A 269745-nucleotide genomic window follows, 5' to 3' on the forward strand; every position below is an offset into this window, starting at 1 on the left:
CCAGCTTCAGGCAGAGCCCAGGGGACAGCTGCTTTATTTCTGTGCTTCACCCAGACTCTCACAGCTCTCCTCAAAACAGACATTTCGTGGCAAGAAGAAACAAATCAATAGGTCTGAATTCATAGGAGAGGACAGGAGCAATAGACTGAGCCAGGGCTGGTAACTACCCTGCCAGCTCTGCCATGCTATTTCCCTTTCCTGAACTGCAAAACTTCACCCTTGGTACAAAAAGAGACCTGATCAATACTCCAGTGCTGAAAGACAATTACAGAGCACACAGCCCTGGCTCCCAAGCTGTGTGTGAAACTTGCCTGCCATGCCTTATGGTCTTCAGGACAGTCTTAAGTGAAGGGGCTTAGTAATTCCCCCTTGTAATGGTTGGGCCTTTTCCAGTACCACCCAAATCCTTGTCAGAACATTTGCCTCCTGGTGCTTGTCCTGGCTTTGTGTGTGACTGCAGCACATGATTTATTACCATTAGCATTCATTACCTGCTGCCTCATGATGTACAAGGTTTGGATCACTGCTTCCTAATCACATTAGGAGGGAGGGGGGGAATCTATGTGATTATTAAATACTGCTAATAACATTTAGAGTGTGGACAAAAGGAGACTTCTTCCCCATGATGAATAATCCTGCAGCATTCTGACACTAACAGCAGCTACTTTAACATCTGTTTCAAGAGAATCAGTTGGCAGCCATCTGAGGGAGCTGGGGTTGTTCAGCCTGGGGAAGAGAAGGCTCCAGGGAGACCAAGCAGCAGACTGGGGAAGAGAAGGCTCCAGGGAGACTTGGTCTCTTCTCCCAGGCAACCAGTAACAGAATGAAGGGACACAGTCTCAAGCTGTGCCAGGGGAGGTCTAGGCTGGATGTTAGGAAGTTGTTGGCAGAGAGAGTGATTGGCATTGGAATGGGCTGCCCAGGGAGGTGGTGGAGTCGCTGTCCCTGGAGGTGTTCAAGCACAGCCTGGCTGGGGCACTTAGTGCCATGGTCTGGTTGATTGGGCAGGGCTGGGTGCTAGGTTGGGCTGGCTGAGCTTGGAGCTCTCTTCCAACCTGGTTGATTCTATGATAATATGACTTTAAGTACCTGAAGGGGGCTACAAGAAGGCTGCAGAGGGACTGTTTGCAGTGATAGGAGAGGGGCAATGGTTTGGAATTAGGGTAGAGCAGATTTACATTGGATGTTAGGAACAAGTTCTGCACCATGAGGGTGGTGGAACACTGCAGCAGGTTTCCCAGGGAGGTGGTTGAGGCCACATCCCTGGAGATATTCAAGGTAAGGCTTGACAAGGCTCTGAGCAACCTGATCTGGAGTAGGCTGTCCCTGCTGACTGCAAGGGGGTTGGAGTGGATGGCCTTCAGGAGTCCTTTCCAAGCCAAACCATCCTATGATCAACTGCTTCCCTGAACCACACAAACCCCTTCTCCTACCTTTCCATTTTCACAGGCAGAGCTCCATTCAGGTGACCCCAGCCAACTGCTCTCCAAACTCAGTCAGTGGCAGCACTTCAGCTACTTTGCCACCATTCAGTCACCGATTCCATACAGGATTGAAACCAGCAAGCAGAGACCTTTATTCCAGACACCACTTTAAACCCTTCCTTCCATTTGTATTTGTTTCCATTAAAGATCATTAGCTTCCATTAAGTGGGAATAGCCACTGAAATAGGGCAGATCTGTAGAGAACCATCACTGTCACTGTCAAAAGAATCCTAAAGCAGTGAAAACAAAGAACATTAATCAAGTGAAATGAACAAAGGTTATGTTTCATCAGTGCTGATTTCCACACACAAGATCTGGGGCAGGACATGTGGATACAAATTAGAGCTAAATGAGAAATGACAAAGCTACCTTAGGCACAGAAGACAACTGAGAGGATTCAAATTTCAGGCTGATGAAATAAATCAAATAGCTGCATCCAGAGGATGAGATCTTGTGGCTTCCAAAGGCCTCCCAGCAACTGCCTCTACTCAAAGCATCACTACTGCAGAAGCCAAGGCTTAAGCAGCTCTTTCTGTGTTGCTGTTGGGTCTTAAGTTAAGAGAGCTTAAACTTCCACACTGCTTAGGTGCACACCACTGAAAATGTTGCATTTAGCCCTTTTGTCACTTAAATGCTTAAATAGTGGTCCCAGGGTGCAAACTTGCTCTGAGTCACTTTTCTCTTCACCTGTTTCTTAGCATCTGTTCAGAGAAGGGAAAAAAAACCAGCAAGGGAAAATAAAACCCAAAGCCTTTTGCAGAGAGAAGTCCAAATGGTGCTTTACACATTTATTGAGGCCAGCAGGGCAAGGGAGGGGATTCTGCCCCTTTGCTCTGCTCTCCTCAGACCCCACCTGCAGTCCTGGGGGCAGTTCTGGAGGCCCCAGCACAAGAAGGACAGGGAACTGCTGGAGCCAGTCCAGAGGAGGCCACCAAGATGCTCAGAGGGCTGCAGCAGCTCTGCTGTGAGGACAGGCTGAGAGAGTTGGGGCTCTGCAGCCTGGAGAAGAGAAGGCTTGGAGGAGACCTTGGAGTGGCCTTCCAGGATCTGAAGGGGCCTAGAGGAGGGACTATTGAGAAGGTCTTGTAATGAGAGGAGGAGGAGGAATGGGTTTGAAGTGGCAGAGGGGAGATTGAAAGTGGATTTGAGGAAGAAGTTGTTGGCATTGAGGGTAGTGAGAGACTGGCACAGGTTGTCCAGGGAGGTTATGGAGGCAATAAAGAGAAACAAACCCAAACTTAATATGAATCAGCAACCACCACCACCAATGTAGCCCTAATAAAAGCCAGGTTTTGGCTTTTGCACTGCTGTAATGAGGTTACAGCTAAAAGCATTTCTGCAATTTGCTTTAAATGCTGTTTATGAGAATTAGATCTTTTCACACAGGTAGCAAAGCCATTTCTGTTCACTGAGGGCCTGAATTCCTCCAGAAGACTGATGACAGACAGGCAAACAGCAGACAGCAAAGCCAATTTGCTCTTAGAATTTAAGCAAGACCTTGTCCATCTCCTTGAGTAACTTGTCTCTGGGTTTTTCCAAGCAGTGGCAAGAAATCTTCATTTCTGCAGCTGATGTCTATACTCTTGATCTCCACATGCCTCATCCTCACCAGGAGACACTTTGTGCATCCTTCCAGGATTGAAAAACCTCCTCCTGGCCCCAGTGCACACCAAAGCACTGAGGTTTTAATCACTACCAGCCCCATCAATGGTAGAAGTCATTAGACAACAGCCTGCTTGCAAAACCAGCATGCAATAGAATCATAGAATCAGCCAGGTTGGGAGACACCTCCAAGCTCAGCCAGCCCAACCTAGCACCCAGCCCTGGCCAATCAACCAGACCATGGCACTAAGTGCCCCAGCCAGGCTTGGCTTCAACACCTCCAGGGATGGTGACTCCATCATCTCCCTGGGCAGCCCATTCCAATGCCCTGTGAGGAGAGGCTGAGGGAGCTGGAGGTGTGCAGCCTGCAGAAGAGGAGGCTCAGGGCAGAGCTCATTGCTGTCTGCAACTACCTGAAGGGAGGCTGTAGCCAGGTGGGGTTGGGCTCTGCTGCCAGGCACCCAGCAACAGAACAAAGGGACACAGTCTCAAGTTGTGCCAGAGAAGGTCTGGGCTGGATGTTAGGAGGAAGTTCTTGCTAGAGAAAGTGATTGGCATTGGAATGGGCTGCCCAGGGAGGTGGTGGAGTTGCTGTCCCTGGAGATATTCAAGAAAAGATTGGATGCCATGGTCTGGTTGACTGGCCAGGACTGGGTGCTATGTTGGCCTGGCTGAGCTTGGAGGTCTCTTCCAACCTGGTTGATTCTATGATTCCCCAGTCAATACAACTCTAATTTCTTCCCTCTACCCTGGCTCCTCACTGTGCTCACTCTTTGCTTTTCACCACTGAAGCCTGCAGTCCAAGGTTATATTCCTTGATTATCTGCAACAAAACAACTCCTTATGACAACTCAGCACAGATGAGTGTCCACAGGAGGGTTACAGAAGGGGAGAAAGGTGCAGCAGCCGCACAGCTACTCACTTCCAGAGGACTCTTCAAACTCCATTTGAGGTGTGAACTGGAGATACATGTCCCATCCTGACACTACCCTCCCTGCTACAATGATGGAAAAACAGGCTGCTGGCTGCAAGAGCAGCTATTCTCCCCCCACTTCTGCCAAGGCATGGGAATGGTGAGCAGGTGTTGATGTAGGTTAAGAAGTGGTGTCCAAGCTGTATAATTAAGCTTGCACAACATGCACCGACACCACGCCTGGCTCTGAAAGAGCTGCTGCACTTCCACCAATCCCTTTCAAGCAACTCCAAAACAGATAACATCACAGCAGCAGAGATCACCTGCTGCTAGCAGCTTGGCAAAATACCTCCCCCCAAACTGAAGCAAGTTTCCAGCTATTTCCACAAATCTCTGCGCTGATAAAACGATACAGGCAGAGAATAAATCCTGCTGCTTACCCCAGCCCTTTTTATTACAAGAACTATGATGTTTGCTTTAAAGCTTAGTGACAAATCCTGTTTGCTACATCATCACCTCATGAAAAACCTGCCACACGTGCAGAGAATGCTAAGTTGCATTAAGTGTGCCATTAACCTGACAAAACACAGCCTGCTGCCTTCCACCCGACTCATGCTGCAGCCAAGAATGAACCTTTTCAAGGGGTGGGAAACAGACACCTCCTCCTTTCCTCACCACAGCTCCAGTTGAAACTCTAAACACAGCCAAAATTGATAGGGTGTCTGAGCCACAAAGGCAACACATCAGAAACTCAGGCATAATACTGTGCTCCAGATCCACACACACACATCAGTCACTGGGCTGTGACTGCCACCCGACTGCAGCAAAGTAAGAGGAATGGGAACAGTCATTGGAAGTCCTCCATTTAGCCAGCTCTGAGAGAAAGCCTCAACTGGTGCTGAACAAGAAGGCAGTTCAAAAGGAGAAACAAAAGGTGCCCTAAAGTGACAGGTATTGATCAAGGCAGAAATGACAACTTTGTGTCCAGCAACCAAAAGGAGCAGAGAGTTCTCTTGCACAGCAGGCCAGGCTCTGACAGCACTGCCAGTGCCCTGCAGGGCTTCTGCCAGTGCAGTCACAGGATCACAGGGGTTGGAGGGGACCCCAGAGATCTTCAAGTTCAACTCCCCTGCCAGAGCAGGACCATAAAATCTAGCTCAGGTCACACAGGAATGCATCCAGACATGTCTTGAAAGCCTCCAGAAGAGATTCCACAACCATCTCTGGGCAGTCAGCTGCAGGGCTCAAGCACTCTCACAGTTCCTCATGCTGAGGTGGAACTTCCTGTGCTGTGCTTTACACAGAATAGTTTAGGTTGGAAGGGACCTCAAAGCTTAGCCAGTTCCAACCCTCCACCATAGGCAAGGACACTTCCCACTAGAACAGGTCACTCAAGGCCTCATCCAACCTGGCCTTGAACACCTCCAGGGAGGTTGTGGAGCACAGAAGCACCCAATGTGATCTTTGATCACATTGGGTGCTTCTGTGCTCCACAACTTCCCTGGGCAACCTGTGTCATAGGCAGGGACACCTCCCACTAGAACAGGTCACTCAAGGCCTCATCCAACCTGGCCTTGAACACCTCCAGGGAGGGAGCAGCCATAATCTCCCTAGCCAGGAGCAACATCCATTGCCTCTCCTTCTATCCCAGGGCACAAGTGAGCAGAGGCTGTCCCTGTCCCTTCCATCTTGATCCCCAGCCCTCAGACATTTATTAGATGCCCTATCAGTTTTCTCTTCTCCAGACTAAGAAGCCTCAGGGTTCTCAGCCTTTCATCACAAGATGGTGGTGGCTTCAGCCATCAGACTGGGAATAACAAAGGAACACCAGAGTCACATCTGTAAATAGCTTAGAAGGAAGTACACTATTACCACCATTTTCACTTGTGATGCAGGAGGGCAGGTGTCATCTCCAGCAATCATAGACTCAACCAGTTTCAAAGAGACCTCCAAGATCATCCACTGCAACCTGGCACCCAGCCCTGGCCAATCAACCAGACCATGGCACTAAGTGCCTCATCCAGACTTGGCTTCAACACCTCCAGGCATGGCCACTCCACCACCTCCCTGGGCAGCCCATTCCAATGCCAATCACTCTCTCTGACAACAACTTCCTCCTAACATCCAGCCTAGACCTTCCCCAACACAACCTGACACTGTGTCCCCTTCTTCTGTTGCTGGCTGCCTGGCAGCAGAGCCCAACCCCACCTGCCTACAGCCTCCCTGCAGGCAGCTGCAGACAGCAATGAGCTCTGCCCTGAGCCTCCTCTTCTCCAGGATGCACACCCCCAGCTCCCTCAGCCTCTCCTCACAGGGCTCTGCTCCAGGCCCCTCACCAGCTTCGTCACCCTTCTCTGGACACATTTCAGTACTACATTGACAGGGAATGAAAGTTTCAGCAGTACACTACAGGCATGACAATGATGCTTTCTACTCTGCACCAGGCTCCTGTGGAAGATAACAGACCCAGTCTCCTCCATCAGCAGGATCCCAGCATGACCTGTTCCTCCAAGCATCAGTTAAAAGTGCAATCTACCTTCTGACTCTCTACCCCTACGAGTGGTTACTCTCATACATATGGTTCATGCAGTCTCACAATCAGCAAAGCCCAGCTCATTAATCCTTTGGTTTATACTCATTCACCTACTTCAGGAAGCAATTTCAAACAGATAAAACTCTTTGCTTGTTCATTGAAGGGTTTTTTAATGTGAAGAGATATGGAAGCTTCTCATTAACCACACGTGAGTGCAGAACTACATTAAAATCAGCTGAATCTTCAGCAGTTTCTAAGCTGTTCACACTTCCCTTAAAATAAAAACATAGCTCATGTCTTTAACAGAGATGATCCAATAAAGTTGATGTCAGATATCAGGTATTACAGATGCATCCCTCAGCTGCAGCTGAAAGCTGGCAAGATTGATCTCCTTTTGCCCAACGTCTCGAGCCTCACAGGAAAACAAACAGGTCACCCCAGGACTTGACAAGCAAAGCTTCATCCATTGGTCTGATTCAAAACACAACATTAGGATGACTGCAGCATATGAGTCCCATTTATGCACCAGGAAACAAGGATGGGGGGGAAAAAAAAAGGTGATGCAAAGTCTTCTTAAATAGTCATTCAAAAATATAAAGCAAGCAAACAGAAGCTTGATGATGCCGAATCCAGAAACAGTCCCGGGCAGTGCTTGGGTATCACTAAAGATTTAAGGACTACTGGGGATTCTGTGGCCAGCCACAAACTGTCTCATAAGAGGTGATGGCAGTGTTCTCTGCTGCAGAGGTGAGTGAGCAGACTGCCACTGCCCATCAGAGGTGTGTTTTATCAGTTTAAAAACCAAATAAAAAGAGACCAAGGGTGAGCAGAGTCAGGCAGCCGAGCGCCGGCGGATCACAAACACCCCGCGCTGCAGCTGGCCCAGATAGATTCTCATCTTGGTGCTGTCACTGGTTTTCCTCACCCAGATCTGCAGGAAACAAACAAACAGAAAGGGGCAGGGAGATTAGAGGGAGTTTGCCCTTTTTCTCCCCAAGCAGTACACGGACACCTCCTAGGAGGTGTTCAAGGCTCGGTTGGATGAGTGACCTGTTTTAGTGGGAGGTGTCCCTGCCTATGGTGGGGGGCTGGAACTGGCTGAGCTTTGAGGAAGAAGTTCTTCACAGAGAGAGTGATTTCCCATTGGAATGGGCTGCCCAGGGAGGTGGTGGAGGCACCGTCCCTGGGGGTCTTCAAGAAAAGACTGGATGAGGCACTTAGTGCCATGGTCTAGTTGATTGGTTAGGGCTGGGTGATAGGTTGGACTGGATGATCTTGGAGGTCTCTTCCAACCTGGTTGATTCTATGATTCTATGATTCCAACCTAAACCATTCTATGATAAATTAAGTGCAGGTATCCTTATTGCCCTCTCTCAACATTTCTGTCACACAAGGTGCACAGATTCAGCTTCATCCCTCCTCCTTCCCCACGTGAGCTGAACTGAAGGCTTTTAACTTTACCCCCTTAACTTCCTGCTCCAAACCCTCATCAAGAAAAATGACTCTTCCCAAGCATCATCAGGAAAGCAAGTTTCCTTCTGCTACAGCTTGCAGCAGAACTCTCTGGCATTAAGAGTTCCCTAATCAAGAATAAGTCTCTCTAGATCCACAGATAATAAAATTATCTGTCCTGGGATTTGCCCAGACAAGTAACTATTAGTCAAATGAAAAGCTTATTCTGATTTTGTTCAGTGAAGCATTGCTCACAATCTATTAAATAAACTGTAGCTGAAGATAAAAGGGCCTCTTTTGGAAACACCTGCCTGGCAGAGCTCACAAAACCTGCTGATACACAGCATGTTTCAAAGGACAAATTGCTGCCATGGGGGCAGCCACTCACTGCTTGTATAAAATAAAGGGAGCTGGGTAAGAATTTCAGAGCCAGATACCTGCACTGGAAAAATCAAATCTCAGCAGAACTCCTCTGCATTTTATCATCCTAATGCATTTAAGTACATTTGAATCAGTGCATGGGAAGTAAGAGTTAGGCAGCTCTTAGTACTGCAGGATTTTTAGGACTCATGTCTAGTACTTCCTGCTCCAAAGGGCTATAAAGTTAGTGTTGGGTGTGCAATGTAGCCCAAACTTTTTTATTAGGTACCACAACAGCTAATAAGCCTGGCAAGGTAGAATCATAGAATCAGCTGGGGTTGGAAGAGACCACAGGGATCATCTAGTTCCAACCCCCCTGCCATGGGCAGGGACACCCTACCCTAGAGCAGGCTGACCACAGCCTCAGCCAGCCTGGCCTTAAACACCTCCAGCCATGGGGCCTCAACCCCCTCCCTGGGCAACCCAGTCCAGCCTCTAACCACTCTCATGCTGAACAGCTTCCTCCTTATGTCCCATCTGAATATCCTTACCTCCAGCTTTGCTCCATTCCCCCCAGTCCTGTCACTCCCTGAGAGCCTAAAAAGTCCCTCCCCAGCCTTTTTGTAGCCCACTTCAGATCCTGGTGGATTAACTCTAATGTTCTAATTATTCACTGATGTTAGTAGCAGGAGCCCTCCATATAAAATACATTTTTGTCTGCATTTTTACTCTTTTACTCTTTAAGGTCCCTTCCAAGCCAAACCATTCTATGATTGAAACCTTGGTCTGCCTTCTAGCTTCTAAATCCAAGCAGGAACCAATGTGAGCTCATAGACTGGTAACCAAGTATGCTGGGATCTGAGATGTGCTTGCACTCAGAATGCTGAAATGAGAAGGTGTTCTTTGAATCATTTATCTCTTGTGGCTTTCTGCTGTTGCAGTGAACCATCGTGTGGCAAACAAGTGCCATGCCTCCTCCCTACCTCTCAGAAAAACCTCCCCAAGCCCAGAACTGAACCTACTGTCTCACTTTAAAGTGGAATTCAAGCAATGACAGTCAGTAGATTGCACTTCCTTCAAAGAAGCAGCTTCCAAAAGATTGAGTTTTCATGTAAGTTAAGAGCAGTAACGGCAAGGACGTTAGCAGCATTGTGTTTTTAATGCATCCATTAAGACACTCCCAGTGCTTGATCTAAATAACCAACTGTGGAGTGTAGCACCTGGTACTGCAAGGGGAACAGTTGTGGCAGGCAGCAGATCCCATATGCAACTCATTTTGTTGCAAAGAAAATATTTCCCCTTAGCTGCCAAAACAAAGCTACTGGATTGGCTGATGGCAAAAGAAGTCCATCCAAGTCTGGCATTTCTTTACTTCAAGTGTCTGGAAATCTTGCAAGCAGAGAGCTGCTCCCTTTGCCCAACTGATGCACTGCTCCAGCACTAAGGTTCTTTGGGCAGCAAGATTCACATTCATTTTTAGCACCACCTCTTCTCTAAGCCTTCATCATTAGCCACAAGGAAACTATGACTGAAACGACCCTCCTGCCCCATGCCTCTGGCTGGTGATGCCAGCTCACCTCACAGGTTAGCAGGAGGAATTGTCTCTCCCCTTAGAACAACTAAATTTGGTGCCAAAACACTTCCTCTTCTGAATTCCAGCTGGCATTTTTAATCCTGCATTAATAACAACTGCATGTTCTGGAAACAATAGCAATGGTACTTAAGGATGCAGTGCCAACAAGATGCAACATGTCAGTTCTCCCCCTCCTCCCTGCCTGCCAAACTGCTGCTTGCAAAATGCAGGAGATGTTCAGACACAGCAAGCCTCTTCCCAGCTCACTTCTGTCTCAAGGACAAATCTTTCAACTCAGTTTTATGCTGGCTTCAGCTTCTCTAGACACCAGACAGCTACCTCCTTTCTGACAGCAACACTGATTTCCTCCCAGTCTCTCCTAGGCACTCACCCCCCTGCCTATGCTGCCCCACAGCTTTCCCCACTCCCAAGACAGAAGAAAACAGCTCCCTACCTCGTTGGCACCCACAGAACTGATCACACAGCTGATCTTAGTGTTCTCCTTAGACTCCAGGTAAATAGCCTGGCTCTTGTGGTACCTGCAAAATCATCAACAAGGAACACATGAAGTCATTAGCTGTGCAAAGGCTGAGGAAAGAAACAGTGATGAGACTGACACAATTAGCATTCTGCAAGTATTTGGACAGAGTAAATATGAAGTCCATCTTCTTTCTTTCCACACCACTTTCCCCATCTTCTGCCAGCACAGCAGGTGGTCTGATTCTACACAAACACACTTTGCATTTAAATGATGCCTCAGAACGCAGGAAGCTCTCTCAATTCAGACACAATTCTGCAAGAAGATCACTGAAAATAGATTGCACAACTGAAAGAGCCACAGGACAGGCAAATACTAGTCCAGGTCTGGGCTGCCCAGTTCAAGGAGGACAGGGAACTGCTTGAGAGGGCACAGCAAAAGGTTGTGAAGGTGATTAGGGAAGCAGAGTATCTCTCTTCTGGAGAAAGGCTGAGGGACTTGGACTTTTTAGCCTGGAAAAGGAGCAGAGGGAGACCTTATGAATACTTAAAAGGGTGGATATCAGGAGGCTGGGTTCAGTCTTTTTTCAGTGGTGTCCAGGGACAGGACAAGAGGTGATGGACACAAACTAGAACATAGGAAGGTCCATGTAACCACGAGGAGGAACTTCTTTACTTTGAGGGTGGCTGAGCACTGGAACAGGATGCCCAGAAAGGTGGTGGAGTCTCCATCCCTGGAGTCATTCAAAAGCCATCTGGACACAATCCTGTGCAACCTGCTGTAGGTGAACCTGCTCCAGAAGGAGGGTTGGACTAGACGATCTCAGTTCTGGAGCTCCCAACAAGAGAAGGACAAACTGTTAGAGCAAGTCCATCTTTGTGGCCCTCCTCTGCTCAGAGGGCTGTAGCAGCTCTGCTATGTGGACAGGCTACAAGAATTGGGGCTCTGCAGCCTGGAGAAGAGAAGGCTTTGAGGCTTATAGTAGTCTTTCAGTATCTGAAGGGGGCCAACAGGAAGGCCAGGGTGGGACTACTGACAAGGTCTTGAAATGACAGAATGAGGAGGAATGGGTTTAAAGTGGCAGAGGGGAGATTGAAAGTGGATGTTAGGAAGAAGTTTTTGGCAGTGAGGGTGGTGAGACACTGGCACAGGTTGAGGGTGGTGAGACACTGCCACAGGTTGCCCAGGGAGGTTGTGGAGCACAGAATCACCCAATGTGATCAAAGATCACATTGGGTGATTCTGTGCTCCACAACCTCCCTGAAGGCGTTCAAGGCCAGGCTGGATGAAGCCTTGAGTGACCTGTTCTAGTGGAAGGTGTCCCTGCCTATGGCAAGGGAGATGGAACTGGATGATCTTTGAGGTCTCTTCTAACCTAAACCATCTTATGACTCCAGAGGTCCTTTCCAAGCCCTGCCACTCTGTGATTGTGCCAATAACCCTGTGTTGCAGGAGTTAAATTGCTCTTTTACATTTCAGGCACAGGATGGACTTTAGAAGGCAACTCCCTACTATGCCTGACACAAACCCACAAGTCACCCACCAAGTCATTAACTGCACCACTACCACGAGTGATTTCTACTCAATCACTGCAGTCTGGGTATTATTTAACAAGAGACCTCAAGTTTCTAACCTGTGAGAACGTCCAGAATGGCAGGCAGTGGGCAGCTGGTTGCACAGGAAGCTAAATACATCTGCCCTAAGGAGGCCATGCCAAAGCATATCCTTTATTCCCCCCTTTTTAAGATCACAGCCATGCTTTATGCTTTCCTTAGTGCCTTTTGGCTAGAACAGGGTAACAACTCCAAAATCCATGCCCCTGATTTGCTGGATTTCATGGCCTTGCCTTCTTTGCAGACCATGCTCCTGATGAGTGCTGCAAAGTGTGCCAGGCACAACTCCCCAGTTTCTGCTGCTTCTGCCTGGGAGAGGTCCAAAGGCAGAACTAATGACACTGAAGCAGGTGATTTGTGGGTAAATAATCTCTGCCAAGAGAGCACCAGGAGGCTTTATAGCTACAGAAGCATAACTTTGTCTCCACCTTTACCCTCATCATGATGTGTTTCATGTTTAACTGAGCAATCCAAGTCACAGAATGACTGCACAGAGATTCCTCCAGTACCTACTCAGTATGCAGCTCCCTGCAGTCTGATTGGCTGACAGCCACTTGTCAAAATGCATAGATTTGCATAATCTTTACAGTTATGTCTGCAGTAACCACACTGTAAACATGGAAGACTTCCAAGAGTTTATTTCACAACCTCTTCCTACTGGCTCCTGCACCCTGAATTTTCACACTGTTTGCCAGTACCAGGGATGATAGTGGCAGCTTCCAGCCTTCCACAATACTAATTACCCATGGGCTTGGCAAGGTAGGGGAAAAAAAAACCCAGAATCAAATTCTGCAACCTCTAGACACTTGTGTCTAACCATTCTCTCTTCAGCATTTTAACAGAAAGGTATCCTGAGGAGGCCACAAAGATGATCTGAGAGCTGCAGAAGCTTCCCTATAGGGACAAGCTGAGAGAGCTAGGGCTGTTCAGTCTAAAGTAGGTTCCAGGGAGACCTTACAGAAGGCTTCTGGTACATGAAAGGGATCTACAAGAAAGCTGGGGAGAGCCTTTTTACAAGGGCTTGTAGTGATAGGATGAGAGGGAATAGACTGAAGCTGCAAGAGGGCGGATTTAGACTAGAGATTAGTCATGGTGAGGGTGGTGAGACACTGGAACAGGTTTGCCCAGAGAGACTGTGGATGTCCCCTCCTTGGAGGTGTTCAAAGCCAGGCTGGACAAGGTCTTGAGCCACTTAGAGGTGTTCAAAGCCAGGTTGGACAAGGCTCTGAGCAACCTGTGCTAGTGAAAGTTGTCCTTGCCATAGCAGAGGGTTGTAACTAGACAACCCTTAAGGTCCCTTCCAAGTCAAACTATTCTATGCCTACGATGGCAGTGCAATAGTTGCAATGCTCTGAGTCAGCAATCTGTTTGCTAAGCCCATTAATGACCATTACCTGATAAAGAAACATTATAAACCACTCTAAAAAACAGATCTCAAAGACATCTCCTAGTCCAGCAGTGTCCTACCATGCAATGCTGTGACTGCTCACACAAAGAGAATGAATGACCTCGATACAACCAGCGCACAAGCTCCCAAGTGCAGGAAACACCACTGCAAATGACAGCTCTCCAGCAGGACCTGTGCCTGCACAGGGAATGAAGTAACTCTCCCAACTCAAAGCTGTTTCAGCCAGATTTTGATTATCAGTGAATTTCAAAGCTAAAGACACACACAAAGCAGGCTTCAGCCCCTGGATTCCACATCCCCCAGTAAACCTGTGATAGAGATGCAGAGAAAAGGCCAGGTAACAAGTTGGTTCAGCACTTTTCCCTCCAAGGGTTGTCTCAGCTGTCTGACACTCCACACACACAGACACAAGTGAGCTGAAGGCACAGCAGCCTGCTACATCTCAGTTACAAGCTCATGTCTCAGCCTTTTGCTGAGTTTATACACCCACAGGGAAAGAGAGGAGCAGAACTGAGCAAAACACTTCAGATGAAAAACGCAATGAATCCAGGCTGGCATTCAAGGGAAAGAAGAGTGCCAAACAAGTCTGGCTCCTGCAGTAGGTAAAACACACAAGAGGAATGAGGCAAGAAGAAATAATCCCACTTTCTGCTACCAAGTATTCTGTTGAAAGGCCAAGATTTTTCAGCTGCATCTCCAGCAGAAGACTGAAAGAAATGCCTCTGCATTGCTGTATGCAGACAAAGCCAAAAGCAGATAGTTCCTGTACAGCAAACTGTATTTTAGGGTCTTACTGGGGGGGGATGGAACTGACTGCAGAAAAAACAATCCATCTGAAACTCCCCAGACAAAAAGGATGACTGTTTGCCAAGTGTCTCTGCAAGATCTCAGGGAGTCCATTACTAGCCTGAAATATTCACTGCTTCACAGAACGTCCTGGAAGGGACCTCCAAAGCTCACCCAGTCCACCCCCCTACCAGAGCAGGAGCACCTAGACAAGATCATACAGGAATGTGTCCAGGCAGGTTATGAGTATCTCCAGAGAGGGAGACTTCCTCACCCTCTAGATCCTGTTCCAGTGCTCCGCCACCCTTTCAGGGGAAAAAAATCCTCCTCATGTTTACATGGAACTTCCTCTGCCTCAGCTTCCACCACTGCCCTTTTCCTGTTATCAGGCATCACCCAGCAGAGCCTGGCTCCAGCCTCCTGCCACTCACCTTTACATATAAACACTGATGAGGTCACCTCTCAGGCTTCTCTTCTCCCAGCAGCACAGCCCCAGCTCCATCAGCCTCTCCTCATAACAGAGCTGTTCCATTCCCTTCTTCATCTCTGTGGCTCTGTGCTGGACTCTCTCAAGCAGTTCTATGTCCCTCTTGAACTGGGGGGCCCAGAACTGGACACAGTACTCCAGATGCAGCCTCACCAGGGCAGAGCAGAGGGACAGGAGAACCTCTCTCAACCTACTAACCACACTCCCTGAGATTCTGATGAGACTCTCTATTCTGAGATCAAGTTCCTTTGTGGCTGCTGCCAGGAGACAAAAAGTCACTCTTGAGCTGCCAGACTTATTATTTCTGGTGCAAGCCAGCAGCTATGGCTTTAATACACCTTCTCTCTCACCATCAAGACTGACTTCATGATTTTAAGTTACCAACTACATTGCACAGTTTCTGATTGCTAGCAATCAAAGAAAATACATCAAAGCAGGATTATTACAGCCCCAAACAAGTAAATCAGTGACAACAACAAAAGAAACAAGACAGCAAGGACAACAGCTGAGATTCCTGACAGTGAGACCCCACTTTGCATGACAATTCAATTCAGCAAGATCAAAATACCTCTTGGGTTTTTTCATGTCCCATCTAGATGCCTCTCAAAGAGGTATTGTGCTGTTGAGAGATTCATCTGGGCTCACAGAAGCTCTCCCAGGTTTAAATGTGGTGGGAGCTTTACTGACAGCTGAGTCCAGATTCCATCTATTCTTTTTTTCCAACTCATTCAGCACTTTACTCCACATACTTAAACACTCTGAAGAGGAGTTTATTCATCCAAATATATCCTAGAGGATAGCTGCTTTACACCCAGAAAAGTATGAAAGTGGGAGGGGGAGGGAGGGGAAAGAACTTGTTTGTGCAATGACAAAGCAGCCTGTTCTGTTCATGCCTGCTTTATGCTTCACAGAAGTTTAAGCTCCAGGCAGCAGCTTTTATCAGAGCTCTATACACTGAAACCTCCCTGTCAGGAGACTTAGCAGAAGGAAAAATTGACCAGCTGAACAAGATGGCTGTTGGGTAGAAAAACAAGCCTCATGCCTGTCATTTGCTGTGATAAAATGCCAAGCTCACTTGCTGTTTTGAGCCACCAGGACACCAAAAAGCAGGCTACAAACAAGCATATGACTCTTCAACTGCTTTCTGCTGGAGGAGTACCAGATTGCCCCCTTGATTATCCAGTTTTGCATGTCTCACAGCTTCAGTTTAAGACCCACTAAGATTTCTCTGCAAAATGTAATATTTCCTTGTGTTGTGAGGCTTGCACAGCAATGTGCTCATAAAACTGAACACAGCTAAATCCAATCAGCCCTTCTGAAGTTGCTTTTTCCCCGTGTGGATTTGATCTTTAAAGGTTATTTGGATTTATTAGAAACATTTTTCATTCTGCTCAGCCAGCTCACAGCATTTCTTCTGCCACCTTGTGGAAGGTTAGAACCACTGCTGATGTTCAGAGGGCTGGAGCAGCTGCGCTGAGGATGGGATATCAGAGTTGGGGCTCTGCAGCCTGGAAAGGGCTTCAAGGAGACCTTGTAGTAGTCTTCCAGTATCTGAAGTGGGCTACAGGAGGGACTATTGACAATGTCTGGTAATGACAGGAGGAGGAATAGGTTTGAACTGGCAGAAGGGATATTTAAAATGGATGTTAGGAAGTTCTTGGCATTGAGGGTGGTGAGACACTGACACAGGTTGCCCAGGGAGGTTGTGGAGCACAGAAGCACCCAAAGATCACATTGGGTGATTCTGTGCTCCACAACCTCCCTGGAGGTGTTCAAGGCCAGGCTGGATGAGGCCTTGAGCAACCTGTTCTAGTGGGAGGTGTCCCTGCCTATGGCAGAGGGTTGGAACTGGATGAACTTTGAGGTCTTTTCCAACCTAAAGCATTCTATGACTGGTCTCCAAAACTGAACACCAGGACTGCAAGCTCTGCCCCATCACTGTGCCTGCAGTCACAGGAGTGTCTCTATCACGCAGCTGAGCAGCTTCACAGCTCTGTTACATTGCATCTCGTGGAGGCTTTCTGACTCACCACTGGGTTTGAGAAAAAATGTTTCCCAAGTGCATCACTGAGTCCAAGGAAAAGATTTAGATTTGGTTTTATTCAAAGCTTTCAACCATTCCTGGAAACCTGTGAGGCCTCAGCACTCCAGCACTCTCATTTCTGCTTTATCCAAGCTGCAACGATCAGCCCTTGCAGCAAGCAGCCAACCTCTGCCCAAAAACATCTTCTCCTCAAAGTTGTTTTTCCTCTTTTTTTATCCAAGCAAGATCTGTCTGCAGTCTTTGCCCCCTCACTACATAACACTCAGAGTGATTAAACCAGGAATTGAGCAGGGCTTACCATCTCTTATCATAGTAGAGTTTCCCATCTTCTATCCGGGCTTCAAACCGCTGTGCTGGAGACTCTGCTGGCGTGGCTGGGAGGTGTTCAGGAGAGGAGGGAGAGGCTGAGGACAGAGAAAGACTGTGTTTAAAGACCAACCACCTGTCCACCACACATCTGAGCACAACACTGCAGCTGATGAGGTCATGTTAAGCAGGAACACCAAGCAGAGACAGTTACAAACTCCCATTCCCATCAGAAAAGCGTTGGTATCTATTGGGATATATGATTCAGTCTCTGCTCTGAATATACCAATTATGATATTCACTGGCATGGAACATTTCAGGGTTGGACTAAATGGTCTCTAAAGGTCCCTTTCAACCTAAAGCATTGATTTATCTGAAAAACGTTGATAGGTAGATGAGAGACAGCATGTTCTGATTTGAATCTACAGCAGTTAAATACTCAGAATTACTTAGGGACCTGAGGAGGCTTTAGAGGTGAGCCCAAGCCAACCTCATCAAGTTCAGCAAAGCCAACTGTAAGGTCTCACACCTGGGTTGGGGCAGGCCAATGAGATGTTTGAGAGCAGTCTCGAGAAGGCCTTGGGGGTGTCAGTTGATGCCAAACTCCCCAGGAGCCAGCACTGGTCACTGGCAGCCCAGCAGGCAGCTGTGTGCTGGCTGCAGCCGAAGCAGGGAGAGCAACAGCACAGGGAGAGGATCTTGTCCCCCTGCTCTGCTAAGGCCTCACCTGCAGCACTGCCTCCAGTGCTGGTGTCCTCAGCATAAGGAGGACAAGGAATTGCTGGAGAGGGTCTAGAGGAGAGCCAGGAAGATGAGCAGAGGACTGGAGCATCTGCCCTATGGTGGCAGGCTGAGAGAGTTGGGGCTGTTCAGCCTGGAGAAGAGAAGGCTCTGGGGAGACCTTAGGATGGCTTTCCAATACCTAAAAGGGGGCTATAAGAAGGCCAGGAAAGGAGTTTTTGCAAGGACTTGTAGTGACAGGATGAGAGGGAATGGACTAAAGCTGCAAGAGAGCAGATTTAGACCAGAGAATAGGAAGAAATTCTTTCCAAGCAGGATGGTGAGACACTGGAACAGGTTGTCCAGGGAGGTCCGGGATGCCCCCTCCCTGGAGATGTTCGAGGCCAGGCTGGATGAGGCCTTGAGCAACCTGGGCTGGTGGAAGGTGTCCCTGCCCATGGCAAGGGGTTTGAAACTGGATGATCTTTATGGTGCCATCCAATCCAAACCATTCCATGAATTTGCCAAAGTTAGAATCACTCTGTCTTGAAATAAAGCATAGAGACACCCAGAAAGCTGAAGGCATTAACCTGTAGAGCTCTCAATCCCTCCACCTACCTGACAAGCAGGCAAACTGCCCAGATGTAGCTGAATAAAATGGAAAACCCCCTCCTGATACAGACTGCTCCACATCCAAATGCTTCAGCCACCAAAGATGCACATCCCTCCCTCCCTCCTCACCCCTGACAAACTTCAGCACAGATGAGGAGACTTCACACAGCACCCATTTGCCACAGCAGCTACACAAAGAGCAGCAATTACACAGTCAAAACAATTACAAAGGCAAATTACACAGGCAGCAATTAGACAGGCAGTCTACAGCATAATTCTCTGTTCAAAACAGCATGACTGTGAGCAGGTTCCAATGCAACTCTTAACTCACCTGGTCTCTTGGGTGATTTAAGCTGCATGGGAAAAAGAGCAAAGAGGTGTTAGAGATGTGACACGAGTCACAGAAGTCTGCAGTAGTTAATTCCAGGTAGTTTTACTTCCCATACTCCAAATGCTGCTTGTTTCAAACGTGCTGTTAAGTGGCATAACATGCAACCACAACAGCATGCTAGAAACAGCCAGTGGTGTGGATAATCAGTGTGATACAACAGGCCTACAATCTGAACTTCAGGGCATTCTCTGAACCCACTGAAATCAAATCCAAACCCAGCTAATACTGGCTTGGGACAGGATCCAACATCTCTGAGGTTACATGAAAATACAGGAGATAAATCACCAGAAACACCTCAACAGCTGCCACTAAATGTTCTGCTACCATCCTCAAATCCTCACAGACCACAGCCTAAACCAAAAGCAGCCTTGAGATGTCTCAGAGAAACATGTTAACATCTGCTCAGCCATGCGGAGGAAGAACTCCTCAAGATAGCTCATCACTTGCTGCAGACAAAAGGTAACATTTTTAGCTGACAGTCATTTTAATTAGGTTAATTAAAGCTGTTAAAATAAAAGGGAGGAGATACCACCTTGCCAAGGCTTTTCTTGTGTTACTTCAGAAAGCCTACCGGTGTGAAGTAGTCATACACCTCAAAAGGGAACATAAAGCAGAGCTCTGTTCTCTTCAGGGGCAGCTTGAAAGCTAAGAAATAACCCAAGCAGCAGTTCCTACCTTATTCAGCGTTCTCAGGTCCTCCATTATTTGCTCATCAGTCAACAAGTAATTTAGCTGAGGTATCCAGAATTAAGGCTCACATAAGGTCTTGACAAGCAAGGCTAAAACTTAAAGGTCAGTGACATTTCACTTGACTAAGAGTATGCCAAGAAGGCCTCTGCAAAGTTGCATAAGACTGGAGTAAGAGTCACACTCCAGCTTCTTTTGTCATGTGAATTAATACAATTCCCTCCCCACACAGCTTCATATTTAGCAGCAAATAGCGTGCAGATTCATTTTGGCTTGCTCAGACACAGCCATAAATGAAAAAGCTGTAGTGCACTGACATTTACTTCATGCAAGCATCAAGCACCAGAGTTTTTAGGGGGCTTCATCTTGCATTTCTGCAGATGAACAATCAGGGAGATGAAACACAATAGATTCGCTTCGGATTCTGTATGGTGAGGCCAAATCCCACCCAAACCTAGACAAAAAAACCTCAGTAAGGCAGGAACAAAGAGATACAAATTGGGGAATGCCCCACAAAAATCAACTCAAAAAAAAGGGGCAGCAGAAAATAAAGCCAGAGGCACAAAACATTCTTGTGTGGATGAGGATAAATAAGAGGCTGCTGTTCACCTGAGAACAACCCCCAAATGTCAGGATGCAGAAGTCTGTGCACTACAGACTTGTTTGAGCTCTGCTGTCATTGTGTGTGGTTTCACAGTCACATTTTCCTGCTTCACTGCTGTCTACAACTACCTGAAGGGAGGCTGTAGCCAGGTGGGGTTGGGCTCTGCTGCCAGGCAACCAGCAACAGAACAAGGGGACACAGCCTCAAGCTGTGGCAGGGGAGGTCTAGGCTGGATGTTAGGAGGAAGTTGTTGTCAGAGAGAGTGATTGGCATTGGAATGGGCTGCCCAGAGAGGTGGTGGAGTCATCATCCCTGTAGGTGTTGAAGCCAAGCCTGGCTGGGGCACTTAGTGCCATGGTCTGGTTGATTGGCCAGGGCTGGGTGCTAGGGTGGCCTGGATGAGCTTGGAGGTCTCTTCTAATCTAACTGATTCTATGATTCCCTTTTCTACTGCTCTTCTGTCACTTCCACACAAGAAAAAATTAAGTCCACAGAAGGAAAACAATACCCAGACAAAGCAATGGAGCCTCCCTCCAGCTTTAATCCACAGTGCTCCTTTAAAGCAGCTGTTAAACCAGAAGTGTTCCAAGTATTAAAGTTAACAATTGCTAGGCTGCATTTTAAGGATTTTGGTTGATGGACTTTAATCCTCTCCCCAGTGAGGAAAGGTAGAGAGCTTCATACTCTGGCTGCTGTCTCATGCTCAATTAGTAGGTCATGCTCACTATGGAACTCAATTATTTGGGATGAGATAGGGGCACTAATAAACAGATTTCTTTTCTTTCCTGAAAGACTGAAGAGAATCTGCAATCAGAAAGAGGTTAATTAAAACTGGAGATGCCTGTGCCCATCCTGCACGAACTCCACAAGTTCAAGGTTTGATGTTGCCCTCGAAGTGTGAGTCACTCAGAAGCACAAAAGAGAAGTTTTGTTAATCTGATTTAAGCCATGCAAGTTTGGAATCTGCCAGGAAGCCTCTGCAAAGCAAATGCTATTGCCTGCCTCTCCAGGTGAGTTTAATACACAAACAGACAAAGTGCCTCTCACCAAGGAGGAGCTGAAAGCATTAATTCCAGAGGCCAAGGAGTATTTCACGTCTAAGAAACACAGCAAGGCACAAGTGGAGGATTCCACAGACATGTTTTCTTCTCATGATCCATTAAAAAGGAGACAGATTTTAATCCTTTTTAATTATTCTTGTTATTCCAAGAAGAAATCTACCACTCCTTGCCTTTGCTGTGCATCTCTCTGGATAAGAGACCTCAAGCCATTATCAGGAATGGAAAAACCTAGTTTGAGGAGACAAATATGATCTTTCCAGCAGATGTTTTGTCACATCTTGAAATGAGAACAGCTTTGGCTCCTGTAAAAACCATTCACTATTTATGGAATCAGTTACCTCAGTATTTAGAGTTCTTTCCTTTCTGGAAAAAAAATAAATACCTGAAGAATTCAAAATACTCTGACTACAAAACCAAGTTCTCACAATGTTTCTTATGCTGCTGAGGGATCCCCAAAGTCTGCTTGTGCTCTCTTAGTCTGTCACACTAGAGGTGACAAATTGTGCTTCAGTGTTTCCTGGATCAGAATCTGATCCCAGCAACTCCTCTCATTTTCCTGCCTGCAGAAACCAGGACAGAAGCAGGTAGCACACAGACTTCAAACACAACAGCTCTGCAATGCCTCTCTGAAAGGATATCAGGGGCAGGTTTCCTCCTCTTGTCTGGGATAGGAACTGGATCGTTTGGTCGCCGCCTCAGTTTCCTTGTCATAATGGGTTTCACTTCCATGGAATCTGTAAAGGAACAGAGTTGGAGAGCTGGTAAGGCCAGAAGGAAAAGAAGGGAGAAGCAGCAGCTTTCTATACAAGGCACAAAGGAAATAACCTTTCCTCTTTCATACAGAAAATTGGATTTTTAGGGTGATAGCTCCCAGCCTCCAAGCTGCAAGTCCTCTTTCATAGCAAGCCACTGTTCAGTAACAGCACTGCGATGCCATGGTTACAGCTCTCCTTGGCTGGAAGTGGCACGGTTGGTCTGGGGGCATTTTACATCTGCTTCAGGCACAAAGAAGCAGCACAACAATGCTAGAAGGACTTGGGACAAGTTATCTCTCATGCTAATGCCTTCTGCTTTTGAACAGATCATGCAAAAGGCAAAGTTTATGGAGTTCTTTGCTAACAAAACTTGCATGTAAAAACATCAGCTGCAAATCTGCCCCTCTACTCTGCTCTGGTGAGACCCCACCTGGAGTACTGCATCTAGTTCTGGAGCCCCTATTACAAGATAGGTGTGGAGATGCTGGAGTGTGTCCAGAGCAGGGCCAGGAGGATGCTCAGGGGGCTGCAGCAGCTCTGCTGTGAGCACAGACTGAAAGAGTTGGGGCTGTGCAGCCTGCAGAAGAGGAGGCTCCCAGGTGACCTTCTTGTGGCCTTCCACGATCTGGAGGGGGCTACAAAAAAATCTGTGGAGAGACTTTTCAGGCTCTCAGGAAGTGACAGGACTAGGAGGAATGGAGCAAAGCTGGAGGTGGGGAGATTCAGACTGGCTGTGAGGAGGAAGTTCTTCAGCATGACAGTGGTCATGGGTTGCCCAGGGAGGTGGTTGAGGCCCTATGGCTGGAGGTGTTTCAGGCCAGGCTGGCTGAGGCTGTGGGCAGCCTGCTCTAGGGTAGGGTGTCCCTGCCCATGACAGGGAGGGTAGAACTAGATGATCCTTGTGGTCTCTTCCAACCCTGATTCTACAATGTCAATCAGTCTCTTTCTTGTCCTCAAGCTGGAAAAAGAGCTTTGTCAGAGGAACTGCCCCCAGGATGGACACTATTCTGCTGGAGTAATTTTAAACACAAATAGTATCCAAATTCAGATTATCTAAAAAGGTTTCAAATGATAATTAATGAAATGAACCTAACTGATAAGGCACAGAGCAGCAGCTGACAGGAAATAAATGGTAACACATGCACTGGGTTAAAAAGCAAACAAGAATCTGTTTCAAATTGAAACAAGGCTCAGGGATGAGTAATTATCTGAAATTTGTTTGTCCAAATGCCTACAGGTACCTTACTCAAACTCTCACAAATCATATCTTCATCTTAATTGATGAAGATATCTTGAAGAGGCAACTAAGACCACACCTGCAATGCTAAACACATCAACCCACCTCTCCTTCTACGAGCTGGGAATTATCTGCTCGTTTTTAGGTATCCCTGCACCACATCGCAAGCAGCACTTAAGTCTACAAAGCCTCTTTGGCTCCCTCTAGATGCGAAGACCAGGAGCAGTGACAAACGTTCAAATAGGCAGCAAATGATTCTTTCCCTTATCTCAAGGGTGAACAGGGATGATTGTGTTGCACATCAAGGGAACAAATGCTGTGATAAAAGCTTTAAAATATAAAAATATAAATGGAAGTGCCAGCCACTGAGTGTGTGCCAAAGGAAAGCTTATCTCTAGGATTCCAAGCTGAATTTGAAGAACACTGAACATAAACAGCTCTGAGGACACAGAAAACATAACTTACTGTGTGAAATAGAAGCTGCTCTCCCCATTTATCAGGAGTGAAGAAGGGTTTGAAAGAGTCACTCAAGGCAAGATGCAGCCAAGTGGAGAAGCCTTTTTCTCCCCATCTCCTTTCTTTTTAATTGTTCTGACTCACCTGTGAGTAATTCAGGTCCTGAATTTGCTTATAAACTGCTTCCTCCATTAAAAGACCACCAATTTGTGTTCTGCTTCTCTTTAAAGCCTTCACACTAGCTGTACAAACCAGCATTGCCCTCTTTACAGTTAATTTTTTTCCTAGGCAGCAGCAGAATGGATGAGAAATGACAGGTGCCTGTTGTGGGTTTACCTCCTGTTAACTCCATGGTCAGCTTTTCATTCTCAATCATCTTCTTTTTCTCTTCCAACTCCGCAATCAGATTTTCCTTCAGCTCAATTTTCTTATCCTCAAACTCTTTTGCTGCTGCCTTCTTTTCCTTGACATAGTTTTTTTCCACCTGATCTGTCTAAAGCAAACCAAAAGCAGGTAGTGGTGAAGAAAGGAGTGACTCCAGTTCATGATAGCACAACAACTTCTTTCAATTGCTGTATTGATTAACTCTTCAGTTCAAAACTGCAGCCAGTTCTAACGATTAGCAATATCCATAACCACCAGAAAATGCAGTGCTGCACTGGCAAAACAATTCATTGCTTTGAGAAAAACCACTGTCAATGTTGTACAACATACCAAGCCTCTAGCAGGGAATGCTTCAGATCTGTAAGGAGCACTGTGATTTATCAGAACCTGGTTTTAAAACCAGCCAGGGACACAGCCAACATGCAACAGCCTAAGAATGAATGTTTCATTTAATTCTACTTTCATGACAAAGTCCAGAAGTTGCTTGGAGTAATAACCCATCACAGGCTCATCTCAGCTACATTTCAAGTATAATACTGCTGGAAGAAGAATTTCTTTCAGCCTTCTGGGAAACCAAACACAAATGCCAGCTGATGAAACACAAGGTTTAGACTTCTTCCATCTAGTTAATATATAATTTGATAAATTAAGAGTACTTACTTCCAACTGGAGGAACAGCTCTGCAAGACAAGAAAGACTTCATTTATTGTCTTTAAAGGATGCACAAAATGACCTCCCCAACATTTGAACTCACTGAAGTATTGCAGCCAAGAAAAGCAGTGAACCAAACAGCACATGTACTCATTCAAACTCTAATTTCACTTCAGTTTCATGCTGAAAATAGAGTAATTATGGGAAAACTCCAGGAAAATACACTAATTAGAGCCCTCTACAGACTGTCAAGTAGATTTGCAAAGCTTACACAGCAGTGTTTCATACTATTCACTTTAGCTACTATTTCCAGCAGCATTAAGCATGTAGAATCATAGAATCAACCAGGTTGGAAGAGACCTCCAAGATCATCCAGTCCAACCTATCCCCCAGCCCTATCCAGTCAACTAGACCATGGCACTAAGTCTTTTCTTGAAGACCTCCACCACCTCCCTGGGCAGCCCATCTTTCTTTTAGTTTAACTGCAAACATAGAACTGTCAGGGTTGGAAGGGACCTCAAAGATCATCTAGTTCCAACCTCCCTGCCATGGGCAGGGACACTAATTACAATCAATTATTACCACAAACTTCCCAAAGAGGAGACTGAAAACATGTGGCTGAATGTATGGCTGGCAAAAATTCAGCTGAAGTCAACTTCATGAACTTCAGCAGCAACTGGTTCAGAGAGAATTCTGCAGCTGTTAGAAGATGCAGCTCAGCTCACCTGTGTCTGATTTCAGGCTGTTTATGCCTGAGAAAACAAGCAAGGGAATTGTTAACTGAAGGTTAAGTTCTAACACATGGCAATGATTAAGCCAAGTCAGACCTGTGGATAAGGCAAGTGGATTTCTAGATGTGAAGCAGCTCTGCCACTGATGTTTGACCAAGTCCTAACAAGCTGCAATTCAGTAAGGCAAGACCCTCCTTGTGCTTCCTGGAGGATATACTACCCAAAATAAAGTTTTACTCAAGGAGTTGGCAAGAAAAGAAGCACCTCAAGGCACCTGCTCAGTCCTCAAATCACCACATTTCACCAGCACATTAGGCTTTGGCAGTATCTAAACACTAGAACCTTGTGTCAAGGTTTTACAGCCTCCAGTTTGCTTTAGAGAAGCCTGCAGCAGCCAACACTGCACTAGTGTGCTTTCTAGTTTAGAAAGCCCAACAAAAACAGTAAAGATGATAAAACAGCCCTGAGGAGATGGATTTGGGGGTGCTGGTGGATGAGAAGCTCACCATGAGCTGTCAGGGAGCTCCTGCAGTCCAGAGAGCAACCAGAGCCTGGGCTGCAGCAAGACAAGTGTGGGCAGCAGGTCGAGGGAAGTGATCCTCCCCCTCTGCTCTGCACTAGTGAGACCCTGCTTGGAGTACAGCATCCAGTTCTGGAGCCCCTGGTACAAGAGAGCTATGGATGTGCTGGATGGTGTCCAGAGAAAGGCCACAAGGATGATCAGAGGGCTGGAGCTGCCCTGCTATAAGGAGAGACTGAGGGAGTTGGTGCTGTTCAGTCTGGACAGGTGAAGCCTCCCAGGTGACCTTATTGTGACCTGTCAGTATCTTAAGGAGGCCTACAAGAAAGCTGGGGAGGGATGGTTTAGGATATCAGGTAGTGATAGGACTGGGGGGAATGGAACAGAGCTGGAAATGGGTGGATCCAGACTGGATGTTAGGAAGAAGTTCTTCAACATGAGGGGGTGAGAGCCTGGAAGGGGTTGCCCAGGTTGGTGGTGGAAGCCTCATCCCTGGAGGTGTTTAAGGCCAGGCTGGATGAGGCTGTGGCCAGCCTGATCTAGTGTGAGGTGTCTCTCCACAGGATTGGAATTAGATGATCCTTGTGATCCCTTCCAACCCTGACTGACCCCGGTTTGGGTTGGAAGGGACTTTAAAGATCATCTAGCCCAAACCCAACCCCACTACAGGCAGAGACACCTCCCACTAGCCCAGGATGCTCAAGGTCTCCTCCTGTTTGCAAAGGGCTCTATCAATTAAGTATGAAAGCAGTATTCAAAGACAGGTAAATCTGAACTTGCTTTATGATCTCTGAACCCTCTAAAAACCAAGCCAACCAAAACTCAACACAGGAAGGAGCAGGCAGGTGGATTTTCTTTATCTCGCTTATCATAAAACTCAAAAGTTATCACAACCTGCCCTCCTGTGGAAGAAATCCACTGCTGCAGCACTGGTCTCTGCCAGCCAGAAACACAAGTCTGCAATTAATTGTACTAAAACAACTCAATATTGCCAGAATGTAGCTTGAGTGAGCATGAAATTGGTTTCAGAAGAAAAGATTTACAAGTAGTTCAACTCATTTAAATTCCTCAAGCAAAATTAAGATGAGAGGAAATGGCCTCAAGTTACATCAGGGGAGGTTTAGGTTGGAGATTCAAGGAAACTTCTTTGCTGATAGGACTCTCAAACACTAAACCAGGCTTCCCAGGGTAGTGACTGAATCTCCAACCTTGGAGGGGTTTAAAAGCCATAGAAATGTGATGCTCAGGGTCATGGTTTAGGAACAGACATGGCAGAGTTAGATAATGATTGGACTCAATCTTCAAGAGCTTTTCCAATGGAAACAATTCTGTAGTTTTGAATCCTTTACCATCCCAAGCACTCTTAGAAAGACACGATCTGTCCTACTGAAAGGTTGGAGCTCAGCAGCCACCACACAACTGCCTCTGCCCTCCTGTTCCATTCCTCAGAGTATTGGCCCAGGCATTAAAGGACTCATCAACCTTTCCTAGAGGAAAACCAGCTACACCTGCTATTCCCACAGAACAGCTTCTGCAAAAGAGCCTGCATCAGTATCTGAGGTAACTGACTGGAAAGAGAACAGAGAAGAGGGAGAGCAAGCAAAGGGAGCTGATTTCTCAGCCATTTCCCTGCAGTAACACATCAAGAGCTACCCAGGAGGGCTGAGAGCAAAGCACTTCAAAACTTGACTTGGGTCTTCACTCCTGAAACAGAGCAGAACACAGAGGACAGGGGCAGCCCTTTCAACATCAGAGAGAACAGCTTCACTGCCAACCCTTTGAATGCATCCTTCTGGGGCACAAATCAAGTCTTTAGGAAAGCACAGAGCCCTAACTTTCCATTCCTCCACACAGAAAGGAACTGTGAACCTGAGGACTTCAGAGAGGCTGCACAAACCCAGGTAGGAGAACGCAGAGGGCATTTACTTGTGCTGTTTCACACAAATGGAAGCTACAACTTTATTGCTATTTAGAATCACAGAGTTTTAGGCTGGAAAGGGATCTCAAAGCTCATCCAGTTCCAACCCCCTGCCATAGGCAGGAACACCTCTCACTAGGAACAGGTTGCTCAAGGCCTCATCCAACCTGGCCTTGAACATCACCAGGGAGGTTGTGGAGGCACAGAAGCACCCAATGTGATCAAAGATCAAAGATCACATTGGGTGCTTCTGTGCTCCACAACCTCTCTGGGCAACCCATGCCAGCATCTCACCACCCTCACTGCAAACAACTTCTTCCATCAAGCTAGATGCAATCATGCTTTGTGCACTCTCAGAACACCTACACTATACCCTCAGAGGCAGAAACTCCCCTTGGCTCCAGCAAGTTCCTTTGAGGAAAAGGACAGAATCATGATTGGTTTCCCTTCAGGTGTTGTAAAAGCCATAAACTGAAGCTGCATGCACTGCTGACACTGGCCAGGCCACACCTTGAGTGCTGTGTCCAGTTCTGGGCTCCTCCATTGCAGAGAGATGTTGAAGTGCTGGAAGGTGTCCACAGGAGGGCGACAAAGCTGCTGAGGGGCCTGGAGCAGAGCCCTGTGAGGAGAGGCTTAGGGAGCTGGGGGTGTGCAGCCTGCAGCAGAGGAGGCTCAGGGCAGAGCTCATTGCTGGCTACAGCTACCTGAAGGGAGGCTGTAGCCAGGTGGGGTTGGGCTCTGCTGCCAGGCACCCAGCAACAGAACAAGGGGATACAGCCTGAATCTGTGCCAGGGGAGGTCTAGGCTGGATGTGAGGAGGAAGTTGTTGACAGAGAGAGTGATTGGCATTGGAATGGGCTGCCCAGGGAGGTGGTGGAGTCGCCGTGCCTGGAGGTGTTGAAGCCAAGCCTGGCTGGGGCACTTAGTGCCATGGTCTGGTTGATTGGCCAGGGCTGGGTGCTAGGTTGGGCTGGCTGAGCTTGGAGCTCTCTTTCAAGCTGGATGATTCTATGATCCCAGAAAGACATTTCAGCCTACCTGCATTCCGGATCCTTTCTTTGTACTGCTGGTCCAACTTCTTCATTCTTTTCTGATATTCCTGGAGAGTACCTGAGTGAAATAAATTGTGGATTCCCACAGGAATTAGGTTGGAGGTTTTTAACCCCCCTCAAGTATTAAAACTTCTCAAGGAGCTACAAACCACTTGAAACACACATACTAATAGCTGAAATCAGAAAACTACAGCTCTAGTCTGACTGCTTTGATAAGCACATTCCCTGTTTTTTCCCCCAGAAAGCAGAATTCTTCTTTTAAGAAATGCTTTAGAGCAGAGAGGATCAACTCCAAGTGTTGAAAGGGGAAAAGGATGGGAAGTGGCTGACTTTTTTCAGGCAGCAGCATGACTGAGAGGCATTATTCAGTGAAGGATGCTTATTCAATCTTTCAAACCCCTCATCCCTTTTCAAGTGATGAAAATAGTTGAGGGAAAAAACAGAAAAGCTACCTCCTTCAGAGCTCACCTTCCTGCAGTTGTTGTAGTTGCCTCTTAAGAGATGCCAGTTTGTCCTGATACATTCTGCAAAGACAGAGAGGATGAGAAGTGACTTTAAAAACCAAGCAGGTACAGCTTACTTTGGACTGCCCAGGGAGGTGGTGCAGTCACCATCCCTGGAGGTGTTCAATAAAAGCCTGCATGAGGCACTTAGTGCCATGGTCTAGTTGACTGGACAGAGCTGGGGGATAGGATGGAGTGGATGAGCTTGGAGGTCTCTTCCAACCTGGCTGATTCTATGTTCCAACATGTCATGTTATAACAGCTGCCTAGTTATAAGCCAGCAGTGTGCTCAGGTAGCCAAGAAGGCCAAAAGCAGCCTGGCCTGGATCAGCAATAGTGTGGCCAGCAGGAGTAGAGGAGTGATTGTCTCCCTGTACTCAGCACAGGTGAGGTTGCACCTTGAGTACTGGGTTCAGTTTTGGGCCCCTCATTCCAAGAAAGACATTGAGGGGCTAGATCATGTCCAGAGAAGGGCAAGAACAGTGAAGGGTCTGGAAAACAAATCTGGTGAGGAGCAGCTGAGGGAACTGGGGTGGCTGAGTTTGGAGGAGGCTGAGAGGAGACCTTGCTCTCTACAACTCCCAGTAAGGAGGCTGGAGCACACAGAGGGTTGGTCTCAACTCCCTAGTGACAAGTGATAGGACAAGAGGAAACAGTCTCGAGTTGCAGGGGGGTTGGAACTAGATGAACCTTGAGGTCCCTTCCAGCCCTGACAATTCATGGTTTATGCTGGAAGGGACCTCAAAGCTCAGTCAGTTCCAATCTCCTGCAATAGGCAGGGACACCTCCCACTAGAACAAGTTACTCAAGGCCTCATCCAACCTGGCCTTGAACAACTCCTGGGAGGTAGCATCCACAACCTCCCTGGGCAATCTGTGCCAGTGTCTCACCACCCTCATTGTAAACTATCAGAGGAGAGAACAAATACAAACCTATGGAGTCATTAGCTACTACATTGGACCAGGCACCTAAAAACCCCAATCTTGGCCCAAAATGGTATGCAGAAAAAAACCTCCAAAGCAACAAATCAACAGAATGTCCCCTTCCTTTGGATTGGAATGGGTTACTCACTGTTCTTTCATTTCCACAAAGTCCTCTTCCTCATGTTTGGCCAGGTCAGTTTCACTGGCATCCTCAGTGTCTGAATAAAGTGAAGAGAAAAATAAAACCTATTTTAAAAAGCCCAAAGTAGGAAACTATTTAAAAGCAAAGGAACAAAAAACCCAAAATCCCCATACTTGAAGCAATTTAACCTCAAACAAATGAGCAGGTAGGCTTGTGGAGAGATGAATTTGGAAGTGAAATGAATCACCTCATCTATTTCCTGCACCTTCACTTGTGTCAATCCTCTGGTAGGGTTGCAATGAAGCTTGCATCAAGTCTAAACAACTTCAGTTTAAAATAGCCTGGCAATTTCTTCCCAGTTGAAGACCAAAGGTTCTACATTAACATATACAAAGGTGAGACAGACACAGCCCAAAGACTCTGAATTGTTTTTCCCAGGCTTCTCTTTATAGTTTCACTCATGACACAATATAGGGAAGACAGTGACTGAAACAACTCTGATTCTGCATCTTGTCTTGGATAAAAACACTCTGACTAGATTCTGCCAAGGTTAACCACAAAGGCCTTGATAAGGATAAAGCCATTTGCTGTGACTTGAACTTCACTTCTCAGCTACACAGCCCACAGAAGTGCTTCAACATTTAAACAGCACAAAGGCCAGCATGAGCATACAATTAGCCTAACAAATTAGCTGATAGTTCTCTCCTATGATTTTTTCAGGTGTTTTAAAGCCATGGATAGCTAAGAATTAGTTACCTTTCCTCCCCAAGGAGACATCAGTGGCTCCATGCTGGAGCTGTGGCAAGCAAGGTACAGCAGAAAAGACACTTTACTACGTTCCCTCATGTGGGCTGGGGGTCACTTAACCTAAACCTCCCTCAGATTTCTCTTCAGCTCTGAACAAATACTTCAAGCTTACACATTCTAACACACCATTTCAGACGTTTAGGTGACCATAAAGGACTTCCACGCTGAACTTACTGAGAGCAGCCACAGTGAGTCCTTCCCTCTCCTCCTCTGTAAGGACCTATAGGTTTGGCTCTGGCACCCCTTTCAGGAACAAACCAAAGCTGATGGAGGACTCTGGCTGGAGGACTCCAGCAGCAGGCATTTTCAAAGGGTTACTCTTTATCTCTCTTTAATGTTATGCATTCTACACCCCAGGATAGCCTGGGTTTTACTTCCACTTCCTTTTCTTCACTGCTCCCCCAGATCACCTATAAAATGCCTCTTTCCTCTAACACCCTCTTGCACTCCCTTGCTTCATTCCATGCTTCTCCTACTTCAACTGCTTCCTTCCCCCTCTACAGCACAGAAATATAACCAAGCTTCATACACCTGATTTCTCCACTACATTTATCCAGCTGCCCCACACATTCAATCCCATTCCCTCCGTGTTCTCCCCTTCTTCACCTGCGAAACCACTTCCAACACCACTTCAACTCCATCATCTTCGCTTTACCACTCTTCAGCGGGCAGCTCCAACAGGCTAACAGGCCCTTGTTTTACTCCGCGTCTTCCTGCTGCTCCAGATCACTTCTCCACCAAACCCGACCCAAATTTCTTACCCCCAAACACTCTCCTCGCCCCTCTCAGAGCTCCAGTCTGGCGCAGCTCCCTTGTTCAACTCGCTATCCTCCACGAAAGCACCTCCCCTAAGTCCCAAACACTCTCACATCTCCACCCTCCCCTAGTCCTCACTTTCCCGCAGCCTCCCAGGGTACCGAAGCTCCCTCCCAGGGTACCGAAGCTCCCTCCCAGGGTACCGAAGCTCCCTCCCAGGGTACCGAAGCTCCCTCCCAGGGTACCGAAGCTCCCTCCCAGGGTACCGAAGCTCCCTCCCAGGGTACCGAAGCTCCCTCCCAGGGTACCGAAGCTCCCTCCCAGGGTACCGAAGCTCCCTCCCAGGGTACCGAAGCTCCCTCCCAGGGTACCGAAGCTCCCCCCCAGGGTACCGAAGCTCCCCCCCAGGGTACCGAAGCTCCCTCCCAGGGTACCGAAGCTCCCCCACAGGGTACCGAAGCTCCCTCCCAGGGTACCGAAGCACCCGCCCCGGCCCAGCTCACCGCTCTACTAACCCTCATCGGAGTCGCGGGCCCGAGCGCTCCGCTCGCCGTCCTCCTCCTCGGCGCTCTCCAGTTCCTCTTCCTCATAGTAATCGGGGCCGGGGGGCATGGCAGCGGCGGGCGCCCCGGGCGGGGCGGGGGCCGGCGGCGTGGCAGACACCAGCCCGGCCGCGCTCATAGCGACGGGACGCAGCCGCCGCGGGCCCGCGCCTCCGCCCGGCGCTCGGCAACGGCGCCACGACCCGAGCGGCCGCTTCCGCTTCCGGCTGCCGCCCGGCGAACCCACGGGCACCTAAGCGGGGGCCTCAGGGCGGCTGAACCGCAGGTTCGAATCCCGGCGGCGCTCGCCGCGGGCAGCCTCCGCCAGGGCTTTATTCTTCTGGGCGTCTTTTTGGTGGGGTTTTTTATCCGGTTGTATGGGGTATTTTTTGGGGGGTGGGGCTTAGGATGGAGCTGTTTGGCCAGCAGGATTGTCTGCAGGGAAACCTCTTTATGGTGGGATGCAGACACTCAGTGGTGCCACTGCTCCACTAGTCCTGACCTTATGACGGTGAGAAGGGGCTTGTGATGATGCTTACGGCCGTTCTTTGCAATTGCACTTAGTGCCATGGTCTGGTTGATTGGATAGGGCTGGGTGCTAGGTTAGATGAGCTTGGAAGTCTCTTCCAACCTGGTTGATTCTATGATTTTTCAATACAGAAATTACTTCCCTGTTCCTCCATACTCTAATCAAAGTACCTTCACCCAGGTGAAGTGGTAGCTTTGTGCCAGTTAACTGCAGCTATCATAGAACAAGTGTTCAGACCTCACATCTGCCAGGTCCAGGTTAGCTTCCTGACACGACACAAGGACCAAGGTACAGATCCTGCAGTGAGCAGGGTTGGGCTCTTCTTCCAGGCAACCAGCAACAGTAGAAGGGGACACAGTCTCAAGTTGTGCCAGGGCAGGTTCAGGCTGGATGTTAGGAGGAAGTTCTTCCCAGACAGAGTGATTGGCACTGGAATGGGCTGCCCAGGGAGGTGCTGAAGAAAAGCCTGGATGGGCACTTAGTGCCATGGTCTGGTTGATTGGATAGGGCTGGGTGATGCACTGGATGAGCTTGGAGGTCTCTTCCAACATAGTTGATTCTATGAGTCCATGTCCCTGCCCAATGCCAGGGTGTCTGACTAGATAACCTTTAAAGGTCCCTTCTGAGCTAAACCATTCTGTGATTCTATATGAAAATGCCTCCCACTGATATTTCAGACTAAATACCTCATTTAGCCCTTTTTCTGCAGCTCTAAGTCACTTGGAAAGAAGTAATTTTCCTCATTGCCTACAGCAGTGCCAGACCAAGTGAGAACTGTGAGCTGCATTCCTCAAATGCACACCTTACTGACTCACTGAGACACTATAAACATCTTGCCAAGGGAAAAGGAATGGAATAGTTTTAGCTGAAGGAGGACTGAACTTAAAAACAGCACAGCACTTTTCCAAACTGGCTGAACTGGGCCCTCAGCAGCAGAAAGCAGCAGCAGGTCACGCTCTTTGTTCTGAGAAGAATTGCAGTAATGCACTTTGCTTTCCTGTAGCTCACCCCAAAGGTCTGTTTGCCCTGACTGACAATTTTTAACTGGCAACACCCATGCAGTGCACACCCGATTCTTTTTTACATAAGTAAATATTACCTTTTACAGAAGATGAGGCTGAGACACAGCTAAAAGTCAACACGACAGAGAGCAGCTCCCAGAGCTCAATGTCCCATCTGAGGGCATTTCAGCTGGCACATGGCACGTACAACACCAGAGCTGCTTGCCACCTCTCCGTTGCCAAGTCGTGCAAGGTCTATGGGTTATCAGCATCTTGGAAAAGCAATCCTTTACCTCTCCTCTTACTCAGGGCAGCAGTAGCTGGCAGTGTTGCCTGTGGCCACAGGGCGAACAGGAAAGGGTGTGGTGGTGGCTGCCACATCGCATGAGCCTGCAGGTTTGTCCTCTTCCAGCAGACTTGCACCTGCCTGGTACTGTTCAAATAACTTTCCTAGAACCATAGAGTCACAGAGTTAAAAAACAGAGATGGGACTGGTTAAAGCCCTCTTTCAGAACTACCCAGAGCACCCTTAAAACTCTATAAGCACAAATTTCCTCCTTTCTTCCTCATTTCCTGTCTGCATCTCTCCCACCTAGCCCCCACATCCTAGCCCATCAGCTCCCCTGCAAGCTTGGTTCAGGCTGCCGTGGAGAGGAGCCTGAACCAACACTGCCTTTCCAAGGCTAACTTCTCCCACATGACGCTGCCTCAGCACTTTCTGTTTGTCTGAAGCTGCTTTACCCTTTGAGAGCAGCCCTTCACACACCGCACACAGCAAGGCGTGTTTCCTAACACCAGGGCACCCGAGAAGCCTTTGAACAGAAGCAGCTGTGTGCAGCCAGCCGGCGAGAAGCTGCAGAGAGCTGCGGAAGCAAAACGTTTCAGCTGGTTCTGTGGTCAAACCTGGAATCTCACTTGCTGTTGCTCCCTCGGTACTAATTCCTCATGTTTAATATTAGCCTTCTGGTGACACCCTCTACTGTCATCTCTCAGGCATCCAGTGGGAAGCCAAGGGAGGAGGTTCAGCTTTAAGGAATGCCATGTTTCCCTTACACACACAGCAACTTAACTGTCTACGCCCCAAAGAGCTACCAGAGACAGTTTTGAGCTTCTCTGTCGAGCTGTTGTTCTTGGCTCCTGTTTTCATCAGAGCTGCTTTTGTTTACTGTTCTTTTCATCACGGCTCACTTCTTGTTTTATATACTTCCACTCAGCTTGAGGACAGATCCCTGCCTCCTGCTTTGCCAGCATCAGCTCTTCTCAGGAATCATAGAATCATAGAATCAGCCAGGTTGGAAGAGACCTCCAAGATCATCCAGTCCAACCTATCACCCAGCCCTATCCAATCAACCAGACCATGGCACTAAGTGCCTCATCCAGGCTTTTCTTGAAGACCCCCAGGGACGGTGCCTCCACCACCTCCCTGGGCAGCCTATTCCAATGGGAAATCACTCTCTCTGTGAAGAACTTCTTCCTAATATCCAGCCTATACCTACCCTGGCACAACTTGAGACTGTGTCCCCTTGTTCTATTGCTGGAGTCGCTGCCACAGCTGTGCTGTTGTTTTCCTTTTCAGAGGTGAGAAATACAAAGTTATGAAGCCTCAGCTTACAAACACAGATCATGGCAAGTTATTTATTGTATGAATTAGATGACTGCCATAAGAAAACGTGTAATATAGTACCTTGGCCTCTGAAGAACACAAAGCATGCCAGCACCCTTAGGCCAGGACACGTCTTTCATGTTTCTGTACCTCTGGTTTCAAAGGGCCATGTGATGATGGTCCCAGAAGAAAGCTGAGGAGGGCAAGAGTTGTTAGAAACAAGAACAACATTGCACGAGGTACTGCCAGAAGATAAAGCTCAGTTGTGGATGCCTCACCCTTGGAAGGCCAAATTGGATGGGGCTTTGAGCTACCTGGTCTAGGGGAAGGTGGTTTGAAACTAGATGAGTTTTAGGGTTTCCTCCGATTCAAACTGTCCTATGATTCTGTGAAGGAATCACAGAGCATCCCTACAGCAACAAAGGAAGCAGTGTTTGCCTTTGCATTTCGAGGCTAAGGGTACCACAAAGTCTGCCAGCAGCAGCACTGAACACCTTACCCTGCCTCTGCGCTCAGCTCTCCCTAATCCCACATCTTTCAACCACTGCTAAAGCTGCTTCTTCCTTTCTATTGTGGCCGTTGCTAAGTCAAACTTGGTTCTTTTTTCCCCCGCAAGCAATCGCGTCCTGCCATGACCCGCCACAGGACACACTGATCGCGGCTCCCTTAACCCTGACAGCAGTTACTTAAAGACTCGGAGATGCCTTTACACTGGGTCTCGTCCCCTCGCACATACTCCTGAGAGGCCTCCGGGCCCTGAGGAGCCGCCTCCCTCGCCAGAGGTTAACGGCGGCAGACGTCCGGGGGCTCCTCGCAGCCTTCCGTCCCGGCGGGACCGAGCAGGGCGGTGAATCAAGCGCCGATGCGGCCACAGGTGCGATCGATGAGACGGCGCCACTCAGCTGCCTGGCCGCAGCTTTCAGCCTGCGTAGCCGAGCACCGATAACAGCTCCCTTCCCTCCCGCCTCCTCTCCCGCCCGCGGCGGGCAGGCCGTGAAGCCGATCGCCGAGCGGCCGCGCGATTGGCCGCGCCTGGCAGGGGGAGCCGCACCTCGGGCGGCGGCGGGGCCGTGGCAGGAAGCGGCGGGGACGGGGACGGGCTGGCGGACGCTCTCCTTCCCCTCTCCTGCCTCCCTCCTGTGTGCCGCGGACGTGGTCTGCTGCCGCCGGCCGGCACCAGGTGAGACACGTAACTCGGAGTCGCGGCCGTGAGGAGAGACAGCTGCGGGCACCGGCTGGGAGACGGCTTTGCCTTCTGACAGGCGGGTCCCGCCGGAGCGAGGGGCAGCGCCGGGCTCGGCAGCGGTTTGGGAGCTAAAAAAAAAGCACTTTCTCGTTGTCTCGGCGACGCGGGGCGCTCGCTGCCGGGTCCCGGGGTGCCGCGTGTCCCGGGGCTGCCCGAGGGCGAAGCTCCCCAGGGGCGCGCCCGCGGCGGGGCCCGCCCGCTCAGCCGGAGCTGCTCGGGGAGCGGGAGAGCTGTCTCCGCGCTCCGCGGAAGGGGCTCCTGGGAGGTGTGCGAGTCCCCCGGGCAGCTGAGCTCTTCCTGCTGCGGTTGTGGGGCTGGGAGTGCCCCGCTGGTGGGGCCGGGGATGGGGGGCGTGGGGAGATACAGCTTCCCAGCAGGTCGTGCTGGTTCGTGTGGCACCGGTGACACGCAGTTGCCGTGAGCGGTGAGCTGTCCCGAGTCTGCTGGCCCTGGTCGAGGAGCTCGGCGGGAAGCTGGAGCTGCGGGACAGCAGCTCCAACGCGTTTGAGTAACCGGCGCGGAGGGGAACTGCCTCGGCGGGAGAGCGGAGGTGAAGGGAGGGGAAAGCGGCGTAGTTTCCTTCACCGGCAGGCTGGGGACACTGCCACAGCTCGGGTACGCGGCGTGTGTCGGTAACGATTACCCTTCGGAGCCGTGAGCGAGTCGTTTGAACGGCCTTAGCGTATCGCTCGAAGTGAAACGCAGGTGAAAAGAGGAGCTCGGTTGCCGTCAGCTTGCTTTGAACGGCGTTGAAAGTGATGACGTCGGTCTGGTTCCGTGCAGATCTGTCTGTCCTTTTAATGACATCAGGACGCGATTTACTGTAGGTGCTGGATGTCATCTAGCACTACTCGTATTTGCGTGGGGAGGAGAAAGAAGGAGGACACTAAGCAAGTATTTAGCCCTTAGGATTTTGTTTCATATCCTCATGTCTGTTCTCTACCCTCATGCCTCACTGTGAGGGTGACACACACTGGAACAGGCTGCCCGGGGGGCTGTGGAGTCTTCCTCTCTGGAGATGGTCAGACGCTGCCCGCATGAAATCCTGTGTGATCTGGTATAGGTGATCCTGCTCTGCAGGGCGCTTGGGCTAGTTGGGCTTCTGAGGTCCCTTCCAGCCCCTGACATTCGGTGCTTTTGTGATTAAAACAAACCAGTCTTTTGTCTAAGGCAGAGTTCAGATCCTCTGGACAGAGCCTCTGTGTGCATTTGTCAGCGTTTACAGCACCCTGAGCTGGACTGAAAGTGCAGTTTTGGTGTTAACAGAAAACCAAGAAGTAGGCTTTTATAAGTTCAGCACATGCTTAGCTTTTTTAACAGATGTGCTAATTCCAGAAACATAATCAGCATTAATTCCATAACCCTGAAGCTTGTAAAACTCAGTAAGCCACTGAGTGGCCCTGGTAGCATCCAGGTTTCCTTCCTGCTCGCTCAGCCTAGGCAGAAGTGAGCAGCTTGATGCTGGGTTTGCTGCCCCCAGCCAGGGTGTGCTCCTCAGGGCAGTGCTCCAGCAGGGCAACACTGATCTCACAGGTGTGTGAAGTACTCGGGCTCAGCACAGTCTAGTGGCAGCTGCTGTGTTTGTTTAAAAACAGCAAAACAGGTGGTGCTGGTAGGGCCTCCCTGGGTGCAGAAGCCTCCGAGCAGGAGGACTTGCTATGGCAGGGCTTTGCTCCATTCCTCTTTCTGTCCAAGAGGATTTCAAACTGTGTTCCCCATCTAATGGGCCAGTGACTTAAAGAAGATGAAAGTAGCTCAGGGTGATGTACTGATGGGGAAGACACTCCTCACCCCCCCTGTGGGAGCTGTTCCATGGTACACATCATAGAATCAGCCAGATTGGAAGAGACCTCCAAGATCATCCAGTCCAACCTAGCACCCAGCCCTATCCAGTCAACCAGACCATGGCACTAAGTGCCTCATCCAGGTCTCTTTTTGAAGACCTCCAGGAACGGTGCCTCCACCACCTCCCCGGGCAGCCCATTCCAATGCCAATCACTCTCTATGCCAACAACTTCCTCCTCACATCCAGCCTATACTTTCCCCGGCACAACTTGAGACTGTGTCCCCTTGTTCTATTGCTGGTTGCCTGGCAGAAGAGACCACCCCCCCACCTGGCTACAATGTTCCTTCAGGTAGTTGTAGACAGCAATGAGGTCACCCCTGAGCCTCCTCTTCTGCAGGCTGCACACCCCCAGCTCCCTCAGCCTCTCCTCATAGGGTTTGTGTTCCAGGCCCCTCCCCAGCCTTGCTGCCCTGCTCTCAACAGCTTCCAGCACCTCAACATCTCTCTTGAAGTGAGGAGCCCAGAACTGGACACAGCACTCAAGGTGTGGCCTGAGCAGTGCTGAGCACAGAGGCAGAATAACTGGGGAAGAGCACAGCAGGGATATGACGCTGCAGTTGATGTGGCTCGAGTTTGGGTGAGGATAAATGGGCTCCAAATCTATTCTCTGAGGTCTGCTTGCCTATTTCCAACAACTGTTTGGAGTACTATAGTGCTTGAAGTGATGATGTTGCTTATTTTGCTGGTGGTCATTAGTTCAGTGTACTTTTACATCTCATCCTGCATTTATTAGTGTGCACATTGTGGTGTTCATAGGTTGATAATGGATTGCTGGTGAAGAGGAAACAAAAGACACCACTCTTGTTCCTCTTTGTTTATGTCCTTAAAATGGTATTGCTTCTGGTAGCTGCCTAATTCTGAGCTCTCAAGGAGTAAAGTAACAATATAAAGAGTATTTAAAATGTCTATGCCTGTTCATAAGCTCTCTTTAAAACTGAAACTCATGCAAATATCTGACAAGTGAATGGTTTTGTGCTAGCAGTGAGGCTGGGAACTGTTCCTGTCTGTGTTAGTATATACTTTAATCAGGTTTTGTCCAATCAGGAGTTCTTATTTATCCTGTATTTCACTATATCATTCCCTCTAACATCTGATTTGAGGAAAGCTTGTGCTGGGTTGTTTCCATCATCCCAATATGAGGGTTTTCAGACTGCAAACTGTGCACTCCTTGTAAGGATTCTCGGTGCACACTTTTGCTTTGTTACATTCATTATAGGTTTAAATGGATCTTTGCAAGTAAAAAACTTCTAAAGATGGGATAATTCCTATTTATGTGCATTCTAATTATGGATTTTGTATCAACAGGCTTTTGCTGTTACCTTTTTTTTCCATAGCATGTTGTAGGATGGGGGATGGCCTTTCAGCAGAGCAGGGCTCTCTCCCTTCTGCCTGATCTCTTGCCTGTGAGAGAAATCCCAGCCTGGAGTTTGCTGGGCTGTGGCTTGGGAGGGGAAGGGTCACAGTGCCAGTGGAGTTTACTGCACAAAGACTGGGGGCAGCCAGCTTGGAGCAGGAACACAGACCAGTTGTTTTCTCCCTTTGCAGGCTGGTGTTCCAAGTTGTTCTGCAGCCTCTTGAAATGCTGCAACATGGGATGGCAGGGAAGGAGGTGTTCATGAGACACTTTCAGTTTTATTTGTTGATTTTACTGGGGAAAAAAAAAAACAACTACCAATCTTAGTGTCTAAGATTCATGTTTTTGAGCAGAAAGTCAGCCTTTTGTATAAGGAGGAGTTCAGAGGCTTAACAGAGCCTCTCTGTGCATTTGTCAGCATTTACAGCAACCTGAGCTTGCCTAAAAGTGCAGTTTTGGTATTAAAGAAAATGAAGCAGGAGACTTTTGTAAGTTCAGCACACACTTAGCTTTTTTAATAGATGTGCTTCCTACAGAACAGGAGGGGGGAAATGAAGAAGTAAACCCCAAAGTGTGTTTTATGCTTATTATTTTCAAGCTATTTCCTCATCTGAGGGCCATTGATTAAAGCAGACTGATTTGATTGCCTTTGGCTCTGTGCTGTGTAATAAACATTATGCAATGGCATTGCACCTGCTTGCTCATTAGGTCTTTCAAGGGTAGCTGAGTGAGTTTTCCTGACACTGTCGTCTTATCACTCTCTGACATCACTGTGGTAGATAGCTTTTTCATTTATAAACTCATACATGGTTCAGGAAGTATTGATCTGCTAAACCTAGGGTTCCTTAGATGTTTGGGGGGTAAAAAGAAGGAAATCTCCCTTCCTCTTCTGACCACACTCTTGGCTTTTCACGCTGATCTGCTGGTTGCGTTAGAGCGCGTGAAGTGCCATCCTGTAGCCTGCACCACTTCAAATCATCACTGCTATTGCATGCCAGGAACTGTAATCTGTGTGAACCTCAGCTCCTTAATTAATGAGGAGGAAAGTTGAAGTAGAAATTAAAGTAAATGAATTGGGTGTGGACATCCATCTCCTCAGCTACTGAAGGATGGGGGAAGTCTGAGTGCCCTCCTAGTTACTCATGGCAGCTCCTGTTGCAGGTTTATGAAGCCTCACTTCACACTGCTAAAGCATTGCTTCTAGCATGATTTATTTGCCTGATTCTGTAGAGATTTGTCATGGGGGTTTAGTTTGTGGGTTGCTGTTGGAAATGTGTAAATGTTTTGCTCTCAGATGGAAGAAAGCTCATACAATCAGTCAGGATTGGAAGGGACCACGAGGATCAGCCAGTTCCAACTCCCCTGCCATGGCCAGGGACACCCTACCCTAGATCACCCTGCCCACAGCCTCATCCAGCTTGGCCTTAAACACCTCCAGCCATGGGGCCTCAACCACCTCCCTGGGCAACCCAGTCCAGCCTCTCACCACTCTCATGCTCAACAACTTCCTCCTCACGTCCACTTTGAACCTACCCACCTCCAGCTTTGCTAAATTCCCCCTAGTGCTGTCACTCCCTGATATGCTGAAAAGTCTCTCTCAAGCTTTTTTGTAGCCCTCTTCAGATCCTGGAAAGCCACAAGAAGGTCACCTGGGAGTGAACAGCCCCAACTCTTTCAGTCTGTGCTCACAGCAGAGCTGCTGCAGCCCTCTGAGCATCCTCTTGGCCCTTCTCTGGACACACTCCAGCATCTCCACATCCCTCTTGTCCCAGGGGCTTCAGAACTGGATGGAACTCCAGGTGGGGTCTGAGCAGAGTGGAGTAGAGGGGAAGAATCACCTCCCTCTACCTGATGTCACTAGTTCTTCAGTATTTTTCACAGAGAGAGTGATTGGCATTGGAATGGGCTGCTAGGGAGATGGTGTCCCTGGAGGTGTTCAAGCAAAGGCTGGATGAGGCACTTAGTGTCATGGTCTGGTTGATTGGCCAGGGCTGGGTGATAGGTTGGCACTTAGTGCCATTATCTAGTTGATTGGGTAGGGCTGGGTGATAGGTTGGACTGGGTAATCTTAGAGGTCTCTTCCAACCTGGTTGATTCTATGATTCAAGTATCTTTCTTTGACTTGACTCCTTTAAGAGACTGTTGAAATTAGGTTGTCTGGGTGGCTTGGCTGAGCTTGTTCTTGCAGAAGATGGCAAAGAAGGTGTCTGTTGGAGCAGCCTGGAAGTTTTCTTGTTTATGTGCTCATCCTTCTGTTTGTGTTTTCCTGATGAACTTTCCCTTTGTGTAAGAAATTGTTAATTTAATTTGTAGGGGCAGGGAAATCTCAAATTTAATATAGGGAGCTTACAGAACTAGTTTGTCTGAGCTGTTAATGAAGCAAGCACTTATGCCCTTGAACAGGTAATAGCTTGATCTTGATGTAATTACTATTACTTAAATTTTTCTCCCACCCTAATTATTAGGTCAAAATGGACTCTGGTTTCTTCTGCATGTAATGCAACCAACAGCTATGTGGGAACACACAGCTGCATGCCTTCCTGCTTAGCTTACAAAGGACTTTCCAACAAGGACATTCTCACAGTTTGGCATATTAATGTCAGCCTGTCTCTGTAATGAGGCACAGTTGGGTCGTGAGGGATAGCTGGGCAGAGCTGGAGAACATCACTCATTCAGCTGAACCAGTTTTTATCAGGTTGCTGTTCTGAAATGGCAAATCCTCCCCATGCACACAAATGTTTGCACCCCCTTCTGCTGTCTCTCTGTTAACAGTGACATGAAAAGACCCAACTAATTCCTCAAAAGATGGACAAATTAGAAATTGTTTGCAGTGAGGGGGGTGAGACACTGCAACAGGTTGCCTGAAGAGGTTGTGGATGCTTCTTTCTTGAAGGTGTTCAAGGCCAGGTTGGTTGAGCAATCTGATCTAGCGGGATGTGTTCCCAGCCCAAGGCAGGGAGATTGAAACTAGATGGTCTTTAAGATCCCTTCCAACATGAACCATCCTATAAATCTATGCATTGGTGACCTTGGTAGAGCATATTTGCAGGCTGTGTGCTGCAGGTTGTGCTGTGTTTGGGAAGAGAGAGAAAGCTGGACCTCATCTAACCCAGACAACCAGCAACAGAACAAGGGGACAGAGTCTCAAGTTGTGCCAGGGGAGGTCTAAGCTGGATGTCAGGAGGAAGTTGTTGGCAGACAGAGTGATTGGCATTGGAATGGGCTGCCCAGGGAGGTGGTGGAGTTGCTGTCCCTGGAGGTGTTGAAGCCAAGCCTGGCTGAGGCACTTAGTGCCATGGTCTGGTTGATTGGGCAGGGCTGGGTGCTAGGTTGGGCTGGATGATCTTGGAGGTCTCTTCCAGCCTGGTTGATTTCTATGATTCTAAGAAATGGTGACTTGAGGAGTGGAGGTGTTAACCCCAAAGTCCTGGATAAATTCCTGTCTAGGAAACTAAGCAGTGCTGACTGCAGTTCCTTGTAGCTTAAAACACACACGTGGCTTGGCTTGGCTTTTATTTCTTTTCTCACCAACTCCTCTCCACAACTTAACTGTGATGCTGAAGGTGGCAGATGCCAGGTTCCAAGGTTGCTGCTTTTCAGCACTGGAAGGAATGAATCCTGCACGTAGTGATGTTAGGCAGATGAAGGTGAAAGGTGTTTGACTGCCAGATACTATCATCATTTTATGAGCAAAGTGTCTTTATTAGATGGTAATGAATGATCATGTGCCAAATTTTGTGCACAGCGAGCCTGCTGCTCCTGGAGAGACACAAATCCTGTGCTCACCTCTTACATTCAAACTTCTTTTCCCTCATTTTCAATCAGCCATCTGTGGTTCCATCGCACAGAATCTGGCGTAAAACTGAACTGTTTTGTTGGGGTTTTTTAAGGGCTGCCCTTGAAAATTGTGAGTGTTTAAGCCAAATTTACAAGGATATAGTCACTGATGATTCATGTTGAGATGATGGGGTTGTTTTTTTTTCTTCCTTGTAATGGAACATATGGGACTACGTAGCATATGGTGCTGCCGAAGATTGTTCGACGCGGAGCACTGATTTATTACACAGCAGAAAGAGTTTGGAGTCTGGGTCTACAGCTGAGCAGACAGCTTTGTAAACAGCTCTGGCTGCTGCTCTGCATCAGATGTGCTGCTGTGGTGGTGTGGTAAATTCTCAAACAATTCCTTGAAATTAAAACAACGTTCCTCCTGAATTTGCCTTTGCTGGAGTGAGTGTAAGTGAATGTGATGGGATGAGAGTTAAGGCCAAGTGCAGGGTTCTGCACTTTGGCCATAACAACCCCAAGCAGCACTGCAGGCTGGGGCCAGAGTGGCTGAGAGCAGCCAGGCAGAGAGGGAGCTGGGGGTGCTGGGAGAGAGGAGCTGAAGCTGAAGCAGCAGTGTGCCCAGGTGGGCAGCAGAGCCAATGGCATCTTGGGCTGGCTCAGGAGCAGTGTGGGCAGCAGGACAAGGGAGGTTCTTCTGCCCCTGTGCTCAGCACTGCTGAGGCCACCCCTTGAGTGCTGTGTCCAGTTCTGGGCTCCTCAGTTCCAGACAGAGGTTGATGTGCTGGAAGGTGTTTGGAGAAGGGCAGCAAGGCTGGGGAGGGGCCTGGAGCAGAGCCCTGTGAGGAGAGGCTGAGGCAGCTGGGGGTGTGCAGCCTGCAGCAGAGGAGGCTCAGGGCAGAGCTCATTGCTGTCTACAGCTCCCTGCAGGGAGGCTGTAGCCAGGTGGGGTTGGGCTCTGCTGCCAGGCACGCAGCAACAGAAGAAGGGGACACAGCCTCAAGCTGTGCCAGGGCAGGTTCAGGCTGGATGTTAGGAGGAAGTTGTTGTCAGAGAGAGTGATTGGCATTGGAATGGGCTGCCCAGGAGGTGGTGGAGTTGCCATCCCTGGAGGTGTTGAAGCCAAGCCTGGCTGGGGCACTTAGTGCCATGGTCTGGTTGATTGGATAGGGCTGGGTGCTAGGTTGGACTGGATTTTGTGGTTTGGTATTGATGTGTTTTGTTTGTTTGGTGACTTTTGGTTTTGGTCTTTTGTTTGGGGGTTGGGTTTGGTTTTTTTGTCTTTATAACTTCTGGAGTGTTTTCCCAGTGAGATGGGTGGAGGAGGGAAATGTACACCTTGATCCTTCCAGCACATGGGGGAAGGTGTACTAAAGGGCAGAGATCATAAATTGCAGCCCTGTATTTCCTTGTGCTCTCCTGATTTCTTAACTATACATCCTTTAGATGATTGGAATCTCTTCAGAGCAGGCATGGCTTCTGCTGTGGCTTTGCAGGTCTCACTGCAGTGTGATTGAAGCTCGCAGGTGCTGTGCCAGTAGAGATAACAAATAGCTGGTCAGAAGAGTACATCTATTAAGCTTTATCAAGACTGACTCATGCAAAAAGCAGGAACCTTCTTTTCAATCTTAGAATGGTGTTTGTGATTGTCTTTTCTAATTAAGACTCTGGACTGTAATTTATTTGCAGGCATTTCAAGTGCTGACTAAAACAGACTTCATGCTAAGTTTGGTGCTGCTTTTCACAGAATCATAGAATCAGCCAGGTTGGAAGAGACCTCCAAGCTCATCCAGTCCAACCTAGCACCCAGCCCTATCCAATCAACCAGACCATGGCACCAAGTGCCTCATCCAGCCTTTTCTTGAACACCTCCAGGGACAGCGACTCCACCACCTCCCTGGGCAGCCCATTCCAATGCCAGTCACTCTCTCTGCCAACAACTTCCTCCTGACATCCAGCCTAGACCTCCCCTGGCACAACCTGAGGCTGTGTCCCCTTGGTCTGTTGCTGGTTGTCTGGGAGAAAAGCCCAACCCCACCTGGCTACAGCTTCCCTTTTGTTAGGCCAAAATTAGGTAATGGCACAGAGTTGTAGTACTGAGATCAGCACTGGAGCCCTCAACTCAAGAAGGACAGGGACCTAATGGAGTGGGTCCAGAGAGGGGCCACAGAGATGATCAGGAGGTTGGAACACCTCTGCTACCTCTGAGGAAGCTTTGGTTGTTCAGCCTGGAAAAGAGGAGGCCCCAGGAAGAACTAATAGCAGCTTTCAGTGCCTGAGGTGGGCTGGAAGAAGGCTGCGGAGGGACTGTTTGCAAAGGTCTGGAGTGACAAGACAAGGGGCAGTGGTTTGGAATTAGAGGAGGTTGAGACTGGATGTGAGGAAAAGGTTCTGCACCACGAGGGTGGTGCAACACTGCAACACGTTGCCCAGGGAGGTAGTTGAGGCCACGTCCCTGGAGATAGTCAAGGTCAGGCTTGACAAGGCTCTGGGCAACCTGATCCGGTGGAGGATGCCCCTGCTGACTGCAGGTGGGTTGGGCTGGATGAACTTTGGAAGTCTCCTCCAACCCAAAGCATTCTATGCTGCTGTACCTACCATCTGTAAGAAGGACTATGTACACTCTCCCAGCTTTGTAATTGGTTTGCATTCAGCTCGGATGAGTCTGACTTCTTCCCTGCTTCATGGCAGTCTGCCTCTCAGTACAGAGTTTCTTGTGTGTGTCTGCTGAGTTTTGGCAGGTTCAGGTAAAGTTCAAGTATGCTGTATCCTTAAGGGTGGAATTGGCATCATTAGGAACTGATGTTATTTAATAAAAGGAAGTAGTATCTGTCCTTGAGGGAATTAACTAATGACCTCTTGTTACCATTGCCTTCGGGATCTTAGATCCTCCCTTTGCCTCATTCTTAGTCATAGATTGGAAAACATTGGCTTTTTTTGCTCCCTCCCAGCTCTGAGGCAGTTTTTCAACTTCACATGAACTGATCATTGACCTCTTGTGTGACCTGCCCTAGATTATGGCCCTGCTGTGGCAGGGGAGTTGGACTCTATCTCCAGAGGTCCCTTCCAACCCCTAACGTCCTGCGATCCTGAGATCAACCATGCGAATAAACTGGCCAAGAAAATACTCCTTTGCCACTTGCAGAAGGTCCTGCTGTAATTAAGACTTCCAGAGCATGTCAATTTGCTCCAGTTTCCAGGTTTAACCTCTAAAGAGAATATTAATGTGTTAATTATTAGTATTAGCCTCAAATGAATTTTCATTTATAACCTTTTTAATCTCCACACTGCTCATGGGTTTGGTTTTAACTCTTGAGCTTCTTTCAAAAGAGGAGGTGGGGGGTGGGGGGAAAAAAAATGTCTTATCTGGAAAGTCTGCAAGTGGCAGAGCAGATAAGATAATTGAGACCTAAATGTGAGCTGGGATGGAAAGAGGCTCTGTTAAGAGTCAGGTCTCATCCTCTTCGCCACAGTCCAGCGGTGCTTTAATGCATGCTAATGCCAGGAGTTTTGTCGTCCTGGGGAGAGCTCAGTGAGTTCTGACTCTGCAGCTGCTTCTGCATGGAGGATGTGAGTCTTGAGGTGACATGTTAGAAGCTGGTGCTGTCATGCTCGGGAGTTTTCATGTCGTTTGGGAAGCAGGCAGGCAAAAGTGGGTGGATTTTGTGGCTCTCCTGCCTGTAACCGTGCGAGGAATAGAAATAAAAGGCTCCAACTTGTTCCACTCAGGCAGTTGTGTCTCAAAGGTTTCTTGTGAGCGTTTCAGGGTGGTTGTCAGTTCTCTGGGGAGGATCCCCGTGGAAGATAACAAGCTTTCCATTTTCAGCTCTCCCCCTCGACTGAAAGCTGCTGTTATGGCTGTAAATTGCCTGTCCGGTCCTTGAGGGTAGGTGCTGAACCCACCCCGGGTGGGTGGGAAGTCATGGGTTGCAGGTATCTAAAAGCAGGATAAATGAGGAACTACTGGAATGACATTTTTACTACACAAAGTCTTATTTTGCCTTTGTTTACTTTTAACTCTGTTTTTGCAGTTTTCACCTTTGTGTTTTAGGGTTGCCTTACCAGAAACCAGGTCGTTTTGGATGAGGTTAGGCTCTTACTGAAGCCTGACTTCATCTGAAGTTGATGGCAGATGGCTTTTTGGGGGTTCTTGGGGTTTCTTTCCTCTTGCAAAATCAATATTTGGCTTAGTGTTTTGCTACAGGAAATGTAGTCCAGGAATTAGACCTGCTGCAGATGTTGGAAACTGTAACTCAGAAAAGGACCTGGTTCTTTGTAGCACCACATGAACGTGACATAAATCAACACATAATTCATTTATGCACTTAGGAGCTGGTGATATACAAGAGATAGGAGCAGTTCAAGTCCTTAAAGCTGACTGAATATTAACTTGGACAAATGCTCAGATGTGTTGGACACTCTTTTTGGCAGTTCAGGTTTCCAGCTTCATGCCATAGTGAGATTTCTGCCAGTCTACCCCTGCCTTAGAATGAAATAGCCAAAAGCTGGCAAGTAAGGCTTGGTGTTTGATTTCTCTTTCCTGGCTACCTGAGTGTTTCAGAACAGCATTGTTTAAGCTCAGATTAGCCAAGCCAGAGGTGACTGAATGAGATCCCACCTGCAGTGCTGGGTCCAGCCCTGGAGACCTCATCACAAGAGAGATATGGACCTGTTGGAGCAGGGTCAGAGGAGGTCACAACAGTGATGGGGGAGCTGGAACCCCCTCAGATCTGAAGCCAGGCTGAGGGAGTTGGGATTGTTCAGCCTAGGGGAGAGAAGGCTCCAGGGAGACTTTCTGGTGGCCTCTCAGTACTTAAAGAGGCTGGTAAGAAAGCTGGGGGCAGACTTTTGAGTAGGGCCTGTTGTGACAGGACAAGGGCTAATGGTTTGAAACTAAAAGAAGGAGACTTAGAGCAGGCAGAAGAAAGACATTTTTACACTCAGGGTGGTAAGACCCTGTCCCAGGTTGTCCATAGAGGTGGTGGATGCCCCATCCCTGGAACCATTCTAGGTTAGGTTGTTTAGGTGTCTGAGCAACCTGCTCTCATTGCAGATGTCCCTGCTGACTGTAGTAGAAGAGCTTTAAAGGTCCTTTCCAACCCAAAGCATTCTCTGGTTCTCTGAATTAGACTCATGGAATGATTTGGGTTGGGAGGGACCTCCAAAGGCTGGGTAAGGCACTTAGTGCCATGGGTTACTTAATTAGGAGGGGTGGGTGATAGGTTGGACTCGAAGATCTTACAGGTCTTTTCCAGTGTGGTTAACTCTGTGATTCGTCCAGTCCAACCCCCTCTGCAATCAGCAGGGACATCCTCATGCTAGTTAGGTGAGGTTGCCCAGAGCCCTGTCAAACCTCACCTTGAATATCTCCAGGGATGGGGCCTCAACCACCTCCCTGGGCAACCTGTTCCAGGGCTCCACCACCAGCTTGCGGTTTGCGCTGTGACACAGTTTGTGTTGGATCCAGGCTGTGGAGACATCCGGGGAAGCAGAGGGATGAGAGCTCCAAACTACAGGCATGCAGGCTGGTGACTGGAGCCCCAGGCTACACCTGCAACTCTGCTGGTGTTTAAGGTCAACTCCTTGCACGTATTTGGAGAAGGCTTATATTCAAATGCTATTTATAAGACCAGACTAATTTCTTTCTTCATAATGATGGCCTCTCTTGGCTAATGACAGGGCTGGAATCTGGAAGATCTGGATTCTGTATGCCACTAGTCAGCTGTGTTTCCACACAGAAGTCCTTTGCTAGCTTGCTGCCTCAGTTTTTATCTGTACTTCCATGAAGAAAAAGGAGTGTTGACTAATACCTACTTCCCAAGGCTTGGAGGGCACTGTTAGGAGCCTCATGCTGTGAGACCTTTGGAGAGCACTGAAGGAATGAATGTTCAAGGGGCTTCACAGGGAGAGAAGTGGTTAAGCTTGGGTCAGTGTTAGACCATTCATTAAGGAGTCTTAATAGCTGAAGCTGTGATAGTAGCTGTTCCTGGCTTCATCTTCCATTCCCCTGGGTAGATGCAGAGTGCTGCAGAGGGCTGGAGCTCAACTGGAGCATATGCATCGATGTCTGAGTCTGCCTTGAGCACTTCACTTCTATTTCACAGCTGGCTTTGCATGCAGGTCATGCTGTAGCCTTCAACGTGGTGCTGATTGCTTGTTCTGCCACCAGCGAGCCCTCAGCACCTTCCTGCCAAAAGACATCCTGGGCATTCAGCTGAGATTTGCCTCTCTGTCTGCCCAATTCCTCTAACCAGCCCCAGTTTCACTTTGTAAACTGAAGAAAATGTTAAAAAAAATCTATTAGACAACAGATATTTTAATACTGAGTATTAGAAAGTGTGTACCAAGTTCTTCACCAGGAGGATGGTGAGACCTTGGAAGGGGCTGCCCAGGGAGGTGGTGGAAGCCTCATCCCTGGAGGTGTTTCAGGCCAGGCTTAATGAGGCTCTAGACAGCCTGATCTAGTGTGAAGTGTCCCTGCTCATGGCAGGGAGGTTGGAACTAGATGATCCTTGTGGTCCCTTGCAGCCCTGACTGAGTGATTCTGTGATTCTATTAAAAACCTCTCCAGATCTGGTGAGCTTCAAGCTCAGGTTGTCTTGGGACAACTTGTTGTCTTTTGACAGCTTGTGTAGGTTTTGTGGCAATGTCCATCCTGTGGTTTTTCATAGGGTTTATAAAATCACCTGGGGGAATTTTATCCCTTTGCCTGCCAGACTGTGACAGAGGTTGAGAAATGGAAGCAGCCACCAAATAGCCATGAGCAGTGAAGGCAGCGGTCTGGGGTTAGGGGCAGGCAGGAATGAGGGACTGGGGATGGAGCTGGAAGAAAGTTTCCCCTGCTGAAGTGTAACTGTGAGGTAGCTTTCTTTAATATCATCAAACACCAAACCCCTAGACCGTTGGGTTTGAGTTGATGAGTAAATTAGCAAGTTTCACTTTCTCTTTCTTCTGCACTCATCTTGGGCTGCAAACTGCAGGGGAAGCCTTGCATCAGAATGAACTCCACACACCCTCCTTTCACTGTGTTCTCTGGGAAAGGGGTTTTTAGGAAGCCCAAATCCAGTGCTTTATATCATAGAATCACAAGACGGGTTGGGTTGGAGGAGAGCTTAAAGATTCCAGTTCTAACTCCCTGCCATGGACAAAGACACCTTCCACCAGCCCAGGCTGCTCAAGGCCTCAGCCAGACTGGCCTTGAACACCTCCAACAGGGGACATCCATGACCTCCCTGGGCAACCTGTGCCAGTGTCTCACCTCCCTCACTGTGAAGAATAACTTCCAGTCTCAATCTCCTCTCTTCCAGCTTTATGTTACTTACACCTTATTGTTAGAGGTTCTGTGTTCAGACCTGTGATAGAAACAAGGAAAAGCTGTCCTTGAAGGCTGCCATATTTTGCTGTGTTACTTGTTCAGTGTTTTATAGCCTGTATAGAAAAATATCCCTGGCCTAAGAAGTGGGAGAAAGCCTCAGTCAGAATGTTTGTCTCATAGGCACTGACAGTAGTGACTAGAAGATGATGACACAGGAGCAAAGAGGTATTGCCAGACACAAAGGTGTATTTCATACCTCAGCTGTTCAGTGGCTTTTTGAATGTCAGGACATGGCACCATATGGCAAGAATCCTGTGAAGGTAAAAAGTCATCCTAGTGCTGCTGCTATGTTGTGACCACAGGTTGTTAAGGGATCAGCTGCTTTGAGTTCTTGCTCTGCTTCTATAAGCACCTGCACTCTAGAAGCTTTTTAGAGCAAGAAGTGAGTAGCCTGGAATAATCTCAGCAGCATCTCTTGGTCAGCACTTGGGTAACCCCAGCAGATCTGGCTGGATGATGAACTACCAGAAGGGAGGCTGTAGCCAGCTGGAGGTTGGTCTCTTCTGCCAGGCACCCAGGGACAGAACAAGGGGACACAGCCTCAAGTTGTGCCAGGGGAGGTCTAGGCTGGATGTTAGGAGGAAACTGTTGGCAGAGAGAGTGATTGGCATTGGAATGGGCTGCCCAGGGAGGTGGTGGAGTCGCTGTGGCTGGAGGTGTTGAAGCCAAGCCTGGCTGGGGCACTTAGTGCCATGGTCTGTTTGATTGGGCAGGGCTGGGTGCTAGGTTGGGCTGGCTGAGCTTGGAGATCTCTTCCAGCCTGGTTGATTCTATGTCCTTGGACGTACGGAGGACATTTGGGTGTAAGGAAGAAGTTCTACACAATGAGAGTGATGAAATACTGGAACAGGTTGCACAGGGATGTGGTTGAGGCCCCAGCCCTGGAGACACTCCAGATCAGATTTGATGTGGTCCTGGACAGCCTGATCTAATCAGAAGTGTCCCTGCTGACTGCAGGGGGGGTTGGACAAGATGACCTTTGAGGGTCCCTTCCAGCCTGAGGTGCTGTGTGCCCACCTGGCTTCCAAAGCCATCCAGGGAATTCGTAGTTGATATATAAAGAAGAAAACATCTCAGTAAAAGAAGATTTTGGTTTCTGGTGGCAGGGCCTCCCCATTGAAAAAGCACTTGCAGCTGTTGGCAGTGAAGTTGTGGGTAAGAGTCTCAAGGGTGCCCAGAGAGGAAGTCAGGGAACTTTCGTGTGTGTGATCTCTGTCTGCTCGGTTGCCTTGACCAACGACAGCAGAAATTGTGTCATCGTTCCTCAGTGGAGAACTCCTGAGGAGTTCAGCTGGATGCCTGGCTGAAGTTCCCTCTGTATCCTGTGCTTTTGGACGTTCCTGCAGCTGGGAAGTGGTGTAGGAGATGGTAAGGAGGTGTGTGAAGAGCTGTCACTGTCATTTCGGGTGCCTGGCAGAGGGAACTTCCTAGTGCTGGCTGCTAACGTCACGCAACCACAAGTGTTAGCTACTACCAGTAGCAGAAGGGGATGTGGGGTGGAATCTGCCTCCTCCCTGCTGAGGACTGATTTGAGAAGAGTGTTGTGAAGCTCTGAGTGACTCAGTGAAGCTGATGGCTGTCCTGCCAGCCACCAGTGGACTGGCCCAGCTGGGAGCAGCAGCTTGCAGTGGTGGCGGTTGGGTTGGTTTGGGTTTTGTTCACTGTTGGGGTGCTTAAACCCAAGCTTTTTGCATTTTGGTGGTTAGCTGTTGGCCAGGGAGCTGTGCTTCTGAGCACCAGAGGAGATTTTGGTTCCTGTTTGGGTATGTGGCACACCCTGCCCAGGGAGCTGTGCCCAACAGGTTGCGTTCCCTCCAGAGGTAGGTCCTACACTAGCTGTAGGACCTGGAGCCATCCCCTGCTCTGAGTGGGTTTTTAAGTGCCTTTTTGGTGCCAGGGTACCAGGAGAGCACAACATCTTTTCAATAACTGTTGTGTGATTGACTCTGTCTTCTCAGAGGAGAATCTGTTGGCAACTTAGAGGGGGTTTCTGGTCATGAATTTGTGTGTGCTGCCTGTTAGAGAGGGCAGGGTAGACCCAAGCATGGAAGCTGCCAAAGATTTTGGAGGGTCTTTGCTGCTTCTCTATATTGTTTGTATCTGTATCTACAGCTACATGAAGGGACATTGTGGAGAGGCTGCTGCTGGGCTCTTCTCACAGGGTATTGGAGACGGAACAAGGGGGGAATGACCTCAAGATGAGGCTGGGGAGGTTTAGATTGGACATTAGGAAATAGTTTTTCACTGAGAGAGTGGTCAGGGACTGGAAGGAGCTGCCCAGGGAGGTGGTGGAGTCACCCAGCCTGGGTGCGTTTAAAGGTGGTTTGGATGCAGTGCTTGGGGCTAAGGTTGAAGGAGAATCTTGTAGAGTTCTAGGTTGGGCTTGGTGGTGCTGAGGGGCTTTGCCAGCCTGGGTGTTGCTGTGAGTCTGGGATTTCTCTGATGCTCAGCACCCCCTTTGAGTGGGACAACTGAGCAGCTGAGTTTTGCTTTTACATTACCCAAGGTTTCCTTTTTGGCTTGTCCTCTTCTGTCTTATGCAGAAAGAGGAAAGATCAAATTCACAGCCTGATAGAATAGAAAAGAACAGAATGGTTTGCTTTGGGAAGGGACCTTGAAGACCATCTAGGTCCAACCCCTCTGCTATTTGGCATACACTTTAAATGTTAAAGGTTGCACATTCAGGAGGATAACAAGTGGACATGCTGATGTTCTACAGGGAGTTTTAAACAGCTTTTATTTTAATGAGCCATCTGGGTGGAGGGAGCAAACCTCAGAAATGAAAGTTGGGGTTTTTTCTACATTATGACCAGTCCAAATGTTTTTGGAATTAAAATGGAGTACTGCATCCAGCTCTGGAGCCTCCATTACAAGAGGGATGTGGAGATGCTGGAGTGTGTCCAGAGCAGGGCCAGGAGGATGCTCAGAGGCTGCAGCAGCTCTGCTGTGAGCACAGACTGAAAGAGTTGGGGCTGTGCAGGCTGGAGAAGAGGAGGCTCCCAGGGGACCTTCTTGTGGCCTTCCAGGATCTGAAGGGGGCTCCAAAAAAGCTGGGGAGGGACTTTTGAGGCTGTGAGGGAGTGCCAGGAGTGGGGGGAATGGAGCAAAGCTGGAGGTGGGGAGAGTCATCCTGGATGTGAGGAGGAAGTTGTTGAGCAGGAGAGTGGTGAGAGGCTGGAATGGGTTGCCCAGGGAGGTGGTTGAGGCCCTATGGCTGGAGGTGTTTGAGGCCAGGCTGGCTGAGGCTGTGTGCAGCCTGCTCTAGGGTAGGGTGTCCCTGGGCATGGCAGGGGGGTTGGAACTGGCTGCTCCTTGTGGTCCCTTCCAACCCTGACTGATTCTATGAAAGTTGAAGTTGAGTAAATGGATTTATTTTATATATATATATAAAACCATTTGTACCAAGATCTCATTTTCTGTAATTGCTGGGCCCTGGCTTTAAATTCTGGACAGGACTTTGTGGCTTTGTTAGCATCAAGTTCAGCTTCTGATGTTGAAATGAAGAAGGAAATGAGTGTGTGTGTGTGTGCTTGGGGAGGGGAGGAACTTCTGCCTGGCCACAGAAGGTGGGAATTGCAGCTGGCTGTTTATTTTTAGCTTCTATCTCATTGTGACTGTGAATATATACACTTAAATTTGTGTTCATTTTAAGCAGAATGCTAATTGAAACTGTCAGGGAGAATCTTTTTCATACTCAAATGGAGTGTTATCCAAAGAAGGTCAATGAAACTGCTGAAGGGTCTGGAGAATAAATCTTATGAGGAGTGGTTGAGGGAACTGAGGTTGTTGAGCCTGGGGAGAAAGAGGCTGAAGGGAGACCTCCTTGCTCTTGAAAACTCCCTGAAAGGTGGCTGGAGCCGGGTGGGGGTTGGTCTTTTCTCTCAAGGAACAAGAGGTATTGGCCTCAAGTTGCACCAGGGGAGCTTTAGGTTGGATATTGGGAGAAAACTTCTTCCCTGAAGAAGCCACACCTTGAGTGCTGTGTCCAATTCTGGGCTCCTCAATTCAAGAGAGATGTTGAGGTGCTGGAAGGTGTTGAGAGAAGGGCAGCAAGGCTGGGGAGGGGCCTGGAGCACAGCCCTGTGAGGAGAGGCTGAGGGAGCTGGGGGTGTGCAGCCTGCAGCAGAGGAGGCTCAGGGCAGAGCTCATTGCTGTCTGCAGCTGCCTGCAGGGAGGCTGTAGCCAGGTGGGGTTGGGCTCTGCTGCCAGGCAGCCAGCAACAGAAGAAGGGGATGCAGTGTCAAGCTGTGCCGGGGAGGTCTGGTCTGGATGTTAGGAGGAAGTTGTTGTCAGAGAGAGTGATTGGCATTGGAATGGGCTGCCCAGGGAGGTGGTGGAGTGGCTGTGGCTGGAGGTGTTGAAGCCAAGCCTGGCTGGGGCACTTAGTGCCATGGTCTGGTTGATGGGGCAGGGCTGGGTGCTAGGTTGGGCTGGCTGAGCTTGGAGCTCTCTTCTAACCTGCTTGATTCTATGAAATAAAACTGATAGAACTAATTGTGTTCCCTCCTTGCAAAAACATGAGACAGTGTAGTTGTGGGGACCTTTTCCTGGGCAGGAGGGAGAGACAAAAGCTGCCATCAGTTTCCAGCAGTCTGCTTTCCAGTGGCTTGCTGTAGTAGTGATTCGTTTTCTTTCGGTTGTTCATCCTGGCCTGAAGAGAGACCTATAGAATGTTCCTATTTTAAGCTCTTCAGTATAATGGATGAATAAACTCACCCTTCCTATGCTGATTTTTGCCACAGTGGTTGGGTTTGCCTTCCTGGGATCAGCCTGCCTTGCTGCACTGGCCTGAAATATCCCCTCTCTGCAAGCTCCTGGTGTGCTATCAGGACACCCATGGAAGAAAATGTTCTAACCATTTTGCTTCAGGGTTGCTGCTCTTAAAATGCACTGTTAAAAATAACAACTTCTCTGAGCACATACAGCAATGCTTTCCTGGCTCCCTGCCTCTTCACCCCCATGCTAGAGGCCATTACAGGCTACCAAAGCTCAGCAATGCCCAAGTCAAGTGCATAGCCCATGTGCATTTGCTGCAGAAGTTAGGAGTGTTTATTCCAGCCTTTCTTTAGGAGAATTAAGGAAGTTTTTCCTGGATGGAAGCCTTGTGCCTGCTGTGGGAAGTGCCACACAAGCAGCAGCAGTGCACAGGTGCTTCTTCTGTATCAGGTAGGAATCTTCAGCCTCTGGTACTGACAGACAGCTCAGAGATCCTGAGTTGCCTCCTGGTCTCCAGCTGCACAAAGTGTGATGCTTGCCTTTGTGAGGAACAGCTGGGAAAGCATCAGGTCGTGTCAGAAAGGCTGCCAAGGGACATTTGGAGTTTTAAGGGCTGTCCCTATCACAGCAGCTCTCAAGGCAGCGATGGTGAGAAGAGATTGAAAGCTTTCTGTGTGCAGGGGGAGCCACCCTGCTTTAATTTGAGGAGTGAAAGAGCAGAGGTAGCTGTGGCTCATGGTGACCTTTGATAAGCAGCATGGCACTGCCATGGCAGTGAACTGCTGCCATACTGGGGTGCCAGGGGTTGTCATTTCTGTCCCCATTTACTGTTAGATAGTTTGGCTGCTTTAAACAGTCTCTTGCTGACTCACTTTGGCCGTACAGGTCTGAAGACCTCTAATCCAGAGCCAGATTTCCTCTTGTCAGCAGAGCAGGTGTATCCTGGGTGCCAGCTTTTCCTCTCTTACCAAACCATCTCACTTCATCTTGGTCTTGAAAGATCTGCTGCTCTCACTGTTCTTTTCTTTCCCCAAAGACCACTTCCTTCACTGAGCTCATGTTAGGCTCTTTCTACCTCTATGAATATGTTTGTGGTGGCCCTTTCACATCTCCTGCTTGAGATCTGCAGTGTCTGCTATTGAATGAGAACGATCTGCTGTGGAATGCTTTCAGTTACTGGTTGCATAAACCAGGTCTGGAAGGAAGCACAGGGCTAAGAGGCATTTCCAGGCCCACAGAGGCAGAAGTGGCTGTAACAGTAACTAAATTCCTTGTAGCTTTCCCAGAATCCATCTACAGTAAGCTGGCACAGTTGGAACTTGTGATGATGACTGGCATTGTGTGCCCAGCAGTCACCCCTCTTTGGAGATGCTGCTGAATCCTAAACCTCAGTTCTGGAAAACCAGCTCACTTAGTTCCTGTGAGTGTGGGGAGCAGCAGTGCTGTGCTTCTCTCCATCAGCCAGTTAAGCTGCTTAGAAGCCACACTTTTACTCTTTAGAGAGAGGGAAGTGGAGCAGAGTGGTGCAAGCACACCTTATATAACACAAATAACTCTGCTTGCATTAGATACACTTCTTGGACTAACAGAAACTCATACAGCTGACACTTCACTGGAAGGGTGAACCATGGCAAATGTCTGATGGCTGCTTTCCTGAGCAGGTTTTCTGGAGCAGCATCTGTGAGCTTTTCTTCAGGCTCCCAAAGATGTGTTTGACAAATTTAGAATCATAGAATCAGTCAGGGTTGGAAGGGACCACAAGGAGCAGCCAGTTCCAACCCCCCTGCCATGCCCAGGGACACTCTACCCTAGAGCAGGCTGCACACAGCCTCAGCCAGCCTGGCCTGAAACACCTCCAGCCATGGGGCCTCAACCACCTCCCTGGGCAAACCCTTCCAGGGTCTCACCACCCTCATGCTGAAGAACTTTTTCCTAACATGTAGCCTGAATCTACTCATTTCCAGCTCTGTTCCATTCCCCCCAGTCCTATCACTACCTGGCAGCCTAAAAAGTCCTTCCCCAGCTTTCTTGTGGGCCTCCTTAAAATACTGAAAGACCACAAGAAGGTCACCTGGGAGCCTTCTCCTCTCCAGACTGAACAGCCCCAACTCCTTCAGTCTCTCCTCATAGCAGAGGTGTTTCAGCCCTCGGAGCATCCTCGTAGCCCTTCTCTGGACACCTTCCAGCACATCCATAGCCCTCTTGTACCAGGGACTCCAGAACAGGAATGGTGTTGTGCTTCATCTTGCAGTGGTGTTTCCATTAGGGCAGACATTTGCTGTTGTATGCATAGGTCTCCCCACTTAGAATCATAGAATCAACCAGGTTGGAAGAGACCTCCAGGATCATCCAGTCCAACCTATACCCCAGCCCTATCCAGTCAACTAGACCAGACCAACTTCTCTGTTGCTCTAGGGATTTTGTATTTGTGTTTTCTGGAAAGCAGGAGGGATCTGGGGAGTTGATTTAATTTGCAGAGGTAGAGGTTTTGGTTCTGAGATTCAGAGTCTGGGTCTTCATCTCACCTATGTAGCAGTGATTGCAGCCAGAAACAACCTATTGGCTACATTGATCTGATTGCATTGGCATCTTTTGATTCTCTTTTGAGGTGGCACAAATGCTGCTTTGCAGTTGAGGGTATGTGATGTTTGGGAAGAGAAGAAATACTGATCAAGTTGATACTCCCCTTCTGAACTAAAACCAGCTACAGATTTGCTGCCCTGCAGGTCTGTGCCGGACTTGGTTGCTACCAGCTGGAGCTGCATCAGTGGAGACCCTTCGTGTCTTGGAAATGTTTGCAGAGAATTCCAGCCTGATTTGGAATCATAGCATGGTTTAGGTTGGAAGGGACCTCAAAGCTCATCCACTTTCCAACCCCCTGACATAGGCAGAGACACCTCCTACTAGAACAGGTCACTCAAAGCCTCATCTGACCTGGCCTTGAACAGCTCCAGGGAGGTTGTGGAGCGCAGAATCCAACCAAGGTCTCATCCAACCTGGCCTTGAACACCTCCAGGGAGGTTGTGGAGCACAGAATCACCCAATGTGGTCTTTGATCACATTGGGTGATTCTGTGCTCCACAACTTCCCTGGGCAACCTGTGCCAGTGTCTCACAACCCTCAACCTGTGCCAGTCTCTCACCACCCTCACTGCAAACAACTTCTTCCTCACATCTACTTTCAATCTCCCCTCTGCCACTTCAAACCTATTCCTCCTCCTCCTCATTCTGGCATTACAAGACCTTGTCAATAGTCCCTCCCCAGCCCTTCTCTACCCTTTCAGATCCTGGAAGGCCACTCCAAGGTCTTCTCCAAGCCTTCTCTTCTCCAGGCTGCAGAGCCCCAACTCTCTCAGCCTGTCCTCATAGCAGAGCTGCTGTAGCCCTCTGAGCATCTTGGTGGCCTCCTCTACACTGGCTCCACCAGTTTTATGTCCTGCTTGTGCTGGGGGCTCCAGAACTGCACACAGTACATCAGGTGAGAGCTGAAATGCCTCTGATCAGGAATCTCTGGCAGACAATGCAACAGCTGGAAAATTGTTGCATCAGGTGCAGGCTATGTCTGATGCTGGCAAAGCTGCTGTGTGAGTGCAGGGGGAAACTCTGCTGTTCTGGTCAGCTTTATCACCTGATACAAAGGTGAGTAAGCAACTTCTTTAGAGGAGTTGCCTCTTTGAACTTGCTGGTGCACTTCTTGCAATGCTGCTATCTTAATTATGCACTTGGCAGCAGCTAAGTACTAAGTATTAGTGGTTGCCTTTGTCCTTATTGACAGAGTGCTGCTAATTTATTCCAAGAGCATTAAAGACTATTCCAGTGTAGTCCCATGTCTGGCTGAGCTGTGTAAGAAACAGATTTCAGTCCACCCTTGAAGGAAAGAAATGTCAGCATAAATATTGCAGGCATATTGGGGTGTCCCCTGTGGGGACAGGCTGCAAGTGTTGGGGCTCTTCAGCCTGGAGAAGGTTCCAAGGAGACCTTAGAGAGGCTTTCCAGTAGCTGAAGAGGGCCCACAAGAAAGCTGAGGAGGCACTTTTTACAGGGGCTTGTAGTGATGGGATGAGAGGGAATGGATTGAAGGTTGAGGAGGAGAGATTTAGAGTGGAGATTAGTGAGAAAGTCTTTCCAGTTAGGGTAGGGAGCCACTGGAACAGCTTGGCTGGGGAGACTGGGGCTGCCCCCTCCCGGGAGGAGTTCAAGACCAAGTTGGATGAGGCTTTGAACAACCTGGGCTAGTGGAAGGTGTCCTTGCCCATGGCAGGGAGCTGGGACTAGATGATCTTCAAGGTCCCTTCCAACCCAATTTCTGAGTCCATAGTGTCCCATCTTACAGGGGGTGTTTTGTGTCAGTGACTGATCTGTGATTCTACAGGGACCCTGCATGAGTCAGGGCATGAATTCTCAGTAGGACCAAGCTCCCTCTTATGGGCTGCTGCTAGGACAGCAAACAGGTCCTGTGTCCAAGTCCTGGGCTTGTAACTGTCCTTGCAGTCACTTTGCTGCATTCTGTGTCAGTGGTCTTGTGTAGGCAGTTCTCCTTCCAAGGGATCCAGTCTGATGCAATAGGATGAGCTGGTTGCTGGTGGATTTAAGGTCACTTTGCTGCTAGGTGAGGCTGTAAGCTTCAGGTATTCAAAAGTGAGGTGGAATTTCTCTTTTGTCCTGCTGGATTTTTATCAAGAGTCCTGGTAGGTAATTCAAGAAGGCCATCCTGTGCTCTCTGAAGGTGAGACTCCTACTCCTCAGTAATTCTAGGAGCCTCAGGACTTATCTGGAAGTGTTCTTAGTTTGCTGCCTGCACACAAATGTTTGAGCTCTTGTTATCAGATTGGAAGTCAACCCCAAAAATGTATCTTAACTTGAAGCACACAGCTCTGAGACTGGGAATCCTCATAGGAATCCCTTATCCTCCCAGTTTCCTTGCAGCTGTGTTGACTGTGGAGTAAAAAGGATGAAATTGGTCAAAACAATAAAACAAAATAATAACTTGCTAAAGGTTTGCTTTGGATCTTTAGTTTGTGCCTAGCAGGAGACTTGTCTCTTCAGTACCTCCCAGAACAAAAGCTGGTTCTGTGTTGTCAGTGAAGTTGCCTTCTTTTGTTAGGTCAGTTGGTAATTTGACCTGACACTTCCCATCCTCCTTGTTCCAACTGACCAGCCTCAAACCTACAGCTGGGGGAAATTTGGATTTTACACATCACAGTCCCTCTCTTGCAGAAGGTGGTGGCAGACTGTTTGGAGAGGAAAAGAGGTGAGCGCAGCCAGGATGCTTCTGAGTTCAGGGCAGGTTGGGACAGTTTACTCCTGAGGCCAGGCTGGAGGCTGCTGCTGTGGGTACTCCTCTGAGAGGTGTTCCTGGGACTGGTGAGCATCTGAGAAGGAGGAGCAGAGTGAATCAGCTCTGCAGTGTGATGGAGCCAGCTGCCAGCAGAGTCACTGTGAAGCCTCTCTGGGATGGGGGGGAAGGAGAATTCTGCATCAGCAGTGTGGCCAGAAGGGCCAGGGAGGTGATTCTCCCCCTCCACTCTGCTCAGACCCCACCTGGAGTACTACATCCAGCTCTGGAGCCCCTGGGACAAGAGGGCTGTGGAGATGCTGGAGTGTGTCCAGAGCAGGACCAGGAGGATGCTCAGAGGGCTGCAGCAGCTCTGCTGTGAGCACAGACTGAAAGAGTTGGGGCTGTGCAGGCTGGAGCAGAGGAGGCTCCCAGGGGACCTTCTTGTGGCCTGCCAGGGTCTGAGGAGGGCTCCAAAAAAGCTGGGGAGGGACTTTTGAGGCTGTGAGGGAGTGCCAGGAGTGGGGGGAATGGAGCAAAGCTGGAGGTGGGGAGAGTCAGAGTGGAGGTGAGGAGGAAGTTGTTGAGCAGGAGAGTGGTGAGAGGCTGGACTGGGTTGCCCAGGGAGGTGGTTGAGGCCCCATGGCTGGAGGTGTTTGAGGCCAGGCTGGCTGAGGCTGTGTGCAGCCTGCTCTAGGGTAGGGTGTCCCTGGGCATGGCAGGGGGGTTGGAACTGGCTGCTCCTTGTGGTCCCTTCCAACCCTGACTGATTCTCTGCTGCCTGTGGAAAAGGAAGCATTTCTGGGGTAGTAGCTTGGAGTGGGGAGAAATCAGAAGGTGAGAAGGAGTTGGATGCTTTTGTATTTTTGGTGGGGCAGAAGCTGGGGGCAGACAGCTGAGATCATTCAAAATTTGGCAAGGGCCAGATGTGGTAAGAGATGATAATAATGCAGCACTTGAAAACACAGGCAGGTGCTGTGAAGATCTGTTATGGATTCACTTCCCTCCTTCAAAATGCCCTCAAATTCACTCAGTTTATTTAATTAGTTTTTCTTTCACCCTGTCTCTTCTGTCCCTTCTGTGCTGAATTCAGATTAAAGTGGGAAATGTTTTCCCCAAGTCGTTTTTTCCCCTCCTAGTTGCAATCTCTTCTGTGAAATCTGCAGTCATTATGTCAGATATTGATTAGGAGTTGTTTCCTCTCGTGTGTGTGGGTTGCAAACTGCTTCCATCACTGCCTGCCTAAGTGGTTCTTGGAAAATATTGGGGAGTTTCCTTCCCTGACTCATCTTAGAAGCAGCAGATGCTGCACCACTCTCCAACTGGTTCTGGTAGTGTCTGAAGTCTCAGTGAATATAATAGTGTTGGGGACTCAAAACTCCATTGGGTGGCCTCGAGGCTTGCACACTGCTGCTGTTCCTCTCTTTTTAAAGAGGATACTTCAGTGAAATGTTTAGAAAGGAGCTTTCTTCCCTTCCTCTCCTTCAGCACTGCTGTAGAAATGTGTTTCCACTTGGAAATGTTGTTTTCAGCCTGCTCTCACCAGGGGGTGGCTCTCATTGTGCTACCCAAGGAGTCTTATCTCCATCTTTTTTTTTTTTCTCTTTGTTTATTGATTGTTTATTGGGACCTGGCCAGGCTGGATGGGTGGGCAGAGGCCAAGGGGATGAGGCTGAACAAGGCCAAGGGCAGAGTGCTACACTTTGGCCTCAACAACCTCAAGCAGCACTACAGGCTTGGGACAGAGTGGCTGAGAGCAGCCAGGCAGAGAGGGAGCTGGGGGTGCTGGGAGAGAGGAGCTGCAGAGGAGGCAGCAGTGCCCAGGTGGGCAGCAGAGCCAATGGCATCCTGGGCTGGCTCAGGAGCAGTGTGGGCAGCAGGACAAGGGAGGTTCTTCTGTCCCTGTGCTCAGCACTGCTCAGGCCACCCCTTGAGTGCTGTGTCCAGTTCTGGGCTCCTCAATTGAAGAGAGATGTTGAGGTGCTGGAAGGTGTTTGGGGAAGGGCAGCAAGGCTGGGGAGGGGCCTGGAGCAGAGCCCTGTGAGGAGAGGCTGAGGGAGCTGGGGGTGTGCAGCCTGCAGCAGAGGAGGCTCAGGGCAGAGCTCATTGCTGTCTGCAGCTGCCTGCAGGGAGGCTGTAGCCAGGTGGGGTTGGGCTCTGCTGCCAGGCACCCAGTGACAGAACAAGTGGACACAGCCTGAAGCTGTGCCAGGGGAGGTCTAGGCTGGTTGTTAGGAGGAAGTTGTTGTCAGAGAGAGTGATTGGCATTGGAATGGGCTGCCCAGGGAGGTGGTGGAGTGGCTGTGCCTGGAGGTGTTGAAGCCAAGCCTGGCTGGGGCACTTAGTGCCATGGTCTGGTTGGTTGGGCAGGGCTGGGTGCTAGGTTGGGCTGGCTGAGCTTGGAGCTCTCTTCCAACCTGCCTGATTCTATGATTGTTGGACTTGATGATCCTGGGGTTCTTTTCCAACCAGACTGCTTCCAGAATGTCTCTGTGATTATGTGAGATATATATGTGTGTATATATATATATTTACATTTTTGCCCTTCTTCAACCCCAGGGCTTAAAGTGACTCTTGAGTGACTCTCTAATCCCAGGGGTTAAAGTGGCTCTTGAGCCATAGCCATGTGCTGCTCACAGGCAAGTCAAACACAAGTGCCCTGTGAGGAGCAGTTCATGCCACTGGAGTGGGGCTCTGCTGCTCTGGAGTTTCTGGGTAGCTGCAAATGTCAGCTACAGGAGCAGTTAGATTGCCAGTGCTGGCCAGTTGGCAGCAGACTCGTGGCTGAAGTGCCTCTGAAGAACGTGTTATGGTGTGGCTTCACCTTCAGTGCCACAGCACAAAGAGGGTGGTGTTCAGGGTGTCATGAAACTCTCTCTGGCTTGGATGCCCACCTTCAGCTGGCATTTCTCTGCAGGCTGGGAGCTGAAGAGACAGAGAGCTGCTTGGGCTGATGATAATAGGGATGTCTGCCTTGGAACACAGCTCCTCACATGGGGCCGTCTGAACAGATAGTGAGGGTGGAGGAGGAGAGGACAAGAGACAGTTAGCATATCTAAGGGAGTGGCTCTTCTGCAAGCTGAGTGGGTAAGATACAGACCTCTGGCTTGTGGAGCCCAAGAATCATTTCTTCTTCATCATCATCATCCACATTAAACCATCAGGCCGCTGCAGAAGCTGCTCTGCCTCTTTCTTCTGATGTGGAGATCTGGGTGCTCCAGAGAAGCCCCAAGTGTCAGTGGAGTGCTGCCATGTCCAGCCCCACTTTGAGATTCAGAGAGCTGTGAGGCTTGCCCTCTTCTGAGGATAAAACATAAAGCTTTGGGAAGCAGCTGGCAGCTGGGCTGCTAGGATGCAGGGCTCTCAGGTGATGCCCTACCCAGCTCTTATGGGTAGTAGAAGCTGTAATCCTATCATGCTGGAGGAACTGTGTCTGAATTTGCTCCCTTGGTTGTCCAGGATGTGTGAAATTTGTCTTCCTGTTTTGTCTTTCAGATACTTCACTTTGAGGCTTATGAGCTTAGGAAGGTTGTCCCAACCTGGTGTTGCCAGATAATATGGAAGTGAGCAGAAGAATACTGCCTAGGCTGTCCCAGTCCCTCTGGTACCAGGTGCAGTGTTAGGAGGGGAGCTCTTTTGTGTAAAGCCACCAAACGAGCAGCAGGCACTTTATCTTCTTGGGCACACAGGGAAATGTCTGAGGAAGGATGGAATTGCATTGTTACTCGAGGTCTTCAAGGGAAGAGGGCAGGTCCTCCTCTAAGTGGACACTGGTGACACTGCTCAGGCCACACCCTGAGTGCTGTGTCCAGATCTGGGCTCCTCAATTCAAGAGAGATGTTGAGGTGCTGGAAGGTGTTTGGAGAAGGGCAGCAAGGCTGGGGAGGAGCCTGGAGCACAGCCCTGTGAGGAGAGGCTGAGGGAGCTGGGGGTGTGCAGCCTGCAGCAGAGGAGGCTCAGGGCAGAGCTCATTGCTGTCTGCAGCTGCCTGCAGGGAGGCTGTAGCCAGGTGGGGTTGGGCTCTGCTGTCAGGCAAGCAGCAACAGAAGAAGGGGACACAGTCTGAAGCTGTGGCAGGGCAGGCCTGGGCTGGCTGTGAGGAGGAAGCTCCTGGCAGAGAGAGTGATTGGCATTGGAATGGGCTGCCCAGGGAGGTGGTGGAGTGGCTGTGCCTGGAGGTGTTGAAGCCAAGCCTGGCTGGGGCACTTAGTGCCATGGTCTGGTTGGTTGGGCAGGGCTGGGTGCTAGGTTGGGCTGGCTGAGCTTGGAGGTCTCCTCCAACCTGGCTGGTTCTGTGATTCTAAGTGCTTTTCCTACTACCAGTCATGCCAACTGGTGCCTCCTCTAGGTTGCAGAAATGGGCTTTTCCTGTAGCTACAGCAGGGCGAGCAAGCAGCAGTCCTCAGTGGAGAGCTGCAGCGTTGCAGTGACAGCCAGGAGCCAGTGACAGCCAGGAGCCAGTGTTGCAGAGCCCAACAGCCTCGGCTGTTCCCAGCCCATTTCAGCTGCGGTCTGTGCAGCAGGGAGGGGTGCTGCGAGTCCCTGCTGGGCTGTGGAAAAGGGGAAGCCTGGAGCTGAGCCTCACTGCTGCATCACACTTCCTTAGCAGAGCGAGATGTGGAGCAGGCAGTTCCTCTGCTCTGCTTCATGTATCTTTCATAGAGAGGTTAAGCACAGTATAGGTTTGCTCTTTATGCTCCCTCGTAGTTCCTGCCAAAGTCTCACCACCCTCCTACCGAAGAACTTGACCCTGGCTCATGGTTGACTATGAGCCAGAAGTGTCCACTTGTGGCTAGCAGGGTGAGAGAGGTTCTCCTACCCCTCTACACTGCCCTGCTGAGACCACATCTGGAGTACTGTGACCAGTTCTGGGCTCCCCAGTTCAAGAGGGACATAGAACTGCTTGAGAGAGCCCAGCACAGAGCCACTAAGATGCTGAAGGGAATGGAACAGCTCTGTTATGAGGAGAGGCTGAGGGAGCTGGGGCTGTGCTGCTGGGAGAGGAGGAGACTGAGAGGTGACCTCAGCAATGTTTAACAATATGTAAAGGTTGAGTGCCAGGAGGATAGAGCCAATGCCAGGACAAGGGGCAGTGGTGCAAGCTGAGGTAGAGAAAGTTTCCTGTAAAACATGAGGAGGAATTTTCTTCCTCTTAGGGTGACAGAACACTGGAACAGGCTGCCCAGGGGTGTTGTGGAGTCTTCCTCTCTGGAGATACTCAGAATCTGCCTGAACACATTCCTGTGTGATCTGGTACAGGTGAGCCTGCTCTGGCAGGGGGGTAGGACTGGATCAGCTTTGGAGGTCCCTTCCAGCCCCTAACATTCTGTGAACTTCTTCTGAAGGTCCACTCCAAACCTGCTGTCCTTTAGCTTTGAACTATTCCCTTTTGTCCTGTCTCTAGACACCCTTGTGAAAAGTCTCTCTGCAGCCTTCTTGTAAGTTCCCTTCTGGTATTGGAAGGCAGCTCTGAGGTTCCTCTGCAGTCCTCTCTAGGCTGAGCAACCCCAGCTCCCTCACAGATCACAGGTTGCCAGGGATTGGAAGGGACCTCCATGGAGCAGCAAGTCCAACCCCTGCCAGAGCAGGACCCAGGTCACAGCCTGTCCTCACAGCAGAGGTGCTCCACCCCTTGTGTCATCCATGTGGCTCTCCTGTGGACTCTTTGAGCAGCTCTGTGTCCTTCTCATGATCGTGGAATCAACCAGGTTGGAAGAGACCTCCAAGATCATTGAGGCCAACCTAGGAACCAGACCATGGCTCTAAGTGCCTCATCCAGGCTTTGCTTCAACACCTCCAGGCACACAGACTCCACCACCTCCCTGGGCAGCCCATTCCAATGCCAATCACTCTCTCTGCCAACAGCTTCCTCCTATAACATCCAGCCTAGACCTCTCCTGGCACAACTTGAGGCTGTATCCCCTTGAACTACTACTCCTCTGGCTATGGTGCAGGGTTGGAATTTGTCATAGTTCTGCTACCAGTCTCCCCCTTAGCTTCATTGTGCCTTAGATGCTGAACCCATAAAATAGAGCTGTTAATATGTCCAAGGGCTGAACCAGTGCAGGAGACTTCCAAAAGCTGATAATTCCTTGATTTATTCATAGAGCAGGGAGCATAACTCCTGAAAATTTGATCAGATGCCAGTTCCTTCAGTAGCCACTCGATTCAGAAACCTTTTTATAGCTGTGCTAACATCTCTGAAGACTGTTGGGCTTAATTAATGTTTAAGGCTCTAGAACAGAACATGTCATGGAAAGGGAAGCTTTGCTAAGGGAGCGTGGGGAGGCAGCAGGAGTTTTGCTTCGGGGAATGGGAAGGCAAAGGACGTACGAGCAGTGGAGCTGAGCAGGTTTGTGTCTGTCTCTTCTCTCACTTAAAAACATCCTTCTTGGAGAAGTGCTGCTGTTTGGAGGGTTGAATTGTAACAGGCATCATGCAGGATCCCTTTTGTGAGCTTTAATATCTAAAGGCAATTCTAATCTGGAGTCAAAAAATAATACAGGGTGGCCTGGATAAAAGTCTGACTCCTCAGCAGAAAAAAAGTGTTCCTGTGGGATGGGTACAGAGCCATAGAATGGTTTAGGTTGGAAGGGACCTCAAAGCTCAGCCAGTTCCAACCCCCTGCCATAGGCAGGGACACCTCCCACTAGAATAGGTTGCTCAAGGCTTCATCCAACCTGGCCTTGAACACCTCCAGGGAGGTTGTGGAGCACAGAAGCACCCAATGTGATCTTTGCAGCTCTGGTGAGCAGAGAAGAGAATGAAATGTGGGGAAAGAGACATTTTCCCCAGTGCTCAGGATGGGAGAAGAGCTTCAGTGTGTCTTAATAGAAAGCAGAACTGGAAGCAGGCTGACAGAAATGAGTGACTTTTTCTGATTTAACTCCAACCACATTGCCTGCAGGGGAAGATACACTTGGCAAAGATGTTCCTAGTGATGAAAGCTTTACTGGAGCAGTTAGGCTGAGTTGTCTTTAGATTAAAAACCTCATGTATTATTTAATCTCCATTCAGGCTTTTCTTTCTCTCTATTTTTTTCCCCTTCTCTTTTTGTGCCTGGTTATAAAAGTAACAAGTAGGGTGTTGAGATGGTATCAGTGAATGAACTTTAGATGTTTTATTCAGCAAAAAATGAGTGGTTTGGGTTCTCTTAGGAAAGCTTAATGGCTTAATTGCTTGAGATTTAAGATTATTGGATGATAGTGAAGTTCTAGTACAGTCTTCAAAGCCTGCTTTGTTTACTGCTGCTGCCAAGGCAAGGTTTGCAGGGATTCATAGAATCAACCACGTTGGAAGAGACCTCCAGGATCATCCAGTCCAACCTAGCACCCAGCCCTATCCAATCAACCAGACCATGGCACTAAGTGCCTCAGCCAGGCTTTGCTTGAACACCTCCTGGGATGGTGACTCCACCACCTCCCTGGGCAGCCCATTCCAATGCCAATCACTCTCTCTGGGAAGAACTTAAGCCCAGACTTGATTAGGCTTTCAGCAACCTGGTCTGGTTGGTGAGGTGACCCTGTCCATGGCAGGGGAGTTGGAACTGGTGGATAACAAGTTGTCCATGAGATAGCAGTGTGCCCTTGTGGCCAAGAGGGCCAATGGAATCCTGGGGGGCATTAACAAGAGTGTGTCCAGGAGATCAAGGGAGGTTCTCCCCTGCCCCTACTCTGCTCTGGCGAGACCTCATCTTGAGTACTGCCTTCAGTTTTGGGCTCCCTGGTTTGAGGGACAGGCATCTGCTGGAGAGGGTCCAGTGGAGGGCTGTGAGGATGATGAGGGGACTGCAGCACTGCCTGATGAGGAGAGGCTGAGGGCCCTGGGGCTGCTTAGTCTGGAGAAGAGAAGACTGAGAAGGGATTTAATAAATGTCTATAAATATCTGGGGGTCAGGAGTGGGGGACAGGCTCTGCTCACTGCTCCCTGGGCTAGGACAAGGAGCAATGGATGGAAGCTGCAGCACAGGAGGTTCCAGCTCAACACAAGGGGCAACTTCTTGACTCTAAGGGTCCCAGAGCCCTGGCACAGGCTGCCCAGAGAGGTTGTGGAGTCTCCTTCTTTGGAGCCTTTCAAGGCCTGTCTGGATGTGTTCCTGTGTGCCCTGAGCTAGATTGTCTGGTCCTGCTGTGGCAGAGGAGTTGGACTCGATGATCTCTTTGGGTCCCTTCCAACCCCTAACATCCTCTGGTCCTGTGATCTCTGAGGTCCCTTCTAGCTCAAGCCATTCCATGATACAGACAACAGATGTGGTTTGAAACAGTTTTCCTGACCAGTGGGATTAGTGCCAAGTTTGGAATCAGATGGTACAAGCAGGTGTGGCTTTTTTCCAAGGAGAGAAAGGAGTGAACTGAGGAGACCTTACGAGGAGTAGATGTGCTGGATTGCAGAGGAGCCTGTCAGGGCTTTGTTGTTCAACTCGGGATGAAGAAAAGGGAACTCCCAAAGTAAACCTGCAGGAAATGGTTGTAGCATGCAGCTGTGAGGAGCAGAGGGCCTGTGGGGTGTGTGGTAAACATGGATCCTTTACAGACTCACAGCAACACCCAGGCTGGCAAAGCTCCTCAGCATCACCAAGTCCAACCTAGAACCCTGCTCTGCAAGATTCACCTTCAACCAGATCCCCAAGCACCACATCCAAACCACCCTCAAACACATCCAGGCTGGGTGACTCCACCTCCCTGGGCAGCTCATTCCAGTCCCTGACCACTCTTTCAGTGCAAAACTTCTTCCTAATGTCCAATCTAAACCTCCCCAGCCTCAGCTTGAGGCCATTCCCCCTTGTTCTGTCCCCAGTTGCCTGTGATAAGAGCCCAGCAGCAGCCTCTCCACAATGGCCCTTCAGGTAGACAGTCCTGTTGTGAAGGATTCTGAACTTGATCTTCTTAGAGGAAGGGTGGGGGGTGGGAAAGCTTATCAAGTGGGCAAAACTGAATAACCTCCCTCCAAAGAAGGTGCTTCTGGATTTGTGCTTTGACAGTGGTCTCAGGCAGCCTGTGGTTGTTGTCTGACTGAGGTCGAAGCGCTCCCTGGTTTCCCCTGCAATTATCCCAGCTTTGGATTCTGAGCCTTACCATCCACTATCACACACCAGTGAATCCATTAGCTGACAAGGGGTTTGTGCCTTTACTCAGCACAGAATCACTTCTGGTTTGCATCCTTCCACCTGACTTAGCTGTTTGTGTTTTGAAGCTGATGGCTGTTACCTTTTGGCCACCTTTCCCTCCGAGCAGAGAAGAAAGGGCAGCCTTGTTTAATGCATCATTACCTGTTCTCTTTATCCCCAAAGTCAGCTTCATTTTCAGTTTACCTTCATGTTGATGTCTTCCCTTTTACATCCAAAGCTTTAATTTCTCTTTCTGCTTGATTTCCTTTCCCTGGATCTGAGGTGGGATGTTGTGTTTGGATAATAGGACACCTTTGATCTCGGGTTTGTGTTGTGACGTGAGCGTTCCTGGCTCGGCTTTCTCTCGTTGTGCTTTTGCATCCCAACACTCCATTTGCCTTTTTGACTGCCTCTGCACGCTGAGCAGATGTTTGCAGAGAGCTGTCTACAGCAAGCCCCAGGTCTTTTTCCTGTGTGGTTACAATTAATTCAAGATTCAGCAGCCTGAGTGAGTAGCTGAAAATGTTGCTGCTGCTGTATGCTACCCTACTTTAGGAACAAAAGCGTTTCAGCAGCCGCTCTGCTGCTGCTCTTTTCTCTCTCAAGGCTGAGCCACTAAATCATAGCGTTGATTGGATTGGGAAAGACCTCCAAGATGCAGCCCTACAATCAACCCAACACCACCATGGCCATCAAACCCTGTCCCCAAGTGCCACGTCCACACCTTTCTTGAACACCTCCAGGGGATGGTGACTTCAGCACCTCCCTGGGCAGCCTCTGACCACTCTTGCAGCAAAGAAGTTTTTTTCATAATCTTATCATAGAATCAACCAGGTTGGAAGAGAGCTCCAAGCTCAGCCAGCCCAACCTAGCACCCAGCCCTAGCCAATCATCTACACTATGGCACTAAGTGCCTCATCCAGGCTCTGCTTGAACACTTCCAGGGACAGCAACTCCACCACCTCCCTGGGCAGCCCATTCCAATGCCAATCACTCTCTCTGCCAACAACTTCCTCCTAACATCCAGCCTTGACCACCCCTGGCACAGCTTGACACTGCATCCCCTTCTTCTGTTGCTGGGTGCCTGAGAGCTGCAGACAGCAACGAGCTCTGCCCTGAGCCTCCTCTGCTGCAGGCTGCACACCCCCAGCTCCCTCAGCCTCTCCTTACAGGGCTGTGCTCCAGGCCCCTCCCCAGCCTTGCTGCCCTTCTCCAAACACCTTCCAGCACCTCAACCTCTCTCTGCAGTGGAGGAGCCCAGAACTGGACACAGCACTCAAGGGGTGGCCTGAGCAGTGCTGAGCACAGGGGCAGAAGAACCTCCCTTGTCCTGCTGCCCACACTGCTCCTGAGCCAGCCCAGGATGCCATTGGCTCTGCTGCCCACCTGGGCACTGCTGCCTCCTCTTGAGCTCCTCTCTCCCAGCACCCCCAGCTCCCTCTCTTCCTGGCTGCTCTCAGCCACTGTCCCCAGCCTGTAGCACTGCTTGGGGTTGTTATGGCCAAAGTGTAGCACCTTGGCCTTGTTCAGTCTCATCCCATTGGCCTCTGCCCACCCATCCAGCCTGGCCAGGTCCCTCTGCAGGGCTCTGCTACCCTCCAACAGCTCCACAGCTGCTCCTAGCTTGGTACCATCCTCAACCTAAACCTCCCCTGGCACAACTTGAGGCCATTTCCTCTCATTCTATCACCTGATAGTAGTGAGAAGAGGCCAACACTGCCTCACTGCAACCTCCACAGCAAGCAGAAATGCACTCCCAGGCTTGGCTGTGAGCTTTTCTCTTGGATTGGAAGAGCCTTAGCCATTGTGTTCATAGCCTAGCACACTGCACTACTAAAACATCTCAGCAAATACTCTGTTGCCATGGTGATCTACCTTCCTCTTTTCCTAAAAGGACCCATTAGGTCCTGGGAGACCAAGTCTACTTTCCTTGCCTGTGAGGAGATCAGTCACATCCCTTATTTCACCCTTACTCCTGGCTCATTTTGTTGAGGACACCAAATAGGTTTTGCTTACTGCTCATTTATCTTTTCTTTTCCTCTCTGGGTTTTAACATTCTGAAATATCCAATCTGAGTGCTGTGAAACTCATCAGAGGATGTGCCTCTATGTCAGAACATGGTGCTGGAGCTTGCATTTTGACTTTCAAGGGGGAAAATGATCATTTAAAACATGAATGGATGTCAGTTAAAACTGGGGGGGTGGGTTCAAGAGAAGCTATGCTGAGGGGACAGCTACTTGCCAGTTGCTTATCCTAACCCACATGGTTACATCTCCACTGCCTGCCTTCTTCTACAAGGATGCTCAGAGGGCTGCTGCAGTCTGAAAGAGTTGGGGCTGTGCAGGCTGGAGAAGAGGAGGCTCCCAGGGGACCTTCTTGTGGCCTTCCAGCATCTGAAGGGGGCTCCAAAAAAGCTGGGGAGGGACTTTTGAGGCTGTCAGGGGGTGACAGGAGTGGGGAGAATGGAGCAAAGCTGGAGGTGGGGAGAGTGAGGCTGGAGGTGAGGAGGAAGTTGTTGAGCAGGAGAGTGGTGAGAGGCTGGAATGGGTTGCCCAGGGAGGTGGTTGAGGCCCCATGGCTGGAGGTGTTTAAGGCCAGGCTGGCTGAGGCTGTGTGCAGCCTGCTCTAGGGTAGGGTGTCCCTGGGCATGGCAGGGGGCTTGGAACTGTCTGCTCCTTGTGGTCTTTTCCAACCCTGCCTGATTCTATGATTCTGATCCCCCTTTGGTCAGAACCAAAGCTGTGTTTGTCTGAAGAAGGCTCTGTGCTGGCTCTTCATGACCTGTGCAGTGGGAATGATGGCACAGCCTGCTGAGAGGTGATTTCAGTCTCACCTCTGAGTGAAGGCTGAACTTCTGAGAATGAACTCAGGATTTCTTGTCTGCTAAAGCAAATCTGTTGCAGTTCAGCAGGTTTGTACTGTGATACTGTGATACTGATACTGTTTGGGTTTTTCCCCCCCTCTTTGTCATTGATCTGCTTGACAATACACTGAAGTTTCTCCTCTTCTCTTTATTCCTGTGTGATTACACTCTCCTGCCTGGCAAGGAGCCATTCATCCTTGGTGCTTACAACGCAGACTGAAAGCTGACATCATCCAGCCTGGGGTTCCTTTCTGCCTCAGCAGCCTGCTCTGTGAGTTGGAGAACACAGGAGCTCCAGCTGCAGTCTTGTCTTTAAGACACCAGGGTAGACTAATTGCCTCACATAGGAGCATCACAGTTCTTTTCTTAGCTTACCTGTCAATTAGCCAAAGGTGGTAGCACTGTATTAATGACAGGGAGATGCAGTTGCCCCCTGAAGGTGTGGCTGCAGCACTGCAGTGATGAGATGCTCGGGTCCTCAGTGGCCACTCAGGTTACCTACAGACCACCACCAGCATCCTGGCCTGGATCAGCAGTAGTGTGGCCAGCAGGAACAGGGCAGGCATCATGCCCCTAGACCCAGCACTTCTGAGGCCATACCTCCAGTCCTGCCTTCAGTTTGGGGCCACTCACTCCTAGAAGCCCCTTGAGTAGTGCAGCATGGCCAGAGAAGGGCAAGGAAGCTGGGGAAGGGTCTGGAGAGCAGGGCTGGGGAGGAGCAGCTGAGGGAGCTGGGGATGTTCAGTCTGGAAAAGAGGAGGCTGAGGGCAGACCTCATTGCTCTCTACAGCTCCCAGAAAGGAGATTGCAGTCAGCTGGGGGTTGGGCTCTTCTCCTTAGTATCAGGTGATAGGAGGAGAGGAAATAGCCTCAAATTGTGCCAAGGGAGGGTTAGGTTGGGGATTTAAAAATGTCTTTGCTGCAGGAGTGGTCAGGGATTGGAAGAGGCTGTCCAGGGGGGTGCTGGGGTCCCTGTGCCTGGAGCTGTTCAAGAAACCTGTGCCTATGGCCCTTGGGGCCATGGTTTGATGGACATAGTGGTATTGGGTTGCTGGTTGGACTGGAAGATCTTAGAGGGCTTTTCCAGCCAAAACAATTGAATATTCATCAGGCTTTTAAGCCTTCTCTTGCCCTACTCTGGAGTACTCCCAGAGGCCATAGGTCCCAAACCACATCCTATCACCACAAGCCACTGGGTGCCTCTTTTCACTACTGCTGGTCCATTTTTCTCCTTAGTAAATTTGTCCCATGACAGTTTCACATCTTCAGGGATTTTGTTTTAATGTTATTTTTTGTCACAGCTTCTTCTATTTTAGGAAGAGATCTACAGGCACAATTTTCCTCCATCATCTCCCAAGTTCACTTGAGGAAAAAGCACCAAGGCTGCTGTTAGCTCACAGCTTGGTTTGGGCAGTTGTGCTTTAGAGAGAGCTGGGTCACAAACACAATTAATATGCTTGGAGGAACATTTCATATTATTAGGGTCACATTCATATTTGCATCCCTCATGGCACTTCCAGAAGCTCTTTTTCTGAATGTAGCTTAACACAGGAGGGGGAGGGAGAAGTATGCTCCACTTTACAGAGGGATGGACAAATTCACTTGCTAAAATTGCAGCAGCAAGAAGGAAGTGGTAGCATTTGAGGGATAAATCAATCTTATTTTACTGTATCCAGTTCTGGGTGCCTCAGTTCAAGACAGATGTTGAGGTATTGGAAGGTGTCCACAGAAGGGCAATGAAGCTGGTGAGGGGCCTGGAGCACAGCCCTATGAGGAGAGGCCGAAGGAGCTGAGGATGGTTAGTGTGAGGAAGAGGATGCAGAGAGGAGACCTCAATGAGGTCTGCCCTGAGCCTTCTCTTCTCCAGGCTGCACACTCCCAGCTCCCTCAGCCTCATTGCCCTTCTCTGGACACCTTCCAGCACCTCAACATCTCTCTGCAATGGAGGAGCCCAGAACTGGACACAGCACTCAAGGGGTGGCCTGAGCAGTGCTGAGCACAGGGGCAGAAGAACCTCCCTTGTCCTGCTGCCCACACTATTCCTTATACAGGCCAGGATGCCATTGGCCTTCTTGGTCACCTGAGCACACTGCTGGCTCATCTTCAGCTGCCAACCAGCACCCCCAGCTCCCTCTCTGCCTGGCTGCTCTCAGCCACTCTGTCCCAGCTTGGAGAAGAAACCGAGACTGTGCCTCACGAGCTGATGCTGTTAACACCAAGTCACTATTAACACTGCAGGCAGCATGCTTCACCTGCAACATCTTCCCTACCCCTTCAAAAAACCCCAAGCACTGTGCCCAGACTATTTCAAGAAGGGGCAGGAACAAAGGGCAACACTGCCTGGGTGGAGGAACAGACACTGTCCCGGGTGCAGGAGGCTGGCCTCATTTCCTTCCACTCCTTTTCAGGACTGTGAGAGGCCACAGAAGCTGTTTCCACTGCCCTTTCCTTGTGCAGTGAGTGTGCCAACATGCACATTAATCCAGACCAGAGGCACCCTGCAGCACCACTGCATGATCCTGACCACCACTTCCCCCCTGCCTTGCCTGAAACTGCCTGAGACCTCCTGCAAACCTGGCAAGCCTCACCACATCAGATTATTCCAGTCTTCTGGAATTATATTTTGCTGTGTCCTCAGAAGTTCTCCTATACTTAGATTCCCCACAGTGAACTTTGGGATTCTGGAGCACAGCTCTGCAGCAGCTTGAGCAGTCCTGACTAATTTGGATCTAACTTAACTTGTAAGCAAACTGCATTATGCAGCCCTGCTGCCTGTGCTGCTTTGGATAACTGCATCTGAATTTAGCAAGGCACACACCAAAAAAATCATCCCACACTTCCAAAATCTCTATCTGCATTTCATGAATTGCTCTCAGCAGCAACCTCCCTTCTTCACCATACTCCTTGTACAACCCCACACTCAATCCAGAAGCTGATCCAGACAATTAACCCAGCAAAACTGGGTTGTTTCCAACCCAGACTTGTTGCCCAGTCTCACTCCACATCCATCCATGCAAACAGGAGTGAATAGCCAGGGGCAGGAGCTGCTTCTGCCATCCAAACCCCTCCAGTGAGGCTAGCACAACACCAGAGGCACTGGGGCTTCCATGAGAAGTGGTAGCTTTGGCCACCAAGCCATCAAAATTTAGTACCTGCTTCTGAAGTCTACACATCTTCTCCCCAGGAAGAGGTTCACAGAATTGTTTAGGCTGCAAAAGACCTCTAAAAACCATCCAGTCCAACCCTCAGTGCAGCATGACCATGGCCATCAAACCACGGCCCCAAGGGCCATGGGCACAGGCTTCTGGAACAGCTCCAGGCATGGGGACTCCACCACCTCCCTGGGCAGCCTCTGCCAATCCCTGACCACTCCTGCAGCAAAGACATTTTTCCTCATCTCCAACCTAACCCTTCTCTGGCCCAGTTTGAGGCTATTTCCTCTCCTTCTATCACCTGATACTAAGGAGAAGAGCCCAACCCCTGCCCTGTTCCTGCTGGCCACACTACTGCTGATCCAGGCCAGGATGCTGGTTGTGGCCTGCAGGTAACCTGAGTGGCCACTGAGGACCAGAGCAGCTGATCTCTGCAGTGCTGCAGCCATTTTGATGGGACAACTGCATTTACAGCTTTTAAATCCCCAACCTAACCCTCTTGGGGCACCATTTCAGGCAGTTTCCTCTCCTCCTATCAGCTGATACTAAGGAGAAGAACCCAACCCCTACCTGACTACAACCTCCTTTCAGGGAGCTGTAGAAGGCAGTGAGGTCTGCCCTCAGCCTCCTCTTCTCCTGATGGAACTCCCTCGGCTGCCCCTCCCCAGCCCTGCTCTCCAGACCCTTCCCCAGCTTCCTTGCCCTTCTCTGGGTCTGCTCCAGTACTCAAAGGGCTTCTAGGAGTGAGTGGCCCCAAACTGTGGAGAGCAGTGAGGTCTCCCCTCAGCCTCTTCTCCAGACTGCTCAAGTTTCCCAGAGGAAGGTTGCTCAGATATTTGAATTTCAGTTTATGCCATCAGATATCTTTACTTCTATTGCTCAATAACTGCTTTGTGACCTTGTGAAACAGGAGGGGACTTCAGTCAGGCGTCAGCACTGGCATGAGCTGCCCAGGGAGGTGGTGGAGTCTCCACCCCTGCATATGTTTAGAAGTCGTTTGGATGTGGTGCTTAGGGTTATGGTTTAGGGTGAGCCTTGTAGAGAAGGGTATTCAGTTGGACTTGGCCATCCTGAGGAGCTTTCCCAACCACAATGTCTCTGGGATCTGATAGAGCAAAATTCAGTTCAGTCTTGGCTATTGAATAAAGCAGCACATTGTGGGTGTTCTCTTTCCAGATTTTCAGCCCTCCAGTGCTTATGTTCATAGAGGATAGACACTCTTAGGCAATTAATAGCTAATAGTGATGCTTTGGGCACTAGAGAGCCAAGTTTCTCTCCCTCTCTGTAGTAGTAGCTGTACAAAAGATGCATGTGCTAGAAGAGAATAATCTTAGCAAGCCAGTGGGTGAGATGAGTGCTTAGTGACTGCTTCTGTCTCACCTGAGTTTGTCTTTTAGGATTGTGAAACTGAAGTGTGATCAGCCTCCTGATCTTTAATTCCACTCCTGCAGCAGGCTTTGAGCCCCTGAATGAAGCAGTTGTAGCCATTTAATGATACGAGTGTGGAGGGGGAAAAAAAAGCCTGTTCTGTATGTTAATGGTTGCAGGCATTGCTTGTAAATGGGTCAGGAGGAGAGCTGGATGCCTTGGAGTCACTGAGCACAGACCCAGCTGAAATGATAAAGCCAAGGAGTCAAAAAGGCAGCTTCCTAAAGTGTTATCTCTGGCTGGCACAGAGGAGGCAGGAAGGAAGGAGATCTATAAAAGGAGAAGTGTGTGGTAGGGAGAGATTCACAGGGCAGAGAGAGGAATAAGGCAGCAAAGTGTGGATATGGAGGGGGAAATGCATTGCACTGCTGTGGCTTTCTGTGCTGCTGCTGCTGCTGAAACCAGCAGGGGTACGAGGTTAGCACTCAGGAGTATTTCTAAACCTCATCCTAGGAGAGAGTTGTCAACATAGGCTGTAGAAATTAAGGTTTTGGGGGTGTTTATTAATAGAAAGTTAATGATTGTAGAATCATAGAATGGTTTGGGTTGGAAGAGACCTTAAAGGTCATCTAGTTCCAACCCTCTCACCATGTGCAGGGACACCTTCTGCTAGACTTAAGTTACTCAACTCCCTGTCCAGTCTGTCCTTGAACGCCTCCAGGGAGAGGAATCCACAACCTCCCTGTTCCAGTGTTTTGCCACCCTCACTGGAAAGAATTTCTTCCTCCTCTCCAGTCTAAATCTCCTCTCTTCTAGCACCAATCCATTCCCTCTCATCCTATCCCCATGGAGTCTTCTCTTCTCCAGACTGAACAACCCCAATTTCTTAAGCCTATCCTGACAGCAGAGGTGCTGCAGCCTTGAGATCATCCTTGTGGCTCTCCTCTAACCTCGCTCCAACAGTTCTGCATCCTTACTATGGGGACAAGGCAGAGTCTTCTGAAAAACTGACCTGGAAATGCAGATGGAAATACACTTGGAAGTCTCCCTGCATGATTAGGGTGCAAATGATCTGGTAGCATGCAAATGTGGTGGCCACCACAATTGCTTCAGTGTCAACTGGGTTGATCCTACAGTCTTGAACTGCAGGTAAGCAGGAGTAGGTTGGCTCTCACTGCAGCATCAGCCTGGAGAGCTGTAGGAACAGATCCATCCAGTTGCTGCCTCTTTGTGGTGGTGGTGGAGTTGTTGTTGAATGATGTGATGGTCAAAATAGAAACTCTTAAAACTACCTAAAAATAGCTTTAAAGCACAAAATGGCTCCAGCTGTTAGGAAGCTGTAACATTAAGAGGTAGGAAACTCTTAAGTGTGCTGCTGGTGTCTCTTCAGGCTCTCCTACACAAACTCCCTGACTTCTTTTTTGCCTCTTGAGGAGCACACAGAGTAACACTCATGAATTGGTAATTGTCTGGAGTTCCCTGCTTGTTAAGCACGATGGTGAAGAGCCTGATATAAATGCTGCAAGGAAAACAACAATCTGATGGAAAGGAGGAGGCAGTTTCCTCAATTTCATGACCCATATGAGCTGTTTGGATGAGAAGATCTGATGGAATTTGTATTTCTCTCTGGGTGATGCTCTTTGGGCTTATGTACATTAGGATTTAAAGTGATTCATGTGTGTTTCCTCCCTTCCAGATGTACTGTTGAATTAGTACAAGTGTGCCATGATGAAATCCTGTGAAATGTTGTTTTTCAGAGCAAGAAGCCTTTTTCCTTCCTTTTTTTTTTTGACTACAGAAGGTTTATTTAGTGACTCAAAGGGTTTTTTTTCCCCTCAATCTTTTCAAATAAACCTGCAACCCCCTAATAAAGCATTCCAGGTTTTATAGAATCAGAGTTGTTTCAGTTGGAAAAAGCCTCTAAGACCAACCCAACCCAGCACCATCATTGCCACTAAACCTTGTCCACATTTGAGCAGAGGCTGAGGGAGCTGGGGGGGTGCAGCCTGCAGAAGAGGAGGCTCAGGGCAGAGCTCATTGCTGTCTGCAGCTGCCTGCAGGGAGGCTGTAGCCAGGTGGGGTTGGCCAGGCAATGAGCAACAGGACAAGGGGACATAGTCTGAAGTTGTGCCAGGGGAGGTCTAGGCTGGATGTTAGGAGGAAGTTGTTGGCAGAGAGAGTCATTGGCACTGGAATGGGCTGCCCAGGGAGGTGGTGGAGTCGCTGTCCCTGGAGGTGTTGAAGCCAAGCCTGGCTGGGGCACTTAGTGCCATGGTCTGGTTGATTGGGCAGGGCTGGGTGCTAGGTTGGCCTGGCTGATCTTGGAAGTCTCTTCCAACCTGGTTGATTCTATGATTCTGTTCACATCTAGGAGTGAACCGCCAGGGGCAGGAACTGCTTCTGCCATCCAGACCCCTCCAGTGAGGCTAGCACAACACCTCAGGCACTGAGGGTTCCAGGAAAAGTGGTAGCTTTGGCCACCAAGCCATCAAACTTTAGTACCAGCTTCTGAAGTCTACACATCTTCTCCCCAGGAAGAGGTCTAGGGGCATGATGCCCTGTGCCTGCTGGCCACACTATTGCTGATCCAGGCCAGGCTGCTGCTGGTCTTCTTGGCCACCTACTACAGTGTGTATTATGATACACTACAGGTTCTGATCCAAGAGTGGAGCAGTGAGAATTAGCAACACACACTGGAAAAAAGGCATAACATTTTCATTTCATTGTGGTAAGTGTAACTGGTACCAGTTCCTTTGGAAGGCTGGCATCTTGCTGGACTATTTACCTGTTGAATCATTCCTTGTATCTAACAAGGATTATTTCTTGACTTTTAAGTCCATTTGGCTTATGTTGGGAAGTTTTATGGGATAAGTTTCTGTTGTCTTATTCATGACACTCAGGGAAGTCTCCAATGGGAGATTTGGTTTCAATTCAGTGCTGCTAATCAGGAGAAGAAAAGAAATGGATGCTTCAGTGAAGGTGTCTGCAGCAAGAGCTGCAAGTGAGTGCAGTTCCATACCCCAGGGGCACAGTGAACAGGGATCACCTTAGTCAGGAAAGTTCTGATTCAGGGGATTTTGTTAGCATGAGTAATTGGAATGAGCTGATGGTGAGCACTGGAGAAGAGTGAATCAAGTAAGTGTTGAGTCAGGCTTGTGTACAGAGTGGGTTGCTGAGCTCAGCTCTGGCCAAGGAAAGTTGTCACAGTTGTTTGCAGAAGTGGAGGCAGTGAAGAGCTGTGATTGCATCCAGGTGTTAAGCAGATGGTGATTGAAATTGTGGCAAGTGAGAGGACCAGAGGAAACGGTTACAGACTGTGCCAGGGGAGGTTCAGGCTGGATCCCAGGAAATATTTCTTCACTGGAAGGGTTCTCAAGCATTGGAATGTTCTGCCCCAGGCAGTGCTGGAGTCACTAACCCTGGGGGTTTCTGAGTGGCAAATGGCCCTGGCTTAGGGACATAGTTCAGTGCTGACCCTTTGGTACTGGGCTGAAGGTTGGACTTGGAGGATCTTGAAGGTCTCTTCTAACCAAATATATTCCGTGATGTTGTGGGAAGTTGAAAAGAGGAGCAGAAGAGGGAGCGTGTGAGGAACCAGCACATGAGTCTCAGCTCCTAATTGTCTGAGCAGGCACCTTTTGTGCTCCTGAGCTGGTTACTTTATCCAGCTTTCCTAGCAGATTGTGTCCTGCTTCTTCAATCTCATCCCTCCACTGCATGCCCTTAGGGAACACTCTCCTGATGTCTGCAGAGCCTTTTCAGATGCTCTGCAAATATCTTGTTCATTGCTACTGGAGGTCACTGAGCACCTCCCGTTTCTGTTACCTACAAATTTTGCTATATCATAGGGTACAAACCCTGTGAGGAGAGGCTGAGGGAGCTGGGGGGGTGCAGCCTGCAGCAGAGGAGGCTCAGGGCAGAGCTCATTGCTGTCTGCAGCTGCCTGCAGGGAGGCTGTAGCCAGGTGGGGTTGGGCTCTGCTGCCAGGCAAGCAGCAACAGAACAAGGGGACACAGCCTCAAGCTGTGCCAGGGGAGATCTAGGCTGGATGCGAGGAGGAAGTTGTTGTCAGAGAGAGTGATTTGCATTGGCCTGGGCTGCCCAGGGAGGTGGTGGAGTCTCTGTGGCTGGAGGTGTTGAAGCCAAGCCTGGCTGGGGCACTTAGTGCCATGGTCTGGTTGCTTGGCCAGGGCTGGATGCTAGGTTGGGCTGGCTGAGCTTGGAGCTCTCTTCCAACCTGCTTGATTCTATGATTCTATGACATGAGCACCTTTTGGAACTCAGGAGGTTTCTCACTTGGGCCAGTTTCTATCAGCTGGGTTTATCTGAGCATTCCCTCCTTCACCTTGTCCTCCAGGTTTGCAGCGATTGTGAGGAGGCCACAATGAAGAAAGGAGACTTTGTGTTTGTCACTTGGAAAAACAGCTCTGGTGTAAAATTATCTCCCCCCAAATATCTAAAAATGAGTGCATGAGCCATGTCATGTTGCTCCTCCTATGAGTGGAATCTGCTGCTGTTCCACCCTGTTTCCTGTAGTTTGTTTTTCTGCTTGAAGTGGAAAACTTTGTCCTCCTTTTGGGAAGTCCTGTGGTGTAGTTGGGAACTCAAATTAATTTTATATACTCCTGTATGCATTTGAAAGGGGCCCATGGTGGGGTGAGATGCAGTTCAAGGGGTGTTTTACACCCCAGGCATTTACACCTGGTAGGGTGAAGCTGAGGTGCTTGGAGGGTGTGGAAGTGTTGCTGTGTGTGAAGGATGCTGGGCAGAGTGCTGGTTGTTAACATGGAATGGTTTGGGTTGGAGGGGACCTTGAAGATCATCTAGTTCCTATTTGTGCTTGGAGTGGCCCTGCCCCACTTGCAGGACCTTGCACTTGGCCTTGTTGAACTTCATGAGGTTGGCATGGACCCAACTGTCAAACCTGTCCAGGTCCCTCTGGATTGGTCCCTTCCCTTCCATGTGTCAACTGGAGCACAGAGTTTGATGTCCACTGCAAGCTTGCTGTCCTACTGTCCACATCAGTGACAAAGGTGATCTTTGATCACATTGGGTGATTCTGTGCTCCACCACCTCCCTGGAGATGTTCAAGGCCAGGTTGGATGAGGCTTTGAGTGACCTGTTCTAGTGGGAGGTGTCCCTGCCTATAGCAGGGGGTTGGAACTGGCTGAGCTTTGAGGTCCCTTCCAGCCTAAAGCATTCTATGACTCTTTTCAGTGGTGCCCAGCAGCAAATCAAGGGTCAGCAGACACAAACAATAACTCGGGAAGTTCTGCCTAAACATAAGGGCAAACTTCTTCACTTGGAGGGTGACAGCACTGGACTGGGCTGTGCAGAGAGGTGGTGGAGTCCTCTCTTTTGGAGTGTGGCTTAATGATGGACTTAGTAGAGCTGGGTTAACTGTTGGGCTCTGATCTTGAAGGTGATTCCCAACCTAAATGCTTCTTTGAGTCCACAGCTTCAGGGGATGGAGCCTCAACCACCTCCCTAGGCAACCCATTCCAGGCTTTCACCACTCTCATGCTCAACAACTTCCTCATGTCCACCCTGAACCTACCCACCTCCAGCTTTGCTTCACTCTCCCCAGTCCTGTCACTTCCTGATATCCTGAAAAGTCCCTCCCCAGCTTTTTTGTAGCCCACTTCAGATTCTGGAAGGCCACAAGAAGGTCACCTGGGACCCTCCTCTTCTGCAGACTGCACAGCCCCAACTCTTTCAGTCTGTGCTCACAGCAGAGCTGCTGCAGCCCTCTGAGCATCCTCCTGGCCCTGCTCTGGACACACTCCAGCATCTCCATATCCTTCTTGTCCCAGGGGCTCCAGAACTGGATGCAGTACTCCAGGTGGGGTCTGAGCAGAGCAGAGTAGAGTAGAGAGGGAGAATCACCTCCCTGGCCCTTTGGCCACACTTCTGCTGCAGCCCAGGCTCTGGTCAGCCCTCCAGGCTGCAAGTGCACACTGCTGGCTCCTGTTGAGCTTCTCATCCAGCAGCACGCCCATGTCCCTCTCCTCAGGGCTGCTCTTCAGCCACTCACTGCCCAGTCCAACCTCTCGGGTCCCTTCCAACCTCTCAGGTTCTGTAATGGGTTTCCCAGTTCCCCCTTGAATACCCAAGCTGCGGCTGCACGGACTTTGTTTATGGCCAGAGAAGTTGGTTTGACCAGAGGTGGCTAAATTGTTTTCTTCACCACTTTGTTTTTATTGTTCTGAAGCCAAATGGCTTTTTCACTTGGTTGACAAATGCCAGACCTGAAATGCAGCATTCTTTGCCCCTGTCTGCAGGCATGGAGTAAATATAGCACCTTTGGGTGAGGCCAATCAGCTGAGAGTGAATAATCATCTCGCTCAGCTGCCTTTTGTCATTTGTTTATTCTTGAGCATTTGACTTACTTTCATTTTTAACTACACCTTTTCTGCTGCTCTACAAATAGCTTCATGAACAGCTCAGTAGTATTGCCCTGTGCTGAGAACAGGAGACAAAAATAGCTGCTTTTGGGTACTGTTAGCTACTAGCAGGAAGGCTTCTGCTGGTGGAGATGAGTTGCTTGTTGGGCATGAATTCGTGTGGATGTTAATCCAGGTTTTGGCAAGTGGAATTACTGCAGTGTGCTTTGCTTGGAAGTGTTTCTGCTGTGGATGTGGCTGTGTGATAACCTTTGCTGTGAGGGTAAACTGATTCCAAGCTCTGGCTGTGTTTGGTTGCAAGGAGAGGATGACTGTGGCTGTTTTGGGGCTATTGCTACTCCAGTAGGGTAGCTGCAGTGGGTGACTGCAGTGAGTTGCATCCTTAACTGCAAGTTATCTCCTGATTTCAGCTGATGGCTCTGACTGGTTGCCCTCCTTCTTCATCTTTTCATTGCTCATTCTCTCCTCAGTGGAATCCAACAGTGTTTGACTTCAAATGCCTAGGGCTTTCATTGAAGTCTTCCATGTCATTGGGTACAGCATCCTGAGCAAAATAATGGTCACCTGTGAGAGCTTCGTCCTTTTCATAGGCGATGTGACCAGTGTGGTCTGAGAACAGACTTCCATGCTCCTCCTGTGCCCCAGCAAGTTGAAGTGCCTCTATAAAAGTCAAAGAACTTGGCATTTCACCTCTTCTCCTGCTTTCCCATCTTACAATGACAGCTCAAGGGCTGGGAAACACAGAAGAGCAGGAAGAGACCCCAGCTGGCGCTCCTTTAGCTGCGCCTTCAGGTGGTGTCTTGATAGCCTGTGGTCTTTTCCAGATGTAGTATTTGTGTGGAGTAGTGTCAGGTGTAAAACTTGAAATGCCTTTCCTGACACTGATATTTGTTTTCCTTTGCAGAAGAGAGGCTGGGGGGACAAGAGCCCAGGACAATGCTGCTGAGAGGAATCTGAGCCACAGAGCATGCGTTGTGCCACAGTTACCCAGGTACGCTGCAGCACAACACTCCCTGCACCTCCTCTGACCCACTCTTCCTGGGGCTTGGTGCTCCACCACTTGTCATCTGTCTCAGCCCCAGCCCAAAATTAGGCTCTGCTTTCATCTTTCCATCTGGATGGCACTTACAGCCTGCAAACTCCTCAAGCCTTCTTCTGTGTGTTCTAGTTTTAATTTTATCCGGTTGCTAAATTTCAGCTGCTCTCTCTCGCCTGCCTCTTGATATCATGGGGGAGGGTGTACATTTTCAGTGCATGGTTTCTGAAGTTCTGTTCTTCTGTGCACAGAGAAGATGTGGCCTCAAAAAAAAGAGATGCTGAGCTACATATCTGGAAGCAGTTCTGAGGTTTACTCCAGGGTGTTAGAAGCTGCTCCAGTGGATTTGCCTGCAGATAACCTGCTGGCTTTCAGGAGCCAAAAAGCAGATGGGTAGAGGCATCTGTCCTTGCTTCACACACCAGTGTCTACTGAGCCAATGCAGACTTTTGAGGCTATTTTGACAGGAAATGTGACACTTTCTGTTGTTTGGGGTTTTCTTTTCCCCACAGTGAAATTTTGGAGATGGGTCTTTAAGATGTTCATTTAAGCACAGCTCAGTCCTGCGCTGTCTTGTGCTAAAGAAAGGTGTTAAGGAGGTAAAGTTCTGCCTTCCATGGCAGAGATCTAGGAACTTGGAGCCATCAGAGTCTAACAGCACAGAGAAGATGTGGCCTCAATAAAAGAGGTGCTGAACTACATATCTGGAAGTTGTGCTGAGATTTACTCCAGGGTGTCAGAAGCTGCTCCAGTGGATTTGCCTGCAGATTAGCTGCCGGCTCTCAGATGCCAACAGCAGCTAGTTAGAGGCATCTGCCCTTGTTTTACACAGTGCTGTCTACTGAACCAGTGCAGACTCTTCAGGCTGTTTTGGTAGGAAATGTGACACTTCCTGAGGCTTGATGGGCTTATTTTTTTTCCCCACAGTGCAATTTTGGGGATGGATATTTAAGATGTTCTTTTAAGCACAGCTCAGTTCTGCACTGCCTTGTTCTAAAGATAGATGTTAAGGAGGTAAAGTTCTGCCTTCTGTGGTGGAGATCTAAGAGCTTGAAGCCATCACAACCCAACAGCACTTTTTAGCTCTGGGAAATAAAGAAATAAAGGGCAAATCATATGATGGTGGGGTTGTTCTTGTGAAATAGAAGCTAACTTTTCTACCAGCACCAGCTGGCAAGTGGGAGTGGAGAAACAAAGCAAATAAACAGCAAAGAAAAGGAGGAGGAACAATGGTGGTAGTCTGAAAAGTGACACATTAGGAGAGCAGCACAAGGAATAACAGACTCCTGTCACAGGACCTTTGTGCATAGCAGCAGAACTCCTGTCTTCAAGTGGACCTTGGTGTAACTGCACCACTTGCTTCCTGTAGGAGATAAAGAGCTGCTTTGCCCTGGATGCATTTTAATCTTCTCTATCTAAATGGAATAGTAATTAAAAAAGGAAATGATAGTGAAGTTTATTGCCCCTGGAAGTGTTTCCTCTTATTTTGCTGTCAGAGGAGGGCTGGGGGGGGGAGAGCAGAAATGTGTGTGAGGGAAACAGATGAAAGATGAAGACAAAAAGGACATGGAACTGTTGGAACCAGTCCAGAGGAGGCCACCAAAATGCTGAGTGGGCTGTAGCAGCTCTGCTCTGAGGGCAGGCTGAGAGAGTTGGGGCTCTGTAGCATGGAGAAGAGAAGGCTTGGAGGAGACCTTGAAGTGGCCTTCCAGTATCTGATGGGGGCTAGAGGAGGGCTGGGGAGGGACTATTGGCAAGGTCTTGTAATGACAAGACGAGGAGGAATGGGTTTAAATTAGCAGAGTGGAGATGGAAACTGGATGTTAGGAAGAAGCTCTCAAGGAGACCTACAGGAAGGTTGGGGAGGGACTATTGACAAGGTCTTGTCATGCTAGGACGAGGAGGTAATGGGTTTGAACTGGCAGAGGGGAGATTGAAACTGGATGTGAGGAAGACGTTCGTTGCAGTGAGGGTGGGGAGACACTGGAACGGGTTGAGGGTGGGGAGACACTGGCACAGGCTGAGGGTGGTGAGACACTGGCACAGGTTGCCCAGGGAGGTGGTGGAGCACAGAATCACCCAATGTGATCTTTGATCACATTGGGTGATTCTGTGCTCCACCACCTCCCTGGAGGTGTTCAAAGCCACGTTGGATGAGACCTTGAGCAACCTGTTCTAGTGAGAGGTGTCCCTGCCTATGACCCAGGGTTGGAACTGGCTGATCCTTGAGGTCCAAAACCCATTCTGTGAACCTTTTTCACCAGGTGCTGAATGCTAGCTGCAAACTACTTTGTCAATGAAGTAAGGACCCGGCTGGAAATCGAAAGCACAAACTAGTTCAGCATACTTCACCATGCGCAAAGGGGTGCCAAAGGACCCAGAAATAGCTGACCTGTTCTACAAAGAGGATCCTGAAGAAATATTTGTGGGCTTGCATGAAATTGGACATGGAAGTTTTGGAGCAGTTTACTTCGTAAGTACCGTTCTTAACCTCCTGTTTTGGAAAGCAAAACCATTGAAAGTGGCATCTCATAGGATGTTAGGGGTTGGAAGGGACCCGAAGAGATCGTTGAGTCCAACTCTTCTGACACAGCAGGACCAGCTCAGGGCACACAGGAACACATCCAGACAGGCCTTGAAAGGCTCCAGAGAAGGAGACTCCACAACCTCCTTGGGCAGCCTGTGCCAGTGCTCTGGGACCCTTCCCGTCAAGAAGTTCTCCCTTGTGTTGAGCTAGAACCTGCTGTGCTGCATCTTCCATCTATTGCTCCCTGTCCTATCTCAGGGAGCAGTGAGCAGAGCCTGTCCCCCCACTCCTGACCCTCAGCCCTCAGAGATTTATAAACATTGATTAGATCCTCTCTCAGTCTTCTCCAGACTAGGAAGGTTTTCAGCATGCTTTGTGCTCTTAGTGATTTGTGTGTGTTCAGCTTCCTCCTTCTAACACATCACCAGGAGTGTTCCAGAGCACTCCTGAGCTCTTTACTGTTAGAGCTGTTACTTACAGTAGCAGTTGACTGCAGTTTTGATAATGCACCAAATCATTCAGGTTAAGTATATAGTGTCTTGTGCTGTCTCATGCTGAAAGTTGAATCTAAACAGTTGGAAATTCATTTGCCAAACTGGAATTTCAAGATGCTCTACTTGGTGCTCATATGCCTGTGAACCTGTGCACATTAATAGATCTGGTGAGTTAATGATTCAGAATGTGTTTGGAGTGAAAAGTTGCTTTTGATCATGAATTGATATTGTGGCTGCTTGAGTAAAGATACCCTGGAAGTCACTTCAGATGGCTTTCAGGCTTTTGAATGACATCTTTACTTCTCTGGTAGTGGAGGCTGCACCACAAGGAGTGTGGCCAGCAGGCTGGGAGAGGGGATTCTGCCATTCTGCACTACTGTGTCCAGCTCTGAGGCCCCCAACACAGGAAAGGGACATGGACCTGCTGGAGAGGGTCCAGAGGAGGCCCCAAAGATGGTCAGAAGGCTGGAGCACCTCTGCTAGGAAGAATTGGTTTCAGCTTGGAGAAGAGAATGCTCCAGGCAGACCTTAGAGTTACACATCAATACCTGAAGACGACCTACAGGAAGGCTGGAAAGGGGCTGAGAGAGTTGGAGTCATAGGATGAGGAGCAGTGATTTGGAAGTGGAGCAGGGGAAGTTGAAGCTGGACATCAGGAGGAAGTTCTGCACAGTGAGAGTGGTGAAACACTGGAACAGTTTGCCCAGGGATATATTTGGAGCTCCATCCCTGGAGACATCCCAGATCAGACTGGATTTGGCCCTCTCCAGCCTGATGTAGTTGGAGCTGTCCTTGCTGACTGCAGCAATGTTGGACAAGATGACCTTTGATGGTCCCTTCCAACCTGATGCACTCTGTGAATCCATGAGTTGGAGAAAGCTTTGAAAGGTCATTTTGGTTTGTTACCTTCCTTGTCCCTGTGTTCATCTCACAGAATCAACCAGGTTGGAAAGGTCATTTTGGTTTGTTACCTTCTTTGTCCCTGTGTTCATCTCACAGAATCACAGAATTAACCAGGTTGGAAAGGTCATTTTGGTTTGTTACCTTCCTTGTCCCTGTGTTCATCTCACAGAATCACAGAATTAACCAGGTTGTAAAGGTCATTTTGGTTTGTTACCTTCCTTGCCCCTGTGTTCATCTCACAGAATCACAGAATTAACCAGGTTGGAAAAAACTTTTGAGATCATCAAGTCAACCTATTACCTAACACCTTCTAATTAACTCCTAACAAACTATCTTCAGTAGCAAATGTTTGCATGGCAAAAAAGAAGAGAGAAGTCTTGAAGAGAAAGAGAACTCAAGCAAGAAGGAAGGGCTGTGTTGATTGCAAGTCAGGGGAATTGAATCAGGAGAGTGGGAAGAATTGTGCTTTTACAGATGGTGTCAAACAAAGTCAAAGCCAAACCACTGGATTTAGGAATGATTAAACCCCAGTTGCTATTAGTGAAGCTAAGACAGGATTCAGTATGAACAAATCAGTCAAAGGCAAGTGAAAGCTGCTTGAAAGCAAGGCCTGCCTCTCCAGAAGATCAGGCTCACAATGTCAGACATTAAGCTGTTTAGAATGGGTGTTCTTAGGCTGGATGTTAGGAGGAAGTTGTTGTCAGAGAGAGTGATTGGCATTGGAATGGGCTGCCCAGGGAGGTGGTAGAGTTGCTGTGGCTGGAGGTGTTGAAGCCAAGCCTGGCTGGGGCACTTAGTGCCATGGTCTGTTTGATTGGGCAGGGCTGGGTGCTAGGTTGGCCTGGATGATCTTGGAGGTCTCTTCCAACTTGCTTGATTCTATGATTCTTCCACCTACAACTCCAGGAACTGGCAGTAGCTAGCATGAGTTAGTTGTAAGCACTCTAACTCACTCTTCATGGCTGTGTGAAGTGATGGAGGTGTTGGTGGAGCTGTTGCTGAGATGGGAGAGGAGCCTGCTATTGTGTGTCAGGGTTCTGAGGGAGAATGACAAAATTCCTTCCTGTTTAACCTGGGAGCAGTGATGCAGAGAGGGTTCTGCCATGGGGCACTGTCAGTGGTGCAGCAGGGACTTAGATGGTGATGCTGTTGGTGCATAACTGATGCTACTCCAAACAGCAGATACCTTGATCTTTATCTCACCACTGGTGTTGTGGATTAATGTGATGTTCCTGGTACAAACTTCCATCTGAGCTGAGTTTTTGCAAGGTGATTTGTTCTCCAGTCTTCTATTGCCAAGGCTTGGCAAGATCTTTTGAGATTTCCTCTTCTTTTTTTGCTTGAAAGAAATGGTAACTTCATCTATGAGAAGGCTGAGAAGAAATATATCGCTTCACACGAGGTTTTAAAGTGATTTTGAACTTGATTTAAAACCAATTGAGTTGACTTCATGCTTCAGAAGAATACTTTTCATCCAGAACAACCTACTTCTATTCACCTTAAAAATAAGGAAAGGTGCTAAAGCAGGTGAGAGCAGTGCAGAAAGAGGTTCTGCAAGCAAAATGTGCCTGGCTCCTGCCAAGCTTTTCGTTGGAGATCTACAAATACAGCCAAAAGCACTTCAGCAAGTGGCTATTTCTGTCAAGTGTGCTTTTGCAGCCCTTTTGGCTAGTGCAGTCACAAGGATCTGTGTGCTGGGCTGCAGCAAGAGCAGTGTGGGCAGCAGGGCAAGGGAGGGGATTCTGCCCCTTGGCTCTGCTCTCATCAGACCCCATCTGCAGTACTCTGTGCAGTTCTGGAGCCCCCAACACAAGGAGGACATGGAACTGTTGGAGCCAGTCCAGAGGAAGCCACCAAGATGCTGAGAGGGCTGCAGCAGCTCTGCTGTGAGGACAGGCTGAGAGAGTTTGGGCTCTGCATCCTGGAGAAGAGAAGGCTTGGAGGAGACCTTGGAGTGGCCTTCCAGGATCTGAAGGTGGCTGCAGAAAGGCTGAGGAGGGACTATTGACAAGGTCTTGTAATGCCAGGAGGAGGAGGAATGGGTTTGAAGTGGTAGAGGGGAGATTGAAAGTGGCTGTTAGGAAGAAGTTGTTTGCAGTGAGGTTGGTGAGACACTGGCACAGGTTGCCCAGGGAGGTTGTGGAGCACAGAATCACCCAATATGATCTTTGATTCTGTGCTCCACAACCTCCCTGGAGATGTTCAAGGCCAGCTTGGATGAAGCCTTGAGCAACCTGTTGTAGTGAGAGGTGTCCCTGCCTGTATCAGGGAGTTGGAACTAGATGATCTTTGAGGTCCCTTCCAACTTAAACCATTCTGTGACTCATTCTATCCCAACCACTTGGCAGAGCAAGAGCTTCCCCCACAAGGGTGAGAAGGTGGCAGTGTGCCACACAGCTAAGAAGTATGACTGCAATGAGCAACACCAGGCTGGTGTGAAGCTACCTGGAATTAAAGCAACAGAAATACTTGGAGATGTCTTTGGATCAGCAGCATTAATTCATCTGTCCTGAATAAAATACTCCTGATCTTTTAGTTGCCAAGTCAGGATGGTGAGTGGTTAGGAAGGATTTTGCCTTATCCAGGAGTTCTTTGTTTTCAGCTTTCTCCAGCTGGACTGGGGAGTGTGTGGTGTGAAAAGCTTTGAGCATGTCATCTCCCTTGAGTAATTCCTGTGCTCTCTTGGTTCAGCCAGTGTCACTTTCCTTTGAAGTCTCTGATGCATCAGAAAATGTCTTTCATTAATACATGACTTGAAAGTGCAGCACTCATCCTCTCAAGCAGCCAAAAGAAGGATTTACCACATTTAGCTTTCATTGTATTTGAAGCTTTTAACTGTCACTGATTTTTTTTGTTTGGTCCCCCTAAATGGTAAGTGGTTGGAGGTACAGGGATTGCAACAGCTCCTTTTGAGACTGCAGCCTTCAAGTTTGCTGTCCTGAGCACATAGAAATGAGGGCAGTGCAAGTAGAGCTCTTTCTGAAATGGAGTTTTCAGTCTCTAAGCACCACCCCTGTGTCATAGGGTACAGGGTACAAGCCCTGTGAGGACAGGCTGGAGGTGTTTAGCCTGGAGAAGAGGAGGCCAGGGCAGACATCACTGCTCTCTACAGCTACCTGAAGGGAGATTGTAGCCAGGTTTAGGTTGGAAGGGAGCTCAGAGATGAGCCAGTTCCAACTCCCTGCTATAGGCAGGGACACCTCCCACTAGAACAGGTCGCTCAAGGCCTCATCCAGCCTGGTTCTGAACACCTCCAAGGAGGGAGCAGCCACAACCTCCCTGGGCAACCTGTGCCAGTCTCTCACCACCCTCACTGCAAACAACTTCTTCCTCACATCCAGTTTCAATCTCCCCTCTGCCACTTCAAACCCATTCCTCTTCCTCCCATCATTACAAGACCTTCCCCAGCCCTTCTCTAGCCCCCTTCAGATCCTGGAAGGCCACCCCAAGGTCTCCTCCAAGCCTTCTCTTCTCCAGGATGCAGAGCCCAAACTCTCTCAGCCTGTCCTCACAGCAGAGCTGCTGCAGCCCTCTCAGCATCTTGGTGGCCTCCTCTGGACTGGCTCCAGCTGTTCCATGTCTTGCTTGTGTTGGGGGCTCCAGAACTGCACAGAGTACTGCAGATGGGGTCTGATGAGAGCAGAGCCAAGGGGCAGAATCCTCTCCCTTGCCCTGCTGCCCACACTGCTCTTGCTGCAGCCGAGGACACGATTGGCTGTGTCCTGTCGTGGTCTCACCAGGGCAGAGCAGAGGTGGAGGAGAACCTCCTTAGACCTGTAGGAGGTGAATATGGACAGATAAAGTCAGGAGAAAATGTCATAGTAGTTTTCTGGTAGCTCATCTCCCAGTAAAGGTGTCTGTAAGGTGTAGGAGCTTGCAAGGATGTGATATAGGAGGAAAAAAGCCTTCAATTGCCACAGGCACAGCTCACTCCATGGGGAGGGGAAGAAAATGTCACACTTATTTCAATCTGTTTCTTTTTCCTTACTCCAGGCTACAAATTCCCACACTAATGAGGTGGTGGCAGTCAAGAAAATGTCCTACAGTGGAAAGCAAACGAATGAGGTAAGGAGAAGAAAGCCAATCCTGCATGCAGCAGCTGTTGCAACCTGAATGTGACTCTGAAGAGTGAAATTAACTGCAGCATTTCATTTGCTCCTAGCAGAGCAGCTCTTGAATGGGGTAGCTGTTGCTCACTTCCATAGGAAGCGTGGAGGTGTGTGGTGGGAAAATGAAGCTTGTGCTAATTTTGGCAGATAGTTGAGTTTTAAGGAAGTGAATGGGAATTGAGCCTGCTTGTGTGGTGGCTGTTTCAGGAGTGAGTGCAGTAATAAGTGCATGAGGAGCACACTGGCAACTGGAGCCATCAGCACAGCCCTCAGGGGTGTCAACTGCAGTGTACAGCTGACCTGAACCCATTTGTAGGAGCTCCCATCTAGAACTGCATGCAGCTTCTGTTCAGAGTATCAGGCACACTGAGAGAGTATCAGCCTCACTTCAGCTGTTGCTTGGTAGTTGCTCCTCTGCTTTGGAAGTGGGATTGACTCTGATGGGTTGGTGCATTGAAATGACCTCAGAGCTGCCTTTCAATGCCTGAAGGGATTCTACAGGAAGGCTGGGGAGGGACTTTTCATAAGGGGGTCTAGCAGCAGGGCAAGGGGGAATGGTTTTGAGATGAGGGAGAGCAGGGTTAGACTGAATCTTAGGAAGAATCACAGAATGGTTTAGGTTGGAAGGGAACTCAAAGCTCAGCCAGTTCCAACTCCCTGCCATAGGCAGAGACACCTCTCACTAGAACAGGTCGCTCAAAGCCTCATCCAGCCTGGCCTTGAACACCTCCAGGAAGGTTGTAGAGCACAGAATCCAACCAAGGCCTCATCCAACCTGGCCTTGAACACCTCCAGGGAGGTTGTGGAGCACAGAATCCAACCAAGGCCTCATCCAGCCTGGCCTTGAACACCTCCAGGGAGGTTGTGGAGCACAGAAGCACCCAATGTGGTCAAAGACTTTTGCCAATAGCTTTGTGGCTGCTTTTCAGCCTGTGCTACGATGTGTGGGGTGTGAGGGTGTAACAGATTAACATGTTCATGTCTCTCTTTTTTTGCCTTTTTGTTTGTTTTGATTAGAAATGGCAGGACATCATCAAAGAAGTCAAGTTTCTCCAACAGCTGAAGCACCCCAACACCATAGAATATAAGGGCTGTTACCTGAAAGAGCACACAGCATGGGTGAGTGAGTGATGTGGCATTTCCAGGTCTCCAGTGAGCAGGAAATGTCCAGTACAGCAACCACTGAGCACATGCAGTGTCTTCATGTGCAGCAGTGTCCATCCCATGCTGCCTGTGTGCCCTTTCACCTCAAGAAACTCCCAGGTAATTTCAAGGGAGTAGGTACTTAGAATATTGGACCAATTCTCTGCTCTTCTGTGTGTTCAGGCAGATGAAACCATGATTATGGAACTTCCTCTACAAATATCTCCCCACAAATATCTCAATGTCCAAAACATCTTTATTTGAGTGTCCAAAATATCTTTACCACAGTAAAAGATGCCTTAACCCTGCTGGAATGTTTGAAGCATTTCATTTTGGTGATAGTTTGCTCTATTTCTTGCAACTTCAGGTTTTATTTCCTTCTGCTGTTTGTCAGCCCTTCAGGTGGTATCTGTTTGTTGGGGAAGTGTTTACCCTGTTGTTTAAAAGCCTGTTTTTATCTTGCAGTTGGTTATGGAGTACTGTTTAGGATCAGCTTCAGATTTGCTAGAGGGTAAGTTTTATATAAGCTTTGATTTCTGTTTTTCCTGTTGCTAGTGCCCCTTTCTGAGTGTAGTGGGAGGCTGTATCTTCACAGACTGCTCTTTTGCAGGTGGTGGAGGGCAGTCTGGCTGGGCTGCTCCATTCTGTAGCTGGAACACCTGTGTTTGTCATGCCAAGGGGAAGCTGAGACTGTCCCAGGAGGCCAGTGCTGTGTAGAGCTGGCATGAACGTTTTCATATGGGGAGCTCCCATTACAAGAGGGCTGTGGAGATGCTGGAGTGTGTCCAGAGCAGGGCCAGGAGGATGCTCAGAGGGCTGCAGCAGCTCTGCTGTGAGCACAGACTGAAAGAGTTGGGGCTGTGCAGGCTGGAGCAGAGGAGGCTCCCAGGTGACCTTCTTGTGGCCTTACAGTTTCTGAAGGGAGCCTACAAAAAAGCTGGGGAGGGACTTTTTAGGCTGTGAGGGAGTGCCAGGACTGGGGGGAATGGAGCAAGGCTGGAGGTGGGGAGAGTCGTCCTGGATGTGAGGAGGAAGTTGTTGAGCATGAGAGTGGTGAGAGGCTGGACTGGGTTGCCCAGGGAGGTGGTTGAGGCCCCATGGCTGGAGGTGTTTAAGGCCAGGCTGGCTGAGGCTGTGTGCAGCCTGCTCTAGGGTAGGGTGTCCCTGGGCATGGCAGGGGGGTTGGAACTGGCTGCTCCTTGTGGTCTCTTCCAACCCTGACTTATTCTATGATTGTGTGAAAATAAAGCTTTAGAAGCAGAAAGCTCTGTGCCTGTGAGTTGTGCCTTCTTGATGGCTGGAGCAGACTGCCTGTTTGCTGAGTATTCATGACAAAAAAAGCTCTGTCCTTGCCTGGCAGTTTGTAGGAATGGCTACAGATAGGTTTATAGAACAAGAGACTGATACGACCTCAGAAGCAGAACAGCAGCACCTGCAGAGGAGCAGGGAGTGTGAGCCAAGCTTTGCAAAACCCAATACTCTCTGTGGGCCACATCTTCTGTCTCTAAGATACAGCCAAAGGCTTCTGCTGGTCATATTTAGGAATATGTGGAAAGTGCTTTGGGATGTCTTTTTCTAGCTGGTGTTCCTAATTTTCCTTGGGTTTAGCTGATGGGGAAGGGGGGAAGTGGGAATGAGCAGTTCAAATCCATTTGGCAAGCTGCACTCAGACATAATGTAATGACAGGATGAGGAGGAATGGGTTTAGACTGGCAGAGGGGAGATTGAAAGTGGATGTTAAGAAGAAGTTGTTTGCAGTGAGAGTGGTGAGACACTGGCACAGGTTGCCCAGGGAGGTTGTGGAGCACAGAATCACCCAATGTAATCAAAGATCACATTGGGTGCTTCTGTGCTCCACAACCTCCCTGGAGGTGTTCAAGGCCAGGTTGGATGAGGCTTTGAACAACCTGTTCTAGTGGGAGGTGTCCCTGCCTATGGCAGGGGTTTGGAACTGGCTGAGCTTTGAGGTCCCTTCCAAGCTAAACCATTCTATGACCTCTTAATGTAGACAGTAACTGTTGGCCCTAGCAGGTCTGTTGTTTCCCATGGTGTGAGAGACATGCCCAGGCTGTGCCATGAACTCAGAGCTGCTAATGCACCACCAGGCAGTGAGAAAGCAGTGTGATGAAGATGATAGAACCACAGAACTGGTTGAGGGTGGGAAAGACCTTTCAGATGATGATGTACATCTCAGAGCTTGGCAAAATGAGTGGGTTTGCTTCTCTTTGAAAACACTGCCTCAGGAGAAGACCACAGTTACCTTCTTGTGTTTTTATCTTGGTATTATGTTTGTTTTTCTCCCTGTAGTTCACAAGAAACCACTTCAGGAAGTGGAGATTGCTGCCATCACCCACGGTGCCTTGCAGGGGCTGGCCTACCTGCACTCTCACTGTAAGATACATAGGTAAGGCTGGAGCTCAGTGCCTCTAGATGGCCTTCAGCATCCACTTTCCAGAGGCTGAAAACTGCTTTGCTGTCTTTAAACAACATTGTTAAGGGTTATTCTTCCAGACTTTTCTCCAGTGGATGTGTCAGTGCTCATAATGCCAGGGTAGTTGTGTGCCATGGGCAGGGATGCCTCACACTAGAGCAGGTTGCTCAGAGCCACATTCAGCCTGGCCTTGAAGACCTCCTGGGATGAGGCTTCTGCTTCCTCCCTTGGCAACCTCTTCCAGTGTCTCACCACCCTCATGGTGAAAAACTTCTCCTTAGCATCCAGTCTGAATCTACCCACTTCTAATGGTGCAATTAGTGTGTTATAAACTCAGCAGTCTCACATACTTAGTACTGGCTACTCTGTGTGGACCTTTCCATTAGGCTGCATATTGCAGATCAGGAACGATGCTGTGGTTAACCTCTCATTCAGACCTGAAGGAAGGACTTTGCTGTCTCAGCCATAAGGAGAGTTACTGCTCTAAGGACTGGGCAGGTCTTCTCTATCTAGATGGTTTTCTTCCCAGAGGGTTTCTGCATTTGATTTCTGAGCTGGGCAGGCAAATCTGCTCTCTGTGACAGAAGAGATTTCTGGCTTTCTGGTCGTAGTTGTGTCTTAAAGAGGAGAGGCAGCTCCTAGCTTCCTTGCTCAGCAGTGAGCCATGCAGTGCTGCTGGGCACAGCTGAAAGGGAGCTGCTCACCGGGAGGAGAACACCCTGCCCCTATCTGCTGTGCCAGATCCCGGCAGCACTGAGCAAATGAGGCAAAGGCTGCGTGAGAAGGAGCCGGAGCTGGCAGCGGAGCTGGCAGGTGGGACAGCTGTGCTTTCCCTGCCCCACAGCAAGGCAGGCGAAGGAGCGTGCCCTGGAATGGAGGGACACCTTGTGGAGATGCACCAGCAGAGCAAGGCTCCAGTCTCGCCTGCCAGCTCCCAGAGCATCTCTGCTGCCAGCTCGTTCCAGTGCCACGTTAGGGGATGGCAAAGGGTGAGATTGTTTTCTGCTTAACTGCAGGCACAAAGCAAACCTGAGGTAGCGAATCTGATCGCTGGTACCCGGCGTGGCCGCTGAGTCCTCTGGTGGCGGTTGTACAGTGAAGGCAGCAGGGGAGAGGCCAGCAGAGAGGACAGCCTGTGCTGTCTCTCTTGTACTGTTCATTCTTGACTCCTTTAGCACTTGTCCCCCGGCAGAAGTGACTGAGGCATAGACCCAAAACATGTCAGGATGTATTTGAGTAGCAGGTGTGTGAAAACCTCTGTAACACCAGTTTGGAAGTGATACTGCCCTGGGAATGGAGGAATAGAGGAGCAGAGATTCCTGCTCTGGCTCTGCTGCTGTGAAATACTGGGAGTAAATTCCCCTTTCTGTGGCTCCCTTTATCCCATCTTTCCCTTGTCCCATACACTACCCTTTGGAAACAAAGCATCTCACCAGTCTTGGTTACATGCTAAATCTAAAGAGTCTTTCAGCTTAGCTGGGGCTCCAGTGGTACTGAGTTCATGCTTGGTGCACCAATCATTATGCTTTGAGTCTGTAGCACATAGAGGATAGCTTTACTTCCCTCCTCAATTATCTAATGAGCTTGCTTCTCACAGGGTCAGGAGTGTGTCTGGCAATACACAGCAGCTTGCTTGTGGTGGAGCTCTGCTCCTGTTGCTCAGTGGCTTTGGTGTTTAAGTTGGACACCAGATGAAAAACAAAAGTGATTTTTCTTTTCTTGATGCCTTTCTTTTTGTATAAAAACCACATTATGTGCTTCTTTAAGAGATGGCAAAGAGACATTCCAGCCCCTGTGATGTGTGCAGCCTGACAGGGATCTCTTCCATTGCTTCCATTTCCCCTGGGGCTTTGCAAACAGCTGTGCCCACCTAAAGGCGTCTGTGGCACACCCAGTGTGCAGTTCCCCTTTTATTACTCTAGCAGGGTTTGAAACAACTTTCACTGTGCTGTGATTCTCTTCAGCTGGCAGTGTGTAAGCAGACTTGGAATGTTTAATTGCCCAAACCTTAGTGGAGTTCTGTGTGTTCTTGTGGCTGGAGAGCAGCCAGACAGAGAGAGATCTGGGGGTGCTGATTGATACCCGCCTGAACATGAGCCAGCAGTGTGCCCAGGTGGCCAAGAGAGCCAGTGGCATCCTGGCCTGCATCAGGAATGGTGTGGTCAGCAGGAGCAGGGAGGTCATTCTGCCCCTGTACTCTGCACTGGTTAGACCACACCTTGAGTAGTGTGTTCAGTTCTGGGCCCCCCAGTTTAGGAAGGACATTGAGATGCTTGAGTGTGTCCAGAGAAGGGCAACGAGGCTGGGGAGAGGCCTTGAGCACAGCCCTACGAGGAGAGGCTGAGGGAGCTGGGATTGGTTAGCCTGGAGAAGAGGAGGCTCAGGGGAGATCTTATTGCTGTCTACAACTACCTGAGGGGAGGTTGTGGCCAGGAGGAGGTTGCTCTCTTCTCTCTTCTGGTGAAGGAGAGGACACAGCCTCAAGCTACGCCAGGGGAGATTTAGGCTGGAGGTGAGGAGAAAGTTCTTCCCTGAGAGAGTCATTGGACACTGGAATGGGCTGCCCGGGGAGGTGGTGGAGTCGCCGTCCCTGGAGCTGTTCAAGGCAGGACTGGACGTGGCACTTGGTGCCATGGTCTGGCCTTGAGCTCTGTGGTAAAGGGTTGGACTTGATGATCTGTGAGGTCTTTTCCAACCTTGTTGGTACTGTGATACTGTTTGGAAAGTTGTTGGAAGTTATTCTGCTATGTAACCAGAACCAAACTTTTCTTTGTCTCTCTGTGTGTGTTTTGTTTTGTTTTTCTTCTTTTAAAGGGATATTAAAGCTGGAAATATTCTTCTAACAGAACCAGGTCAAGTGAAACTAGCTGATTTTGGGTCTGCATCTATAGTTTCCCCTGCCAATTCTTTTGTGGGAACGCCTTACTGGTGAGTGAAGCCTCTGCAGTACTTTGGTGCTCTTTGAAGATTCTTCTCTTCTGTTTTCAGCATTTCACAGTCTCAGAAATCACTTCTGGTATAAAAACTTTCTTAACCAAGAAGTTTTCTGTGTCCTGCTCTTCAGGAAGTGTGCTCATGCTCAGTGCCCATGAGCAGAGGCAGGCTGCACAGCCCTGTGTAATGCCACCAGTTCATGTTTTGACTGGTGTAGTGCCATTGGCTTAAAAGCAATTAACACTTGCCACATAGAGTCATGGAAATCAGTCAGGGTTGGAAGGGACCACAAGGATCAGCGCCAGTTCCAACCCCCCTGCCATGGGCAGGGACACCTCACACTGGAGCAGGCTGCCCACAGCCTCATCCAGCCTGGCCTTAAACACCTCCAGGAATGAGGCTTCCACCACCCCCCCGGGGCAATCCATTCCAGGCTCTCACCACCCTCGTGCTGAAGAACTTCCTCCTAATATCCAGGCTGAATCTACCCATTTCCAGCTTTGTTCCATTCCCCTCACTCCTATCACTACCTGACAGCCTAAAAAGTCCCTCCCCAGCTTTCTAGTGGCCCCCTTAAGATACTGAAAAGCCACAATAAGGTCACCTGGGAGCCTTCTCCTCTCCAGACTGAACAGCCCCAACTCCCCCAGTCTCTCCTCATAGCAGAGCTGCTCCAGCCCTCTGATCATCCACAGCTAATGGAGCTGTGAGAAGCACATGGAGCAAGGGAATCCTGGCAATCTGACCATGCAGGCTGGAAGTTCACACAGCTGCTTAAATTCTGTTTTGAAGAAACCTCCTCAAGGGTCACTTGAGTTGCTTGGCATTCCTAATGGAGTGGACCAGCATAGCTTTATGCTCCACTTACTTTGTGGCAGATGCCCCAGGCATTGACAGAGGTCACCTATGGCCCAACCTCTAACAAGTCCATTTGGCAGGAAGCCTGCTTCATCTTTGGAAAGCAAGAGTTAAGAGGCTGCATTTTTGCAGGCCAGGGCCTGCTGCTGCTTTTTGTCTGCTGTTTATCCCCTTCTCCTTAACCATCCTATTTCTGCACTGTTCTGGATTTCCCTGTTCCTTTCATAGCTGCACTCACAGGCTGCATATATCTGCTGGAAAGTTACCCTGGTGTGCCAGTGGAAAAGCCACCATCTCTGGTGAGAGTGCAAGTGATGCCTTTAGGACTCTCCCAGCCCTTGCTGTCTGCCTGCAGGTACAATGCTTTAGAGATGGGTGTGGGTCTCCCATGTGCCAGCATGTTGTGCTAACAGCAAGATGAGCAGGCTGGCCTCTTATTTACTTTTCCTTTCTTAAACTGCCTCTTGGAAGAGCTGCCAATGCAGGCAAGCATTGTTTCATTTCAGCATGGCTTTACTCAGCTCCATGCTGGCTCCTTGACTTCTGGTCTGCTGTGCTGCTGAAGATAACAAAGCCATCTCACTTTGAGCTCTGTGCTGGGAGTCATGGTTTGTGTCCCCTAACCTCTGCATGTTTTGCACTGTGGTTGGTAGGATGGCACCAGAGGTGATCCTTGCTATGGACGAGGGACAGTATGATGGGAAGGTGGATGTCTGGTCTCTTGGGATCACGTGTATTGAGTTAGGTGAGTAAATTACATGGCAGATGAGATGAATAATTAACTGGCTGCAATATTTATTAGGAAGTCCTGGGGGAAAAAATGAAAGGAAGATTCTTACTCCTCATAAGTTGTTTTTCCTTCTTTAAAAAGCCTGCCTTTGAAAGCACTGACAGTTGAGTTAAATCTTTTTACTTGCTGCCAAATCAAGAGCAAGCCACTAATGCTGCTGTGCTTCAGTGTTAATCTGGTGTGCTCAGCTCCTCCCTGATACAAGACTCACATCCTCGACTTGCTGAGAGGAAACTGTGCCTTGCAGACTGCATTTTTCCAGCTGGGTTTTGAGAGAGTTGTTCCAGCTGTTGTGTCAAGTGAACTGGTGTCCTAAGAAGTGTGTGTCAGAAGGAGCCTGTATTGAGTTTTCAATTCTTCTTACTTCCCCACTCTCTGGAACAAAAATACCTTTGGTCTCAGATGAGGGTTTGTGACAGGAATCAACGTGGACAAGTTCTGTACAGGAGAAGAAAAGGCTTTGCACTGCAGAGGGCAAATGACACTCATCCACACAAGCTGGAGCAGTTGTAATAGCAGGTGTACAGGGCAGATGTGTGCACTTTGAAGGCTGACATTGCATGTGCTGAGGGGATGCTTTTCAAAGATAGGCTTGATATGGATTTGGTTTACCTTAACAGTACATCAAGGACTTACTGGGAAGGCATCTTCACTAAAAGTCTTACTTAGAAATGTATAATCAGCAGACATACATGAGAGAACTGTGTCCACTTATGGTGCCCCCAGCATGAGAAGGACATGGAACTGCTGGAGCAGGTCTAGAGGAAGCCACGAAGATGATCAGAGAGCTGGAGCACCTTCCCTGTGGGGACAGGCTGAGGGAGTTGGGGCTGTTCAGCTCAGAGGAGAGGCAGCTCTGGGGAGACCTTAGAGCAGCCTTCCCGCACCTGAAGGAGGCTCCAAGAAAGCTGAGGAGGGGCTTGTAGTGATAGGACAAGAGGGAATGGATTGAAGCTTGAGGAGGGAGACTTTGACTGCATATTGGGAAGAAATTCATTCCAGTGAAGGTGGGGAGACACTGGAACAGGTTGCCTAGAGAGGTTGTGTCTGTCCCCTGGCAACGTGGGCTAGTGGGAGGTGTCCCTCCCCATTGCAGAGGGCTGCAACTAGATGATCTTTAAGGTCCCTTCCTACCCATGAATCTGTGAAGCTCTGAGATGCAGAGGAGGGGATGTACAAAATGGGTGGAAGCAGTGAGTGCAGAACAGAGATGGTAATGGTGTAGCTGACTCAGAATGTCCAGAGTTGCATTCCCTGTGCCAGCACTAACACCTCACTGGCACAGTCCATACTTTGACATAAAGAATGCCAACATTGGAAGGTTTAGAGATATTTTCTTCCACTAATTCTGCTTGTGTGGAGTGTAGGGGCCTAGAGCAGGTATTCTGCTCAAGGAGGAGGACAGGTATTGTGTTAGCCCTGCACAGGCACTGAGTCTTGATACTAGAATGTGTATGGAGCTTTGCAGTCAAGAATCTCAAAGCCTTTTTACACAGTTCAGGGGTTTGCTTTTTTTACTATTACTCTTTTGAGAAGTATTAAACTAAAAACCAAACAACTTTGAACTTTGGTTTTGCATGGTTCTGTGTCTGTGGGGTCAGGTGGCAGTGGGAGGAGATCTCTGGCTGAGCAGCACTTGGCTTTCTTTGAATGCTGGTGCCTTAATTTCTTGTGCAGCTGAAAGTAAATAGTGCTGAAAGGAAAGAAAATGTGGTGGCTTGCATGCATGCTGCATGTCAAGGACAAGTGATTGCTCTGACCTGACATGAACTTCCAAATCCTGGCATCATGGGCTGATTGGCATGACTGCCCTTAGCTGGCAGTGAGAACCAGCCTTCCTCAATCTGCTGTGCTCCTGAAAGGTCAGGGGCTGGTGGGTAGGTGACCTCTTGCTGCAAGGGCTAGGAGGAATTTTGGTTAGGGGGAGTTAATGATAGATCTGGCAAGGAATTTGGCAAACTCTCTCACTTGCAGGTGGCTGCCAAGTTGAACAGGCAGCTGCTCTTTTCCCTTAGTGGAGGTGCCACAGCAGTGCCTTGAAGATCTGCAGGGGATTGACACATAAATTTCCTAGCCCTGCCCTTGTGTGCCTAAGCTCTGCTCCTGCTGTTTTCTTACCATAGCAGGTCAGGTGTGAAATGTTACAGCTAAGGTAAAATCTGCTGGAAACTTCTCCTTATAATTTGCATCCTGTTCTCTTTTTGGATCTCATCCTCCCCCATTCCAGTGAGTAGCAGCTTTCCTTGAGTGCTTGTCCTGGTCTAACCCTGGGATGGTGAAATGATTAGCTGAAATGCTATGATGACAGTCAGAAAACTCTCAGCAGTGATACCCTGCTCATGCTTTCATAGCTTTCTCCTTTCCTTTCCAGACTGCCTTATCACACCTTTCTCTTCTCTTCCTAGCTGAAAGGAAGCCTCCTCTTTTCAACATGAATGCAATGAGTGCCTTATATCACATAGCCCAGAACGACTCCCCTACGTTACAGTCAAATGAATGGTAAGAGACTGCCTTTGTTTCCCTGGAAATGCTCTGCATGCTTAAAAGTCTGACAAGAAAAGTATTTGTTGCAGCACAGTGATTTGACTGCCTTCTCAAACAGTGCTCCTGTGTAGGCAGGCTCCATTTTGACCTTCTGTCACTTTGGCTGTGTTACAGTCTGAATTGTGGAGGTGTTAATTATGGGGCTGTAGATGCTGTGGGAATTAAAGTATTCCTGGGTGCATTAAGCCTGCTGTAACTCAGCATCAGCAAAGTTTCCAGCTGCAAAAGAACCTTGGCAGAAGAATTGTTAGCGTTGTAGTGCAGCTGAAGAGGTGTGGAGGAAGGGAAGGGAGAGGTAATTAGGTTTCTTCAGCCAGTGGCTTCCAAAAGGCATCAGAGGTCTGTGGCCAGATGCTTGCAGGCTTGTTCCAGGATCTGAGCTTCGACCCAAGAATGCTTTTGCTGTTGGGTTGGAGCGAGGTGTTAGCCCATCTCCTGCTCCCTGTTCCCAGGGGTGGGATGCAGCTCTCCTGTGATGCTCGGCAGCCTGCAGATGGCTCAGTGCAGCAGCTCCTGGAGAGGTGTGAAGTTCCCCCAGTCACTCTGCTAGGCTTCCTGGCTGATGGTTTTATCAGAACCACTCCAGCCTGGCTTCCTTATTTCACCTTCTCTGCTTTGTCCATTTTTCAAGACCCAGAGAAGTTTGCCTCATACCTCCCTGGAGGTGTTCAAGGCCAGGCTGGATGAGGCTTTCAGCAACCTGTTCTAGCAGGAGGTGTCCCTGCCTGTGGCAGGGAGTTGGAACTGGCTGATCCTTGAGGTCCCTTCCAACCTAAACCATTCTCTGCATGTACAAAAGCCTTTAACTGTTGAAGGAGCTGATAGGATCGACTTAGAACAGGGAGAATCCAACTTGATTCCTCTGCTCTAGAACTGAACAGCAAATCCATCAGAGTGTTTCTTCTTTTGCTTTACACTGATCAGTGTGTGTTTGTCTGCCAGAACCTGAGCTGCTTTTTCATTCAGGGCTTCTTTTGTTTTGATTTGCAGGTCAGACTCCTTTAGGGGCTTTGTTGATTACTGCTTACAGAAAATACCTCAGGAAAGGCCTTCCTCAACGGATCTGTTACGGGTAACTTCTCAAAGCTTTTCCAGGGGGGGGGAAATCTTTTTGTCTGCCAAAATAATTCTAAAGTTTGTGAAGAAACATTTGCCCTTCCAAAGCCAAACAACCCAAAGGAATTGTTAGATTTGCTCTCATCTCAATTCATAGAGTTTGGAGGTCGTCTAAAGAGTATTTGAGGCTGTTGTAACTTTGTTACCTGACTTTGCCTCTTAGGTTAGTGACACTTCTCTTTCTTACATGATGCTCTTGTGTGGCCAGCAGGACAAGGGAGGTTGTTCTTCCCCTGTGCTCAGCACTGCTCAGGCCACCCCTTGAGTGCTGTGTCCAGTTCTTGGCTCCTCAATTCAAGAGAGATGTTGAGGTGCTGGAAGGTGTCCAGAGAAGGGCGACAAAGCTGGTGAAAGGTGTTGGGTTTTCTTCTCTTGTGCACTTCCAAGGTACATTTTTCCACTTCTCCCTAGTCCCCTGCGCTGTTGTATCTCTGCCTGTATTTCTGATGGCCATTTTCCAATCATTTCTCTGTTCTAGAAGCATTTTTGAGCCATTCCTCCTGATTCATTAATGTCTTGTCATATGTTTGCTTCTGTTCATGCTTAGCTGTTTAAAAATAGCACTAACAGGATAGGTCTGGGTTAGCTTCTTCCCTTAAACCACCAATGGCAAAAGGTGGTTTCTGTCCCTTTAATAGTTACTGTGCTGAACCCCATTAGTGAGAACTTGGTTTGGAAGTGTTTCATTTTTGGAAGGTGCCTTGTATGGGTTCATCATTGTCAAGAGTTTGATCACTGTGCTGGCAGTGATGTGTCCAGAGTTTGCCAGAGTGCTGTCAGTGAGTCATAAATCAGTTCTAGCTTAAGTCACTGAGGTTTGCTTTACCTAAGAGATGTAGGAACTGTGCTACCCCCAAAGGCTTTGTGTTTGGGAGGTTCAGGAGCAGGTTTCCCCTGGAAGGTAGTGATGTGTGAAATCCTTGCTTTGGGAAGTTCAGGAGCAGCCTTGCACTGGAAGGTAGGGATGTGTGAAATCCTTGCTTTGGGAAGTTCAGGAGCAGCTTTCCCCTGGAAGGTAGGGATGTGTGAAATCCTTGCTTTGGGAAGTTCAGGAGCAGCCTTCCCCTGGAAGGTAGGGATGTGTGAAATCCTTGCTTTGGGAAGTTCAGGAGCTGTTTTCCCCTGGAAGGTAGGGATGTGTGAAATCCTTGCTTTGGGAAGTTCAGGAGCAGCTTTCCCCTGGAAGGTAGGGATGTGTGAAATCCTTGCTTTGGGAAGTTCAGGAGCTGTTTTCCCCTGGAAGGTAGGGATGTGTGAAATCCTTGCTTTCCTTAAATCTGATTAGTGGCCCTGCTATTGCTCTGCTTGCTGTACAGAGCTGCTGGTGAGAATGCTGCTGGCACACTGCTCTTTCACTCCAGGTAAACAGGACTCAGTTCTCCAGTCTCTGAGCAGAGCTGCTCCTGGCTCCACGGAGTGCTTTGCTTCATTTCCACAGTAGGTTAGATTGCTGCTCTGTGTCTACCTGACTGCCTTTTTTGTGCTGGCTTTTCTTCTAGGGCTACCATTCAGCTTTTGTTTCATGGCTTCTCTTGTTGCTCTTTCAGCAGAGTGAAATGCATTTGCATGGATGCTTTTGTGCCTCTTGCTTCTTGAAGTGAGAAATCAAACCCTTGTGCTCTTTACCGAACTGAGCTTTGGGCTTGCTTCCATCCTTGCTTTAAACCTGGACCACATAGAATCTTTAACTCTCAAGCCACCACTCTGCAGGTAAAGGCTGATGAAGGAGCCTGTTTGTCCTCTCTCTTCAATGCCTGGCTTGGTTTTTTGTTTGCTTTGTTTTGTGGGGTTGTTTTTCTGTCCCATGGTAGATTTGTGCTGTGGCACACAACCAGCATTTTTGTTCTCTGCTTCTGCTTGCAGCACCCTGACAATCTTTTGCCCAGCTAATAGGTTTATGCTGTGGGCTTCAGAATGATTCATTCATGTGGATTGGCAGCCTTTCTGCTCTCTAGGAATAGTGTGAGTTCATTGAAGGAGATGATTTCATGAGTACCTTAAGTTGGACTCTGTGCAGACAATTGGAGCTGAGCTATTATTCTTCAGTCACATCTGTTCAGCCTTTTGGTTTGGATTTTGCAGAACAGGACCCCAGATGTTTCCCTCCTGCAGTAGCTCTCACTAAAGCTTGTTAGATTACCAGACTGAAGGTCTGTTTCTCTTTTGAGGGTTTCTCACTGGTAGTTTGGTAAGCAGGGACAGAGATGAATTTTGTTGTGGCCATGTTTTAGGGAACTGAATTTTAACTGAGGTATTTGAGAAGGAGTCAAGTTTCCACTCACCATCACAGATAAAAATAGCCAAGTGACTGCAGTGGTAGTTTCCACTGCATTTTAATACCTCATTAGGACTTCTTACTTTTAAAAGCAATTCTAATATTTATTTTAAGCACTTCCCCCCTGCTTTTCTCAGTATATTTGGTTAGAAGAGACCTTCAAGATCATTCAAGTCCAACCTTCAGCCCAGTATCAAAGAGTCAACATTGAACCATGTCCCTAAGCCAGGACCACTCACCACACAGAGGGATGTGGAAATGCTGGAGTGTGTCCAGAGCAGGACCAGGAGGATGCTCAGAGGCTGCAGCAGCTCTGCTGTGAGCACAGTCTGAAAGAGTTGGGGCTGTGCAGGCTGGAGAAGAGGAGGCTCCCAGGTGACCTTCTTGTGGCCTTCCAGGGTCTGAAAGGGGCTACAAAAAAGCTGGGGAGGGACTTTTGAGGCTGTCAGGGAGTGCCAGGAGTGAGGGGAATGGAGCAAAGCTGGAGGTGGGGAGAGTCAGAGTGGGTGTGAGGAGGAAGTTGTTGAGCAGGAGAGTGGTGAGAGGCTGGAATGGGTTGCCCAGGGAGGTGGTTGAGGCCCCATGGCTGGAGGTGTTTGAGGCCAGGCTGGCTGAGGCTGTGTGCAGCCTGCTCTAGGGTAGGGTGTCCCTGAGCATGGCAGGGGGGTTGGAACTGGCTGCTCCTTGTGGTCCCTTCCAACCCTGACTGATTCCATGATTCTAAATCAGCAGAAACTGGACGTACAGGATGGATTTAAGTTGAGCATCATCATTCCAAATGCATCACTGCTCTCTAAACATTATCTCCAGTAAGATAAAAATGGTTATCTTTTTTTTTAACACCCCCTGATCATAGATAAGCTGCAGATTGTTGCTGTGTACAGAGAAATAAATAGTGGTTATCTGTCTTGAGGAGCAGAAATGATTCGTTTGGCTTCTGTGCCAAACGACGTCGCAAACCTTTCGCTAGAACTCAAAATCCCAACACCACCAGCAGCAGAAGACAAAACTGCTGGTGAGGTGAGGAGCTGTCCCCAGCAGCAAAGCTCAAGTGCACAACAGTTTGAATTCAGTTAAAAGCAAGAAATGAGCCTGTGGCATGATCCTGTCCATGTTTGTTTACAAGTCATTAAGGGAAGAGCAGCTCATCCTTTCGTCTCTCTGGCGCTAAGACGCTTGTTAAAAGGAGGACAGGGTTTCTTGTGTCTCTTACTCTAGCCACAGTTGGATGCATTGGGTCTTGAAACATGAGGAATGGCAGCACACCTAGGGAATGGCCCACATCTCTGGGCATTTCATAGAGTCATAGAATGGTTTAGGTTGGAAGGGAGCTCAAAGCTCAGCCAGTTCCAACCCCCTGCTATAGGCAGGGACACCTCCCACTAGAAAAGGTCACTCAAAGCCTCATCCAACCTGGCCTTGAACCCTTGAACATCTCCAGGGAGGTTGTGGAGCACAGAAGCACCCAATGTGATCTTTGATCTTTGATCACATTGGGTGCTTCTGTGCTCCACAACCTCCCTGGGCAACCTGTGCCATAGGCAGGGACACCTCCCATTAGAACAGGTCACTCAAAGCCTCATCCAACCTGGCCTTGAACACCTCCAGGGAGGGAGCATCCACAACCTCCCTGGCCAACCTGTGCCAGTGTCTCACCACCCTCACTGTAAAGAACTTCTCTAGCAATTCTTTGTCCTTCCTTCCACAAACACCCAGGCTGGCAAAGCCCCTCAGGATCACCAAGTCCAAACTAGAACCCTACTCTACAAGATTCACTTTAAACCATAGCCCCAAGTACCATATCCAGGCTGGGTGACTCCACCACCTCCCTGAGCAGCTCATTCCAGTCCCTGACCACTCTCTCTCTAAGAAACTTTTTCCTGATGTCCAATCTAAACCTCCCCACCCTCAGCCTGAGACCATTCCACCTTGTTCTGTCTCCAGTTCCCTGTGACGAGAGCCCAGCAGCAGCCTCTCCACAATGTCCCTTCAGGTGGCTGTTGACAGCAGTGAGATCTACCCTCAGCCTCCTCTTCCTCACATCATCCCCAGTTCCCTCAGTTGCTCTTCAGATTTATTCTCCAAGCCCTTTGCTCACCTCCTCTGGACCCATTCCAGCACCTTCACATCTCTCTTGTATTGCAATGCCCAAAACTGCACACAGTATTCAAGGTGTGGCCTCACCAAAGCTAAGTCCAAGGGGACAATCACCTCCCTGCTCCTGCTGGCCACAGCATTTTTAATCCAAGCCAGGATGCCATTGGCCTTCTTGGCCACCTGGGCACACTGCTAGCTTATATTCAGCTCCTGTCTATTACAACCCCCAGATCCCTTTCTGCCAGGCAGCTCTCCAGCCACACTGCCCCAAGCCTGTAGCACTGCTTGGGGTTGTTGTGACCCAAGTTCAGGACCTGGCATTTGACCTTGTTGAAACTCATCCCGTTGATGTTGGCCCATTGGTCTGAACCTATCCAAGTCCCATTAACGTTACCCCACTGATCTAAACCTACCCAAGTCCCTTCTGAAGAGCCTCTCTGCCCTCATTCAGATCACCACTGCCACCTGTTTCCCTTTAGCACGATTTCGTTCGCCGGGAGCGGCCGCCCAGGGTACTGATAGACCTCATCCAGCGGACGAAGGACGCGGTGCGGGAGCTGGACAACCTGCAGTACCGCAAGATGAAGAAAATCCTCTTCCAGGAGACACGCAACGGCCCCCTGAACGAGTCTCAAGAGGAGGAGGAGGTACTTTTGTGCTCTCACACCCTGTACACTCTCAGAACAAGTAACTCCAGGGCGAGCGAGATGCTCCTGCCCTTCAGGGGCAGAGTGAGCGGAGCCTAGGTGAGGACGCGATCCGCCTCGTTGGCATGTGCTGTGCAGGACGCAGGAGCAGGAGCAGTGGCAGCCCTTGCTCTCTGTTAGGTGTGCATTTGCTGCCACCTTTAAAACTGGAGATGTTTTTTTGCAGGTGCTGCCCTTTCTTCTCAAAGCTTTAGGGAAGAAACTTGTTTGGAGAGGGATCCTCTGTGAGAGGAAAGCAGCTCGCAAGCCTGTGTTGAGTGTAGGAGGGGTCGTGTTGAGTGTAGGAGGGGTCGTGTTGAGTGTAGGAGGGGTCGTGTTGAGTGTAGGAGGGGTCATGTTGAGTGTAGGAGGGGTCATGTTGAGTATAGGAGGGGTCTGTCAACAGTCTAAGCTTTTTCTTTCTCATAAGCAAAGTCAGAACCACTTGGTTAATATTACTAATTCAATTACTCTGATTGGCCTCTCCTAAGCTGAAAAGCAAATCCTCACCTAAGCAAGACTTGGGTTGTTTTAACTCTTCGATGTTAAAGACAAAATTCAGCTCCAGTTTGAATCTTGTAATAAGCAACCCACTTAGTGTGTGATAGTTGAGACTAAGTGTGGCTTAGAGAAGGCAAGCAGTCATTTTTCAGTTGATCAGCCTAGATAGAAACTAATTTTGTGTAGTGCAGGCACATGGCATAAGTAAATCCATGCTTGCTTCTCAAGGAGGAAAGCTGACAGGCAAGTTGGTGTTTGTATGCCTTTTTTTTTTGGCCAGGTAATACACAGTGAGATGCCTAAGCTCAGGATACATTCAGGGAGTTGGGACTGAGGTTTATGGATGTCAAATGCTCTTTTAAAGCTGAATTAGAGCTCTGGTTTAAGGAATGGCTGAGCCTGGGTATCAGGTAGGAGAGCGCACGGGAGGAGGGGACCGGCACTTAGCGGTGTCCTTCGCTTCGAAGGGGATGCACAAGAGGAGCAAGAGCAGCAACCAGTGTGATGTAAAGCTCCAAAGTGCTTCTGTTCTAACCCCTCAGCTAGCCAAGGTCTAAAAACCTCCAGCTTAGTTGAGGGGTGGGCAGTCTGACAGGTTTGTGCCCTGAAACCTGCAAGCTTTCTCTGAAAAGCTTGGAGGAGAGTGACAGGGTAGGAAAGCACAAGGGAATGAGCTTCCCACTCGACTGTTCAGCAGGTCCAAGCTCAACAGCCAAGTAGGATAAACGTTGATAGTACCTGGCTCCAAGATGTATTTTCTGTTCCTCCTATAAAAGTAGGGGTGGGGGGGAAGAGTAAAACCCAATATTGTACCTGTAGGAATTAACACTCAAGTGAAGCTCACACTCTGCATGTGCACAGCATGCTCTGCACTGCCTTTTCCCACCGAGCTCCTGTGGCACAGGAAGAGATCAGTACTGCTCATGTGCACCACTAACTTGGCAGGGAGAGGAGAACATAACACGTGCTTCAGTTACTGCTCAGTGAACAGGAGCTGTTCAGCTGGGAAGGCCACAAGATGGTTCTTTTTTCTACCACAGACCGAGCTGGAACAGGAACACTACAAACCTTTAACCCTCAAATTATTGCTAATGCTTTGCTCAGAGCTCTTGGCAAGAATTCAGCAGGTATTCGAGTCAGGAAGTCCATGCTGAGGTTGCATTTGCAATCCCACCTCTGTCCTTTGGGCATAGATGCTCATTAATTACACTGCCAGATCAGCACCTCGGATGCTTCGTGATGATAACTTCTGCAACTGTCTCTAAGCGTTCTGAAGATGTTTTCAGTCTGCTGTGCACAGGAATTCTGTGAAACAGCAGCAGGTTTGGGTTTTAAGGCTTTCTCCCAACAGGCTCTCAATGATCTGCTGGTTGCTTTGAAAAACAATAATCCCTCAATCACATACTGTCATGTCTGTCCATTTGATTTTTCTCCTGTTGCCCCACAAAACGAGTACCCTCTTTAAGTGATTGCCAGTGGAATTCTCCTCAAGCTCACTCTGGAAGCCAGGACAAACTGAGTGCAGTAACAAAGCCATTCGCTGCAGTCAGTTGAGATTGTTTCAGACCAGGAGCTGAAGGATGTTTGGAGTCCTCAGTCCTGCTTGCAAGCCTCTTGCAAAAGGACTCCATCAATTCCCTAGATCACTCCAGATTTAAGCAGGTACTCCAGGATTGCAGTGCTCCTATGAGGAGAAGGAAAAAAGCTTCCAAGTTCTGATGTTTTTCTGTAGGATCCAAAATATGCCCTGTACAAGGACTATTTCTTTCCATATGCCTAAGGAGATTACAACAGGTTTAATCACTGTAATAATTCAGCCTCTTCTGAGTCAGATGCTTAAAGGTGAATGAAGAATTCATCTTGGCTGAAAACACAAGGTTAAAAGGGATTTTTAGCTTGACAAAATGCAGTTGCTGCCTGCTTGGGACATGGAAGTTAAAACCTTGACACCTGTTAAGCACCATTTGATATTTGTCAAACAATAAACAAATTATTTCATTGTCTTGCATCCTTCTGACTCACTCACTGCAGCATATCCTGACTTGGAGCATTGATCACTCCTTTTAATGATGAGGCTCCTTCCACCAGCCATCCAGTATTCCTGGGTGTCTGCTGTTCAAGCCATGCTCAGACTTACTGATAAGTGGGGGGAAAAAAAGACCTGGCTCAGAGCCTGGTACAGTGAGATTGCAGGGGGAAAGGCAAAAGCTGACTGCCCCACAGGGAGCATTTCACAGCCCAAGCAGCCCTGAGACACGTAGTTGCCAAAATAAGGAGCAATGAACCTTTATACTCTGCAGAGTTGCCTTTAAAACAACCTCTGGGCAGCACTGCAGGCACAGTGCTGGGCTGGGGATCTCCTGCACTATGTGTAACTGATGCCCCTTGTTTTATAGGACAGTGAGCATGGATCAAACCTGAGTAGGAAGATGGACAGTCTGGGCAGCAACCATTCCATCCCAAGCATGTCTGTGAGCACAGGCAGTCAGAGCAGCAGTGTGAGCAGCATGCAGGAGGTCCTGGATGAGAGCAGCCCTGAACTGGTCATGATGCATAGTGACGAGAGCACAATTAATTCCACTTCCTCTGTTGTCCATAAGAAGGTATGTTCTCTGGTGCTCTCCATAGCTTCCTGCACTCCCTGCTATTGCTCACCTTGCCTCACCTCACACTGTGCTGTGCTGGGAGCCAGGAGCTGCTGCTGGGCTTGCCAGAATCAACTTCTCTTTGTTGTGGTTTTGTTTCGGTTTGTGTTCTTTACAAGCTAAAACTGCGTTTAAACAACCTCTGAAAATCAAGAGAGGCCACTAATGAGAGGCAGCTCTGTCAGTGGCTAGGCAGGGTTCACACAGCCTGACTGCATGCCCTGCATGAGCACCTCTTCATCTCTGCTCTGGAACATCAGCCCTTGTTTCCTTGTGAGTGGTTGTGCTGTGTTTAGTGCGGTGACGAGTGGTCGCAGCAGCCAAGCTAACCACCTACCAGTCACAGTGTGTGATTAAAATCTGCTGCTTGCACTTGGATTTTCCTCATGAGAAGTGGCAGTGTGCAGAACTTTGGACCCTTCCCACGAGGTATGTTTTGAGTCAACTTTCACTGGGTGCTTTACTGCTCTCTTGCTGCATGTTGTGATCTGTTGCCTTCTGTTTTCTTAGCTCTAGATATTATCTTGCTGGAAACCAGCACCTAACCTTAAGATGATTTCACTCCAACAGTTTGGGCTTGGCCTTAGCAGTGTTTGTGTGCTAGTGGGCAGTAAAATGTAGGTTGGTTTGTATTTGCCAGGAGCTTCAAAGGGTAGCTGTGCTTTTTGCCAGAGGAGCTAGAACATGACAGCAGCATGAGAAGTCTGAATATCTCGTTTGTAAGGTCACAGCAAAGCCTGAGGTTTTCACTGACTAAGTGCTTGTGAGCAGCTTTTCCTCCTGCAACAGAGTTGTGCCATTGAGTGGTGAAGCACTTATTAAAGGGAGAAATGTTGTCTGCAACAAAATACTGCTCTAAGATGGAGAGAGGTGGACTTGATGAGTGGATCACTTGGTGGAGAAGAAGCTGACTGGATGGTTACTCTCAAAGAGCTGTGATCAGCAGCTCGGTGTCTAGCTGGAGACCAGGGACAAGTGGAGTTCCTCAGGGGTCTGCCCTGGGTCCAGTGCTGTTTAACAGCTTTGTCAGTGGCATGGCCAGAGGCACTGAGCACACCCTCAGTGAGTTTGCTGGTGACACCAAGCTGTGTGGTGTGCTGTGCAATTGAGGGAAGAGATCCATCCAGAAAGGTCTTGATAGGCTTGAGAGGTTGGCCCATGCCAACTGCATGAGGGTCACCAAGTCCTGCATCTAGGTCAGGCCAGCCCTGGGCACAAATACAGGCTTGGTGCAGAGTGGGTTGAGAGCTCTGAAGAAAAAAGCTTGGGGGTGTTGATTGCTGAGAAGCTCCCCATGAGCCAGCAGGGCTCTCATGCAGCCCAGAGGGGAAATTGTGTGCTGGGCTGCATCAAGAGGAGACTGCCCCTTTTCTCTGGTAAGACCCCACCTTGAATCCAGTTCTGGTGTCACCAGCATAAGAAGGAGGCAGAGCTGTTGGAGTGAGTCCTGAGGAGGGCCACAAGGCCAAGGGCTGGGCTGGAGCACATCTGCTGTGAGGATAAGCTTAAGGAGTTGTGGTTGTTCCATCTGGAGAAGACTCCAAGGGGACCTTCTAGCTGCCTTCCAGTACCTGAAAGGGACCTGCAGGAAAGCTGGAGAGGAACTTCTCACGAAGGTGCCTAGAGACAGGACAAGGAAGAATGTTTTGAAGCTGAGGGAGAGTACATTTAGACTGGACCTTGGGAAGAAGTTCTTCAGTACAAAAGTGGTGAGACACTGGAACAGGCTGCCCAGGAGGTTGTGGATGCCTCCTCCCTGGATGTGTTCAAGGCCAGGCTGGATGAGGCCTTGAGCAACCAAGTCTAGTTGAGAGGCATCCCTGTCCATGGCAGGTGGGTTGGAGTAGATGATCTTAAGTGACCTGTTCTAGTGGGAGGTGTCCCTGCCTATGGTGAGAGGTTGGAGCTAGATGATCTTTGAGGTCCCTTCCAACCTAAACCATTGATTCTGTCTCTGAGGTCCCTCCCAGTCTAGGCCAGTTAGAGATGCTAGCAGAGCCAGTCATGTGCAAGAGGCAACAGAGTTGTTGCTGTTCCTTACTTCACCCTTAACATCATCAGCACTTGTGGAGCCTGACCCTTGGGCAATGAAAACCAGCAGGCAAAGCTCCTGATGCAAATCTGGCTGCTAACAGAAGGATGGGAAGAGAACATTTGCAGTTGACAATCCCAAGGTTCTTGCCCAATGCCTGTCATAAAAAGGCAATTCAGTAATAACTGCTGCAACCTGAGTGACTTTCCAAATCCATTAAAAGGCAACTATCGCTGCCGTGATTAACGGGCAGCATTCCCCCTGGGTTCTGTGGAGGGAGAGAGCTCTGGCATGGCAGCTCCACACCAGTTCCAGCAGAGGCTGTTTTCTTACCTAGCAAGATTTATGAGTCACACTTGGAAAAGATGTTGGCTTTATGAGATGTAAAAAGGCTATTTAGGTAATGACTTACTGAGGTTTGGCATGCGTGTGCCGGCAGTCGTGACCCCTCGTGGGCCTTCTGGAGTGGTTGTCAAGCAGGTTGGTGACATGAAGGCTTTCCTTGAAAGGCTGCTGATGCTTAAAGCCTCTCTGCAGATCGTGGAGGCATTTAGTGAAAGCCAATGATGGCACACTCTTGTTTTCCTGGCCTCTTGAGGTTCTTAGAATGGTTTTGCTATGATGCCATTGAAGTCCTTGCTACGGCTCAGCAGTTGCCTCTCCTGTTTGCAGGGGGGACTGGAAGGCCTTCCACTGAGTGAATCTTCCTCTGCAAACACTGCCTCTGAAGGCTTTGGTTTGCAGTGGGCAAGAGCCACACAGGTGATGGAGTGGAGAAAAGGCTGAGGGAGCTTGGGGTTCTTGAGCTGGGAGCAGAAGAGCCTGGGGAGTGACCTCATCCATGTTAATAAAGATGTGCAAGGCAGTGCCAGCAGGACAGTGAGGGTGGTGAGACACTGGCACAGGTTGCCCAGGGAGGTTGTGGAGCACATTGGGTGCTTCTGTGCTCCACAACCTCCCTGGAGGTGTTCAAGGCCAGGTTGGATGAGGCCTTGAGTGACCTGGAACTGGCTGAGCTTTGAGATCACTTCCAACCTGAACCATTTGCCAACAAGAGCTGGGGCTCTGCAGCCTGGAGAAGAGAAGGCTTGGAGGAGACCTTGGAGTGGCCTTCCAGTGTCTGAAGGGGACTACAGGAGGGCTGGGGAGGGACTATTGACAAGGTCTTGGAATGACAGCAGGAGAAGGAATAGGTTTGAAGTGGCAGAGGGGAGATTGAAACTGGATGTTAGGAAAGGGTTCCTTGCAGTGAGGGTGATGAGACACTGGCACAGGTTGCCCAGGGAGGTGTTCAAAGCCAGGTTGGATGAGGCCTTGAGCAACCAGTTCTAGTGGGAGGTGTCCCTGCCTATGGCAGGGGCTTGGAACTGGCTGAGCTTTGAGGTCCCTTTCAACCTAAACCATTCTGTGCTTAGTGATGCCCAGTGACAGGGCAAGGGGCAGTGAGTGCAAGCTGAAGCAGAGGAGGTTCTACATCAATATAAGAAGAAACTTTTTCAGTGTGAGGGTGGTAGAGCCCCTGGAGCAGGCTGCCCAGAGAGATTCTGGAGTATCCTTCACTGGAGACATTCAAAACCCACCTGCATGTCTACCTGTATGACCTGCCCTAGGTGATTGTGCTCTGGACAGAGGGTTTGGACTCAAAGATCTTTCAAGGTCCCTTTCCTGATGTTCTGTGATTCTGTGAATGTTCCTTTTGAGTTGACAGAATTTTTCAGCTTTAAGCTAGTCCCAGTGGTCTGAGGTTGCAGTCTGGGTGTGTGTTGGTTTCCAAGTCAGCTGCTGAAGATAGCTCTGATTTTTGTGGTTGTACTCTGTTAATTCTTGTGTTTGATGCTGTGTCAGTGCAAGGGTTGTAGTGAGGTGGGGGTTGGTCTCTTCTCCCTAGTATCTAGTGATAGAAGGAAAGGAAATTGAGAGAGTGATTTGCATTGGAATGGGCTGCCCAGGGAGATGGTGGAGTTGCAGTCCCTGGAGGTGTTGAAGCAAAGCCTGGCTGAGGCACTCAGTGCCATGGTCTGGTTGATTGGCCAGGGCTGGGTGCTCGGTTGGGCTGGCTGAGCTTGGAGCTCTCTTCCAACCTGGTTGATTCTATGAAATGGCCTGAAATTATGCCAAGGGAAGGTTAGTTTAGATGCCAGGGGAGGGTTAGGTTAGATGTCCAGGGAGGCGGTGGAGAAGATTGGATGTGGCACTTGGAAAGATTTAAGGTGTTAAAGGAAAGATTGTGCATGCCCCATGACAGTGCCATGGGCTGGTCCATGTGGTGGTGTTAGGTCACAGGCTGGACTTGATGATCTCAGAGGTCTCTTCCAGCCTCAAGAGCTCTAAGATAAATTGCCTTCCTGCAGGAGTGGTCAGGGATTGGAACAGGCTGCCCAGGGAGGTGGTGGAGTCCCCATCCCTGGAGTTATTCAAGCAATGTGTGCCCTTGGCACTTTGGGACATGGTTTAGTGGCCATGGTGGCGTTGGGTTGAAGGTTGGACTTGGATGGTCTCAAGAGGACTTCCCCAACCACACAATTCTATGATTCTAGGGCTGTAAAGAGCAAATCACATTTGCAGCTCTGCCTGCCTGGTTTTGAAGTGATTGACCTTTGAGGCAAAATTCTCATTTCTGTAGGGGGAAAAAAATCAGCTCCTCTCTACCTATTGAGTTGTCTTCTGTTTGCTCCTCAAGCTTGCCTGTTCCAGTTGCCTCCTGAGCAGGTATTTTTGTTCTCCTAAGAAGTTTTGTTGCAGCAATGTACATTTGGTGGTTTTACCCTAGTGTTTCTTGGAGCAAGCCACATCTTCCCCTGAAAACAAAGCAAGAATTATCTGCTCAGTGTCATTATCAAGTGTTATCAGGAAGGAATCCAGTCAGAGTATCTGGGATGTAAGATGAAGAGATGCTGTTAGCAGCCTGCTGTTAGTTAGAAATGTAGCGGTGTTAGGCAGGTGTTGGTGCAATGTTGTGCTGGTGTTGAGGGCAGGTGAGGAGAGTGGAAAGACAGCCTGTGGTAGAACTGGCCTGGGGACTGGAGAACAAAACTCAGCTTCTTCCTAGCAGGTGATTTTGGGCAAGACTCATCATATCATAGAATGGTTTAGGTTGGAAGTGACCTCAAAGCTCAGCCAGTTCCAACTTGCTGCCATAGCTAGGGACACCTCCCACTAGAACAGGTCACTCAAGGCCTCATCCAACCTGGCCTTGAACATCTCAAGGGGGGTTGTGGAGCACAGAATCACCCAATGTGATCTTTGATCACATTGAGTGATTCTGTGCTCCACAGCCTCCCTGGCCAACCTGTGCCAGTGTCTCACCACCCATGAGCACTCTTAGGATGCTCAGACAACACACCAGTGGTAACCATTTAGATACCCAGCTGGGACCTATGTGCATTGTGGTGCAGCTGCATCAGTGTGTGACTAAGTGATTGGCATTGGAATGGGCTGCCCAGGGAGGTGGTGGAGTCGCTGTCCCTGGAGGTGTTCAGGCAAAGCCTGGATGAGGCACTTAGGTGCCATGGTCTATTTGATTGGCCAGGGTTGGATGCTAGGTTGGGCTGGATGAGTTTGGAGGTCTCTTCCAAGCTGCTTGATTCTATGATCATGATATGATCATAGCATGGCTTAGGTTGGAAGGGACCTTAGAGATCATCTACTCCAACTTTCCCATCATGGACCTCTCAACTAGGCTTGACTGCCCAAGGCCTCATCCAGCCTCACCTTGAACAACCTCAGGGAAGAGGCATCCACAACCTCCCTGGGCAGCCTGTTCCAGACTCTCACCACCCTCGTGCTGATGAACTAAGCTCCAGTCTAAATCTACTCTCCCTCAGCTTCAAACCATTCCCCCTTGTCATAGATTCATAGAGTGTTGGAATTGCCAGAGCTGGAAGGGACCTCAAGGATCATCTAGTTCCAAACCCAACGCCATCATGGGCAGGGACACCTTCCACCAGATTGGGTGGCTCAGAGCCCCATCCAGTCTGCCCTTAAACACCTCTAAGGATGGGGTTTCCACTGCCTCCCTGGGCAGCCAGTTCCATCCTTGTGCCGATGAACTGAGCTCCAGACTAAATCTCCTCTCCCTCAGCTTCAAACCATTCCCCCTTGTCATAATTCATAGAATGGTTTGGGTTGGAAGGGACCTTCAAGATCATCTAGTTCTAGCACCCTGGCATGGGCTGGGGCTGCTTCCACTAGACCAGGTTGTCTTATCACAGCTAGTAGCTGAGGACATCAGAGAGGAAAAGAAGTGTCTGCAGGGTAGGAGGAGCATGAGAGCACTGTGGTGGTGGAGGTGCTGCTCCATATTGGCTGGTCTCTCCCCGCTGGGCTTTCTGACCTTGCAGGTGTCTGCTCTGGCATGGCTGGGCAACAAAGCTGCCTCTGCTTGCCTGCAAACACCTGGTGCACAGAGGCAGGGAGTCCTAGATGGACTCTGCAAGGGTTGGAGCCTTTGGTTTGCTCTTTGCTCATGTTTGCAGCCTTTACCTTGCACCCCAGACAGTTCATGGTACTTGGGACATGGCTTAAAGGCCGTGGTGATGTTAGGTTGACAGTTGGTCTCTTCTCACAGGGAGTTGGAGACAGAAGAAGGGGGAATGGCCTCAAGCTGAGGCTGGGGAGGTTTAGGTTGGACATTAGGGAAAAGTTTTTCACGGAGAGAGTGGTCAGGGACTGGAATGAGCTGGCCAGGGAGGTGGTGGAGTCACCCAGCCTGGATGTGTTTAAGGGTGGTTTGGATATGGTGCTTGAGGATCTGGTTGAAGGTGAATCTTGCAGAGTAGGGTTCTAGGTTGGGCTTGGTGATGCTGAGAGCCTTTGCCAGCCTGGGTGTGTCTGTGAGTCTGTGATCTTAGGAGGTCTCTTCCAGCCAAACCGATTCTACTGTTTAATTCAGGAAGAACCTTGGTTTTCCTTCGAGTTCTTAGGAGCTGCAGCTTACGGACAGGAGTCACAAAACGTTGGTAGACGGCAGCGTGGCAGATGTACCAACACCAGCCACCAGTGCTGCTGCCCAGTGGAGTCCACGCCGCTGGGCATGCTGCGGCGGGAGGCAGCAGGACCAGCCTGGCGTCCGAAGGCTGCTCCATCCTGAGGCTTGGAGCCTGTGGGGACGCTGCCTTTTGGCAGCCACCACTTCGGTTAGCCAGGCCAGGCCGTGGTGGCGTTTTCCAAGCAGCCTTTCTGCCGAGGGTCTCTCCTCCGTCCGGCGGAGCCAAGCTTTGCTGCTTGGCGAAGCTGGCAGGCGGCGTCTGGCGGAGGCAGCACCGCGAAGCCTTGCGGGCGAGCGCCGGAGCCGTCCCTGCCCAAAGCTGGGAGCTGTGGCTTTAAAAGGGAGGCCAAAATAAATAAATAAATAACTCGGAATCCTTTGTGGGCTGTGGAGAGAAAGTGCTAGAACCGGGCAGGATCATGACTGGAAAGCAGGATCCCTGAATGGTCATGGAGGCTTTCCTGAGCTTCTCCTGCTTGCCGTGGCTTTAGCCGAGGATGCTCATCCTCCACGGCAGATAGCAGCCAGGAGACAAAGGAAGCCTATCGAGGACGAACAGCTCAGCGAAGGGAATGAGGCAAAATGTTGCTCTGGTGTTAAAAGGGAACAGCTCCTTCCTTGCCGGCGATGGGAATCACGTTCTGCAGGGGATCGCTGGCTGGCAGTGCTTGAAGCCGACCTTTCCGAGGAGTCCGATCGCTCCGCCTCGCTTTACGCCGTCGGGGCTGGGGTTTTTTGGCACAGCTGTCATACGGAAGGGTTAAAAGACAGGAGGGGGGAGGGAAAAAAAAAGGAGGGGGGGGGGGAAAGAAAGGAAAAAAAGGAAGAAGAAGAAGAAGGGGGAAAAAAAAGGAAAGGAAAAAGAGAGAGAGAAGTGGAGCCATCGGAAGGCATCCTGCTAGCGATCAGCTGACGTGCGCCGAACCCCAGCCTGCAATGTGTTGCTTATTCATTTAGTACGGTGGGAGCTGCCGGGGCCAGCAGCCAGCTGAACTATGCCTCTCCAACAGCGGCGCTTGTGCAGACAGAGGGCTGAGCGCCAGGCAGCCGCCGCGGGAAGAGCACAGCCGGACTTTGCCCTTCTTTTTATCCGTTCCTGCAGGATCATGTATTTATAAGGGATGAGGTGGGCCACAGGGATCGCAGGCCTGAGGTGCGGCCTACCCAGTCAGTGCAGAATCAGGCCCTCCACTACCGGAACCGAGAGCGCTTTGCCACGATCAAATCAGCATCTTTGGTAAGCAGCCCCCGCCCGCCCTGCTGCCCCCCTCCGCCCGGGGCTCCGGGGTGCCTTCGCGGGGTTTGGGTCTTGGGGGTGGGGTGGGTTGGGGTTGGGGTTTTTTTTTTCGGTTGGTTTTATTGTTGTGTGGGGTTTGGGGTTTTTATTGCCTCCCCCCCCCCCCCCCCCCCAATTATTTTGTTGTTGTTGTTGGCATAGCAACTCCGTATGGCACCGAAAGATGTTTTAGCTCCCTGTGTGTGTGTGAGATCTCGGATAGAGAATCTGGTCAGGGGTGGAAGGGGCCACAAGGAGCAGCCAGTTCCAACCCCCCTGCCGTGGGCAGGGACACCCTACCCTAGAGCAGGCTGCACACAGCCTCACACAGCCTGGCCTCAAACACCTTAAATATATCGGGGGGGCTGGGGGCTGGAGGAGAAGCTTGGACTAGACGATCTCCAGAGGTCCCTTCCCAACCCTTCTCCTTCTGTGATTGTAGATTCCATTTCTCTCTGTGTTCCCAGCCTGTGGGAGATAAGGCACCTTGCAGGGTGAAGTTAACATCATCTCGCATTCCCTTCCCCTCCCCGATTGTTTGGGGGAGGGGGAGGTTATTTTTCCTCCCTTCTCACCCCCCCCCCCCCCCGCTCCCCATTGATCTTTTGTCAATCTCTTTGATTTGCATGTGCATGAAGTGTGGCAATGTGCTGAAATGCCTCGGAGATGCAGCTGCAGATGGGCTTTGAAACAATAAGATTGCTGCTTCCCAGCCGAGCTGCTGGCTGGGGTGGCTTTTTTGGTGGGTTTGGGGAAGGTTTGTTGGGGTTTTTTTGGTGGTTTGGGTTGGGTTTTGGTTTTTTTTTTCAGTTGGATTTTTTCCCCCCCCCTCCCTCCCTCCCTTCATTCATTCATTCATTTCTTTCACCCAGCCTCCGCCGTGCCTGCATCTTCCAGCTCGGTGCCTAGCGAGGATTGCTGGGCTGCGATAACGGAGAAGGGCTTACGGCGGGGGGCTGTGGGGGCTTACAAAGAGGGAGGAAGGGGGGGGGAGGGGATGGGATGAATCCATCCAGATTTGTACTATCGCAAATGTGATTGCTGTGGATGCCTTTGTAGTAGGGAAAGGGGTGTGTGCCGGAAGAGTTAGTTGCCGTGTGCCGCCTCCCCCGCCTCGCAGCCGCCCGGGCTGCGGTCGGGAGCAGCCTTGGTCCAGGGGGAAGGGGTGGGAAATGGCCTTTTCGCAGCTGCAAGGGATGTCAGCCTCGATATCTCAGCTCGATGCTGTTAGAGGTCAGATGGATGGGGGAGCCTTAGAAAGTACCCCCTGTTTGGCCATGGCACTTGCTCACTGCTATGACATCATCCTAGACCAACCCCGAAATCACACCGGTGAGCCCTCCCCTTCTCGTTTTACCCTGCCCCAACGGTGGGGCTTTTTTTTTCCTTCTCTACCACCATTTCTTCACCCTCCCCCTCGAATCGCTTCCCATTTCCACATGCACAAGGCTCCGTGTGTGTGAGGATTGTGAGTGGAGGGGGAAAGCAGCAGCAGCAGCACCAGGAGCCAGTGGGGTTTTTCTTCCTCCTGTGTGCTTGTGGCTGCTGCTGCTGTTGAAATCGACAAGGATGCTGTGGCATTCAGACTTCTGGCCAGATGTTTCGTGTGCTGACGTTTCAGGGGAGCATCTTTTGCAGGTGTACTTCTGGGTAGCCATACTGTGAGTGCTTCTCAGGTCAGTGTCCCCTTCCCTCCTTCCTCTCCCCTAGTTGGAAGAGTGACCTAGAAATGGGTGCATTAGAGGACTCCATGTAGCACACTTGACACAGGCAGGATCTCTGGTGTCCAGGAGACCTCTGCCTTGTGCCTTTTCCTCTTTAGGGGTGTGTGTGTGTGTGCATGCACCCCCCCAAAGTGCAGCAGCACTATTGCCTGCACTGAACAAACACAGGCAGGATCCAGTTAGGTTGGCTGGAGGGAAGAAATGATGAATGACTTGGTCACACTCCAGGCACAGATACAATTTGATAAATAGATCTGTGTTGAATATATTCATACTGTTTTACTCCCTGTGGAAGGCTACTGCACCTTCTGTCCTCCTTCAGCAGCAGAGTCCATAAGTGCTGTCTTCTTGAACATGTCATCCCTGGGCTACTTGTATGGCTCAGAGGAGCCACTGCATGGCAAGGTCCCCTTAGGAGGTGATGAAAGCTGCTGGTATCAAGATGTGGGCTGCGAGGTCTTCCCAGACCTCTAAGCTCTGAGGGAGATGCTGATGTCCCAAGGTCACTCCTGAATACTATGGCAGCCTTGTGAGGGGCTGGGACTGTCTACCTTAATTCCATAGGCACTTGGGTTTGCTGGATCTCTCAGCTTCAGTGACCACACGATGATGAAGAGTCAATTAATACTGGCTGGGAAAGCTGGCAGGCTTTGGGGCAGCTACTCTGTTTTTTGGGTTTCTGTGGGACATGCTGTAACTTGGAGCATGTCTGGGCTCATGCCAGATACACACAGAAGGTGAACATTTCCAGCACAGCATCTCCTGGAGAAGGGAGAAATCCTACTGTGAGTTCTCCCTCTGTCAGCCCTCAGCCCCTTGGAAAAGCACGTGGGAGGATGTGTCTTGCAGAAGCTTTCTTGCCCCACTCATAGGTATATGGATCCCCTTCCCAGTATAGAGACAAGCTCCCAAAGCACCACTTCAGTACCAAAGGAAGTCTCACTGTGTCCTTAGGTTCTGAGGTGATGGGGAAGAAGTTCCCTCATGTTTACAACAGGAGTCTTTTATCTCAGTTAACCCTGTGGTGAGCTTTCCCTTTAGTAATCTTCCTTTCCCACCTCTTCATCTTCCAAAATGGAAATCAAGGGGGGAAGAAGAGGCTAAGTTGGAAGCTATTTCACAAAACATGAGGAACATAAGTGCCAGCAGAGCTGTCAGCACACAGCCTTCTTCATCACCATGCATCCTATCTCCATTCAGTGGCTGGATGGTGTCAGTGAGTAGTGGTGCTGCTCTTCTGGCCAAGGGAAAACTTCTCTTGTCCCTGCCCCTTTGTCTCCTGCTCTAATATCTGCAAGGAGGGCAAGGTCAGCCATGTAGCTGGTACATGACATGTCTGGATTTCACAGTGGGAGAGCAGAAATTCACATTTCATTCCTCTCTCTGTGTTAATTCACTCTTCAGTGGCATCTTGAAAAAGCCAAACCTGTGTGAATGGGTGCTCAAGGTCCCAGTGTTCAAAACTCACCCAACCAGCCTGCTTTGATGCTTCCTTGCATTGCTGCTGCCTGGCCAGCAGTTGGTTTCTCAGCACTGTGCACTCTCTGGGCACAGAAGGGTTACACAGAATAGAATAGAATGAGTTGGGTTGGAAAATGACCTTAAAGATGGTCTAGTTCCAAACCTTCCTGAGGTGTGGGCAGGGACACCTTCTGTAGGCCTGAACCACACTGACCAGGTTGAGAGCTTCAGGTGGCCTGTGTTGCAGAGACACAGGAAAATGGGAGTTCTGACCCCAAATTCACTTCTGTGGGGTGATACCTGGGGAGTGCTGGGGCATTTGCTGATCACCACCCCTCAATATGAGAGCAGGGCAGTGTTAGACAGGCAGAGCACCAGATCTGAGCCAGGGGCTGTTCATGCTCCTTCACAGGAGCCCAGGATCTTGGGTCCTCAAGCCCTTGTTGTTTACCCATGAGTCAAGGTCTGGCAAATGGGGAGAAACTGGCAGTTCTGAAAGGATGCTGGCACTTGGAAGTTGGATCTCTTCCCCAAAAAAACAAGCTCCAGTGGTTTCTGTGAGTGCAGGGTCACAGGGGAACTACATAGACAGCATCTACACTCCAGGTGTCCCAGAGGTTTGGAAGCATGGTTCCCTGCCTTGTTGCTCTGCAAAAGCTTCACCTGAATAAGAAGGAAACTGGACAGAGTTGCTAATAAAACAGGGAAGTGAACTATCCACAGAGAAACAGGGAATGCACCTTGGAGTGATGCTTTGAGAAACAATGCACTCATGTGGCTAAGAAAGCTGAAGGCTGAGAGGGGATCTAATAAATGATTATAAATCTCTGAGGGCTGGGGGTCAGGAGGGGGGAACAGGCTCTTCCCACTGCTGCATGGGATAGGACAAGGAGCAATGGGTGGAAGCTGCAGCACAGGAGGTTCCAGCTCAACACAAGAGGGAACTGCTTGACTGTAAGGGTCCCAGAGCACTGGAATAGGCTGCCCAGAGAGGTTGTGGAGTCTCCTCCTCTGGAGCCTTTCAAAGCCTGTCTGGATGTGTTCCTGTGTGCCCTGAGCTAGACTGTGTGGTCCCTGCTCTGGCAGGACTTGATGATCTCTTTGGATTCCTTCCAACCCCTGACATCCTGTGAGCCTGTGAATGTGCTTTGGTCATCATTCAAACAGCACCTTTAATCCTCATCATTCTCTCCTGGACCCTTTGTCTCTTTGGCTGTTGTGTAGACCCAATCTTTCCACCTCTTTTGATTTTTGGGGTGCATTTTGGGGGTGATTTGTTGGTGGTTGTTTTGTTGTTGGCTTGGGTTTTTGCAAGGCACAGTATCACAGCTCACTTAGAGCAGTGGTGGGAAACAGGCTGCACCTTTCTGCTGTTGCAGTGGAAGTTGCTGTGCGAAATGGAGCTCAGGTACCTACTACATCTCCATGTTGTTTTGCAGGCTCTGTGATCCCTAAATGAAAAAGAAGAAAACAGAAGCAGAACTCTGAGCCTTGAAGCTCAGGAGGCTGTTGTTTGAAGAGTAGAGGTTCTGCATGTTGATAAGGCTGCACCTATCACCATCTGCAGGCGCAGGGTGGTTTTGAAGCACGTGCAGCAGTGCATTGATCTTATTTCTGGGTGCCTTTCATGCCTGACCCCTTAGCTCCCCCACTGCCTCCAGAGCTGGTTTTACAGATTCCAAATGAAGTGATTAGTCAAAATTTCATAGGAAGATCAGACAGTGTGGATCCTCTTGAAGGCCTTGGCATTCCCTTTGAAATCCAAATGCCAGCAAAAGGATGATGTGATCTCATCCCAGGTCTGCAAAGCCCAACCCTCAACAAGTTTGCTGATGACACCAAGCTGTGTGGTGCAGCAGACAGGCTGGAGGGCAGGGATCCATCCAGAGGGACCTGGACAGGCTGGAGAGGTGGGCACAGGCCAACCTCATGAGATTCAACAAGACCAAGTGCAAGGTCCTGCAGCTGGGTCGAGGCAATGGCAAGGACAAATGCAGGCTGGGCAGTGAGTGGCTGGAGAGCAGCCCTGAGGAGAGGGACTTGGGGGTGCTGGGGGACGAGAAGCTCAACAGGAGCCAGCAGTGTGCACTTGCAGCCCAGAAAGCCAAGCAGAGCCTGGGCTGCAGCAGCAGAAGTGTGGCCAGCAGGGCCAGGGAGGGGATTCTCCCACTCTACTCTGCTGAGACCCCACCTGGAGCACTGCATCCAGCTCTGGAGCCCCTGGGACAAGAGGGATGTAGAGGTGTTGGAGTGTGTCCAGAGCAGGGCTAGGAGGATGCTCAGAGTCTGCAGCAGCTCTGCTGTGAGCACAGACTGAAAGAGTTGGGGCTGTGCAGGCTGGAGAAGAGGAGGCTCCCAGGTGACCTTCTTGTGGCCTTCCAGGATCTGAAGGGGGCTCCAAAAAAGCTGGGGAGTGACTTTTGAGGCTGTCAGGGAGTGCCAGGAGTGGGGGGAATGGAGCAAAGCTGGAGGTGGGGAGAGTCATCCTGGATGTGAGGAGGAAGTTGTTGAGCAGGAGAGTGGTGAGAGGCTGGACTGGGTTGCCCAGGGAGGTGGTTGAGGCCCCATGGCTGGAGGTGTTTGAGGCCAGGCTGGCTGAGGCTGTGGGCAGCCTGCTGTAGGGTGACACCAGGCTGGCCTGACTCAGAGCAGCTGTGTTCACAGGTTGGCTGTTCCACTGCAGCCTCTGCTGCCGAAGCAATATTTCTTTTCAGGTGGCTGAGTTTCTCCTGATGGACTCGTCCAGCTGCTGTCTTTACAGATCCTTGCTCTAAACGTGCTGGACTTGTCCTTCCTCATCTCAAAACATCTCAAAGCTCTTCTCTTGCTGTGAGAGGCTGCTGGCAGCATCTTGCTCAGTACTCTGCTGAGTCCAGCAGAGAGTTTCCTCAGTGTTTTGCCCTCGAGAGGCGACAATAACTGTCCTTTGGAAGTGTTCAGTGTCTTGGTTGTGGAGGAAAAGGAGCTCTGAAGAGGCTCAGAGGAGAAGTTAGGATCCCAACTTCCTTACATAAAGCAAGAACCTTAGAGGGGTGAAGAAGAGAAAGTTTAGATTTTGTGACAAGTGAGCTGCCTGTAGGAGTAGGTTGGAAAAGACTTCTCTCTTCTCAGCTCTGCGTGTGCCAAAGATGCAGAGAGATAAGAGCTGAGAAAATGTCATACCTTGATAAAAGCTGTTCTGTTCTCCACCAGCCTTCTGGTTCTGCTGATGACCTGCTTGATTACTGCATGCTGCAGACAGAGCTTCAGGAAGCTGCAGCTTTCTGCTCTGGAGGATCCTGACATTTCCTGGTTGGTTGCAGAAGCAGTTTTTGCAGCGAGCAATGCAGCTGGCGTCTCTTTGCCCATCATTAATCGATGGGATTAAGGTTGTGGAGTGCTTTGTAAAGTTCCAAGGGCCTTTGGTTAAGAACAGCAGAAAGGTGCTGAGTGGAACTTGCCCAGATTTCCTTTTGAACATAGTGGTTGCTCAAGCTGTTCATTCGTTAGGGGCTTAGTCTTTAAACCCATAATCCTTTATTCATTCATGATTAGGCTGAGGTATTTCTCTGGTACTGAACTGATGTTAATGTCTTCCCATTTCATCCTTGCCCTGAGATCACCATTTGGAGACCTTGTCTTTGAAGATGGAGTTCTGAAGAGGCTTGGCCTTGATTAGAGATTATGGTGATAAATTAGATCTTTAGCATGAGCAAGGGGACACAGCCTCAAGTTGTGCTGGGGGAAGTACAGGCTGGATGTTAGGAGGAAGTTCTTCCCAGAGAGAGTGATTGGCATTGGAATGGGCTGCCCAGGGGAGGTGGTGGTGTCACTATCCCTGGAGGTGTTGCAGCCAAGCCTGGCTGGGGCACTTAGTGCCATGGTCTGGTTGATTGGCCAGGGCTGGGTGCTAGGTTGGGCTGGCTGAGCTTGGAGGTCTCTTCCAACCTGGTCGATTCTATGAAGATTCTTCCTGACCCTTTTCTTCACACTCCTCCTGGGTGCTGGGAGTGGTTTGAGCTGGAACAGGTGGCAGCACACTGCCTGCCTCTGGTGACACATCAGTCGTGGGGGTAAAATTGCTCACTGGTTTTGCAGCTCTTGCTTGAACACTGCTTCCTAATGGCTGCTAGTCCTGAAGCACAGGGCTGTGGCCAGTGGGTTTGGTTTGCTGCTCTTCTTCTGTTGAACTTGAGCCTTCTCAGGTCTGCAGGTGCTTCTCATCCTGTGTCTGGGCCTACTTTGAGAAATGGCCTTCAGATGACAGTGGTGCTGTAGTGGGTGCCAGTTCTTTCTGCTGGCTGCTGTGGAGGAGTTCATCAGGAAGGCTGAGCTCCTGCAGACTGCAGCAGGGAGCCTCACTGGTCACCTTCAGCTGAGCTCTCTGCTTCATGCTTGTTGAGTGTGAGAGTCAAGACTGGGGACTGCAGCTCTGGACATGTACCAGGGGCCCCAGCTTTGGCTCCCAGAGCTGTCCTGGAGCAGCAGCTCTTCATGTGTGAAGTTCCTGGGGTGTGTTTAAATCAACCCTTCAGCCCTGGGCACTTCTCCTGTGGAAATGGAAGCGTTTCCTTTCGCCTTCCCTCCTGACAAGTTTTTCTGGCACAGCTTACTGGGTGGCTTTCTGCTTTTTCTCTTTCTTCCTTTCCCATGGATGCACTTGGGCATGGAAATGAAATGTGGAACCTGTGAGGTTGTTTCAGCTGAGCAGGGTTTGAAATCTGCTTAGACCATCTGATCAATCTTGTTAAGAGCACACAGTTCCAGAACAGTGTTCCCTTGTTAGACAACTTTCAGCTCTGCTAGGGGCTGAGCTCAGTCTGCCATCTCCTCAGTCTTGAGAAGGAATTTTGAAGCAGGCTGCTTGTTGAAAGAGGTAGAGATCAAGAGACTGAACTGGAACTGTGGTGATTTGAGGAGGAGAGGAAGGATGGGTGAGTTGGGGAGGGAGGTTCTTAAAGTGGATGCTGTCTTCTAAGTCCATGTCACCCTCAGGATTCCATGTCCTGGTACATAAAGGGTGGCTACCAGGAGGATAGAGACTCCCTCTTTACAAGGAGTCCCATGGAAAGGACAAGAGGTGATAGGTGCAAGTTGCTGCTGGGGAGATTCCCATTGGCTCCAGAAGGAAATGAAAACAGTCAGAGATTGGGAATCATCTCCCAAGGGAAGCTGTGAATTCCCTACATTGGACAGTTTTAAGACTCAACTTGACAGGGTGCTGGAGCATCTCTTTTCAACTCCACCATCAGCCAGATGGTCCTTGGGGTCCCTTCCAACCTGGCATTCTGAGATGTGAGTCTGAAGAAGGTTGTCCAGCAGCCACCTGTGTTTCCACTTCTCCTCTAGTGTTTCCTGCAGCAATTAGTGAGCTGCTGTTCCCTTTCTTTGTGCCATGGCATGGGGAGCTGCTACTGCACACAGACAAAACCCTCAGGGAAAGAGGGGGATCAGCGCCAGGAGAGGGAAACTTGGAGATAGAACTGTTGGAGCCAGTCCAGAAGAGGCCACCAAGATGCTCAGAGGGCTGCAGCAGCTCTGCTATAGGGACAGGCTAAAGAGATGGGGCTGTGCAGCCTGGAGAAGACCTTGGAGTGGCCTTCCAGTATCTGAAGTGGGCTACAGGAGGGCTGGGGAGGGACTATTGGCAAGGTTTTGGAATGCCAGGAGGAGGAGGAATGGGTTTGAAGTGGCAGAGGGGACATTGAAAGTGGATGTTAGGAAAGGGTTCTTTGCAGTGAGGGTGGGGAGAGACTGACACAGGTTGAGGGTGGTGAGACAGTGGCACGGGTTGAGGGTGGTGAGGCACTGGCACAGGTTGGGGGTAGTGAGACACTGGCACAGGTTGAGGGTGGTGAGACACTGGCACAGGTTGCCCAGGGAGGTTGTGGAGCACAGAATCACCCAATGCGATCTTTGATCGCATTGGGTGATTCTGTGCTCCACAACCCCCCTGGAGGTGTTCAAGGCCAGATTAGATGAGGCCTTAAGCCACCTGTTCTAGTGGGAGGTGTCCCTGCCTATGGCAGGGGCTTGGAACTGGCTGAGCTGTGAGGTCCCTTCCAACCTAACCCATTCTGTGATCTGTGGTACCGAACAGCAGCACCTTCTGAGACCCAGCAGAGCAGCCTCTGCGAGGCAGCTTCTAAAGGTACAGCCAAGCAGGGCCTGGCTTACAGGTAAGAAGTGAGCAGGGGAGTGAGCTTGCCTGTGGAGAAAGGCCACGTAGCACTTGTTGCCCTTTGTCCTGACCCCAGGTTACAAGACAGATCCATGAGCATGAGCAGGAGAACGAGTTGCGGGAACAGATGTCAGGATATAAGCGGATGCGGCGCCAGCACCAGAAGCAGCTGATCGCCCTGGAGAACAAGTTGAAGGCCGAGATGGACGAGCACCGCCTCAAGCTGCAGAAGGAGGTGGAGACACATGCCAACAACTCGTCCATCGAGCTGGAGAAGCTGGCCAAGAAGCAAGTGGCTGTGATAGAGAAAGAGGTGAGTAGCGCTCTGGGCTCCCGCAGCTGCTGGCGAAGGTCGGGGGCAGAGGTGCGCAGCAGCTCGCTAAGGGGTGACAGTGGGAGTGCTGCTTAAACCTCCTGCTCTTAAGTGCAGTGGTTGCTACAAGTCAGCCTGCTAAGAGAGATGCTGAGGTACTAGAATGTGTCCAGAGAAGGGTGGTGAAGCTGGTGAGGGGCCTGGACCACAGGCCTGTGAGGAGAAGATGAGGGAGCTGGGGGTGTGCAGCCTGCAGAATCATAGAATCTAGCAGGTTGGAAGAGAGCTCCAAGCTCAGCCAGGCCAACCTAGCACCCAGCCCTGGCCAAGCAACCAGACCATGGCACTAAGTGCCCCAGCCAGGCTTGGCTTCAACACCTCTAGGGACGGTGACTTCACCACCTCCCTGCTGTCTACAGCTACCTGAAGGGAGGCTGTAGCCAAGTGGGATTGGGCTCTGCTGCCAGGCAAGCAGCAACAGAAGAAGGGGACACAACCTCAAGTTGTGCCAGGGCAGGTCTAGGCTGGATGTTAGGAGGAAGTTGTTGGCAGAGAGAGTGATTGGCATTGGAATGGGCTGCTCAGGGGAGGTGGTGGAGTCACCGTGCCTGGAGGTGTTCAAGCAAAGACTGGATGGGGCACTTGGTTGATTGGCCAGGGCTGGGTGCTAGGTTGGACTGGCTGAGCTTGGAAGTCTCATCCAACCTGGTTGACCTCATCCTACCTCCTCCTCTGGGGAGGACCTTTTAGTGTCCTTCCAGTACTACAAGAGAGCTAGGGAGCGACTGTTGTAAGGGCCTGTGGTGATAGGGCAAGGGGTGATGGTTTTAAACTAGAGCAGGGCAGATTTAGATTGGACATCAGGAAGAAGCTCTTTACTCTGAGAGTGGTGAGACACTGGAATGTGCTGCCCAGAGAAGCTGTGGACACCTTTAAGCCCAGGCTGGATGAGGCTTTGAGCCGACCTGGTTTGGTGAGAGGTGTCCCTGCACATGGCAGGGGAGTTGGAACTGGATGATCTTTTAAGGTGCCCTTAACTCAAGCCATTCCATGATGGGCCCTCCATGGGCATCATCCATGGCTGGAAGAGACCTACAAACTATGGAGACCTTGAAGGGGAGCTTCTGCCTCAGGGCTGTCGAAGCGGCAGAGCTTGCTGCTTGCTGAGTCTGTTTCAGAATCAAGGTGTTGGTCCCTGTGGTCAGTGTAGTGGGGTCTCAGCCTCCTGGGTGGTTTTGGTGGAGAGGGTCAGAAGCATCAGGAGACTCTTAGATGTTTGTGGGCACCATGGGGGTTTGTGCAAGCAGCTTTGATGTGGGTGAATGCTTCTGGCTTTGCCTAGCTCAGCGATGGACCAAGAAGTGCATGACAGAAGGCTGATGTGTGCTGGATTCAGTACCTGCTCCTTCACCCTTTGGGTTTATTCTCTCTTTTCCTCTCTCTCTCTGTGCCTGACAGGCAAAGGCAGCTGCAGCAGATGAAAAGAAATTCCAGCAACAGATTTTGGCTCAGCAAAAGAAAGACCTGGCGACCTTTTTAGAAAGTCAGAAGAAACAATACAAGCTTTGCAAGGAGAAGATTAAAGAGGCAAGGAACCATCATTTGTAGGGCTTGGAGGGGTGTGGAGTGAGCATCAGCCTGGCTTTGGGTTTGATAAACTCGTGCCAGCCCAGGGCTTTAAAGGATGCTGCTGGCTTGGAAGCAGAATTAGATTCTCAGCAAATAAACTTCCAGGAACTGGGAGCATCTGGAAGCGTTTCTAGAACAATCTGTGGAGGTGCTGGAGCTGCCTTCTCAGTCTGCTCCAGAGCAGCATCTTTAGAACCAAGGGGGGATGGAATGGAGGACTTGACAGAGAATTCTTCCTCTTTTTCCTCATAAGTTTTTTGGGTTTGTTTTGGGGTTTTCCTGTGTGGCTTAAGCTGTAAATCATCAGAGCAGCTTCTTTTAGCTGCCTTTGGACTAAGGGCACTGTGATCACTTCCATGAATTTGAAAAGGAAATCACTTAGTGCAGTGCTTACCTGTCCCAGACAGCACTCAAGTGCAGTGTCCCCACAATATCACAGGAGTCTTCTGCTGTTAAAAATGCAGAAGTGAGGAAATGGATAGCAGAGAGCCCTCTGAGGTGTGTGATTTCATGCTCTGCTCTGAGGTAGGGGATTTGATGGAGAATCAAGCATGAGTCCTCTTGAAATAAATGAGGCCAAGTTTGACTCCTCTGTAACTGAAGTGTGGGGCTGGGAAGGGAGCCAAGGGGTTTGACCCCATTGCTTTCCTGGCCAGCCAGGGCCTCCCCTCCAGAGGTGTGTTGCTGTCCTACCACTGCTGCTCTCTCTAGCCCCTGAGATGTCAATCTTTGATCACATTGGGTGCTTCTGTGCTCCACAACCTCCCTGGAGGTGTTCAGGGCCAGGTTGGATGAGGCCTTGAGCAAGCTGTTCTAGTGGGAGGTGTCCCTGCCTATGGGAGGGGTTGGAAGTGGCTGAACTTTGAGGTCCCTTCCAACCTAAACCACTCTATGATAATGGCCACTTCTTCCTCCTCCCCTTGATGGGTGACAATTCAAGATTAGAGGCAGAAGGGCTGGGCACGACCAGATCTGTTCCTTTTGGCACCTCAGGTGGTGCCAGTCAGCATGTTGGTGTCCTTTCATGAGTGGAATGGCAGAGTAGCAGTGGGGACCGCAAGGTGTGTGGCTGTGATCCCTGAGGGCTCTTGTTCTGCAGGAAATGAACGAGGACCACAGCACGCCCAAGAAAGAGAAGCAAGAAAGGATATCCAAACATAAAGAGAACCTGCAGCACACGCAGGCTGAAGAGGAGGCCCATCTTCTCAGCCAGCAGAGACTCTACTACGACAAAAACTGCCGCTTCTTCAAGAGAAAAACCATGATCAAAAGGCACGAGTTGGAGCAGCAGAACATTCGGGAAGTATGGCACCCTTCACTTCCTTCCCAAGCTTTGCTTTTAGTTCCTCCAGCTCCATGGCTCTGAAGCACTTTGCTGAGGGATGTTCACACCTGCCTGCTCCTGCTTGCCCAACAGAACTAAGTGTAGGAAGCAGCCACAAAGGTGATCAGAGGGCTTGTGGAGCACCTCTTCTGGCTGAGAGGGTTGAGGTTGCTGAGCCTGCAGAAGAGAAGGCTTCAGGGAGACCTGAAGCTACATTTTGCTATCTGAAGGGGACCTACAGGAAGGCTGGGGAGGGACTGTTTAGAAGGGTTTGTAGTGGCAGGATGAGGGGCAGTGGTTTGGAACTGGGCAGGGTGCAGTTAGGTTGGACATCAGGAGGAAGTTCTGCACAATGAGAGTGATGAAACACTGGAGCAGGTCACGCAGGGATGTGGCTGAGGCCTCAGCCCTAGAGACACTCCAGATCAGACTTGTTATCACTGTGGGCAGCCAGATCTGGTTGGAGGTGTCCCTGCTGCCTGCAGGGTGGTTGGACAAGATGAAGTTGAGGGTTCCTTCCAACCTGATGCAGACTGTGAATCTGTGCTTTATCTGTGCTGCTCTTACTAGCTGAGGAGGGCTGACACCAGTGAAGTGCAGGCAGGAATGCTGTGCAGGCCACCACTCTGGGTCAGATGCTTCACTTGAGCTCCTGAACATTAGGTTTTGGGGATCATGCTGGGCTTCTTTACAGCACAGGGCAGTTTGTGTCATGCTGAGTGCCAGAGCCACCTGGTAGATGGCTGAAAGGGCATCACAGGAGGAGTTCTGCTTGTTGGCTGAAGAAAACTTACACAGCTGAAACGTGTGGAATAAAGCAGCCATAACCTTCAAAGAACAACATGAAGGTGGCAGAGTGAAATGCTTCCAGTGTAAGAAATGCCAGCAGTTGAGTCCCCTCGTGTCTGCAGCTGTTGCTTTTCCATCGGGCTGTGCCCAAACGAGGGCACAGGAGGGCTGATAGTTTGTTAATGAGAAGCTGTGCCGCAGCCTCCTTTGGCTCGTTAGTTCCCAGCCCCCTGTCTCGCAGGCTGCCTGCAGTCAAACACCACTTTGGAGAGAGAATTATCACTTGTAGAATCTTCTGTGGTGCTCAACTGGAGTTTCTGAATTCTTCATGAGTGTTATTTTTGGAGAAAGACTCTGGATCAGATGAGAAAGTGTTTTAGTAAAGGCTGAGAGTGAGTGCTCGAAGATGAATAATAATCAGGTACTTAGTCTGCTGCCATCACATTGTCTGGCATGGTTAACACTGCCTGCCCTGTACCTGCTCAGAGCTGTGCTGCCCTTGACTTCAGAGGTGCCTGGGGCTGCTCAGATGCTGCTTTTTTTTTTGGGTGAGGTGGAGTGTCCATCTTAATTTGGACATCCTGGAAAGGAGTGACTGGAAAAATCAGATTTGGGCACCCTTATCACAGCACCTAAGCTCTGTGGGGTGAGAGCAGTTCTCTAGCAGGGTGTTTTAACCAGGGAACACCCCTCTGAGCTCCTGCAGTTAGGCTTTTAAGAGAGACCTCATTTTCAGAAGGATCTCTTGATCTCCTGACAGGAACATCCCTGCTAACTAGACCAAACTGACTGGATCAGGCACCTGAAGTAAATTACACTTCAGGAGTGGGTTTTTTTTTTAACTTGATGGTTTGGGGAAGCACAGAGGTTCTGCTGGTGCAAAAGGGAGTTGTTTGTGAGGAATGGAGTGCCTGTGTTTGTGCACTCTGTGTGAACTGAAATCAGGTGTGTGAACTGAAATCAGGTGTGTGAACTGAAATCAGGTGTGGAACAAGCAGGGGAGAGGCTGGCTGCCCCATCTTGGAGTGCAAGCACAAGGGAGAAGTGATTTCAGCACACCACTGGCTCCAGGGTTTGATTTTTTTGAACTGAAATCAGGTGTGTGAACTGAAATCAGGTGTGGAACAGACAGGGGAGAGGCTGGCTGCCCCATCTTGGAGTGCAAGCACAAGGGAGAAGTGATTTCAGCACACCAGGGTTTGATTTTTTGGCTGTCCAGGGGCAAGTTTTGTTTAAGTGTGAAACACCTTTATGGCAGAGAATGCAGGGATAGGACCTGGCCCTGTTTCCTTCCCTGTCCTCCTGGCTTAAACCTGCAGCAGCCAAAGGAGCTAAGGTGCCTGCTTGCAGGTGCTGATGTTAAGGGTTACAACAGGCAAGCAGCACCTCAGAATAATTAAACATTTTGCTTCTGCTGCATCAAATCCTTCAACTGAGCCAGCACTGGGCCCTCCCCATGCTGGGGGGATGCGTGTGCATGGTGCCAGGCAGCCCCTGCTGTGCCTGTCTGGGTCTAGCATGAAGCACAGTGATGGGTTTGTAAGGCTGGGAGCTGAAACCAGCAGCCCATCTGTGAAGGTCCAGCAAGGGGTACAGCTGTAACCAGTGCTTGGCTGAGCTGGATTCAGCTCCGAGCTCCGCGGGTTGGTGCTGATACCTTGAGACAGAAACGTTAGCAGTAATCAGGGGGAGAATCTGGCACCTGCCTCTTGCTTGGCTTGGAGCTCAGGGAGGCTTTCTTGAGTTGCAAGTCCCTGTGTGCAGGAGCTGCTCTGTGCAGGATTGAGGCTTAGGCTTGTCCCCTCGTGTGCTGTGCCTGGCACATGGCGGTAGGTGAAGTTACCTCCTGTGGTGTGGTGGAGCTGCTTTGGCCGTTCTAGAGGAGAGAAGCCTCAGCTCCCAGTGCTCAGAGTGCCTTAAAGCAAGTAAGAGTTGCCCGTTCTGCCAGTCAGCCCAGCTCTGAGTATGTTCAGGAGCGGAGTGGTTCCCAGCGGGGCTCGCGTGTGGTCCCAGTGCCACCTGCTGGAGACTCCCTGGGCGATCCCGGAGCAGCCGGCGACAGGAGGACGGAGGGGCGGGACGGAGGCTAGCTGGTCCCTTTGGTTAGCATCCCCCAGGAGACCTTACTGTGGCCTTGCACTATCTAAAGGAGGCTACAAGGAAGCTGGGGAGGGACTTCTTAGGCTGTCAGGTAGTGAGAGGACTGTGGGGAATGGAGCCAAGCTAGAAATGGGTAGATTCAGACTGGAGGTTAGGACGAAGCTCTCCAGCAGGAGGGTGCTGAGACACTGGCACAGGTTGCCCAGGGAGGTGGTGGAAGCCTCGTCCCTGGGTGCTTCGAAGGCCAGGCTGGGGGGTTGGAAGTGGATGATCTCTGAGGTCCCTTCCAGCCCTGCCCATTCTCTGACTCTGCGCTGCTGGGTTCGCGTTCCCCTGTGGCACGCCCAGGCCCGCGGTGTCGCCCAGCGGAGCGAGCAGGATGCGCGGCTCAGAGCCGGGGAGCCTCTCTGCTGAGCTGCTGTCTTGTGCTGTGCTGTCGCCCGGGCAGGAGCTGAACAAGAAGCGGACGCAGAAGGAGATGGAGCACGCCATGCTGATCCGGCACGACGAGTCGACACGCGAGCTGGAGTACAGGCAGCTGCACACGCTGCAGAAGCTGCGCATGGACCTGATCCGGCTGCAGCACCAGACTGAGCTGGAGAACCAGCTGGAGTACAACAAGCGGCGGGAGCGGGAGCTGCACAGGAAGCATTTCATGGAGCTCCGGCAGCAACCAAAGAACCTGAAGGTGCTGGCAGCTTTCCTTCCTCCTCCTCCTCCTCCGACCTCTGTCCTGCTCTCTGTGCTTGCTGCCTCCTCCGCGCCGCGGAACCGCCGCGCTCAGCCTCGTGTCGCTTTGCAGGGCGCTGCTCTGGCGCCGGCAGGCTGTGGGCTCCTGCAGGAAAGAGTTCCCAAGCTCTTTGCAGTGCTGTGCAGTCGCAGGACGAGGAGCGCCGGCTACAAACTTGAACAAGGAGGTTTCACCTCACACGAGTAGAAGCTTCTTTGCGGTGAGGGTGACAGAGCACTGGAAGAGGCTGCTCAGAGAGGTTGTGGAGTCTCCTTGTCTGGAGACTTTCCGAGCCCATCTAGATGCATTCCTGTGTGAACTACCCTAGGGGATCCTGCCCTGGCAGGGGGCTTGAACTTGATGATCTCTGGAGGTCCCTTCCAACCTCTAAAGTTCTGTTCAGTGATTCTTCCAGTGCTGTGCTGATCGAGGCTGCTGGGTGAGGACAGGCTGGTCCTTAGCAAAAGGTGGCAGTTTGCTTCTGAGGAGCTGGGCTTTCTTCAGGCTCTGGCTGGGGTCAGCACCTCAACCTTGATATGGAAAGGGGCTGGGTGATGCTTCCTTGCTCTCAAATTCAACAGGGAAAGAGGATTTGGGTGTGCTGAGCACTGTGCTCTGTCCCAGCTCAGCTGCAGGTTGCTCAGAGGCTCTGAGGAGCTTGCTGTGGGCCAGTTCTGCTCCTCCCCTGGACACCAGGCAGGCACATTGCTGTGATCCACTCGGCCACACCTTGCGAGTTCTTAGGTTCGCAGGCCCCAGGTAGTGGGTGGCCAAGGTGGGGCAGGCAGCAAAAAGGAGAGGACTTGAGTGTGGACTCACTTTTTGGAAGGCAGGCAGGAGGGTGATGGGCTGGGTGAGCTGCAGGGAGTAGGGGTAGGAGGTGGAGGTGTTCTGGGCTGAGGAGGGCTTAGTGCATCCCGTTCCTGGCCCCATCCCATGGTCAAGGCCTGAGCTGATACCGATGCTTAGACCATTGTGTGTGTGGAGCATACCCTGCTCGCCCCGGTGCAGGGGCAGGAGACAGCACAGGGCACAGGGGAGCTGTGATGGTCTCTCCAACCCACCCATTTGGATGTACCATAACCTCTCCAGTCCCAAAGCTAGCTCTCCGTGCTCTTCACATCGTTCCTTCCTTGGCAGGCTATGGAAATGCAGATCAAAAAGCAGTTCCAGGACACATGCAAAGTGCAAACTAAGCAGTACAAAGCACTGAAGAATCACCAGCTGGAAGTAACTCCAAAGAGTGAGCACAAGACAATTTTGAAGAGTCTGAAGGACGAGCAGACGCGGAAGCTCGCCATCCTGGCGGAGCAGTACGAGCAGAGCATCAACGAGATGATGGCCTCGCAGGCGGTAGGTGCCTGGCAGGGGGGTCCCTGGCTGAGGTGTGTGGAGGTGAGGGGCAGCTGCAGCTCGCTGGCTCCCCCCTGTCCCAGCTGCTGGGTGGTGAGCAGTGCAGTTGTGTTCAGAAGCGCTGTCACCCTGGGCAGGCTCCCTTTTGGCAAGCAGTCCCATAGAAAAGATGAGGAGGGTGCCAGTTAGTCCTGGGGAGATTCCCACTGGGCACAAGAGGATGAGTTTATCAAGGTGAAGGCTATCAGCCGTTGCAGTGGTCCCCCCAGGGAGGTGGTGACATCCCCAACAGTGACCAGTTTCAGGATTCAGATGGATAGGGCCTGGACCCTCCACGCTTTTGCCAGGGAAGGTTGGACCAGGTGGTCCTTGAGGTCCCTTCCAGCCTGCTGTTCTGTGAACTAAGCATCAGGTGGCACTTTCCTTCTTGTGAGGAGCACCTGGCACTCTTTCCCTGCTGGGCTCTGAGAGCTAGATCTCCTCTGAGGCTCCGAGCACGCTGTGAGTGGGGAAGCAGCTGTGAGCAAAGCCCTGCCTGCTTCTCACCCTGCCACCTACACCAGTGGCTTTGAGAAGGAAGAGCAGTGTGTGGCTGCTGGCAGAGCAGAGGAGTAACTGGTGGAGGCCTGGATGTTGTTTTCCATATGGTCATGGAATCACAGAACCATTCTGCTGCTTGGCCTTGAAGCTCATCAAGTGCAGTGGTTAACCCAGCACTGCCAGGTCACCACTACACCCTGTCCCTCAGCACCACATCCCTGTGGCTTTTGAACTTCTCCAGGGGCCAGGGCCTCCAGCACTGCCTTGGGCAGCCTGTTTCAGACCCTGACAATCCTTTTAGTGAAGACTTCTTTTCCTGATGTCCAACTTAAACCTCTCCTGATCTTACAGCTACGGCTGGATGAGGCCCAAGAAGCAGAATGCCAAGCCCTGAGACTGCAACTCCAGCAGGAGATGGAGCTGCTCAACGCATACCAGAGCAAAATTAAGATGCAGACAGAAGCACAGCATGAAAGAGAACTCCAGAAGCTGGAGCAACGGGTGTCACTGCGCAGGGCACACCTGGAGCAAAAGGTAGGTGTGGGCTGGGCTGCTGGGGAGAAGGCTAAGGAGAATCTTGGTGCTCTCCACAGCTACCTGAAAGGAGCTGGTGTTGGTCTCCCAAGTAACCAGCAGCAGGATGAGAGGAAATGGGCTTCAGGCCCTGCTTTGGCAGGGAGGTTGGCCTAGGTGATCTCTAGAGGTGCCCTTCCAAGCCCTAACATTCTGTGATGAAGTTGAGCCAGGGGAGGTTGGGGCTGGATCTTCGGAGAAACTTCTTTGCTGAGAGCTTGGTGAGGTGCTGGAACAGGGTGGTCAGGGAGGTGGAGGAGTCACCATCCCTGGAGGTGTTCAACAGGTCTGTAGAAGTGGTTCTTCAGGATACAGTTCAGTGGTTGTGGCAGTTGGCCTATCACAGAGGCTGGGATAGACCTCTGAGATCATCAAGTCCAGCCTGTGACCTAACACCACCTCATGGACCAGCCCATGGCACTGGGCACACCCAAGCTCTCCTTAAACACCTTAAATCATTCCAAGTGCCACATCCAATCTTCTCCACCACCACCCTGGGCAGTCCATTCCAGTGTCTGATTACCCTTTCTGTGAGGAAGGAGGAACATCCAACCTAACCCTCTCCTGCTCTTCAGGCCATGCCCTCTTGTCCTGCCACAAGTTGCCTGGTTGGACTCAATGTGTTCAGTTCTGGGCTCCCCAGTTCAGGAGGGACAGGGATCTGCTGGAGAGAGGCCAAGGGATGCTGAAGGGGCTGGAGCACTGCCCTGTGAGGAGAGGCTGAGGGACCTGGGGCAGTTTGCTCTGGTGAAGAGAAGACTTAGAGGGGATCTAATCAATGATGACAAATACCTGAGGGCTGGGGGTCAAGAGAGAGGGGACAAACTCTTCTCAGTTGTGCCCTGTGACAGGACAAGGAGCAGTGGGTACTACAGCACAGGAACTTTCAGCACAAGAGGAAGAACTTCTTTACTGTGATGGTCACAGAGCCCTGGAGCAAACTGCCCAGGGATGTTGTGGAGTCTCCTCTGGAAACTTTCCAGCCCTGTCTGGATGTGTTCCTATGTGACCTGAGCTGGATTGTATGGTCCTGCTCTGGCAGGGGGTTAGACTCAATCTCTGGAGGTCCCTTCCAAAGCCTACCATAGAATGGTTTAGCTTGGAAGGGACCTCAAGGATCATCCAGCTCCAACCCCCCTGCCACAGGCAGGGACACCTCCCACAGGCAGGGACACCTCCCACTAGAACAGGTCGCTCAAGACCTCATCCAAGCTGGTCCTGAACACCTCCCTGGGCAACCTGTGCCAGTGTCTCGCCTGTAGGCGGGCAGGGTGGGAGCTGCTGCAGGCAAGCAGGGTGGGAGCTGCTGCAGGCAAGCAGGGTGGGAGCTGCTGCAGGCAAGCAGGGTGGGAGCTGCTGCAGGCAGGCAGGGTGGGAGCTGCTGCAGGCGGGCAGGGTGGGAGCTGCTGCAGGCGGGCAGGGTGGAAGCTGCTGCAGGCAAGCAGGGTCGGTGCTGCTGCAGGCAAGCAGGGTGGGAGCTGCTGCAGGCAAGCAGGGTCGGTGCTGCTGCAGGCAAGCAGGGTCGGTGCTGCTGCAGGCAAGCAGGGTCGGTGCTGCTGCAGGCAAGCAGGGTCGGTGCTGCTGCAGGCAAGCAGGGTCGGTGCTGCTGCAGGCAAGCAGGGTGGGAGCTGCTGCAGGCAAGCAGGGTGCGCACTGCTGCAGGCGGGCAGGGTCGGTGCTGCTGTGCTGAGGAGGCTGCTGTCTGTGCTTCCTTTCAGATCGAAGAGGAGCTCGCAGCCCTCCAGAAGGAACGCAGCGAGAGGATCAAGTTCCTGTTGGAAAGGCAGGAGCGAGAGATCGAAACCTTTGACGTGGAGAGCTTGAGGATGGGCTTCGGGAACCTGGTGACGTTAGAATATCCTAAGGAGGACTATAGATGAGATTTAAAGAGTTCTTTGCCATTTTAAAATAAGAAAACAAAACCCAACCAACCAAACAAAAAAGCAGGAAACAAAACAAAACAAAACAAAACACACACACAAAAAAAAAAAAGAAATCCCAACCAACAAAACCCAAGACAAAAAAAAAAGGCAACCACAAATACTGATCAAACTTGCAAACCCAACATTCCCCATGGCACCGGGTGTGCTCTCTCTCTTTCTGTCTCTCTTGCTGACATGGTGTCGGACTCAGTGCCTGTATATTAACTCCATCAGGGGTCCCCCTTTCCTCCCTGTGTCAGTCCCGGTGCAGGGAGGTCTGTTCCATAGTTTGTCACAGTTGTGATGTCTCTGTGCTATGATGAAAAAAAATATGTTGCAGTGAAAATGAATCGTAAAACTTTGGAGGTGATTTTAATGGGAGAGGGGAAAGTAAAAAGAAGAAGAAAAATAAATCCCCAAAGAAAGAAACACAGAGCAAAAAAAAACAAAGAAGAAGATTATAAGTGGATGTCTGTTGCTTGTGAGCAAGGAGTGGGTTTGCCACCAAGGGAAAAGTACAAGCAGGGGGAAAAAAAAAATCATCTCCTGGAAAAGAATAGGCTGGGGAAAAAAAATATGAATAGGGTGGGGAAATGAATTAGCCTTGGATAAAAATGGCCTCCAAAAAGTGAATATCCTTGAATAAAAATATCCTATGGGGGGGAAAAAAAAATGAATAGCCTCAAAATATAGCCTGAAAAAAATGAGTAGCCTGAGAAAATGAATCTCCTGGGAAGAAATGAATCTCCTGGGAAGAAATGAATCTCCTGGGGAAAAAATTAATCTGATGGGGAAAAAATGAATCTCAAAAAAATGAATCTCCTGGAGAAAAAAATGAATCTCCTGGAGAAAAAAATGAATCTCCTGGAGAAAAAAATGAATCTCCTGGAGAAAAAAATGAATCTCCTGGAGAAAAAAATGAATCTCCTGGAGAAAAAAATGAATCTCCTGGAGAAAAAAATTAATCTCCTGGAGAAAAAAATTAATCTCCTGAAAAAAATTAATAGCCTGAGAAAAAGAATCCCCTGAAAAAAAAAGAATCCCCTCAAAAAAAATCTCCTGAAAAAAAATGTATCTCCTGGGAAAAAAAGAATCTCCTGGGAAAAAAATTAATCTCCTGGGAAAAAATTAATCTCCTGGGGAAAAAAATGAATCTTCTGGAAAAAAAATTAATAGCCTGAGAAAAAGAATCCCCCTGAAAAAAAAAAAGAATCCCCTGAAAAAAATCTCCTGGAAAAAATTGAATCTCCTATAAAATGATATCCTGAAAAAAAAATCCTATAAGAATAAAAATCCTCTAAAAATCATATCCTAAAAAAAAAGGAATAGCCTAAAAGTGAATGTCCTATAAAAATAATATCTTATAAAAATAATATCCCCCCAAATAGGTGATTATCCTATAAAAATATCCCCCCCAAAAGGTGAATATCCTATAAAAATAATATCCCTCAAAAGGTGAATATCCCAGAAAAATAATATCCCCCCAAAAGTGAATATCCTATAAAAATATCCCCAAATAGGTGAATATCCTATCAAAATATCCCCCCAAAAGCTGAATATCCTATGAAAATAATATCCCTCCAAAAAGTGAATATCCTATAAAAATAATATCCCTCAAAAAAGTGAATATCCTATAAAAACATCCCCAAATAGGTGAATATCCTATCAAAATAATGTCCCTCCAAAAAAAAGTGAATATCCTATAAAAATATCCCCCCAAAAAGGAGAGTATCCTACAAAAGTGATATCCTCAAAGAGGTGAATATCCTATAAAAATAATATCCCCAAAAAAGGAGAGTCTCCTATAAAAATATCCCCCCCAAAAAAGTGAATATCCTATAAAATATCCCCCCCAAAAAATGAATATCCTATAAAAATCATATCCAAAAAGTGATTATCCTATAAAAGTAATATCTCCCCCAAAAGGTGACTGTCCTGTGAAAATAATATCCCAAAAAAGTGACTATCCTGTGAAAATAATATCCCAAAAAGGTGAATATCTTATGAAAATAATATCCAAACAAAGGAATGTCCTAAAAGTGATTATCCTATTTAAAAAATCACATAAAAATAATACCCTAAAAAAGTGAATATCCAAAAATAATATACCAAATAAAAAAATATCTTGAGAAAAAGACCTTTAAATATCCTTTAAGTTAATATCCTAAAGAGTATCCCAAAGAAAATAATATCCTAAAAAAAAATATATATCCTTAAAAAGTGAATGCCCTAAAAAAGTGAATTTCCTAAATAAAAGAAGACCTTAAAAAAACATATCCTTGAAAAGTGAATATCCTGAAAAGTGAATATCCTGAAAAGTGAATATCCTGAAAAGTGAATATCCTAAAAGTGAATATCCTGAAAAGTGAATATCCTGAAAAGTGAATATCCTGAAAAGTGAATATCCTGAAAAGTGAATATCCTAAAAGTGAATATCCTAAAAGTGAATATCCTAAAAGTGAATATCCTAAATGAAAGAATATCCTGAAAAAAAATTCATATCCATAAAGAGGTATCCTGAAAGGTGATTATCCTGCAAAAATAACTCTCCCCTCCCAATATATCCTAAAAAAAGAACCCTTTAAAAAAAACATACTTAAAATCTCCTCCAAAAATCCCCTCCAAAAAGAATTATGCAAAGAAAATCCCCCAAAAAATGATGATTAAAAAAATAAATCCCCACCAAGAAATTGCCACCAAAAATCCCCCAAAATAATTCATCAAATAAAATCCACCCCCAAAAAATAAAATTCTCCCAAAAATTCCCAAAAATAATTATGTGAAAATACTCAAAAATACTTATTAAAAAAATTCCCCAAAATAATTATCCAAAATAAATCCCCAAAAATAATTATTTAAAAAATCCTGTTATAAAAAAATCCCCAAAAATAATTATTAAAAAAATCCTGTTATAAAAAAATCCCCAAAAATAATTATTTTTAAAATTCCCCAAAATAATTATTTTTAAAAATTCCCAAAAATAATTATTTAAAAAATCCTCAAAAATAATTATTTAAAAAAATTCCCAAAAATAATTATTTAAAAAATCCCCAAAAATAATTATTTAAAAAAATCCCCAAAATTGTCCAAAAAAATCTCCAAAAAATAATTATCAAAGAACCTAAAAAAAATTATTATTAAAAAAACTCCTAAAAAAATCCCAAAAATCCTTAAAAAATTAATTATTTTTAAAAATAAATTTAAAACATTTATCAAAAAATCCCCCCCCAAAAAAATCCCCAAAATGATTGTCCACAAAAATCCCCCAAAATAATTATCAAATAACCCCCCCCCAAATTATTATGAAAAAAAAATCACTCAAAAAATTATCCAAAAAATAACATTTAAAAAAATAAAGAATAATTATCCAAAAACATCCCCAAAAAATTATCAAAATAATCCCTCAAAAATAATTATATATTTTAAAAATCACAATAATCCTCAAAATAATTATAAAAAAATTCCCAAAATTATTACTAAAAATTAAAAAAATAATTATTAAAAAATATTAAGAAATCAAAAAATATTTAAAATAATTTAAAAACAAAAAAATCATTATTAAAAAAGTTTAAAAGTCAAAAAATAAATATTAAAAAATAATTACAAATAAAAAAATAAAAATCTAAAAATAATTAAGAAAGCAACAATTAAAAAGTCAAAAAAATAAATATTAGAAATTAATTAAAAACTTAAAAAATAAAAATCCAAAAATAATTATTAAAGAACAATTAAAAAGTCAAAAAATATTAAAAAGTGATTTAAAATTTTAAAAAATAAAAATAAAAAAATAATTATTCAAAAAACAATTAAAAAGTCAAAAAATAAATATTAAAAAGTGATTTCAAATAAAAAATAAATAAAAATCCAAAAATAATTATTAAAAAAAAAATAACCCCCCCAAAAATAATTCTTAAATAAAAATCCAAAAATAATTCTTAAAACAATCCCAAAATAGAATTATATATAAAAAAAAATTCCCCTCAAAAAAAATCATCTCCAAAAAAAACCTCCCCAAAAATTACCCTAAAAAAAAAATAGCCAAAAAAAACCAAATTAAAATTATCCTAAAAAAAATTAAATATTCCCAAACAATTCTCTTCAAACAATTCAATATCCCCCCCCAAAAATCATCCTTAAATAATCTTTAAAACCTGAATATCCTGTGAAAAATAAAATCTCTCTAAATACCTTTAAGAAGTGTCCCAGAGCTCCAAACAGCCTAAAGCACCCCAGAAGTCAGGAGTGATCCCAACCACAACCCAGACAAGCAAACAGCGACCCCAGGGGGAGAGAGCTGGAATCCGCAGCCTTACCTTAACTTAGCTGCTGCATTAACCTTTTTGCTTTCCTTTTGGGTTTTTCTTTTTTTTTCTGATTTTTTTTTTTTTTTTGGTATTTATTCATCAGGAATAATTAATAAAAATGAAGTAAAAAAAAAAAAAGTTTTATTAAAGATTGAAAATAAAAAAAAAAGAAAAAAAAAGACTAAAAAAAAAAAAAATTTGATACATTTTACAGGAAAAAAAAAAAACAACCACAAAAAAAAAAAATGAACCTTCCTTGTGCTGTACATATCAGTGGTGAGATGATGGCTTTTGGGGGTTGGTTTTATTTTAGGGGGAGGGGGGGGGGAGGGGGGGGGGTGGGGATTTGGTGGGGTTGGGGTTTTTTTAAAGGAGCAAACCATGCCCAGGGGAGTTTGGTGAGCTGATGAGCACCGCCCCTCAGCGCCTTGGTGTCTTTGTGATTGTATCATAAAAGCATTTTCTGCTGTCGCAGGGAATGGGAATACATTTAACAAAACAAAGAGAGAAAGAAAAGTGGTTTAAAACAACACAAAAAGAAATTTAACCGAGTTAAAGGGGGGAAAAAAAAGAGAAGAAAGAAAATTTAAAAAGAAAGATAAAGGCAAATAAAAAATAAAGAAGAAGAAAAAAAGAAAATGAAAAAGAAGAAAAGAAACGGAAAGAAAATTTAAGAAAAAAGAAAATTAAAAAAGTAACAAAAAAAGAAGAAAAAAAATTAAAAGAGAAGAAAAAAATCAAAAGAGGAGAAAAAAGAAAATATCATGAGAAGAAAAGGAAAAAAAAGAAGAAAAAAAAGAAATTTAAGAGAAAAAAAGACAATTTTAAAAATTAAATAAAAGAAGAAAATAAAAATTTAAAAATAAAAGAAGAAAAAGGGAAAAAATCTAAATAAAAGAAGAAAATAAAGGAAAAAATTAAAATAAAAGAAGGGGGAAAAATTAAATACAAGAAAAAGAAAAATTTAAAAATAAAAGAAGAAAAAAATTCAGAGAAGAAAAAGGAAAAAATTAAAAGAAAAAGAAAAAATAAAAGAAGAAAATAAAAATTTTAAAATAAAAGAAGAAAATAAAGGAAAAAATAAAAGAAGAAAAAAGAAAAATAAATAAAAGAAGAAAATAAAGGAGAATTTAAAAATAAAAGAAGAAAATAACAGGAAAATTTTAAAATAAAAAGAAGACAATACAGGAAAATTTTAGAATAAAAGAAGAAAAAAAATAAAAGAAGAAAATACAGGAAAATTTTAGAATGAAAGAAGAAAAAAAAGAGAAAAAATAAATAAAAGAAGAAAATGAAGGAAAAATTTAAAATAAAATAAGAAAATACATGAAAATTTTAGAATAAAAGAAGAAAATACAGGAAAATTTTAAAATAAAAGAAGAAAAAAAGAGAAAAAATAAATAAAATAAGAAAATAAAGGAAAAATGTAAAATACAAAGAAGAAAATACAGGAAAAATTTAGAATAAAAGAAGAAAAAAAGAGAAAAAATGAAAGAAGAAAATAAAGGAAAAATTTAAAATAACTAAAAAGGAAAAAAAATTAAAAATAAAAATAAAAAATAATAAAATTTTAAAAAAAGAAAAATAGAAAAAAGGAAAAAAAAAGAAAAAATAGAAAAGAGGAAAAAAGAGGGGGAAAAAAAAAAGGGAAAAAATGAAAATGGAAAAAAAAAGGAACTGTAAAAAGCTAATACTGAGACGCCCCCAACAAAGCAAAGGAGCCCACAAGGAAACCCCAGTAGCACAAATTGGGCTTTGTCAAATGGTGTATTTTGTGTATAGAAGGAATTTAAGGAGAGCTTTGACTTATTTTCATATTGTATTTTAACTCTTTTTCTCTGATCAGAAATTTTTTTACTTCTTTCCTTCCTCCTCTCCCCTTTTCCCCCACTGCTCCCAACCACCTTCCCCGTTTCCCCCCCCCCCACTCTCCAGTTCAATACTTGGAGCTCAAAACACTGTTTTGGATCATCCCCAAGCCCTCTTTTGTGCTTTTCATTTTTGGTTTGGTTTGGTTCATTTTTTTTGTGGTTTGTTTTGGGTTGGTTTTTTTTTTTTGCCTTATTCCTCACACCCTCCCCCTCTCCATCCACCCCCCTTCCAACTCCCTCCTTGATTTTTTTTTGGTCATGGATATTGCATTATTCACACTTTCAAACTGTGTATTTTCTTACAATAAAAAGAGGAGAAAAAAAAAAGGCTTTACTTCTTTTGCATGCACTTTAAAAACAAACAAAAACCCAACCCCAAAACCCAAGAAAAAAATAATAATTAAAAAAAAAACAACAAAAACCCAAAACACACACAAAAAAAACTCCTTTTTTCAGGTTCCAAGGCAGAGCATGAATTAACTGTCAGAGCTTTTAATTATATTTGTAAATAAAAGTGTTCATCACAAGGCCTCGCTCGCTGTCTCATTGTGGGGAGGAGCAGTCTGAAGGTTGGGGGAGCAAGGGAACGTTGTGACCCTCTGTGGGGGTTGGATTCCAGAAGCCATCAGGTTGGAGAAGACCTTTGAGCTCATCACATCCAACCTATCACCCAGCGTTATCTTATCAGCTGAACCGTGGCACCCAATGCCACCTGCGGGCTGTTGTCAAACGCTGTCAGGGACAGGGACTCCACCACCTGCCCTAGCAGCCAATGGATTGTGGCTGGTCTGAAAGGCGCCTACGGGAAAGCTGGTGAGGTGCTGGTGAGGCTGCATCTGGAATGCTGTGGCCAGTTCTGGGCCCCTCGGTTCAAGAAGGACCTCGGGGAGCTGTTTGAAAGAGCCCAGCGCAGAGCCGTGGAAGTGCCGAAGGGAGAGGAACATCTTCCTTACGAGGAGAGACTGCAGGAGCTGGGGCTTGGAGAGAGGAGACTGAGAGGGGACCTCGGTAATGCTGATGAAGATGTAAAGGGTGAGTGCCAAGGGGATGGAGTCAGGCTCCGCTCAGTAGTGCCCAATGACAGGACAAGGGGTGGAGGTTGAGGCATAGGATCCAAGCTAGAGGAGGGGAGATTTAGTATTAGGAAGAAGTTCTTCACTGTGAGGGCAGTGAGACACTGGCACAGGTTGCTTAAAGAGGTGGTGGCAACTTCATCCTTGGAAGTTTAAAAGGCCAGGCTGGATGTGGTTCTTGACAACCTGATCTAGTGTGGGGTGTCCCTGCAAGGGGGTTGGAACTGGATGATCCTTGAGGTCCCTTCCAAGCCTGCCCCTCTGTGATTCTGTGGCTGCTTGTGTGTCTTGTGTGTGTCCTGCTTCCAGCCCTTGCTGAGCAGTGAAATGAAGCTCTTCAAGCATGCCTCCACCTGCCGGGTGTGGCTTTGGGCCTGATGAGTTGGGGGATGTTTTCTAAACACCTATCGAGCCTCTTTCAGCAGGTTCATATTTGAATGGCAGAAGAACTGCCATGGGGTGAAACCAAAGCACCTTGTGGAGTCCTGATTGCTACACAGCCTTGTTGCAGCACCCTGAGGCTTCTGATCCTTCAGCAGGGGTGCAGACCCTGCAGAAAGGAGTAGTTTGGAACAGAGGAGCCTTCCATGCAGAAGACTTACATTGGCTTCATCTCTTTTAACCTTGTCCAGATGACAGGACCAAAGGGTCAGCTGCTGCTCTGAGTGCTTAGGAGACACCACCAGACCTTACTGTGAGCTGCTGGAGGATCAGGAAAACAACTGCAACCCTGTGGCTTGGCTGGGAAGTGGCTTCAGGTCAGTACACGCAGTGGTGCTTCTGCTGGGAGCTAAGTCTGCAGTTGCAGCTCAGCTGGGGTGGACATGAGGGAGGTCCCCAGGGAGTGTGGGGAGATTCCCCCAAGACAGGCAGGGAGCAGCTTCTCTGCCAGCTGCCATGGGTGGGCTAAAGGTGCTGGGTGCCCTCAGCAAGGCTGTTGAAGGGCTGCTTACCAGCTGGATCTGCTTGTCCCCAGCTGGCCAGGAAAGAAACAGCCCTAAGCAGAGGCTGCCCCGGCAGCTGCAGGGAGTGCAGAGTTTGGGAACAGGTGCTTGGAGGCTTTCAGGGTGTAAAATGACCCTGTTGAGGGTGAGAGTGGCTTCAGAAACACCCTGGAGAAGGCTGATGTTCTACAGCCAGGCTGTCAGTGCTCTGTGTGCCATGGACCTTTACTGTGATGGCTGCTGAAGGTGAGGAGCTTTACATCTGTACAAGATATGCACAGAAAGGCCTCCCTCACTGCTTCAAGCTGTGGTCCTCCAGCATCAGCACATGCTTTGGGCAGCTCTGCCAGCAAGATGAAGCCTCCAACCTTTGTCTGCCAGAAGGAAGCTGGTGGCATCAAGCTGCTCTCTACACACTGCCCTACCCACCCCCCCGAAAGGAGACAACCACAGCATCCACCTTGGCAGGTTTAATTGCACTGTGCATGTTAACATCAGGTCACAATGGAACAAACAGAAGTGAAGTGGTCTCAGCTTCGAGTGGCAACAGAGGACAGAAAATACTGCTATAAACCAGCTGCCCTGCCTCCTGCCAGCTCCACCTGCACTGCTCTAGTGGTTCACCTGGCTGAAGGGCAGGCACTGGCCAGCCGAGGTTTAAAATGAAAAAGCAAAAAGGGTGGCACTGCCCTTTGCCTGCCATCTCCTCTCCTGGAAAGGGGAGACTCCAGCCAGCACCAACCCAAAGTGGTTCTGTACCCACACCACTGCCCCACGCCACCCTTTCAGTACAGCAAAGGCACATTGAAGTGGCACTGGCTCCTAAAGGCTCTGGTTTCCCTTAAGGGGTCCTGTAAGGGGACCTGCTTGTCAGCAGCTCATGTAGCTAGCGCCTGCCTGCACCTACAGTTAGTCAGCTAAAGCAGGGCACAGGCCTGGAGCGAGGAAGCAGGCTCAGGCCAAGGACAGGGACAGGGTGGCAGCTCCAGTGGTCACACAGGAGCCCTCGGGTTCAACTCACTAACCAAACAAAACTACAGCGACATGCTGCGACCTGCCTGGTCTCCAGGGCTGCGGGGGTGCTGCACAGTGCTTCTCCAGCTCTTCTGGCCCTACTTCCCCGACAGCTGCTCGTAGAGCTTCGGCACGTAGTCGTCCCACTCTGCCTGGTAGCAAGTGCCAGCCACGGGCACCCCCAGCTCGTACTTGCTGCGGAAGGAAGCCACCTTGAACTTGCCTCGTTTGTCGCCAGAGCGGTTGGAGAGGATGGGCTCGTTGCAGGCCAGCTGCTTCGGCTGCTCGTACACCAGCCACACGTAGCGGTGCAGCCCTACGGGAGGGGACACTGTCACCAGGGCCAGTCGCCACCCCCCCGCAGCGGGCACCTGAATGCCCCAGGATCACGAGCCTTAAGTGTGCCAGGGCTAAAGGAGCTGATGCGCAGGACAGGCTTGCAGCACTGGTGTCCTACCTATAGGCTCCTGCTCTCCCCACCAGGCACCACCACCCCCAGCTGCAGGCAGCACAGCGCAGGCCCACCACCAGGTAAAGGGACAGTGCCTCTATGTGCCCAGGCTGGCCATGGCTACCAGCAGGGACAAGCCTGTCCTACCCTCCACACTGAATCCCTATGGCACTGCTGCGCTCGGGGCATTGGAACTGCTGCAGTCAGGTACCAACCTGTTCCTTTGGGAGGGCCAGAACCAACATAATCTGACAGCACAGTTCCACTCCCCACGTCGTTGCCTTTCATGTTGGTCACCAGAAAGTGATGCCATTCCCTGAAAGATGTCAGAAAGCAGTCAGACTGCACCACAGCCCCAGCTCACACCTTTCAGCCCAGCTGCTGCTTTTCCCAGTGGCTGTCAGCAAAAGGTAACTGAAGCTAACAGCTGCTGCTCCTGGTTTGCTAAACCCAAAGAGCACCAGCCCAAAAGCAGGGACTGCCACCTGTCAAAACTAGCCCTGTGGATCTTGGTTTTCCAGGTCTGTGACCCTTCAGAGAGGGTACTCCCCATGCTTCTGAGTCTGACTGGAGAAAGGTGAGCTGGTCCCAGGAGTAAGGCTCTGCTGCTAGCACAGACAGACCTAATTCCAATTCACCCATGTGCCAAATTCGAGCAAGCAGCAGATGCTGTGCTTCTGGAAGCTACAAAAGACCTCCAAGCGCTCCTGGCAAAAGCAGCTGCTCCTCCCCATGCTGTCCCTGCCTCAAGGAGAGCTGCAAGGACACCTTTTCTGTGCTAAGCCACAGCCTTGGTGCTGCACCTCAGGCAGAGCATATTCTCCTCCTAAGCCTCTACTCAGGCCAAGAGAAATGCTCCCTTTTCACCAGGCAAGGCAGGGAGTTGCCCAGCCCCATTACCTGAACTTTGGGTCCTTCCTACTGGGAGCATCTGGGTCTGTGAGAACCAGCGTGTACAGCTTCTGCGGATCGCAGCCATCCCATTCAATGCTGGTGGGGCGATGCTGGACCTGGAGGGATAAGAGCGTCAGCAACAGCAGCCAGCCTCGGCCGCACTGCACACGGAGACCATCTGTGACCAGAGCTGCCAAGCAGCGCCCAAGGGGTTGATGCCCACGCGTGGCAGCTCCCAGCCCGCCTCCCAGAGCCGCCAGGATTTCTCCTACAATAGAGCCACCCAGACCGCTCCGCCCCCGTACAGCAGTCGACGGCGCAGCACGGCACCGCTCGCAGCGCCCGAGAAGGCTCCGGTAGGGGCTGCCGAAGCGAAGGCGCCGGAGGCCCTGCCGCCTCCCGCCATTTTGCAGCGCCCCCGTGCGACGCATCCCAGACGCGAGGCCGACCCCAGCTTACCTGCGTGGGAGTGAGCACCTTGCCCAGCTCGTCGATCTCCACGGAGCCGTACTTGACCCGCAGCGGCTGTGCCGGCTTCTGCTCCACCTCGCTGAGGCTCAGCGGCCCGTTCCACTGCCCCAGGTCCACCGGCATGGCTGCGGCTGGGCTGCGCTGCCGACTGCGCCCGCGCCGCCCAATCACGGCCCCAGAGCCTCCCGCCGGGCCCGCCCCCGCCGCTGCCCAATCACGGCCCGAGAACGCCCCGCCGGGCCCGCCCCCTTCGCTCCGCTGGAGGAGGAGCCGCCACGCTCCGCTCCCATTGGCGGCGGCGCCTCGCCGCTGGCCTTTGCCCCGCCCTGGCGGCCACACCGCCCCCTGCCGAAACTGCCTGCGCTTGCTGCGGGCGGCGCTCAGGGCGGGAGAGGAGCAGCCCTGGCAGAGCGATTGCCCAGAACAGGACTGCTGCCTATGGCCTTCACCCTGCGGTTAATGAGCTTATGATTTAATGTGCCAAGTGCCAGTGAGGGTAGCTCTGTGGATGACAGGGCTTTGCTGTGTGCGTGCCTTAGCCCGGTGTGTGATAGCCACTGGAGACTTGGCTATGTTGTGACCTGTGAAATGAACTCCAAAACTCATGCAGAGTTGTGAAGAGAAGGCTTCGAGGAGACCTTGGAGAGGCCTTCCAGTATCTGAAGGGGTCTACAAGAAGTCTGGGGAGGGACTATTGACAAGGTCTTGTAATGGCAGGAGGAGGAGGAATGGGTTTAAAGTGGCAGAAGGGAGGTCTAAACTGGATGTTAGGAAAGCGTTCTTTGCAGAGAGGGTGGTGAGACACTGGCACAAATTGCCCAGGGAGGTTGTGGAGCACAGAAGCACCCAACGTGATCAAAGAGATCATTCCAATCAAATTCCAGCCCATTCCAATCAAAGATCATATTGGCCAGGTTGGATGAGGCCTTGAGCGACCTGTTCTAGTGGGAGGTGTCCCTGCCTATGGCAGGGGGTTGGAACTGGCTGAGCTTTCAGGTCCCTTTCAACCTAACCCATTCTATGATTCTAAACCACTCAATGATTCTATGAAGCAGGTGTATTTCACTACAGCACTGGGTGCGGGCAGGATTGCTCCATCAGTCCTGGATAGGGCTGGGTGATAGTTTGGACTGGATGAGCTTGGAGGTCTTTTCCAACCTGGTTGATTCTATGATTCTGTGAGCTTCTCTGCAGATGGAGAACAACAAAGAAAACGAAAGCGACTCATGTTTTCAGTTCCTTTAAAGGTGTCCCTTGGGTGCCCCTGGGTGAATGTGACAGAGTGCAGCCAGTGTGCTATTAAATTGGAGAAAACTCCCAGTGTGACAGGGTTTTATTGCTGGCTGATGCCAGGTGAACCCAAAGGTCTTGCTCTGTCTGCTACTGTGGACAGCAACTTCCAGGCTGGGTTGTTCTATGTAGCAATACATTGATTGCATAACCCCACAACAAGAGTTGTAAAGCAATAGGCTCCTCAGGGAGCTACTTGGAGAAGGTACAACTGATAAAAGAAAAATCAAGGAGTGCTGGTAAAAAGCCCTACAGACCAGATGCACATTTTGAGGATGTCTGTAGCAAACCATAAAATACCAAACTTTGTAGAAATGTTTGTTTGTAGTAGTCAGTTGATAATATGCAAACATAAACAACAACTACTGTAGAAGTGTCTTGCAGCTAATAGTTGGAGATCTGTGATATGTAATCCTAGAATCATCCAGGTTGGAAGAGAGCTCCAAGCTCATCCAGCCCAACCTAGCACTCAGCCCTGCCCAATCAACCAGACCATGGCACTAAGTGCCCCAGCCAGCCCTGGCTTCAACACCTCCAGGCACAGTGACTCCACCACCTCCCTGGGCAGCCCATTCCAATGCCAATCACTCTCTCTGACAACAACTTCCTCCTAACATCCAGCCTCAACCTCTCCTGGCACAGCTTGAGGCTGTGTCCCCTTCTTCTGTTGCTGGGTGCCTGGCAGAAGAGCCCAACCCCACCTGGCTACAGCCTCCCTGCAGGGAGCTGCAGACAGCAATGAGCTCTGCCCTGAGCCTGCTCTGCTGCAGGCTGCACACCCCCAGCTCCCTCAGCCTCTCCTCACAGGGCTGTGCTCCAGGCCCCCCCCCAGCCTTGCTGCCCTTCTCCAAACACCTTCCAGCACCTCAACATCTCTCTTGAACTGAGGAGCCAAGAACTGGACACAGCACTCAAGGGGTGTCCTGATCAGTGCTGAGCACAGGGGCAGAAGAACCTCCCTTGTCCTGCTGCCCACACTGCTCCTGAGCCAGCCCAGGATGCCATTGGCTCTGCTGCCCACCTGGGCACTGCTGCCTCATCTGCAGCTCCTCTCTACCAGTACCCTCAGGTCCCTTTCTTCCTGGCTGCTCTCAGCCACTCAGTCCCCAGACTGTAGTGCTGCTTGCGGTTGTTGTGGCCATAGTGTAGCACCCTGCACCTGGCCTCTGCCCACCCATTCTCATCCTTTACTCTTGTCTCTGAGGAGTGTTTAATAAGTCACTTCTGGTGGAAAACCTTTGTCTGCTTTCTCCTCTCACTACCGCTTCAGTCTGTGCTCTGTTTCTTCCCAGCTTTGGCTTAGGGCCCTGCCTGCCGATTTCGTTTGTGTTTGTGCTCTGTACCAAACAGTCACACAGGCTGTGGCAGAGTCCTTCACCACTGGCTGTGCCGCAGTCGTGTATCGCTGTTTTTCCCTGCTTCCACAGCTTTTGGGGTGTCTCAGGGGCAGACCTATGGAAGGTCCCCTGGGCAGACGGCTCTGCTTTTAACCTTCACTGGAAACAATCTTTCTCCTTGCGCTAACAGTGTTTCTCCTCGCTGTAACAGGCTCCCGATCCCTGGCCCGGATCCCGGGGTCAGTGCTGGCCTCACCGGGGAGCGAAACCGGCGCCGGGCCCCTGTGAGGGGGCTGCCCAAGATGGCGGCGGGGGCCGGGGGGCGCCCCCAAGATGGCGGCCGTCCAAGATGGCGGAGGCTGATACATGACCCCGTCACGGGCCCCGGGCGGCGGGCAGGGCCGGTCCCTCCCGCCTGCCTTCACCTGCCTGCCTTCCCCTGCCCGCCTTACTGCCCGCACCTGCCCGCCCGCCTGCCTTCCCCTGCCCGCTGGCCGGGGCGGAGGCCAGGTAGCACCGCCTCCCTAGGCACACGGCGATGCGGCTGCCCGGCGGGACACCGCCAGCCCGGTTCTTCTTCGCCCTTTGCATCTGGAGGCTGGTGCCGCGCCGGGATGCCGCAGGTAGCGGGGGGCTGAGAGGAAAGGGGAGCGGCGACCGCGCCTGGGTGGCCCCTAGAGCCGCGCCTCGGTCTGCCGGGCGCCCGAGGGCAGCTCCCCGCTGGCCCCGACCTGGATTTCTGCGTTCAAAAGCACTTTTCTGTGCGCTCAGGGGTCCGGGTACCCTTGGAAGTGAAGCCGGGCGAGTGCCGAGGGGCCGGCGGGCAGGGGAGCTCCCGGAGCCGGCTGCAGGGTGTCCTGGTGTCATATGGCAGTGGAAAGGGAGGGTAGGAGAGGCACACACAGGACAGGAGCGGCCGTGTCCTCTCCCTTGGCGACTGCTGGTATCAGGCGGGTTTGGCTTCCCTGTCCTGTACCCTGTGCCCCCCTGAGGAGCGCAGGGTTGAGGCCATTCGGGTGAGTGGTCCAGGGAAAAGCTGTCCCAGCACGGAAACTGCTGTCACCCGGTGCTAGGACATCGCTCATCCCTAGCTCCTTCAGGTCACTTGGCTGCTGCCTTCCTCTCTCGGGCAGAAGTAGCCTCTCTTTCCTATCCTGTTGAGCCTTTTAAGCTGTGTCCCTCTTCCTGATCCTGTACCGAGCGTACCTCAGGGATCACAGAATGTCAGGGGAAGAAGATCATCAAATCATAGAACAACCAGGTTGGGGGCCCCTCAATTCAAGAGAGATGTTGAGGTGCTGGAGCATGTCCAGAGAAGGGCAGCAAGGCTGGTGAGGGGCCTGGAGCACAAACCCTATGAGGAGAGGCTGAGGGAGCTGGGGGTGTGCAGCCTGCAGCAGAGGAGGCTCAGGGCAGAGCTCATTGCTGTCTACAACTACCTGAAGGGGCATTGTAGCCAGGTGGGGGGTGGCCTCTTCTCCCAGGTAACCAGCAATAGAACAAGGGGACACAGTCTCAAGTTGTGCCAGGGTAGATATAGTCTGGATATTAGGAAGAATTTCTTCCCAGAGAGAGTGATTGGCATTGGAATGGGCTGCCCAGGGAGGTGGTGGAGGCACCGTCCCTGGGGGTCTTCAAGAAAAGCCTGGCTGGGGCACTTAGTGCCATGGTCTAGTTGACTGGATAGGGCTGGGTGCTAGGTTGGACTGGATGATCTTGGAGGTCTCTTCCAACCTGGTTGATTCTATGATTCTATGAAGAGACTTCCAAGACCATCCTGTCCAACCTAGCACCCAGCCCTGTCCAATCGACATAGAACCTGCCAGAGCAGGATCACCCAGAGCAGATCACACCAGAATGCATCCAGACAGTTCTTGAATCTCTCCAGAGGGAGACTCCACAACCCCCCTGGCAGCCTGTTCCAGTGCTCTGTCACCCCCACAGGGAAAAAATTCTTGCTCAGGTTCAGGATCCTTTGACAAAAGCCTCCCTAACAAGGGGGCTGATGTATGTCAGATGTGGAGGTCGTTGCTGACAGAGCTGTCTACAACTACCTGCAGGGAGGCTGTAGCCAGGTGGGGTTGGGCTCTGCTGCCATGCAACCAGCAACAGAAGAGGGGGACACAGTCTCAAGTTGTGCCAGGGGAGGTCTAGGCTGGATGTTAGGAGGAAGTTCTTGCTGGAGAGAGTGATTGGCATTGGAATGGGCTGCCCAGGGAGGTGGTGGAGTCGCTGTTCCTGGAAGTGTTCAAACAAAGCCTGGCTGGGGCACTTAGTGCCATGGTCTGGTTGCTTGGCCAGGGCTGGGTGCTAGGTTGGGCTGGCTGAGCTTGGAGCTCTCTTCCAACCTGGTTGATTCTCTGATTCTCTGTGGAAGGCTTTCCTTGTTCCCTACATGGCTAACACTCTCTGGTTTGGTTTGCAGGAACAGAGGAAGTGGTCTTTGGGAAGGTTGGAGGGAGCATCCTGCTTTTATGCCGAAACGTCTCCAGAGAAGCAACCGAGGTGGTCTGGTTTCAAGGGGATCCACATTCCTTCCCCCCACTCTTCTCCTCGAGGGTCACCTTCCCCCCAGACGTCCGTTTCTCCCTGGTTGACAACAGCTCTCTGCGCATCACAGAGCTGCGTTTGCAGGACGAAGGCAACTACACTTGCAAGGAGGTGCTGAACAAGACAGACCATGAGCATAGGGTCCGGCTTGTAGTAGCCAGTAAGTCTGTCCTGTGTCTGTCACTGTCTTCCCCAGTCTCACAGGTCTCCAGATCCATCTGGCACTGGTGGAAAAACAGTGTGAGAAGGGGGCAAGGTGACATTATCATGCAACATCTCTGATCAGGTTGCTACTGCTGTGCACTTGCTGAGCAGCAGCACCAAGAGGTGTGCCACAGAGGGTGAAATGCCACCTGCTGTGTCTCTTCAGTTCTGCCTGCACTGGTGCTGGTGTACTGGGTTTTTTTGAGAGAGATTTATATGCTGTTGCAGCCCTCAGAATCTGGATGACTTGAGTGTTCTTAAACCTTGTGATGAAGGCTGCTCCTCACTTGTCTTGGTTCCACCCTCCCCCCCCCTTGATTGAAATATCTGTTTGGGATAGATAAGCTGTGCTGCTCCCTGCTGCCACCCTTTTGGTGTGAGGGTGGGGGGTCCTCAGCTGAGGAGCTGTCTGTGCCAAGCCTTACAATGCAGCCTGCTGATTTTGATGGAATCCCCACATTCCTCAGATTTGCTTCTGGGAGCAGTGTCCCTAGGCCCTACTTCCAGTCTTTTGGTATCTTTTGGTGTTCTCTCCCTTTCCCATCCCTGCTTTGTTCATTCATTCTCTTAGAAGTCCTCACTGTATGGGTGGAAGGTCAAGCTAGAGAGTGCTTAGATGAATTGCTTAGCACACTGCAGACCCTTTCTGCTTCTGCTGGGGAACAATTACCTTACCCAGATGTCTCCTTCCTGATTAGCAGGGAGCTCAGGTCTAGGCTGGTACCACTCTTGGCTTCTTCCACAAGCAGAATCAAATGCAACAGAGGTTGTGGCCTCTCGCAGCTGGGCTGTGACTTGCTGTCCTTTACAACAGCCAAGCCCATTTATAGGGTTGAGAAGAGGGAAATATTGCTGCCAGTTTGGCTGTTTCACTGGCACTCAGCGTTCACTTGGCTTTCCTTGCTGGCCTTTTCCATCATCACCTGCCCTCTGAGAAACCTGTTTTCTGTTTGCCTTCAGGGTGTTCCTTCCCTCTTGGTGTTTGGTGAAGGGGTTGTGTGGTAAAAGTTGTACCTGTCGTGCACAGATTAAATCTCTGGAAGCTCACACGAATGAAAATTCCTTTCCTGAGGCAAGGAGCCTGTGCAGGTGGAATTTGGAGGGTCACAGGAGGGACTAGAGTGAAGGAATTGAGCCTCAGGCTGATTCAGAGAATATAGCTGTGGGGTGGGGGGGAGCTTGAAATCGAGAGCTTGAAATCAATGCATTCATGAGCAAGATCCCTGTGGCATGAGCAGGGTCCTTATGGCATGGCAGGTGTTGGTGCACTCTAAACTTCATTTATTGGCATGCAATTAATGTCAATTAATTCCCAAAGGTGGTGTCAGATGCTGGCGTGCCCCTAAATAGATGAGAGAGGTCTTTCTTGGTGGTGCTTTAGATCAGAAGAAGCATCAGCAAAAGGCAGAAGATGCAGCTTCTCAACCTCAGACTAGAAGTGTGGGCCCTGAGTTTTAATTTTCACTGCTACTGGAGCCCCTCAGCCTCCTGTAGGCTCCGTGTGGGAGTCACCAGCTGACAGTCTTCAACCCACCTCAAGGGCTGTACCAAAAAGCTGCTTAAAGCTGCATTTTAACACTACCTCTCCCCCCCCCCCCCCCCATAAACAGTAAACCTTCTAACAGCAGGACAGGTGCAGGCCTGCCTGAAGCTGCTGCTCCGTGTTTGGTTTGGGTGGCAAGCACATGGTGTGAAGGAAAAGTGCAGCTGCACACCTTCAAGGGATTCCTTGGCAGAGGTTCACAGAGTGGCTTGGGTATGTAAAGGAACTGAAAGATCATTTAGTTCCAGCTCCCCTGGTGTGGGCACATTTGTGTGCAGTTTGGTGTTGGCCCTTTGTGGGCTTGAGGTGTTTTTCACGCATGTTTTGATTGAGGAGGGTTGGAGGTTTAGGTTTATCAACATTTGGGGAACAAATCTCCTTCAAAGATTTGACATTTAGGCAGAAGAGTGGAGTTACACTGCCAGAGCCTGGGGAATGTAAAGCTGATGGCCTCAGGTGTGTTCCTGAAACCAGCACAAGCACAGCTCTCTGGCTGGCTGGATGGGCTTAGTCTACCTCTCAACATGGGGCAGTTTCTGGTGGCTGAGGCTGAGAGTTTGCTTTTATTAATCACAGCCAGGATTCAAGATCAGTTAGGGCCAATCCAGAACTAGGACAGAGGAGGTGTTGTAGAGAGCTTTCCTGGCAGAGCTGAGTGGTTTCAAAGATCATGCAAAGTGCAGGTCTGTAGTTCCTGGAAAGCTAAGCCCCAGGAAGGTTCGCTGTGGTAGCTCACAGGGTGACCTGGGCTTTTAACTCCTGCCGTTGGAAAGTCACTCCACAAGGCAACCAGCAGGCAATCTTCTGACACCTCTGGTGTGGGGCTTGCTTTGGCAGTATCTGATCTCCCAGTGGGACTTGTTCAGTGCTGAAGAAGCCAAGGCAGCCACAGGGTCACAGTGTGTCAAATGAAGGCGTCTGTGAATCTGTGCCTGTGGAGCCAGCTGATGGGAAGGAGGCTGCATGAAGCTGCATGAGTCCTGCTCTGCACCAAGGAGTTGCTCTTGGGTTTCTCTTGGCTGCTGACCCACCTCTGCCATCACCTAGCTGTTTCTGTGCTTGAACAGCAAACAGAGTCACAGTGGTTGTAAGGTGACCCTGGCAGGAGGCCAGCAGTGACTTACCTACCTCTGTTCCCTGCTGGAGTTTGTCCCCACGGCTGCAGCCTGTTGTGGACACAGAGCGTGGTGCTGAGTAATACCATCTGGCACCACATGGCAGTGACAATGATGCCAGGAAGGAGTGGAGGACACTTGCTTTGAGTTCAGTGGCACACGTCCATGGCCCTGACCCTGCGAGCTGGAGCCACCAGGACTGCCTGTGGGCAGAGCTTTGAAGTTGAGGTCTCTACCTTCTGCGGCAGCCTGGGCTTGCTGGGGAGGTTTTGAGCTGTTGACTCCAAGAAGCTGATTCCTTGTCCCTGGGCAAGAGCTCTGCTGCTTTCCATGGTCACTTTGGAGATCTAAGAGCTTGTTTCAATGAAAGGAGAGGCAGAGCCCTGTTCCCAAGTTGGGTGAATCGGTGTCACCCCCTTGTAGCTGTGGTGTGAGGACCCAGGGCAGGCTGCCCAGGGGAGCTGTGGAGTCTCCCTCTATGGAGATATTCAAACCCTCCTGGGTGCATTCCTGTGTGATCTGGTACAGGTGATCCTGCTCTGGCAGGAGGATTGGACTGGGTGATCTTTCAAGGTCCCTTCCAGCCCCTGACATACTGTGATTCTGTGGAGGTTTTGTTCTCCTGTTACATTTTGGGGTGCTTATCTCACCTCCACTGGGTAAAGCTGTGGCAGTAACTTGTTCCTCCCTTGTGTCTCAAGGCTTGGCTGTGGTTGTTGTGGTTCCTCTTGGCTGTCACACAGAGCTCTGCTCCCCTGGGGCTGTGGGATGGAGGTCACGGAGTAAGACAGGGAAGGAAACTAGGAAGGTTTTGAAGGGGTATGATGGCAAACATGAGCACTTGGGGGGTTCCAGGCCTGAAATGCTGAAAACTGTGACCTGGAACTGTGTGTAACTATGTGCTGTTCTTGCTGACAGATCCACCAGAGTCAGCCCCAAAGTGCTGGGCTGAGACCTCTTCGTCGGGGCTGATGCTGCAGCTGTTCTGCAGCTGGCCTGGGGGTTACCCCCACCCCACTCTGCACTGGAGAGAAGAGGGGCACGATCTGGAGAATTCAAGCTGGGTGATCAGCTCCTCCAGCTCCTCAGACACCCACGTGGAGACACTGAACAGCTCCCACCTGTCCCACCGCCAAGTGTTCAAGTGTGTGGGGAGCCACGTTGTCAGGCAGGAGGAGCCTTCCTGCACGGTGGAGATAAGTGAGTTGATTTGCCTACCTGATTAACTGCTAATGAGCCTGCTCACAGCGGGGCAGCCAGACAGAGCACTACAGCAGCGGTCAGACCAGCCGGGATGCAGGGGGAGATGCTACCAAGGCAGCGTGGCAGGGCTTGGCTTGTGCCGAGGTGACTGCCCGCGGCACTGAAGTCCTGCAGGTGAGATCCTTCACAACGTAGCTGCTCGTGAGTTGTTTGGCTCATTTTCAGGGGCGAGCAAACCTCCCTGCACCAAGCTTGTCCCCTCTGCAAGCACTTGTGCTTTCGTGGAGCTGAGAAGTGCCTTTGGTGCTTTGCTCAGCTCGCCACGAAGTTGGGCAGTTCTGGGGTTGCAGCAGAAGGGTTGTGAGTGCCCACAGGCCCCTTCAAGCATCTGAGGGGCCTGACTGAAGTGGCTTTTGAAAACCTGAGCTGTATTTCTCCTCCAAGGGCTGTCAGGGCCACACAGGAGCTCTGCTAATCCCAAACAAAAAGCCTGGGCTGCCTTTCACCTCTCTGCCATCTTCCTGCTGTCTCCCCTCTGGCTGTCCTTCCCTGGAGACGTGAAGACAGGTGTCAAAAAGGGGGCTGAGCGATGCGGAGGTTGCTGGGATCGCTCCTTGAAGGGCTGCCGAAGTCTCCTGCGGGAGCTGAATGCCAGCTGCAGGGTGCCGCAGCCCCAGGCGCCCGTCCGACTTCCTTCTGTTAATGATTATTGATCAGCCGCCGCCTGCCTGCTCCTTACGTTCAGCTCCTCCGCTCCCTCCTTGACTCTTTCCTTTTCCTTTTCTTCCCTTCTTTGGGCTCTTCAGAAGTCCCTTCCCTGGAATCGGAGCCCCCGAAGACTTGCTTTGTGGGTGACAACGTGACCCTGACCTGCCGAGTGACCGAGGGCACCCCAGCCGCCAGGCTCAGCTGGCTGCGAGGCATCGCCCAGCCAGAGGCGGAGATCCAGGCTGGAGGGCGGTACCTCATCAGCCAGGAGGGCAACGTGTCCCACCTCACCATCCAGAACTGCTCCCAGGGCACCGACGGTGGCTGCTACGTCTGCAAAGCCCAGAACCCGGTGGGGCTGAGGGAGTTATTCATCTGCCTGACTGTCAAGCGTGAGTGCAGCTGCTGGGGGTGCTGCAGCAGGGCCTGAGGTGCAGTCAGGCACGCAGAATCACAGGCTATGTCTGGTTGGAAGAGACCTCAAAGAGCATCCAGTCCAACCTTTGACCCAGCACCATGTCCCAAAGTGCCAAGTCCATATGCCACATGAACACCCCCAGGGATGGTGACTCCAGCACTGCCCTGGGCAGACTGTTCCAGTGTTTAATAACCCTTCCAGTGAAGAAATATTTCCCAATACCCAGCCTGAATACCCCCTGGTGCCACTTGGAAACATTTCCTCTGGTCTTGTTGCTTGTCACCAAGAAGAGGCTGTCCCTTCCTCATGCCCTTCAGGTAGTTGTAGAGAGTGATGAGGTCTTCCCTCAGCCTCTTCTGCTCCAGCCTGAACAACTCCAACTCCCTCAGATGCTCATTGTGGGTTATGCTGCAGGCCCTTAATGACACAGCTCACTGGAGCCACTGGCAAGCCCCCAAAGTGTTCCTTTTGCTGCTGAGAGCCCTTTTTGCCTGTTGATTCTTTCCCTGCTCTCATAACCACTCTAGATACAGGGTGAAAAGGCCTAATTCCCTCTCCTTAGCATAATGGGTCTGAGAGAGGAGCATCCTTGGTCCCCTCTGGAGGTTGTGAGTGCAGAGAAGCCCCTCCAAGAGCCAAGCTGCTCAAGGTGCACTGGGCAGCAGTAGGTTTGCTTTGATTCACTGCATGTGGGCACAGAAATAGCGACCTTGCTGTGATGTTTTCTGTATCAACCAATCCTGAGTGTCTGAAACCCTCACCCTTTGTGCTGGTGGAACTGTTGCAGTGAAGGGAAGTGGGGGCTGAGATAGCACTGGGGCTGCACAAAGGATTGCTTATTCCCCCAGAGGCTGGTGACAACCTGGCCTCCCTTGTCTCTTCTCTCTGCAGAGCCAGTGAACATTGTTGGAGTGGTGGGTGCAGTGGTGGTCCTGTCCCTGCTGGTTATTCTCACTGTCACTGGGCTGATCTTGTACTACAATCCCCTCCTGTTCCTGACAGGTAGGAGTTCACCTCTGCACAAGCCAAGGAGGGCTCACTCCTTCCTTGGCTGGGCTGGTTTTATCCCTGCCTGGTGTGTCCCTTGTGCTGTGACAATCCCCCCAGCCCTCGGGCCTCATCCTGCTCCTGGTGAAAACCCTGGAGGCAGATGGGTTGCAAACACGAGGTCCTTCCCCAGCTGAATGCTTCAGGCACCTGCCCCTCACCTTCTCCCCACTGCTGGTGACCTCTCTGCTGCTCTCCTTGTGTGCATGCACAGGTCCCCTTCACATCCATGCCTCTGCAGGTGGCTACCAGAGACCATCCTACCACAACAGGTGGGACTGGCAGGGGCTGTGCAGTAAAACTAGCCCAGGGGACTGCTCTGGGCCACTTTCTAATCCTGTGTTTTCCCTTCTCTCCTCTTCAGGTGCTGCCTTCAGGTGAGTGTTGGTTTTCCTCAGCTCAATCCCGTGTGGCATTTGGCAGAGGTGACCTCCCTGCAGGATAGGGAAGCCACCTGGGAGGCAGGAGCCAGCCCTAGAGCTGTGCCTGCAGCAGGAAGGGGACGGTGGGGATGGATGAGACTCGGTGTGGGTGCAGGAGCAGGAGGCTGTGGGGAGCAGTTAGCAGCACAGCAGGAGCGGCAGCATCGCTTTGGGGTTGAGGTGCTGAAGGCACCACGCTGGGGGTGTTGGTGTGGGATTGGAGGAGCCCACCAGAGTTGGCCGTTCTGGTGTGCAGGGTTGTCAGAGCCCTGGGAGGAGCAGGCTGGAGGGAGAGATCAGGGCAGGCTGTCCTCAGCCTTTCATCCCACTTCAGCCTGCTCTGCTCTTCACAGGAATCAAGGCCTGGGTGATGTCCTAGTGCTGGTGGACTCCGAAGATGATGATGAGGGGAAGGAGGAAGAGGAAGCCACGAGCAGCTCCATCCAGCACAAAGTAATGGCACTGGTCAATGGAAGCAGCATCCAGGGTGCTTACCTCAGCTGCCTCACAGAAGGTGAGCCCTGATGCCTGCCAGCTGAGTTTGGGCAGGAGCCACCTGCTCAAACTGCTAAGCTGTGGATGTGCCAGGAGCAGCTGCTGGGGAGGGAGGAGCCTGCTCAGCAGAGCATCCTGCTGAGCTGCTGCTGCTCTCTGCCCCGTGCAGGTGACGCCGGCGAGCGGCGTGGCAGAGGCTCTCTGCATGCAGCAAGGGAAGAGGAGGCACAAGGCTCATAGATTCCATCCCTCGGGGAGCACACACAGCTCCAGCTGGACACCCAGCATCAAGCACGTTCTCATCAGCTCTGCTCAGCCACAAGGCGATAGTGTCCTGCATCAGGCTGCTTTGGCCAGTGCCTCCCCGCTCCCTTCTCCACTCACCCAGCTCTCTCTAGCCTTCCTCAGACTCCTTTCTCTGTTCCCCCCCGCCCCTCTCTTCACCTTCCTCTTTGTCTCAGGTGTCCTTTTGAACCTGGTGTCACCCAGCTCAGGCAGAGCTCGGGAAGTGGCTCCCAGTAGCCTTGATGTGTATGAAGGACTTGAATACCAGTGGGGAATTCTGGCTCAGTCACCATGAGCAGTGCTGGGGCTGTGGGGAGTGTGGTGGACAAAGCCACTGCAGGGCCACAGTGGTGCCAGGACACGAAGGAAACCATGGCTGGCTGGTGAGGACACAGCTGATGCTGACTCTAGGGGAGCTGCCTTGCTTTTATCATAAATGTTTTGACCCCTGACTCTCTGAAGTGTTGCTGTGTGTCCAAGCATCTGTGCCTTGCAGTGTGCTTTGGAGGGCAATGCCTGGTGGTGATGGAAAGTGTGGAGGGAGCTTAGACAAGGAGGGGATAAGTGGAGCAGGATCTGCAGGGAGGGGATCTGGACAGCTGTGGAGGTGGGTAACAGAGAGCCCGGAGCATGCAGGAGGGGGTAGAGGGACAGATCAGGTCTGAACACCCTGCAGGGGCAAGGGAGGGATTGAGAAGGCACTCAGGGCCCGGGGGGAGGGACTGTGTGTGCTGAGAGTTCTGAGTGCACAGAGGCAGCTGGAGCAGATCCTCCTGTGTGGGTGGGAATGGTCCAGCTGCAGGGTGGGAGCAGGGTGGAGGGGAGTGGAGAGCTCTGCAAAGGGAACAGAAGAATCAGCTGTGTTAAGTGGGGAGTGAAGGAGTGCCTAGGATGGAGAAATGTGGAGGGTAATGGTGGGGTATGAGCACAGGGAGGGACAATGAAGGGGACCTGAGGGCACAGGGAGAAGAGAAGCACTGGTGGGGCACGTGGAGAGGTGGGTGAAGGGGTGAAGGTAAGAGCAGTGTGAGCTGGAGGGGAGTCCTGACCCGAGCACTCTGTGAGGCAGAGTCTGGGGCCTGGCTGTGTCTCCCTGAAGAGGAATGGGGCCTGAGCAGAGGGTTCTGAGGGGCCAGGGTGGGACCAGCCTGCAAGCTGCCCCTGAGGAGGAGCCTTGGCGCCGTGCCCCTATGCCCAGCACCCCCCCTCGCAGGCAGTGCTTGCAGCCATGCCAGGCAAACACCAGGGAGCTGCGGGAGCCTGCGGCTGCCCTGGCAACAGTGTTGTGCTGCCACCGTCTCGGCTGCCCTTGCCCAGTTCCTCCACCTCCTGCGGGCACAGAGGTGGCACCAGGCAGATGGCCTTCGACAGGGAGCAGTGTCTGTGCCCGGCTCTCCAGGACAAGCTGTGAGTGAGGGGCCCCTTGTCCTCCCCAAAGGATGGGCACTTGGCTGCCATGGGGGGTGCTGCTGGCTGGAGGGGAGTGAGGGCTCAGCCATGAGGCCAGCACTTGTGTCACCAGTGGTCTCCTGCTTTTTGCTCCCATTGCTGGGCCCCCACGGTGCCACAGCCAGGGTGGGCATCACTTTGTGGGTGCTGGGTGCCTAGGCAAAGGGCTGTGGTGTGTCCTCAGCAGGGGCAGTCAGGGAGGAGAAGAGATTGGGGTATCAGGGCTCCACTGCCACCTGCACACCATCCAGAGGTGGCAGGATGCTTGGGTGCCACCAAGGTGCCTGACATACTCCTGGGTGGCTTTCACACAGCTCCTGCTGCCACCTTTGGAAAGGAGGCAGTGGGAGGAGGCAGGCAGATCCCCCAGAGTCTGATCAGAAAGCTGAGGTTGTGCTGTGACTTGTCCTTCCCTGGGATGCCCCTCTGGAATGCCAGCCTCTACTTCCAATGCAGGGAAGGTGGCTGAAGGCAGAGAGGGCCAAGCCTTGGCAAGCAGAGGGCCCCATCCAGCCATGCCACAGTGGCTGATGTCCCAACCTGGGCTCTCCCCACCCAGATACAACAAGTTCCACATGAGCCATGGCGGGACAGTGCCAGTGTGGGATGGTGCCACGCTGCTGCCCTCCACACGCTTGCTGCTGAAGAGGAGGGAGGTGGCAGAGGTGGAGCGGGCACTGCAGAGCCAGCAGGAGGTAAGGGCAGCCCCCAAGCCCTTCCTGGGGGCTGCAGCCCTGGCTGTGGTGTGCCATAGCAGATAAACAGCTGGCAGGCACATCTCCAGCTGTTCATAGGCTGGCAGCTGTCCCCTCCTCGGGTGCACTGGCCTGGGGCGATGCCCTCAGCACGCTGTGGTCCTGCAGGAGTTTCAGCAAAGGATGGAGCAACTGGCACAGCGCCGGCAGCAGCTAGGCCAGAGGGAGAAGCAGTACCAGGATGTTGCTCTCAAATATGATGCCTTCCTGAAGGTGCCAGGAAAGGGGCTGGGCTGGGGCTGGCATCAGTGCCCTGCTGACCCTGTCCCTGTGCCATAGGCAAGGCAGGAGCAGGCTCTGCAGCACGCAGACAAGGAGCGGGCACAGGCGGCAGAGCAGGGTGCCAAGGCTGCCCGTCTGCTCCGGGAGCTGGAGGGGCTGCTGCAGCACAGGGACCGCCTGGCCCTGCGCCTGCAGAGCCTCCAGGGCTTCAGTGACTACCTGCAGGCCGTGCTGGCCAGGGCAGGGCAGGTGAGCTCAGGCATTCTGCCCTGTGGTGCCACGGTCCATGGCCCCAGGGAAGCCTTTGTGAAGGGTCAGCCCTGTCCAGGGTGACAGACCACCCCCCCCGGGCCTGCACCCTCCTAACCCCCTGCCTACTGCCCAGTTCCAGGATGTCCTGGCCCTGTTGGCCCATTTCGAGGCACTGTCAAGGTCATGGGCAACCCTGGCACGAGAGGCAGAAGGCGAGCAGGAGCAGCTGGCCGAGGGCTGGGCACAGCTCCAGCAGCACCAGGAGAAGGTTGACAACAAGCTCCTGAGCACCAGCAATGAGGTGCCCCAACTCCATGAATGCCTGGAGGCTGCCCCCCATGATGTGATCCAGAAGGTAAGGGGTGACATGGAGTGCCCAAGCATCCCCACCCCCAGTGCCAGGGGCAGTGCCATGGACACAGAGCATGCTGTGGAGGAGAGATGCCCAACACAGTGGTAGTGGTAAGCAGGGCTGCACCCCCTGGGCTGACCTGGGGGTCCTTATGTGCCCAGAAAGCACCACCAGCAGCTGGGCATGGTGGTGGACGTGCAGCCAGGACTCCCAGGCCCCCCCGTGTTGGCAGGAGGGGTGCAGGGGATGTGGGGCAGTGGCTGTGGGCAGCCCAGGGCCTTCTGTTGCTGCCCCCTAGGAGCCCTGCTGGGCCCACGTCCAGAGCATGGCACCTCAGAGGACCCTGCTGCTGCACCAGATCAAGCTGGCAGTGCTGAACCTCTTCCAGCTCACCACCACCTGGCTCAAGGTCCCTGGGGACACAGCCCTGGAGGACACTGAAGCTCAGCTGGACACGGTCAGCACCCTCAGGTGGTGGGGCTGGAGGGGACACAGTCACGTCCTGGAAGGCTGTGGCAATCAAGGTCCCTGCCTCCACAGGTGCTGCTTTGCATGCAGGACCTGGCTGCCATCTGCGCTGAGCTTTGCCCCAAGCAGCTGGAGCCACGTCCCTGATGCTTGCCTGCTGCCACCAGCATGGGCCCACAGGGGTACCAGAGTGCCCTCAAGCCAGGAGAAGCCCCTAGAGCCAATCACCCACTCCTAGGCTGGGCCTCAGGACCACCCTGGGGATGGAGGCTGCTCCTCACCACTGCTGAGAACCCCTACGACAAGAGGTGATGTGGATGGCAGTGGCAGAGAGGACACAGCGAGACGGTACCACACTGGCACAGGGGCAGAGCCTCAACCCCTGCAGTACCCTCCCGCAAAGGGCAGAGGCTGCCGTGTAGGAAGGGAGAACTACTGCCTGTTTTCAGGCTGTTGGCATCTCCAAAGGTGTTTCCTGTCAAAATAAACCCCTGCAGGACCTGGTTGCTTTACGTGGCCCAAGGAGGGAGAGTTGCCCCAGCGTGACACTGGCAGCAAGAACAAAGAGGAGTCAGGATGTAAAATCAGCCAAATATTTACCACCTCCTTCCCCGGCCCAGGCGTGGGTGGGAAGCCCCTGGGGCACATCCTCCTCCCCTACAGCTTCTTCCTCAGCTTGCCCTTCTTGGCGGCTCCCTGGCGGCGGCCGAACGCCATCTGCCGCAGCTCCTGCACCCGCTGCCGGTTCCTGGCCCGCAGCCGCTTCAGGCCCCCGCTCTGCAGGAACCGCTGCTTGGCTGCCTTCTTGCGCTGCTTCAGGATCTGCTGCTTGCTCTTCAGCTCCGAGCGCACCCTGCCCCGGCCCGGGGGCTGCCCTGGCCCTGCTGAGAGCGGGGCACACAGCCGGGCTCAGCTGGCAGGCCAGAGACGGGTGGTGGGGAGGAGGATGCTGAGGGGACTCTGTTGCTTGCTCCAGGTACTCACCGTGCCCGTGCCTGTGCTTCCCCCTGAACTGCTCCCTGCTGCCTCTATCCGCCTCATCTTCATCCCGCTCGTCAACCTTGTACCTCTGCTTCCACTTTTCATAGCTGGGGTGGAGTGGGTTAAGGGAACCTGCAGTGACTGTCCCTTGCCTGACTTTCCATCACTCAACCCATCATGACCACTTTCCCTGCCCATCACTCAACCCACCATGATCACTTTCCCTGCCCATCACTCAACCCACCATGACCACTTTCCCTGCCTATCACTCAACCCACCATGATCACTTTCCCTGCCCATCACTCAACCCACCATGACCACTTTCCCTGCCCATCACTCGACCCACCATGGTCACTTCCCTTTCCCATCCCCGTCACTTGACCCACCACAACCACCTTCCCTACCCATCACTCAACCCACCACAACCACTTTCTCTCCCCCTCACTCAACCCCCCATGACCATTTCCCTGCCCAGGCCATCACCCCAGTGTGGGATGGATGCCCAGGAGCAGCTCTCAGGGGGCAGGATACAGGTTGTTCTTGTAGGAGCTGCTGATGTAGCGCCCACTCTCCGTCCGCACCTTCTTCTTGTCCTCCTGGCCTGTCTGCCCCACAAATCGCTTCTTCTTGCGGTCCCTGTGAGTGAGGAGAGGGAAGCAGGACCAGGCAATGTGACCCCGAGCCCCATTTCCCCTCCTGAGCCCATGCCCAGACCCCACTCACCACTTCAGCAGCTGCTTGCTCTTGTTGAGGTTGTGGTTTTCATCGCCCATGAGGTCCAGGACGGCTCCGGCTGCCTGCTGCTCGAAGGCGCTGCCCTCGCCGCCCACACTCAGACTGCAAAGGGTGGCTGGTGAGAGCAGCCCCTGGCACAGGCCTGGGCAAGGCAGTGCTGGGATCCCTCCTGCACTCACCCCCTCTCGCTTTCAAAGTCCTTGGGCCTGTAGGGGATGTAGAAGTCCTCGTCCCTCTGTGCTGGCTGCCGCTGCTTTTTCCTGGGGCTGTCTTCTGCCCCTCGGCCTCGTTTTCGCTTCTGGCCCACCACAGTGGAGAACACATCCTGAATGGAGGCAGTGGAGGAGCTGGGGAGCCTGCCAACCAGTCGCTGCACCAGCCCCTGGGCACAGCCTGGGGTCCCTGGTGCTGCCAGCACCCAGCTGAAGCTGCCCTGCAGCAGCTCCCACAGCGAAGTCCCTGTGCCTGCCCTGTTACCTGGAGATCTTCCTCCTCTCCTTCTCCACCCTCCTCGGGCGCAGGGGGTGCTGTGCCCGGCCCCTGCCCTTTGAGAGCCGCTGCCCGCTTCTCCTGCTGCCCGCGCTGGTACTTGTCGATGCGGGCGCGGTCGCGGCGCCGCTTGGAGCGCATGACGGTGCTGGCCGGCGTCCGCGCCGTGGCGTTGATCTCGAAGATGGTCTGCTCCCGGGATGGCAGTGGGAGCCCCGGTGAGCTGCGTGCCCAGCCACGGGGACCTTCCCTCCCGTTGGTGCCCCAGGACAGGTCTCGACTCACCGCCTTGGACTTGTAGGCCTTGATGCTGTCCACCAGCTTCAGCCTCTCCAGCTCAGTGTCTTCAAAGCGAGCACCTGGGGAAGGCCGACAGGGAGAGGGGCACAGATCAGCTCCTCAGCGAGGGGCGCAGGGTCCCTTCTCTGGCGCCCCCCGGCACTCACGGAAGAGTGGGTGGATGCCCAGCTGGGACACATCCAGGTCCTTGGCCCTCTTGATGGACTCGGGCGCGGGGCCGGGCCGGGAGCGCAGGTACTGCTTCTGGGCGTTGTCGGCCACGCGGCGCAGGCTGCGCAGCTCCAGCGAGCCCTGCTGGTCCGTCAGCAGCAGGCACTCCTCGTCGTCCACCAGGCTCTGGGGCACGCGGCCCAGGACCCCGCCAGCATCTGCAGGGGCACCCTGTCACCTGGCTGGCAGCTGGCCCTGCGGTGGGCAGCAAGCCAGCAGCTAACAGCAGAGCTAACAGCCGCAGGCAGCTCGGTGGTGCCAGGTCGGCATCCCCAAGGGCTGTGGTGTGCAGGAGCCTCCAGAGCTCCACCTTGCCCAGCAGCACCCCAACAACGAGAGCACATTGCCCCTCTGTATCCACCAAGAGACCATCAGCTCCAGTGATGGCCAAGGATAAAACCACATAAGCCACTTGGCCAGCATCCCATGCAGCCACCCCAAAACCTCTGACCAGCTCTGCCTTACCAGTGGGCATCTCCTGGGTACCAGCAAGGACAAGTGGGCGCCCCAGGAAGAGGTGGAGGTCAAAGACGTAGGGCATCTCATCAGGAGCCACCAGGGAGTAGGCAGTGCCACTCCGACCAGCTCTGGCCACACGACCTGGCAAGGGGAGCAGGAAAGTGGGAAACCAGACCCAGTGCCAGTCCAGCCTGCCCCTACCCAGGCAGGGGCCCCTTGGTGCCCCTGTGAGCCCACACATGTGATGTTTACCAGCTGGGTACGGCTGGCCCTGGGTTGCTGGGGAAGGGGGGTGAATGAGAGCCAAAACCAGTGCCAGCCTAAAGGGAAGGCACCAGTTCTGCCCCCAGGGCCCCCACAGCCCAGAGCTGCAGATCAGGAACATTCCTGCCCCTGATTTTTCCCAGCCTATCTCCTGATACAGCAACCTCCCACCCCAAACCTATCACCACCAAGGCAGAGGCATCAGTGCCAGCCCAGCAGGACACACTGATGGAAAATCAGGGGGCAAGGGATAGTCCAGTCACAGCCTCCCTGCCACCCTGAGAGTGCCCCCCTGCAAGGGGCACTAGCACCCACCGACACGATGCAGGAAGAGCTTGGCCTTGGCAGGAAAGCTGTAGTTGATGACATTGTCCAGCATGGGGATGTCGAGCCCGCGGGCAGCCAGGTCGGTGACCAGCAGCACTGGGCACTTGCCCTGGCAGAACTTGGCGATGTTGATCTTACGGGCAGTCTGGTCCAGAGAGCTGTAGATGTGAGTGCAGCGGATGCCCTGCGCTGCCAGCAGCTGAAGAGTGGCAAAGAGAGATCAGATCTCACCTGGGCCTGTGCCTTCAGCCAAGGGACAGGGCTCCACAGGGCCCTGAGAGCTCAGAGTGCCCACTTGGATCCCCAAAATCCCACTGTGCTCTCCCCTGCCTGAGGGCACAGGCAGAGGCAGCACCTCTGTGATCACATCTAGTGGCATTTCTCCCTTAACCTGGCAAACAGAGGCAGAGCCTACAGCTCAGATGCCACATGGGTCTGGGAAGGGGTCCTAGGCAGCCCTGGCAGCCCAGCCTCTAACAGAGGCACACACTGGGCACCTTCAATTGCCACTTGCCTCCTTGAGATACTCCGTGTGGTGCTTGGTGGCCACGAAGACGACCGTCTGGTCCTGGGGCTTCACCACGCTGCGGAGCAGGTGCAGCAGCACGGCTGGTTTGTCATCCCCACGCACGTGGAAGAATGCCAGCTGCAAAGGGAAGGCACAGCTCAGTCCCGCCACACCCCAGTCCCGCCACACCCCCACGCCAGATGCTGTCACTCCCTGTCCTCTCCTCGAGAGCATGGAGCCACCACAGCGTGGTGCTTGCAGAGAGTAAGGGGCACAGAGCTCACAGAATTGTAGAATCAGTCAGGTTGGAAGAGAGCTCCAAGCTCAGCCAGCCCAACCTAGCACCCAGCCCTGCCCAATCAACCAGACCATGGCACTAAGTGCCCCAGCCAAGCTTTTTTTGAACACCTCCAGGGATTGCAACTCCACCACCTCCCTGGGCAGCCCATTCCAATGCCAATCACTCTCTCTGGGAAGAACTTCCTCCTAAGATCCAGCCTAGAGCTCCCTTGGCACAACTTGAGACTGTGTCATTTTGAGCCCTTCTGGCCCCTCTCACCTTGAGCTGCTCGCTGAGCTTGGACTCCACATCCAGGCGGATCAGCATAGGCTCGGTGAGACCTGTGGACAGGGCAACACAGAGGCACGGCTCACACGTGGGATGTGCCATTGGCACAGCTCCCACCCCCTGACTTGGGGACAACCACTTGGAACAGCCTCGACCCTGCACAGTTCTGCCAGCCTGGGGCTCAGCCCAGTCATGGAGCCAGGCTGTGACCCCATTCCCAGGCTCCCCCAGGTCCAGCCCCCCAGCCACCATCTGTGCCATGCTCCTCACCAGCCCGGGCAAACTCCACGAGCAGCTTGGGCAGCGTGGCAGAGAAGAGCACAGTCTGGTGGGCGTCCGGCAGCCGGGCGATGATCTCCTGGAGCTGCTCGGCAAAGCCCATCTCAAAGAGTCTGCAGAGGAGGGCACACAGGAGATGGCAGCACCTGTTTGGTCCCTCCATGCTCAGCCCTGCCACCCTCCAAGACCCCTTGCTTCCACCGTGGCCCAGCCCCCTGCGCCCCACTGACCTGTCAGCCTCATCAAACACCACATACTCCACAGTGTGCAGCTTCAGCTTCATCTCCACCATGACGTGCACCAGGCGCCCAGGGGTGGCGATGATTCTGTGGGGACAGAGCTGGTGATAGGCCCAGGCAGGGCAGGGATGGTGTCCCCACACCACCCTGGGTGCAGGTCACAAGGCTGAGACAAAGAAGATCCAATAGGAGCCCCTTATTTCCCGCAGGGAGCACTGGAGGATGCTCCAAGGGAACACCGGGACACATCCATTGGGCACTCTGGCTGTAAACACCAGTGATGTCCAGGTGGTAGTTGGCTCTTGGGGGTCCATTTCCCCACCATGTGTCCCCCTCCCTGTGCCCCTACTCACATGTCAGGGTTCTCGTGCAGGGCAGCAAACTGGTCTTCCATCCTGTGAGAAGGGAGAGAGGCTGGGGTGGTGCCAGGTGGCACGGGGCTGCTTAGCCCTCTGAAAGGTTTGGGGAGGCTTTAGGGGAGTGAGGACTGGTGGGGACGTGGGGACAGCTTACTTGTCTCCTCCCAGGATCAGGGCTGTCTTCAGGCCTGTAAACTTGCCCAACTGCAGGGAGAAAACGAAACACATCAGAGGTGTCTACAGCTACCTGAAGGGACATACTGAATTGTTTGCCTCTTACAGGTCCCTTTCTGCTGGGCAGCTCTCCAGCCACACCTCCACAAGCCTGCAGCATCACTTGGGGTTGTTGCAGGACCTGGCATTTGGCCTTGTTGAAACTCATCCCATTGGTGCCATTTAGTGACTGAGGGAGCTGGGGGTGGTTAGTTTGAAAAAGAGGAGGCTGAGAGACCTCATTTCTGGCTACAACTACCAGAAGGGACATTGGAGAGGCTGCTGCTGGGCTCTTCTCACAGGGAACTGGGGACAGAACAAGGGGGAATGGCCTCAAGCTGAGGATGGGGAGGTTTAGATTGGACATTAGGAAGAAGTTTTTCACAGAGAGAGTGGCCAGGGACTGGCATGAGCTGCCCAGGGAGGTGGCGGAATCACCCAGCCTGGCTGTGTTTGAGGGTGGTTTGGATGTGGTGCTTGGGGACCTGGTTGAAGGTGAATCTTGCAGAGCAGGGTTCTAGGTTGGGCTCGGTGATGCTGAGCAGCTTTGCCAGCCTGGGTGTGTCTGTGAGTCTGCCATTCTGTGTCTGAGAAACGCATCCTTTGCCCTCGTTGCCCCCACGCGCTCCCGCTGTCCCCCCCATACCTCTTTGGTGAACTTGAGGGTCTGCAGGGCCAGCTCCCGGGTGGGTGCGAGGACAAGGGCGCGTGCCCCGGCGCGGCTGGGCGCCCGCAGCCGCTCGAACATGGGGATGAGGAAGCAGGCAGTCTTGCCGCTGCCCGTGCGCGCCATGGCCACCACGTCCCGCCCGCGCAGGATGGCAGGGATGCTCTGCAAGACACCACCTCGCTGTCACGGGCACCGTCCACGCCACCACCGCCCCAGGGCAGGGGCCCACCTCTCACCTTCCTCTGGATGGGCGTGGGCACTTTGTAGCCCTTCTTCATGATGCCCTTGAAGACAGGGTAGCTGAGGCCTGTGGGGACAGGGAGAGTGAGGGGGTGTGGGCAGGGGACAGACTCCACCGCAGGGACAGCTGCCCCCTGCCCCGCACAGACCCATGGACTGGAAGCCTCCAGACTTCTTCTTCTTCTGGTTCTGGGCCCGCACCATGGCCCGCGTGTCCAGCTCGGCGTCGCTGGCATCGCCGTCGCCATCGCCATCGTCCTCCTTGGCAGCAGGGAAGGCAGGCAACGGCGGTGTAGGGACCTGGGGACAGCGGGGACATGATTGCGGTGATGGGAAGGGACACCAGTGCTGGGGACACCGGTACTGGGCACTGACGCTGGAGGCGCCGGCACTGGGGACAGCATCATGCGAGGATTATGGCACAAGAGGACTGCGGACGCTGGTTTAGGCGACAGCAGCACACGGGGACTGCGGATGCCAGTGCTAGGGGCTCTGGCACACGGGGACCGGAGAGATCAGTACCGGGCACAGCAGCATTCGGGGCCTGGGGACACCGGTATGGGGCACATGGGCACCGGGGACATCGACAGTGGGCAGTGGGGACACTGGCACATGGGGACCGGGGACACCGATGGTGGGCACCGGGGACACCGATAGTGGGCCCAGCGGGGACACCGATGGTGGGCACAGCGGGGACACCGATGGTGGGCACAGCGGGGACACTGGCACACGGGCGAAATAGGGACACTGCAACGTACGAATCGGGGACACCGACACGGGGCAGTGGGGACACTGGTACATGGGGACCGGGGACACCAGCACTGGGTGCAGTGAGGAAGGGCACTGGCACACGGGGACCAGAACGCCGGTACCGGACACACGGGACGCCGGCAGCGGGCGTGATGGGGACACTGGGAACAGCATACCGACACGTGGGGACCGGCGACACGGGTGACACCGCCCTCGAGACCCCTCCCCGGCCCCGATCGCTGTCCCCGCGCAACCCTCACCCCCGTACCGGCGCTGGCTGAGACCGGCGGCGGGCGCCCGGCGGCGCCATGTCGGTGGCGGCGGAAGCACGCGGTGCCGGGAGCGGAAGGGGCGGGCTGGGGCGCTCCCCGCCCCGGGGCCATGCGGGCGGCCGGGCCGGTACCGGGCAGCCGTCCCGCTCCTGCTCCAGCGCTGCCCCCAGCGGGCCGGGGCCGGGGCCCCCGCCGGGCGCGGGCCTCCTTCGTGGACGAGTCGCTCTTCGGCAGCCCCGCCGGGGCCCGCCCGCAGCCGCCTGCCTTCCCTCCGCCCTGGGCGGCAGCGGCAGGGCCCGGGGACGGCGGCGGCGGACCCCGGCCAAGGAGTAAGTGCAGGTGAGCGGCGGCACCGGCCCGCAACCCCCGCGTTTTGGGGGCTCGCTAAGCGCCGGTGGCCCCGGGGAGCCTGGCGGTGCTGGCTGCTGCGAACAGCAGCTTGAGGCGGGGGTCGGGCCAGGCAGCAGCTCTCGGTCCTGCCAGGCTGCACTGGGCTGGCCCCGGCAGGGTCTGGAGCCGAGCTCGGAACTTCTGTGCACGGACCCGTGAGGCTCTGCCCGCCGTGAGCTGCGCAGCGGGGCGCGGCCGGGTGTCGGTGCTGCCGGCGGTCCCTCTCTTTAGCCCACACCTCGCTTCTCTCCTCCCGCCCGGGCAGGTTGAGGAGCCACACTCCGTCCTTCTGCGACGAGTCCCTCTTCGGTGCCAAGCCCGGCAGTCCGGCCTGGGCAGCACCCTGCCTGGGGAAGGGAGACGTAGCCAAGCTCCATGCGCTGCTCTGGAGCCCCCCGCCTGCCCCCCGGCCCAGCCCGGCGCCCCGCTGCCGCCGCGCTCCGCTGCGAGCCGTCCGCCCGCCCGCCCCCGCCGCCCCGGCAGCTGCGGGCTCGCCGCTGAGCCGTGAGGACAAGCCCTGCCTCTGGAAACGTCCCGATTCTTGCCCCGCGGGCCGGGGTGCTCCGGGCAGAGGGCGTTCGCAGTCTCTCAGCCGGCTGAACGCTCCCTCGGATGGGCTCTGCCTGACCTCAGACGGTCCCAAGAAGGAAATGTGTGAAAAACAGAGGCCTCTGACTGCCCCTGCGGCCCCCCCAGGACCTCTGGTGAGGGCTCGGTCCAAAAGCATGTCCAGACCTCCTCTGGACAGGAGCAGCTCGGCAGTGAGTGGCTGCAAACCCAGGCCTCCTTGGAAATGAAGCCAGATGTCCTTCTGGATGGAACTACAGCTTTAACCGACCCGAGCTGGGGCTTCTCCTCCTGGTGAGTGAGTTCTGGAGGACCCTGGGGCCTCTCATGGCTGCAAACAAAGGATGGGAATCCTCGGTGGGAGGCTGAGCATGGAACCAAAGGTGACCACAGCACTGGAGCAGGGCAGGGTTGATGGCAACAGCTGCTTCCATTGACTGTCCAGTGGCTCTCAGATGAGGTGTGGAAACAAGTCAGGTTCCTTCTGTCCAGCGAGTCCAGCCAGGAGGTTGGAACAGCAGGAGACAGGGTTGCCTGCAGCATGGATGCTGGTACACCTACATCATAGCCCTGGGAGGGACAGGCAGGCCCTGAGCTCGGGTAGGGGTCACAGGGGGAAGCAGAGGGTGCTGCAGTGTTGGAGCTCCCAGGCAAGGCTGGTGCAGAGGGTTAAGGTCTGAGGGCCCTGACAGGAGCCTCCACTAACCACTTGTGGAGAGAGGAGTCCTGTTCGGTCCTGCATGTCACAGAATCACAGAACTTCAGAGGTTGGAAGGGAGCTCCAGAGACCGTCGAGTCCAACTTGAAGCAAAACTATCTTGGGTGACAGGTGCATAGTCACAGGATTGCTCAGGCTCAGGGAGACTGCAGGAGGTCTCCAGACCAGCCTCAGGCAGAGCAGCTCAGGGCTTTGTCTGGTCAGGTGCTGGAAACCCTCAAGGGCAAAGGCTGCACAACTGCTCACCACTCGACTGTCCTTGGGGTGAAGTCCTTTGTACCCATCTGGAACCTCTCTTGTTTGAGATTGTCCTCTCATTCTGCAGCTGAGCACAGAGCCTGGCTCAATCCTCACTGTCTCCTCTGCTTTGCAGGTATTGGGAGGCTGCTCTGAGGCTCCCCAAAACCTTCCCTTCTCCCAGCTGAATGCTCCCCATCTCCTCAGCCTCTGCACATGGGATGTGTGTTCCAGCTCTGAGCATCTTGGTGGCTTTCTGCTGGCCTTGCTCTGTTTCATCAATGCTTCCAACAGCCTCCTTTGGCGAGGAGGAAGGGAGGATGAGCGCAGAGGTGAGGAACGGCATCGTCCCGCTTTCCTGCTGCTGCTGGGGTTCCCCCAGGTTGGATGAGGTTTGTGACAGACAAGGACCTGCCAAAGGGATTTCAGCAGGTTCTGGTGCTGAGGAGGTGCAGAGTGGATGTGTCGTGCCCTGGGTGTGCTGAGGGTTGTGAGGTGCCTGTCACCAAATAAATGATGCAAGGCAAACCTGCTGGGGTCCCGTGTGGTACGTGGGGTGCTGCTGTGTGATGTGGGCACAGTTTGTGTCCCCAGGGGCTGCCAGAGCAAAGCAGCTCAGTTGCCATTCCTAAGATGGCAAAGAGCAGCTTGTTCTGTAGGAACACAGGCAGGGAGGCAGGTACAGAACATGAGTGGGTCACTTGGGGTTTGCAGCCAGTGTCACTGGTCCCCTGGGACAGGAGGCTGCAGTGACAAGCTTCTGAGGAGAGGGAGAGCAGGAGAGCCCCCCCACACAGGGAAGGGTTCTCTCAAACTCACCCCAGGGCAAACTGAGCCAGGTTCAGGGCCTCATTCTGCCCTCAGAAATGCTTTTATTGTCACCTCAAGCAGCAGCAGGGTTGTGCTGTGACCATCTCCAGTATCTGAAGGGGGCCTACAGGAAGGCTGGGCAGGGACTCTTGACAAGGTCTTGTAATGACAGGATGAGAAGGAATGGGTTTGAAGTGGCAGAGGGGAGATTCAAACTGAATCTTAGGAAAAGGTTCTTTCCAGTGAGTATGGTGAGACACTGGCACAGGTTGCCCAGGGAGGTGGTGGAGCACAGAATCAAAGATCACATTGGGTGATTCTGTGCTCCACAACCTCCCTGGAGGTGTTCGAGGCCAAGTTGGATGAGGCCTTGAGTGACCTGTTCTAGTAGGAGGTGTCCCTGCCTATGGCAGGAGGTTGGAACTGGCTGAGCTTTGAGGTCTCTTCCAACCTAAACCATTCTATGTCCAGCACACAAAGAGCACTGAACTAGGAAGGCCAGCCTGGAGCCTGCACTCCTGGTCCAGTCCTGTTGGGAAGAAAGATTAATCCTTGCCTTTTGCAAGGCAGCAGAGCTCCAGCCAGAGTGGTGAGATGTGCTGTCATGCCACTGCTCTGCTGTCACCTGCATGTGACAGCCCTGGCAGGCTCAGGCCTTGGTGTGGGTGCTCTCACAGCTGGTCACCAGCTGAGCCCCAGGCGAGCAAGCAGCCTTGCTGGGAGAAGAGAATGGAAGACATAGGATGGATAATGTGCTTATTTCTTGGCCTTTTTGCCCTCTTCCTTTCCCTTTGCCTTCAATGTGAGGAGGGTCTGCAACAAGCAGCTCTTCTGGATGCAGGTGACAGCACAGCACAGGTCATGGCCACTTGCCTCGTGTCCTGCTTGTTCTTCTGCCACACTCAGCACTGCTCCTCCACCCAGGAACAGCAGGTAAGCACAATGTGTTTCTCCCTTGAGGCCAAGCCTTTTCCTTGGTGCCGGCAGCATGAAGTGCCTCTTGCTCAGCTTGGCAAGACAGCAGGTACCAGTTGCTGCAGGCTCAAGAGCTGTCAGTAGGTTGTCCCTGCATGCCCCTGTAGAGGGATCCTCCTGCCTGTCCCAAATCTGGGTACAGTTGCCCCTGGCTGCTGAACTGAGCCTTCCCAAAGGGGCAAAAGAAAAAGAAAGGAGATGTTCCTGAATGGGACTTTTGAAGAGCTGCCAGGTCCAAATACCAGCTCCTTTGAAGTCTTCCTATATTGCAGACAGCCTCCATCCACCAATGGAGACTGAGTAAGGCACACATGGGTCAAATCCTGCTTTGCCACTGCCCTGAAGAAAAGGCCACATCTGTGTGGTTTGGATGGGGCTGAGCCTGAGCTGAGAGCTTTGCTGAGAGCCAGGTTCTATCACTGGTACTACAACCCACTGTGAACTCCGGGGAGTGTGGGAAGAGCTGGGTTGTGTCCATCTGCAGAAGGCCAGGGAAAGGCAATGTTGGTGACACTCAGCAGTGGTTTTGTTCCTTGTCCAGTGTTTGAGCCATACAGAAGAGGAGGGTTCAGAGAGGCAGCAGTTCTGGGGTTACTTGGGTACCCTGGCAGATAGGTAGGTAGCAAGAACAACCTGAGTTATTAAAAGCCTGAGAAGCTGAGGATCCTCCTGATGAGCACCAAGCATTCAAGCTCCTCTCTGCCCTTTGCGTTGCAGCACTCCAGCAGCTTCTCTCCAGCTGGGTAAAAATTGCAGGGCCATGAAAGCAATTAGGGCCTTCTCGGAGGAGGTGCTGGGGGATGCTGACAGCCTGTGCAGCTTAATTTGGGTGTTGACACGGTGAGATGCCAGCTGTTAAGCCTGCGGGTCTCTGTGGGCTCGGAGAGGAGCCGAAGTGTGGTTTGGACACTAGATGGAGACAAGAGGGTTGAGGATTGGCAGGAAAGCAGAGCTCTATTCCCTAGCAGCAGGTGGCTGAGTCAGATCCAGTGAGGTGAATCATCAGTGAGCTGGGGGTACCTGGCCCAAAATCTGAGCAGCAGGGAGCTGCTGGACCCGAATGCAGCACACACAGTGCAGTACTGGGGTGCTGGAAAGGCAAAGCTTTTTGAAATGAAGAGAGATTTTTATCTGACAAAACAGGTTGGCAGGGGCTTGTGTGGCCAGGGCTGGCCAGTTTGCCCCCACTGGCTCCAAGGAATCAACAAGAGAAACTAGAGACCATTGCCTCAGCCACACTATTTCCTCTCCCACCCAGGGTGTCACTGAGGGCCTCCAGGCCATAAGGAGGACAGAACTGGCACTTCCTTGCTATTTAAACCACAAGGACAGTGTTGGTTAAAATACAGATAAATGGGTTGCTTGGATTTCATGCTGCTCTTCTCATGGGTGTTTGGTGCTTTGCCACTGCCCTCTTCTCCTGGTCTAACAGAGCTGTGCAGTCCAGCGCAAGAGCAAAAGTTGCTCCACTGCTGCTGTGGGCTGACCCTGCCTGCAGGAGTCTGGGGCTTGTGTGAAGCAAACATTGACTGTGAATAAAATGAGGCAAGGGAAATGCTGAGTTGTTTTTCTAGCTCCATATTTGCCCTGTCCACTGTCACAGCTCAGGTGAGAGTTGTGGAGGCAGAGCCTGACTCACAGCTGGGACTCCTACCTGCTGCTGCTCTTATTTCTCATCTTTCTATCTGCTCACCACGGTGATAAATCACACCCTGCACCTTTCACACAACCCTGACTCCTTGCCTTCTGCCTCTCAGCAAAGTACCAGCCAATCTGTGGGCTGCTTAGCTCCCAAAATTAGCTGTGCCTTGCCCTTGGTGCTACAAAGAGCTGTAAAAGATGGCTTTATGTGCAAGCACTAATAAGTTTGCTCTGCTTAGCCCATACCAGCTCCCTGGTTTCTCAACATGCGCCTCGCCCTCTCTGCAGCAGCTTCACTCCTCTGCTTTTTGGCTCATGTGCAGCCTCTCCAGACTGGCAGAGCTTTGCAGAGGTGTTTGCAGAGCTGATTCAGTGGCTAGGGAGAAAAGGCAGTACTGTGAGTGAGCTACTTGCCTGGTGGTCGCAACTGTGTCGCTACAGGGCTGCTTTCCACTGGTCACTGGTCAGGCAACACCTTGAGTACTGTGTCCAGTTCTGGGCTCCTCAGTTCAAGAAAGATGTTGAGGTGCTGGAAGGTGTCCAGAGAAGGGCAGCAAGGCTGGGGAGGGGCCTGGAGCAGAGCCCTGTGAGGAGAGGCTGAGGGAGCTGGGGGTGTGCAGCCTGCAGCAGAGGAGGCTCAGGGCAGAGCTCATTGCTGTCTGCAGCTGCCTGAAGGGAGGCTGTAGCCAGGTGGGGTTGGGCTCTGCTGCCAGGCAAGCAGCAACAGAAGAAGGGGACACAGCCTCAAGTTGTGCAGGGCAGGTCTAGGCTGGATGTGAGGAGGAAGTTGTTGTCAGAGAGAGTAATTGGCATTGGAATGGGCTGCCCAGGGAGGTGGTGGAGTTGCTGTGGCTGGAGGTGTTGAAGCCAAGCCTGGCTGGGGCACTTAGTGCCATGGTCTGGTTGATTGGGCAGGGCTGGGTGCTAGGTTGGGCTGGATGATCTTGGAGGTCTCTTCCAACCTTCAATGAAATCAGCAGGGCATTGTGATGGACCCTGAAAAAACAGCATCTGCATCATGCCAGGAGCTGGCAGGAGCCAGGTAATTGCCCAAAGCAGGCAGCAGCCTGACCTAATAGCACTAGGACAGGTTTAATCTCCACCTGAGTACCCTTCTGAGAACTAGTACTGATTCTCAGTGATCCAATACTTGTATTGACTTGTGTCCCTAGGTGCTGAGTGTCTTGTCTGTAGCTCGTTTAGGGAAGCCCACAGCTCTCACTGGTGGTATTATGCTGTTTCCAGCTTGGTCTGCAGCATGCAGGCTTTCTGAGTCATTTAGCCAGCTCTTGCAAGCTGTTCTTGAGATCTCTCATCACATTGTCCTCCTTGTAAGTCCAGCAATGAGGGGTAATATAAAGGAAGGAATGCTACTGACCAAGGGAGGGCACGACAAGGCAGCTGGTGGGTAGAAGAAAGGCTTGTTTGCAGAGGTAGTTTAAAACAACTGGACACCTCTGCTCTGGTAGCAAGGGGGATCCTCCAATTGGACAGAGCTACCCATTCATAACACCGTCAGGAGTCCAGCTGGTAGCAAACTCATTCAGGGCCCCTGGTAGCTTTATCAGGCTGGGTTGGGCTCAGAGAGGCTATGTTAGGTTCTCTGCTCAGCAGGCTGCTGGCCACGGAAAGGCTCAGCCTGGACTAAGGGAACAGATTCATTCACTGTACACTGCACTGCTCACTTCTGGCTTGGCAATCCTCACTTCATCGCAGGTGGATGTCATTCTGCCATCTAGGAGGGTCGTCTTTCACTGATGGGGCCCTTGACCCTTCACGGCTCCAGCTGTAGCTCCTGCCCCTTGAGCTGGGCTGCCCTTCCTCAGGGTCTATCACTTCCCCTCAGCCACTGCGCTCTGTCCGGAGCGTGTCGGGGCCTGGGAGCAGCTCTGTGGCGTTCTCGGGGTGAGGCCCGGCCCGGGAAAGCCGTGCCCAGTGTCCCGGGCTTGGGGCAGGGCTGCCGCCCTCCGCCCGCGTCCCGACGTTGCTAGGCGACCACTGCGCTCACCTCCGACCCCAGGGAGGGGCGGCCCCAGCACAGCCAATGGCAGCCCTCTCTCGTGTCCCCGAGAGCCTGCCCACCGCCGTCTCTGGCCAATCAGCACCCCCTTCTGATCGGAGAGGCGGCATAGTTGGCCAATGAGGGAGCCAAGTGCCGGACGGAGGAGGAGGAGGGGGCGGAAACAATCTGGCTGCGCTCTCGGGGCCGCGGGCCGGCGGTGGGCGGGGCGGAGCTGGTGCTGAGCGCCGATTGGTGGGCGGGGGAGAGGCCCGCGCCGCGGCTGCCAATGAGCGGCGGCGGGGCGGGGTCGCGGGCGCGGAGGAGCGGTGGCGCAGCGGCCGCGGGCACCGGGCCGGCGGGGTCGGGGCGGCGGGGCCGGGCCGGAGGCCGGAGTGGGAGGGTCCTGGGGGCCGCGGGCGTGAGGAGCTGCCAGGGTCCAGTGGTACCCCGAAAGGGCCGCGGAAGCTACAGAGGAGGGGGTTGGCGGGGCTGGTTTGCGCGGGCCGGGGGCGGCGGGGCTGGGGGAAGTCCGAAAGGGAGCCGGGGCCCACACAGCGCGGTGACAGCCCCCGTCTCGGTGTCCGGCTTTACTAGGCCGCGGGAGGAGCCCAGTCGCAGCCGCTGTGTTTGCTGCCCAGCCTTGAGAGTCCACCGCGAAGGCGCAAGTCCCGGCCCTCGGTACAGCCCGGCGGGTCTGTGCGGCTCGGTTCCCCCGGGCCCGGTTTTCGGCAGCGGCCCGCGGTCAGCCTGCGGCGGTGGGAGATGCGGCTTCCGCCGTGACTTCTGCCTGCCCTCGCCTCGACCTGCGGAGAGGCAGACGGGGAGAGCGGCAGCTGCGTGGCGCAGCGGTTTCGGAGCGTCCCTCTAAGGCTGCCCGGGGCCTGCGCGACTGTTCTGGTCCTCCCCCTGTGAAAGAAGTCGGTGACTTCGAGGCAGTGACTTCACCCAGTCCAAAAGCCGCCTGGAGCTCCGCGTGTGCAGCCTTAAACTGGGCTCTTTTTCTCTCTTCCTACCTGAAACCGCCGCGTTTTGGCATGCCAGGGGAACGAGCCCTCCGTGACCGTGACACTTAGCATCATGCTGGCTCCGGATGCGTCACACACGCCGGCGTCTTGTGCTGTGTGCTCAGGAGTTTGTCAAGAAGCACTTTTGCTTCTGTGCTGTGCTGGCAGCTGTGCACTGACTGGAAGAAGCAGCCCAGACCTCACTTTCTGACTCTTAGTTTGTGCACAAATAGTCCCCTTGAGGCCAGCTTCCTGCGCTGTGCCTCGGGAGCGAGTCACTCCATCCCTTTCCGAACCGTGGGCTCTAGAGATGGGTGCACGAACCTCGGTGTTCCTCTGCCTGGAAGACACTCCTGATGGAAGACTTCCTGGGGACAGCTTTTGACATAAGCGTTTTACAAGTGGAACTGAAAAAAAAGACGTTCTGTAAAGTTCTCCGAGCAGGGGCAGGATGGCTGTGAGCATGGACGATGACGTTCCTCTCATCCTCACCCTGGAGGACGGTGGAAGCGGTGCCTCAGCCCCTCTAGATGACCTGGATCGGGAGGAGCTGCCTAATGAAAGTAAGATCACTTTGTCCTTCCTTCCTGCCCGCTCTGGTGGCCTCGCTTGGTTTTCTCTTTATGGTGGCTGCTCTTTCTTGTGCTTGCCAGGACCTGAAACTCTCAGAGCTGTCATTCAGTGTCCCGCTGGCTGCCTGAGAAAATCAGATCAGGAAGTTGCTTATTGTGTGCCTTGTTTACTCACAGTACCCGTGTCACACTGAGGGGGTGGAGGGCGCTGGATGGATGAGTCCTACCAATGCTGTTTCTAACACAGATAGTTTGTGGCTCCCACGTAATAAGCTGTGACCTCCTTTTCCTCAAAGCTCCTTTCCTACACCATGGCCTAGAGCTCCTTCTCTTGGCACTGGCCTGCTGTGCTGTGCCACTGGCCCAAGCTGCTGGCTGCAGCAGCTGCAATTATGTCATGTAGTGTTTTCCTAGCACCATAAAGCTTGTCATTTGCAGGTGTTGTTTTGCCTGTTTCTGGTTTACATCCTCATTTTTTTTCAATAAGGAAAGTAATAGGTGGTGATAAATCCCTTTAACATGTTCAGTGTGCTCTTACCAAAGAGCCTGGAGTGCTTTTAGCCAGTATATATTTAGACAGCACATGTATTTTAGACAGTATATCCTGTTAGCCCCAGGTATTTGGTGTGACAGAGCCAGGCTGGGGTTGCTGGGAGGGTGAAAACAAAAGCCACCACTTCTCAGAAGTGTTGCTTTCTCCTCAGTGTATCTCTGAGGCAATACTGCTGCTGGGTGAGATGCGCCCAGCAGATGCTCAGCGAGTACCTGGTTAATGTTATGCCTCACTGAATATGCTGTGGAGGAATTGTGTTCGATTCATCCCTTTGACTTCCAGCTGACATTGCAGGCACACACACAGGTCCTGTGATCCTGTTTTCAAGCCCTCCCTGCCACAAGCTTAACGTTTGTAACAAATAAATCATTGCCTGGCCTGGGCTCCCCTTTCTTTCTCTGTATTACACCTCTATTCCCTACTGCCTCTGTGACTCTGATTTGATTTCTCCCATGCAATCTCCTGGGTTCCCTTAATTTTCTTCTTCTCTGACTTTCTGAGCCAGTAGATAGTTTCTGCCAATCAAAACCCCTCCACTTTCCTCCTTCTCTCCCACCCCTGCAAGACTCATCCCTGACTAAACTGCCCACTTGACTTTCTCTAAGCTCTTCATCAATCTTCCATCACATCTGCTCTGCTACATGTTTGCCTTTGAAAGTCGAGCTCCCTATTTTAAAGCTAAATAGAAGAGAGGATGCTCCCTCTGCCCACTGGTGTATTTAGAGGCTTGCTGGGACTAATTTTAATCACTTTCCTCTCGTCTCTTTCTTTCACCCACCTCCCATCCCATTAAAGAGGAAGTTGTGTGAGGCTTATCAGGTGCTTAAAGCCAACCCAACAGCGTTAAAGCACAAGCATGAGAATGGATGTATTAATAAGGAAAAATATTCCACTGTCTGCTTCCCCTGAAATACAGGGAAATCGTTGGGGGACCAATTTTGTGCTTCTTAAAAGATCACTGTGTGGTTTTTTGAGGATTCATTCCCTGGCATTCTCCAAATGAAGTCTCTCTTGGTATTGAGGAACTGCTGTTTTGCTCCGTGTGTTAATCACTGGTAAAGTTGGATTTGCTGAAAAAAATAGAAAGCTTATTCCATGCCAGTGATACTGGGTGATACCAGAGCCTTCTGAAGTTGGTGGGTTGGGGTGGAGGATGAGAAGGGGAAGGCTGGAATGAAGAATTTGAAAGGCACATTTAATCTCTGAGAAGCGGGAAGCTTAAATTAGCAGGGAGCAGAGCGAGGCGAAGTAAGCTCGTTTGAAAAACAGGAGGTGTAGCCCAGCTTTCCTCTCTGCCTGCCAAGAAAATCCACTGTGAAATGCACAGAAGCTGGGTCTCGTGGAATCCAGATGTTCTCCCTCTGCTCTGCCTCCCCTTCTCTGCTGAGGGATGAAATGACATTAACAGAGCTGTGTCGTTTTTTGGGGTTACTCAGAAATTTCATAGATTCGTACAATGGATTTGGGCTGGAAAGGACCCTAGAGATCATCCAGTTCCAACCTCCCCCTGCCATGGACAGGGACACTTTCCACTAGGCCTGCTTGCTCGTGGCCTCATCCACCCTGGCCTTGAACATCTCCCTGGGCAACCTGTTCCAGTGTCTCACCACCCTCACTGGAAAGAATTTCTTCCTAATCTCCAGTCTAAATCTGCCCTCCTCAAGCTTCAATCCGTTTCCTTGTCCTCTCACTGCAAGCCCTTGTAAAAAGTCCCTCCCCAGCTTTCTTGTAGCCCCCTTCAGATACTTTTGTCAGTGGAAAAAGACTGTGTGAGAAGTCCTATACAAGAGAGGGAGAGCCTGGCAGAGTGATGATGAGGGGCAGGGAAGGTCAGGAGGTTATATCCTTTTGGTTGTGTCTTATGCCTCAGCTCTCAGAACACTCAGACAGAATTTGGTCCAAGATCTCACTTATTAACTGTGCCAGATCACTGACTGAGGGATTTAGTGGGAGGTTAAATGCAAAACTTTTTAGGTGTGTCCCCTTCTGGCACTGTTTGCAGTGAAGGACTTCATCATCCTTTTCCCAGGTGACTCCAGGAGAGAGTCAAAGTGGCTGTAACCACCCTTGTGTTAAATCACACATCCAGAGTTCACAATAATAATAATAATAGTGAAGTTTTTTGTTGCTCTGTCAATGAACAGAGCATTTTAATCCATATTCCAGCCTGACACAACCACCTCACTAAGTGCTCTGGATCTGTGTGGTTTCAGAAGGTTAACTCTCATAGTTTGGGGGTCTATTGTACTTGGGTTTTTTTAAAGAAGGACTTGATTCAGGATCTAGTTTCTTACATTCAGGTCCTTGGATAAATGGACTTTGGGTGTTGAAATTCAAGTGCTGTTCCTGGGTTGAATTAAGTAGTGCCAGGGTTTGGTAGAAGCAGTTGTAAAAGGAAAGGACTCGAGTGCAGGATATCCCTTTCCTAACCTGGCAGAAGATTCCTCCTCTGGGTGAGTGAATGTCTTGGGGCTAGAATCAAAGAAAAGCTAAATGAGAAAACTGTGTGGAAAATTACATCCTTAAAGAAAATGTCCTGCTGCAAAAATTAATCTCCCTAATCATACAGCTCTTAAGCACTTAATGGGAGAAAGTACTTGCATGGGGAGGAGGATTAAACCACAGCCTTCTGTGGCTTGTGCTGGGGTCCACGACTTCCAGGGAGTTCCCCTTTGCTGCAGCAGCAGCAGCAAAAGGTCAGAATCCTGCAGGGAATTCAGACCACATCCAGAAAAATGTGGTCCCTGTGGTGTCAGTGGTTTTCTGGCTGCAGTGTGTAGGACTGTGGTTCTGGCTGAGTTTTGTTTCGAGCTCCCACAGCTGAAGGAGAGAGAAAGAAGCATTTTTATTACCTCAGTCCACACTAATTAACATGATGCTGCCCTTCCCTAGTACAGATTCTTTTATCTGAGAATCTCTGCCTGCTGTACACACTCTAATTAAGCTTCCCAGCACCTCTCTGAGGTGAATGACTAACAGGAACTGAATTTCTGCAGAAGGCAAAAATGGGGGTGCAATCCTTGCATGGCCTCTCCCCACACCCTGTCCTGAAAGCACTGAGAAGCAGCCAGACTTAGTGATTTCCTGTCCCTCACCCTGACTCCTGGGTTCTCAAAATATCCCCCCAGCCTGAGGTATGTTTTCCATCTACAAAGGCAGTGTGGATAGCCTTGAAACTCTAGGACAGTGTCTCTCCTTGAGCTGATGGGAACTATAAGCAATAAATGAGTGCACATTGATTTATCCTGTATTAGATCAGATACAAGATTCTCCTTTGCCTCCTGCATGGAAATTGCTGTAGCCTCAAGTGGAGTTTCAGTGTGTTCAGAGCAGAAAGTACAGCTCAAAGTGTTGTACTGGGAACAATATGATATTGTCTGTCTGTTTCTCCCACACAATGGATTATGGCAAGTGGAAGAAGTCATCTTTAAACTCTGGGGTTTTTTTTTTACAAGGATGCAACTGCATCTGCTATTGAGGTAAAAATGAATTACTGCATGTGTGGGGGGAGCTGGGGGGAGCACCCACACCAGCCAAGTGTGATGTTTTCTAGCAGGATTGGTGGAGAATGAGAAGTTAGAATTTGCAGTGTTGAGGTTTCTGCTGAGCCTTGGCACTCTCAGCTTCTGATGCCCAAAGAGTAAGCTGTTGAGGAAATTAGAGGCAGCCTGGCATCTTGGGTAGAAGGAGAATGTGTGTGCCCTCTGTGTCCTGCTGTGGATGAGCAGAGGGCCCAAAGTGTGTGAGGAGGGCTGGAGCACATCCCCTGTGGGAACAGGCTATGAGAGTTGGGGCTGTTCAGCCTGGAGAAGAGAAGGCTCCAGGGAGACCTTGCAGAGTCCTTCCAGTACCTGAAGGGGACTACCAGAAAGCTGGGGAGAGGCTTTTTACAAGGGCTTGTGTAGCAATAGGATGAGGGAATGGATTGAAGCTGGAGGAGGGCAGATTTAGATTGGAGATTGGGAAGAAATTCTTCAGGGTGAGAGTGGTGAGACACTGGAACAGGTTGCCCAGGAAGGTTATGGATGCCCCCTCCCTGGAGGTGTTCAGGGCCAGGTTGGACGAGGCCATGAGCCAGCATGCCTAGTGGAAGGTGTCCCTACCCATGGCAGGGGAGGGTGGAACTGGATGATCTTTAAGGTCCTTTCCAACCCAACCCATTCTATGAATCTAAAAAGAGAAGGGGGTTGCCCTGTTGGTGAGGGTGGAGTGTAACCAGTATGAGCTGAAATCACAGAGTCACAGAGAGGTGGGGGTTGGAAGGGACCTCTGGGGATCATCTAGCCCAACCCCCCTTCTAAAGCAGGGGCAGCCACAGGATCACAGGCTTGCCCAGGAGCACAATGTCCAGCTGGGTTTGGAAGCTCTTCCAGAGAAGGAAACTCTACAGTCTCTTTGGGCTGCCTGCTCTGGGCCTCCAGCACCCTGACAGCAAAGAACTTTTCCTCATAGAGTGGTTTAGATTGGAAGGGACCTCAGAGCTCATCCAGTTCCACCCCCCTGCCATAGTCAGGGACACCTCTCACTAGAACAGGTTGCTCAAGGCCTCATCCAGCCTGGCCTTGAACACCTCCAGGGAGGGAGCAGCCACAACCTCCCTGGGCAACCTGTGCCAGTGTTCCATGTTGAGGTGGAACTTGCTGTGTTCATTCTGTGCCCATTGCCCCATGTCTTGTCACTGGGCACCACTGAAGAGAGTCTGGCCCAAATCTCTTGCCCCCCACAGGTCCTTTAACTCTTGCTGGCATTGATCAGATTCCCTCTCAGGCTGCTTTTGTCCAGGCTCAACAGCCCCAGGGCTCTCAGCCTTTCCTCCTCCCAGAGACACTCCAAGCCACTCAGGTTTTTTGTAGCCCTGTAGTAGGTTTAATTAATCCTCCAGGATCTGTAGGTTTTGATCCTGGTTTGAAAGTCAGGATGCTGAAGAAGGCTTTTTTGACTCGGGCTGTTGTTGTGCAATGCTGTAGGTAATTAGTGTGAAGAAATAGGGGATGAGGGAAACAAGCAAATGCTTGCAGTGGGCCTGCAGATCTTGAGATCTCTGCCAGCCAGACTCTTTTGGATTATCTGGTGGCTTTCTTGCATGCCACACAGGAGATTTTCTCATGTCAGGGCTCCTGGTTCTACCGATTTGCCTTTAATTAGTTCCAGTAGCAGTGCTTTGGCTGCCACGTTCAGAGGTGAGGCATGGCCAGGGCACAGGACTGGCATCTCAGTTTTTGGAAGCAGTCTGGTTCTGCTGCTGAAGCTGCTCCTCCTTTTACTTGGGGTGAGTTGGTTCACAGCACAGGTCTCATCTGTAAAGCACAGATCACACCTTTTGTGGCAGGGCACAGTAGGGCTTCATCCCTTTGGTATGAGGAGGAGCTGCTCTGCATTGCTCTGCATGATCTGGGTTTATTGGTATGTTCCTGCTTAAAATGCCTAAGGAGGGGGATTGTATCTGAGGCACAAATGGTGGTTAGGTGCTGGATTGTTGTTTATCCCTCTGAAAGTCTCATTTCTCCAACCTAACAGCCTTGCATTTTGCAGCTACTGCCAGTGCTTCTCTAATCCTTTCCTGGCCTAGATGACTTATAATGAATGTTTTAAGCGAGCAAAGCGAAGCAAAACTGCCTCCAAGATGAGTAAGGGGTGAAAATCTTGGAGAGGGAAATGAACACCCAAAACATAAGGAGATTATTGTTTTCTCCTTCAGTACAATTTGTTTCCCTGGGTGATGAGCTCTGGAAACTCAGAAGAAGTAAAATGCTGCCTTTTAGGGGATGTTGGGTATCATTCAATATGATGTTTAGGAAGAGTGGAAAGTGTGTCCCTGCTCTTCAGCTCCAAATGCCTCATCCTCAGGAATTTCATTTATCCTGAGAATTGAAAGTTTGAGGCAGGACTGACTGCCTCAGCTGTGCTTAAACACTCGCTGTAAGGAGAGAGTAGAGCTGGTCCCTCTGATTGAAGAGAAACAGCATCGTGTTGTCCAGACCTCACAAAAGCATTTCTATTGAGACATTCTTATTGTGACTCTCTAAATGCTGCATCTACAGCAGAAAAGAAGCAAAAAAAAAGAGACCACAGCAAAACAAAACCCAAAGCCACCAGCACAGTAAAGTCCCAGGAGGTGTTGCTGGGCTGCAGTTATCCTGTGAGGGTTTGATTTGTTGGGTTCAGGGTTTTTTTTTCTGAGCCTGTCCTGTTTTCTTAGCCCGGCAGGAGATGGGTTTGCACAATGCACACATTGTGTGTTTCACTGTAGGATGCTTTGTCAAACAGAATCTCTGCACTGTTGACTCCTTTTGTGCAGTTAAAAAAAAAAAGAAAAAAGAAAAGAGAAAGAAAGAAGTAGAAGGGGAAAAAAAAAATTCCTGGTGAGTTCATCTGCAGTGCCCCCATGCTGTTCAAATCTGAGCCAGGCAAAGCGGGTACAAGGTAAAGGAGAGGTGGGTTTAGTGTTCCATTGTCCTAGAGTCAAATGGTTCTTTCTCCTTTGTCATCTCCCAGAGCACTGGCCATGGAGATCATCATTTTTAGTCTGGAGAAGAGGGGATTTAATGAGTGTTTATACATCTCTGAGGGCTGGGGGTCAGGAGGGGGGGGACAGGCTCTGCTCACTGCTCCCTGGGCTAGGACAAGGAGCAATGGATGGAAGCTGCAGCACAGGAGGTGCCAGCTCAACACAAGTTCTTTGCTGTAAGGGTCCTGAGCACTGGCACAGGCTGCCCAGAGAGGTTGTGGCGTCTCCTCCTCTGGAGCCTTTCAAAGCCTGTCTGGATGTGTTCCTGTGTCATCTGTGTTAGATAGTATGCTCCTGCTGTGGCAGGAGATTTGGACTCGGTGATTCTTTGGGTCCTTTCCAACCCCTGACATCCTGTGAGCCTGCACATTCTGACTGTAGAGTGAGGGAGTGGGGCAAGCAGGCTGGAAGCTTCTTCTCCAGCCTTTGGGTGGGGGGTAGTGGCCTTGATGCTGGAGGGAGGGAACCTGTTCCCTTCCTGTGCCTCACAGCTCCCATGTTTGTGGTGTGAGCAGAAGAATCAAAGGATCATGGATTTGGTGTGGTTGGAAAAGATCTCAGGATTTGGATGTTGGGGAGGAGTGATAGACCCAAGCTGACAGGGCTAGGAGCATGATTAGGGGACTGGAACACTGCCTTATGAGGAGAGGCTGAGGGACCTGGGGCTGTTTAGTCTGGAGAAGAGTAAAGAGGGGATCTAATAAATGTTTCTAACTATCTGGGGGCTGGGGGTCAGGAAGGTGTTAGGTGATAGATTGGACTGGATGATTTCAGATCTGTGATTCTGCAACATGGCACTTGAAGACATGGTCTGATGGTTATGGGCAGCCTGCTCCAACCCCCGGGCAGCCTGCTCCAACCCCCGGGCAGCCTGCTCCAACCCCCGGGCAGCCTGCTCCAACCCCCGGGCAGCCTGCTCCAGTCCCCAGGCAGCCTGCTCCAGTCCCTGACCACTCTTAGAATCATAGAATCATAGAATCAACCAGGTTGGAAGAGACCTCCAAGATCATCCAGTCCAACCTATCCCCCAGCCCTAACCAATCAACCAGACCATGGCACTAAGTGCCTCATCCAGGCTTTTCTTGAAGACCCCCAGGGACAGTGTCTCCACCACCTCCCTGGGCAGCCCATTCCAATGCCAATCACTCTCTCTGTGAAGAACTTCTTCCTAATATCCAGCCTATACCTACCCTGGCACAACTTGAGACTGTGTCCCCTTGTTCTATTGCTGGTTGCCTGGGAGAAGAGGCCACCCCCCACCTGGCTACAATGCCCCTTCAGGTAGTTGTAGACAGCAATGAGCTCTGCCCTGAGCCTCCTCTGCTGCAGGCTGCACACCCCCAGCTCCCTCAGCCTCTCCTCATAGGATTTGTGTTCCAGGCCCCTCACCAGCTTTGTTGCCCTTCTCTGGACACATTCCAGCACCTCAACATCTTTCTTGAATTGAGGGGCCCAGAACTGGACACATCCTAACCCTCCCCTGGCACAGTTTCAGGCCATTTCCTCTGCTTCTATCACCTGATCCTAGGGAGAGGAGACCAACCCCTCCCTCACTGCACCCTCCTTCCAGGGAGTTGTAGAGTGCAAAGAGGTCTCCCCTCAGCCTCCTCTTCTCCATACTGAACCCCCCCAATGACCTCGGCTGGGTGTTTCCTGCCCAAGCCAACTGCTTCAGCTGGCAGATGAGGGGGGCAGAGGTCTGTGCCCCGGCACGGGAGGGCTCTGCTTTGCGAGCAGGTGGTCCTGGCGCTAGAAAAGATGCTGAGGAGTTCTGCAAGTGTCGGAGCTGCAATTTTCAGTCGCCAACTTTCCAGCTCTAACCGGTCACTCCTCAGCCACCGCAGCTGACTTGGGAACATTTGGCTCGGGAAGCGGAACAACAGTTGGAGACAAAACAGCCATTAGTTTTTTCATGGCTTCCCAGGGAACGCATCAGTTCGTTCGCTTCCCTCCCTCCCCCCCCCCCATCCCTCCAACCTCCCCCACCTCGTTTCTGTGATTCCTGGGGATTTTGAAGGCACTGTAAGAGGCAGGATGGTGGGTTCAGCCAGGCTGGCTTGCTGGCAGATTAAAATGAGCAAAGGCTGAGCACGCTGAGTTCACTCATCATAACCAATATGATGCTCCTCAGAACTTCCTTTGCCCTTGGTATCTTCGCCGAGGAATCCTGCCTGCTGCCGTCAGCCCCCCTGCGTTGAAATCCCATTTTACCCATTTGAATGCTGTAAGAAGTGCTGTACAAACTAAACAGGAGCATCTGTGAAGTGGTTAGAGTTGTTGTTGATTGCCTTTTCCTTATTGCCTTCGGGGGATTTGAGCTTGGATTTGCTGGAAGTAGGATTTATGAGGCAGAACGCTCCGTTTCTGATCCTTAAGCTGGGAAAAGTGCAGAGCGTTTGATAGGTCTTTCTCCTGCCTCCAATGTCTCTGGCTTTTGATCTGGACCTTGCAGGGCTCTCTCCCCGTGCCTTTAACGTGATTGCTTTTTGCACGTTGAGAAGATGCCTGGTTTCTACGTGACTGCCTGCTTTATGGAGAGCTGTAGGAGCAGCTTTAGGGTTTCATCCATCTGCTTCTGGCGAGCAGTTCAGCAGGAAGCTCCTGCACCTGCAGTGTGCTGCTCTCTTCGCCTGGGAGAGAGGGAGGCAGGAAAGGTGCGTTTGTGTCCATCCACCACAGCCCCGGGTGGCTGAGGAAGGCTCCTGTGCATGCCAAGAGCAGGCTGCTGTGATCTGAGTCATAGCGTGGGGAGGGCTGAAGCTTGTATCCAGGGCTGCTTTTATAGTCACGATCTGGTGGTGTCTGTTTGGAACAAAAGGTGCTTTTGTTCGTGTTTATGGGGAGAGGGGAGGGAATGAAACGTAGGGAGTCTCTCTCTGCACAACCATGCTAATGGTTGTTTAGCCTGGAGAAGAGGAGGCTCAGGGGTGACCTTATTGCTGTCTACAACTACCTGAGGGGAGGTTGTGGCCAGGAGGAGGTTGCTCTCTTCTCTCAGGTGGCCAGCGCCAGAACGAGAGGATACAGCCTCAGGCTGTGCCAGGGGAGATTTAGGCTGGAGGTGAGGAGAAAGTTCTTCACTGAGAGAGTCATTGGACACTGGAATGGGCTGCCCGGGGAGGTGGTGGAGTCGCCGTCCCTGGAGCTGTTCAAGGCAGGACTGGACGTGGCACTTGGTGCCATGGTCTGGCCTTGAGCTCTGTGCTAAAGGGTTGGACTTGATGATGATCTGTGAGGTCTCTTCCAACCTTGGTGATACTGTGAGACTGTGATACTGTAATCCCTTTGTTGGACTTTGATAGTCTTAAAGGTCTCCTATGGTTCTGTGGGGGCTGGACCCCTTAGCTACTCTCTTGTGCTTCCTAGATGACTGCCTGGTACACCTGTGTGTATATATATCTATCTACTCACCTGGGAATGTCTGAACATCTGCTTTTCATTCTCACTCTAACTATCTGAGGTCATTTTCATTCCCCTCAAGGGCTTTGAGCAAGTTTACTGTGTGAAAGTGACATGGATTTCACTGAAATGCACAAACAGGTTCCTGCTCTTCATTAGCTAAATGAAGAAATGCCTGTAGATTTAAGACTTTAGCGATCAGCCCTTGCAGGAGGGAGCAGGGAATAACTCCCGAGGGTCAGATTGCACTGGTGAACTGGCTGTGTCATTCACCAGATAATCAGACGTGGGAGGAGGAAGGAAGGGATGCCATCCTCTACAGCTGGGGCTTTTCCAGATGCTGCCTCTAGGAATGGGGCTCAGGAAAAAGAAAAGAGTGTGAGGGCAGAAGTTTGGAGTAGTAACAATATTTGCACAGTCTGTGCCCTTTCTCCTGTGGCAGGTCTCCCTGGCTGGAGGGGATCTGTGCCTGGGGAGAGGCACAAGAGCTGTGGTGTAATCTGTGTTGTAAATGCAGTGTTCCTACAAGACACAGCAGCAGTGTCCAGCTGGTTGGGTAGTTTTAGGCAGTGGTGAGTGACTGCAGAGAGAGGACAATGCTGCTGTTTGTTGCTCATCGGCTTGTTGTTCATGGAGCAGAAGGGAGCAGCGTTTCTCCAGGGTGCTGAGCAGATCAGAAGTGCTGGAAATGTGATTGGAGGGAGGAGCACTTGCTGAGATTGGTTTGTTCTGTGGCTCTGCCTCGTTACCTGAAAGTAGGATTTAATGTTCTGCCGCTTCTGAACTGCAAACAAGTGACCACTGTGGCCCTTACTGGGGAGAATTTTGGCATCAGGGTTGGGGGGAAGTGACCAAGACAAAGCCTCATCCTTTCAAATGCAGGGCTGGTTTCAGGCCTTTGTCTCTAATAGTTGCAAAGGGGAAAGACCTTAAAACAAAGCAAATTATTCCTGTAGTTTGAGAGAGCACAGATGAGACAAATAAAAAAACACTGATGGATGCTTTAAGCTGGTGGAGAGGCAGCAGGAAGTCCCAGGGCAGACATGCCTGTGCTGGCTGACATGAAAGCAGCTGCACCACTCTCCAGCAAAGAAAGAAAAAGACCTGGGAGTGGAGGAAAATGACAAAATGTGGTCAGCAGAGTTAAGGGTGCTCTAAAGGACCTGAAAAATAAAGAGACACATTAAGTGTTAGGAACTCAAGGTCGATAACGCCACGGGGAAGCTCAGGAACTGCTGTGTGTGTTGTGTGCTGGCTGAAAAGCCAGCTGACCTGGTCACTGCATCATCTGTTCTTCCATTCCTGCAGGAAAGGAAGGAGAGGTTGAAAAGCTGATTTTAAAGGTAGGCATTTAAAAGTCAGGCAGATGACTTTTTGTTCTTCCCTCAGGCTGCAGCTGAGGTGGTATCAATATTGCCGTAAGAGAGACTTTCTTCCAGCCTCAAAAAGTCTTTTGCCCCAGGCAGCCAAACAGGTCTTCTAGGCAAAGCAGTGGGACAGCAGCAACAGCCTCTCTAAAATCTGGATTTAAAGGACAGGTTTTTAACTGATTCACAGGTTGTGTCAGGTTGGGAGGGACCCTCAAAGGTCATCTTGTCCACCTCCCCTGCAGTCAGCTAGATCAGGCTGCCCAGGGTCACATCAAGTCTGATGGAGTGTTTTCAGGGCTGGGGCCTCAACCACATCCCAAGGCAACCTGTTCTGGTATTTCACCACTCTCATTGTGAACTTTCTCTTGACACCCAACCTAAATCTGCCCTGCTCCAGTTTCAAACCAGTGCCCCTCATCCTATCACCCCAAGCCCTTCTAAAAGTCCCTCCTCAACCTTCCTGTAGGTCCCCTTCAGATGTTGAAGATATTTCGTGTCAATCAGTGAGGCTTCCTGCAAAAGCAAGCATCATACAAACGTGGAGTCACACACTGACTGACTTGGTGAGGTTACAAGGTAGGCTGACAGTGTTTTGAGGAGGGATTTGGTTTAGCTCCTGTGCAAGGTTTTCACTGAAGAAGCGAACAGTACAAATCAACGCTGTGGAGCTGATGGCTGTGCAAACTGCTTGATGGATGGACCTCAATTCCAGCTGATTTTCTGGGACTGGTTAGTGAATAGGTACCTGCAGAGGGACTTTTTATAATCATAGAGTCAAACACGTTGGAAGAGACCTCCCAAGCTCAGCCCTATCACCCAGACCTATCCAGTCAACCAGACCATGGCACTAAGTGCCTCATCCAGGCCTGGCTTGAACACCTCCAGGCACGGCGACTCCACCACCTCCCTGGGCAGCCCATTCCAATGCCAATCACTCTCTCTGACAACAGCTTCCTCCTAACATCCAGCCTAGGCCTCCCCTGGCACAGCTTGAGACTGTGTCCCCTTGTTCTGTTGCTGGGTGCCTGGCAGCAGAGCCCAACCCCACCTGGCTACAGCGCTGTTCACCTAAGGACCTGTGGTGATAGAACAAGGGGCAGTGGTTTGACACTAGAACAGGGTGGATTTAGATTGGACATTAGGAAGAATTTCTTTACTTTGAGAGTGATGAGACACTGGAACAGGTTGCCCAGGGAGGTTGTGGATGTCCCCTCCAGAGGTGTTCAAGGCCAGGTTGGATGAGGTCTTGAGCAACCCGGTCTGGTGGAAGGTGTCCCTGCCCATGGCAGCTGGGATGGATCTTTAAGGCTCCTTCTAACTCAAGCCATTCTGTGGTTTTCTTTCTGTCTCTGCCTCTCTAGGGCAGAAGGCTCAGTATGGCAAATTACTACCTGCTCCCATCCAGTCCTGCTCCTTTGCTGTGTGGCTGAGGCAGGAGGTTTGCTGCCCAAACCCATCCCGATTTCTCACATAAGGGAAGTGCTTCCTCCCTGCTTCCCACTGCTGACTTTGTGACTTCCCTGGAGAGCCACTGGCAGTCAGAGCTGGCAGCACACTGCTCTCATTCAAAAGGCCAGATTGCAGCTCAATCAAACCTCTTTCCAAACAGCATCAGGAAAATCCAAAGGCTCTGCTTTGGAGAATTGAAACGAGGAACGTGCTTTTAAAACGCTGACATCGTGTTGTTAGCAACCTAAAGCAGATCTTTTACCATGTTCAAACCATCAGGCACTGCTTTCCCTTTTTGGAACAAAAAGAGGAAATTCCTTCATCTAACAGGATGTGTTCAAGAAATGCTCTATCTGAAAATTTCTGGTACTGCCTCTCTCCCTTCCCCCAAAATGATGAATTATAAATGTGTGTATTTCATGTCTGACCTCTCTCCTGAGCCATAGCCTTAGGCTGAGCTTTGTCTTTTTGTTGTTGGGTTCAGTAAAACCTTCTATTATTTCCAATTAGTTGTTTGGTTGTTTGGTTGGTTGTTTTTCCCCCATGCAAAATGAGCTGTTTCACAGAGCCCCTCAATGGCTTGGGTGGTTCATTCCACTTACAGGATAATTTTATCTCAGTGCCTGGAAAGCTTTTGTTGCTTTGGGATTGGATCAGACTGACAAGATTATAGAGCATATTAGGTGCTAAAGAAAAAAGTGGGTAAAGGTGCAGATGGTCCTTCTGTTGTGGCTTTGTCTTCTCCTTTTTGTGGTGAGGAGGTTCATGAAAAGGACTTTTTCATTAAAAGGAACTTTGTAAAGAGCTTGCTTGTGAGAGGGCTTGAGGGAATGGATGGAAGCTTGAGGAGAGCAGATTTAGACTGTACCTTAGAATCAGAATGCTTTTGGATGGCAGGGACCTCAAAGCTCAGCCAGTTCCAACCCCCTACCACAGGCAGGGACACCTCCCACTAGAACAGGTTGCTCAAGGCCTCATCCAGCCTGGCCTTGAACACCTTCAGGGAGGTTGTGGAGCACAGAATCAGATCTTTGATCACATTGGGTGATTATGTGCTCCACAACCTCCCTGGGCAACCTGTGCCAGTGTCTCACCGCCCTCACTGTAAATAACTTCTCTAGCAATTCTTTGTCCTTCCTGAACTGGAAGCCCAGAACTGGACCTAGTACATCAGATGAGACCTCACTAGGGCAGAGTAGAGAGGAGGAGAACCTCCTTCCACCTTCTGGCCACACTCTTCTTGATGCCTCTGAGGAGCAAGATCTGGTGGGGCAGGTGACATTAGTCTTAGAGGCTGCAACTCTGTAAATTGAGGAGTGATCCTCCTCTGCTTCCCTGCTGACTGCTGCAGATGCTTTTGAGCTGTGTGGTCTGGCACAAAGTGAGCTATGGGAGGCTTTCAGGGTCAGGGTGAAGTCTCTGACAAAGCATCTGTCAATTAATCTTCAGCCACTGAAGCTTCTCCCTATCCTAACTACATCCCAAACATCCCAAAAGGGAGCAGTCTGTCCCTCTGCCTCTTGCTGCCCAATGTTCAGGAGTGAAAATTGTCCAGCACTCAAAAATTTCCTGGTGATGACTTCCTGCATATCCTGGCAAAAGGAGGGTAAAAAGTCAAGTCCCAGAGTAACTCAGGACTGAGATCAAAGGAGAGCAGATGTAGATGAGGCAGTAAACTGCACAGATGAGGATCTCCAGCCAACAGGTCTTGGCTGGTGAAATTATCCTCATCATTGTTTTCTTAGAAGCCTTTTCATCGTGTTTGTTTTTTTTCCTTATCCTTCCTTACAGTTGTGTCTCTGTCCCCAGCAGAGTGATGCAGGAAGCCAATGTCTGAGTGAATCATAGAATCACAGAATTGTTTTGGTTGGAAAAGCCCTCTCAGATCATCGAGTCCAACCATCAACCCAACACCACCGTGGCCATGAAACCGTGCCCCCAAGTGCCACGTGCCACACCTCCAGGGCTGGGGGCTCCACCACTCCCTGGGCAGTCTGTTCCAGTGCCTAACCATTCTTGCAGCAAAGAATTTTTTTCCTAATCTCCAACCCAAACCTGCCTTGGCTCTGGTTTTGAAGGGCTAGTGAGCCACAGAGCAAAGGGTTAACTAAATACTGCCTCTGACCTGCTCAGAGCAGGAGCTAGCAGGAGGCACAGCTTCTGCTGAGACAAAAGCATTTCCTACCAGGCTTTAGCTCCTCTGTCATTGTGTTCAGCTTGTGCACCAGGCTGTTTCCATGTGTGCAGTGCAGATGTTAGCAAGGGTACAGTGGTCCTCTAATTAAACAATGCAGGGCTCAAGTTGTCTTCAACGGAAGAAGACAGGCAGCACGATTGATAAGAGGCAATAACAGATAAAAAGTGGCTTACCATGCTGAGGGACATCTGCTCATCCTTCCTGTGGATCCAGCTCCCTGTAGTGTGGTGGATGAAGGCATGAAGTGGAGCTGTAGGAGCTCTCTGGAGTCTCCAGTCGAAGGGTTGGCTTCAGTCTCCTCGCCCTGCTAACAAGAAGTGGCAACATCCATACTTGGTTTAATGTTGGGTTTTTTTTCCTTAGAACTTTTTCTCTTGTTAAATAGGAACTGAAGTGACTTTATTTGTTGAGCTTCGCAGCAAGCAAGTGCTGGGAGGATGTGGTAAGACAAAGAGCCCCGAGGCCTTTGCAGATGTTTGTGCTGTGCTGTTGTCTCCAAGGAGGAGCTCCACTCAGTTACGCTGACATGAAATATTCACAAGTGCATTATTTCTCTAGCAACAGAAGGGCTTGGCTCTGCACTCTGTGGGAGATGCCCTGTTCTTTCCCAGGCAACAAACCCACTGTAAATTGTTTGGACTTCCCCATGGCTGTTAAATTCCTCCCCATAACGTGCCCATGAAAACAGGATGGGCGCTAGGGTGTTTTGAGCTGCAGAGGTCAGTCCTGCCGTGCTCCCCTTGGCACGGTGCTGAAGCAGCAGCCAGGCACTAAAGGCACTGATTTCACTCTTGGTCTCTCTCACCTCAGAGATTGTGTGGCCAAGTGCCAAACCAGCTGTGCTTTCCAGGCAGCTTCCAGCTTTTTTTCTCCTGGGTAGGTGAGTCTGGCCTTGGAGAGACAAATGCACAAAGTGTCTTCATGCCTCAGCACTCCAGAAGAAAGGGAGCAGTTTCTTATCAACTGTAGTGGAGTGGGGAGAGAAGATAAATGCACTGGAAGTGAAGCTACATGGCATGTAAGCACTTGGAAGGAAAAATGCCATCACTGGTGCTGGTATAATTCCAGCAGGCTTGATGCTGCTTCCTGGCCAGAGCTGCTTCTGGGCTTTGCCTGGATGGTGCTGGTAAAATCTTGGCTTTGGGACCGAAGTAGCCTGTAAGAGAAGGGAGGCCACCTACTTAATTTCCTTTATTGGTTTGTTTTTCATGAAGCTGCATGTTCTGTAGTGAGCCACTTATGATGAGAGCCTTCCAGGAGATGGAAGTGTTTCTGGTTGTTTTCAACAAGCCATCTTCCTTTTGCAGCCTTGGTAAGAGACTGCACTGGGACAGGTCTTGTATGTGAGGTCAAGAGGTCCAGGAACTCCCTAGGCAGCTCTACTGCTCTTGGGATCTGCCTTCTTCCGTGGGAACATGGTCAGTGTTGCTGGGTGTTTGGTTATGTTGCTTTTAAACTAAAAGCATGAGTTCTTTGACTGAGTTTGGGTAGTTAGACTTGAGGGCAGAAGAATGGTGTGGGAAGCAAAGCTGTGGTGTGGATGGGAAGAATGGCACCAGGTCTTTAAAAGAAGGCTCCAGGTAAATGGTGCAGCAATAACTGCTATAAGGGATTAAGGGATTGGGAGTGACCTCTGGAGATCAAGTCCAGCCCCCTCCTGCCAAAGCAGGTTCACCTGCAGAAGGTCACACAGGAACACATCTGGGAAGGTTTTTAATGTCTCCAGAGACTCTACCAGTTCTCAGGAAGCCACATTTGCCTTGGACAGCCCACAGTCCTGGAATGGTGTCCAGCTCCAACATTAAAATCCACATCTCTGGGCAACCTGTTCCAGTGTCTCACCATCTTCAGAGTAAAGAACTTCTACCTACTAAATCTACCCTGCTCTCATTTCAAACCGTTGCCCCTTGTCCTATCACCAGTCCCTCTGCTGCTTTCAGTCCCTCAGCAGCTGGCAGCTCCATCAAGACCTTGCTCAGCCTGTGAAGAGGCAGCCCTGGGAAGGCTGGTAAAGGCGTTTGGCTTTGGAGCCAGCAGAGGTGCTCGTTAGAGGCATCTCAGTCTGTCTCAGCGTACCCCATCCAAAGTGTGCGCCGTGTAGAAAGCAGAACATCTGGCTAATGAGAGCCAGACTGGGGGAGCTCTGAGGCAAATGCAAGAGCTTCCCTGTAGAGTCTGTTTATAACTCTTGGAATTTGCAGGAGGTTATTGCTTCGTTGGAACCTCTTAGGTTAGCATTATTTATCAAAACAAATGCAGGCACCGAAGATCAAACCACAGAAGTCCAAACTGATTCAGTTTGACGTTAAATAGCCTGGCAGGGAAGGGTGGTTTCTCCCTGATTCCTGGGGGGTGTTTTCTGTCCCTTATTCCCTTCTCTGCTCTGCCCTTGAGATCTCCCCCAGCTCCAAATGAGGGCAATTACTTGCTCTTTCAGCCGACAGAGAGCTTTTCCTTCCCCTAACTCTAGGGAATTTGATTTGCGGAGGAAGAGGTTTGAGCTGAGGAAAAGTTTCTACTCCTTCTCTTCCCTTCTCCTCTGCTTTTTGGTTTGTTTTGTTTTTATTGTAATGATGACATATGGAAACTATTTACACAGGAGCATGCTCTGCTGCACTGAATGGGAATGTTGGAGTCCCGGCAGTATCGTTCCGGATGCCTTGTGTAAGCAGCCAGCTGGTTTTGCTTTTGCTTTCTCCCCCCACCCTTTTTTTCCCCTCTCTTCTTCCCCCTCCCTCCCTCCCTCCCTCCCTTTTCAGGGAACGTCTGGGCTAAGTTACACAAGTGTGGAAGGAAGCTTTGCCATCTGTGAGCAGCTCTCTCGGTTTACTTTGTCATGCCCCTTGCGCCGGGAACTTCACAAATCTCTCTCTTCTTTCTGGCTTTGCTGGCTGGGGGGGTGGGGGGGTGGGAAGGAAGACTCCTCGCTGTGAGCAGTCAGCACTTTGACTCCTCTGCCATCGGTGAGCAAACCCTGGGGTGTGCCAAGAGAAGAGAGCATGGCACGTGAAGCCTCCGTGCTGTGCCCCCACGCTCCCGCTGCCCACAGCTGAGCCTTCCACCCGCTCCCGCTTGGGAACATCCCGAGAGGGAAACGAGCCCGGCGAAGTCTGAGCCACCTTCCTCGGAGGGGAGGGGAGGGGAGGAAAAAAAACACCAACCCCGTGGAGTTCTGGCGGAGAGCAGAGGCACATCTCGTGTGCGGAGCTTTTCCCTTGAGGAAGCTGCCAAAGCGAGGATCGGCTCTGGGGAGGGGAGGGGAGGGGAGGGAGGAACCTCGGCTCTGCCTTGGCGACTCGGAGCAGGAGCGTGGCCGCTTCCCGACGCGGCGGCGGCGGCGGCTGCCATGCGCTGGAGAGAGTCGCCTGCCATCTACTTGGAGGCTGAGGGGAGCCCCGTGGAGAGATCCTCCTATCTCATTGAGCTCCATACTGATGGTAAATGCCGTCGGGGATGCGCTGCAGCACCAGCCTGCATTAGTCTGTGTCATTGTTATCATGGGAGCAGCTGAGGAAATTAGCTAGCTTGGAGGGCTGCCAAACAAACAGGCAGAGGGTTGCTTTTCAAATTTATTATTATTTTTATTATTATTTATTACCCAGCTGATGCCGTTGCCTCAGGGATGCTAGAGCAACCTTCTGGTACCTGATGGGGGAAGGAGCAGAGCCACAAAACGCAGCTCCCCCGCCGGAACACTTCACCAGGACGTTTGCTGTTCTCTGTGCCTAGAAAGATGATGTCTGGTTTAGACAGGAGGCAAACCTCTTGGTTTCTGGAGTTGTTTTTTTCGTTTCTGATTTGCATCTTTGAGTACTGTTCTGTATTTGCAACCTTGATCTCTCTGGGACATCTGTTGCAGCTGCGAGTCCTTTGTGTGAAGTGCAGAGAAGGGTCCTGGGTTTTCACTCTGCTCTATCTTTTCCTAGCATTGATCCTTTTAGACAAGAGGTTGGTCTTTGCAAAAAGGGTTAAAAATCGGATCTGGCATCTTTCAGTAGGGTCCAACGTTTATGGTGTTTGGTGCTGCAGACCTTTGTTGATTTGACCACAGAATGTTTTGATGCATTCGATCCTGTCTCTATTGTAATGCTCCAAGAACGTGGTATTATTGGAAGCAACCTACTTAATGTGTCCCTCTTCCCCAAAAGAGCTGCTGCAGCTGAGATGTTGATTCTGTGCTTTTTCAGTATCCCCCAGACTGTGGGAGATGAGTCACACTCAGTTTCTCTCTGAACATTTGCTGCCTTTGGAAGGTGAGTTCTGGAAGGGCCTGAAGCTCCAGCTCCTGTTGGCACCTTCACGCCTTGTTACTGGTTTGAGCATCCTGCAGCCTCGGGACCTTCGTTTAAAAGGCACACAAACCATCCAGTTCTGGGCCAAGTCACCTCTCTGTCATTTAGTTGTTGGGTTTTTTTAAGAGCTGAGCTCATTCAGGGTGTAAAAAAGGGCGTGGGGGAGGAAGCAGCCTCATTCAAACATTCGTCCAGATTTCAAGTGGTATTTTAAGGCTGTGGGGGAAGCAAGGAACAGAAATAGGCTTCAATGCTGCAGGATTCTACAGCAGTCTTGAGCGTGCCGTCTGGAAAGTCTGCACAAGTCCCAGATAAATGTTAGCTTGGTTTGATTTGAGGGTGGGAGAGGCAGCTGTAGCTCTGCATTAGCAAAGGGCTCTCTGATTGCTTCCCACTCCCTGCCCTTCTGCCAGAAGCACGCGGTGCTGCCTCTTCCCTTGGTGGGTGCCCAGCGCTTGGTGTGGACTCTCTCCCCGCTCCTGAGGGTGTTAAAGAAAGGCTTGAATCGGTAATTTGATGAGGGTTGTTTTGTCGCAGCAAAGAGAGACACAGCGAGTCTTCAGCAGGCTGTCAAGAGAAAGGGAAAGAACCTCACTCCTTTTTTTCCACTCTCAGGCAGAGAGACCAAGCTTCTGCATCGCAGCTTCTGTGCCCAGAAAAAGGGAGAAATCAGAACTTCTCTACCAGCAAGTTCAGTTTTAACATGTATCCTGTTTGGGAACATGAGGCACTGCAGGAGAGAAGTCTCTGCTGAAAACGGGAGCAGCTGTGTGGTTTGGGTGGTGACTGAAGCCCTGGAGAACTGATTCTGTAGCCAGCTCCACCATGGGTTTCATGCATGACCCTGGGCAGATCTTGCTTCTGTTGGGGCCTCTGCTTGGTGTTCCCAGTCAGAGGTGTAAAACAGAGTGATAGAATCAACCAGGAGAAATCAAGTGGCATCCCCTTTTTGAGCAATACTTGTCTTCATGCATGTTTTTTGTGTGTTTAATAGCACTGAGGCTGCAGACAACAAAGAACAGATTCAGACTGGATGTCAGGAGCAAGTTCTTTACTGTGAGGGTGGTGGAACAGGTTGCCCAGGGAGGTAGTTGAGGTCCCATCCCTGGAGATATTCCAGGTCAGGTTCAGCAAGGCTCTAAGGAGCCTGATCTAGTGGAGGACGTTTCTGCTGACTGCAGGGGATTGGACTAAATGAGCTTTGGAGGTCCTTGCCCAACCCACAACGTTCTGTGATTCTGTCATGGAGCTGATAGAGATGCCCTGCATAGCTCTCCCTTGGGAAGGCCATTGTGTGTCTGGAGCTGAGCTTGGGAGTTGCTTTTTGCCATTGGATTGTATTTTTTAACATCTTTAGTGATGAAATGTGGTACAAATGTTCAGCAGAGCATCGATTTATGCTGCTTTACTGGTGAGAAAGTCAACTGAGAAGTTTCAAAATGGGTCTGTGGGGTACAAAGAGAAAATTAATCTTGCTGTCTGCTTTCATCAGAGGGGTCTTGGTTCTTCTCTGCATCCCAAAGAGTCATGCAGAGGTGCATTGTTTGAAGGCTCTGGAGAGCTCTGAAAAACAAGGCCCTCTGCTAAAAACACTGACAGCTGCTGCTAGTGCACTGTACAGCTTCTGTACTCAGCTGGCTTCCCTTGCCTGTGGTAGTCCTGTGCTCCATTTTTCCATGCTCTCTCCTCCCATGCAGTGTGAGAAGGCACAGTTGCTTTAGCAAGCCCACTTGAATTGGACATCCTTGGAGACTTCTGGTTGTTAACTGCCTGGTTATGGTGTATGGCTGCTGATAGTGTGCTGTGAACATGACAGCACAGATCTCCTGGGCCAGGAGACCTGCTTATTGTATTAAATAGGATGCTGCCTCTTGGTGATCTTCTGGGAGCATTCTTGTGTGGATGCATTGAGTCTGAGTGTGTCTCTTAGAAGCTCCTACCTGGGAAGGGTAGATTTGTCTGTGTACAAGCTGCCTGGATGCTCTGTCAATTCTTGATGCTGCCTCCTGATCAATCTGGACTCACTTAATTGTAAATCAATTTGTCTCTGGTTGTGCTGATGCAGATGGAGGGAGCTATGACGTTGTTAACGATGCATCCAGCCCTGCTGCGGGGGACTGCTGTGCACAGCAAGGCTCTGCCCGACACAACTGGGAAATGAACTACCAAGAGGCAGCAATCTACCTCCAGGTGAGCCCTGCTCCTTGGTCTTGTGTGAAAAACTGCCACCTGAAACTGTGGCACTTCTGGGTTGTAAGGAACGAAAGAGCATCTCTTCTGAGGCTAAAAATGTGGTGTTTCACAAAGGAATCTGCTTGAAGAGTGAGGTGGTGCTGGAAGTCCCTTCATAGATTCATAGAAAGGTTTGGGTTGGAAGGGATCTTGAAGATTATCTAGATCCAGCTCTCTGCCATGGGCAGGGACACCTTCCACTAGCCCAGGTTGCTCAAGGCCTCATCCAACCTGGTCTTGAACACCTCCAGGGAGTTTGTGGATCACAGAATGTGATCAAAGGTTGAAGATCACATTCTGTGATTCTGTGATCTACAACCTCCCTGAGCAACCTGTTCCAGTTTCTCACCACCATCACTGGAAAGAATTTCTTTCTAATCTCTAGTCTAAATCTGCCTTCCTTAAGCTTCAGTCCATTCCCTCTTGTCCTGTCACTACAGCCCTGCAATGTGCTCTGGCAAGTCATTGGAGCAGCTGAACAAGTCACTCTTTCTCTCCCATCTCTCCCAGTGTCAAAGGCTGTAGCAGTTGAGGGATTCAGTGCATGTTCAGTTCTGCCACCTTGCCATGGAGATTGCCATAGGTTGTTATAAATGTCATTTCATCTCTTTGGTCACTCCAGGGTGGATGATCAGTGCTCTTCTGGAGATATTTCTTGCCCTGGAAGTGCATGTCCTAGTCTTGCTTTCACTGCAGATTTGGTGGGCAGGCCTGGGGTGTTTGCTTAGCATCACTCAAGCCCTGCAGGTCATCTAAGAGACAAGAGAAAGCAATCATAGAATTAACCAGGTTGGAAGAGACCTCCAAGCTTAACCAGTCCAACCTAACACCCAGCCCCGACCAGTCAACCAGACCATGGCACTAAGTGCCCCAGCCAGGCTTGGCTTCAACACCTCCAGGCACAGTGACTCCACCACCTCCCTGGGCAGCCCATTCCAATGCCAATCACTCTCTCTGACAACAACTTCCTAACAACATCCAGCCTAGACCTGCCCTGGCACAACTTGAGACTGTGTCCCCTTGTTCTGTTGCTGGGTGCCTGGCAGCAGAGACTGACCCCCACCTGGCTACAGCCTCCCTTCAGGTAGCTGCAGACAGCAATGAGCTCTGCCCTGAGCATCCTCTTCTGCAGGCTGCACACCCCCAGCTCCCTCAGCCTCTCCTCACAGGGCTGTGCTCCAGGCCCCTCCCCAGCCTTGCTGCCCTGCTCTGGACACCTTCCAGCACCTCAACATCTCTCCAGAACTGAGTAGTCCAGAAGTGGACACAGCACTCAAGGTGTGTCATACTGACATTAGACTCAGCCCAGGAGTGAAATTTATTGTGTTTTAAAAGAAGAAACAATAATCCAACTCCACCTGTGCTCAAATTACTGGAACCACCATCCTAACTTCAGTGAAGGTCTCTTATTTTAAGATCCCTGTGCAGTCTGGTGTGATGAATTAGTTAGCTACCAAAACTTAGCTTCTCCCAGAGCTGTCCAGTCTGAAGTTGTTGCTGGTTCCATTACTGTCTTTCGTTTCTCCTCTCTGTCCCCTGCCAAGGGCTCTGCATTGCAGCATGAGATGCTTTGCACCCAGTTGGGTTTTTCACTTAAGCCACTGCAAGGTGATTGAAACCATTTGTTCCTCCCTGTTTCTACCCACCCCAGGACTGGAAGTGTTGCTTTGCTAACATTTTTAAACGGGATAGGCTTGGGCTTTGGTGTTACTTCGGCTTCCTCCTATGCTAGAGCGGCGCTGACAATGTGAGGGCAGCTCCAGCCCCTGCCAGGCTTTTGTTTCAACTCCTGATTGCTGGAGATGCTCTGCAAAGGGTCATTGAGCTGCTGCGCTGCCTGAGTGCTGCACGCAGCAGGCTCGGCCCTTCACATGCAAATTATTCTCTCCGCTGCCCGGACCGACGGCGGTGATGACAACGTCCTTGAAATGAAGTAGCCATAACTTAAAGGAGCATGCAGCTTGTTTATCCCAAGCAGTAGCTGCAGGCAAGAGTGTCTTATCTCGACAAGAGGACTTTGCTGTCCGGCAACGTTTGGAATTGCTTGGCTACCGAGAGGCAGCTTTTAGCCTGGGCTTCATTCTGTAAGTGTGTGTTGTCAGGCGTGAATAAGAACGCCCTGCTGATCTCAGCCAGCTCTCTCCTTGAGGGGGGGTGGTGGTGGGGGTGAGCTCCTGGTTTATGGAGCTTGCTGCTGGGTTTTGTCCTGCTCACAATCTGGCTGGCTGACCCGGCGGTGCGAGCCTGTTTGTTCTTAAACAGAGCCGGAGCTCGCCTGGGAGATGAGTAAATGAGAAACGTTTGAAACTCTCTTCTGAATTAGGCTCGAGAATGCTTCACTTCTTAAAGGAGATCCTGCTTCCTGACCTTGCTATCCATTTGCAATCACAGCTGTTCCACTTTGCTAGCTATAGCTTCACTGTCCTTACAGTAATTGCTTACCTGCAAAGAGGTTAATTTAGAGAAAAAACCCAAAGCCAACGACTTCTTGTGCCTCTGTGTCCAAGCTGGGAACAAAACCATCTCTTCTCACTGTTTCCAAGAGCTAGCAACTCTCCTAGCAGTGAAAAAAAACCCTCCCTTGCTTAAACCATTTGATACAAGAAAAATCAAGGAGTGCTGGTGTCTGTACTGCACATTGACTCAAGGGATCATAAATCAGAGAATCATATAGAATCATAGAATTGAGCTAATCATGAAATGGTTTGGGTCAGAAGGTTAGAATCATAGAATCAACCAGGTTGGAAGAGACCTCCAAGATCATCCAGTCCAACTTATCCCCCAGCCCTAGCCAGTCAACCAGACCATGGCACTAAGTGCCTCATCCAGTCTTCTCTTGAACACCTCCGGGGACAGTGACTCCTGTCACTGGGCAGCCCATTCCAATGCCAATCACTCTCTCTGTGAAGAACTTCCTCCTAACATCCAGCCTAGACCTCCCCTGGCACAACTTGAAACTGTCCCCTTATTCTGTTGCTGGGTGCCTGGCAGAAGAGGCCACCCCCACCTGGCTACAACCTCCCTTCAGGTAGTTGTAGACAGCAATGAGCTCTGTCCTGAGCCTCCTCTGCTGCAGGCTGCACACCCCCAGCTCCCTCAGCCTCTCCTCATAGGGTTTGTGTTCCAGGCCCCTCACCAGCTTTGTCGCCCTTCTCTGGACACCTTCCAGCACCTCAACATCTCTCTTGAATTGAGGGGCCCAGAACTAGACCTTAAAGGTTTAATTCCAACCCCCTGCTAGGGGCAGGGACACCTCCTGCTAGACCAGCTTGCTCAAGGCCCCATCCAGCCTGGCTTTGAACACTCTCAGGGTTGCAGCCTCCACAGCTTCTCTGGGCAGCTTGTTCTAGTGCCTCACCACTCTCACAGGGAGTAATTCCTTCCTGATGTCTAATCTCAGCCTAACTTCTTCAGTTTGAAGCCATTACCCCTTTTTGAAAGGAAGAGAGGCTGCTTGGTGGTTCTGCATACAAAACCTCTAAGTTCTTCCCAAGCTTGGTTTCTTCCTTGAGGTAAAAACAGTAGTGATGTAGCTGCTTAAAAATCAGTTGTAGGCAAATTGTTGAGATGGAGTATCTGACCTTTTCATGTTAATTAAGCTTTCTAGTTAAGAGAGAATGACAAACCAGCACAAAGCCTTGTTAATTTTTCATGGGGTCTATCTTCTCATGTTCCTGAAGCAGCCAGCACTGTGTGTGCTCCACTGTTTTCTCCCAGACAGCTTTGCAAGGCCAAGATAAGGAGGAGCAACTGTCAGCCAGGTGCCCTGGAGCTTATCTGTGTGTTTTCATGTTCTGTCCTGGAGAAGTTCAGTCAAATTTAAGTCTGTAAACACGGAGAAGTGGTTGCAAGTAAATGAAGTGCTGTGTTTATGTTGGGATCTCGACTGGAGTTTCTTTGCCTACCTTTATAAACTCCTTTCAGCTCTCTTCCTCATTTCTAAAAGGCTGAAGGGTTTCTGAGGCAGGAGTTTGTGGCTCTTGCTGAGTTTCAGCACTGAAATATGAATCATAGAATCCTGGAATTAACCAGGTGGGAAGAGACTTCCAAGATCATCCAGCCCAACCTAGCACCCAGCCCTGGCCAGTCAACCAGACCATGGCACTAAGTGCCCCAGCCAGGCTTGGCTTCAATATCTCCAGGCACAGTGACTCCAGCACCTCCCTGGGCAGCCCATTCCAATGCCAATCACTCTCTCTGACAACAACTTCCTCCTAACATCCAGCCTAGACCTGCCCTGGCACAGATTCAGGCTGTGTCCCCTTCTTCTGTTGCCGGTTGCCTGGCAGAAGAGCCCAACCCCACCTGGCTACAGCCTCCCTTCAGGCAGCTGCAGACAGCAATGAGCTCTGCCCTGAGCCTCCTCTTCTGCAGGCTGCACACCCCCAGCTCCCTCAGCCTCTCCCACAGGGCTCTGCTCCAGGCCCCTCACAGCTTTGTCGCCCTCTTGTGGACACCTTCCAGCACTTCAACATCTGTCTGGAACTGAGGAGCCCAGAACTGGACACAGCACTCTAGGTGTGGCCTGAGCAGTGCTGAGCACAGGGGCTCAGAACCTCCCTTGTCCTGCTGCCAACACTGCTCCTGAGCCAGCCCAGGATGCCATTGGCTCTGCTGCCCACCTGGGCACTCTGCTCATAGAAGGAGATGTCCTGTATGTGTAGAGTTCATGCCTCAGCAAACAGGTCAGTGTCAGACTGGGAAGTGGGAACAGTCTGTTGGGAATCTTATCTAATCCTTATAAATCCTGTGTCCAGCTCTGGGACCCCCAATACAAGGGAGACATAGACCTGCTGGAGCAGGTCCATAGGAGGCCACAAAGGTGATCAGGAGGCTGGAGAACCTGTTCTACAAAGACAGGCTGAAAGAATCAGGGCTCTTCACCCAGCAGAAGAGAAGGCTCCAGGGAGACCTTATACCAGCATTTCAATATGTGAAGGGGACCTACAGGAAGGCTTGGGGGGAGGCTGTTCAGAAGGGCTTGGGGTGATAGGATGAGGGGCAGTGGTTTGAAACTGGAGCAGGGCACATTTAGGTTGGATATCAGGAGAAAACTCACAATGAGAGTGGTGGAACACTGGAGCAGGTTGCCCAGGGATGTGGTTGAGGCCCCAACCCTGGAGACACTCCAAACCAGACTTGGTGTGAGCCTGGGCATCTCGATCTGCTTGGAGATGTGCCTGCTGGCTGCAGAGGTGTGGGACAAGATGACCTCCGGGGGTCTCTTCCAACCTCATGCAATCTGCGGATCTGTGCAAGTCTTCACATGCAAAGCTCTGTTGGGGCCCCAAGAGTCATTAATGCTGTTCTCTTTCTTCCTGCTGCTCTAGGAAGGAGAAAACAACGACAAGTTCTTCACTCACCCCAAAAATGCCAAAGCACTTGCTGCCTACCTCTTCGTGCACAACCACCTTTTCTACCTAATGGAGCTGAGCACGGCACTGCTTCTCCTGCTGCTGTCCCTCTGCGAGGCGCCAGCCGTCCCTATGCTCCGCCTCGGCATCTTTGTGAGTACCTTGGGGCAAAGTCTGCCTGCTTTGCAGTGGTGGGGAAGAGGAAAAAGGAGGCTGAACATAGAGGAAGAACCATAGGGGGGAAAAAAAAACCCAACCCAGACCTGGCTTGTTCTGTGAGATGGTTGACAGCAGATAGCAGTGGCCAGCAAAGCAGCCTCCCTCCATCTGTTTAGGTCACAACAGAAGTGACACTTGGGTCATCTCATTAGTTTGTGTGGTTCTTCAATTTTGCAGCTGTTAGAGAAGTGTGGGGGGGTTGCTTTTTTGCTGAAGGATTTGTGTGGCTGGTTTTAAAGTCATTGTCAGTGTTGGTGCTGTTACCCCAGCACGAGTGGTTCCTAGGACACAGATCTCAGCCTGGGACTAAAGCTCCTGTCCTCTCCTTCCAGTGTTGTATGGACTCCTTTTTTTTTTATCCTGTGTGTGAGTGACCTAAAATTTGATGTTTAACCTTCACAGCATGTATGTGGAGAGAAGTGGTACATGAATTGCTGTCTACTGTTGTCAGTTCACAGCTGCTTCATGAGTGGCCACTGCCAGGCACAGCGCTAGGAGCTGCTGTTGCTGATGGGAAAAACTACATCTGCTTTTGGAAGACTTAATGGCACCCTAGGACCATGGCAGGGGTTTAGAACAGCTGTGACAACCCTGGAGTCAAAAGTGTTCTTCAAAATGAGTCAGGGCTGCACAACTTGGTTTGGGTTTTGAGCTCTGACCAAAGCTGAGGTTGTAAGAAAACGCTGTCCTTGTGGTGCATTTTGCATCTTCCACCAGAGGAGGTTCCATCAGCACTGCCAGAAGCTGCATCCTGTTCCTGAGCTTGATCAAGACCCTGTCTGTGGTTGTCCAGAACGTTTAATTCAAGAGAAATCTCTTCCCTGTGTAAATTCCTTCTGTCCAGCAGCTTCCCTTCCTGAATTTCACTACAACAACAAAAACCCCTACCTTGTTTTAAAAGCTTTTTGCTCAGGTTGCTAATATCTTGCCCTTTTGTTTCAAACCCATCAATACATATTTGTTGATGCTGTGTTACTAAGGTGCAAAAGGAACATGGATATCCAGGAAATTCTGGGATGGTTTGAGTAGAGGAAATTTCTAAGGGCTTTGTTTAAAAAGCACAAAACAATAAATGCAGCAACTTTGAGACACAGAGTGCTGGGTTTGCTTTAACTGCCCTTGGGTTTTCCTGCCTGTCACAGAGCTGTGCTCAGGCTGTTGTCAGAGCCATGTGCTTCTTGAAAAAGGAAGGGGCAGAAGGGTGGCCTCTGACATGCTGCTGTCTGTGATCAGAAGGACCACTTTGAGCTTTGCTCTATTGTGTGACAGGTCCATGCAACCCTGGAGCTGTTTGCGTTAATCGTGGTAGTCTTTGAGCTCTCGATGAAGATGAGGTGGCTGGGCTTCCAAACCTTTATCAGGCACAAAAGGACTATGGTGAAGGTAAGTTTGCTCTCTGTCACAGGTCTTCCTTCAGCATCTTCAGTAAGCAAAGAACTAGATTAAAAAGGGAGTCCAGATGAGGACACAAAGATGATCGTAGGGCTGGAGCACCTGCCCTATGGGGACAGGCTGAAAGAGTTGGGGCTGCTCAGCTTGGAGAAGAGAAGGCTCTGGGGAGACCTTAGAGCAGCCTTCCAGTGCCCAAAGTGGGCTACAGGATAGCTACAAGGACTTGTAGTGATAGGGTGAGAGGCAATGGCTTTGAGCTGGAAAGAAGCAGATTTAGACTCGAGATTGGGAAGAAATTCTTCACAGTGAGAGTGGTGTGAGATGTTGGAGCAGGTTGCCCTGGGAGACTGTGGATGCCCTCTCCCTGGAGGTGTTCAAGGCCAGGGGACTGGAAACTGGATGATCTTTAAGATCTCTTTCAACTCAAACCATTCTATGAAGTCTTGGCCTGTGCTGCAGCAGGGATGACTTAGTTCTGTGTCCCAGCTGCCAGATGATTCCTGTGAGATCTCTGAGCTCTCACAGGCACCTCCCATCCTTAAAGCATCTGAACAAACGGGTGGTCAGCAAGAGCCTTGCTTTTCCCAGAGGAAGCCTGCAGCTGTGCCTCTCCTTCCACCCTTTCTTTGCAGACCTGTGTGCTGTTTGTACAGTTCATCGAGGCCATCGTGGTGCTGGTTCGGCAAACCTCCCACGTCCGCATCACCAGAGCCCTGCGCTGCATCTTCCTGGTGGACTGCCGCTACTGCGGTGCCGTCAGAAGGTGAGTGCTCAGCTGGCTCTTGGGCTGGGGGAAAAGCACTCTGACCCTGCAGGCAGCTCAGGAAAATAAGTGCCTTTCATGGGCATGCACCAGTACAGGTTGAGAGCTGATCTGCTTGAGAGCAGTCCTGCAGAGAGGGACTTGGGAGTGCTGGTGGGTAACAAGTTACCCGTGGCACAGCAATGTGCCCTGGTGGCCAAGAAGGCCAATGGGATCCTGGGGTGTGTTAGGAGGAGTGTGTCCAGTAGATCAAGGGAGGTTCTCCTTCCCCTCTCCTCTGCCCTGCTGAGACCTCATCTTGAATACTGTGTTCAGTTTTGGGCTCCCCAGTTTAAAAGGGACAGGGATCTGCCAGAGAGGGTCCAGTGGAGGGCTATGATCACAGGATGTTAGGGGTTGGAAGGGACCCAAAGAGATCATCAAGTCTAACCCCACTGCAAGAGCAGGACAATACTATCTAACACAGATCACACAGGAACACATCCAGACAGGCCTTGAAAGTCTCTAGAGAAGAGGGGACTGGAGGACATGGCTTATGAGGAGAGGCTGAGGGCCCTGGGGCTGCTTAGTCCGGAGAAGAGAAGACTGAGAGGGGATTTAATAAATGTTTATAAACACCTGGTGGCTGGGGGTCAAGAGTGAGTGGGACAGGCTCTGCTCACTTGTTCCAGTCACACAGCACTGGCACAGGCTCCCCAGAGAGGTTGTGGAGTCTCCTTCTCTGAAGACTTTCAAGGCCTGTCTGGATATGTTCCTCTGTGATCTGTGCTAGATTGTGTGGTCCTGCTCTGGCAGAGGGATTGGAGTCGATGATCTCCTTGGGTCTCTTCCAACCCCTAACATCCTGTGAGCCTGTGGCATGTCAGAGATGTGCTGTAGTCCCAGCTGAAGCATTGCCCACGCAGGGACACGTCCGAGGCAGAAGCTTTGGATGCGCTCACGGCGCGCGGTGCTTGCGTGCTCTCCTCAGCTGGATAAACCACCTCAAGGAGCACGACACATGAACGTGGTAGCTGAGTTGTTTCTGCCTCCTAGGGCTGCCTGTTAAACTGCACAATGAATCACAGAGCTAGTCTTCAGTCTGGAGAGGGAAAGCTGCCAGGGGTGGCATTGCTATTACTTGCAGTACCTGAGAGCTGACTGCAAGGGACAGATGGGTAGCTTGGAAACGATCTTAAATTACCCAGCTTTCTGCTCTTAATCCTTGGAGGAAGTGGGAAGAGAGTCCTTGTGTGTGATGTGGTGGTGTTATTTTTTTTTCCCCCTGCCAACCTGGAGGAGGAAGCCTGCAGGGTTTAATTTATTAATATTTTCTTATTTCTCAGAAATCTGCGACAGATCTTCCAGTCCCTCCCACCCTTTATTGACATTCTTCTCCTCCTGCTTTTCTTCATGGTGATTTTTGCCATCTTGGGTGAGTTCTGTTGATGGAAGGTAAAGTGATGCTCTTAACCACTTGCTCTCTTCCAACCTGGTTGAGGTCTTTTCCAACCTGGTTGATTCTGTGATTCTCTCCAAAGGCAACTCAAGCAGCCTGGGTGAATATGAAGCTGATTAGATTCAGAGGCTTGCCAAGCTCTTCCATTTGTCTCATTTCATCTGCAGTCATCTGGAAGGCAGAATTAAAGATCAAAAGAAACAAACCAAAAAAACAACCAGAAAAAAAAATCAACCAAAAAACTCAGAAGATTTATTAATATTTCTAGAAGTTTTAGAAACAAAAATCCTCCTCCTGACCTTCTCCAGAGCATAATCTGTTGTGTTCTGTGGTTTCCAGGTTATGTTTCCATCAATTATTCCTCTGTCTTCTAAGTTCAGTCACCATTCCCACCAGTGCATGTGTCTGTGGTGTCCTTGCTCCAGTCCTATACTCAAACCATCCCCAGAAGTCTTTGTTTTCTGAAGGGATTGATCTAGTAGCAAATCTGTATGGAGAAAGCCTTCCAGACAATCTCATCTTTGTTGTGTCAGAACAGGGATTATTCTCAGTATAGAATCACAGAATGATTTAGGTTGGAAGGGACCTCAAAGCTCAGCCAGTTCTAACCCCACACCATAAGCAAGGACACCTCCCACTAGAACAGGTCACTCAAGGCCTCATCCAACCTGGCCTTGAACACCTTCAGGGAGGTTGTGGAGCACAGAATCACCCAATGTGATCTTCGATCACATTGGGTGATTCTGTGCTCCACAACCTCCCTGGGCAACCTGTGCCAGTGTCTCATCACCCTCACTGTAAAGAACTTCTTCCTAACATCTAGTTTAAATCTTCCCTCTGCCAGTTTAAACTCATTACCCCTCACCCTGTCATTACAAGTCCTTGACTCACCACTCTGCTGCTGGACATTAATCAGGCTTTATTTTTGTTCTTTTCCCTGTCTCTCCTTCTTTGCTGCTTCTCTAGGTTTTTACTTGTTCTCTCCTAACCACTCAGATCCGGTGAGTATCTCTCATGCTTTCAGCTGAAGCTTAAGTCTTGTTTTGACCAGCTTGAGAATCAAACATTACTCTGTAGATGCAGCTGCTCAGAGGCTGCTTGGCAGTGCTACCCTAGTTTACTTTCTCCTAGGAAGGAAGAAGGGGCAGAGAATGTTCCTGGTTTTTTTCAGCTGAAGCTTGAGTCTCATTTTGACCAGCTTGGGAACCAAACATTACTTTGTAGGTGCAGCTGGTTAGGGGCTACCTTGGCAGTGCTACCCTGGTTTGCCCCCTCCTAGGAAGGAAGAAGGGGCAGAGAATTTCCACAAAAACAGGTTGTCCCAAAGGGAATGTTCCTGGATTCTTTCAGCTGAAGCTTGAGTCTCATTTTGACCAGCTTGAGAATCAAACATTACTCTGTAGATGCAGCTGGTCAGGGGCTGCTTGGCAGTGCTACCCTGGTTTACTCTCTCCTAGGAAGGAAGAAGGAGCAGAGAATGTTCCTGGTTTCTTTCAGCTGAAGCTTGAGTCTCATTCTGACCAGCTTGGGAATCAGACATTACTCTGTAGATGCAGCTGGTCAGGGGCTGCTTGGCAATGCTACCCTGGTTCACCCCCTCCTAGGAGGGAAGGTGTTGCAGAGAACTTCCACAATGACAGGTTGTCCCAAAGGGAATGTTCCTGGAGTAGTTCCTTGTTCTTGGTGTCTTCATTCAGTTAAATGAGCCATGTGATACTGTCCTCAGGGTAGGAAGGTGTCTGGATGAGGGTTTGGCCACCTCAGACTGCTCGTGTTAGAGTCTAGCAGCCATGGGATCCTGCTTGCTGGGAGTAAGCACTATGAAAGTGTGTAATTGGCTTTTGATTAACTCTTCACATGCCATCTCTTGGGCACCTTTTAAAAAGGACCAGTGCTGAAGTGTCCTTTCCCTAGGGGAGGCACCAGGGGATTGCAGAAGTGCCTGTGTTCATCTGGGTGGGTTGATTGGTTGTTACTTGAATGAAATGTCCCCGTGGAATCCTGCTTGCCTTTTGTCATGGGAGCTTTTCCTTTCAGTACTTCAATACCCTAGAGAACAGCCTGGTGAATCTCTTCGTGCTCTTGACCACTTCAAAGTAAGTTCATGTCTTTCCAGCTCACTTTGTCCCCAAAGGAGTCCAACAGATCCAAGAGTTTATTTGCAGAAATGCCCTGTCTCCAGAGACAGAGGTTCCTTGAGTCAGCCTGCATGGCAGGAGCTGCTATTCCATTTTGGTTCAGGACACTCTGACCTCAGCTGCAGAGTTATCTCTGAGCAACTCAGACCACTTCATCACTGTGAGGGCACTAAGAGGAAACAGCTTTGTTAGGCCTTGTTGGTCCAAGAAGGGAAAGTTTCTGTTTGTGCTCCTTTGTCAGCCCACAGTTTGCTGTTGTCAAACAACTTCCTATTCCTCTGCTCCAGATCACCTATCTGCTAGGAAAGGAGGATAACAGCAGTGGCTAAATACTGATCTGCTGGCAGGGAGAGCTCTGAGGATTAGGAAATTAGCGGAGGACGGAATAAATCGTAGGTTGCAGCACACTTACACCGAGGCTGTGTAGCTGTAGCTGCTAAGTATTAATGTGCAACCCTTACCCATGCCTCAGTTCCTCTGCCCATTTGGCTTTTGGGATGTACAAGGAAACTGCTTCCCCTATGTATCTTTTTCTTTGCTCCTCCACGTTCCTATTGCTCGTTGCTAGGCACAAACTTGTGTCTCGTGAGCAAGCACAGGTTCTGCAGGATGTCCAGACCTGTGGCTGTGGGTTTGCAGTCACAGACAGACACACACACACACACGTGTCCTGTGCCTCTTGCCTTTGTATTTTTGGTCCTTAAACTTGTGCCATTTCTGGCTGCAGTTTCCCTGATGTGATGATGCCATCTTATGCCCGGAACCCCTGGTCCTGTGTCTTCTTCATCGTGTATCTCTCCATCGAGCTGTACTTCATCATGAACTTGGTGAGTCCCCTGATGAAGCACTTCACTTCTCTCTGCCTTGCTTGCAGCTCACTGCCCAGCAGAGTCTTTCCCGTTCCCAAGAGTGCTCTGTAATAATCCCAGCCCCTTTGGCAGAATACTTCTAGAAGTGGCAGCTCTGCTACAGAGAGAGAGAGAGAGAGAGGAGTCCTTTAATGTTTAACCACAAGGAACTGAGCTAAATCACAGGAAACAGAATGATCTGAAGATCTTTCAGCTTCTCTCACATTAATATCATGCTTGGAGTGACATACTCAGTTGCAGGAAATTTAGTGTCCTTTTCTGTCTTAATTATTGATCATAAAATGGCATTTTATTATCTGGGCTTGCCTGAAATACTGTGTAAATCACTTGGAAAAGGGGATGGAATTACTGAGTGTGGCAGGACTTGAAGAGTGCTGATAGCTGCAGCGTGGGAGCATGGTTGCTGTGCTGGCTGCACTTCTTGCAGCCCTAGGGCAGGGCCAAGACTATAGCTCAGGGGGGATGTCAGTGGTGGAGAAGAGCTTGCCAAAGGAGTTGAGGGATTTTGCAGTTTGAGTGATTTGATGCCTGCAGCAGGCTTGGATTTCACTGCTGCTGTCCCTAGGTGGAGGGTTAGCTTTGACACACATTTGTCAATGCTCCTGTGGAAGGGTTAGACCAGAGAGCAGCCCTCCAGAGCTGCTTTCCAGGGAGAGGTCAGGGCATTTTCACAAACCTTCTGACACTTTTCTGTTGGAGGTAGCAGGGGGCGTTTAGCCTTAGCTCTTAACACCACTACTGAGTGTTAGGAGGCCAGGAATACCCAGACCTCTTCCAAAAAGTGGCTCGGTGCAGTGTGCTCAGTGACCCTCCTGTGGGATCCTTGTGGCCAGGAGGCCCTCACCGACTCCATTCTGCCTCGGGCGGTGTAAATTCCTTAGCGCTTAGCAAATTCCATCTGCAGGCAATGCCTGCTTGCCTCTGGATGTTCCTGCTTGCTGGAGAAGCACTGGCTCAGATAGCTGCAGATGCAAACGTGGCTTTCTCTCCTCTCCTCTCTGCAGCTCCTGGCTGTTGTGTTTGACACTTTCAACGACATCGAGAAGAGGAAGTTCAAGTCCTTGCTGCTGCACAAGCGCACAGCCATACAGCATGCCTACCGCCTGCTGATCACCAAACAGGTACAGGGCTCTGCAGGGAGGCTGCCAGCAGCCTGGGCTGCAGCAGGAGGGGAGGTCAGCAATCTCTTCAGAGCACCAGTGGGCTGCGGTGCTTAAAGAGCGTGTTCCAAACCAGGTGATTGATGTCTGCTGACTGTAATCACACTCGCTGAAGGCTGCTGCGTTTTGTCTTCTTGTAACGTGTTCGGATCTCCTTCTGGAGAGAAACCCGAAGTAGTCTGAGCTTCAGCCCTGTGTGAGAGGATGGAAGGGCCTTGATAAAATGAGTGAGGTTTGTTGTGGAGTGCTTGCAATCACTGATTTTTCTCTGACTCAGTGTGGGTCACTGGAGGAATTGCTTCTCAAGCAGCAGTACTTGGAGAAGGGCTGGGTGGTACAAGAAAAGGTACAGTGCCCTCGCTAGGTACTGCCTAAATGGTGCAGAAAGAAGCCATTCACCCACAAACAGCTCTCTAGAGGAACACAGCACTTGGGGGAGTGGGTTGATTTCTTGCCTAACTTGTGGAGCAGCAAGAGAAAATAAGGCCCAGAAAGAACTTAAAACCCACTTGGAGTAGATTAGTTCATGTTCAGGGCACGTAGCTGATAGTCTTCAAAAGTGCCAGCAATGAGATGTGGTAGAGGCTGTCTGCTAACTTCCCAAGAAGAGTGGTTGAACTCTGGTGCTTGGGGTGTCTGGTTGGACAGTTTGCACACGATGAGACAGCAGGGAACAGCTCTGCATTTGCTGGAGGGAGCAGTCACCAGGAGAGCTTTCTGATCTCTGTGCTCTGGGATAAGCTCAGCATTTCGGAGCGGTAGCTTAGGCTACTTCGGGGCTTAGTTAATAATGGCAGCTTAGATAATGGAGAGATCCTGCTTCAAACAAATCCAGAGTGAGTGTCTCTGTGTGCTTCTGCACCATGCCACTGCTTGTGACAACATTCCCTTGTTTTCCAGAGGCCATCTGGAATTTCCTTCAAGCACTTCGAAGGGCTGCTGCGGTTTTACAAGCCTCGGATGTGTGCCAGGGAGAGATATCTCACCTTCAAAGCACTGAATCAGAGCAATACTCCTTTACTCAGGTAGGATGCTCTGATTGCTGCACTTAGAGCAGGGAGGCTGCCTCGCTCCCTGTTCGGCTGAGATGTGGGAATAAGGATTCTGCGGTTGAAAGGATTTGCCAGGGAAGCAGGGAGCTTGGAGGAGGGGTGGCCACCACGGGCCCTGAGGTTTTCCTTTGGAGGTGCTGGAGTTCCTGCGTGCCCTCTTGTGGATACAGCATTCTGCTGGCAGGCATCAGGCAGCTGCTGCTTCCCACCTCCCCTGCCAGAAGAGAGGAGGGGAAAATTGAGGGACAGCAGTAGAGCCTGCAAGGAGCATTTCCTCACCCCGTGCAGCCTCGCAGCTTAACAAGTTTTTGGGTTTTTCCAGCAGCTGGCTGCGTCCCCCAGGGCTTTGTTAATTAAAATCTGATTCTGCTGGTGCTTTCAGGACTGTCATCCTCTGTGTTATGAGGCAGAGAATTACCATTCTGGTGGGTGGGTGCAGCTAGCTGAAGCCAGCATGGAAGCAGAGGGAATTAGAGCAGGAGACCTTCTCTTCCTTTTCCTTTGTTCTGGCCACAGACAGGCTTGGAGAGAGTCTCCCATGAAATAGACACTGATGCTTCTCCTTAAAGTCGAGTGCCACAGAGAAGTGTGGAAAGTGACACAAGGAGAAAGACTGAGGTGGTTTGGTTTTTTAATTTAGGCACCTAATGGCACCAGGAAGAGTCTGCAAAGTTCAGCATCCTCACTCTCAGACACCTAAAGCTGTTAGTGGCCTGACCCTGAGCACCTAGACAGGCACTTGTGTTTTATGAGTTTCTTTGCTTTCGTGTCCTCTGCCAAATTTCATTGTTGCCTTGAAAAGCAAACGTACAAAGGTGTTAGAGAAGGACCCTGCAGGTAATTAAGACAGTCTAAGACCTCTTCCTGAAGAGCAGGACAATCTCTGTCCCTTGGAGCTTGCTGTCTGAGCCTCAGGTCTTTCCACTCAGCGGTAAAACTCTGGAGTTGAGTAAGGTCAGAGTTTGCTGTGGGAGCAGACAGGAGGTGGTTTTCGTACCCAGTAGTGGCCGTGGTCAGTCGGTAACCCTGGGCCAGATGGGGAAGAGGTCACTGTTGAGTTCTATCAGCTGTGGTTGCAGTTCTAATAAGGAGTTGATAACTTCCAGGGGCTCTCTGCTGCTGCTGCCTGACAAGGACAATTAAGGCTCTAATCAACTTCAAGGCTCTGATCAGATGCTTCTTTCTCTTTTGCAGTCTGAAGGACTTTTACAATTTCTATGAAGTTGTTGGCTTAAAATGGAAGGTAAGGACTGAGTGGCTGGAGGAGAGGGGAGTGTGTGTGGGAGGGAGCAGAAGAAGCCAGAGGGTGAGCAAGGCACAGAGGCAGTGTGAAAGAGGCAGATGGTGGGGATGGGGAGGGTCTCCCTCACTGCCTCTTTGTGCGGCTGTAGCTGACTGCTTCTGCTCCTGGCTGTTCCTCTTCCAGGCAAAACGCAGTCGTGAGCACTGGTTTGATGACCTCCCAAGGACAGCATTCCTTATTTTCAAAGGTAACAGGCAGTGCTTTCCTGACAGCATGTGTTCAGCTGACATCTTGAGTATTGTGTTCAGTTTTGGGCTCCCCAGTTGAAGAGGAACAGGGATCTGCTGGGGAGGGTCCAGCGGAGGGCTACGAGGATGATGAGGGGACTGGAGGGCATGGCTGATGAGGAGAGGCTGAGGGACCTGGGGCTGCTTAGTCTGGAGAAGAGAAGACTTAGAGGGATTGGATAAATGTTTATAAGTATCTGAGGGCTGCCAGGAGTGGGGGGACAGGCTCTGCTCACTGCTCCCTGGGATAGGACAAGGAGCCATGGATGTAAATTGCAGTGAAATAGGTTCTGCCTCAACACAAGGGGGGACTCCTTTACTGTGAGGGTCACAGAGCACTGGCACAGGCTTCCCAGTGAGGCTGTGGGGTCTCCTTCTGTGGAGCCTTTCCAGGCCTGTCTGGATGTGTTCCTCTGTGCTCTGTGTTAGATAGTATGGTCTTGCTCTGGCAGGGGAGTTGGAGTCGATGATCTCCTTGGGTCCCCTCCAACCCCTAGCATCCTGTGAGCCTGTGAACAGCATTTGTTCAAAGGGCAGGGACCTTCTTCTGTATCCCTGGTAAAGAGCTGAGGGCAGGCCAACTGACCAAGCCTCTGTGTGTGCAGAGTCTCCAAAGAAGATTCCTGTCCTGGAAACATTGCCTGTGCTCTTACCCAAACCTTCCCAAAAATGGGAGCCTTCTTGGCAGGGCCTCTATAGCAAACCAGGTTTTTTTTGCTCAGGAGGGCTGTGTTCCTGTTTCAGCACAGAGGTTAGGTGAGGATTAGGACTGCTGAATCCAGTAGAGTTTGTAGAGCTTCTCCATACCCCAGGCAGCAACTCCCAGCAGTGACTGTGGAGTGGGATTTGTATTTTCCTAAAAGCTGCCAGGCCTCCTGCTCCCAAGGTGTGGCTGCAGCACTCACACAGGTCGAGTGCAGCTGCTCAGGAAGGGCAGAGAGGTCTGAGATACCTATCAGTGTAACCTGAGCTGCAAGGGTGATTTCCCTCCCATGTCCCAGATCTGACTTCAGCGAGAACTTACCTGCAGTTCCTTTTTTCAGTGTTGTGTGCTAGTGAGAAACGCTGGCACCATCTCAGCCCAAACACAGAGCTGCCACACGAATCCTAGTGTCTCTGCTGGTGCACTCACCCCTCCCTGACAGCACCTGTGTCATTTCAGACACAGGCAGTGCTTCAGCAGCTGCATTTACCCCTGTCTGCACCACAGAACTAGTCCCCAAAGGGACAAAAAGGCATCTCAGGGGTTAAAGATGGTGAGTTCTAGAGAAAATGTCAGCTTGGTCCCAAGAAGTAAACATTGACAAGCTGCTGATCTGTTTAGCTTCTGTGCTGAGGATTGCTGATGAAAAATATCTGTAAGGAGAAGTTGGAGGACTCTGTGTGGGGTATGGAGGACTGCATAAACATTGTTCTGTCATCCTGTCCTTCATGCAGGCATCAACATCCTGGTGAAGTCCCGTGTGTTCCAGTACACCATGTGTAAGTAAAGGCACTCAGCTGCCTCTCTGCCTGGCTCTGCTGAGCTCTGTCTGCCAGCCCTCATGAGGCCTTAGCCTGGTGGGGCCTGGGCTTTGGTCAGAGCCATGGTTCAGGGACCACCTTGGCAGTTTGGCCAGAGAAGGAGGGAACTGCATACTGATAGCAAGCTCTGCCTCAGCCTGGCCTCACAGGTTTTGCTCTGTTGGGCTTCTGGAGAGGCTCATTGGAGCCCACTTCACACAGTATCACAGTATCACCAAGGTTGGAAGAGACCTCATAGATCTGTGAGGTCTCTTCCAACCCTGATGATACTGTGATCAAGTCCAACCCTTTACCACAAAGCTCAAGGCTAGAGCATGGCACCAAATGCCACATCCAGTCCTGCCTTGAACAGCTCCAGGGATGGCGACTCCACCACCTCCCTGGGCAGCCCATTCCAGTATCCACTTCATAACATTCTCCTGCTGGGAGCATCTGAGGGAATTAAAGTTGTCCAGGCTGGAGAAGAGGAAGCTGAGGGGAGACCTCATTGCCCTCTACAACTACCTAAAGGGAGGTTGGAGTGAGGAGGGGGCAGCCTCTTCTCCTTAGTGGCAAAGAACGAGAGCAGAGGAAATGGTTTCAAACTGTGCCAAGGGAGGTTCAGGCTGGATCTCAGGAAATACTTCTTCACTGGCAGTGTTCTCAAACATTGGAATGCTCTGCCCAGAGCAGTGCTGGAGTCACCATCCCTGGGGGGGTTTCTAGGGGCAAGTGGACCTGACTTAGGGATGTGGTTTAGTGTTGACCCTTCAGTGCTGGGGCAAGAGTTGGCCTGGATGATCTCGGAGGTCTCTTTCAAACGGATCACACAAAATCACAGCATGTCAGGGGTTGGATGTTTTCTGCTTCCCTGTGATACTGCTGGGTCTGATTCTCTAGGAGTCAGCTCATTCCATTTGGGTGTGTTGAGGGTTAGCTTTCAGGGATGCTGGGTAAGGAACCACCTTGCCAGTCAACCACCTTCTTCTGTGTGCACTTGAGAGGGTGGAGGCGTTCTCATTACTGGAGGATTGCTTGGCAACTGTGCTGCCCATGAGAATGGTTCTGTGCTTCTCTAGAGGACAAAGAGTACTTGCTTGTGGTGCTGCTTGCTGCTTTCTAAACAGTCTGTTCCCACTCAGGAATTTGGAGGGGATTTGAATGTTGGTGGAGAAAGTTTTTGTGAATTGGGGTGCTAAACTAATGAGGTTGGAGTGAAGCAGAGTGAGAGGGTCTGAGTGCTGAGAAGTCCTGCACCTTCAGTTCTCAGGATCTGGATGTTGGGGAGGAGTGATGGAACCCAATCTGGCAGGTCTTTGTCCTGTAGAGTGGTTCTCTTGAGGTCTGGCTGCTGTATTAGTGAGAAGCTGACACAGGCAGGTAATGACATGGCAGAATGTAAGGTAATTATGAGTGGAAGTGGTTGAGCATGTTGCAAATCATTGTTTGGGTTTAGTTTGCTTTGAAGTGTGATGGTTTGGGTGTTACCTGCCCACTCCCCCACCCTGACTCCTCTGAAATCACTCAGAGTGGACTCAGCAGGCTGGAAGTTAAGGAATGAAGCTTTATGATTACAGTTCAGCACATGATACAAGCAGATATTTACAACAGACACAGCTATGAGCAGAAATAGACAAGTTAAAGGTAATACAGAAACACAGCAGCCCTCCCAGAAACCTGAGTCCCCAGGAGGGGCTCCCAGCTACCCTTCCACCTTCTTTCCCCCCTTCTGCCTTACTCCAGAGTATACCTTACATGCAAGGTGAGTTTGGAGGATCAGCAAGGGAGGTTAGAAGCAGAAGGATTAGTTACACAGAAGCAGCCAGGGAGAAACACAGGCACTGACAGAGACCTCCACACACTGACTCTCCTGCTCTGTCCTGTCTGTGTTTGTGTCCTTGTTTTTATACCTCTCAGCAGGCCTGTGAGTGCAGTAGCCATCACCACTGTTTCCTTTTCACAGCCTATCATCTCATTTTTCTCACTAAGCTATTCCATTTAGCCTCTAACTACCACATAAGGATAGAATCATAGAGGTGTTTGGGTTGGAAAAGCTCTCTAAGATCATCCAGCCCAACCATCAACCCAGCACCAGCATGGCCATCAAACCATGCCCCAAGGTGCCATGGCCACATCTTTCTTGAACACCTCCAAGGATGGGGACTCCACCACCTCCCTGGGCAGCCTGTTCCAAGGTACTGCATCTGTTGAAAGCCTGGGAGAAGCCAGGGTAGAAGAGACTCTCCCAGGTTAAGAGTTCAGTTTGCTCGCTGGCTGGAGGTGCTGGCCCTGCCACTTGTCCTGTGTTATGCTCTCTTTAGTAGCCTGGGAAGTGGATGTCCCCTGCTCCAGGAGTGACTTTGCTATGGGTTTTTAACTTTCTTTTCCAGACACTGTGGTGGCTGTGAATGGAATTTGGATTCTTGTTGAAACCTTCATGCTGCAAGGTAGGAAACCTCCCAGCTTGTTTCTTGGCTGTGATGCTGGGGGATTGGAAAAATGAAAGGCTAGGGGGAAAATAATCTTCTTGTGTCTTGCAGGAGGGAATTTCTTCTCCAGAAATGTCCCATGGAGCTACATAGTCTTCCTTACAAGTAAGCTGATGCCTCCCAACAGAGCTGTGCCATTTCATAAGGAGCTGGGAGGGCAACAGACAGCTCTGTTCCTGAAGGATTATTCAGTTTGAAGTTAAAACTTAGCCACAGGTGTACAGGCTGCAGCTGGGCCTGGCAGGGCCTGGCAGCATCCCCGTGGATCCATGTGAACACTGCTGCCTGTGCCACTACAGTTCAGGGAGCTTCATAACTCTAGAGCAGCACTTGTGAAAGCTGCTGTGTGGCTCTAAAGCTGGCTTCAGCCCCGAGGGCAGAGCAGCCTCCTTTGGTAGGCACAGCATGCAGGGCAATAAGCTCCTCTGGACCTGTGCTGGCTCTCTGTGGAGGTGTTCCTGTCATCATAGACCAGGATCATGGAATCAGTCAGGGCTGGAAGGGACCACAAGGACCATCCAGGTCCAACCCCCCTGCCAGGGGCAGGGACATCCTACCCTAGAGCAGGCTGCCCATAGCCTCATCCAGCCTGGCCTTAAACACCTCCAGGGATGAGGCTTCAACCACCTCCCTGGGCAACCCATTCCAGGCTCTCACCACTCTCATGCTCAACAACTTCCTCCTCATGTCCAGTCAGAGTCCTCTTGGTGCTGCCAGGACAGAAGGTGAAAGCAGATGGCTTTGCTTTGAAAGGATCTGTCCCTGCAGATCAAGGCTAGGCTGTGGGATGTGGATGTGTTCTCCTGAGATGGAAGAAAATAATCAGGCAGGGCTGAACTCCCACACCACTTTCTGGCCTTTCCTACAGGAGTTTGTGCTCAGCATTTAGAGTGTGAGAGCCACCTGAGTGTTCTCTGGACTGCTCTGGAGAGAAACCACCACGAGCAGTGGGTAACTTGGAGGGAAAATGTCGCTCTGGCATCTAACTGAGATTAAGAGGGGTGGATGAGGGTCTTTTAAGCCTGTGTTCAGAAGTCTCTTTGGGAGCAAGTCTCTGCTGCTGATTTCTGACTCTGGCTGCCACCTTCTTTCACAGTCTATGGTGTGGAGCTGCTCCTGAAGTCAACTGGACTGGGGCCTGTCGAGTACCTGTCCTCGGGCTGGAATCTGTAAGTGTGCACCGGTGGTTTGGAGGGAGAGGTGGTGAGAACTGTTGGGTTAGGAGGAGCAGCTTCTGAGCTCTTAGGCCTGCAGACAAGGCCACCAGCAGGCTGTTGTGATTCTTCTGCCCTTGGCCTTGTCAGGCTGGAGCAGCACCAAGTTAGCTCTTCTCTGCTGAAACGTCGGAGAGAAATCCCAGAATGGGCTGGATTGGAAGGGACCTCCAAAGCTCCTCCAGTCCAACCCCCTCTGTAGTCAGCACTAGATCAGGTTGCCCACAGCCCTGTCAAACCTCACCTTCAATGCCTCCAGGGATGAGGCCTCAACTACCTCCTTGAACAACCTTTTCCAGTGTTCCACCATCCTCATGATGCAGAACTTGTTCCTAACATCTAATCCAAACCTACTCTTCTCTAGTTTGAAGCCATTGCCCCTCATTCCATCTCTGCAGGCCTTTGTAAACGTGCCTCTTGTTTGATTTCATTCTTTCCTCTCCAGCTTTGACTTCTCAGTCACCCTGTTTGCATTTTTGGGGCTGATGGCACTGGCATTTAACATGGAGCCCTTCTACTTCATCGTGGTCTTGCGCCCACTTCAGCTGCTGAGGTGAGATGGGAAGGCTTGGCGAGGGGGTGGGGGGTGGTAAAGAGAGCAGGTGGGGCAGTAAAACATCCAAGGCTTGTTTTCCATCAATCCAGTTGGGAAGTGAGCTCCTTAGCAGGAGAGGGCAAGGATTGCTCTGTGGGTACACGACCATGGCAAAGAGGAGTTGTGTGGGGTAATGAGATTAGGCAGAGTTATCAAAATGAATGATAACACAAAACTTGGGCTGGGAGATGAAACCCTGTGCTTTGCAGCTTAAGCTGATCTCTAATAGAGATCAAGGGATTTACCAGGGGCAGATTATCCTGTGTCTGCCTTCGTGGGGTTCTTCCACCTCCTCTAAATTGTCTGCTGCTGTTCAGAGAAAAGCTCTTCCTGTCAGGGTGAGACAGCCTGAGCCAGTTGCATCATTTCCATTGAATTGCCAGAAATTACAGTTTTCAAAGGATGCTGCTTTCTAGGGTGAAGCCCAACCCTGCTCCAAGTGCAGCTCACACTTTAAACGAGACTGCAGCCTGTAACCTCTCTGCAGCTCAGTGAGATGGCTCTGATTAACCCTCTCATTTCCAGGCTGTTCCAGAGAACACCTCGAGAGCCACAAGGGTGGGGGAATGGCAGCTGAGGCAAAGTGCTGTTTTGTTACAAACAAGTTAATGTAGTTGAGCTCTGCAGTGAGGATTTAAAGAACACTCTATGACACTCGAGGGAACTATGGGGGGGGGCAAAAAGAACATTTTCCTCTGCTGCTCCCCTGCCAAAGCCTATGTCTGGCAGCTGTGTTGCTCTGTAAAGGCTGGTGGAGTTGCCAAATCTTCAATTAGTGGGCACAATGTGGTTTTCTTTCATCAGATGTTATTGGGTCGTGGGGGAAACACAGAGAAGCTTCTTTCTGAGGGAAGAAGGAAGGAATTCTGGCCCTGTGCACAGGACTAGTTGAAGTTCTTATCACTTTGATGGCTTTTTGAATAGCTGTTTGTGCATCCTGCTTAAAAAAAGAGAGACCTCTCCTAGAGATCCTCTAAACAACAGAAATTGTCACAACCATTCACATGGGACAGCAGGAGATTGTTAGGTGAGCTGAGAATACTTGGGCAAGAGCAGATCCTGTGAGTTTGGTGGCAAGATTGAGCTTACTGCATTGAGCTGGAAGCTGCAGAGACCTGTGATACTCTGCTTCCTCTGGGACCTACAGAGACCTGTGACACTGCTTCCTCTGGGAGCTACTGAGACCTGTGACACTGCTTCCTCTGGGAGCTACAGAGACCTGTGACACTGCTTCCTCTGGGACCTACAGAGACCTGTGACACTGCTTCCACTGGGAGCTACAGAGACCTGTGACACTGCTTCCTCTGGGAGCTACTGAGACCTGTGATACTGCTTCCTCTGGGAGCTACAGAGACCTGTGACACTGCTTCCTCTGGGAGCTACAGAGACCTGTGATACTGCTTCCTCTGGGAGCTACAGAGACCTGTGACACTGCTTCCTCTGGGAGCTACTGAGACCTGTGATACTGCTTCCACTGGGAGCTACAGAGACCTGTGACACTGCTTCCTCTGGGAGCTACAGAGACCTGTGATACTGCTTCCTCTGGGAGCTACAGAGACCTGTGACACTGCTTCCACTGGGAGCTACAGAGACCTGTGACACTGCTTCCTCTGGGAGCTACAGAGACCTGTGACACTGCTTCCACTGGGAGCTACAGAGACCTGTGACACTGCTTCCTCTGGGAGCTACTGAGACCTGTGATACTGCTTCCTCTGGGAGCTACTGAGACCTGTGACACTGCTTCCACTGGGAGCTACAGAGACCTGTGACACTGCTTCCTCTGGGAGCTACAGAGACCTGTGACACTGCTTCCACTGGGAGCTACAGAGACCTGTGACACTGCTTCCACTGGGAGCTGCAGAGACCTGTGATACTCTGCTTCCTCTGGGAGCTACAGAGACCTGTGACACTGCTTCCTCTGGGAGCTACAGAGACCTGTGACACTGCTTCCTCTGGGAGCTACAGAGACCTGTGACACTGCTTCCTCTGGGAGCTACAGAGACCTGTGACACTGCTTCCAGCTGGGATGTAGAGGGGCCTGAGCTTCTCCATCTCCCCCAGCCCCAGCAAAGTGGCAGTGTGTAGGTAACTGCTGCCTTCTCCTTTCAGGCTGTTCAAGTTGAAGAAGCGCTACAGAAATGTTCTGGACACCATGTTTGAGTTGTTCCCCCGGATGGCCAGGTACTAACAGCTGCTCTTGGAGTGATGGTGGGGAGGAGAGAGGGAAGGCTTGAGTGCTGGGGTCAGGACAGGGACCTGTCAAACCTGTTGAAGGTGTTTACTCTCTGATCTGTCAATAGATTGATTTTGATTTTGAGCTGTTAACCTTCCCATTTCTCAGAGCAGTCTGTGATAAGCAACACTCCAGTACCCCCTGGACCTCCTCTTGCTTTTGTGTCAGTAAAACAACTAAGAGTTGATGCTTGTGTGATTTGTTTTCCTCCTCCTTCATCCCAGCTTTTGGGTGAGAGGGGAGGCTCATTTGGGAGTAACATTGCCATGACTATACTCAGCCCAAGATGCTTCTCTGTCCTTAGTACAACCCCAGAGTTTTCTCTGTCCTCAGTACAGACACTCAAGAACATTGTTGCAAAATGGTTTGGGTTTGAGTGAGGCATCCTCAGACCTTGTTCCCCTGAAGGAGGCCTGAGCAGAGCCTGTTAGCTACAGCCCTGTTCTTGGCACAGTCCCTGCACCCAAGGACATGGAGAGGGCAGGAACAGTGTGTGTTATTCTCTATTAAAGAAACTGGGGAGAGACATTTGTTTACCAGATAAAGACAGGCTGGGAGAGAATCCAGGCTGCTTTTACAGTTCCCTCTTCAGAGAGTAGCCAGCTCCTTGTCCAAGGTCTTTTTGAATGAGAGCAGGCACAGAACTGCAGAGCCACAGTGGCAGGGAGGGTGGTCTGGGGGTCTCAGTGCTGCTTCCTACCCTTTGGAAATACCTTCCAGAGCAACCAACCCCTGGCTTTGTCCTTCCCTGCCTTAGCAACTCTTCACTAGCTCAATACTCTTTCTGGTTTTGCCTCCAGCCTGGGTTTAACCCTACTGATCTTCTACTACTGCTTCGCCATTGTGGGCATGGAGTTCTTTGCTGGTGTGGTCTACCCCAACTGCTGCAAGTGAGTACCACAGATCCACTCCCCCTGCAGTGCTTTTGGTGCACAGCCAGTAGCAGTGAGCTCTGGCAGCTCTACCTCCCCTTGAAGAAGGGGCCAGAGAGTGGATCTGGATGGGGTTTTGTCTCTGACTGTGGATATCTAGGAGGCAAGAGGGGCAGGAATGGCTTCTGCCTTGGGGAAGGGAAAGATTTCTGTGGCAGGGTTGGTTTGGTTCAGTGAGCTTGGCTCAGGTAGCTGCACTGGGAGGTCTTCATGGTAGCACAGCTGGAAACTCCTGAAACATCTGCTCTGGAGTGAAATTGGGGTTGTTATCTTTTTATGCCAGAGATGCTTGGCCAGATGTGTTCTGTATTCAGAGCTCACTTAGTACCAAGTCTTGGAAGCTAAGCTGTCCCTTTTTATCCTAAACAATGGCAGACCACTTGGAAATGCTAAGCTTTAAGGGTGTGAGCCAAGGAGCCTAACTCAAACACTCAATTCCTCTGGTGTAATATTTGCTGAGTGGTTGGAAAGACTCCCATGTTCTCCCTGGGCTTCTGCTGAGCTGAGGAGGAGAGAGGTGTTCTTTCAGAGAGAAAGTCAAGTGTTAGCCAAGAGGTAGAAACTGCCACCCTGCTCACCACCTTCTAAATGTTTTGGTGACTAAACCCCTTGAGGTGTTCCTTGGTTTTCCAGTTCTCAGCCTTTGTCCTGCTTTCTCCACCCAGCACGAGCACGGTGGCAGATGCCTACCGCTGGCTGAATCACACAGTTGGCAACAAGACAGTTGTGGAAGAAGGTTATTACTATCTCAACAACTTTGACAACATCTTGAACAGCTTTGGTAAGGGCAGGTTTGTCCCTCTGGTGGGGTGGTAGGACTGTAATGCTTGTGTAAAGCCTGGGACTCTCCCATGGGGTCACAGCAATAGACCTCAGACGCTCAGCATCCTGCTCCTTCTGTGTGGAGAGCTCCAGCTGATCGTGCCCTCACTGCTCTGCAGGGTGAGCAGCTGTCTCTTAAAAGCCAGCCTGAAGCTTTTAAGCAGATCTCTGCTGTCAAACAGCACAGTTTCATGTTGTTCATTCTGGAAGAAAGCATGCAAATGGGAGTGACCCACAAGGTTTTCCATAAGGTGGGTTTGGGCTGAGAAGTTAGATCGTGTTGAGTTGGAAGGGGACCCACAGGAAGGCTGAGGAGGGACAGCTCAGAAAAGCTTGGGGTGATAGGCTGAGGGGCAGTGGTTTGAAACTGGAGCAGGGCAGATTTAGGTTGAACATCAGGAGAAAGTTCACAATGAGAGTGGTGAAATGCTGGTACAGGTTGCCCTGGGATGTGGTTGAAGCCCAATCCCTGGAGACATTCCAGATCAGACTTGATGTGACCCGAGGCAGCCTCATCTAGCTAGAGGTGTCCCTGCTGCCTGCAGGGGGCTTGGATGAGATGGCCTTTGGGAGTCCCTTGCAACCCACTGCAATCTGTGAATCTGACTGGTGATCAGACCAAGCTTCCAGATAAGTCTAAGGAGAGCTTTAAGTCACTTCCCCTCCAAAGAACCATCAGAGATGCTAACACATTTCTTTAAAGCTGCTGATGGGGAACGGTTTGAATGCCTTGATAACTCTCCATGATGTTTGATTAGTGTGTGAGTAGATATGCTTCTCTCCTGGAGATGTCAGAGGTCTCCATGCTCTCACAGATCATAGAATTGTCAGGGCTGGAGGGCACCTCAAGGGTCATCCAGTTCCAACCCCCCTTCCATGGGCAGGGACACTTCACACTAGAGCAGGTTGCTCAGAGCCTCATCCAGCCTGGCCTTAAAGACCTCCAGGGATGAGGCTTCCACCACCTCCCTGGGCAACTTGTTCCAGGCTCTCACCACCCTCATGCTGAAGAACTTCCTCCTAACATCCAGTTTGAATCCCCTCAGCTCCAGCTTTGCTCCATTCCCCCCCCAGTCCTATCACTACCTGACAGCCTAAGAAGTCCCTCCCCAGCTTTCTTGTAGGCCACTTCAGATTCTGGAAGGCCACAAGAAGGTGTCCTTGGAGCCTTCTCCAGGCCAAACAGCCCCAACTCCCTCGTGGAAAGAGCCAGGTGTGATACTCTTTTAAGGAGCACAGATTAAGCCACGACCCTGTGGGTCTAAGCCCTTTGTTTGAAGTAATCTGCATTCTGTCTCCAGCTCTGCTGGCTGTGTGGTGGTGGTGTTGGTGAGCCAAGTGCTTTGGCCAAGAGTCACTCTAAAGTAGGTCAGGCTGGATAAAGCAATTGTCTGTTTTCTTTTCTCACACTCCTGTACAGTCACCCTGTTTGAGCTGACAGTTGTCAATGACTGGTACATCATCATGGTGAGTAAACCTCCCTCCCTCCTGTGTACAGACAGCACAGGCTCCTTACTGGTTGGACTGGGCCTTCCATGCCACCACTTTCCTCCCCTGGTGACCAGAGATGGGCTCAGCATTGTTTCTTGTTGCCAGGCATCTTTTGGTGCTGCCAGTTGGGTGGCATTTGCCTCTGGCATGCTGCTGGACATGTTGGGTGGCATTTGACCTCTGGCATGCTGCTGGGCTTGTTTTCTGCTGCACCTTGACCAGCTTTTAGGCCATGTTTCACAGCCTGGGTGAATGAAGTCACTCTGTATTCTGGTTGGTCACCCTCCTGTCCAGGCTGTGTTCCCACAGCAGTGATAGCTCTCACAGCCACTAGCTTTGCATGTTGTGTGTGTTTGCAGATAGGAGCCTCCCTCTTTATCTTGTGAGGCAGATCAGCTGCAAGGACCAGCTGGGGCCTTGAGCCACCAGGCAGGCAGTCCCTGGGGCTGACTGTGGAGCCATGAGTGATAGTGTTCGTGCCACTCCGTGTCTGCTGGCAAGCAGTCAGCAGCAGAACCTCCCTTCTTCTGTGCACTGCTGACTTCTTCCTCTCCTCTTTAGGAAGGGGTGACATCCCAAACCACTCACTGGAGCCGTCTTTACTTCATGATCTTCTATATTGTGACCATGGTAGGTTTCTGGATGTGCTCTGCTCACCAAATAGCAGGGGGAGGAGAGGAGGCAGCTTTTGCCATCTTCCAGAGGCAGCTTCCATCCCCAAGTGAGGACAACTTAGCTCTTCTGCATGAGCACCTTCCAGAAACAGGTGTGAATCCACCTCACTTGCAGAAGGTTGAATTTGTGAGCACTGACAAAGCCAAAAGTGCACAAATCTGGGCCTGGGGTAAGCACAAAGGCAGCCTAAGAGTTTTCTTCTGCCCCGTTGTGGGTGAGCGTTGAGAGGCAGGTGGGCGACATGGGCATCTCTGCCATGAAGGAGCAGGGCAGCATAGAGCTGGAGCAGAGATGAAATGCTCAAATCTCATTGAAATGGGCTGAGAGAATCCCCCAGCAGCAGCAGCCTGCTGAGCTCCTCTGTTGCTGTCCTCTCCCAGGTGGTGATGACAATCATTGTGGCTTTTATTCTGGACGCTTTCGTCTTCCGCATGAACTACACTCGGAAGAATCAAGACTCAGAAGGTCAGAACTGACAACTGCTTGACCTGCAATGCTGTGTCTCCTCTCCTTGGGGTCTTTTTGTCTGCAGGAGAGAATGGCTTTGGCCAGCAGTGAGCAGATGCTGGCTTTTTTTCTCCCTTTGCCTGACTTCCTAAGCTCATTCTCTTGCTTCTGGGTGATATTTCTGTCTGGCCTTTCTGCTCTGCTTCTCAGCTCTCCCCCAGCACTGCCCAAAAACTGTGTGTGTGGTGAGGGGCCTCTATCTTGTGTGTGACTTCCTAAGCTCATTCTCTTGCTTCTGGGTGATATTTCTGTCTGGCCTTTCTGCTCTGCTCCTCAGCTTTCCCCCAGCACAGCCCAAAAACTGTGTGTGTGGTGAGGGGCCCCTATCTTGTGTGTGACTTCCTAAGCTCATTCTCTTGCATTTGGATGATATTTCTGTCTGGCCTTTCTGCTCTGCTCCTCAGCTCTCCCCCAGCACAGCCCAAAAACTGTGTGTGTGGTGAAGGGCTTCTGTCTTGTATGTGTGTCCATGTAAACTTCCAGTTGCTTCAACCAATTTCTTTGGAGGTAGGAAGTCCACACACATTTCATGACAGAAATCTAGGAGACCTCCCACCAAGGATGCAGCAAAGCCCAGCAAAAGCCCTTACAGGAAGGGAAGACTTTTCTTCTAAACTCTCTCACTTCTCCCATACTCACTGGCACCAGGACATGTCTCCAGGCACCAAAATGCTGATCTTAGTAATTCTTCACACTTGCTTGCAGGAAGGAGCTCTGGCTACTGAGGGAACTGGGGAGAAAAGGAGGCTGAGGGGAGACCTTCTGGCTCTCTACAGCTGCTTGAAGAGAGGTTGCAGGGAGATGGGGTTGGTCTCATCTCCCTGGCATCAGGTGACAGAAGGAGAGGAAATGGCCTGAAATTGTGCCAGGGGAGGGTTAGGTTGGAGATGAGGAAACATTTCTTTGCTGCAAGAGTGGTCAAGGATTGGAACAGGCTGCCCAGGGAGGTGGTGGAGTCCCCATCCCTGGAAGTGTTCAGGAAATGTTTGCCCATGGCACTTTGGGCCATGGTTTAGTGGCCATGGTGGTGTTGGGCTGATGGTTGGACTGGATGATCTTAGAGGGCTTTTCCAAGCCAAACTCCTCTGTGATCCTATGGTTCTGTACCACATTTCTACACTTTCTGCCAGAGAATCTCTCCTGCAGCACCATGACGAAGGCCCCAGCCATGGGAGTAACTTTGCCCAGCCCTTCTTTAGGTGCCAGAAATCAAATCAGCATGGCAGAAGTTGTTAAACACAGAAACACTTTTCATGGTGAGCCCTGCTGCAGCCAGTCTGAAGGGTGCACAAAGGACACCTGTTGGCACTGAGCTCCTGAGCTGTGCAAGGCAGCTGAAGGTCAGCAGGCAGCAGTTCCTTTCTCTTGGGTTGTTTGCTTCACTGGTTGATTTACAGGGAAGGAAAAACAGCCACAAGGGGTTTGGTTTTTAAATTCCTGAGGAGCCTGTTGCTTTAAAAAGCTGAGATGCTTGCTAGCCTCACACACCAGTTGACCTCTTCCTGCCTTGCTGGAGGGCAAGGACACGTTCTAGTCACAAAAGTAGTTACAGAGTGTGCCTGGCATCTGGCTTGGCCCTGTATGCTCTTGAGCTTTGCCTTCCAGGATGAGCATAGCAGCTGATGAAGTAATGTTCATCTTGGGGACTCTTTGGGTGTCTTTTTCCACCTCTTTCTTTTTCTTGCCTCTCCAGAAGACAATGGCATTGTGCTGGAGAAGGAGATCTCCAAGGAGGAAGTGATGGGCATCATTGAGCTGTACAAGCGGAGCTCAGCTGCCGTCGAAATCGCTCAGCTGCAGAAGATGGTTTTGCAGATGGACAAGTATGGGGTAAGGAGAAACACTGCAAGTTCTCAGCTTTGGTGCAGGAAGGCCTGCCAGGGCCACCATTGTCTCTTTGCTGTCTTAAGAGAGGTGTCTTTGTTGTGCATAAACTCATGGAATGGTTTGGGTTGAAAGAGACCTTAAAGACCGTCCAGTTTCAATCCCCCTGCCATGGGCAGGGACACCTCACACAAGATCAGCCTGATCTTGAACACCTCCATGGAAGGTGTTCACAACCTCCCTGAGCAACCTGTTCCAGTGTCTCACTACCCTCACTGGAAAGAATCTCTCTAGTGTTGAGAGCTGAGCTACTGGAGGGACTCTGCAGCATTGACACAGCTGAATTTCCCCTGCACTCTGAAAAGCCTTGACAAAGGCTAATGGCTGCTGCTTGCAAACTTCACTTAGAGCTGCCCTGGTCCAGTACTGACTGGAAAAAGAAGAAAAGTCTGTTTACTTTTTGCCATCATACACTTAGCCTTGGACAGCCCTGAGCATGATGCAGCAGTCGGATGGTATCGATTCCACACGCCAGGCTTCCTTTCTCCACAGCACTGCTTGCATTTCCACTCTAAAACAGGATGGGCAATTGGAAAAATGAGCTGAGCTGGGTAACTGCTCTTGTCCCAGAACTGTTGTCTCATGCATCTGGGAAGAACTTAAGTGGCTGTGTTAATAATAGCCTTTATATTTGTGTCTCATCACTCCAAAGTGCCCGGGCTGCAGTCTCTTAGGTGACCTTGCTTTGCTTTGCTCGGCTTGGTAGTGCAAGCTCTTGCTCACACAGGATCCAGAGCAGCAGTAGTGGTCAGCAGCAGCTTTTGAGGCAATAAACCTACACAGGAAGCTGTCCTCAGCCTTGCAGTGGGTACAAAATGATGAGGCCAGCCTGAGGTTTCTTTTGCTTCTCAATCCTGTTCGTGTAACTCCTGCAATCAGAGAGTAACTCAGAGTTCAGCTCTCCTCCTGCACGATTTAAGAAGTCCAGCCCCGTGGGGTAGATGCTGTGGTCTGGGCAAAGGGGTCTGCAATTGTTGCCAGATCTTATGTGGAAGCTTGGGTTGGAGCCTTGTTGCAGGCACTGATGTTATGTTCATCCAAGTAAATTAAGCAGCCCTGACAGCTGCATCTGTCCAAGCTGTGGGTCCCTCAGCAGTCCTTGTGTCTCTGCTCAGTGGGACTCAGCAGCCTGCAGCAGCTGCCAGCGTTTCTTTAGGTGATGTGCACCCCAAAATGACAACAGAAAGAGCCCAAGGCAGCCTAAGCTCATCTCTGGGTGATGGCTGTCCACAGGGAGGCTGCCTGAAGCTCAGGGGCTGATCCTGTGAGCTGATGAATGTCTTTTGTTTGTTCGATCTTCCTTCCCCAACCCTTCAGCAACTCTCCTCAGTATTTCTGGGACGCAGATCAAGGACCAAGAGTGATTTGAGCATGAAGATGTATGAGGAGGAGATACAGGTATGTGGGCCTGAGCTGGACACAGCAACAAGCCTGTGGTGAGCAGACCATTACCTAGAATAACAAACCACCCTTTAGTCACTGGAGGGCCCAGGTAGGCTCTGAGAGGAGGGTGGGCAGTAGGTGAAGCTTGCTTTAGCTTAGAGAGTCACAGAATCAGTTTTAAGTCCAACCATTAACCCAGCACCACTAAACCATGGCCCTCAGCACCACATCTCCATGGCTTTGAAACCCCTCCCAGATGGGGCTCTACCACTGCCCTGAGCAGCCTGTTCCAGGTCTTGACAACTCTTCTGGGAGAATGGGTTTTCCCCAAACCTCTCCTTGGCAGAACTTGAGGCCATTTTCCTTTGTCTTACCACTCGGTACTTGGGAAACCAGACTGACCTCCACCTGGCTCCAACCTCCTTTTAGGGAGTTGTAGAAAGGGAGAAGGTCTCCCCTCAGCCTCTTCTTCTCCAGGCTGAACAACTTCAGTTCCCCCAGTTGCCCCCACGAGACTTGTTCTGCAGGCCTTTCATCAGCTTCACTGCTCTTACAGAACCAGAGAATGGCTTAGGTTGGAAGAGACCTCAAAGACCATCCAGTTCCAACCCCCTGCCACAGGCTGGGACACCTCCCACTAGGACAGATTGCTCAGGGCCTCATCCAACCTGGCCTTGAACACCTCCAGGGAAGGAGCAGCCACAACCTCCCTTGGCAACCTGTGTCAGTGTCTCACCACCCTCACTGCAAAGAACCCTTTCCTAACATCCACTTTCAATCTCCCCTCTGCCACTTCAAACCCATTCCTCCTCCTCCTGTCATACAAGACCTTGTCAATAGTCCCTCCCCAGCCCTCCTGCAGCCCCCTTCAGATCCTGGAAGGCCACTCCAAGGTCTCCTCCAAGCCTTCTCTTCTCCAGATTGCAGAGCCCAAACTCTTGTAGCCTGTCCTCACAGCAGAGCTGCTGCAGCCCTCTGAGCATCTTCATGGCCTCCTCTGGACTGGCTCAAACAGTTCCATGTCCTGCTTGTGCTGTGGGCTGCAGAGCTGCACACAGGACTGCAGGTGGGGTCTGATGAGAGCAGAGCCAAGGGGCAGAATCCCCTCCCTTGCCCTGCTGCCCACACTGCTCTTGCTGCAGCCCAGCACAGGGTTGCTGTCTGGGCTGCACTCACACTGCAGGCTCCTGTTGAGCTTTTCATCAACCTAGACCCCCAGGTCCTCTTCTTTGGACCTGCTCTGGCACCTCAGTGTCCTTCTTGTGAGGGGCCTGAAACTGAGCACAGTACTCACAGTGCAGACTTAGCAGTGCCAAGCAGAGGGGGAGGACTCTAGGGAAGGCCCTAGACCTGCTGGCCATGCTGTTTCTGATACAAGCCAGGATACTGTTGGCCTTCTTGGTCATCTGGGCACAGGACTTCATCCATTCTGGCACTGAGGGACTTTCTTAAGGCACAGAGCATGTCAGAGCCACCCCAGTGTGTGCAGGTGCCCAGCTGCAGGCACTGCAGCTCACCCCAGCTCAGCTCCCCAGGGTGGCCCCGTGTGCTGGGGCTGGGAGCACAGCCCTGCTGGTGCATTCCTGGGGCTGCTGAGCACCGATTCCTTAAGCCACTGGAATGTGACTGTGTTTGAGCTTGGGTGTGTCTGTTTGGCACAGAAAACGTTCCCAGGCAGTGCTGCCTGGATTGCCATCGGAACAGCAGGTTAGCCCCCAGCAAACACTGCTGCAGATGCTTCTTTGGGGCTTTCCTGTTAGTGTCCTTCCAGGTCAGGAGCTTTAGGCCATAGTCAGTGTAGTGCCTGCCATACCTTCACCTCCTTCAGGTCATGGCACCAAAGGAATTCACCTTGTCACCATCTGAATCCTCTCTTTTGTCCCGTGGGCAGCTGCTTTGGGGATGAGCCTTCAGCCCTCTCCAGCAAGAATAAAAGAGTTACTTCCCTTGGAGCTGGGTGGAAATCTGCAGAGAGGTTCCTGCCTGTTCAACTTGGTCTGTGCTTCAGGAGTTCCCAGAGTGGGGAGCAACTCTGCAAATCCCAAACATCACAGGAACACCCTAGATGTTCAGGGAGAGCATCGTGAGGGAGGGATGTTTCCTTGCCTGTGGCCTCAAGTTGTGCCAGCGCAGGTTCAGGTTGGATATTAGGAAATAATTCCTCACAGGAAGGGTTCTCAGGCACTGGAAAAGGCTACCCAGGGAGGTGGTGGAGTTTCCATCCCTGGAGGTATTTAAAAGACACATGGATGTGATGCTGGTTCTTGTTGGTGGTGGTTTGTCAGCAGTGGTGAAATTGTGAACTCTAGGCCAAGTGGCTGGACTTGATCTCAGAGATCTCTTCCAACCTCAACAGTTGTCTGGTTCTGTGGTTTGTGAGTTCAGGCAGCTGTAGCTGAGCCATCACTGGTGCCTCTTGCTTGGCCTGTGGGTGGGAAGGTCTCATTGTGGAGAGGCTGCTGCTGGGCTCTTCTCACAGGTAACTGGGGACAGAACAAGGGGGAATGGCCTCAGGCTGAGGCTGAGGAGGTTTAGATTGCACATTAGGAAAACGTTTTTCATGGACAGAGTGATCAGAGACTGGAATGAGCTGCCCAGGGTAGGGAGTCACCCAGCCTGGATGTGTTTAAGGGTGCTTTGGATGTGGTGCTAAGGGATAGGGTTGAAGGTGAATCTTGTAGAGTAGGGTTCTAGGTTGGCCTTGGTGATGCTGAGGAGCTTTGCCAGCCTGGCTGTTGCTGTGAGTCTGTGGTCACAGCTGTGCTGTGGTTAACCAGGCTGTGTCCAGGGCTTTGGAGAAAGCTGCTCTGTGCCTGAGGGGCAAGGCAGGTGTGGGGCACAGCCTGATCTCAGCCTGTTTGATCTGTTGCAGGAATGGTATGAGGAGCATTCCCGGAAGGAGGAGTCTCAGACAGGGCTGCAAGAGCCTGCATCTGCTTCCAACAGCTCTCTGAAACCCCTGAGCCTCCGGCAGCGCTCCCAGACTGTCATTTAGGCCTAGCCAGCCCGAGCCACCTTCTATGCAATAACCCAGAGCATTCCTGCACAGCCTATCGAGATGATGCCCAGACCTGGGGCACTGCACTCTTCAGCTTTAGGGCTCCACTCTCTTCCCTTAGGCAGGGAAAAGCCAGAGGCCTAGGGGACTGCCTGAGGCTGCTACACACAGATGGAGCATGATGATGCCCATGCTCAGAGCAACCAGACAGAACAGAGACCATCTCCCTCTGAGCCGCTTCCCAGGCTGGAGCCTGCTCTTTGTCCTACCACTACCAGACCTTTGGGAAGAGGATGTGTCAACCGTTCACAGCAGGCAACCAGCAAAGCCACTCCTTTGTGAAGAGCCCTTTCGCTTACAGGGTACCATTAACCTCGGGATGAGCGATCAGGGAGTGAGGTTTTGTTTCTTCTCCGCCTTCCTCATGCAAGGAACGAGGAGGTGGTGTGAAACTGCAGCACTTTTGGAGGAGCACTCTGCCCCTCCTCTCTCTTTGGGCACACCTGGATGCACTTCTATGGCAGATCCAGCTCTGATGATTGAATTTAGATGTCCCCAAGCAGTTCTGTGGCAGCTGGAGACAGAGTTGAGGGCCAATGTGTGTTGTGACCATAGGTGGGACAAGAGCTTGGGAAGACAAACTCTGTCTCAGCTGTCACTCCCCAATGTCCACATTGCTGCTGGTCAGTTTTGCCTGTGTTACTGACCAGGACTGGGATCACCTCTGCAAACCTCCAAGTTCCTGTCCCTGTTCACTGAGAGAGGGCATTCTGCAGGGTGACAGTGACTAGTGGTGACCTCTGCCACTTGGCTGCCTGCTCTGTAAATGGCAATTCTCTTCCTGCTCCTTAGCTCACATAGCAAATGGGAAGGTTTTGCAGCTCTGAGTCTGACTCATGTCTGCCTGGCTCTGGGTTAAGGAGAGCTTATGGACACCACACAGTGCTGCTGGTTGAGTCCTCAGCCAGGGCATTGCTTTGTCCAGGTGAGCAGGTCCTAGCACAGCAGTGCTGCTCCTCCCTTGCTCTCACCCTTCCAGAAACACTCCTGGGCAGCAATTGCTGCCTGAGTTGGATCTCAGGAAGATCCACTGAAGAGCTTTACTGTTCCCCTGAATTTTGGATGCAGGAGGAAAGTGGAAGACAATGATTCTTCTCACCCATCTGTTTTCCTGCAGCTGCCAAACCTGGCAGCTGAGGGGTGTAAGGGAAGAGGAAAAGGGATCCCTCTCCAGCTCTGCCACTTTTATTCTGTCACCATGGCAGGTTGCATCATCACTCCTGTTTCATTGCCTGCAACGTGATGAGATCCTGTCTCTCTGAGTCCTCTTTTGTTTCCTAGTCAGCACAGAAAGTGCTGAGGGCAAGATGTTTCTGGGAGGCTTTCCTCACCTCCTCCTGTTTGATCTTCTCTCAGGTGCAGACTGAGAGTAGGGCTTGCTGGAGGAAGGCTTTCTCCTTCCTCCAGAGAGGTCAGGCAGTGGGAGATCTGTGTGCTCTTCCCCTTGGCCCCACGTACCTGTTTTGACCTTGGTAACCTCACCCTGCGTGGCGCAAGGACAGCAGGAGAGGACTGATCTTACCTGGGCACTTCCTGGGTGGATGAGACTGTCAAAAGCAGGCACTTCAGAGCTGCTCCTGAACATCTTGTCCCTGCACCACAGAGTGGTGGGAACGCAGGAGCTGTGGCTTGGAACGAGCAGGTGAAAAGCCAACAGTCTGCTCTCAACCCTTGCCAGATTCCCTGGGTGCCTCAGGGCAACTCTTTGTTTCCTCTTCTGAGTTCCACAGGTATGCAACTACTTCTGAGCTGAACCGTGAAGGACCTTAAAGGGCTGCTTCCCAAACGATGAATTCCACCAGGAATTAACGAGCAGTGCAGTTGTGACTCTTGCAGTCTCTCTACATGGAGTCACAGCCTGGGAAGATTTATCCTGCTTAGTCCCGGGGCTGGAGGAGCTGCTGCTTGGTGGGCAGGACGAATGAGCACTGCGAGGGGCTAGGGGGTGGGAAACCATGTGGCTGTGTTTACACTCCACCTTCCCCTGATTCTTCTCCAGGACTTACCTTATTTTTTGGAGGCGAGGGGAAGGGGTTTGGTGTTTTCTGATTGTGAAAGGAGCTGCAGCTTTAAAGGGGAGGCACTAACCTGCTTAACGTGCACTAACAGGGCTGTGGTGTCACAGAGATGGGAACAAGGGATGGGGTTCAGCCCCCCCCCCCTCCCTGCACACACCGTAGTGATGATTATTTTTGTAATCCAAGGAGGCTGGCAGAAGTTGACTTCTTCCATACAACGTTGGAAGGAAACAGAGTTTGAGTACGGGGCATCCCCTTCTACTTCTCCTCCTCCTCCTCCTCTCCCCCCTCCTCTACCTGACACACAGACTAACGACGGAGACAATCATTTTGTAAGGAGCCAGGGAGGAAGCACCGCAGGGTGATTTTGTATTGCTGGCCTTTTGTTTAGGAGATGATTTTATGGACATGTCTGTTAATAAAGAAATAAACAAATAAACCCCTTCTCTACAGGTCGCTTTGGCTCTGCGGGGGGTTTCCGAGCACACTGAAAACAAAAGGCAGCATCCTGCAGCTTCCTTCCTCCTTTCCCGTGTCAGCACAGCGGCAGGGCTGGGCCACCGCTGAGGAGCTGCCACCGTGTTGGAAGAGGAATTGTGCCTTCCCTCTCCCTCCCCTCTCCTTCCCCTCTCCCTCACGACCTTTCCTCCTCCCTCTCTCATCTCCTCTCTCCCTCTTTCTCCCCCTTCCTCCCTTCCTCTCTCCCTCCCTCTCCCTCTCCCTCCTCTCTCACCCTCCTCACTTCTCCCTCTCCCTCCTCACTTCTCCCTCTCCCTCCTCTCTCCCTCCCCCCTCCCTCCTCCCTCTCTCTCTTCCCCTCCCTCTCCCCCCCTTTTCCCCATCTCTCTCTCCCCCCCCCTCCCTCTCTCTCCCCCTCTATCTCCTCCTCTCTCTTCCTCCCTCCCTTTCTCACCCCCCCCCATCTCCTCCTCCCTCTTCCTCCCTCCCTCTCCCTCCCTCCCGCTCTCCCCTCTGTCTCTCCCGCCTCCCCTCCCTCCTCCTCCCTCTCCCTGCCTCCCTCTCCAGTGCCAGCTGCTTGCGTGGGCATACTCTGCATGCCTGACCCTGCCGAGCTGCTCTGCGTGCGTGCTGCTGGACTTTGCAGTCTCCTTTCTGCCCTCCCCCTGCCAGTTGCTGGTTGTTTTTTTTCCCCCTAAAGCTAATGCTTTCAGACTCATGCTTTGTAAGGCTTCCCTGGCGCCGTGTGTAAGGTGAGGAGGGTTTGTTGCGAGCCTGCACCTCGTTGTTCTGCCGGCTGTGGTTTCCCACTGCTTTATCGCTTTGTCTCCCCAGCACTTGCCAGCAACCTGTGAGCAAGTCGAGGGCAGAGCCGATAGCCGCAGGCACAGGGAGGGTGATTTGTTGTCAAAGTCCCTATCTGGTTAGAGCAAGGGGGAAATGACCCAGACCCAGGAGGCTGCTGGCACCCCTGGGAAGGGAGCAAGAACCGGGTCTGGCCGTTGCGCTGCTTGCGACACAGCCTCTGTGTCCCGACCGCGCAGGATGTGCCCTTAACGGCAGCCTGCAGCCGCTCCGCCCAGAGCAGAGGCAGCCACCAGCCCCTTCCCTGCTGCTCCCCGGCGTTGTGGTCCTTCCCCAGCACTCTGGGGCCGCCCCAGCAGTGTCCTCACCCCCGGGGAGCTGAGTAATGCTCCTCACAGCCCGTGCTGACCCCGCTCCGACCAGCCTGGCACCGCAGCTCCCGAGCGTGGCACCAGGCGGCCGAGTCGCACATGTGACTGCTGTTAGGAAACCGCCTGCTGGGGAGCGAGGAGGAAACCACTTCCTCAGCCCCTGGCAAAAACACCCGCGGCACGGCCACGGCTGCCGACCACCCCCCCGGCCACGGCTGCCGGCCACCCCCCCGGCCCCGGTCCCGGCCCCTCCGCGGCTGCCGCCGCTGCCGCCCCGGCTCCGGCGCTCCCTCTGCTCTCCCAAGGGCATCGCCCTGGGACAGGGCAAGGGCAGAGCAGGAGCGAACACCCCCGAGAAAACAAACGCCACGAGTCAAGGCTGGGCTTGTGGCTGGGGGTTTTTTATTGCAGTTGTTTGGTTTGGTTTTGTTTTTCCAGTGCCTAAAGCTACTCCTGCCAGAGGCTAACCCTGTGTGGAAACCTCCGAGTCCTTTCCTTACAGAGGAGGAGGAAAGTAGGATCTGCAACTGGGGCTGAAAAACAGCTTCAAAAAGCAGGGGGAAACAGCCTCCCTTGTTGATTCCCCACCACCAGCTTTGCTTGCTTTGTCTCAGCCTTATCTCGCTTTGCCTCTGCTGCTGAAGTGGTGCGAGCACATCGTGTCCTCTGCAACCACATCGTGTCCTCTGCAACCACATCGTGTCCTCTGCAACCACAAGCTCCTGCTCAGACCTTCCCAGAGCTGCCCCCAGACCTTCCCAGAGCTGCCCCACGTTGCACAGCTGCCCCAGCCCTGTCCCACAGTGGCCTGAACGGAGATGGGAAAGTTGAAGAGGTAAAACTTTCTCCTTTTGTGCCCCCAGGCTGGAGCTGCTCTCTCCTCTGGCCTTGCCCCCAGGGCGGGAGGAAGCAGAGGTGTTAACCCCCCACCCCCCCAGCTCAAAGCCACCTTTACACCGGATGATAGAGCAGGGACAGGACTTAGCTAATGACTAACAGCTCCCTGCCCCTTCCCAAAGCACAAGCAGCCTCCTACCCTCAGGAAAGTGAAAGCCAAGGGCTGGGCTGGCACTCGGTGGCCTCTGGCACTGTAGTAGGGCTGAGGTCGTGGTGCCCTCGTTCCCGTGGTAGGGACAGGGAAAGGGAACAGCGAGGCCCGGATCCGGTGGGCAGGCAGCGTGAGAGCCAGGGGTGGATGTGCATCTCCTGCTGGTCAGATGGTGGAGAGATGGATCACCCTGAACTCGGTCAGCAGGGCCACACAGAGGAAGGCCAGGTAGTAGAGGATGAGGCAGATGCCATAGGCCTTGCCCAGCTGGAAGCACTGTGCTGGCACCGACACGAAGGAGAAGACCAAACTCAGCCCCAGGGCCCCAGCAAGGATCCAGACCAGGAGGCTGTCAGGCTCCAGCTGTGGGGAGAGGGAGAGTGATGTGGAGTGACACTGGGGTCCTGCTGCCAGCCTACCCATCTCACCCTGCCACCCTGCTGGGGCAGCCTTACCTTCACCACTGGCTGGCTGCTGGTCATCTGCAGCAGGCAGCCCAGTCCCACACCCACCAGGATGTCTGGGGCACATTCAGGATGGAGACACAGCACAGGGGACCCCAGAGGAGTGATGGAGCTGACCATGTCCCTCCCCTGTCTGTCTGCACCCCACGGCTGTTGCCCAGCCCAAAGCCTTACTGTTTCTGGCAAGTATAGCCTGGAGCACTCCAGGAGAAGCTTCAGCATGGCCTAGGGACCACCCAACGCCTGCTGAGGAGTGGTACAACCTCTACCCCTCCCTTCCTTTGGCAGATGCCAAATCTGCCAGGCCCCAGCCCAAACCCCTACCCGTGGGCACTGGGGGGCTGCTGCTGGCTGTGCAGCTCCTGTGGTTCACAAATGCCACACCAGTGCCCCTATGCTGTGCAAGCACCGAGGAGGTTGCCAGCACCCCAGGGACCCTGTGATGGATCCTCCCAGGGCTCCCCCAGAAGCAGGGAAGCTGTGGCAGCACCTGCCCCAAGCACCACCACCACCTTCCCCCAGCACCCAAAGGATACTGAAGATGATGCCCCCAAAGCAGGCGGAGAAGGCCATGCGGGGATAGCCCTGCCGTGCCATGGTGAGGTCGGAGAAAGTGTCTGCAGAGGAAGAAGGAGAGACTCCAGGAGATGCCAGGGTCATGGGTACACCTTGTGGGGTGGCACTGGGGCACAGCAGAGCCCTTACCACCAACGCTGTTGCCCCAGGCCAGCAGTGTCAAGCCCAGCACAGTGTTGCTCAGCTGGAAGATGATGCCCAAGGTCTGGAGGATGTTCACCAGCTCTGTGGCTGCAGCGTTGATCCACATGGCACTGGCCAGAAACCCAAGGAAGGCAAACACCTGCCAAGCAGAGGGGTAAGCTGGGTCCTGGATGTGTCCCACAGGACCCTGCACACCTCCAGACAGCTCCCTCCGGGGGACTTTGGGAACCAGGGAGGAGCTCCTGGCTCCTGCTCTGCTCCCAGGGCTCTCAGTCCCTTCTGGAGTGTGCTGGGCTGGTTCCCAGAGGGTGTCCAGGGCTGAGGGGCACCTTACACAGTGGTACTTGGGTGGCTCTTCGTTGCTTGTGGTGATGTAGGTGATGAAGGCCAGGACAAAGCCAACCAGTATGACCAGCCCCCAGACTGGGAAGACACCATGGATCTGGTACAGCCCATCTGGCACATGGTGGAGAAAGAGGGCATCAGTGGGGCTGGATCTGGCCAGACTCATGGTATGAGGTAAAGCTTTGCCCCTAAAGCCACCTGTGCCCTAAGCCCTCATGTGCCTCAGTTTCCCCAGGCAAGCCAGGCCTGCCCTATTTCTCCCCCAGGACCTGGCTGCTGGGAGGCTCAAACCTCCATCCCTGATGGGAGGACTGAGCCATCCAGCTGCAAACCAGAGATCCCCAGCTTGGCTCATCACTAGTTTGTCCTTCCCTCTCTGGAGGAGGTGCCAGCTCCAAGGGGCTCCTGCAGTCCCCAGGCTTTGGTGGCTTTCTCAGGCCCATCCCCTCCTGGGTGTCCAGGGCTCTTACAGGTGCCTGACTTCAGGGTAAGGATGCAGAGCAGGGGGCTGGTGAGGATGTGCAGGCAGTTGAGAGGTCTCTTCCAGTTCAGGTCCTCCTTGTCAGGGTCCACAACAGGAACGCTGAGCAGCAGCACCAGCTCCACGGGCATCTGAGAGAATCACAGAACCAGCCAGGTTGGAAGAGACCTCCAAGATCATCCAGGCCAATCTATCTCCCAGCCCTGTCCAGTCAACCAGCCCATGGCACTAAGTGCCTCATCCAGACTTTGCTTGAACACCTCCAGGCACAGCGACTCCACCACCTCCCTGGGCAGCCCATTCCAATGCCAATCACTCTCTCTGCCAACAGCTTCCTCCTGACATCCAGCCTAGACCTCCCCTGGCACAGAGGAGCAGCTGTGAGCCTGGATGGGGCAGCCCAGAGATGGAGCCTCCCAGGAGGTGCCCCCTGGCCTGTCCCCAACCTGCCTGTCCTTGTCCCACCAGCTGCATTGCAAAGCCCAGGCTGACACCACCCCGGGCCAGCAGGGAGTGGGATGCTGGCGTGGGGGTCGCTCCCAGCCCGTGTCTCCCCCTACTCACCCTGATGACCTTGAAGAGCCGCCAGTACCAGGGCTTCCTCCTCCACTTGCGGCAGTCCAAGGGGCTGAGGGCAGTGGTGAGGATGTGCAGGGAGGTCTCCTGGGAGGGCAGCAGGGGTCGGTACTCCTCACCTGCCAAGGGTCACGGTGGCTGAGTGGGGGAGGGTCTCCCCAGTACGTCCCCTAAGCCTTCCAGCATGGGGCTGCAGTCACCCACATGGTGCCAGGGAGATCTCCCTGCCCCAAGGTAGCAGCTGGCCACAGCCACCCTGTGGGTTTGGCCATGCACAGGGCACTCTGGGAGTCCATGGGACCCCTGACCACCCTCGAGAGCAGAGCAGAGCCAAGCCCGAGCCCATCAGGAGCAACGTACCATAGTCCCCACTGTTTGTGCCTGAGGACTCCTGCTCTTCAGCATCTGTTGGTGCCTCTGGGGAGAGAGGAGAGGAGTAGGGAGGTGGAGAGCCCCGGGGATGCTGGGGGTCCCATCAGCACAGCCAAGCAGCCCTTACCTGGCTCCCAGGACCCAGGCTGGGCCAGCCCTTCCTGCTGCTGCCGCCGGTGGAGCCAGGTGCAGAGCACCACGGTGAAGACATAGAAGACATAGAGCCCCAGGTAACCTGGGCGGGGAGGGGGCAGCACAGGGGGTTATGGCACTGCCAGGCTGCTCCTGCCCCCTGCCCAGCTCCAGCCTCCCAGGTGCTCACCCAGAGCCTCTCCCAGAGTGATCCTCCCAAAGTAGAGGACCATGAAGGTGAGGAAGACTGCCACCATGTAGAAGATGACATCCCTGAGGAAGGGCCTGGAGGCAGCCGTGAAGGGTTTGACCAGGGCGATGCTCCCAGCCACCACCGTGGTCACAAACACGCCAGCACCTGCCAAAGCCACGAGTCTCTCAGCAGGGGGTGTCCCATGGCCCACACTGTGCCCCTACCCCGTCACCCTCCACGTGCCAGCTGTGCCACTTGGGGGTCTCCTTACCAAAGACGGCCCCAATGGCCAGCCCTGCCGTCCGGGGGTCAGAGAAGGCCACCACAGCGCTGAAGACATCTGGTGCCCCATTGCCAAAGGCCAGGAAGGTGACACCATGGAGAGGGCACGTCAAGGAAAAGACCTCATCCCCACAGGGACATGGGGCACCTGCCCCCTCCAGCCACTGCAGGGCTCCCTCCCGGTGCCAGCACACAACTGCTGGCCCCGCTGCCACCTCCAGCTCAGGCTGGCCCCGCTGCCACCTCCAGCTCAGGCTGGCCCCGCTGCCACCTCCAGCTCAGGCTGGCCCCGCTGCCACCTCCAGCTCAGGCTCCCAATGGATTCTCTCGGCCCGGTGCCAGAGGGACACAAAGTGAACCTATCGCAGCCTCCTCCCCATGCCCAGTCTCTGCACCCTCCCATGCCCTGCTAAGGTCTCACATGACCCACCAAGGATACTGCCACATTGTGAGATAGCTTCAGGTTGGTGGAGATGGCTGACAAGTTGGGGCAGAAGCTGGAAGGGCAGAGAAGGAGGTGCTGAGGAGTGATGAGGCTGCTCGGGGACCAGGAGGCTGCTCCGGGACCCCAGGTCCCCACTCACCCCAAGGACCCTCATCTTCCACGGGGCTACTCACAACTTCTCCGCCGTCACACCGAGGATGATGAACAGGTACAGGAGCCAGAGAGCCTGAGGTGTCGGGGACAGCAAAGAGAGGAGTCAGTGGGGTGCCCACCCCACCCCCCATAGCAGAGCAGCCCCTGCTTCTGTCCTTACATAGAGAGTGACAGCCAGAGGCAGCAGCCGGGGAGGGAAGACACAGAAGACCCCATCGAGGTAGTCGAGGAAGCCCCCCTCGAGGCGGCAGTCAGGGTTGCTCCGGACGAAGTGGCACCACTCGGAGCTGTTCTCTTTCCGCACCTCCCGGCACTGCGGGGCAGAGCGGGGGGTGCTCGACCGGACACCCCAAGTCCTGTCCTCACCTCGCCCCAGCATCCACCACCCTCCCGTGGGCGCTGCCGTCGGACACGCCACGAGTGACACTGCTCCTTTGCTGAGCTACTGTCGGTGAGTCACTGCCAACCCAGCCTCAGTTTCCCCATCTGTGCTAGCTCGGCGTGGGTTCGGGGCCGTGCCAGGGCCAGTGGGGGTGCGAGCTCTTGTCCGCATCCCTGTCCCCAAGGGCCTCGCACAGCTCCCCACCCAGCCCCGGCCGTGAGAAGCCTCCTGGCAGGCGGGCAGGGGTTTGGAGGAGAGAAGCGGCAGCACAGGAAATCCTGGTGAGATCCCAACTGTGACGGCGAGCACTGGGACAACTGGCACCGGACAGGACGGGACGGGACTCCACCACCGCGGCAGCACCCACATCCCTCCCACCGCCCCCCCCCCCCAAACCCCACCACAGCCCCCAAACTCACATCCTGGCCCCGGCTGTGGCTCAGAGCATCCTTCCCGGGTAGCACCGTGTGCCCCAGGTCCAGCGGCGGCGGGATCCCGGCTGGCTGCACCCCGCTGTTCCCCGCCAGCACCCCGGCCAGGCTCAGCACCCCGGCCAGGCTCAGCACCCCGGCCGACCCCAGGACACCCTGCCCCATGGCTAGGAGGGGTAGGGAGGGCACCTACTGCTGGCAGCAAGTCCCGGAAAGGAGGAGCAGGGACAAATCCCGGGCCCCCCCCATCCCGCGATCCCCCGGGCAAGGCGGCGGGCAGGTAAGAAAATAAATAATTTAAAATGCAAAGGTTATTGTTATTAATAATAATAAAAAAGAGGGCAAAGCAAGCCGAGCAGCTGCCTCCCCCTACGCCGCGTCCTCGCCGGGGGGACTCAGCCCCAGCAGCAAAGGGAGAGAGGGGCAGGGGCACAGGAGCGGGGCCGGTACCGCCTCCCAGCCCCGCAGGACCAGGGGACCCACGGGGCACCTCCCCCCCCGCCCCACACAGGGAGAGATCGGGGAGAGCTCGACGCGGGTGGGCCTGGGAACCCAGAGGTGGGTAAGGGGCTCCGGGGGCTGGAGATACGTGGGGGGAGCCAGGGGACCCCACCCGCGCCGCCGACCCACCGTTGCGGCCCCGCTGTCGTGCGCGGGCAGCTGATCCCCTCCGCTCCCCCCCCTTCCCCGTGCCTTAAAGGAGCCGCCACCCTCCGCTCTTAAAGCCACAGCGGCACCTCGTCACCCGCGGCTGGCGGGGTGGCGGGGGTGTCCCTGCCCCGGCCCCCTCGCACCATCCCCGCTCTCTGCCCGGTGCCCGCGGGCTGTGGCAGAACAGAGGCTGGACTCCCACGCTGGGGGATGTGCTCACTTAACCCCCTGCTTGGGGTGACCCTCTGAGACGGGGACAGCTCATCACAGGCACTGCCGAGGGTGCCGGCCTCGGGGAGCAGCACGGTGTGTAGCCAAGCGCCGGTGGGCCCCCGGTGTACCCCGCCCCAGCACACCCTGCTGTCCCCAGACCCCACACCGGGTTTTTGGGGATGCTGACAGAGGGTCTGTGACTGTCAGTGTGGCCTCGAGAGCCTCATGGGATTAAAGGGTTCCCTTCCCACCCCGGGCAGTTCGTCGCTGAAGTCATACGCTGCGTTTCTCCCCAGGGAGAAGGGAAAGGAAGGAAACCACTCAAAGACAGTGCCCAGCTTGGAGGGTCTCAAACATGAGCCTAGGTCCAAGCCTGGTACCTCATAGCCAGCAGCACAAGCCCCAGCCCTGTCCTAGCCCCACCAAACTGCCCTGGGGCACAGAGCAGAGCCCCACTTTGTCCTGGGCACCACCCCCAGCCCGCTGTCCCAGTGCTGCTCTCTGCTCAGCTGCCTTTCTGGGTTCAAGACAAACGTTGATGCTTGGCATGTGGCTCATGTCCCTGCTCACACGCTGTGGTGCCCCTTTAGTTTCTGCACACACGTCCCAGTGTGTGGCTCGACTCCTGTACAGCAGCCAGCACGGGAGAAAGGCTGCGTGGGCACTGGGTAACGCTGGAATATTATCCAGCAGGAACTGGGAGCTGGTGGGGCACGCTGGGCCACATCACGTGCCAGTGCAAGCCGTGCCTTTGGGGTGCTGCCCTGCCCAGAATAGCCCCAGGTGTGTGACTGTTCCAAGGTTGATCCAATTAGGGGCATTATCACTCCCTGCCAGGCTCCAGCACACGCCCTGGCACGGTGCCCTCTCATCAGAGTCCCCTCACACTGAGTACCCACTGGGTGCCCCAGCTCAGTGTGTGCTCTGGGGTTTAGCAGCATGTCTCTCCTCGTCGTTGCCTGGCACATTGCTGTGGCATGGCACGAGTGTGTCAGGCCTCAGTTGGGTGGCTGTGGAGGGATGTGAGGTAACATAAGTGAGAGTGACACAGAGCGAGGCCATGGGGACGTCATGCACCTCACAGTGATCTGATGTCTGCGAGGTGGGGGGCTCCAAACCCTCTGCCCTTGCTCGACTGGGACGCTCTGTGCTTCGGCGGCCTTTGCCCCTTAGAGAAGGGAGGGCAATAAACAGGCTCCGCCGCCGTTGCACAAGGTCAAGTTGTGCTGTGCCCGGGCGGAACTGGGACACCCCCGTGGGGCCCGGAATCCCTCCACACTGGTGCGCTGTCACCGAGCCACTTCCCGCGGGCTGTACCAAGAGGAGGTCGGACTCCACAGACGACCCCACGGGAAACACGGGGCCAGTTTTCCCATAGCGGGAAGGCCACGTGTGCTCCGCACTGGTGGGGAACGACTGAAGCGGGGGGTGGGTGTGTGAACGCGCACCCAGCTCCCGTGGGAGTGGGGGGGGACTGAGTGTGCGGGAAGGGTGGGGGAGAGAGGGAGGCGCGGATACGTGCGTAAGGCGAAGCGGGGAGCCGCGGACGGCGGGCAGGAGGGGGTGTTCTTGGGGAGGGCTCTAACCCCTCCACACCCGCGCAGCAGCGGCCGGACTCAGGGGCGTGTCTCCCGTGCCGCCCTGCCCCTGACCCAGCGCCCCGCCCCGTCATGGCGATTCGGGGGCGTGGCTACATTCTAGCCCAGCCCCCGCTCCGCGCTCCCCCCAATCGCCGTCCGCCTATGACGGAAATGTAGGCGTGACCATCTTCTGGCCCCGCCCACAGGCAGCTTCCCCAAACGCAGCTCTGCGGGGGCGTGGCCTTGTTGTAGCCCCGCCCTGTGTCGGGGCAGGGCCCTCTTCTAGCCCCGCCCCCCCTCCCCGCCATGAAGTCGCTGCGGGGGGTGCCGGCGGCCATGCTCCGGGCGGTGCTGGTGGCTGCCCTGGCCGCTGCCCTATCCGGGGCTGTCCGCGCCGCCGCCTCCTCCCCGCCGCCGTCCCGCAATGTTTCCGTGCTGCTGGAGCCCGGCTCGGAGCGGCTCCGCGTCCTGCCCGGCCGCCACCCTGCCGCCGTTGCCTGGGCCAGCCTGGATGACCGCATCCACACCGTCGGGTAAGGACGGGCTGGGCTGTTTCGGGAAGGGACGGGCGGGAGGATCACCGGAGCTGACTGGAGTTGGGGTAATGGGAACGGCCACGGGGGAGACGTCGCAGATGGGGCATCCCGTCCCACCCGTGTCCGTGTCACACCCACCTCTGTGTCACACCCATTTCTGTGTCCCTCTATATCCCATCCGTGTCTGTCCTTCCCGTGTCAGTGACTCATCCACGTGTGTGACCTGTCCATGTCTCTAGCCTGTGTCCCACCCCTGTCCGTAGTCCTCTATGTCCCCGTCATGTCTGTGACCCACTCGTGTCCGTGTTCTCCTAGCTGGGCTTTTCTGGAGGTGTCCACCAATGCCTCGTACAATGACAGCTTGCAAGCCTACGCTGCTGGGCTCGCCGAGGCTGCCGTCTCTGAGCAGGTAGGAGTTGACCACCCCAAAACCTGGGGCCCCCAGGGGTGTGTTGCAGTCCCTGGCCTCTCCTCTGGCTGACCCCCACCAGTGACACCCCTGCCGTGTCCCGCAGCTGATGTACATGCACTGGATGAACACCATGGTGGGCTACTGTGGCCCCTTCAAGTACCACAGCGAGTACTGTGAGAAGCTGCGGAGCTACCTGGAGGCCAACCTGGGCTGGATGGAGGAGCAGATGGGGAAGGGGCAGGACCCTGAGTACTGGCATCAGGTGAGGATGGGGCACACCCACCCAGGGGAAGCACCTCCTACAGCCCCCTGGGCTAATTGAGGCTTGAGCCAGGAGGAGGGGGCAGGACAGCAAGGGGTGCCCAGGGTCCTGGCTGGGCTCCAAGCAGGATGACAGGGATGTGGCTGCCATGGATCCTCCTTGACTTGTGACTTTCTCCCTCTTGGAGCCTCACGTCCCCCTGCTGGGATGCATAGGGGGTGGTTTAGTCCCCATCCAGGCCACTGGTGCTGAGTCACAACCCTGCTGATAGTGATGCTTTGCTCTGTGCCTCCTGATCTGACCCGCCAGACATAGTGTCACCGTCCCACCCTGGGGGGAGGGGAGAGCCCATCTCCCGAAGTCCCTCCTGTCAGCAGGAGCCAAGTGCCAGCTCTGTCGCCTGTCCCCATAGGTGCACCTGGCCCTGCTGCAGCTGAAGGGGCTGGAGGACAGCTACAACAGGCGCCTGGACTTCCCCCAGGGCAGGTTCACTCTGTCGCCCTTTGGCTTCCTGTAAGTGGGGAGTGGGGGTGGAGGGGTGGGCACCCCAGGGGTTGGGCTGCTGCTGGGCATGGCCACAGGCACGAATCCTGGATGTCCAGGAACACCCACCTACCCCTGCCCGCCTTCTCCGGGTGCTTGTCCTCTGCTGCTGGGGTGGGATGGCACCGAGGTGGGTTCTCCAGCTCCCTGTGCCCACTACAGCCTCTTGCCTCAGTTTCCCCACTGCTGTGCTCACCTTTCTCTCATTGCTCAGGCTGCCAAGACACTCCTGGGACTAACACATGCACTGGGGCGGGATGAAGCACCACCCTGTGCTTCAGACAGATGGACAGCCTGCCCTGAGCCAGCTCAGCTCCTGAGCTGGGCTGTTCCCAACCTAATCATAGAATCAGTCAGGGTTGGAAGGGACCACAAGGATCAGCCAGTTCCAACCCCCCTGCCATGGGCAGGGACACCTCTCACTAGATCAGGCTGGCCAGAGCCTCATCCAGCCTGGCTTTAAACACCTCCAGGGATGAGGCTTCCGCCACCGACCTGGGCAACCCCTTCCAGGCTCTCAGCACCCTCATGCTGAAGAACTTCTTCCTAACATCCAGTCTGAATCTATCCATTTCTAACTTGGTTCTGTCCACCCCCCCCATCCTATCACTACCTGACATCATAAAAGGTCCCTCTCCAGCTTTCTTGTAGCCCTCTTGTGATACTGAAAGGCCACAATGAGGTCACCTTGGGAGCCTTCTCCTCTCCAGACTGAACAGCCTCAACTCCCTCAGTCTCTCCTCACAGAAGAGCAGCTCCAGCTCTCTGATCATCCCAGTGGCCCTTCTCTGCACACCTTCCAGCACATCCATAGCCTTCTTGTCCCAGGGGCTCCAGAACTGGATGCAGTACTCCAGATGGGTTTTCACCAGGGCACAGCAGAGGGAGAGGATCACTTCCCTCACCCTGCTGCCTACACTTCTCTTGCTGCAGCCCAGGCTCTGGCTGCTCCCTGGGCTGCAAGAGCTCACTGACAGCTCATAGTAAGCTTCTCATCCACCAGCATCCCCAAGTCCCTCTCCTCAGGGCTGCTCTCAAGCCAATCTCTGCCCAGTCTATATTGGTGCTTGGGATTGCCTTGACCCAGCTGCAGGACCTTGCACTTGGTCTTGTTGAACTCCTTGAGGTCTGCTTGGGCACATCTCTGCAGCCTGCCAAGGTCCCTCTGGCTGGATCCTTCCCTCCAGCTGTCAGCCACACCACACAGCTTAGTGTCATCAGCATACTTGCTGAAGCTGCACTCAGTGCCACTGTGCGTGGTGCTGACACAGATGCTCCACAGGACTGGTCCCAGGGCTGCTCCTTGAGTAGCCACTGTGCATGGCACTGACACAGATGCTCCACAGGACTGGTCCCAGGGCTGCTCCTTGAGTAGCCACTGTGCATGACACTGACACAGATGCTCCACAGGACTGGTCCCAGGGCTGCTCCTTGAGTAGCCACTGTGCATGGCACTGACACAGATGCTCATCAGGACTGGTCCCAGGGCTGCTCCTTGAGTAGCCTGTATCTCTCATCCCCGCTCCAGCCTGCTGCAACTGGGGGGTGACCTGGAGGACCTGGAGTCTGCTCTGAACCGCTCCTCCTCACACCGTGTCCTGGGTTCAGGCTCCTGCTCTGCCCTCCTGAAGCTGCTGCCAGGCCAGCAGGATCTCCTGGTCGCCCACGACACCTGGACCTCCTACCAGTCCATGCTGCGCATCATCAAGAAGTACACTCTGCCCTTCCGCGTCTCGGCCAGCGGTGCGTGGGCTGGGCTGGGGGGGCTGCATCTGACACCCCCCTTCTGATGTTCCCCTACTTTTGCATCCCCCCCATTCCAGACAGTTCTCAGATCCCTGGCAGCATCCAAGTGTTTTCCTCTTACCCTGGCACCATCTTCTCTGAGGATGACTTCTATATCCTCAGCAGCGGGTTGGTGAGTCAGGGTCTGGGCTTGGGGGGATGTCTCCCTGCCTTCCCTCCTCATCGCTCCCCTTCCTGCAGGTAGCTGTGGAAACCACCATCGGGAACAACAACCCAGCACTGTGGAAGTACCTGGAGCCAGAGGGCAGTGTCCTGGAGTGGCTGAGGAACATCGTGGCCAACCGGCTGGCCCGCAGCGGTCCCGAGTGGGCTGCCATCTTCCGGCGCTTCAACAGCGGCACGTGGGTGGAGTGGCATGGCATGTGGAGCAGCAGGGCTGGCATCTGATGGAGGGATCCCCTGGGCGTGTCCCCAGGGGGAGACCAGCTGCCAGAGGGTTGTTTTTCTCCACATCTCCTTGCCAGGTACAACAACCAGTGGATGGTGGTGGACTACAAAGCCTTCAGGCCAGGGCGAGCGGAGCCGCCACAGGGCTTGCTGACTGTGCTGGAGCAGATCCCGTGAGTGCCCCTGTTGCTTGCTGAACCCTTCCGTGGTGGGGGCATCTCCTCTCCCACCCCCGTGGCTTTGGGAAAGCCATAAGGGTCCCATCTGCCCTAGCCTAACAGGTGGGAGTCGGGCAGTGGGGATGCAGATGCAGGCAGGAGCTGCCTGTCTGTGGCTAAAGGCTCTCCATGGATGCTTGTATGCAGGTGCTGGGCACCTTGCTACCCTGGCTAGGCTGGGGACCCCTACCCAGTCTGCCTCTTTTCCCATTCCCACTTGGCTTCAGCTGTGATGCTCTTTCCTTCTGGTTTCAGGGGCCTGGTGATGGTGGCTGATCAGACAGAGCTGCTGTACCAGCAGGGCTACTGGGCCAGCTACAACCTGCCGTGAGCCCCATCCAGCCTCTTCCTACCCCCACTGATACTCCTTGCAAAGGGGGCAGCCCATGCTGGCCTCGCCCCCCACCATTGTGTGCTGACTTTGTTGGGTTCCTCCCCCCATCTGCCTCAGGTTCTATGAGGAGATCTTCAATGCCAGTGGGACCCCAGAGCTGGTGAAGAAGTACGGAGACTGGTTCAGCTACGACAAGAACCCCCGCGCCCAGATCTTCCGCCGCAACCAGACGCTGGTCCACGACCTGGACTCCATGATCCGCCTGATGAGGTGGGTGCTGGGCAGCTCTTGCCCCTCTGACTAAACCTGGGTGTTCCCCACACACCCCAGAGATCCTGGCACGGTTGGCAGCTCGTGGCTTGCCCAGATTCACTCTGAAATTGGTCAAGAACTGGCTGGAGGGACGAGGCCAGAGAGCGGTGGTGAATGGAGCCACATCCAGCTGGCAGCTGTCATTAGTGCTGTGCCCCAGGGATCAGTGCTGGGCACAGTCCTGTTCAATGTCTTTATTGATGATCTGGACCAGAGGATTGAGTCCAGCATCAGTAAGATTGCAGATGGCACCAAGCTAGGAGCAGCAAGCCCAGGTGGGCAGAGAGCCAGTGGCATCCTGGGCTGGCTCAGGAGCAGTGTGGGCAGCAGGACAAGGGAGGTTCTTCTGTCCCTGTGCTCAGCACTGCTCAGGTCACCCCTTGAGTGCTGTGTCCAGTTCTGGGCTCCTCAATTGAAGAGAGATGTTGAGGTGCTGGAAGGTGTTGAGAGAAGGGCAGCAAGGCTGGGGAGGGGCCTGGAGCACAGCCCTGTGAGGAGAGGCTGAGGGAGCTGGGGGTGTGCAGCCTGCAGCAGAGGAGGCTCAGGGCAGAGCTCATTGCTGTCTGCAGCCATCTGAAGGGAGACTGTAGCCAGGTGGGGTTGGACTCTGCTGCCAGGCAAGCAGCCACAGAACAAGGGGACACAGCCTCAAGCTGTGCCAGGGGAGGTCTAGGCTGGATGTTGTTAGGAAGTTGTTGTCAGAGAGAGTGATTGGCATTGGAATGGGCTGCCCAGGGAGATGGTGGAGTTGCTGTGGCTGGAGGTGTTGAAGCCAAGCCTGGCTGGGGCACTTAGTGCCATGGTCTGGTTGATTGGGCAGGACTGGGTGCTAGGTTGGACTGGCTGAGCTTGGAGGTCTCTTCCAAGCTGCTTGATTCTGTGATTCTATCTGCAGTCATTGGGGTGGTTTTGTTCCATCACTGTCACCTCTAAGGCCATCGAACCCAACCAACCATCAGCCAACACCACCGTGGCCACCAAGCACCTCTCTCTTGGCTGCTTTTCAGGTCAAACAACTACCTGCAGGACCCCCTGTCCCGCTGCAGGGGCTGTGACCCCCCCCAGAACGCAGAGAATGCCATCTCTGCCCGCTCTGACCTCAACCCTGCCAACGGCACCTACCCCTTCCCCGCCCTGCGCCAGCGCTGCCACGGTGGCACCGACATGAAGGTGAGGCTGGGGGAAGCTGAAGTTCCCTTCCTTGGGGGTACACCCCCTGCCACCCCCACCCCTTTTCCAGCACCTGTGTGGCTGACTTGCTCACCTGTTTGTTTTTCTCCCTGCTTGGTACCAGGTCACCTCCTCGGGCATGGTGCCCACCTTCGGGCTGGTGGCTGCCAGCGGTCCCGCCTGGGACGATGTGCCCCCCTTCCGCTGGAGCACCTCACCCTGCAGCACCCTGCTGCACATGGGTCACCCCGACCTCTGGACCTTCCCCCCCATCAAAGTCCACTGGGGCTGAGCAGCTGCTACAGGGGCTGAACCCACCTGTGGGTGTCTGTCCTGCGTGGGGACCTCTCCAGGAGGACAGCTGAGTGGTGGTGGGGGGGTGACAGCGCTCCCCACGCTGTCCCCTCTGCCCAGGGCACTGGCTCTGGGTGCAAGGATGGGGTCCCCTGCCCCGACCTGGGTCTTTCTGCTTCTGCCTCTTGCTGCTGCAGCCCTGTGGTGCTGGCTGTGCTGGGTGAGGGGCTGAGCCCTCTCCTCACTCGGGGGTCTGGCCCTGGCACCTTTCCTTGGGTGCTGCCTGCGTTATGGGGGGGCTCTTCCCAAGAAGGGGGTTCCTGGGAGCCTGGGGGTGGCCCATGGGGCAGAGCAGAGGGGAGTGAGGCTTTAGGGCTGTGAAGAATAAAGGGTCTGCGTGCAGCGGTGGTGGTGCCTCTGCTGTCCTCTCTCTCTCTGCTCTGCCAGGCTCCTCTGGTGGTTTGCATCGGGGTTGGGCTCACACAGAGGTCTTCTCCCCCCAGATTAAGGGGGTGCTCCTTGCTTCTCCGCTGCCTCCTGGCTCCGGTGGAGGGGTATTACAGGCAGCCAGGCCGGGCTCTTTTTGGGGTGCAGTCTGCTCAGGTCTCTGCGCTGCTTCAGGCTGGGTAGCTGGTGTGGGGCAGAGCTGCTGGAATGGGGGGGGTCTGGGGTGTAGGCTGGAGGAGGGAGGTCCCACCACTCGCCCCCCCAGGTCGGGATGGCCATCCTCATCCCTTTTGTCTTGCCCTCCTCTGCCACCTGTGTTCCCCCCAGCCCCAAAACCCCCGTTGAAAATCCTCTTAAGGCAGCTCCCTTGATCCGCTCTGCCTCGTTAGGAATAACGAGGTCATTACTGGGGGATTAATGAGCTGGCGCTCGGCAGCGCTTTGAAGGTGCCAGGTTCCCACCAAGGCTGGGGGGCCACTGGGAGCCCCTACAGCTTCCCCGGGGCCTACACAGGGTTGGGTCACAGCAGCTCTGAGCTGTTTGGGTGCTGGAACCCCAAAAGCTAGGATGGGTACCTTGGATTGGGCAGGATGCTCAAACCCTGCTTGGGGGCTGTGCTTGTAAGGTGGCAGAGCCTATGTCCCTTGGTATCCCCGTGGTGTGGGCTCTTGGGGCAGCAGGTGCTGCTCAGGAGGGGTCCCTGTGCCTCAGTTTCCCCGGGTAGGAGGAGGTGACAGTCACCAAGGGCCAGGCACTTTGATGCCAAGGACAGGGCATGCTGGAAGTGGAGCAGCAGCTGCGTCGCTGCTTCGCTTCCTTTGCTTGTTTGGTTCCAAGTGGAAAAGCAAACAGGACTGGTTAAATACTGCCCTAGCTGCAGTGGCCCTTGATGAGCCCCTGTCACCTGGGGACCCCAGCCGTGGGATGTGACCAGATGACAGCCTGGCATCACCTTCCCCAGGGCAGAGACTGAGCCAAAGGTGAGTAAAAGGGGCGAGAAGGAAGGGAAGGGAGCAGCCAAAGGCTGAGCTGGGGTGCAGTGCCCTCTCTGAGGGGGTCCCCAGCCTCCTTCCTGTGAGCTTCAGGAGGGCTCCTTGCATCTCTTCCACTGCCATCAAGGGTCCCCAGGCCCCATCCCCAGGGGTGTGGTTACAGCCCCTCTCTGCAAAACAGGGTCCTGGGGGCTTGCTCCGTGGACTCTGAGGGGAGGGGAGCTGGAGCCTGTGTGTCCTCCCTGCCCAAAGTGCCCTCGTTGAAGGAATCCTCATCATTCCCCACATTCCCAGTCCCTCGTGTCCCCAGAGCAGCAGGGCTCAGCACAGAGGCACTTGGTGTGGGCAGACAGTGCTGTGCCACGCTGCTGGTCCCTCTGAGGCACAGTGATGGTGTGAGAAGCAGAGTTAGTGTCACCAAGGGTGGCAGCCTGGGGTTCTTCCCCAGCTGCCAGGGCTGAGCCCCTCCGGGGACATGCAGCTCAAAGGAGGCATGGCTGGGGGTCTTGGCAGGGTGGGCACATGAATGCAATGGCTTGTTTGGAGGTGCTGTGGGTGTCTTAAGTACCTGCTGGAGCTGTGGGGCGTGGAGGCTGCCCTCCCTACACCCAGAGTCCAAGGAAGTGGGCAAAGTCCATAGATCCCCTGGCATTGGCTGGGCTTAGAGGAGCTGCTGCTTGTGCCCGGCTGGTGAGGACAATCCCTTGAGGAGCAAATCCTTGGGGACTCCAAAAGTCACTTGGGAGCTGCCTGTCTTCTTCTCCCTGTCTCCCAGGTGCCCACATCCCATCTCCAGGGCATGCCAAGGCTGCTGGGATTTGGCTGCCAGTGCCACGCGTGGCACCGTGCCCGGGCCATGTCTGGAAGCTCCTGGCACTGCTCCAGCCCCGCGGTTGGAAAGGCTGCCCAGTGCTGAGCAAGCAGGCAAGGCCAGGGCAATGTTTAACGTTAATGCTGCTCGGCTGGGCACGGGGACCCGGGGACACTGGCACAGCCCTTCCAACGTCACCTCTCCCTCCTCCGGGCCTCCAGCTCTGTTGCGGCTGCAGGCGAGGAGCTGGGGACACAGCAAAGGCCCCCAGGGCACCAGGTAATCCCTGCCGGGGGTGGCCCGGGCACAGGTAAGTGACAGGGTGTGCAGGGGAGGCTTGAGGACTGGGAGGATAGGGTAGCTCAGATTGCCTTGGGGTTCTGGCAAGGGGAACCCATCACTGCACTCCAAGGCTGGGAGGGGACACTGGGGACAGCTTTGTCCCTCTCAAGGGGTTCCTGTGCCCCATATCCAGCCAGCAACAGGCAGCAGAGCTGTGATGGGAGGGGGGAGGGGGGCACAGGGAGACTCCAGCATCTTCCTCACCTCTCCCTGGCAGAAAACACATTTCTAGGGCCATGGCACCTCAGGCTGGCAAGGGTGAGAAGCCTTTCCACGTCGTCTCGCCTGTCCTGGAGAGCCTGCCCCTGTCCAAGGCAGCGGGCACCAGGGTCTACATCAAGCTGGAGAACGTCCAGCCCACAGGCTCCTTCAAGATCAGGGGCATCGGCCACCTCTGCCAGCAGGTGAGTGTGGGCACAGAGCAGGCAGGACCCTGCTCAGGTCCTCGCTGGGGGCACGGTGTGGGGACACAGCAGCCTCCTTCCCTCCTGCCTTGCAGGCTGCCAAGCAGGGCTGCCGCCGCTTCGTTTGCTCCTCAGGTAACCGGGGCTGGGGGAGGGCTCTGGGGGTGGATGCTCATGAGTGCTACAGGGGGGTCCATCGCGGGGCGGGGGGTGGCACAAGCCGGGCCTGGCACCTCACTTCCTGCAGGAGGCAACGCGGGCCTGGCAGCGGCGTACTCGGCCAAGAAGCTGGGGCTGCCCATCACCGTCGTGGTCCCCAGCAGCACCGGCTCCGCCACCGTGCGCAGGCTGCAGGAGCTGGGGGCAGAGGTGGAGGTCTCCGGCAAGGTATCTCCATGGCAGCTCTCCCCGCTCCCTGCCCTAAACTGGGCTCTGGGGAGCACCCAAGCAGGCTGAGCCTGAGCTCAGCCTGCTCTGTGGTGCCAGGGAGGTGCACGGCAAACTTCATCCCAAAATATCCCTCTTCCTGTCTTGCCTGCATCCTGGGGACCATCACCTCAGCCCCAGGGCCCCGTGTGTGTTTCTGCTGTCCCCTGGTCCCCCACCCTTGGCTGATCTCCAGGGTGAAAGGGCTGGGTGCAGCCCTGCTGAGCCCCCATTGCCCCTCCCTCTCCCAGGTGTGGGATGATGCCAACAAAAGAGCCTTGGAGCTGGCACAGAACGAGGGCTGGGTCATGGTGCCCCCCTTTGACCACCCCTTGGTGTGGTGAGTGCTGCCAGGGCTCAGCTCCTGCATCCCTGTCTCCATCCCTGAGGTTCAATCTGCTCGGAGTGCCCCCGTTCTGCACCCTCCAGCCCTTCCCCTCCCTCGCTCTGCAGGCAGGGTCATTCCAGCCTGGTTCAGGAGCTGAAGGAGTCTCTGGACACCAAGCCAGATGCCATCGTGCTGGCGGTGGGTGGCGGAGGGCTGCTGGCAGGCGTTGTGGCTGGCCTGCAGCAGGTGGGCTGGCAGGATGTCCCCATCCTTTGTGCTGAGACCTGGGGGGCTCACAGCTTCCACGTGGCACTGGAGGCTGGGCGTCTGGTCTCCCTGCCCGACATCACCAGGTGAGCTGCTGCCTGCATGCCATGAGTCGATGGGTCTCAGCCCGTCCCACTGAAGGGTCCCAGGGCCATCCTGACCACCTCCCTTCTCCTCTATCCCAGTGTGGCCAAGTGCCTGGGAGCCAAGACAGTGGCAGCACGGGCGCTGGAGTGTGCCCGGGAGTGCCAGGTCATCTCCCAGGTGGTGGAGGACAGGGAGGCTGTGCGAGCTGTGGAGCAGTTCCTGGGTGAGCAGGGGCCAGATGGACACGGCAGGGGCGAGAGGGGCACCCCCGGGGCCTGGGACGTGGCGGGCACAGGGGGCTGCCGGGGGCGGGGGGGTGGCTCAGGGTGCCTCCCTGCTCTTGTCCCCGCAGATGACGAGAGGATGCTGGTGCAGCCGGCGTGCGGGGCCGCCCTGGCGCTGCTCTACACGGGCCGGCTGCAGCGGCTGCAGGCTGAGGGGCTGCTGCCCACCCTGCTCTCCTCCGTGGTCGTGGTGGTCTGCGGGGGGAGCAGCATCCAGCTGAGCCAGCTGCGGGCCCTGAAGAGCCAGCTGGGCTTGGAGTGACACCTACCCTAAGGAGAGGGACGCAGGGAGGCCCGGCTGGCACCTTCCCTTTGCCTTCCACTCGAAATAGCCATAATAAAACCCAGCAGACGAGAGGCTGGGCGACTCCTGCATCCCCAACACCCAGCGCGACTCCTCCTGCACCCTCTGTCCCGGCATGGTGACTCCTGCATCCCCAGCACGGCTCCTCCTGCACCCTCTGTCCCGGCATGGTGACTCCTGCATCCCCAGCACGGCTCCTCCTGCACCCTCTGTCCCGGCATGGTGACTCCTGCATCCCCAGCACGGCTCCTCTTGCACCCTCTGTCCCGGCATGGTGACTCCTGCATCCCCAGCACGGATCCTCTTGCACCCTCTGTCCCGGCATGGTGACTCCTGCATCCCCAGCACGGCTCCTCTTGCACCCTCTGTCCCGGCATGGTGACTCCTGCATCCCCAGCACGGCTCCTCTTGCACCCTCTGTCCCGGCATGGTGACTCCTGCATCCCCAGCACGGCTCCTCCTGCACCCTCCTGCATCCCCAGCACGGCTCCTCCTGCACCCTCTGTCCCGGCATGGTGACTCCTGCATCCCCAGCACGGCTCCTCCTGCACCCTCCTGCATCCCCAGCACGGCTCCTCCTGCACCCTCTGTCCCGGCGTGGTGACTCCTGCATCCCCAGCACGGCTCCTCCTGCACCCTCTGTCCCGGCGTGGTGACTCCTGCATCCCCAGCACGGCTCCTCCTGCACCCTCTGTCCCAGCCTGGTGACTCCTGCATCCCCAGCACGGCTCCTCCTGCACCCTCTGTCCCAGCCTGGTGACTCCTGCATCCCCAGCACGGCTCCTCTTGCACCCTCTGTCCCAGCGTAGTGACTCCTGCATCCCCAGCACGGCTCCTCCTGCACCCTCCTGCATCCCCAGCACGGCTCCTCCTGCACCCTCTGTCCCAGCGTAGTGACTCCTGCATCCCCAGCACGGCTCCTCCTGCACCCTCCTGCATCCCCAGCACGGCTCCTCCTGCACCCTCTGTCCCGGCATGGTGACTCCTGCATCCCCAGCACGGCTCCTCCTGCACCCTCCTGCATCCCCAGCACGGCTCCTCCTGCACCCTCTGTCCCGGCGTGGTGACTCCTGCATCCCCAGCACGGCTCCTCCTGCACCCTCTGTCCCAGCATGGTGACTCCTGCATCCCCAGCACGGCTCCTCTTGCACCCTCTGTCCCAGCGTAGTGACTCCTGCATCCCCAGCACGGCTCCTCCTGCACCCTCTGTCCCAGCATGGTGACTCCTGCATCCCCAGCAATCAGCACCCCTGTAGGGACAGGGAAACTGCTGCAGGCAGGGTGGGCAAGACTTGGGCTCAGGATGAAACAGGGACTCTGCCGTCTAAGGGCAGGACTACAGCACCCACATCCCACTCGGCCCCTTGGCATCCTCTTCATCATCCTCCAGCCCTGAGAGCCCTCCCTCCCCTGCTCCTCCCCAGGCTGTTTGGACTGCAGTTTCCCGCCTCAATTAGCAAGCGCTCCCCGGCTGACTAATTACTTTGCCACTGTCTTTATGCATTATTATTCTAATGATTATTAATTATTACAATCTTCTCCCATTCCTGCCGTGCTGTCTGCGGTCAGGAGAGAACAACAGGCACAGACCCTCTTGTTAGGGTGATTTATTGGTGGAGTTCCCCCGGCGTGTTCGACACCCGCAGGCTCCGACGTGCACCAACACGTGTCTGTGTGCCCCATCCTGGAGCCCTCCACATCCTTCTTTTCTTCCCATCCCACTCCTCCTCCCATTCCCTCTTTCCCTCCAGGCTTGCCTGCTCTCCCTCACTCCCACCCTACACTGCTCTGTTTGCTTTTTAGCCCTATGCTGTTGCACTTCTCGAGGGTTTTTGGTCCCCTTCCCTCTCCTTCCTCCCATCCCAGGGTCATGTGGGGTTTTGCTCCCACCCTGACTGCTCTCTGGTTCCCTAGCTCAGTCCACTCCTCTAGCATCACCTGGTGATGCTGAGCATGGAACCAAACCTTCTCCTACCCCCAAACCTTCCTCAGCTTCCTCTTTCTCCCTGTCAGAGCCAAAGGGGTTCAGCCCCAGGTCTGTGTCAGAGCCCTAACCACAGGCACCCTCCTACAAAGCCCTTTCTCCCAGCCTGTGCTTGCCCCAGGAGCTGGCTGCCAACACCCCAGAAACCCTCTCCCTGTCTTCTACCTTTTCCCCCCCTCTACACTCCCAAACCTCCTAGCAGCCAGGGCAGTCCCCCCAAGATGTTTCTTGGAGGCCCAAACCCCATAAATCAAACCTCTGCTGCTCCATGGTGAGCAATATCTTATGTAAAGAGGTGTTTCCAGGGAGCACCAAAGGCTGGAGAATCCTATTACGAGGCACACTATTAATTATAGGGAGTCAGCCCAACCTACTCCAGCCATTTTTTATCCCAGGTCCAAAACCTGATTGCTTTCCACCTTCTGCAGACCTTCCCCCTTCCAAGAAAAAAGAAAAGGGAAAAAGGTCAGGGAGAGGAAGAAAAATAATAGCATTGATGCTTGCCCAAGAGCTTTGGAAAAGGAGTTTCTCCTTCCCAGGACTGGTGCTGCTCTGATGGGGTTTAGGGGGAGCTGGGAAGTGTGGGGGTGTTCCCCCAGTAGGGTCCCCTCTGAGGGTTAGTGGTGGTGGCATCTGAGTACCTCAACGAGGAGCTTTGCCCCCTCCTTGCCTTGATGGGGAGGTGCTTGGGCTTTGGGTGCCAGGGGGTGGGGAGGGGCTGGGCTTTGGATGTCACTGGCAGGGACACAGGGGTGACGATTATCTGGGGGACACTATGGGGTGGCAGGGAAGTCACCTGTGGTCACCCTGCAGCTGGAGTCAGGCTAAATCCTAGGTACTGGTGTCTTCCTGGGACTGCTGGGGTTATTGGGGACCCAGCTGCCATGGGGGTGCCCTGACTGTGATGGGGATCCCAGTCTCAGTTGTGGTGCTATACCCTTGGTGCCAGTTGCAGTGGGGACCCTGGCTGTGGTGGAGACCTAATCTCAGTTGTGCTGCTGTACCCTGCCCCTAGTTGTGGTGGGGACTCCTGTCCTGGCTGTGGTTAAGGGCTTGGGACAACCAAAGGGCAGGCTCCAGCTGCTCACTGCAAGGCCAGCTCCACGTCTCACAGCTTGGATCCATCCCTTTGTGTGACACTGTGCTCCCCCCTGCCATCAGGTCCCCTCTGCCAGTGCCAAGCCACAGGTGGGTGTTTGCTAGGATGGGTAAGTCCAGCCCAACCACCAGCCCCTGAGGGGAAAATCTGGCTCCTGCATCCACCTCTGAGTTGTGGAGCACAACCAGGAGAGATCCTCTATGCCAGCACACCCCTGATCTGGTGGCTGCTCCAAGATGCCTTCTCCTCCTGCACAGAGCCCCTGGTCCCTGCACAGTGGGAAGTAGCAGCTTGGAGCATGTCAGCATCATCCAGAATGCCTCCTGCATCCTTGTGTTCAGAGCTGGGGGTGCCACAGCAGCCTGCAAACAGCCCTCAGGTTGTTGTGGTTGGTTGCTATGCCTTGGGAATATAATAATAACAATAATAATAGCAATAATAACAACAATAGCAGCAGTCAGTGTTCACCCAGTCCATGCCCTTGTGCTCCACTCTATAACCCTCAAAATGCACCTGGGAGGAAGGTATTTAGCAATACATTGCCCTGCCCTTAATGGGAAAGGTTCATCACCTGCTAACTCTGACAGCCTGGGAGGAGTAGACCAGGAGGGAGGTATCAGCTGCTCCCCTGCCTCAGTTTCCCCACCTGTTAAACAAGGAGAAATGGAGGGGGTGAAGAGAGCTTGAGAGTCTTTGTGGTGTCTCCAGCCTCTGGCTGAGGCATCCCTCGGGGCTCAGCCTGGCTCGTTTGCCACCCTGTTATTAATGCTGGTAATGGCATAGGAAGGATAAATTCCACCACTTGGCTGAACAGGGAAAATATGCAGAGAAGTGGTTGGCTTTTCA

General features: G+C 51.7%; 11 protein-coding genes and 1 long non-coding RNA gene across 19 annotated transcripts; 8 read left to right on the forward strand and 4 right to left on the reverse strand.

Moving 5' to 3' along the window:
* Window positions 1-6677: 6677 nt before the first annotated feature.
* Window positions 6678-32784, reverse strand: SUDS3 (SDS3 homolog, SIN3A corepressor complex component). Its single transcript, XM_064168389.1, has 12 exons — window positions 32465-32784; window positions 30393-30462; window positions 29287-29342; window positions 28805-28876; window positions 24607-24626; window positions 23899-24055; window positions 21753-21848; window positions 19438-19499; window positions 18703-18724; window positions 17032-17137; window positions 10372-10456; window positions 6678-7463 (listed from the first exon to the last, which is right to left on the reverse strand). Exons 1-12 carry the CDS (start codon window positions 32628-32630, stop codon window positions 7365-7367), a joined length of 1011 nt encoding a protein of 336 aa, XP_064024459.1. The 5' UTR covers window positions 32631-32784; the 3' UTR covers window positions 6678-7364.
* Window positions 32785-36613: 3829 nt separating this feature from the next.
* On the forward strand, window positions 36614-144502 carry TAOK3 (TAO kinase 3). Its single transcript, XM_064168712.1, has 21 exons — window positions 36614-36804; window positions 85016-85102; window positions 87412-87620; window positions 93065-93136; window positions 94198-94299; window positions 94789-94834; window positions 96631-96727; window positions 99569-99682; window positions 101200-101291; window positions 103742-103835; window positions 104871-104952; window positions 109848-110015; window positions 112952-113158; window positions 121322-121456; window positions 130917-131153; window positions 132612-132740; window positions 133882-134085; window positions 137444-137683; window positions 138866-139078; window positions 139970-140152; window positions 141910-144502. The coding sequence occupies exons 3-21, from the start codon at window positions 87501-87503 to the stop codon at window positions 142069-142071; spliced, it is 2697 nt and encodes an 898-aa protein (XP_064024782.1). The 5' UTR covers window positions 36614-36804; window positions 85016-85102; window positions 87412-87500; the 3' UTR covers window positions 142072-144502.
* A 6258-nt stretch (window positions 144503-150760) lies between these two features.
* On the reverse strand, window positions 150761-153316 carry PEBP1 (phosphatidylethanolamine binding protein 1). Its single transcript, XM_064168714.1, has 4 exons — window positions 153124-153316; window positions 152671-152780; window positions 151986-152086; window positions 150761-151635 (listed from the first exon to the last, which is right to left on the reverse strand). Exons 1-4 carry the CDS (start codon window positions 153256-153258, stop codon window positions 151418-151420), a joined length of 564 nt encoding a protein of 187 aa, XP_064024784.1. The 5' UTR covers window positions 153259-153316; the 3' UTR covers window positions 150761-151417.
* A 2893-nt stretch (window positions 153317-156209) lies between these two features.
* VSIG10 (V-set and immunoglobulin domain containing 10) lies at window positions 156210-166204 on the forward strand. Its single transcript, XM_064168630.1, has 8 exons — window positions 156210-156385; window positions 158188-158472; window positions 162093-162374; window positions 163184-163477; window positions 164395-164505; window positions 164915-164927; window positions 165326-165486; window positions 165637-166204. Exons 1-8 carry the CDS (start codon window positions 156301-156303, stop codon window positions 165705-165707), a joined length of 1302 nt encoding a protein of 433 aa, XP_064024700.1. The 5' UTR covers window positions 156210-156300; the 3' UTR covers window positions 165708-166204.
* Window positions 166205-167721: 1517 nt separating this feature from the next.
* CFAP73 (cilia and flagella associated protein 73) lies at window positions 167722-169762 on the forward strand. Its single transcript, XM_064168439.1, has 6 exons — window positions 167722-167926; window positions 168047-168169; window positions 168236-168427; window positions 168564-168785; window positions 169081-169239; window positions 169323-169762. The coding sequence occupies exons 1-6, from the start codon at window positions 167732-167734 to the stop codon at window positions 169395-169397; spliced, it is 966 nt and encodes a 321-aa protein (XP_064024509.1). The 5' UTR covers window positions 167722-167731; the 3' UTR covers window positions 169398-169762.
* Window positions 169763-169829: 67 nt separating this feature from the next.
* DDX54 (DEAD-box helicase 54) lies at window positions 169830-177166 on the reverse strand. Of its 2 annotated transcripts, none has more exons than XM_064168437.1 (20): window positions 177110-177166; window positions 176241-176391; window positions 176088-176158; window positions 175828-176013; window positions 175123-175172; window positions 174963-175004; window positions 174601-174696; window positions 174362-174483; window positions 174083-174144; window positions 173530-173661; window positions 173004-173214; window positions 172431-172565; window positions 171902-172123; window positions 171741-171814; window positions 171444-171644; window positions 171146-171291; window positions 170955-171068; window positions 170763-170867; window positions 170235-170338; window positions 169830-170131 (listed from the first exon to the last, which is right to left on the reverse strand). In XM_064168437.1, exons 1-20 carry the CDS (start codon window positions 177149-177151, stop codon window positions 169908-169910), a joined length of 2490 nt encoding a protein of 829 aa, XP_064024507.1. In that variant the 5' UTR covers window positions 177152-177166; the 3' UTR covers window positions 169830-169907. The 2 variants fall into 2 exon arrangements, with proteins under 2 accessions (XP_064024507.1, XP_064024508.1); XM_064168438.1 differs by having other exon boundaries at window positions 169830-170134.
* A 55-nt stretch (window positions 177167-177221) lies between these two features.
* On the forward strand, window positions 177222-179553 carry RITA1 (RBPJ interacting and tubulin associated 1). Its single transcript, XM_064168277.1, has 3 exons — window positions 177222-177452; window positions 177769-178364; window positions 179162-179553. Exons 1-2 carry the CDS (start codon window positions 177223-177225, stop codon window positions 178298-178300), a joined length of 762 nt encoding a protein of 253 aa, XP_064024347.1. The 5' UTR covers window position 177222; the 3' UTR covers window positions 178301-178364; window positions 179162-179553.
* Window positions 179554-180648: 1095 nt separating this feature from the next.
* Window positions 180649-245187, forward strand: TPCN1 (two pore segment channel 1). Of its 3 annotated transcripts, XM_064169014.1 has the most exons (28): window positions 180649-180768; window positions 185048-186020; window positions 207863-207987; window positions 213360-213536; window positions 214872-214985; window positions 215627-215757; window positions 217083-217171; window positions 218162-218196; window positions 219233-219291; window positions 220061-220160; window positions 221207-221323; window positions 222263-222387; window positions 223609-223657; window positions 223841-223904; window positions 225382-225426; window positions 227838-227894; window positions 227988-228041; window positions 229033-229105; window positions 229596-229703; window positions 231855-231926; window positions 232779-232868; window positions 233576-233691; window positions 235153-235199; window positions 235785-235853; window positions 236279-236363; window positions 238099-238235; window positions 239607-239687; window positions 242545-245187. In XM_064169014.1, the coding sequence occupies exons 2-28, from the start codon at window positions 185909-185911 to the stop codon at window positions 242665-242667; spliced, it is 2454 nt and encodes an 817-aa protein (XP_064025084.1). In that variant the 5' UTR covers window positions 180649-180768; window positions 185048-185908; the 3' UTR covers window positions 242668-245187. The 3 variants fall into 3 exon arrangements, with proteins under 3 accessions (XP_064025084.1, XP_064025083.1, XP_064025085.1); XM_064169013.1 differs by lacking the exon at window positions 180649-180768 and having other exon boundaries at window positions 184965-186020; XM_064169015.1 differs by lacking the exons at window positions 180649-180768; window positions 185048-186020 and adding an exon at window positions 204773-204942.
* A 1575-nt stretch (window positions 245188-246762) lies between these two features.
* Window positions 246763-252571, reverse strand: SLC8B1 (solute carrier family 8 member B1). Of its 4 annotated transcripts, XM_064168366.1 has the most exons (15): window positions 252395-252571; window positions 251754-251906; window positions 251614-251666; window positions 251434-251492; window positions 250985-251089; window positions 250711-250878; window positions 250516-250623; window positions 250377-250433; window positions 250005-250135; window positions 249430-249571; window positions 248949-249070; window positions 248600-248753; window positions 248431-248511; window positions 247886-247950; window positions 246763-247793 (listed from the first exon to the last, which is right to left on the reverse strand). In XM_064168366.1, the coding sequence occupies exons 1-15, from the start codon at window positions 252569-252571 to the stop codon at window positions 247596-247598; spliced, it is 1773 nt and encodes a 590-aa protein (XP_064024436.1). In that variant the 3' UTR covers window positions 246763-247595. The 4 variants fall into 4 exon arrangements, with proteins under 4 accessions (XP_064024436.1, XP_064024437.1, XP_064024438.1 ...); XM_064168367.1 differs by lacking the exon at window positions 250711-250878; XM_064168368.1 differs by lacking the exons at window positions 250516-250623; window positions 250711-250878.
* Window positions 251440-252715, forward strand: LOC135188741 (uncharacterized). Its single transcript, XR_010307810.1, has 3 exons — window positions 251440-251648; window positions 251758-252044; window positions 252160-252715. It is a non-coding gene; the product is annotated as an uncharacterized LOC135188741 (long non-coding RNA).
* Window positions 252716-255150: 2435 nt separating this feature from the next.
* Window positions 255151-261526, forward strand: PLBD2 (phospholipase B domain containing 2). Of its 2 annotated transcripts, XM_064168393.1 has the most exons (12): window positions 255151-255383; window positions 255702-255795; window positions 255902-256060; window positions 256473-256573; window positions 258132-258346; window positions 258427-258521; window positions 258590-258750; window positions 258874-258969; window positions 259270-259341; window positions 259466-259618; window positions 260668-260830; window positions 260955-261526. In XM_064168393.1, exons 1-12 carry the CDS (start codon window positions 255157-255159, stop codon window positions 261120-261122), a joined length of 1704 nt encoding a protein of 567 aa, XP_064024463.1. In that variant the 5' UTR covers window positions 255151-255156; the 3' UTR covers window positions 261123-261526. The 2 variants fall into 2 exon arrangements, with proteins under 2 accessions (XP_064024463.1, XP_064024465.1); XM_064168395.1 differs by lacking the exon at window positions 258427-258521 and having other exon boundaries at window positions 258590-258767.
* A 79-nt stretch (window positions 261527-261605) lies between these two features.
* SDSL (serine dehydratase like) lies at window positions 261606-266074 on the forward strand. The gene is made up of 8 exons (XM_064168396.1): window positions 261606-263653; window positions 263934-264120; window positions 264216-264255; window positions 264368-264507; window positions 264798-264886; window positions 265000-265227; window positions 265327-265451; window positions 265581-266074. The coding sequence occupies exons 1-8, from the start codon at window positions 263502-263504 to the stop codon at window positions 265772-265774; spliced, it is 1155 nt and encodes a 384-aa protein (XP_064024466.1). The 5' UTR covers window positions 261606-263501; the 3' UTR covers window positions 265775-266074.
* The last annotated feature ends 3671 nt before the right edge of the window (window positions 266075-269745 follow it).

This window comes from Pogoniulus pusillus, chromosome 30, assembly GCF_015220805.1.
Source record: "Pogoniulus pusillus isolate bPogPus1 chromosome 30, bPogPus1.pri, whole genome shotgun sequence".
NCBI classification, from domain to species: domain Eukaryota; kingdom Metazoa; phylum Chordata; class Aves; order Piciformes; family Lybiidae; genus Pogoniulus; species Pogoniulus pusillus.

Coding starts and splice junctions, on each gene's coding strand:
- SUDS3 (XM_064168389.1), bottom strand. CDS start 32,630: ATGAGCGCGGCCGGGCTGGTGTCTGCCACGCCGCCGGCCCCCGCCCCG. Junction 17,138..18,702: donor TAAATCACCCAAGAGACCAG/GTGAGTTAAGAG, acceptor CTCTGTCCTCAG/CCTCTCCCTCCTCTCCTGAA. Junction 10,457..17,031: donor CTCTACTATGATAAGAGATG/GTAAGCCCTGCT, acceptor ATGATTTTGCAG/GTACCACAAGAGCCAGGCTA.
- TAOK3 (XM_064168712.1), top strand. CDS start 87,501: ATGCGCAAAGGGGTGCCAAAGGACCCAGAAATAGCTGACCTGTTCTAC. Junction 87,621..93,064: donor GTTTTGGAGCAGTTTACTTC/GTAAGTACCGTT, acceptor TCCTTACTCCAG/GCTACAAATTCCCACACTAA. Junction 137,684..138,865: donor AGCAACCAAAGAACCTGAAG/GTGCTGGCAGCT, acceptor CTTCCTTGGCAG/GCTATGGAAATGCAGATCAA.
- PEBP1 (XM_064168714.1), bottom strand. CDS start 153,258: ATGCCGGTGGACCTGGGGCAGTGGAACGGGCCGCTGAGCCTCAGCGAG. Junction 152,781..153,123: donor AGGTGCTCACTCCCACGCAG/GTAAGCTGGGGT, acceptor TTATCCCTCCAG/GTCCAGCATCGCCCCACCAG. Junction 152,087..152,670: donor AGGAAGGACCCAAAGTTCAG/GTAATGGGGCTG, acceptor GACATCTTTCAG/GGAATGGCATCACTTTCTGG.
- VSIG10 (XM_064168630.1), top strand. CDS start 156,301: ATGCGGCTGCCCGGCGGGACACCGCCAGCCCGGTTCTTCTTCGCCCTT. Junction 156,386..158,187: donor GCCGCGCCGGGATGCCGCAG/GTAGCGGGGGGC, acceptor TTTGGTTTGCAG/GAACAGAGGAAGTGGTCTTT. Junction 165,487..165,636: donor CCTCAGCTGCCTCACAGAAG/GTGAGCCCTGAT, acceptor TGCCCCGTGCAG/GTGACGCCGGCGAGCGGCGT.
- CFAP73 (XM_064168439.1), top strand. CDS start 167,732: ATGTCCCAACCTGGGCTCTCCCCACCCAGATACAACAAGTTCCACATG. Junction 168,428..168,563: donor TGCTGGCCAGGGCAGGGCAG/GTGAGCTCAGGC, acceptor CCTACTGCCCAG/TTCCAGGATGTCCTGGCCCT. Junction 169,240..169,322: donor CTGAAGCTCAGCTGGACACG/GTCAGCACCCTC, acceptor CTGCCTCCACAG/GTGCTGCTTTGCATGCAGGA.
- DDX54 (XM_064168438.1), bottom strand. CDS start 177,151: ATGGCGCCGCCGGGCGCCCGCCGCCGGTCTCAGCCAGCGCCG. Junction 171,292..171,443: donor GAGAGGAGGAAGATCTCCAG/GTAACAGGGCAG, acceptor GCCTCCATTCAG/GATGTGTTCTCCACTGTGGT. Junction 171,069..171,145: donor GACTTTGAAAGCGAGAGGGG/GTGAGTGCAGGA, acceptor CACCCTTTGCAG/TCTGAGTGTGGGCGGCGAGG.
- RITA1 (XM_064168277.1), top strand. CDS start 177,223: ATGCGGGCGGCCGGGCCGGTACCGGGCAGCCGTCCCGCTCCTGCTCCA. Junction 177,453..177,768: donor CGGCCAAGGAGTAAGTGCAG/GTGAGCGGCGGC, acceptor CCGCCCGGGCAG/GTTGAGGAGCCACACTCCGT.
- TPCN1 (XM_064169014.1), top strand. CDS start 185,909: ATGGCTGTGAGCATGGACGATGACGTTCCTCTCATCCTCACCCTGGAG. Junction 217,172..218,161: donor GGTGATTTTTGCCATCTTGG/GTGAGTTCTGTT, acceptor CTGCTTCTCTAG/GTTTTTACTTGTTCTCTCCT. Junction 236,364..238,098: donor GAAGAATCAAGACTCAGAAG/GTCAGAACTGAC, acceptor TTGCCTCTCCAG/AAGACAATGGCATTGTGCTG.
- SLC8B1 (XM_064168366.1), bottom strand. CDS start 252,571: ATGGGGCAGGGTGTCCTGGGGTCGGCCGGGGTGCTGAGCCTGGCCGGG. Junction 250,879..250,984: donor GGCCATTGGGGCCGTCTTTG/GTAAGGAGACCC, acceptor TGGCTTTGGCAG/GTGCTGGCGTGTTTGTGACC. Junction 250,624..250,710: donor CACTCTGGGAGAGGCTCTGG/GTGAGCACCTGG, acceptor CTCCCCGCCCAG/GTTACCTGGGGCTCTATGTC.
- PLBD2 (XM_064168393.1), top strand. CDS start 255,157: ATGAAGTCGCTGCGGGGGGTGCCGGCGGCCATGCTCCGGGCGGTGCTG. Junction 255,796..255,901: donor AGGCTGCCGTCTCTGAGCAG/GTAGGAGTTGAC, acceptor CGTGTCCCGCAG/CTGATGTACATGCACTGGAT. Junction 259,342..259,465: donor TGGGCCAGCTACAACCTGCC/GTGAGCCCCATC, acceptor CATCTGCCTCAG/GTTCTATGAGGAGATCTTCA.
- SDSL (XM_064168396.1), top strand. CDS start 263,502: ATGTTTAACGTTAATGCTGCTCGGCTGGGCACGGGGACCCGGGGACAC. Junction 264,887..264,999: donor TTTGACCACCCCTTGGTGTG/GTGAGTGCTGCC, acceptor CTCGCTCTGCAG/GCAGGGTCATTCCAGCCTGG. Junction 265,452..265,580: donor AGCTGTGGAGCAGTTCCTGG/GTGAGCAGGGGC, acceptor TTGTCCCCGCAG/ATGACGAGAGGATGCTGGTG.